Source organism: Cyprinodon tularosa, unplaced genomic scaffold, assembly GCF_016077235.1.
Source record: "Cyprinodon tularosa strain WSP-4 unplaced genomic scaffold, ASM1607723v1 ctg188, whole genome shotgun sequence".
Classification (NCBI taxonomy): domain Eukaryota; kingdom Metazoa; phylum Chordata; class Actinopteri; order Cyprinodontiformes; family Cyprinodontidae; genus Cyprinodon; species Cyprinodon tularosa.
The window spans coordinates 684941-928733 of NW_024038663.1; the positions used below are offsets into that span (position 1 = coordinate 684941).

Consider the following 243793-nt stretch of genomic DNA (forward strand, 5'->3'; position numbering starts at 1 on the left):
ACCAACTTTTTGGAGATGCAGATTTCATTTTCCAACAGGACTTGGCACCTGCACACAGTGCCAAAGCTACCAGTACCTGGTTGAAGGACCATGGTATCCCTGTTCTTAATTGGCCAGCAAACTCTCCTGACCTTAACCCCATAGAAAATCTATGGGGTATTGTGAAGAAGAAGATGCAATACACCAGACCCAACAATTCAGAAGAGCTAAAAGCCACTATTAGAGCAACCTGGGCTATCATAACACCTGAGCAGTGCCACAGACTGATCGACTCCATGCCACGCCGCATTGCTGCAGTAATACAGGCCAAAGGAGGCCCAACTAAATACTGAGTGCTGTACATGCTCATACTTTTCATGTTCATACTTTTCAGTTGGCCAACATTTCTATAAATCCTTTGTTTTTATTGGTCTTCAGTAATATTCTAATTTTCTGATATGATGAATTTGAGATTTTCATTTGTTGTCATTTGTAATCATCAAAATTAAACAAAATAAACATCTGAAATATATGAGTTTGTGTGTAATGTATGAATATAATATACAAGTTTCACTTTTTAAATGGAATTACTGAAATCAATCTACTTTTTCATGATATTCTAATTTTATGACCAGCACCTGTATATTATAGTTTTGAAAATATAAACAAGTAAGTGTCAAAATTGCTAAACTCTGCCTGCTTATTTCCCTGTATGTGCAGCTTTGCATTCATAAATAATTGGTAGGGCTACTGAGCTTGTAAAAACTGAGATTAAGACCTTCTGCTGAAACCTAGAAATGGATTGGGATTGAAAATACCTCCTATGTATTTTTCAGGTCATGCTCATTGAAACAATTCAGTTATACACACTTAGAACAAGAAAACAAGAAAGCAATTTGTTTATTTATTACAATAACGCCGACAATGGTATTTTTTCCATGACTGTATTTAAGTTTTTTGATTTTATAACCTCTGATATACAATAATAGATAATGTATTATAAATAATAAAGTAGTAAAAAGTGTTATATTTTATGCCAGGACAATATTTTAAAATAATTTTACATTTTAGTTTTTTTCTTCTGGTTAAATACCATACAACATGTATTTATGTCTTGTTAATGTTATTCTTTTATTATTATTTTTTTTTTTACTTCACTTTTAAGCAATGATTTCATTGAAGAGGAAACCCATCCAAACTAAATATTGTATGTTAAATTTATTCTTTCACATTTTAGATTATTTCATACACACAAAAACATTTTTGTAACCCAAAAAGGTGAATTCAATAGGATTCGTTTCACAACATGAAGTAGGCCATGAATGCAAAAAGTATGCCATGCCATGCTATAAATAATTCTAGAAAATGATTATATACAAAGTTACAGATATCTATCAGTGTGGAAAGGTCTAGAGAAATATCTTAAAGACCATGGGGCTTCTGTTAATGACAGTGACATCGTTATCCGTCCATAGGGAAATCATGGAACACCTTCCATAATAAAAGTACTCACAAAAATACATTGATGATCCTCTGGTAAAGAACCCTGAATAAAATCATTAGAAGAACAGATTTCACAAAGCCCTGTCTCACATCTGGTAAAAACATCATAATAACCCCAATACTTGGGAATATTTATTGGAGTTGTCAGATAAGGGTTCCTTTACAACTGGTGTGAAGCTGACTCAGGATTTAGGTACAAGAACATCATACCATCAATCAAACATGGAGGTGGTAGAGCAGTGATGCGACACTGAGTCGCTGTTTAAGGACCTGAATGGCTTGTCATTATTCTAAACAAAAACCTTTCTGTCTTTAGATTTGCTTTCTTTTTATTTAAACTATTTATCATTTTTTAATCTTAGATAACAGCTTCAAATGTACAACCAGTATATTATGGAAAAAAGGTTTTCTGCTAGCTTTTCATTAATTTTTGCTGGGTTCTTCGCCATACAGAGGCTGTGTCGGACAGGTGGCCATTACAAACATCCGAGTTAACACCTCTGCAGAGCAACAGTGTACTCGCCAGTTTCCTTTTCCTTGCCAGTTTTAATCAGAGCTGTTTCCTATTTACTTCAACTCTTTCCTGTCAACTTGTGAGTGACTGTATTCTCACAAAAATGCATTTCTATGTTGATAAGGTCATGTAATAATTTGTCATTTTTGATAACAGATCTTCATTTAACATCTATTTAAAATTAAATCCTTTCATAATTTTTTTAATAAAAATGAATCAAATTTCTTTTCACCAGAAAAAGCACTATACTCTTGCATTATCCACTAAACTTGTATAAATCTCAGACACGGCACAGAAGTAAACACTTTTCAGTATGAGACAGTTTCTTTTAGTTATACGTCATCTTGTCATTCTGAACTATTTCATATCTTTCTTCAATTAAGATGTGCTCCAATCCATGCTGTTTCCCCCCAGAACACTTTTTTTTTAATAGGCTCTAAATCTTTCATTCGTCTGTGCAAGTTTATGCGACCACTCGCATGCAATAACACGCCACCCTGCAGATGTTGGTGCTTCCAATAATGAAAAGAATCAGTCTGCCAACCAAATTGTAATTTACTACCTCCATCTAGTTAGCATTTGCAGAGCAATAAATACAAATTGCTTAATTTGCTAGGTGTCTTTATGTAACTCACCATCTGCACCTGTACACTTTTATGTGTTTCCTGAAGTGGGAATAAGAGCAGACTGATGCAAAATCGGTTTGAAGTAAACATGGGAAGGTTATCATTCTCAGACAAAAGCAGCATAAACAAAAGCAAAATGAAGCCTCATCAATCAGGCATCAGCGTAACGCACCATCTGTATGTTTGTGTTTTCTGTAAGTTAAAATGGTCCAAAGCTTTTATTTAGCTAATCATATACAAATACATACAAAAGTTACTAACTGCAGAAAAAAAAACTATCAAAAGGTTAAATTAAAATAGCATTACACTATATTTTCTTTTCTTACAGTTTTAAACCTTGATCTGATAGAAAGATTTGAAAGCACTTTTCATGGGATGGCATCAAAAATCTGTGCTATCTTCCATGTCAAAACACAAATTGTTGCAAAGCAGGGAACGGCACTGAAGTGGAAAGCAGCACGGCCCAACGCAGCTCTCAGAGTGTGTAATGAAGATGAATTAAGACGTTTGGTTCGGGGACACCGCTGTGCTGGCTCTGATCTGAGGAGCTCTATCTTTTTAGCTCTTTCTTGGGAAATTAAGATTCAGTCAGCTGTAACATTACATACCACCCTTGCAAACCACAGACGTAACACTATCGGGTTACCAGACATGAAAGTGTGTTAAACTCCATACAACAGAACAAGAGAGAGCTTTGAGTGACAGAAAGTTCTGACAGGAACAGTTTCTGTCAGGTATTATGGCTCATCGGGGACGTGTTCCATTCAACAACATATTAAAAATGAAAGACAAACATGTTGCAAACATAATACATTTTAAGCTTATCTGAATTCATTCACTGTCAAAAACCAACACAAGCTTTTTGATTTGATTTAATGTGATTGACCTACACAAACTAATGAAAATGAAGCAGAAGAAAAAATGGTTAAACAAATGGTTTTGAACCTTTTTACAAGTAAAAATCTGAAAACCGTGCTACTTGTACAAGTATATTGCTCTTTTTTTAAACAAATTTGATTTACTATAAACATGAAGAGCCAACAATTTAATGACAAATTATGAAAATGTGCTCTGTGAGGCCTTATAGACCACTGGTTAATAAACAGCATCATAGAAGTGGTCTTCCATCTAACCTGACAGGCTGAGCCAGCAAGAGTATTAACAAAAAATCTGTTAAAAGGCACAAAGGAATTTGGGAAAAGCTGCAGTGATCAACTGCTCAGGTGGGAATATCTGTTGAAGTGGCTGACCTTTATTGCAGAGAAACAAATAGAAAGTTGCTGATGAAAGGAAGCTTTCCTTGTTTTCCTTATCAAATAAATTTAAGTTCTGTATTTGTAATTTAATAAATTGTAAGAAACGGTAGATATTTTTCAAAAGCACTTTAGCTACATGAAGTTACAGTACAGTATTCCAATTCAAGAGCAGTGATTTGCTTGCATCTTATGCCATAAAAAAGAAAACAGTTGCAGCTTCACGAGAGAAATGAAACCTCTTAACGCTGTTTTGTCTTCATGCAACATAATGTTGACAATACAAGGGGAAAATGTAGGTCTGACAGTTTCCTTTGATTTATCCTATACTTACAAATTGTACTTACCAATATCAGTTTAAGTTTGCCATTCTGGAGTTTTACATCTTGTCAGACATCTCACTGTCTGACATCTGCTGTCAGGTCCTAATTTTCTTTGCTTGTCAAGCTCCCGGGGGCAGCCTCTCTAATTATATGTGACTGCTGTCTTCTTAGTACAAAATATCTTGTCAAGTATGGGCAGTTGGATACAAGACTGAGAGCCAGCTAATTTCTGTTAGCAAGAGCAACAAAGGTGGATAAACTTACATAATGTGAGCTTTAACTTCTGAATTTCATTTATCTCAAACATCCTTTTCAACTCTGGCCCATTCCCCAATGTAAGCACTGGGTTTTAAAGCCCCAGGATTTGTATTACCCAGGCAATAGGAATCCAGGGTAATTAATCAGTGTGCTTTCACAATACTCTGGAAACTCTGCAACAACCAGTCTCAGAAAAACTGCAGTACAGTACACCTTCAGTCCAGTTAGTGGCAGTCATAAAAACAAACAAGTGGTTCTCCCTTTACCACCAGCTATAAATAAATACATGAGGTAAAAAACTTTATTTTGACATTACATTTCTATTAACATTACATTGCATTTGGCCAGGGGTGCATCTATGATTAATTAAAGGTATAGTGGAGGATGTTCTTTTTCCAGGCTGATCATCAAAATACAGGTAAGTGGTTTTCCTAATTGTCAATCATTGTGGTGATATATTTATTTAAGGCCGTCCTATGTGCTCATCCCCATTTTCTCTTACCAGTGTTAAGAATCTAGCATAGTGGAAAAATTCTTTTGGAAAGTAAGCTTGTATAAGCGATGCAAACAGCGTGCACGAGGAGAAATTAGTTTGTACATGCTCTCGCATGCATTTAATAGGCGTTCCCTCTCGGGAGCAGGTACAGGGTTATGCATGTGCATTTTTTATTTTTAAGTGGAGAGGGCAGGTGTTTACAAAAATTTTAAGCTAATTAACACTGTTATTTTCTTTTAATATATAATAACCTGTCATTATTCTGCAATTTTTGGTTCTGTAAGTTTTCTTTTTGAGTTTTCAGTTTCACTTTGAGTCATGTTTTTCTCCCTCTTCAAGTTTTACTGGTTTAATTTAAATTTTGTAGTGTTTTCTGGATGTATTTGAGTTCTTATGTATTTCTTGTTTGCCCTTTTGTCAGTCTCCTTTCCTCTAGCTCGCTTCTAGATTCCTCTGTCCACACCTGCTCCCAATCTGCTCGTTAGCCTGATCTTTGTTTCTGTCTCCCATACATACACTTCCTGTTCGGTCACTGTTTGCTGGTTCGTTGTCATTTCTTTGCTTTTCATGTGAGTTTTTCCTGGACTTCAGTATTTTGTTTGTAGATTTTCTTTTGCCCCTTTTTGTTATTAAATCTACCAGAAACCACCTCAGCTTCCATCTCTGCATTTGGGTCCTTCATAACTCCTCCCAACCTGGAATAACCAGGTAAAGCACAGATGTCTAAGGTAAAAACAGAATTGAACTCTCTTACAACCCTGTTAGCATAGAACCATGAATAATAGAAATTTAAAATACAAAAAGTTTTTTTTATATATAGATGGTTTTGAATTATTCTTCTAAATAAGCTTTAAATTTCTCAATTTCTTGAAAAAACTGACTACACTGATTAGGAATTAAGGAGTACTTTTACAACCAAAAACATCTTTAAATACATTTAATGACAAGCGCAAGGTATGAAAAACAACATTTCTACACTCTGATATATGTAACTGCTGCTGTTGGTGAAATAAAGGACTACAACTGTACATAAACCAGCCCTCAAAAACTTAGAAAGCACAGAGTCTCAAGCGGGTACAAAGCCCAAGGAAAGAAAAGCCCCAGGAAAGTGAATTTAGTAGAGTAAATGTGTATCGAAATGCTACCTGGGCTTTTAAAAGCCCCAGGGTTCTCAAAGTGTCATTGGAAAAGGGACTTTTATGTGTTTACAGAAGGTACTGGAACGTGTGATTTATTAAAAACATCTGATATACTACCTTTTTCCTGTCCACTTGGCTTCTTCTCACTGACATAACTGGGTGACAAATGATATGGATAAATCTGTTAGATTGGAATGATAAATTGGATGTGTTTTTATTCTTTCTTAACATTGCAATGCATTGAAATGTTTATCCTCCGATCCAGTAATCAAATGCAAGGGCTTCATTTGCCATCACTCAGTCAAATGGTTTGTATGATTTGAAACAAGCAATTTGCATGCATGTCTCCAGAGGGATATTGAGTTTGGAAAACCTATTTACTATTATTCTATCTGCTTAGCGGCACAGCTTCCGAGTAAAAGTTGTTTATGGTGTTTATGAACATGTTAACTGTTCTGCATCAATATGTTGTTCGAAGTGGGGATTCAACAGGAATTGTAATTTTTTCATACTGTTATGTACTTTAATGCATAATAACCCAAATGAAAAAAAATTAGACTTCATTATTTTGTGTTATTTAAAAATTATATGATTTCTGTGACTATTTTAAAGTAATGCATGTCTTTATGGCTCCAAGCAGGGTAGGAGACCTGAATACTATTTCATAATGTTTCTGAATTAGTTTTATTCTCTGACATATCCAAACATCTGCTGAGGACAAGTAATTTCCCATGATTCCAAGTTTATTTCCACACTGTTTTATTTGTACTGCTCTTCCAATGTGATGTACCTTTTAAAGTTTATATGTAAAATGATCTAGAAATGACAAAAAAAATTCTTAATTCAAGTATATTTACTCTTTATTTTATTAGGTAAATAAGATGATTTGTCAATGTAATGACTATTTTTAATCTTAAGATAAGATCATTAGATAATATGCACTTGAAATAGGACAATGAAATAGTTTTTTTCTAATTTTAAATGTAAATTGTCTGGTTTGGCAAAGTTTCTCACTTGCCTCCTCTATTATATACTGTATTCTAAGAAATCACTTTAAGTCTATATTGAACTCAGGTTGCTGAAATTCCTTGCATCAAATTTTCATCCACCTGCATGCACCTGCTAGTAGATGTTATAATTTGCTAAGTCTATTCTAAAATTTTTGAGACCAAATTACCAACTCCTGAGGAGGCAACCAGCTGACCAAGGGAGGTTGCTAAGACGACGGTTTACTAGCTTTGCCTGCAAAGTTTCCAGTTTAGAGCCTCACTTGCAAATCACAACAAAGTAACATTCTGTTAATCAAGAACAATATTACACTGGTCTCACACTGACTGTGCATGGCTGTGGTGTGGGAACCACAAGGACCCTAAAAAATTCAATTCAGTGTGTACTCCCACAATAGCCATGGTGCGGTGTGGTGCAGACACAGAGGCCTTGCAGTTGAACTGAGTGATTGCAAAAGCAGGAAGCATAGCTGGACGCTGCAGCAATCTCCACATCAAACTCCCTAACCTCATGAGCCTTCAGCAACTGGACTAGTGTTAGCTAAATCACAAGGAAACAGAGGGGCTATCGAAGAATAAAAAGGGATATTTATCCGGGTAAGGAATTCCATCCTTGAGCTCCCGGTAACAGTGTAAACTCGTGTAAACCTCTTCTTCAACCATAAAAGCTTTAGCTGGGCTGGATTGGCCGCAGCATTCACGGTGAGCGTTTTTTTGTGTCAAGTCCACACTGGATTAGGACTGCGGCCACATTGTCATTGTTGGCATTGTGAAATGGTCTGTAGTTTAAATTTAAAAATAAAGACTATATGAAAGAAAAAAATGACAAAAGCCAAATTCTCTATGAACTGGAGAAAATGTGTTCAAGGGCAATGGCAGCTAAAGAAGGTTTAAAAGATCATCTTGGTCACTGAGCGCTCTTAAGGAAATTATAATAGAACTTGTGGTGGTCCTAAGCTGCAAATGCTCTGTATATATAGGAATGCAGCTGCCACAATTAGACTAGAAAATATAGTAACTTAAAATTTACAGTAGACACACAGGCCACTCAAAACATGGAAACAAAAAACAAAATATAGAAAAATGAAAAGTGCATGAACTGCATATACAAAACCTGCTTAAGGTTCAGTACATGATGCTGACAGCCCCCCAAAAAGGGAAAAAACTGCATACAGTAAAAACAATTGCAAGTTAGGAAACGCTGCAAACTAGTAATATATAATGGAATTGCTACATACCTTTAGGGACAGATAACCAATGCAGTTAAGGCATAAATGAGATACTCAGAGAGGTTAAGTGTGTAAAATAGATTTCAAGGGAATCATACCTTCTGCTTCTCTTTCTTCCAATTGTGCTCTGGGTGGGTATCCTATTTGTGTTTTTGTAACTTATTTCCATAAACAATATATTGGTGAAGGTTCTCAGTCATCCAGGTCATAGTCATTCCAAAAAAATTAAAAATCCACTGGACTTGGTTTCCAACTTGGAAGCCAAGTCCAGTGGATTATCTTAAATTTTTTTGGAATCCATAAACAATAATTCATAGTGATGTGTAATGTCAGGCGGCCTGGAGCTCTTTTTATAATGATATTGGTCTCGGCAAATTTGGATCACAATAGATTTGTCTTCTATGTTTAAGTTATCCCTCAGATAGTAGTGGGCAGCTTGGAGCACCCAGGGAGCAATATTGGGCTAAAGGTCTCACTTAGAAAGCCAGATTGGAAGACAGTCGGGTTTGAACCTGGTACTTTCAGCCTTTCAACCACTCCCTATTGATCTGTAGTGATATCTATACTCTGCTCCATTGTGTATTGTAAATTGTATATACCTCTAGTGGTTTGGAGCACTGTGGTACTGGTTGGCAGCTTTTGTTAACATGAAGTTGTGTTTTTTTGTTTGTTTCTTGCAGGATTTGTATGTTACATGTGTATTGTGTTAGCTTCATTCATGTATTTATCTCAGCAGGTTTTGTATTTGCAGCATGTTTGTAGTTTGCTGCTGTACATTTTCTGTAATTGCAACTTTTCTCTTTTATTGCATTTTTTCTTTGCATGTGTTTTGTTTTAGTATGTTAGTATAATTGCAATGTGTTCTAGTATCAATTTCCTGTGTTCTAGTCTAATTTTGTGTTTGCAAGCCCAACTTTGTATCTGTACTACTTTTTTATTCAGTGCAGAATTATGTATTGGATTCATTGAATCATGTCTCTATATTAAAATGTATAACAATAGTTATTGAATTGAATATATTTAAAAGCCCATCTGCAAATAAAAAATAATTAAAGTGTGTTAGCATGACTCAAAAAAATCTTCATATTTGAACCTGTGGCCATCATACATGTTCAGCTTTAAAGCACATAGCTGGGGCAATCCAAAAAAAAACAATTTGTGATGCATTTATTTGTACACGCTATCAGCTAATTTCTCCAACTGATGTGGGTGCCAATAAGCAAAGCTGTAAAAAGGAACTCTTAGAACACTGCTTTGAAAAGATTTGATCTAAGAGCTGATAACAGCCACAAGCACTTGGATGGATCAATCGCCCAATAGGAAGAGCACTCAGTCATGGTACTGTTTAATTAATGATGGAGGATAGAGATAGGCTGTTAGCTTCATATTGTCAGTCAAAGACTAACAGCAGAGGGTGGCAATATGAGCTTTGTAACTGATATGAGAAACAGAGAGAACTAATCTATACCCTCTAGTCTAGAGCCATTAGTGATCTGTTTGGAAGCCAGAAATGCTGCTGCACACCCCATATATTTCAAAACTACTCTGACTACACATCACCAAATATCTTATTTAAATAATGAGACGTACTAAATCACATTAAGGAATGGAAAAATGTTTTTTTTTTTTTTTTTTTTGTAGTTTAAAATCAAATATTGTTTTTCTGGCTTTTGTTTATGCCTGAAACATATTCTCACACTATTTATTGAAATTGTTTTTTTTTTCTTCTTAAAATTAAAATCTTTACATGAAAATAGAGCACAAAGGGTTCCTTTTAGGAAACTGGAGGTAAACTTTTCTGGAAATGTTTCATCTCTCATCCATGAGGGTTGTTTAGTTCTAAGCGGTGGTGGGGAGCACTGAGATTAATATACTGTAGATGTAACAAAGAATTGAGGGGAAACAAAAAGTGGTTCTGATCCCTTCAACTGGATGAGCCATGGTGGTCACCTGGGGGAGTTTTAATGATTGCATGTCTTTTAAAGATGGGTGTTTCTACATGAAAATGTCCTTTTTTCGGTTTTTAATGTGATATATTTAAACTCACTGCAAAACATTGAAATCTAAGTTAATTTCTTTAATTAAGCAGGTAAGTGAGACACTTTGCTAATGGAATAAAATAATTTACATTTAACCAAAAGACAAAGTTGCACTGGCCTATTTCAAGTGCATATTATCTTATTTTGAAGGTAATATTATATATTTTATTGTCAGATCATCTTATTTACCTACTCAAATAAGGATAAATACACTTATTTTAAGATTTTTTATTTTTATTTTCACATTTAGATAGTTTTGCAGTGTAATGAAGAATTTATTTGTTCTGTTTTATTAAATATCTTCACGAGGGCCTCCAATAGATTCAGGGGCTACTACAAAAATGCTATATAACATGAACTGAAAACTTATTTTGAAAATTGTAAATTAATTCACTATTTCCTTTAAGAAAATTGTGGTAAAAGTCATACATTAAAACTTCAAAAATGCATATCTGTAATGATTGGTGTTTTTATGTTCAGTGGCTGAATGAACCCATGCATGATTTCCATTACCTGAAAGAAAAATTTGACATTTGTTTGACAGCTTATTTAGTTTTGTTAGGTACCCTTTTCCGCAACTTTAATCTTTTGCTTTTAGATGAAATTGCTTAATGTCCTTTATGACTTTTTTTTTTTTTTCAGCAGAAAATACATGAATGCATAACTTCCAAGAATAATGATTCTATGTCTTTTGAAGACGGGTGTTTCTAGCCAAGCAAATATTATGCAAATGCATTTTATGGTGCTTTGAAAAAGTGGTAGAAGAATAAACCTGGAATACAAACAAGGCGTCTCAAGATATTTAGGGAAAATGTCTCAGTTTAGTGGGACTTTGGAATTTGCTTTGATCACATGCATACTAAACCAATTTTCAACACAATAAAAGAATTTTAAAAACATTACAAAATCTCTCGAGCTGTTCTGTTTTTAAACTTCCAACATCTCAATATTGATATTTTGTAACCTAATATGCAATAAATATGTTTTTGCTAAACGCAAATATGTACATTACAAATGTTTTTTTTTAAAACATGTGTTTAGGACTATGGCCAAAAAGATTCACACAAATAAAGTAAAGGAAGGTAGTGGCATTAAAGTTGCCATATAAATCACGATAAGAAAAACCTATCAAGGTTTTATTGATCAACATAGTACAGAACAGTACTTTTTCCGGTCCCAAGACACTAAAGAACTGATCAAAATCAAAGTGGGGATAGAATGTTTAGCAGTATGACTTTTCTTTCTTATTTAAGAGAGTGAATATATCTTCCATTCATGGGTGCTTAAAACTATATTAAACATTTTAAAACATTTAAAACAGAAATAAGCTATGTAACGGTGAAATGTTATTATTTTGGAATTTTCTTAACATTTTAAGAAAGATTAAACAAACCTAAACAGAGCGGGTGGACTCAGATTTCAGTCTTCGAAACTCTCCAATTGAGCAACCCCCACCCCGTTACAGGGGACCAGAGCACCTTGCCTCTTCAACCAGGCCAACAATTCCCTTTAACGACCTCCCTTTCAGAGACATAGACAGGTTTTGTGTATTACAGGATAACAAAGAAACCAAACCATTCCAAAGGGGCAGACCCGCTAGTCAGGTTAAATTTGCAAGTTTCTAAGCCAAAAAAAAGCCTTTGCTTCAGTCCACTCTAAAAAGCCTTGAATTCAACCCTATTTCTGACATTTTGATTGAAAAAGCCTCCTGGATGGGAAGCGGAACATCTTTAAACTTGGAAACAAAGTCCAGTGAATTGTTTTTTTACTTTTTTGGAATGACTATGACCTGGATGTCTGAGAATCTTCACCAGCATATATACGATTGTATCTATCTTATAGTTAAAGTCTCATAGATGACAGAACAACACAGAAAAGTTACAAACCGAATAATTCTTGAAATATATTCACATGAAATTACTAATTTAAAACATCCATCCATCAATCCCTTTTCTCCAGCTTAGTCCTTGTCAGGATCGTGGTAGGGCCGGGCCTATCTCCGGAAGTCTATGGGCGCGAGGCGGGGCATACCTTGGACAGGTCACCAGTCTGTCGCAGTTTAGAGCATGTTTATCAAATGAATGTAATATAAACTTGAAACCCATCTAGACAATTTCTTGTTTAAGTTAACTGATTTTCCCTCAATTTAATAAAAAGTCAGCTCTACTCATTGTGGATAAAAATCTACTGCAATGATATTACACTTTTTAAACGTATCCTCTGAAGGTGGCATGACGTTTTTTTCCTTTAAAACCACAACCTGTCTTCATTTTTTGTAAACAATGGAATCTAACATGCCTGATAAAAAAAACAAAACGCATATTTAATTAGCTATTATCCTTCATCTTTCAAAATATGTTTTAATAGGTTATAAGCAAACATCAGTCATCAAGTACCCCTTAGTTCAGTTAAGCGTGATACTTGATACTTTGACTTCTATGAACTGTGGAAATTAATAAGTGGGAAGAGTGGTCATCTTTAATTAGGAAGGTTGTGTTTCTGATCTGTGGAAGCTCATTGGCAGAATTCTCTTATGACTGAAAGAAGGACACTTGAAAATGATTCATACCATTTTGTCCTCCGGGGGGGCGGGGGACATTTATTTACAATTAAACACTGACCGTATACTATGTGTGTGTTGCTAATTATGTATTAGACCTTCAAATATGTTTACACAGCGTGAAAATTATATAACATTTATTGCTGCCACGTGTCAGTGTAACTTTTAGGGAGACACTAAAGGCAAGTTATTTAATTTCCCTTTGAGACCATGAAAGTATTTTTGAATTGCATTGAATTTATTTACATATCTACATATCAATGAATTAATGTGAGCACTGATTTTTCAGTTGATTCAGTTTTTTTGCAACAAAAAATGAAGATAGATGGACAAGAAGTACTCTTTGTCACCATTTATGGACATTTATGATCCAATCCCTATCCCAATAATTATGCAAAGTGTTACAATATGTCAAAAAAAACACTTTGTAATTTTTAAATTCTACTCATTAATTTTGACCACAAACAATAATCAGATTACAGTGACATTAATTTCATAAGAAACCAGCAATGTAACAGCAAAACAAGACAAAATAAAAACAAGGTGCTATTTTATGATTTATGGAAACAAATAATTTAGATGAAGAGTACTAAGCTTAGCAAGAAATATTTTATTTCTTGACACTTTCTTTTTTATAATCTAAGTAGTATAGCAACAAAAGACATTAAACATTAAAACTTTGCATGTTTCGGTCACTGACCTCTGGGGCTATGTGAGCGCTTTTCATCCTCATTTGATACAAGCCGTGTTGCCTGAACTGGCGTCAGCTGAGATGTTTTGCAGCTCATCAGAAACTGCATTAAAAGTGTGCTCTCCGAACACCACGCCCCTTTCCCAGTGGGCCTTGATCAGCACTGATCTTGTTAGTGACTGTGAGTTTGTGTGCTTCGTTTTTATGTGTGAACCTATGAGACAGACTATGTTAGCTGAGATGTTTAAGATCAAAGTGGAAGCTTTTTTGGAGTCTCAGTTTTTGTTGTATTGCTTTAGTCTTATGGGCAGCCAGGGAGCTTGCTCATTGTTTTTTTTATTTCACAGAGTGCTTTGTCTTTTATGTTTGTAGTTGGAAGGTGGTGTTTTATTTTCTGCTTTGTCCTTGGAGTCAGTTTGTTTCCCCCATTGTAGTTAAAATAAATGCATTTTGACTGACAATTCAGTGATATTCAGTGTTATTTTTGGAAGGACTGCTTTGTGTTGCACCCTGTGCCTTTTGGTTTTATGTTCTTTAACACCATTTCAATGCATTCCTATATTCTCTTAACCTCTTAGCTATCAATCTGCCACCATGTGACATGAATGCATGTTGCTGGCATTAGTTTCTTGGTTTAAGGATTAAGCCTTGACTTGATTTCACAAAAGCAGTTGGTCACCATGGTGATATACTGTGCACCTCGACTGGTTCAGACCAGGCTAACAGACAGGTTTACTTATTTTGGTGCCTTATCTGATCAGTCAGTGGCCATACCAATCAGAAGTTAATGAGATGTGTGAGTGATTTGTTTTTTTTATATAATCTACATGTTTGGTATTTAGAAAAAAGCCTAGAATAAAATGCCACTAATACCTATTGTCTGAGGTGGGAGATGTGGAGTCAAAAAGTCATCTTCATGCCATGTATTTGTTCTTCGCTGCCACTGAAACAGGTGAGTCCAATCTGCAAAATGTAATTCACTGTACACCTTGACTGCTACACAGATGGATGCTGAAAATCTTGGTTAAGCTACAGTACTATTTGCTTCACCATCAGAAGTTTGTATTCGCCTATAAAAGGATATACACACATCTGGCAGGGTGACAGACACAGCACTGCTGATGCAGATCGCTATCACTCCACTGGAACAGTTTATTAACACCTAAATTAACTTAAAATGTTGAAACCCACTGGCTATATATGTTAGCTATTATTATTTTGGTGCCTGCAGTTAGGATTCAGTACATGAAAAATGCCTTCCAGCCGCAAATAGCAGTGGAAAACCCCTAAGAGGCGACGGGCCAGAGGCTGCTGTTGCTGGGGATTTCCAGTGACAGAGCACCGCCGGTTTCCAGGGGTTTTGTGCTGGTCTGGCAGCAAAATATTTTTTGAAGGCAGGATTGTAATCTTGATGAACTGACTGCACAGATGATGTTTATAGTTGGACTTTTTCACTTAAAAACATATTACAACTACTTTTTACCCACTGATAACAGCAAACACATCAAAGACGCCTTTCTGCCATTGAAAACAGGAGCAACAGAAGCATCAGACGCATCTGTACACACTTTTCTGGATGCGCTTCAGGAGCATCAAATATGCTATTGAGGTGCGTTGGACCTTAATGTGTACAAAAATCTACAATGAAGATGCAGAAGCTTTTTTGCTGCTCAAATCGCGATAGGTGTGGATGTAGCATTATAAAACTAGGTTGCATTGATCACGCTAGGTCAAGCCTAGCCTTATCCTGGATTTCTTAATGCCTCTCAAGGGCGGTACAGGTACCAGATCTGCTCGGTTGGTCAGATCCGCTCGGGGCCCTGCCCTTTCTTATGACTTCAGCATATGGCAACTCCACTCAGACAAACTGTATTGCACCCTTTCTTAAGGATCAAATCTCTTTTGGAGTCTCAACATATTGCTGATATTTGCTATTATTTTACATTTCATTGGCGATTTAAAGCAGTTGAAAGTAGAAAAAAATCATTGTCAGTCTTGAATGAAAGAACTGTATTCTAAGACTGAGCTCTGCCATTTAACAAGGTGACAAAAAAGTCTCAGCTTATTTTTATTCCTATTAAGATCTGAAGGCAAGGGAGGACAAATGGGACAAGAATTACTTTCATAGAGATGTTAGACAAATAAAACAGTTTTTCTACTTGTAGTAAACTAAAGGTTGTTGTTGACAGAAACTGAAAAGTAGTGTAGCTTAACATGGCTAACTGACCAAGCTAACCTGTTAGCTACTGAGCACAGCTAGCAACAGCGCTACCCAGCTCTCCCCCTTTATGCCATGGTCTTGTAGTTACTTTGCAAAAAAAACTTTTTTTCCAGTTTTGTTATCGATCAGGTAAAACTTCATCGGTCATTAGACACGCTAACACTACAGATGCTCCTGACTCGGCACACTAATGCTGCGTGATGTTATTATCGCTGTCTGGGCAACCACAGTGTTTTACATCATGTTGCAACGTTCAGCCAATCATGTAGCGTAATGTCACTGGCATGCGCACGGCCCAAGCAGATCTGGCACCTACAGCGGTTCTAGATAGGGGCCAGCAGGAACAGTGCCCTGGTAGAACTGGTACTAGCCCCTGTTATGGCTTCAGTACCAAATGCATAACAGAATAGATTTATGAAATTGCGTCTGATAAGCGCCTTGGAATACACTTTAAAAAAAAAAATCATATTATCTTTATTGATTATTTAGCAATTAAGTTTTTGCACTTTTAGCTTCAGTCATCTTGAGATGGAATCACAGTTTTGTTTTGTTTTTTTGCTACTGTAGATTTAAGTATCCCAGGGCTGCAATTTGGTTTGTGGTTCACTTACAGGGGCGGAGCTAGATGGGGGGCCAGGGATGGCCACGGCCACCCTTAGCCAATCATTGGCCACCCATGTGGCCACCCTTACCATTTTAGCAGAATATTCAAAACATTTAAATTTTATATATATTAACAATTACTTGACAGCAATAACACTGTGGTTTATTATGCACATCAATATACGTTAAACATTAGACATGATTAGTATAAAATTCATGCTCTTTCAGGACTGGATTTTGTGTTATATGCTGTAAAGAGAAAATGATTTGTCTCTGCAAGTCATCTAAGAGTCTTCAGTGAAATCATAGATACAGTAAATAACTATTTTAATAAAAAACTATTAAATGATGAATTTATGTAGATATTAGTAATTGTAAATATCAATTTAATGTAGAATGATATTGACAAAAAGAGTGTAAGAAATGACGATGGAAAAGATGTTCACTCTAGAACTCAAACCTCAAAGAATTTTATCCAATATAGCTTTTATCTAGACCAACCAAGCAATACGCACCAGACTCCATCCATCTCATCAACTGAGTGCAATCTGAACATGATGAGATGAATGGAGTCTGGTGTGCTATTGCTTGGTTGGAAAGAAAACCCGCAGCCACATGGCCCTTTCTGGAACCAGTTTGAGAACCCTGATCTATACAGATGTTTAAATATATGCATCTATTTGTTAGCAAAAGGCTGTAGGAACTAAAGTTAGTCTTTATTTAGGAATTTGGATGTTGTGCTTGTTCCTGTTGGAACAGTATAGATTGACCCTGAGGTTCTGGTGCCTATCCACTTTTGGCCACCCTTCAGTATACATTTGTTATTGCCTGGCCACCCTTCTGTTAACTTAATACAGGCATCCCCAAAGTCGGTCCACAAGGGCCGCTGTCCTGCAGGTTTTAGAGGTTTACATCTCTTAGCACAGCTGATTATGATGATTGCAGTTGAGGAAAAGCCTGTTAATCAGCTTTTAATTAAAATCAGCTGTGCTGGAGGAAGCAAACCTCTAAAACCTGCAGGACAGCGGCCCTCGAGGACCGACTTTGGGGGTGTCTGACTTAATATATCAAATGATAAACTTCTGTCCTACTTTTTTGTTACCGGTACATTTTTATTTCTTTGGTGCCCCCTAAAAATTTAGTCTATGACCACCCCTGATTCTGCTTTTGTAAAAACAAAACTTAGTAACATGTTTCGTTTTTTTTTTTCTAATTTTTTTTTTAAATCGTTTTTATAACTGAAACCTCTATCTAACTTCTATTTGTCAATTTTTAACTAATAAAAGAGTAAATGGCTTCTATTTCAACTAAATGATTCTCATTGTTGGTTTTTTATGAAAACATCCTTAGTTCACCATTCATATACTTGGAATTTCTTACATTGTAGCAAGAAGATAAATGTATTTATCGACCAAAAGATGCATTATAATTTTGGTTTCTAATTAAACTATACAATTTTTTCTCTTTTTTTTTTTTTTTGTATCTACAATGCATTCATCCCTTAGAGGTGATATATTCGCTTGTAAATTCATGTAGCAAACGCCTTTATTCCAACCTTAATATTAAAGTTGTTGAACTTTTCTGTTTAGTTTTCATGAATAACCCTCTTCCCGTAATAAAACATCCTCCCCCTCGAAGATGTGAATGGGAGCAGTGCCGAAAAAATGCCACTCCTTCCAACTAACTGAGGGGCCACCTTTTCTCTTTTTTCTCCTGTCGGCAGCACCAGTGAGCTGGGATGCTGCGCTGCAGACAGAGCCTCAGTTGGCTGCAGCGGTGGAGGCAGACTGTGAGGAAACCAAAACAAACCTCTGTCCGACACCGCGCTCCATGAAGCCCGGCTGATCCCAGAAGAGGAGGAAAGAAAGGCTCAGAAATTGAAACCAGCCGCTTGGTTGCTTCTGTTTCTGGAAGAGATGCGCCTCTTGCGCTGGCAAACCTCATAGAGGAGGACCCTGACTTCAGTGGATGTCGGTATTACTGCAAGCATTCCGCTTTTTACGGGGAGATCATCTGTCATATTTGGACAAAAAAAGGAAAACGCCCACCAAAGGAGGATTTTTTGTCGTTTTTGTGAGTACACAGCTTTACTTTACTTCTATTTGTTGTTTTTTGAGTGCAATTTCTGACCAACTCACAATGCACAAAACAGACAAGTTCTGTTTACATTAATCTAAAAAAATAATCAAATATGAGGAGTTTTCTTCCTCTTTTACGCCTTAAAATCTCATTTTGGCAGCAGTGAATTATGTGCCAGTATTTGCCTGCATGCTGTTTCAGTAACTTCCCTGTATTCACTGAGAGTGATTGAAGAAACAAGCATGTGGGCGATGGAGCTGCTGAGTGTGACAAGATGCACACACTGCAAAGTGTCCAAATTAAACATCTCTTCTATTCATCATGCTTCTATTGAGTTCATACAGTAAAAAAAAAAAAATAATATTTAGTTTGAAGCTCAAGTCAAAGGTGAATTCAATAATAAGCCCCTGAACATCTCAGGGATAAAACAGGGGTCTTTGAAATGTACTGTGAACAGAAGTGTGGTTCAGGTCCAGCTGCTTTGAAAACAGCTCAAAGGGATTGATAAAAATATTTTGGGAAAGAGAAGAAAGCTCTGCTCCATTCAGCGGTATGAGGGCAAATCCAGGTCCTTTTGGCATCTTTTGGTTAGCTGAGCAAGCAGCTTTTACCATGTGGAGCCACAGCAACCATCTATTCAGTGATATGTAAATAGTACAAGTTTATTTATTTATTTTGGCTCTTTATAATACTATCTTCTGATATTACTGCTGGGTTCTGCTCAGTAGCTTAGGGGCTCACAGTCTGCCTTTTGAGGTTATTAATCTGGCTTTTTATGGATGTTATTAAGCCATCAATTACCACATTATTCTCTGGATTTTTCAGAGCTTTTTCCTGATATCTCTTTGCAATAATTATTGAAGCGATGGCAGTCAGAATGAAGTTTGTAGAAGGAAAACACAGCCTTTAACATTGTTGTACTGTCAGCAAATCCCCGTGCTGCTGTTGGCACTCTTCATTTCTAATGTAGGTCCACTCAGAAGCATTAGGACAGAGAACTGGACTATTTTAAGCCCCTAAATTAAAGTAACTAAGGATATTACATGCATTAATATCTTATTGATTAACCTTTCGGTGGCTTTGCTCATAGAAACCCACTAACTTCACGAAGCTCTCTGAAGATTTCCTGAAAGAATAAGCTTTTATTCAGGGAATAGATGAAGATAACAAAAACAAACAAATGGTCTTTTAAATTTCAGTACGCAACAAAAAAAAAAATTGTTTCATTAGAGAAAATATGAGTCAAAATGTGATCAAATTAAATTTCTTGACTAGAACATTTGTTTTGTGTCATTTTGCTTTAACTACACATCTTCATGGTAGTGTGTAACAGTTTTCAGGCTATGATTGCCTGCATAATTGTGAAGGAACTGTTTCATTCACAAAGATAAGATAACCCTCTGCTGTATTTTTGTTATATATATATATATATATATATATATATATATATATATATATATAGTCCTGCTTATCTTTTTTTAAGATATGTTTACCATTCCAGCAAAGGCTCTTTACTACTTTTGTTTTCAATGATCTACCTCTGTTGTTTCATATTTTCATATTGTTTTACGTATTATTTATGACGTATTTCAAAATAATCGTGCCTCGATTAGAAATAAAGCCCAAAGTATATAAGAGTACTACATGTATGTCATGTAGGATGAATTACTTTTTTAAATTATTAACATAAAATGCCTAGTGTGTGACTTTGTCATTGATGGCTTATGCACTATTAAACTGCAAAGCTACCGCTGCTGATAACTAAAATCCTATTATATGTATAATAATATGACTGAGAATATTTGTTGTTGTTTCTTTTGCGTAGACATAATTTGTTAGGACGTTAAAACTCAGGTTGATATTGAATGGCTATAAGCAGTATCTTACCTTTGCATATTTGATTATTATAGGTCCATATCCATTATGTCCAGAGGCTAAAACTAACAGCTCTTGACACAACTCCACTATCAGCATCATCTTAGTGGTTTGTGCAAATGCTGTTTTTTGAACCTCTAAACCATTCTCACTATGGAATTTTGCAGATATGTTTACATATATATTATAAAATGAAGAAACAGGGCGATGTTAAAGCAAAATAGTAAAAAAAAGGATAATAGCAAATGCTTTATATGTGTCTTTCTTAGCATGTGTTTTATACAGGAAGATCAATGAAAGCATCTCCCCCTCTGTCTGCAGTCAACCATCTGAATAGTCATCAGGTTTTAAGGACATTTTGGCCCAGAGCAAAAAAATATAACAATTTGAGGTTTCATATATGGTGTTCTCATAAACTATTAAACTCTGCCTCCCCTGGATTAGCTGTTAGTTTCAGCCTCTGGGAGTAACTATTCCAGATTTATACTCAGTGAAAATGTATAGAAAAAGTTCTTATGCACGTATTTTGTTTTTTTTATTGTCATTGAATTATATATAGCCCTCATTTACCATGAAAAACAATAAAATAAAACCTTAAAATTACTGAAAAGTTGAGTCGACGTGTAATAATTTGAAATCAGTGTTAATTTGAAGAAACCCCTATGCCTCAAAAATTTGAATTTTATTTAGATACATTAGGATTTAAGTATTTTTTTTTATTATTCAATAGAGACCTCAGATTCTGCAGTTTTATGTTCCAATTTCTTCCAATTGATTCCTGGAAATAATTCATATTACTGAAACCAGACCTTCATAAAATGAATGCTGTTTTTTCATATATGAATAAAATATCCTCCAAGTACGTACCTACTTTGCATAAATAGAAAGGGTATTGTTTTAGAGTGTACATATTAAGAAAAATGAAAACTTCAAGCGAACTTTTAATGAAAAATATTTGTATAGGCATGATGGTCATCTTTCTTAAATATTTCTATTGCTTTATTAGGCAAATAACTACTTAGAACCTTTTTATAGATCCTCTCTTCAAAATAAATTCTGATGGCTTGGACCTGTTGCCAAAAAACAGGGACAGCCCAGCTCCAAAAAATGAGCCAAATGTATCAAACTTTGTTAGACTGCTGATTGATAGAAGCAGGTGGGGGATTGATACAGTATCCCTCTGCTACTCTAAGCTACATACAACCTAGAAAAAATTTCCCCACCAAGTCACCCTGTAAATTGCTCTTACCTAAAAATAAGCTCATACGAGCAATATGATGGAAAAGTTTAGAGGTTTTGAAATAACTTTTTCAAACTCTTGGTCCTGGTAACCTGCCTTTGCCTAAATTTTTATAAATATTTATAAATCATTGAAAAAAGAATCCACTTTCCCTATCCTTTAATGATGCTTTAATTGTTGTCTGTTAATATTACAAAGAATCAAATCATATCATGGCTTTATAACTACAGTATACTGCATACTTGTAATGTGAAATGTTTATTTTCCATACCGTTCACATATATAGCTGAGTTTCATTTCCTATGGTAATCTGAGCATAACTTCTCCGACCCAGAGATATAAGATTTGAGTCACCACATGCAGCAAGCAAAGAAAACTCACCTGCGCATCAGGGGAGTTGCTGCAGGAGACGCACAGCTGCACCAATTCCACTTGGCATGTATTTGCGTTTACCCCTGTCCTTATTGGATGTTAATCAGTTATTTGCTTGGGGAGGAGGCTCTAAAATGTTTGTAAATCCACCAGGGGACGGGTGTGAGATGAAATGCAAATGATCTGCTCACCTTAATTTAAATGAAATAAATCTTAAATTTGCAGCTGCCTCATCGTTTTAAATGAAAATGTTATTGACATGAGCCCATAGACAGCAATTTAGACTATGGCTAATTGGAAATGACATCTCTGATAGAGGAAACCCTTTGGGACACATGTAGAAAAAAAGCTGGGAGCGGCTTCAGAGAAACAGGCTCACAAAGGTAATAGTTCCCAAGGGATTTTTATGTTGCTGAAAAATATCCACGAGCTATAATAAAGTGAAAATGGACAAAAAATGTCTCACTGACATGTTTGTACTCAACTGGTCCCCCAAGATTGTTGAAAGGAGGGAAAATAATATCACACCATGCAGTTGTGCAGCACCCTGTTGGTATTCTTTTATGGTGACTAGACTGAAGGAAATAAATAAAAGGAAATGGCTGGGCATCATGGAATATGTAAATAACATGCTTTATGTGACCAGAGGATGCAAGGGTGTAATTCTGCTCTCAAAAGCACAACAGTGACTAAGAATGTTTGCCTTGGGAATAGTTCCCTGCTAAAATGCGAGATGACGTGCATTTGTTAGATTAAAGAAATTTCTTATAAGCTGCTTTGGGAATCTTGACAGAGGCAAGAGCTTTTTCTCAGCTGCATTCCCATCAAGCACTTTGTTTGTGAGGGAGGGAGGCCCACTGGTCTGGCAGAGCCTGGAAGACAAACGTCCCTCACGACCCATCTGACAGCTTAATTTATATAATTGCCTTGAAACATCTGCCTAAGAAAGACCGACTTTCGGATCCCCGCTCTCTCTCTGCTTGTCACTGTTATGAATGACTTCAACTTGATGTCCAATGAGTCAAACGGCCAAACTGATGTCCCCCTGCTATGCAACACTAAAAGCATGTACAAACACTACAAAAAACAGTTGATTGGACACCAGCTTTGCATCCTTCCTATACAAAACATGTTCAGCAAGGTGTTTTCATTAAGCAATGTTTGTCAAGGTTCTGAGGTGAGCCCTGTGAGATTGCTGGGCAGCTACTCCACACACCATGCCAAATGTGTACATCTGTAATGCAGACATGCAATTAGCACCAGTGGAGTGGCAGAATCAGCGTCTGGGCTTTTGCTCCTCAGTTTGCACATTTTCAGAATCTGCTCTAAATTGCTGAAATAATTTGGTGTGGTGAGCTAACATGTGCCACCGCCTCGGGTTGGCTAATTATGCAGCCCCTCTAACTGTTTGCCTTTGTGCTGTCCTCGTTGTGTTAACTTTGAACAAGTCATCTGTAGCTCGCCGCAGGCCTCCCTCGGGTTGCTGTTTAAATGGCTGGTTTCAATGTGTGAATGCGTTAGCTGAATGCATGAAATTGAGTCGAGAGGTTTGGGAAGTGTTGCAACAAACTAAATAAATGAATTGAATAAAATAATGCAGTGCATTAAAACCACAAACTTCACTGCATTTTATCTGGATTTTTGCATCCCATACAGAGTTTTCTTGGTACAATTTTGTATTTCAACATTTCTACAAATGAAATTTAAAGTGTGGCATGCTTATGTCTTAATTATCCTTTACTACATCTAGTGCAACCAGTTTCCTCTAATCTAAATGCATATAGCAACATAAGTCTCTCTGGTTACACTTTAATCTCAGTATAAATCTAGCTGTTCTGTAAAGGCATTAGTGGGTTGTAAGTTATATTTATTATAGCAGTCCGATCAGTGATAACATTGTGACTAGATTCAGGTTATAAAAAAACGCTTCATGTGGTGATAATCTAACACCTTAAACATGTTATCCTCTCTATAAAATATGGTTGTGGCAGAATTATGCTGTGGGAATTTTTTCCCTCAAGGAAAAAGGCTGGTCATTATTAATGTAAAAATGAATGAAACTACAAACAGAGGGAGCCCATGTTATAGTCTACTGAAGACGGGACGGGACTGTATTTACAATACAGTATAAAAAATGACCCTAAACATACAATCAGAGCTACACAGCTCTGTCTGATCTGAGTCAACTTAAGCTTCTGTCTCTACCTGTGCACTGACGTTGGAGAAATATAGAGACAATACTTTAAAGGTCTAATGTCAGTGTATGTTTGGTTTGCTTTTAGAGGTCTGCATACAACTGCATGTTTTCCCAAGTTTTCACAGTTTTATTTAGTAAGAGGCTTTAGCCCACTGCCGAATCATGCAATACTCTGATTTTAGTCTGTGATTAAAATCTCTCTCCTGTTGAAAAATGTATGAGCTGTATTTGTATGTGAACAAGTTTTATAACTTTTTGCAGATATTTTACGGAGAGACTAGAGTTGCCTAAGGAAGGAGTGTTTTTTTTGCTTTCTTTTTTTTTTTTTTTTTTGAGAATGAAGCTCCTGATTTTACGTGACAGTGAAGAGGCCTTATCTACCATAGCCATGATGAAGTAGAAGACTCTTTGATTTGTTATCTCCAGAAAGGAACAATCTCATGCTGGAGACAGATTAGTGAGCCGAAGGTGTAAAATTTGGTTATGCAGTTTTAGGAGTCAAATAAAAGGTCTATAGGCTATATCTGCATCATGCTGATAGTACAAAGTAAAAGTTGAGCAAAATTTAGTGACATATTTGACCTTCGGATTCAAAACATTCAGGATGTAGATTCATCATAACACTTTATAACAACTCTCTGGGTAGTAAAACATTCTTGAGTGTGATATTTGTGACGGAGGTTTAGCATCAGGTTTTAAAGAGACAAGAGTGCATGCATCAGCAATGTTGGTAACAATAAATTATGTGATTTTTTTTTTTTTTTTATTGTGTCAAATCCAATTTTTTTATATTTTCCATGTCTGAACGTACTTAAAAAGGCCACGTCTCTCATTTTTTTTATTCCTCAAAAGCTACTTTACTTATTGACTTAGTTGTTACATTGTGGCTTGCAGTTATTATAGTAATCTGGAAAAAAAATTTTAGAAATTGGTGAAACTCTGACAAATTAAAATAGACGTACTCTCCTATGTTACTATAATACATTTCAGTCATCTATTGACTAAGCTATGCAAAGGTCAGTTCAAAAATGCTCATGTTTAAAGCAAAAACAAAGAAATAGTTATTATTAAGGCTACTAAATAGCAATAATTTCCCAACCATATTGATACATCTTATATGATTCAAAGCTTGATTGACTTGATCATATTTATTGAAACCAAACCTTAATATTCATTAGTAGTTTTCAAGTGCCTATCAAGCTTAATAACCTTTTGTTATTAACCATTCTGCACTTTATATAGTAGTCCAAATATAATTAACAGATCTTAGCTTTTTAATTAGGCTGGCTATGGCCAGCTGCTTAACAGAGATTCCATGCGTCGCATATAATCTAGTATTAAAATGTTGTTGCTGTAATAAGTGTGAAGGGCGGTACTCCTGACTGGAACTAAATGGGTGTTTTTGTGTTGAGAAAAATATTTAGCAGCCTAAATTACACACAAATGCCAAGGTGCAGCAACAGATGGGGGCAGGGGGAGGGTAATGTTCTATGTTTCAATTCCTTTATCAGTCAACTTTGTTTTTTTATACACTTATTAAAGCGGTTTTACTACCATTTGTATTTTCTTAGATTTATGTGAGATCCTGCTTCTTAGGCTATCTGTATATTATTTTATTTCCTGCTTGAGGCTGGCCAACATACCTGCACAGTGAGCCCTGTTTAGAAGTGAGTCCACTCTTTCCCTGGCCATGGTTGTCAAGCAATTCCTCAGTCAGCTCTAGTGCCAGGCTCCTGCATTGAACCGTTGCATTTAAACTTTACAACGGCTCCTCTGCCGTAGCTCTATGGACCACTGATTGAGCACTATACTTTTATGGACTTTGCATGATGTAAGGTTGCTACCCCCACTCCCTCCTTCAACTGCTGCCTGGCAACCAGTATTTGCTTTTCCTTGTCATTTAATCCTCTGTTTCTTCGGTTATTTGGTGATGTCAGAAAATCTATTTTTCATGCTTCTTTCACTATAAAATTTGGATAAATTATAGTTGACAATATAAACTTGGAAACTAATTACTTTAAAAATAATTATTATTGTCACAGAAAATACCCAGTTAATCTTGTTTATGCTTTTTCTGATTCCCAACTAATGTTGCAGTTGAAGCTGTCCACCATCATCAAGGACCCTCTGTTTTCCATATATAACAGAGAGTCCCTCAAAAAAAGAAAAACCTGGAATACAGAAATAAACCCTGGAATACAGTTTGTGCCATTATGAGCAAAGCAGACTGAGGCTGTTAAAGGGGAAGACATACAGTGCTTATTTTAGGGTCACCTTTTTATAAGGATATCAAGCCATGCATCCAGATCCTCCTATTTATTTTCTACCTTCCTCTCTTATACCTACTTATCCCTGAGAGATGAATTGTGTATGAAGAAATATATAAAAGACAACTAAGTGGGTTGCTGTTCTTAACTCTGTTTATGTAGTCCCTTTTTATTCACTCGTGTTACAAACCTTAGATGCATTCGACATAGGGAATGCAGTTGGATAAGATTTAAGTCTTACAATACGTGCCATGGAGTGATGAAAAAAATGTCTTATTGGTTAAAGATTGTTGCCAAGTTGTGATTTAAATGCTAATTGATAAATATCTGATATAGATAATTGACCGTCTTAAGTGTGTAATCTGAAATTAGTGGTACAATGCATGCTTTTGTTAACGATTGACCCGATACCGAGAAATTGTCCTGTAGATATTTAGAATGAAGCAATGATTTATTGCACAGGAAATAAAAGCCAGAAAGCTGTTCTTTGAAGCCCTCACTCTCTGCTAATATTGCGTGGTGAATGCGAATGTGTGGAGGTTTAAACCGTTTCATGATGTCAGCTGTCAGCTTGCTGTGGGTTGCATTATAGCTGCAATAATGGTCCAGAAATAACTAAACAAAAGAGGTATGTATGACTACTTATAATATTGAAAGAATTCTGAGCAGTAAGACATTTTTGCTGGTATGCTTGTCATTTTAAATCAACGTTCAACCTTTATTGAAGGTTTTGTTTAAATTATTAGCTCTTAATAAACGTCTAAGCTAAACCCTGGCTGAGTAATTGAGCAAAAGCTGCTGAATTGTCTCATTTCCCAACAGCCTACTTGATCAATAGACTTGATATTTATAGGGCATTAATTAGGAGTGGAGACGGCAAGGTTTGACAGACTTTTTCAAATAAATAAATGAAAGTCTTTGAAAGTCACAATTGATGGAGCCCACCTTTTTTTTTTTTTTTTAAAGAAAAGTACCAAATAATAATTCAACAATACAGTTGTAAAATTGAGCTGAATTCTCATCTGACCAGGTGATAAGCACTTTCATATTGCCCAGCAACTGGAGGTTTGTAATTAATCAGCTATGTAAAACATCTGCTGCACAGGAGAGCCGGGTATTCAGTAGTCTGAGCACATATACATTCATCTAGGTAATTTAATTAGTCCAGCTTCAAAGGGAGAGCATTTATGGAATTGCTTGAAAAGGTTTTTAGTTTTGTTTTTTTTCTTTTCGTTTGGCTTATTTTTAAAACTACAAATGTCCATCATTTATCCACTATCTCTAATTCTACATATCAGTAAGCGATAGGGTATCATAAATATTTGCTCATGAGCTTTTTTTAATTATTATTATAATTAAAAAATAACAGAAAACTATGATCAAGAAGTAGATGCAATCATGGAAGAAAACCAGCAAAGTCAGTTTTACAGTTGACAGCAGTCTGCAACAGATGCCATATCGTTACAATAAGAAAATTAATAAATGTCTGGGATATTGCTGTCTCTTTCAATTACAGCAACCGCAAAGCTGAAGCAATAGATTTTGTAACTTTATTTGAAATCTAAAAGAGAAAGGGGCAATTGGAAATTGGCTGAATATTTAATTGGAATAGAAGTGCAAACAATTTTTAATTCCTTTTCTACACCTGCAGACCAGAAGATGTTTGCAGAAGAGTTACACACTTTTATTATACACATAGGTGTAAGAATGATCTCTATTGTGATTTCTATTGTGATCTCTAGTATTCCATTTTTCTAGTGATCCATTTTTTTAGCAGGCAGGAATCGGCCCACTAGCTTTTAGCTTGGCACATATGGATCATGTCAAATTGTTTAGGAATTTGCTGGCCCTATATCATATTTAGGATCTACAGCAAGAGTTGTGAGGACAAAGTTATTTTTCAAAATTGTCAGTCTCTGCTAGGGATAAAATTATTAATTTGGTTTATTCTATGGCTGAAATTGGATTAATTGTGATTAATTGATTATTAAAATTATCGTCAACTAATTTAGTAATTGATTAATCGTTACCTGAAGTATAGAGACTAAAACGTGCCTTAAGCTGACATAGCAACCCACTTAGAGCAGTAATTATGCTACAACAGTAAAAAAGCATTTTGCATTTAAGATAAAAAAAAATTGTTTTGCCTTTCAATATGCTCTATCAAGCTCCTCAGTTTAAAAGTTTAATTGACAAGTTAATTAGATTTGCAAAATATTTGTTAGTTGCAGCCCTAGTTTATTCCATAATTATAATAATTATCATCTAATTCTAGTAATTGTTGACTGTACTATACAGACTCCTAAATATACTGTTTTCTGAAATAACAACTCAATGAGCAGAAATTAGGCAAAAATGGAAATTAAGTTGTGCAGTGGTTGAGCATGACAGCATATGGTAAATGGTAAATGGCATGTACTTATATAGCGCCTTTATTCAAGTTAGGAGACTTGACCAAAGCGCTTTACCTACATTCACTATTTACCCATTCAAGCACACACTCACACACTGATGGTGGCAAGCTACATTGTAGCCACAGCTGCCCTGGGGCTCACTGACAGAAGCGGGGCTGCCGTACACTGGCGCCACCGGGCCCTCTGACCACCATCAGTAGACAATGCAGGTGAAGTGTCTTGCCCAAGGACACAACAACACTGAAAGTCGGAGTCAGGGCTTGAACCGTCAATTCTTCGATTTCAGGGCTAACTCCCACATCCAACGCCACTGCAACGCATATATTGAGGTCTTAGTACTTTACATGATCTTTGCCAGATCTCTTTCCTCTTTCTCAGTCCTAGTTCCTGTTTATGTTCTTTCAAAGCAAAATAAATACATATGGCCACAAGTGCCTAAAAACAATCTGTCAAACAAACAAAAAAAAAAAAACTGTTGTCTATCCAGATATGGGCATTGAATGTGGTGGTGGTATATTTTCTTTTCTCAAAAACTTGTTTCTAGATTAATTTACTAAGAGTGGTAAAGTAATGTATGCTTTTTTAAATCTAAAAATATGGCTAGATCAATCAATTGCTAAAATAATCAATGGCTCAGCCCTAACCTATCAGTCTTCTAAGCTGGTAGAGACATAAAATACCTGGAAAGTCTTGGAGGTGTAGTGACACTAAACTGTTCTTTTTAACAGTATTTCTTTGTAATCCACTCCAAACATTTCAAGTATTCTATTAATGAAAAAAAGTTTAAATCCATAAATCATTTTTTGATACTAGTTGAAGATGAACTACTTTCTGTTTGTCCATAAATTCAATTCACTTTATTTATATAGCGGCAATTCACAACACATGTCATCTCAAGGCACTTTACAGAGACAATTCACCCAGATCATACAGTCTGATTAGTTCAAAGTTTTCTAGTGAACACCAGCTGATTGTATCGACTCATTGACTTGAAGGCAATCCCTCACACCAAGCATGCTTGCAGCAACAGTGGAGAAGAAAACGTCCTTTCAACAGGAAGAAACCTCCAGCAGAACCAGGCTCAGTGTGAGCGGCCATCTGCAGAGGTCGTCTGGGGTTCAAGGAGCCAGAAGCAGGCACACAGAAGGAAGCACAGATACAAAAGGCAACTGTCAACCAGCTCTACTGGCAGCCCCATCCAGAAAATACATAGCCAGGCAGACGAGCTCGGAGCCAGCTCCCAAACTGCTGATTTCTTTGGTTTGAAAACCCTGCCTTCTGGAAGACAAGGCAGCCAAATAAACACTCTGCAGGGCAATTAATCAAATGATTTTCATTCGTAATCCATATTGAGTATTTAGCCCAATTATGCTGCACTGTTCTGACAATTTTATTAAGACCAACTATTTAGAATTTCACCAGACCGATTTCTCTGGATTAATTGTTATAGCCTAGACAAATGCCATCAAATTGGAAGCCTCAATTAATTTACCAGTAATAAATGTTGAGCAGTTTACATTATAATAATTTAGACATTTTAGTAATTGCAACAGCAGACTGTGATGATTTATCCTAAATGTACTGGTATTTAATTAGATATGTGCTCCAAGATGCGATACAAACTTTAACAGGGGTTTGTATTCAGCATATTTGATGTTGTACTATCTTTTTTCCAGCGATGGGTCTTCAGCTAACTCTTTAAAGATAGCCATCATTGTTGCTGTTGCAACCACATCCTAATCATAAGGAAGCTGGCTTTTCCGAATGCACCTATAATGGCATCATTCATTCTACACACTACAATATGGTAACCATAGCAACTTCTGCCCCATGATTTCAACAGGGAAATCAGGTTAGAAGTGACCTTTAGTTCACTTACCAGATCTAATAGTTGGTCTCCTTTTTCCAGCCCACCATTAGGTGTGCATTTCCATGCCTTCCTTTGGCCCTGTGTATCTGTGTATGTCTGAATGTGTGTACTGTCTTTTCAAGCACCAGCAGAGCAAGGAAGATGATCACACACTCTGGACATGTGTTTACTGGAGGTTTCTAGCTGTTAAAAGCATTTTATTATTTTTTTATCTTTTATTTGAAACTATCCACTGCTTTCTTAGAATGGGAAATATTGTGTTGTAGTAAAAATTCAATGCAACTGATAATTTTCCAATAACGAACACCTTTTAACTCTTTGTTCACTCAGATGTTTCATATAAGCTTGTTTGTCTTCTTTATTTCTTTTCCACATTGGGCTTCCAGTGTCTAAGACACTCAGTATGTATTTTTTTGCTTGAGGCAACGTATTTCTGAATCTCTCTTTTCTGTACCTGGTTAGGCCTCCTTCCTTCATTCTGTCCTATATTCTGTTTACTAAATATATTGTACTGCTTAACCATGGGAAATATTACACTACTTGATGCTTCTATTGCTCCTTAAAAATGCCAAAGTGTAAGCAAAATTGTCCTCTATTCTTGATTATCAAAATATTATATTGTTTATTAAAGATAATGCCTTTAGCATCTTATACTAGTAATTTGGCACAGCTAAAATATATATGGGTTAAAAGTAGCCTTCTTGTATCCAAACAATCTCTTTCCTTCAGTAACAGCATTCAAAGTCAAGATGGTTGCTGTTAATGCAATCTGGTGGTGCCAAAGTATATTTATGTCACCACTAATGCTAGCTATTCACTCTTCTCTTCTCTTTTGTTGTGTCCATGGGCAAGATAATTCACGTGCCTTGCCTGTTGTTGGTGGTCATAAGGCATGATGGCACAGATGTATTGCAGCCTTGTCTCTGTTAGTTAGCCCCAGGACAGATACAGTAGGGTTTCACCACCATCATTGTGTTAATGTGTGCATGAAGGACTAAATGTAGAGTAAAGCTCTACATTTGGGGTCCATGGCCTTGATCTATAAAAGTAAAGTCAACTTATGTACTCTGTTATTAGTTCAATAGGTTTTGGTACTGGCTCTGAGCTTATATGCTTAGCTATTAGGGGTGGAACGGTTCACAAAATCCACGGTTCAGTTTGGTTCACGGTTTCGTGGTCACGGTTTTCGGTTCTTTTCGGTATATGTTTATTGTTACACCGAAAAATAAAAAAATTAATAAAAATTATAAAAATTTATGAAAAAATGAAATTAATGAAAAAAATCCCCAAAAATTGATGAATTGTAATTATTTTTAATGATCCGCAGAAACCAAGGATCATTTCCACATGTTTTGCTGCTTTGAATTTAATCATCTCGTGCATGCTCTCTACGATCTCCGAGGAACTCAGAGCGGAGCGGACGGGAGCCACAGTGGAGGCTGTGGGCTTTGTTTTGTGCAGGCGGTCTGGTGCGCAGCGGGGCGGAGCGGAGGGGAGCGCTGACGGAGTATGTGGGATTTCGGGGTTAGCATGACATGTTGGTCATGTTGCTGTTAGCATAAACAAAAGGTGTTGCACAATGTTTGCTCACTATTGCACTTTTATCCACAACTTTCTTTCCGCCGTCATCGTAGGTCACTCTAAATGCAAAGTGGTCCCATACAGCAGACCTATAAAGTGCTACTGGCGCGTCTTCCAACTCCTGTTCTTTCCCACTCGCCATACCCACACAATTCTCCACAACAACTGATTTTTTTCTGCTACACCCGGCTACGCTGCTTCGCTTCTTCTTCTTCTTCTTGTTTACTACTGGTGGTTGGCTTTGGTCGCAGTACCACCACCTTCTGCTCTGGAGTGTACACGCTTCACCTATGAGAAAAAGGAGCAGTGCATTAACCGAACGCAACACACGTGAACCGAACCGAGACAGTCGAATCAAACGGTTCAGACGGTTTTCATAAACCGTTCCATCCCTTTTAGCTATAGTTTTCTCTTTGATGGAACCTCTAGAAGAGCTTCTGTTTCCATTGACTCCTTTCTTTATGTTGATCATAAAAAGTTCTCCTGGACCAGTGCATCTGTGTATTCTCAAACCCCAAGTCAATACTTAAGCAGAGCCAAATTTTTTCGGGCGTTTCTTTTTTTAGAAAAGAGCATCCTTTCCACTAGGTCATATCCAGACTCGCCATTGAAAAACTGCAAAATTGGAGATGATTTAATCAACTTCAAACTTTGTCTGTTTAGTGGCTCAGTGCACTTACTTTACTTTTTTTTTCTTTACAAATGGACTTACCTCATATCAGACACCTCCTCTTGAGGAACCCAGAGAACATCTGAAACCTTGACAATCATGTCGGTGTCAGTTTTTTTCCTGTTTTTACTACAACTACAAACCCGTTGCCCTGTCTAGGCAACACTCCACTGACCAGGAACCCAATATCTCAACTGACCTCTGAACTAGGTTTATTTTCCTGCTTCCATTAGGTCATGCCTCATTCACTTGGCCCACACGACAAAATTCTCCTGCCATTCTGGAATCAACCCTACTTTTGCACTCTTTAAAATAAATTTTTGGTAGCCTCAAATAAATAAGGATGTTACAAGGTATGTTCTAGCCTGTCCAGTTTGTGGTCATAAATAAGCACATCATCAGTGTCCCAGTGATCTACTTCAACCATTGACTTTCGCTTAACGTCAGTGGTCTCATAGTGCCTTGGATTTTGTTACTGGAATCCCATCATCTAAGGGTTTCACCATGATCCTCTCTATGATCTACCGTTTCTCCAAAGCATATCACATCTTCCCTCTTTGTTAACTTCCATCCTCCTTTGAGACAGGTCAGCTCCTAAGCACATTTTTCACCTTCATGCAATCCCTTGTGAAATCCTGTTGGTCTGGAAGGAGTTGGGGGCCAAGACTGCTCTCATTTCAGGTTTTCATCCATAAATAAATAGCCAATACAAAAGCTTGAATTAAGAGCTTAAAGCCTGGCATACGCTGTGCAATATTTACAATCATTGTACTCAGCTACAGCTCAATCTCTACAACAAAACTAGAGGGTTTAAAAGGTCATAGCTCACAATGTATGTTCTTACGCTGTGCAGCCCAATGCTCTGGTGCGATCTACCATTTCACACTGTATGTCTGAAAACCACATGTGGGACTCAGCGGCGAGAAATGGCACTGGTCTGACTCGTCAATCTGGAACAAGGAGAAAAAGAATTTCCTTGTTTGCACAAGCGCAGTGCTCCAGATTCTGGTAAATCTGCTCGTAGACGCTTGTAGCTCTTCTTCAACAGCAGGATTTAAACACAAACACCTCATGAAGGCCGACTGAATTTCAAACATGTTTGATTTTCTCCCGACCTCACGATTCCTGATCCGGAGGTGGTCGAGAGAGGCTGATCTCCCCTCATTACCCCCTGTATACTACATGACAGTACTCACGAGGAGGCTGAAACTCTGCCTGATCGAAAAAATTGTTGTACCATTGGAGAATCGGCACGAAAAGGGCAGAAAATCATACAGCGTATGCCCTGCTTAAGGCAACCCTCTGCTGCCTCTGTTCATCACAACCATCTTAATGGAGTACTCAGTTGCCTTAGGTGAATAAATCATAATTCCTCTGCTACCTGTTTGTCTCCTTTTGCTCCATGAGCTCTAGGATACCAACCTCCTCTGTTTCCATCTGAAGAACAGGATATGCAGTCAACTCTGTTAAACACCACATTTGGCGCTGTTGACGGGTCCTGAAACAGAAGCTGATGAAGATTCTCAGTCATCCAGGTCATAGTCATTCCGTAAAACTTTAAAAACAATCCACTGGACTTGGTTTCCAAGATTTGAAGACGTTATGCTTCCTGTCCAGGAAGCTTTCTCAGTTCAAATGTCTGGATTCGCAGTGAGTTTGAGGCTTTATATAGACAATGCCCTGTATTGCTTGGAAATATGCAAATTGTAACTGACGAGCGGGTCAATTTGTTCCATTGTTAGCCGGTAATATCTGAAACCTGTCTATGACTGCAAGGTCAGTTGGTAAAGGAGGGATTGGAAACAGAAGGTTTCTGCCTTGAACCAGTCAGTTGAAAATAATCAACATCTGGCCGACTGGAGAAGGATTCCTACTCCCTAGTACTAACCTGGCCCAAAGGTTGGGCTATCAACTCATGACATTTACCTAAAGGCTTCTAATTAAAAACTCTTTCCAGGATTCCCAAGATTATTTGGTTCGCCTCAAGGTGCTGGATAATTTGAAGGATCATCCAGTATTTCACGTTTCTCTGATCAAGTCTGTCCTGTCTAGTCCTCTGTGCCCTCCTTCCATTCCTCCTCCACATGCTCAAAACATTGACGGGCACCCGGCCTTGACTGTGCACATGATTTTCACAATTATAATCCCTTTTGTGGATTGATTGCTGATATTGCTGTTACCTACTAAAAACGAACTAAAAACTGTGTATAAATGGTATTTGATGTTGTGGTAGCTGTTGTAAAGGCTTTGATGTTTAAAATGCATCACTATTAAATAACCTATTACTCTGAATGTTCAGCAATGTAAAAGTGTGAGGCACTATTGATGTATCTGAAGAAGGTAATTTCTGGGTCAATGTCCTGCTTCAAGTCTTTGTGATCAGGGTATTGAGTGGATTAAAGGTCTAGATTTCCATGCTCAGCAGTTTTTAACAATGTTGCCCTCAGTTGAAGTTTTTTTTTTTTTTTTTTGCATCTGTCTTTCTGAAGTGTTTTGTTTCTTATTGTTTCTCTTTCTTATTTTTACTCTTACTTTATGTTTAATGAATTTTTGCATTTTCTTTATGGTTTTTCTGTATTATTTTCAGGCAAAGTCTATGTTCTTTTTTTGACCAGTGTGCGTTCAAACAGGTACCTCAGACTTTGATTTTCCTTTCTCTTTGATTTTAGATTTCAGTTGTGTATTTGTCATTATAAATGCTCTCATACTGTAAATCAAATTTTCCATGGCACAAAGCAGCAGGCGTCAGTGCCAGTGCTGTCCATTCTCAATTCTCTGGTATGGAAAAAACTCAGTTTCTTCATGAAGTTTATGTTCAGTTTGTTTGGTTTCACTTCAGTTTTATTTTTAACACCTGGAGCACATAACTTAATTTACATTTTAACAAAGGGTTAAGGTCTTATTTGTTGGCTTTAGTTAGAAATAAGGTGACCCAGTTCTAAATTTAAAGTAACCTGAATTTAACTGAGCGCAAAGTGTGCATTTTATCAAATTGTTGCTTAGAAAGCAAATGTTAACTGTGTTTTTTCAGGTCCCAGTTATATATATAAATATATATATTATCTTAAAGTCTCAACTGATGGGAGCGTAAGAAAGTCATTTTTAAGCTAAACTCCCTCTACAGGACCTTTTAAAAATATCACTGCTGTTACCAATGGTTGCTCAATACTGCAGTGCTGCCATTCTCAAAGCAGGTAAAAGATGCATGTCACAACTAAAGAGGTGGGTAGATTTGTGCATTTTTATTGCTGTAAATTGTTATTTTTATGGTCTTTAAAGTGTAGGTCTGCCATATAAGTAAACAGTTATTTAGTTTCTTAAATAAAGAGATTCAGCCTTTTTTAGTGATGGCTTATAATAAATTATTATCTGACGTCACTATAATAAGACTAACTAGGGTCACATATGGTACAAGTCTAATAACAACACTGTCACACTCAGTTTTAAATCTTTGTTTTTGTGTGAGGTCTCACCACGGAGGAATCGCCTTGCCCAAATCCAATTCATATTTTACTTACATTTTCTTTTGCCTTTTTTGCTGGCTCTACTATGGCATATACCTTCATAATCAAAAAATGTTCGGTGATTACATATAAGTAAGTCAGCCAGGGGTGCGTAGCTATGGCTCTTCATTCGGCTACCATAAACCTTAGTTTATGCTTCACGTGTCTGCGAGATCGTTACTGCCAAATTACATCATTTTGGGCTTTCACATTCCTCCATGCGGACTCCCTGAAGACAGAATTTCCCCCCAGACCACCTAGGAAAATTTGTAACAACACAGACCGTTGAGGCAGACACCCTGTCGAATTTTAAGGCTAAGCTTAAAACTTTCCTTTTTGAAACAGTTTACATTTAGGGTCTCACATTGTCCTGAGCTATCTGTAGAATTATGCTGCTAAAGGCATAGACTGTTGGAAGACAATAGCCTGGCCACCAAGACTGAATTACACAGATCTTAATTCAGTCTGCTAAACTACCCTTTATGCTTGCCAGATTTGGTCAGACCAGTCACAGCGCAGGAGGTGGGACTGTCGGCGGCAGAATTACCCATAATGTAGCAGTGCTTTTCTGCTAACATAACCACAAGCTACCACAATGGAGTAGTGTTGTAATGCAAATTCAGAATGTGCTAGACATCGCACCTTTTATCCTAAGATCTTTTAGGCAAAACCGACAGAATTCATCAAATTACAAAACCGGGCACAATGCTTGGATTTTTTGCATCACATCTGTAGTTATCTGATTGGTTCTAACCTGATGAGGCTGACCTGTTAGTCCCAGCTTTGAAATCTAGCTGTACCACCTCTTTACCAGGCTAATATGCCAGCGTATCAGTCTGGCTGGCCTTGCTGGTAGTGTGTTGGGTTTACTTTTTATCACTCTACATCATTCTATCTCTATTCTCCCACCCTTTAGTATTTGTTAGTTCAACCCCTTTCTCTATGTTCTTTTCATAGCATTTCATTCTCTTAGTAGCTTAATCTGGTCTGTTCCTGGGCTGCTGTCATCAACACCTTAGATTATAGATGATAGAGCTGGGTCTTTTTTTTTGGTGCTTAGTGTCTTGCTACTAAAAGTGAGTTTTTCCTCTGCATTGTCGCTGCATGCATGTTTGGAGTGAGGGATTGCTGCTAAGTCAATGAGTTGATTTGATAAGCTTGTTTTAAGTAGATAGAACATTTTAAACAAATATGACTGTGTAATCGGATTGAATTGTAAATGTTTGCAGCAAGTGGTATTACACAGGGAACTAGTTTATCTGTTATGTACAGGTGCTGGTCATAAAATTAGAATATCATGAAAAAGTAGATTGATTTCAGTAATTCCATTTAAAAAGTGAAACTTGTATATTATATTCATACATTACATACAAACTCATATATTTCAGATGTTTATTTTGTTTAATTTTGATGATTACAAATGACAACAAATGAAAATCTCAAATTCATCATATCAGAAAATTAGAATATTGTGAAAAGGTTCAAAATTGATGGCCCCTGGTGCCACACTCTAATCAGCTAATTAACTCAAACCACCTGCAAAAGCCTTTAAATGGTCTTTCAGTCTAGTTCTATAGGCTACACAATCATGGGGAAGACTGCTGACTTGACAGTTGTCCAAAAGACGACCATCGACACCTTGCACAAGGAGGGCAAGACACAAAAGGTCATCGCTAAAGAGGCTGGCTGTTCACAGAGCTCAGTGTCCAAGCACATTAATAGAGAGGCGAAGGGAAGGAAAAGATGTGGTCGAAAAAAGTGTACAAGCAAGAGAGATAACCGCACCCTGGAGAGGATTGTGAAACAAAACCCATTCAAAAATGTGGGGGAGATTCACAAAGAGTGGACTGCAGCTGGAGTGAGTGCTTCAAGAACCACCACACACAGACGTATGAAAGACATGGGTTTCTGCTGTCGCATTCCTTGTGTCAAGCCACTCTTGAACCACAGACAGCGTCAGAAGCGTCTTGCCTGGGCTAAAGAGAAACAGGACTGGACTGCTGGTGAGTGGTCCAAAGTCATGTTCTCTGATGAAAGTAAATTTTGCATTTCCTTTGGAAATCAAGGTCCCAGAGTCTGGAGGAAAAGAAGAGAGGCACTTCATCCACGTTGCTTGAAGTCCAGTGTAAAGTTTCCACAGTCAGTGATGGTTTGGGGTGCCATGTCATCTGCTGGTGTTGGTCCATTGTGTTTTCTGAGGTCCAGGGTCAACGCAGCCACATACCAGGAAGTTTTAGAGCACTTCATGCTTCCTGCAGCTGACCAACTTTTTGGAGATGCAGATTTCATTTTCCAACAGGACTTGGCACCTGCACACAGTGCCAAAGCTACCAGTACCTGGTTGAAGGACCATGGTATCCCTGTTCTTAATTGGCCAGCAAACTCTCCTGACCTTAACCCCATAGAAAATCTATGGGGTATTGTGAAGAAGAAGATGCAATACACCAGACCCAACAATTCAGAAGAGCTAAAAGCCACTATTAGAGCAACCTGGGCTATCATAACACCTGAGCAGTGCCACAGACTGATCGACTCCATGCCACGCCGCATTGCTGCAGTAATACAGGCCAAAGGAGGCCCAACTAAATACTGAGTGCTGTACATGCTCATACTTTTCATGTTCATACTTTTCAGTTGGCCAACATTTCTATAAATCCTTTGTTTTTATTGGTCTTCAGTAATATTCTAATTTTCTGATATGATGAATTTGAGATTTTCATTTGTTGTCATTTGTAATCATCAAAATTAAACAAAATAAACATCTGAAATATATGAGTTTGTATGTAATGTATGAATATAATATACAAGTTTCACTTTTTAAATGGAATTACTGAAATCAATCTACTTTTTCATGATATTCTAATTTTATGACCAGCACCTGTATACACATCTACAAACAAAATACGATTATTTAATATCCCTTAATTGGGGAAAAATTTCAATTTTTTTCAAAAATTTAATCTTAATCAACACAAAATTTTATCAACTTAATTATTGATTAATTCAATTATTGTTAAACACCCCTTACTTCTGTAAGGGTCCTGGTCTGATTGTTCCTGTTTTCCTTAGTTATCCATTTGTTGTCCTCTGCTGCCCTCTTGTGTCCTCCCTTGCTCTGTTTCTCTGTCCTTCCAAGCACCTGTTGCCAATTTCCTCGTCAGCTCTCTCTCTGTCTCTGTCCCCTTTAAAAGCCCTCCCTGCTCAGTTCCTGCTTGCTGGATCCTCGTCAAACATCCCCTTTTGCTTCCTGTCTGTTACCTGCCTGCCCTGTCTCGTCTCTCCCTGGCTTCTAGTTTTGATTTACCCCTGACGTCTCCTTGGTTCAGGTTCGTTTGCTGTTTTTCTGTTGGACTCTGATTCCTGCCCCTGGTTCTGTAAACCAGAATAAACAGGCTTTATTCACCTCTGCCTACTGGTCTCTGCGTTTGGGTCCTCCATACAAACACCGATCATGACAGAAGAATCCAGCAAAGAGGGACTGCAGAGGGAGAATATTTACGGCTGGCTGAACAAAGGTAGAGCTAATGAGCTGATAGGGAACAGGTGTGATTAGAGCTGAGGAGGAAGCCAAGGGAAAAGAACACAAGGAGGCAGCAGAGGACAGACAGAAAAACCTAAGCAACTTAAATGAATCCAGACACACCAAAAAAGCTAGAAAACAATGAAAAACCTGGCTAAACTTGAAACAGAAAACTTAAAGAAAAACAACAGAACCAAGATCGTTACAACTTCAGCCTACTGTGTTGAAGACATCTGTGAGATTTGTCATATTCTTTCAATTGGCCTTATCGGGGTTACAAAGTTACTATTAGTTGAAATAGACGTGAACATTTCTAAATCTGAAAGCAATCTTGCAAATTATCTCCTGCAAATTCTTTATGTGAACCATCAACAAACGCATATATACACCTTTTTACAAATAATTATACAACTTTTTTTAATTTAATATGGTTATTGAAGTGATTAAGTTGATGTTTACTGAGGTTAAAGATCTTAACCTGATGTTAATAGATAATGACTTTTAGGATATAAGTCTAAAGCTGCATTTAACAAAGCATTTTTTGTCACAGTTCTATGCTGATAAGTTTTTAAATATTGTGTTTATGTAGCAAAATCAAGCATGACGTAGTAATGTAATTAGAAGCTTTTAGAAATTGTTTCCTATGTCACCCCACATTGTGTTCGAGTTCAATTTATGGGAAGAAAATGCATTTTAACTGCAATAAAAAAGAAATAGTAAATTGTTTTTTTTTAAAATAAGTTTTATAGAGCTCTATCTACAAAATAAGTTTGGTTAAGCATTACCGAGTAACCAAGAAATCTATTGAAAATTTTATTATAAATTCCAAATTTAAATGACCTCTGTTGTTTAACTTAAAACTGTATACAACCTATTTATCAGTAAAACAAAGAAGGCCTTTTTAAAATTTAATGCAAACTTGTACATCTGGAGTCTAGGCATATAATCGACCTGGAAGACTCTATCAAGCCTTCACTGCATCTTTTGACTATGATGTCATCTGAATCTTCTGCAAATCATCTGTTTTCCATGCTTCAGCAGCAGTCAATTAGCATCCAAGATTTTTCTTTTTAGGCCAACTTATTATGGTTCCACCTGCCTTCCCACCAAGCTGCAACCCACATTCGCCCCATTGACTTTCCCAGTTTGCCTTTGACTCCATCCTGCTTCCATTCCATCACGGACATTTAAATACTCATAAATTTGCCCATTATAATCATTATCATCAATGCTCAGCTCTATTCTTCTGATGGGGTCTGGGCACCCTGTATCTCTCCACATTGAACATTTAATTAGGCCAGAGCAGCTAAGTGCTGTGAAGGCCTATTGTATTTTGAAAGTTTTTTTTTATTATTCTACTGCCTATAAGAATGGATTTTAGGAGGCCTTAATGTGCACGAAAACTCACAAAACTTTGGCAAAAGTTGTCCCCTGTGTGAAATCTCATGATTTTAACGGAATAAAAAATGAGACAGGCTGAACTGTAAGTCACAGATTTGAAATTTGCCATATAGGTAGATCTCTCTAAATCATGAAAAAAGTCTCTAACCCCCGGCTCACACCGACTCCGGTCTTACCGTTGCGGTGCGGTGGGTGCGGCGCCGCAGTGATTCCAAGTCATAAAAAAGACGTAAACCTCTCTCGCCGGCTGCTGATCTGTCCGGCTGCGGTTACCGAGGCACTCCGGTGCTGCAGAAAATTCCGCAAGAAAGCTATCCTTGCGGCGTGCCGGAGCCCTCCTCAACAAGCTCTCGCAAATATCCTTATTTGGGCCATGTTATCGCTTGAAGTTACGTGAACTCAAGTGAACTTCTGTTCTCGCGAATTAAATCTCCGGACCTGTTGCCGGAGCCGCAGAGCCGCACCGCACCGTAGTCAAAAGGGCGGTGTGAGAGGGGGTGTGCGGGAGTTGCGGTCTCCGTCGGCTCGGTAACCGCACCGGAGCCAGTGTGAGCAAGGGGTTAGAGGTATACCCTAAAACCCACAGGAAGTTAGACATTTTGGGTGAAAGTGTGAATTTTGTCCATTTTTCATTTTCGCTCATGTTGAGCATTAATAAACTCTCCCTGGGTATTCTCAGATATCAGCTTCAAACTTGGTGAAAATGCAGTTAAAGGGGTCATAGAATGATTATATAGGGTATTTGGTGCCAGTCCTTAAGGTCTCTGAATAGGGTGTGTAACATTGGTTGGTCTGAAAATGGCATATTTTCTGTTCTATGAGCCCTAATTCAAGCCTGGTTAAAAGCCCTAGAATGAAATGACAGGTTTTCTTCCTTTTATTGTATGCTCATCAATATTTAGATGAGCTGTGCACTGATGAGCGAAGCTGCTGAGCAAAGACTCCTACTTTACATAATGTCCGGGGGAAATTCAGAATTGTCCAGGATTTTGGTCAACTACAGTGCAGCAGAACCAAGCCATGAGCTCCACACTGGTCTGGTTACTCCGACGGGTGTGGGGAGGGAGACAGCAGGGGACGGAGCGTCCAAATCCTGACAAAAGGACAGGCCAGAACCAAATAAGGCAACACCCCCGAATTGACGTCAATTCTGTGCTATGGTGGAAGTTTAGAATTGTGAGATTTGCAGAGAATGGAGGTGTCGATTGGGTATGAACTTCTCTGTACGTCCATTTCACCCACTGAATTATCGTTATTCATCTATGAAAAGGCAAACTCGGTTTTGCATTCTATGACCCCATTAAGGTATTGGACATTACAAATGATCAAAAGCCTGACTTTTTCAGGTTGTCGAAGTGGTTCAGCCTGGCCCTGAAGAAATTTTAAATGCAGTAATATTTACAGAAAAAAAATCCAAATTGAATCAAGTTTTTTAAGCCCCTTTGGTTGCCTGACGATGCTGACTGATCAAATGATGACTTAATCAAAGCCCCCCGCCTCCTGGGTGAAGAAAGTATCTTTTTTCACTTTGAAATTTGTGACACCTGCTCCACGCTGTTGTGATCGACACACCTGGGATCCATCACACTAATCAGCAGTTGCAGCCATTTAAGGACGGATCCTCCACCTGCACATTGTCAGATTGTTGTCTAATCCAGTGGTAACACATTCAGGCCATCTGCTTAGTCTGACCAAATCTAACCTGCTTGTTTTTCTCCTTTTGTCCAGTTATTCTGCCTGCCTGAATCTGTTCCCCAACCTTGAACTCCCTGGCTTTGACCTTCTGCTTGTCTGATGATGATTACCTGAATTTTCCCAACTTTTTTTGCTCTGGTCCAACTTCTGTCTGATAGTCCTGGAAAAACACAAAATAAACCCATCAAGCTTTGCCACTTGATCGGTCCTGGTGTCAATCTGTGCCTGAAGTGCGACAGAGGTCCCCTTCTGTTTAACCTCATCAAATTGAAACTAGGTCAAAAGGTAGAAGTCTTGTTGATATAACTTCATATAAGGCACAGAGTATTAGTTAAATAGTCTGGCCATGGCGATATGGCAAAGCGAGGCCATAACCAGAGTTTTGGTTTTGATTTCCACATAGATCATTGAATCTGCAACAAAAGGGCTTTGATGGAATACGGCCCAAGCTCATATAGGAATGCAGCCCAATATTTGGTGGTTGTGGTGGAATTTATCTACATCGCTCCCTATAAACACTAAAACAACCAGCCCCAAGCCATACCCTTTCTGAGGATTAACTACAAAAACTAAAAAAAAAAAAAAAAAAAAAAAAAAAAAGGATTTTGGAGCCATGGTCTAAACCCCACAGGAAGTCAGCCATTTTGGATTGAAATTTAAATTTTTACTGTGATTTCACACTATATCATTTATATTTGAACAAACTCCTTCTAGATCTTACAGAGTTACAGACTTAAAATTCACTGTACATTGACCTTAGTCTTTGGGGATCAAAAGGTATTAGGGCATGGCTAAGTGTCAAATTCGGTCACATTAGAGAATCCAGGATGTGACAGAGGAACAATCAAAAAGTAGTGTTTAATAGAACAATAACTAGATATGGATTTAAGGGTAACTTTATGAAATTGCCCATAGTAACCTAACATATTTAATATCTGTTACATTACTACAACATACTACTCACATTTAGCTAAAAGAAAAAGGTGGAATTCAAATTGTTGTATTTAAGCAAGAGCATAGAACTGCAAAGAACAGTAACCCATAAACAACAATGCAATCACTGCTTTGGCTGAGTCTCAATGCTTTGTAATCCTCCACAGTCTAATACCAGTTTCATTTCCACTCATAATGATGGATTACACATTTAAGTTTAAGTTATGAACTGTTAGCATGGTCACATTATGTTGTTAGTAATGACAGTAATCAAAGCTGAGTACTGTATATATAATTTATATATTGGAAATTTCACTCCTAACCTCAACCTTCTTTATACATTTTAATACATATTTTTTTATTTCTTTGTAAAAACCGATGGTTATCAATTAAATCTATAACTTAGCAAACATTACTTCCATGCAGTGTTAAGATTGTTTTTTTTTTTATTTGTGTAATTAAACAGAATTAAATGGCACTACTAATAGCACATTGCATGTCTACTGACAAAAGAAATTACTTCACAGCTTTAGTATACTTAGGTTCATTTTAGAATGTCATGCAATGGTCTCAGATTTAATATAATGCTGAAAGAAAACTTTAACATTCTCATTAAACTCAGTTAAATATTAAGCTTTGCATTGAGGCATTTTCAATATAATACAGTCTTATTGATAAATCTCTTATTCTCTGTTGTAATAACCATCTTCATAAATAATTCATCTTTGCTACTAAATATGATGTGCAATAATCCTCCATTCATAATGGAGAAAAGATATGTCCATGAAACGGCAAACATTGGTTACTGGAGTTTCATACCTGGAGAACCTAATTAGTTCCACTGTACTAATTAGTGGGTGAGTGCAGACAGGCATTATCTATCTTTTATAATTTTTAAAACAAATGCAAAACAGCAGTTTAGCAGTGTTTTTTTTAAACTAATGTTTCATTGCGAGCCATGTTTTACCCTTCAACTTTTTGTGATGCTGGATGCAATCTGAACTTGATCATTGCTTATAGAGATGCATTATATGCTAACAAAATTTGAGCCAAACATTCAGAGTGAAATAAATAGAATAAGACAGATCATGCTATAAAGAAACAATATTACAAAAACTTTGAATCCAGGCATTTAACAAATATAATTTAATTATATTTGTTTTACTATGGAAGTCGGGCGCGCCTTGTCAGAGTTGTGCGCACGGCAGACAGAATTTTAGTGAGGTGGAAGGTGTCTGAGTTTAAACGATTCATATTGTTTTGGCTGCACGCTCAGTTTGGTGGCACAAAAATTACGCCATAGTGGTTGAACACGAAATGCAAACTTTGTCTAGAAACTGTTAGGACTACAGACTACAATTAACACATCCAACCTCCTCCACCAAATACAGCACAACCACGCTGTTGAACTCAAAGATGTTCAAAAGGCACCGTTATCTTTGCATATACATTTTTTACAAAAGAGGTAAAATTTTGGAATTTAACAAAAGTAACAAATAATATGATTGGTCAATAAGTAAATGGAAAAAGTAGATCAGTTGAATTTTTTGCTCATGTCATTTTTTTTGGATAGAGGAGCCAGACCATTTATCATGCATTTATAGTTATTGAGGTAAAACTGCTCGGTTTATCGTGATTTTGATTTGAGGTCATATCGAACAGTCCTAGTGCCAAATCCAATCACATAACAGCATGTAGGTGGGAGCAGAGGGTTAATGGCTGGTGCAGAATAAAACTAGGCTAATTCAACATTAGTTGCATTAACTAAAGAGAACACTTGAAATACTAGGAACCAATTTATTTAGAAATCCAAGGCATTTTGGCTTATGGCCTTCATCAGCAACATTACAAATAAAAGTGTGTTAAAATATTACACACATATATATGTATTTATATATATATATAGTATATGTATATGTGTATAATGGCATATGTGAAGTTATGCCAGAAACCTTCAAATCTCTGAACACAAACAGTTGTACTTGATAAATTTGACATCCATTTTATGATGTCTAACATGTTAAATTGTAAAATGATGCTCACATAAAAATAGTCCATTTGCCTATGGATGGTATGACTAAAGCCTTCTCTTTTCCTTACCAAAGGGAAGTAGTTTATTGAAAATACTATTTCCTCAATTTTATCTGTTTCATTGATTATAACATCTACATGGTAATGAATATGTTTGACCAATTCATACTAAAAAAGTAAAAAGCATTACATGAAGCTGAATTAGAAAAATGCTAAAATATGAAATTGCTGTTAATAAATGTTATGCTATTTGAAAGGCATGTGATTTTCATAAGAATATTCCCTTGAAAAGCAATGTCATGTTTTAGAAATGAAGTTTTACTATTTCCATCTTTGATACTGAACCTGTAGACTGCAGCACTGTGGAGAAAAATAAAAATAAAACACTCAGACGTGAATGACATGTGTTGACCCTCGAGTAGTAGCCTTAAAACCCACACCTGAGCTTGATCAAGCAGACAACTTTTCGTCTGCTTCGCTGGATCAGATGAGCATCAGGTGATTTGTTGGGATTGCTTTTTCTTTTATGTGTTCAGATCTCATTGCAGTAATTCTATTGTTTCCCTTGACTCCCTTTTGCCCCTCTATTAGATTTTAAACATTCCTCTGCCCTTCATTCCTTTCCACGGAGAGCCCTCTCTGAATGCTGCAGCCTTCATCTCATATACCGGATTATTTTTCCAGCGGATGGTGCAAGTTCATTGGATTCTATGATGGTCATAAGGGGATAGTGAGCAGAGCTGTGTTAATGCAAGCATCCCTTCAGATGGAACTCGCTCTGTTTACATGGGCCTCAGTTTTCATCCTCAGCTCAGTGGGTGCAGCTGTCATGATTGGTGGCAGGGTATCAGGTTCTCTAACGCTGCTCAGCATCAGGGCTAGCTAAGCATGTCGGTGGTGTTCAGTGGTGCTCCCATTGTTTGAAAGGATTTGGATTCATACTGATTTTTTGGATAGATTCTAGCAGAAACTGCATGATGCTTGAATATAAAAAAAAGTCATATTTTGAATCAATGCTCTTATTAATTCATTATTGCATGCTGTCTTGCCAATGGCAGTTATTATAAATCAAGTGAGCAGACTATTCTTTATCACTTTTGCAGCTTTAGAACAACAAATGTTTCATCTCTCATCTCACCTGTCCTTGTACCGGGTTGAACCTTTCACAGGAGATCCTCAGAGATGCTGTGATCCAACAGCTCAGTGCTGCTCTCTCAGCGCCAACAGTTATGACACTGACATAATCCTCCAGATGCCATGTCTGAAATTATACCTGGTCATTGCTTCCCTTGGTCCCCTGAACATTTGTATGAACTTATTGCTCTGTCGGAGGACCTGAAATAGTCATGTAGCACTTTTTCTTTGAGCCAATGCATTTTTTTTTTTTTTTTTTTTGTGAAATTAGAAAAGTAAATATACAGTAACATTTTAATGATTTAAAGAACAATTAGTAAGACATTTACTGTTAAATTTGACCAAAATCATTCTCAATTGTCACCTGAAATGGAAGATTCCCTATAAAAAATCGGTCCACTCAAAAATGTCTGTTTAATCCTTTCAAACCTAAAGGTATTGAAATATGTCGTTGGAATCTGCAGTCTGTGTTTATTGCCAAAGTTTCCAAAGATTCCAAAGTTAATAATAGAGTTACCAGTTGACGAAACAGGGTGTTTGATAGGTTTCATTTTGCAAATGAACAGCATCCTGCAAACATAGAACCTGGCTAAAGAAGCAGAAATAGTTTCAACAATACCACAGAAGCCTTAGCATGCTTCAAAGATATCTGCACAACTTACTCTGAGTTCAATTGTTATCATAAATTTAGCTTAGCTATGTCCTTGTCTCTTGATGTGGCAACCAGTATGATACTCTCAGTAGGAGCTCCTTAATATTTTGTTAAGGGACCTTTTTAAAACGTAACAGAGAGTCATCTCAATGACTAGAATGGTAAAAGCCTTGCCCCATATCTTATTATTTATCCCCCCATGTCTTATTAAGATGTTGTGACGGTTTAAAATCTCTCTTTTTTTTTTTCTTTTTTTTAACAGTGTCCTTTCTGGCAATGTGACAATAAGAATAATTGTCTTGATGCCAAAAAGAGCCCAACAGATTTTACTTTCACAAGTGGAGCAGTAAGGCTATCGCCATAGTGTTCCGCTTGTTTTATGCATATAAATTGCTTTATTATAATTATGTAGGGAGGTTTACAGATTATATGGACACTGCAATGGGGGTAAGTAGAACAGAAGAGGAAAAACAGAAAAAAGGAGAAAAGACGAGAGAAAGAGGAGATAAAAGGGAGATAATGATAAAACATTTTCAAATATCTATCTTAATGTTAAAATGGATAATTTCAGAACTACAAAATCAGTGCTCTCTATGATTTGCAGCTGCTGTTCCCATGGCAACCACTCAGCATTTCCTGTCTTCACCTCCATATCCACACTTAAAAGTAAAAGCAGGTAGACAACACTGTAAACAATTGAAATTGCCTCCAGGCCTGTCACAATAAAAAAGTAGATAATTAAACCACATGCGCAATATTTGCATGAATTACATTTACTTACTTAAGTTACTTGAATAACCTGTTGACAAAATGGTATATGTTCTGGAGTGGTGTTGCAGTACCATACTTTAAAACTTTACTGCATAAATAATTTTAACACAATATCTCAGCTCTTAGTTGGGTGCAAGTTTTGACAGCTCCATCATCACTAAATAAACATGCTGAAAAAATAAAATAAAAACTTCTCGAGGCACAGTAAATGTTTACGTTAAAATAACTTTTGCTTGTTGTACTCAAGCTGAACCTACCATGAAATTTCGACGTCAAACTAATACACAGTAAAGAGTAAATATTATCACTTAAGGTACTAGTTTCTTGTATTTCACATTAAAAAGAATATTGGTTTGGAATGTTACTACTTCCTGATTTTTTTTTTTTTTTTATTAGATTTTATTTTATTTTTTTATCATTTTATTATAGTCTTTGAAATACTGGAGTTTAGAGCCTGACAAATATGGGATATTTAAAGCCAATATTGATATTAATATTGGTGCCTTTATAAAAAAAACGATATCTGATATTTTGGCTGATATCAGATATTGGCAGATATCCTATATATATTGGTCAGAATATAATAAGAAAACTGAACATAAACATGCACTGTCCAACTATGTTCAAACTCAAATTCTTATAATAAGAAAAAAATAAAGACACTTAACATAGAACTATAGAATTAAAACAAGCAACTTTAATTTGAGCAGTTTCAATATGAGACTATAAATAAAATACATTTTTGTGGTGCTGATTTAGATATTGCCTCAAACTTGTGGTGTTTTTTTTTTTTTTGTCTTGCTAGTGCTGGGGCCCTAACTTTTACTGCAGATGCTGAATCCAACTCTTGTTACATCCTTCATCTAGTGGCTCCAAGTCTTACGGTTTCCATCTTCCTGTGAAATCAATATAAATACATTTTGTTTATTTTGCTAATTAGATTTCAATTCTACAGATGAGCATTTAAAAATGAAAACAAGTGGCTGCATACAGCTTAAAGCGATAAAAAGCTAATGGGAAGTGTTTTGTATCTCAGGCATCCCCAACCTCGGTCCTCGAGGCCCGCTGTCCTGCAGGTTTTAGAGGTTTCCCTGCTTTAGCACAGCTCATTATAATGATTGCAGTAGACCAAAAGCCTGTTAATCAGTTTTTAATTAAAATCAGCTGTGCTGGAGCAAGGAAACCTCTAAAACCTGCAGGACAGCGGGCCTCGAGGACCGAGGTTAGGGATGCCTGTATGTATCTGATTCCTTTCTAAGACTCATTCACAAAAACACCTCAGACATATAAATTTGTAATATCTACAAGCAACTTAAATGTTCCCTCCTCCACTGAACACAGGGGAATAAACCAGATCTACAGTAAGTCACAACTAAATACATCATTTGGAGCCTTTTAAACATTTGTTTAATGAAAACATTAACTTCTGAATTTATGAGCCCAAGTACAGACTGCATGTCAGTATGATGTGTAGAGGGACACAGTATACACAGTATAATCTTATTTTACATTTAAAATTATATTTATTTGACAAAGAGCTCAAACTGACACAGAGCTAAAATGCTAATATGTTCGCCAAAACTAACACAAATAAAACTTGTCTGCTCTCCTTAATGCGCCCTAACAGCGTGTTTCCACGAGGATGTTTGTTGTTTGTTGGGCACTTAAGTGTAGTTTTTACAAAATCACAGCTTATGATGAAGTAAATTGCCCACATTCTACCTCTACATCCAAATCTATATGCCACTGAGCCAGTCACAGAAATCAGCCCAAAGAATAATCGCTTTACCTTTATGTCTGTCTTATTATAAAACTATAAATATCAGAAGTTATGATGAGATATTCATTAATTGAGAAGCCATTTTAACAAATTCTTATTTACTCTAACTTGAATAATTTCTTGTATGGCACCGTTTCACTCTTAACTGAGTAAAAATAAAGTAAAGCAGTGTTACTCTTGCATTAGTACAATTTTGGGTACTCCACCTCTTTTTGCATTTTGTTTTCTTTTTCTGTTTGTTAAAAAGAGCCTTTTTTTTTCTCCCCATGACAGCTAAGTAGGAAACTAATGAAAGTAATAGAGAGACAAAGCGCTTCTAAAGTCCTTCACAAACAAATGCATTCATCTTTATTGTTTGGTTGGCCAATATTTTCCCAGCAGCTATTGCGCTAATGAGTGTCCATTATCCAAGGAAACTTAAAACTCAATCTATTGGTTTACTGTTTAAACAAAGCAGGATTTCCTTTGCTTTTTTTTAAGTGGAAACTACTAAAGATCACTGATGTTTCTTACCCAGGTCTTTTATCACATGTCATGATGTCAGAGCTATGTGCATGTTGGAAGGTATAGTTACTGTCTGTTTCTTCCACTAAGGGCTAACAAAGGTTACCAAGGAAGCAGGAACCATGCAAACTTGATCAACTAATTAAAAACTTTGAATTTAAACAGAAAGCTGCAATAAATAGCAGTACAAAAACAATAGATGGATAAAATGCTCAAGAAGGAAACGTTTTTTTTTTTAATTCTTTTTTGCACATAGAAACAGAGGAGAATATGGCTAGTGGAAAAGAAAACCAGTTGAGTATCAGTACTGGGAAGCTTGAGTAACTGGCAGATGTGCAGGTTACTAATGAACTACTGGTCTGATGAGCTTGAAACTGGATCAAATAAAGGACATTTTGTGGAGGACTCAAAGAAATAACGGAGAGATACAAACAACTAATATTAAGCAAAACAAATTAACATATATTTTGAAAGATTTTTTTATATTTAATATTGTACGTATAACAGAATCCCATACATATAATTATTACACAGCAAAATTCATAATAGAACATTTATAGCAGTAAATGTTAACATGGTCCGTATATTTTTAGCTTTCTTTGAGTTTCTCAGCATAACCTTAGGTGTGAGCGACATCTTTGAAGTACCGTTGTCTTTGGAAATTAAGCAAGAACTAAAGTATTTCAGGCACACTCCTAAGGCTCACTTTGTCATCATGACAGCAAGGTAGCACATGTAATTTTATCACTGTAAAAGAAGGTGGTTGATTCAGGTATACTGAGTCTCATAGTGAAGACAATAACTGTCTGTGCTGTTCTTCCCTTTAGTAATTGTCTTTTGATTGAGGTCATCAGGACAATTAAAACCACTGAGCGATGAAAAGTGGTAGTGGGAGACTTTAGACAGCTAGGCCGGTGGTACTGGAGATGAACAAAGCATACAGAAGTTAATTGTGTGTTAAAAAGTGTGAGATGTCAAGAGGGGGCGATGTACAGAAAGTTGTATAATGTTCTCTCTCGGTCTACTAGTTGTGTAGCTTTTTTATTTATTTTTTATTAGGTTTTTGTAGGGAACCTAATTACTCCTGTGGCCTTTCTTATCGTGTTGCTTTTTTTTTTCATGTGACTAGTGCTGTGCAATACCACTCCTTATTCTAAGCTTTTTTTGAGAATGAAGAGACATCTAAGGCTACGTTAAAACTGCAGGTCTTGATGCTCAATTCTGATTTTTTTGTGAAATCTGTTTTTTTTTTGCGTTGCCATTCACATTTCCAGATATATGCGACTTGAATGTGATCTCCTGTGTAAACCGCATCCATACAGCTTATGTGTCCTGCATGCGAAGTAGAGGATGCAATGATGTCACAAGCCAGCGTGATTCGTGTTTACGGAAGTAAAGATAGATGTAATGCTGGAGCGCATCTAACAATCTTTCCAAACCTTAAAACCTCAATCTTTTCAAGATGGTTAATAAAAATACTGCTCTCCGCATCATCGTCCGCCATGGTGTTTGTTTTTCTTGCCGCTTCTGTGTAGCAAGAAGCAGAATAGTGACCTATGTCGGTTACTAATGGCATTCAGGTTGCATTGGAAAAGATCAGATTTGTGTTGTTCAGACTGCCATGAAAAGATCACATATCAGATATCAGATAGTTTGTTATATCTTGGTGAATTTTTAACGTATTTGCCCTTTTAAACAATACTGCATATTGGTAGTGCTGCTGCGATTGGTCGGCGTAGTTCTTAGACGGACCTTTTTTCATTGATTGCTTTTTTTTGTCCCTTTTTATTGCCTATTTTCAGCGGAATGCCGTGTTTGGAAACGCAGAGTAAACACCATGGTGGTCCTTATCATTACCTCAGAGAAGAACCTTGTTTAACATTGGAATCTGCATGAAGGGATTGTCTGCAGAGTTCCTAATTGCCTCTCGTTTGAGGCCATCCAGTCGAGAAGCTGCTGCCCCTGTTCCTGAATGAGCAGAATAGATTTTAGGATTATTGGAGACCTGAACTTCTCAGATTTAACTGATCCACGGAACCTGGTTGGTTTTGCCAAACAATCCCACCGGTAACCGTCTTTGTCGCTACATTTAAATGTTGTGAAGAAAACTGCAGTGACAGCCTTCTGAATTAGATCATTTCTTCCTCTTTCTCTCCTGCTCTCTCTCTATCTCTCTTACACCATTCTCTTATAAGGGTAGCCCCCTGCAGCTTCAGGTCCCATCAGAGATTGCCACCTTCCAAATTAACTTCAATACTGTTAATTTCATATTCACTGCTGGTTTGATGGATGGTTATTAGATACTTGGAGAAAGTTCTTGTCGACACAAAGGCAAACACTGTATTTTTTTATGAACAGCTTAGAAAAAAGTCCACATAAGTGTATGGTGTAGCATATATAACGGGCCCTTTGGTGGTGATGTCAGACAGATCATAATAGGCTAAGTGAGGTAAACATAGCAACATGGCAGTAAAGAGGTGCAGGCATGTTACAAAGAATCTGTATGCACTAAATCGTGAAAACGACATTCTCTGATTTTTCCAATCTGGTTTTAAAAAATTATCAATATTGCTCCCTTAAAATGCTGGTTCACTTTGGATACAGAGCTTGAACACTAAAATATCTTAGCGGTTTCTCTTAATCTCATCTCCATCTGGATAGGACCTAAGCTGAAGCTTGATGAATTGTTTCATTGTCTTAGAGCAGCTGCTAGCCAGGTTCATTTTCCTGATCCCCCTTTGTCATTTGTTTCTCCTCTCAGTAGTTTAGTGTGTTGAACGGAATATTTGCTTGTGATTGGGTATTATTTGTTTAGTAAATGTCAACATAGAGAAAGTGTATTCGTCTCAGTTTATTTTATATAGGTAATCTGCTGCCTGTAATGGCCAATTCTGAAATATTATTTTAAGTTGACAGCTTGATTATACAGAGACTCTTATTGTGGCTTAGTTGATTATAAATGATTACAATTGCAGCTGTAAGTTAAAATTATTAATTCAAACCCAGATCTACTACTGGTGAAATAAAAAAAAGAAATGTTAACCGAAAATGATTATCATCATTACAGGCTTTAACCATTAATCACTTATCCAAAATGTTTATTTGTTGCAGATGAATTTTGATTAGGTTGATAAATCATTAATTACAATATCCAATTATAATACTGAACTATATTCACAATCAAATAAGAATAACTGACCATGGCTATAATTGATATTGTTATTAATGATTCATTTCTTATTCTTTTATTTTAAGTTTATATTGATGCAGCTGCTATCTTAGAAACTAGACTCAGATTTGTTTTTCAATGTAAACTCCACACTTTGCTATGAAGATTAAATGATCAGTATTTGGGTCTTGGTCAGATCTGTTAGTCTGTTGGTCTGCTATGTGATCATAGCAGTCCAGCAGTTATATCTGTTATCAGTTTATATCATAGCAGTTAGATCTGTTGGTCTGCTATCCAATGTGTTTTAGGAGGACAGAAACAACAGAAACCTACTGATAATCAACATTGAAAATATTTTCTTCTTTTTCATGCAGTGTTGTAGATTTGTATCTTCTCTGAGTGCTATTATCTTCCAAGGTAAATTAGACATGCAACACTGATGGGTTGAATGTAACCCTTTTTTATAATGCTGGATACGTTTTAGTGCTTTGCAAAGAGAAAATAAATGTTAAAACTGTGGATTAATGACCTCAAAGGGAAAGATGTTTTAAGACCTGCTCTGCACTGTTCAGAAGTTAGCACAAAGAGCCATTGAAACATTAGTAATTCAGTTTTATGTGGCTTTAAACAAAGAGCTTTCTGTAGCAGATAAACTTTTTTTTTTTCAAATAATGGAAAGAAACTATCTTTAAATATATTGGAAGAAGTTCTATTAACAAGTTATATTGGACATTCGAGAAAATATGCTATCAGACTTACATTTGAATAAACTATAAAGTCGATAAACAAATAGATATGATATTAGACCATGTACTCTTAATAGTGTACTATTCTACTTTCCTAATTTGCTGCACGTGCCATTAACTACAATAACCCCTTGCTCACACTGGCACCAGTGCAGTTACCGAGCCGACGGAGACCGCAACTCCCGCACATCCCCTCTCACACCGCCTTTTTGACTACGGTGCGGTGCGGCTCTGCGGCTCCGGCAACAGGTCCGGAGATTTAACAGAAGTTCACTTGAGTTCACGTAACTTCACGCGATAACACGCGCCAAATAAGGATATTTGCGAGAGCTTGTTGCGGAGGGCTCCGGCACGCCGCAAGGATAGCTTTCTTGCGGAATTTTCTGCAGCGCCGGAGTGTCTCGGTAACCGCAGCCGGACAGCTCAGCAGCCGGTGAGAGAGGTTTACGTCTTTTTAATGACTTGGAATCACTGCGGCGCCGCACCCACCGCACCGCAACGGTAAGACCGGAGTCGGTGTGAGCCTGGGGTAAGGTATCTCTCATTTACTGTACCAGTAAGTAGTGGTAAAATTCCATATCCTAAAGACTATTTGGGATATAATTCCCTTATCAGAAAATTCCCATATATAATATTTCTAAGTGGAAAAAAAAGAAAGCAATTACCCTTCATTGTCTAACATGAAGCTGAGACAATACCACAAAATAAATAAACCACAAAATAGAAAATGAATCAAAATAGTTAAATACATGATGTCTTCACTATAACTAACTGTTATAGTAAAAATGTAACAATGCAAAGTGGAATATTTGTTGACATAATAATAATGATGATAAAAAAGACAATTAACAGGGCCTACCCAAAATTTAAAGAAATTGTTTTGCTTATTTCCTGGTGGTTCACTGTAAATCTGAACTAGTTACTGTTACAAGGAAGATACTCTCTCAGCCAAGCTGTGTCAAATGCAGGTCAGTGGTGCTGTCACTGTTGACAGATACCTAGAAACTTGTTCACAGGGGGAAGGGAATTATTTCGGAGAATTGAACACACTGAGTGCTTCAACAATAATAGTCATCTGAATGACATTTATGAGGCAGGCGTGAAAAATAATTACTCATCTATGTAAAATGTCCCTGTATTCTGTCCCACACTTGAAATTCTTTTATTTAATTTATTATTCTTCAGGAATTTATGTTAGTGCAGTGTGTATAGTGCTAAACTCTTCATTCTGTCTGTTTGGGAGATTATGTGATGTGTATGATGAGCCTTTTTCAAAGTGTTTTGTGTATTTCTGTTAAATTTAGTTGGCATATCATGCAAAATGTAAATTTTTAGCTCTTAAACGCACTTTATTGTGTTCTGTAAGTCTCTAAAAGTCCAGAAAGATTGAACTTATTTTTCTCAGGTATTGTGTTGGTCTCTTTAAATGCTTTGTACTTTTGTCATATTTTTGTTGATTCTCCATTATGTTTTGGTATCTAAATATGTTGGTAATATTTTTTGTTTAACTGCTGTACAAGATCAATTCTTTTAGTTTTTTTTTAAGAAGAGTTAGGTTGAAGGAGGCTACAGCAACAAGTAAATAAATTATAAATGTATGGATTATGGGTATATAAACCAATATACTGCCCCTCAGCTTGAGAACCTCTTCATATGCATTGCATATTCATTCAATTTTGCATGGAAACATTAAAGTGGAAAGTCCTTTATTTTAGGGATGCACGATATTGGGATTTTGGCCGATATCCGATATGCCAATATTTAAAAACTCATGTAGCCGATAACCGACACCGATATTAAAGCTGGACAAAAATAAGTAGTCATTGAAAATAGCAGTTTTGTTATCCATTTCTGACACTTTGAAAGATAATATACTCAAATATATTTTCATATGCTGATATCAAATTGATTTTTAAAAACGCGGTATCGATCTATTTTACTTTGAAAATCTCGTGAAATTTCATTGTTCTGTTACAAACTCTCGTGATATTTTGCAAATTCTTGTGAGATTTTGTTAGTGAAATAGATCGATACCGCGTCAATATATCAACATATAAAAATATGGCAAAATTTTGTGGATTTTCGGGGGATTTTGTAGCATAACGATGACATATAGCAATATTTCATTAGTAAAAGAGATTGATATGGTGTTTTTAAATGGCAATATATCAGCATATGAAGATATTGTGATATTTTAATGTATCAATATTTTTTCCTCATCTTTAGAAGTTTTTAAGTCTGTAAAAAATAGGTTTTTGAGGAAGAAGAAGTAGTATTTTTTTTTTCTTTTCTTTTTTTAGACTTTAGAAACTCAGAAGCTGATCAAATATCTGGTTAAATATCGGTGTGGTGGCCGATGTCCGATATTCAGTTTTAAAGCCGATACAGGCTGATACCGATAGGGGGCCGATTATATCGTGCATCCCTACTTTTATTCTGCTTTTGGGGATGGCTCTTCAGTAACCTCAACCAGTATTAAGAAGGAATTGCTGAAACATGGTGTGCGAGGACACTTTTATTGATAGGGTTAGGGTTGGGTTAATTAGGGTTAGGGTTGGGGTTATTTATGATGTGTTGTTTTTTTTTATTTGAGATGGAAAGCATAAAATGATAATAATTAAATGCTCAAATTAAGAGATTAAGTGAAATATTCTTTATTTTATAATCAATTATTATACCTACCACTTTCATCAATACAGTCATCAATACTTTTGACAGAGGCAGATGCATGCTAAGAAAAAATGCCCAAAGTGAAACACAAGTCAAAAAAGGTTGGGAACCACTGGCCTAAGAGGTTGTTCCACGTTAGTAGAGCAGAGCAGCAAAGTGCTGCTTCTCCCTCTGTGTTTGCTTCTGGGTATGCAAACCGGACTTAAACCAGAAGGATTATGTTTTTGTTTTTTTTATTAGTTCCAAATTTAACTAACCTCAGTAAAGAGTGAAATAACACTGCTCAGTTTTTGAGAAAAAAACCTCTTAATAAGAACTACAAAATATTAGTATTTCAGACTACATAAATAATGGAAACATTGGATTATAGGAAAATGTCTCTTTAGCAGAAGCAGTGTTACATCAGATTATTTTGAACAACAAATTGGATATCAGCACACTAAGCACTTTGCCACCCGAAGCTGTGAGGCTGTGACTTAAATCATGATGTTATCTGGTGACCTTTTTTGGAGCTGATCCAGTGAAACTGAAATAATGAGTTGTGCTGTGGGCTCCTAGGATTTCACTTTTAAACATTCAATAAATGTTCCTCCCCCTGTCTCTGTTAAATCGCCATGGGTGCTGCATCTAAGGGGTTGTCATTATTAAAGTGTCTAGTCAGACTGACTTTTCACTCTTCAATAAAGAAGAGACAGTTTTGTTTATTCAGTTCATAATGCTTTGGTACGCAGTGCTACCAAAATAGGTACCAGAAAATATGTTTCCCCCGTACTTCTCATTAGCTAACATGTAAATATTATTAGAACAAACAGTATCCATGCTTGCATATTTCATGGTGCACAAATGGCCAATTAGCTTTTGTTTGTGTTCTGCAGTGATACCCTTATTTATGGTTGACATTTTATCAGATGATTACAGCACTGTTATCAGTTCATTTAAAATACAAGAACATCTCGGTCTCATTCCTTCAAAATAGAACTCATTTTAGATGGTGACATATCTCATTAGTATAACAGTTTGTATTTTTGCACCAAAACTTTTATTAGGTAATATGAAATTATAATAATTGTCTTTTCTTGCAGGTTTCTGACAGTTCTACTCATTTCATGTCATGCAGTCTAGTCTATAAATCATTAAAATGCATTTGGCTTTGGCTTTTTTAGCTAATGAATTAAAGGAGAGTCTTTGAGGGATATTGTATTTTTTTGTTTTGTTTTTTTTTTATGCTGTTTTATTTTTTATTTGTGTGCCATGTATTGATTGATTGACATTATCGATCTCACAGTGGAGAGATTTACTCTTTACATCAGCTCAAATAGTGAAATAGAGAAGAAGGAGGTGCCAAAGGAAGAAAAAGGTGCACTATACAGTATATACAGTGTGTACACATATGAAACCTTTTTGTTTTTTTATTGCAGGATTATTATAAAGGGTTATTGCACATGGTTTTTACATTAGTTTTTATATAGATGGATATTTTTGACTGGGTGTCAAATATACATAAACAGACTATTTTATAGTAGTTGCACATACGTTGTAGTGTCACATTGTAGAGTCTGGTTGCAGCAGGGATGAATGAGAAAAAAAAATAAAAGCAGCGCTACCACAGGGATTAGGACAGTGACGCTTAAATCAAATCATCAATGGCTAATGTCCTAAATCTTGTAGGTGTAGTGTTCTATCAAAACACCTGATACGAAGCACTCCATTTTCTAGCTTTACAAAAGTTGGGCTCTAGCTATGGAGGTGATTCTTATTATTAGTCTTAGTGTATTTTTACATCCACCAAGGAGGTTATATTTTTAGGAGAGTTTTCATGTGTTTGTTTTTCTGTCTGTCTGTGTATAGGATAACTAGGAAAATTTATTTTTATTACATTTTTATCAGAGGTGTCCATCATGCAAAGGAAAAAGTCTTTTGCATTTTGGTGATGATCCAGATCATAGTCTGGATACAGGATGTTTCTTTCAGATTCTCTAAATTTGTGAGATAGGAATATATAGCAGGGACTATTTACAGCCTCAGTATTCAGCTCAAAAAGTCTGGAGGTATTTTACTGAAGACAAAAAACACATGAAAAGGGAAAGTTGATGGTTTGTTAACAGGATCAATTGAAAACTTACAAACTGATTGTATGGATTTTCTTTTACCAGAGGTGTGCCTCATACTAAGCAACAATTTCTTTGAATGAATTAAATGGTAATGTTCCAGATCATGTGTGAGTTTTAGCTACAGTATAGGTGTAAGTCACAATTTGGGGCAAAATTAGTAATAAATATTATTTAAGAAATTCTTTAAGTCATTCTCTTTCAAATACCTACAGTATACGTAAAATTAATATTTTCTGCAAAACTTTTAATTATATTTAATTTGCTACTTTCTGTATTCTCTTTGGCCAATACACTTTTGTCTGAACCTGAATTTTTTAGTAGTTGGTTTGGATTACCTACATGGAGCAAGTGGGGTGCTGTTTGTGTATTTTTGATTTCCTGCCAAACCAAAGTTTTAAGCTAATCTTTTGTTTTAGTTTTTATTGTCGTCACTTTAAAACTTTTGTTTAGTGCTACATTAGAATTTCAGCATCAAAATGTTTTCCATATAAAGGTGGTATTAGTTTATATCTCTTTCTTTTTTTATCCTTACAAAAGGAATCCTTTTCACATTAGCATCTGCCAAGTGCATAAGCTCTCCATAACTACTCCTCAACCTATTTAGACTTAAAAATTAATTCAAAGCTCTTTTTCCCTACATAAAATGAGTATGTTGTAGTTTTTTTTTTTTTTTTTTTTTTTTTTTTTTTTTTTTATATACTATCAGGGTCGATCCAAGTAATTTATAAAGGATGAAAAGGCTTTAACATTTGTCTTGAAAAAGTTTTGCTCTAAATGTTAATTATGTTTTATAAATTGGCATTGGGGACTCATGGAACTACCTCTGTTAGGTATTTTTAAATGTCTGAAGTTTAAATGAAAAAAAAGTATTAATTTATTTGACATAGATGCCGCTGGACTCTACAAAGCCAAGAAAATGAAAACATTATTTAATCATATTTTGAGAGATTGAAAGATTAAAAGGTGATTTATAAAGGAATAACAGAATAATTGAAATTTCGCCATTATAGACGGAAACAGTCACATTATTGGAAGACATTTGATAAAAGTAAATATAAATAAAGCCTTTATATTTGGTCATTGATCTAGTTGACCTTAATTCCTGAGGCATTCAGTGCTTCACAGCTCTGATTCCAAATGATCTATCCCCTTTATAGAAGACCAAAGACCCCTCAGTGAGGACATCAAAGCACTGTAAGGTCAAAGATTTATATAGCAGCTGAGATAAAGTCTAAGTGAATAAAAGCTTTCATTTCTTATAAACTGACGATACTGAATCTGTCTGCAACAGTTTAACGAACAATTCGAAAAGACACACTGTTATAATGTGTGTGTATTTGCCACACTTGCCACTATTATAAATCAAAAGTGACATTGCTAAGATGTTGATAGCATTGCCTGCATTTGCCAGTTACTTCACCTACTTCAATGACTTCATAGCTGTTCCTCAGCCCCAGCCTAAGGCTACATGCCATTTTTAGCAGACGTCTCAAGCTGACAACAGGAACTTAAAAGTGAAGGTGAAAACTTGACCAATTTAGGGGGTGGAAAGCAGAATGAGTTATGCACTACCTTTCTTCAGGCAAAAACAAGTAAGTGCATGTTCTGATCATTATTTTTCAATACACATTATAGCCTCCTAGTTTAAAGCAAAATTAAAGTTTGGCCATTGGCTGATATGGGTTGTTTTACTAAAAATCTGAAGCAAAGTGAACTTTTTCAGTGGGCTGCTCACTGTTGTATGTCTACGCTTGTCCCACAAGGAGCTTGTGTCTGTATCATGTGCCATTATTTCATGCTCCGATGTTGTTCAGGGGTATTGTAGAATTAAAGTTAAAATATCGGCAGACGTATTTGGGAAAAAGGAATTCATAAAAAATGTATTATAATAATGACCTTTCTTTTATCAAAGAAACTTTCAGTTTGGTGCAGTCTTCTTTAAATCTACATGAAACTATTTGCTATGGACACCACTTTATGCATATGTGAAGCTCATATGCTCTTGCAAAATAGGGTCTCTGCATGAAGTTTACATGGCCTCTTTGTACATCTGAAGGTTTACTCTGAGTCCTCTGCCTTCCTCTAACAGCCCGAAAATGTTTTAACCTGTCAATAAATATAACTATCACACAGAAGAAAATGTATTCATACCCCTTTTGCAAAAAAAAGAAAATAAATTTTCCTTTAAAAGGAATGTACCTAAAACTTAAAACAAAAGATTGTTCTCTTCAAACCATTTATGATTAAAAAAAGAAGCTATTTTCCTTTTGTTAATATTCATAGAAGAATATATGTTGTTAATTTTAAAAGGTCATTTAAAATTAACAAGTTTTATTTAGCTTAGTAAATGTAGTTTTATTTAGATGTATGCAAAAATGGCTTTTTGGATTATAACATAATTGCCCTAGAAGGTCCTTAATGTTGTTGCATACTCTATAACTGGCTCTAGCTGCTCAGTTTATTTCTTACCAAACAAAATTTCAGTGATAAAATGATGACGTCTGGCGGTTGTCAATTGTTTGACATATCAATTACAACTTGCATGGTGGGCAACAAGCTGCACTTTTGTAGCTTCAATACGTCATCAAACAGAAGAAGCTTCTATCTGCTGCTTGCTAGTTTGCAGCAACGGGAGATCAGAGCAATAACCCTGACAAAGAGTACACCAGACTGGGGCAGAGGTGACGGCTCCGGACCGGGGACAGCTCTGCAAGATAACAGCGGGAGATCAGAGAAGGACAGCAGGTGATCGTAGCAAGAGAATGCACCAGAGCCACCGCCTCTGCAGTGCCTGCTAGGACCTGCTCTGAAGCTAAGGGAGGAGGGTAAAGGACGACTGATTTAACAATCTAGGACTTAATTTTTTAAAACACCACCAAACCTCTTAATAGCATTCCTCACTTTATCCTGTGTCAACTTTATTTTTTCTATCATGCATTTAAATTGAAAAAAGCTTGTCTCTATAGTGCTCCATTACTACACCTCGCAGCCCCTTGCAGTTCCTGGTTGGCTGTCATGATGCAACAAGAAGGAAAAGTTCAAATTTTCCAACTCCAACAGCAGTTGCTTCTCATCAATCGCAGGAATTTTTTTTCTGCAGGCTCCGAAATCGTGCCTGACCGATCGTTAGGAACTCATCCATTGCATTGCTTTGCATCCCAACACTGATGAACCCCGTCTCTACAAACGGATAACATGTAAATCGTCTCTCAAGTCGCTGGAAATGCATTTGGTGTGAATGCACCCTTGGTTGATTTTCAAATTTTATTTTATTTTTTTTTTTTTTGGCCACATTGTTGTCAAGTACTTTGTTTCCATCCACTCGCCGTTGCTCAAGTTGCCTTAGTGTGGTTTATCTATTGTCATTAAAAGATATTCTTTCAAGACGCTCTGTCAATATCCTGCTGCCATTTTAGTCCTTCAACACCTCAAATCAAGTCAACTGACATTTTCCTCAATAACTAATTTAACACAGTAACAGTAGAGTATTAATGAGAACTGAGGTTTGGTGCATCCCTACTGGCTGTAGAAGCAAGAAATAAAAGAATTCTGGTCAACAACCATTTTATCACTGCATTTCTATTAACAAAATACAGTTTCACTTAACGGCTATAGAGAAAACAGTCTGATCTAAGTTTAGTACCATTAGGATAGAATTGATTTTATCTACTAATAAAAATGATTGTGTCTTTTATATATAGAGGCAGTAATCACTGCCATCATGAAAAAATAACCTTAGCATTGCTTAAAAGGAATATGTCAGCCTTCATTTCTTTTAATAAAGTTGGTTTGGCTGCACTGGCCACACATCACACACTCTTTGTTATGTGTATTTTTTAAAGGATAACAGTAATTGCTTATTTATTGTATTGTTTAAATGATGAAACAACCATTGAGATATGGACAATATATGGCTCTGATTTCAAGTCTAATAAGCACAAAATAAATAAAGAAGTGTGATATGGATTCACATTACAACTTGGTGAAGTGTCATCACTTGCAAGGCTTACTCATATATTTAGCATAATTATTTTTGAACTGCTCAATAATGAGGAAAGTTGTTAGTTCTGCTTGAGTGTTTACTGATTTCAATGCTTTCATAGCTGGAAATACAATTCTGACCTTTATTCTTGTTGATCCAAAGCTCTACTTACGGTATACTGAACTGAAACATTAATAACCAAGAGAACAGGTTTATATTGTCCTGTTTTATAATTATTTTTATTATAATAATATAAACACACCCACACAAAGTATCTCAGTATGTTTGCGAGGCCTTTCCATTGACTTTAATTCATTTCTACAGCCTAACCATGACCTTTACCCTAACCCTGACCATTATGGGTTCCTACCTAGTCTTTACCCAAACCTAAACCCTGTTCAAACCTTAGCCCTAAATGGGACCTCTGACCCCAAAAACAGCAATTCCCATGTATTTACTTCCATTGATTTTCACTTATTTTCAACCCCTTCTTTGCCCATCCCTGAAAATAACCAGCGCTTACCTTACCCTAAAAAAAAGGTCTCAGGTGATAATTGTGACATGCACAATATAAAGCACATTTACATCCAAAAACAAGACTCATTTCTCCACCATGTATGTACAGATATTATTCATACATTTTGTACAACATTAAAAGAAGCAAATATGACCACCCTCAGCGATATTGCCCTATAATACACAATATCTCACAGCAAGTGGTTAATGAGGACAAAGCAGCTGTAGGCAATGTTTTCAGAGGATATTTATGGCTTGGTGATTTTTGTCTACATTGTTTTATGTGTAACACTTCACGTGTAAAAACAGCAAAGAGACACAATCCAAGCATCACATTAAAAACTGTGTGGACTGTGTCCTCTTTGCTCTGCCTCATTAATAATCATGTAGCTGTGCTGTGATCAGAGGTGTTGCATAACCCAGCGCTACACCCTCTTAATGCACATACTTACAGATGTAACAGAGACCTGTGCAGTTGTAAGAATTGATTTATCCCCTTTTTGCCGGTGTTAAGATAAAGCTAACCTTTTAAACTTAAATTGAACAAATATTTCCGTCAATTTAAAAAGATCATTATTACCTTTAACATTTCCTTATTTCCATCCAGGGTATGAATTTATGTACCTTTTAAAAAAATTAAGCTTACAAAAAGAAAAGGTAAAAGAAGCCTGCACTAATCAGTTATTAGTGGTGGTGGTTATTATCACCGGTACAATTTTAGATCAGGTACAATTTTTCATTGGGTTTTTTTCTGCCTCCAGCTACAGTATTTCATAATGAAAAAAAAAAAGTTCTGAATTGACCAACATTTTCTCCAGGAGTAATGATGCAACAGCACTGCATCCCCCTTTACTAAACACAGCTGCACAGCTGCTAGTCAGCTTGTTTAGAGAAGGCACCTACTTTTTCCCCTTACTTGCAAGAAATTAGACTATTTCATAATTTCCAATTCTAGTTGCATGAAAAGACATGGGTCGCTCTAACAAATGGAAAACGTATTAAAAATCTAATTTGGCAAGTTGCCATTTCAATGTAGCAGCTGATCATGGCCGTGCTACAAGAATAGATACGTTGACTAAATTCATAGCTAAATATTTTGATTCCACTTCCAGTGTTACTGCTTAATAGCAGGCCAAAAAAATGCTGTATTTTCTTTTATTTGCTTGGGTTGGAATAACAATTTTAAATTAATATATGTGTTTTATGCTGATTTTAATTGTTTTGATCAACATCTTAGCTGCAGAGGCAATACTTCTTTTCTTGATTCCTTAACACTTTTATTCAAAAAGTATATACACATTTATTCTGTAATACTGTGAAACTGTATTTTAGTATAAGGATATATTTTTTTATCCTACTGCTTTCAAAAGTCATCTTACAGCACATTTGAAGAAAAAGATTATTTACATTCAATTCAATCATAGAGATATACTGTATTAAAAGTATATCGAAATTCAGTCCGTGATATACCAAATCTAGTTGAGTTCAGTTTATTATGCCAATTGTAAACAAATAATTTCTATATGGGGAAGGGGGTTAAAACATAGATAATAGATACACTTTTTATTGGTTGTTATCAATTGTATAACATTGTGTAAATAAACCCTGAAAGAACTTTAAACTTAAAGGAGTGTAACACTAGTTCTAGAGGTTTGTGGTTTCATCTAGTTTGAAACCTCTACCTTTTGTTTATCGCAGCCATGTATAGAGTAGATGTCTGATTAAACTGTGTTTTTTGCAGCCTGTAGAGAGGTTTTTCTGTTGTTGTTTGTTTTTGAAATAGTATGTCATGATAACTTTTTAGAAACAAATTATAAAACACAAAAGGACCAGGATCAGGTTTTTCTACAGGGAGAAATTCATTTCTTTGGAAGCAATTGCTCAGCTGAGGTCTGATTTCTGAAAGATGCCTCATTTACAAAGAAATGCCTGGCCAGATATAGCCTCCACAGAATAACTGTAGATGATGATCTGACTGATGATTTTTTTTTAGATTTGACTCTCAGTTGGTTATTTCTATGCAAAACAGATTTTGTAACCCCTATTTTTTTTTAAATAGATTTTTTTAAATATTTTATATTTTAATGAAAATATAAAAGGGGACTTGCGATATTTCTGAAAAAGGAAAATCCTAAATGTACTATTTAAAAAAAAAAAAAAAGGCAAAGTATTGGCTTGTCAGACTTTTTAACACAATCCTCATTAAAAAAAGATTTGCCAAACCTTAATCTAAGAAAACAAACAAGTGCAAAGAGAGATTTAATTTAATCTAAAATATTGCTGAAATTTTGTTTCTCTTTCTTAAACTAACACGGCTGTACAGGTATGTATTCTCATACTCATAATATTTATAGCACTTTCAACTGAACAGTAGAAGACTTTAAAGAATAAAAGTCAAATTTCATCTATCTCAGACACACAGAAGATGCTCGTAATCTGCAGTGCGAAGGTGTCTTGAACTCCATTCACCAATCAGGAACTGACCATGTTACTGAAACCAGCTTTTTATTCTGAAGCCTTGGTGCAATGCAGGTCTCTAACAACCAATTCAGTTAAATTAGTTATATCCAGAGTAAGTTACAAATTCCTTTATTGATTTTTTCAGAAGGATGGGTTGTGTTGTGATGCACACAACCCATTGTTCACACCGTCTGCTTTGTCCCTGGAGAAAACATTTCACAACCAGTGCGCTTGTGAAAAAAAGCAGTTGCTTGCAATTTCTATCAAGAAACATGGACAAAGAGAAAATTGGAAAAAAAAAAAGAAAAAAAAATGTATCTATTCTATTTGTTTTATTTTGATTTTCAGAGTTCTATAATTGTTAAGCATCTGCAAATTTGTTGTTATTATATGGTAAAATTCCCATGTAACTATTAAATAATGTTTTACATAAATGACTTTGGTCCAGAGTTTACAAGATGATTATTGGACATTATTGTTGTTAGGTCCAGTTTATTTAGTCAGTATTTTTTGGACTTGTAAATCATTGTTGGACCTTCTACATAGTATTGAGTGGGTGCACACAAAGACAGATCCAGGATGATGCATTTAGGACCTTTTACAATTAATTCTCATGCTAAATCATCACAAGAAGATGTATCCCTTGTTGTTCCCAGAAAACATAAGCATTGCTTTAGAATTCACAACTCTTTTAATGAAATGATTAATTACAAAAAGCATATATTTTCAAATGTTAGGCTTTAACGCTGATAGAATAAAGCAGTACATGGTCTCATTGAGTTTTCTTTTTTTGTTTTTTATTAAGTGCTGGCAGACTAGATGGCATCCAAATAATGACAGATTGGTGATTTAGACATTGAATACTTCAGTTGTGAAGTTCTGTTTCACTCCCAAGAAAATTGATATTTTTGTAGTTAAGTAAAGCACTATGCAAGATGCAAAACATTTGTTATGAAAAATGTATGTAAAAAATTATAAAAAAGAAGTGCTATAACCATGAAGACAAGCTGAACCTTTTGATCTAAAATCGCCTTTTCAACCCTGGTCCTCAAAGACGTATTTTTTCAGCTTTCCCTACTTTTACACACCTGATTCAGATCATTGTCATTCAGTAAAAGCCTGTTAATCAGACATCAATTAAAATCAGGGTTGCTGAAGGAGGGAGACGTTTATAACATGCAGGGCAGAGTTGCTTCACCACCAGAGTGAATAGAACCCAAAACAGCATAAATTAAAATAATAACACTGCTTTAAAACAAAGAAAATTTATAAGGAACGCTTGTTAGGCTCCTGCCCCGACTCTCCCATTGCTTATACATTTCTCAGTTTGCAAGCATGACGATACAAAGGTCACAGAGGAGAGAAAGAAGGTAAGCACCAATAACAAAAAAACAGACTTCTGTGGCACAGTTGTCTAGACAGATGACCTGCTGATGTTTAATTGTTTACATCAGAGGACAAAGAAAATCGAAACAGATATAGAAAAAAATGGAAACACTTAATCTTATATCATTCTAACTTGTTTCAGAAAAATGTTAATGGTTATATACAATAATATGTTTTGTATGTGTGGAAAACTACAGTACAACAAATGTAAAATCTGTTTCTGCTTGCTATATGTCGGTTATCGTTTAAATCTGAACGTCAGATTTATAGAATAGAAATAAAATAGAATAGAAAATTCCTTTATTGTCCCAAAATAGGGAAATTCTGGTGTTTTCACAGCAGCAAAAAGATTATAGAAAAAATGGTCACACAATTATGGACCTTAGAAAAAAATGTATAAGAATAACAAAAAAGTGAAGAGTTAAAATATAAACAATTAAATACTGTAATGTAAACTGTTTTTATAATATAAAAACTGTGCACATGGAGAATAGATAACCAATATACAGCTATGGACATTTTTACAATAATGCATATTTAAAAATAGCAGCAACATCAGAGATGTGCAAAATGACAGCAGCATGTTATTAAACTGAGTAAGATAGAAACTGTGAAAAATCACCATGAATGCAACAACTTATTGAGGTTGTTGGGAACAGTCATTGTTATAGCGTCTTACAGCTGCGGGGAGGAAGGATCTGCGATAACGCTCCCTGGTGCATTTAGGGTGCAGCAGTCTGTCGCTGAAGGAGGTAATTTCATTTAGGCAGTATGAGGAGAAGACAGCATATATTACTCCGTTGTGACTTAGTTGTTACTGTATGAGGATTCTCTTGCAAACTGAATAATCTCTGCCACTTTTAGGATGCTCTAATAGCTAAGATTTTTTTTTTTAAGACATGAATATAATCCTACTACAAGAGAAAAAGGGAACAAGGGGTTCTGATAAATGTTGTTGAATTGTAAAATTGATCTTTTTCTCAGATGTTGGACGATGCTGAAATAAAGTAACAATAGAATTTACTGCTTAAAGCTTAACATTCATATGCAGTAATGTTGAAATAACATCTGTTAACATCTGAATTGTGTTTCACCAATTGTTTTTTTGGTAGGTAGTTTAACAGGACAGTTTTTCTAACACATTCCTTTGCTTCTGAATGGCCATTTAGAATAAGAAACTCAAAGTATCACAGATCATTGTGCAAAGGGTTGAGAGTGTTTATACTCTCAGCAGATCGTTAGATGGAGCATATGACAACCCACTCTGACATGAGTCAAATTCAGCTATCAGATAAACGAGACACTTGACATGGATCTCGTCAGTGAATAATACCTACCCCTAACATCCCTCTCACAGCTGCAAGCACAAGATACCGATACAACTTTTGTGTTTTGACCACAAATCATATTTTTGATGCTTGTGTTTTAGATTTCTCGCAGCAGATACCTGAGAAGGATAACAATACCATGCCTAATACAGCCAGAAAATAGAAGAGTGCCTTGGTTTGGGAAATAATTTACATCAAATGCAGAGAAAATGTAATTTGAAGTTCAGTTCCTAGTGGTGTTATTTAAATCTTTTGTATGAGACAAAAACTTTTGAAATAGCTTAGAAATTTAGTCTGAAAAGCAGAAACCCTTTAAAAGTATTCCTAACCATTTTGTCATATTACAACCATTAACGTCAATGTATTTTATTAGAATTTTATGTGGTAGACCGACACAAATCTGATATATGGTTTACAAAGGTTTAAAAAATAGAAATCTAAGAAGCCATTTTTTGCTTTTATGGCCTTAATAAATTTTAGGGCAACCATTTCCTGGCCGATTACAATTTACTAGTGAGGGTGTGATGTAATTTCAGCATGAATTTTGCTGTTTCCGTGGTTGATTAGATAAGTGAAGGGAAGCATTGTTTCTAAAAGCAGTCTGGAGCTGCAGTTTGACTTTTAGAAATATTTTACAATACTGCTGTTATAAGTATGCACATATCCAATAGATTGAATAATTTATTTTGGCCCATTTGTGGTTATTGGCTCTGAAACAAACATATTTTATTAAGATTTACCTTGTTTATCGTCAATATTACTAAGTATCCATGAACACTGACCAAATACTAATTTGAGAACTAAAGGTTTGAAGTATATCCAGAAAAATAATTAAAACCTAGCATGTTTTCAACATTTGCAACACTGCCTTATTCCAATATGATTTTCTTTTCCTTTTGAGATTGTTGCAAATTCATTACAAAAAAACTTAAGAAACCACATTTACAGCAAATCATATTTCCAGCCTTAACCATGAAGTTATCAAATTCCATTTTAATGAAATGCACTAAAGTTTGTTTTTCACTTGACAAATTGTTAAAAAAACAGACATTAGAAGACTGTATGTCATAATCATTATAACTATCACCACTATCATGTATGATGAAAGAACGCATAGATTAGGCTTACAAAGATTTCTACATAAAGTGAAGAACATAAGGGAGCAACAGTTAACATCCTCATCAGATGAGTTTTAAACTACAACAGAGTGATACAGATTCAGAACAACCTTCCTGCTCTTCGCTATCAACACCTACTGTACAAGAGGGAATAAATTGGGATTAATAAAGTATTTTTAATAGAATTACTGTGTCTTTCATGAAATACTTCATCATAAAATGCCAAATGTCTTGCTGGCTGCCACAGGCTACACATGTTGTGTACTTGGATCATAAATGCTTTTATTCTAAATCCGTGTTAGTGTTACTAGTGCCAATCACAGTCTGAATGAACCTGAAAATATGCTTTATTTTTATCTGGACACAGAACATGCTAAGACAGGAAATAGGATCAGATTGAATATATATAATGGACAGACTGGGAGAATTTAGGGATCTAAAACCTTGTATAATTGGAAAGTAAACAGGAAAGTGGGAAGAGTGATCTAATGCAGATGTGTGTCATATGCAACTGCCCACCAACACTTTTTTCTTTTCCTCACTCTGTTTGTAGCCACGGCTTTCATGAAGAACCAGAACTGCTAACATTTTAGCAGAAGGGACCCTCTTCGACAAGTATGGGGTCACCATGGAAACCATTTCTCCTCCTGTCTGTCATCAGTGGCCTTTCAGGTAAGGAATTCAAAAGTAGTAGCAGAGATAATAGGAAATAAATGTAGTGAATAATCTCTTTAGGCACGGGCATTACAGCTATGTAGTATTCATTGAAGTGTCTGATAATGACAAGGGAGATGTACTTTGCAAAGGTGACTCGGTTGAGAGAATTGTCCTTTTGGATGAACGGATGAAAGAGAATACCACAAAGTCTAGGAAAGTAGGAATCTACTGTATATCTATGATTAGTTTGTTATTCCAGTTGCATTTGGTTTTTAGTGTCCTTTGACAAAATTTCAACTCCTCACTAAAAAGAATTCCTTTGATAAAAAGCAGAAAATGTCAGTCAATTTCATTGACATACAGACTTACCAGCCTTTGGGTCCCAGTAGCAATTAAAACTTCAACATGACAGTGCTAATGTTTCATCTTTAATGCTTTGCCATCTTATTTTCTCAGCATGATTCAGTGTGAGTGCAGAATTTTAAGCTCAATTGCCTGCTCTCGGTCAGTTCAGAGGCATTGGTTTGCCACTCTAATGGATTCTGCCCTTTAAATGGTTCTTTTAGCCCACCAGAGAAGGGTTATGCACTCCATGGCTCTCTCCAAGCTTGTTTTATGGGAGTAATAAAAACAGCTTTGACCTCACTTTTCTCCTTTTTAAACCATACAATTAAAAGGAATCAACAGTTTCTGAACTTTTCAGTATAATGTGTCAGGACTATGGAATCCTGAGTGAGTTGATTTTCCTGTAAGAGGGGAATGACAATAGATTGGTTTTGTTTTTTAGGATTGGACTCACATATGAGTAAGTACTACTTTATCTATTAATATTTTTCTCAAGCAAACCAAACTAAGTGATTGTCTTTTGCTTCTGCTTTATAATTATTTGATATTCTTAAATTGCTCAGCAGAATTGGGTCATTGTCTGAGTGATATTACAGCTCATTTGTCATAGAAAATAATTTTTTAACCAACTACACACTATAGTATAGACTACTGAGTCAGTAAGCTGGTGATTCACTGATAGGTGAAGGGTGCCCCATTCAGTCTGGTTCTGATGTCTGGGTTAGTGGTGTAGAAGGTTGAGCTCAAATCCTCAAACCGAATTCTGGTGTAAGTCTTAGGGTTGTTAAGGTAGTCCAGAATAAAGTATAAGCTCAGGGATTAGTCCTTCTCTGCTGACCTGTTTGTATGGTAACAAAATTACAGAGGATTCATTAAGAGGGCCTGTGAAGTATTTTAGATTCTTTTATACCAGATGCTGAAAGTGGTTCATGACAATAGATGTCAAATAGAATCAATTCCGTAAAAATGATTAGTGCAAAGAAAATTAAATGTTAAAGGAACTCATGGGCTTTTTTTCTACTTGTTGTTATGCAGTATATGTTGTTACCTGTAGGTAGAAAGGATCTTCTTCAGTGATCTGTCTTGCACAGGCTCTTGAAAGCTTTTGACTTTCTGATAGTGTTTAACTATGGAAGTGATATTGTTGCAAAATTATTTGCAAATGAGTGTGGAGAGTTGTGTTTCTGTACGAGTATCTACAAATAGATTACATAAGAAACAAGTTTTTCAAGAACATCCGGCACCATTGCAGCCGCCTTAAATTCTGCAGGCACCTGTTACGATAGCTCACTTACAGCACTAGGGGGCTATTTCGTAATTCAGATTTTGGATAGTAAAAATTAACTTTGAGATATCTTGATTATAATTCCAGTTATGTGAAGCTTTAATTGGTGAATCAGGCGATGCCATTTGAGGTATCTCAAAAGGCAATTTGACTCTCAAAAATGTGATTGGTTGATATCTTGAATTGTTAACTTCACTAGTCATAATATAATTTCAGATATCTTAAAGTATGATTCAGGATAGTCAAAATTTAGTTTTTCCAAGTCAAAACTTCTTCTTTGATATCTTAGAAGTAATTATGGAGGTCAGAAAAGCTGATTTCATGATAAACGGCTGCCATAAGCCTGCAAGCCTGTGCGCAGGGCAAAAATCAACATATTATACATACGAATCCTCTCTATGCATTTTCAGGTCTCACATGGCAGAAGTGTAGCAAAAATCACGTGTGTAAAGAGAGCCAACCGAGAAACTGTTTGACTTGAACCAATGATTTGTCTGTATTTTTGGGTTTTGAAACAAAATCAGACTTAATTGACTCTGTGTTTACAGACCAATTTACACATTTGTAGATCTTATCATTTGCAAATCTTAACACACATTTTTAGATCTGAATACAGATTTGTGGATTCTTTACAAATTTTGAAAATCAGTTACACAAAAGTTATTTTACAGATTTGCAGATACTCGTACAGACAGACAAATCTCCCCACACAATTTTAAATCCCACTACACACACAAACAAATCTAGATACAGACACACAACTCTCCACACACATTTGCAAATAATTTTGCAACAATATTGCTTCCATATTTACCAGTTTTCTGAAGAGGATGCTGTCTAGTCTCCACAATGTTCTTCAATTTTGACTGTGGGCAGGAGGGAAGGATGCTAAGCTTATTCCTAGACTGAATCTGTTGAGGAATGTATTCAGTTCATTTGTCCTGTCAAGACTCCCATCTGTCTGAACCTCCTTCTGCTTGAAGCCTGATATCTTCACCCCTTATCACACATCTCTGATATGGTTCTGCTGGAGCTTGTTTTTAGGCCTCTTCCTGTATGTCTTCCTGCCTTCTCTTATCTTGACCTTTAGTTTCTTCTGAATACTCCTCCGCTTGATCACATTATTTGCATATTATTGGTACATTAACATTAGCAAGAGAGAAAGTGATTAAAAATACTCCAAATAGATTTAAAACTCAAGATACGCTTAATAAAACACATTCTAGTTTTCCAGAAGGTAATTTTAACCTCAACTAAAACTACATAAATTTCATGTTATCAATTTTAACAAAGAGATGGTTGCCAGACACCTCTGGCTCTGGTCTTCTACTCTAGCTGCATTGGTGCCAGAATGGTCTGTCTCACAAAGTTTTTTTTTAAATGAAATCGGGGATACTCTGAATTTTCCGTTTCACATAGAGAGTTTGCTCAACCTGTTTCTGTTGCCACGGTAACATTCTCCCCAGAGCTAACCTGGGCTGTGTCAAAACGTCCATCCTAAACTATGGGTGTAAATAATAATCAATTTGTATGGATGCATTGATCCAACAGTCGACGATCTGATGCATCGACACGTCTGCAAGAGTATCGATTTTTTTTTTTTTTTTGTTTCCATTCCATTTTTATCCATTTCCTCCTGGATGTAATTTTGACTCCCGTGCTGCTGTGGCACTAAACCTATTTTGCCCTCCTACCTTGCTTCTTTTAGCCACTACCCTCTTGCACGCACACACGCTCGTATAAACAGTAGGCAAGACAGACATGGTGGATTCTGGAGTATCGAAAATAATCAAATTGTTTCATCAGGAAATTGATACTGAATCGAACCGCCCCAATGGATGTGATTTACACCCCTACCCTAAACCCTAAATACCTCAATCACTATATAGAGCAGGGACTACAGTATATAGTTGACTTTATAGTGAACTCAGTTAACTGACAATTCGGACAGATGATCACTACTTTTCACTACCCGTTGGTCATGTAACTTTGCATAGGCATAGGCACCACGCCTCCTGCATGGTGCCTATGCCATGTTTGTTATTAGTCACCTCTACAACAAATCCCATGATGCTTTGCGAGGAGAGCTCCCGTAAAGCAATGGGGGATATATCTGCTCGTCTAGTGACCATGGATGATCACTACTTACTTTTAAGTGTATTATGGGAAATTTTGAGTCCTGTTATTTTTTATCCACAAGATGTTTGGACACATATTTAAAATCCAGTAACCTCTATGTAGTGCCCTATATAGTGATTAGTGCGGACATGGGCACATGGTCGGAAGCAGGTTTTGTTCAGTAAACTCGGAGTGACCTCTGTTACTCCTCTTACCGCCAAAATACGTTGTTTTATTTCCTGATTTAGTATGATCTTTGTTGTACTTTTCTATATACAAAATAATAAAAATTAATCTCTAGGTCCGTGAGAAAGATCAGGTTTTAAAAACTAACCCTGAATGTCCGTTTTACAAGATCTTATTAAAGAATAATCAGCATTAATCCACAGGGAGTTAAATATTTATAGAGAGGGTTCTAAATTGATCTTTTACCAATTTCTTTTTTTCCCCTTGCTGATTTTCTTTTCTTAGAAGAATCAGCAAGGGGTTTATTATTGCCTTAGATAAGGTAATACGATAATAACCTATCTGGTTGCCAGTGCGCCAATCAATCAATCAATCTGAAAACAGGCTAAAAGCCTGAAGTAATCCCACAACAAGTTCAAAGGCAAACAATACTTCTATAAATTGCATCTCTATCTTTTAGAATGCTGTGTGGTTCTTGGAGGCTTTAGAATGTTGTCTACTGTTAGTTTGATTTTACCTATTAGTTAATAATAAATGGGTCTGTTATTCTCATACATGTAGTTGTTGATTATTGTTCTCAGTTTGAGTAATGTCACTTGATCAAGCCTTTCCCAACATTCCACGTTACAAAATGAGTAAATGTAGGTTTATAAATTGTGCTAATATACTGTAGTATCCAGTCAGTGTCGGTCAATGCCTACAATATGGTGTGGTATCCAAAATTAATTGGTCCACCACATTTGTTAGTGGAACTGTTGGGTTTTTGCTTCAGTATGCTGTATATTGTGAGACCTATTAACCTGTTGGACTTTAGTTTTAGAAGAAAGGTTCTGGACTTCACTAGGTCCCGGTATAAACAGGGGGTCGATTGTTCCTTTGTGGTTCCACCTAAACTGTGGAACAACCTGCGCCTCTGTCTGTGGGTTCTCGCTGATCTGCACCTTTTGAAGTCCAGATTAAAGACTCGTTTTTTAAAACTGGCTTTTAATACTTAGGACACATTGTTTTATATTTATGATTTAAGGTTTTCTTTGCTCTTTTTATCTTTCTGTGAAGCACTTTGGTCTTCCTGTTGTTGTAATGTGTTATATAAAAAAATTTGATTTAAATTAGTTGATTTGAAGATTTACATCTCTTAAGAACTCTTACTCTCTCCATAGACTTATCACTTGCTTTTGCTATGGTGTCTCATAATAAAGCTTGCCCTTTTTTCCACTTCCTAACATCTATAACTAAAGGGGGTTCTGCATGCAGCTTCTTGTGTTCAGACAGCCCCTTAAACAACAGTCCAACACCAGGTCTGTCTCTAATAAGTTCATCTTGCAACACCCCATACTGTAATTGCAGTGTTCATCAATGCAGTGAAAGAAGAATCCACTGACTCATCTCCGTTTGGACACGGTAAAGTTTTCACGCTCATAGATTACATTCTTCTCTACAATGAATACGTTTTTTAAGTCATTACAGACCCACATATAAGAGCTCCTTTCAACAGCTGTCAAAGTAAGCCCCTGTAGAATGTCATCCGCCTCATCACCCATACAGTATTATCAACACATCGATTTTCTTCAGGACTTGCATTTAGGTCTCTTAGGAGGTGAAATGCTTCAAATCTCCTGATCCATTTTTCCCACTCTTGTGGCTTGGAAAAGTCGAAGAACTGTGGTCGAAGAACACACGGCCCAGGTATCGTTGCACATCTCCTCTGTGAAGGCGCTGCTTGCTCCCTGCTACTGCTGCTCACTTTTTCTCCGTCTCTCAGTTAGTCATTATTTTCTTTCCTTGTCAGGTATGCTATCTGACAGACTTCTCTGAAACTGCAGAACTGCATACACCTTGATGTGCTAATTAAATATTTGCATGAATCCAACTGGAGTTTGCAGTGACTTTGTTCAAGCATAGAATCCCAGCGTGTCTACCCTATCGCTAACCAGTCATTGAGTCTCTTTGACAACAACTGCAGTGATCCTGTAATCCCCTTTATACACACTCAGTCACACAGATGCAGCTCAGAGAACTCTTTAGAGACCCAAATTAGGGAATTAATAACTTTCTAAAAAAGAAAAAACACTTTTTATTTTATGTTTATTTTATTTATATCTTTCTGTTTTAAGATAAAGAAAAACATGGAACCTTTGTTCAGGCAAGATGTGGCCAAATAAGCTTGACACAAATAGAGTATCTTTTAAGTCAGGTATATTTGCTTTTTTCAATTATTACTAATTTTACTTTGAAAACTACAACAGAAACGATTTCATTTGCAGTCATTTTGGTCAAACTTTATTCTTCCAGCTATCTTGCTGAGGCACAGCGAGCACAAACATTGACATCATGAAAGTACAAAAAAATGAAAATATAACAGGAGCCTATTTATAAGTTAGACTGCAGTTTAGTAGTCCTTCCCCCACTGGTTAACAGCAGCTCCAAATCTGTCTCAAGATCTGCTACCATTTACAGGTAAATACAGTTCTTCAATACCTTCTGAAAAGACAGAAATATTACTATGCAGAAACTGCAAAATTCCCACCATTAGAAATCTTTTCTCTCCCACCGAGAGACATAGTTTGGTGTGATCAAGCATTTGTGATGTTAGTTTAGAACCCACCAGCAGAAGCACATTGAAGGTTGGTAATTTAATCATAGGCCATTTTAACAACTGTCTGCAAAGTGTCATTAGAGGCTCCCCAGAGATTTTATAAGTGATTCATCTGACACGTAGGAATGTGTCAGAAAAGCAGCCAATCCATATAAACTCAGTGCATGCCACTGCTTCTGGAAAGCAGTTTGTTTAGATGATTTCTTAATTAACACTATGTAATTAAAGCATTTATATTTAGCATTGGGAAATATAGAAGAACTTCTAGTATAACTACTAAACTAAAACATACAGTAATGAAGAGATTTACTTTTAAAGCTGTAGCCTAAAGCTAAAAGACACAAAACAATAATAAAGTGAATTTGTTTGCTTTACAAAATGAAACTTGAAATACTCAGAGTATCTATATAAACTTTACCAAAATGGTGACTTACTTTATTATTTTGCCCAAATAGCTTTTCAGTTTATTCAATTTCTTGCGATCAGTTGATTTATTGACCTTAACTAGTTGACAAATGTAGTATTTTCTAGACATGTTTTTTCTTAATTGCTTTTGCTTTCCTGTCAATATTTATAATTTTCGATTAATTAATTAACTACTCAAAGTTGTAAACTAGTATTCTTATATTTTTCAAATCCGACTATTACACTTTATAGGGACAACTTTATCAAAGAAATTATATTTTGAGACTTTTATTGGATGATTAAATACATTCTAAAGCACATAAACGTATCACTTATTGATACAGTAAATAAATACAATTGTTGAATATTACAATAACTCTTAATGCTTGAAAGGTTACAAGGTTGGCTGGTTCCACTTTTTATCAGTCACTGGGAAAGGTGACGGTATGTGCAGGATAAATAAGTAGTCCTCCACAGGGTAGCAAAAAATAAAGGATTTATTAAAATGTTTTTTTTTTTTTCCTTTGTAACCACAGTTTGACATTAGATTTTCTTGCATTTAGTTACAATTCAGTCACACATTTTCCTTTTATGACTTACATGAAGGTCAAATATCATGCACAAAATGGCCCTTCCCAGTCAAACGCCAGCCGAATGGCAGCCAACATCCAGCCACTGGAGTGACCTCCTCTTTCTCTTGAGCGTGCATATTTTTTTACTCTGATTCCACCCTTTCTCTGAATTACAGGGTCTGTCTGACCAGGAGAAGGTGCTTCTCTTTAGATCTTAATGTCCACAAATCATGACATAAAGAATTTTTTAGTACAAAGATCAATGTTTAAAAAAGGAATCTTAGGGGACCGGCCAAGGGCCCATCAAGGAAGTGGGAAGAATTAGTAATGGCTACCACTGTAATGGGATTCTGTGGTAGCAAAGGAAATTACTAAAGAATTAAATAAATTGTTTATTATTTGTGTTAACCTGTGGTGTACTGTCCAACTGTTCACCTTGTATCCCTCCTCTCGGCTTACCTTCATTTCCTTTTTGTATTTGCGAAAGTCTTGTTTTTTTATGCATTTTTTAGGGTTTGTCTATTATGCTAATTACGGCTGTTTAAAAATAGCTAAAAACAATTTATCCTATAGAAGACCAGCTTTTATGGTTATATGTTGATTATTTAGAATTATTAATTGAACAATACAGTTGCTGATACATTAATGTAGGATTCCTGGGGTTCTCTTTATAAAACATTGCATAGGTTCCATAGTAAAGGTTTGAGTGCTCCACAAAATTGTGTAGGGAAATAAAAATCTTGATTTATAAGCTGATGTGCACACACAAAACAACCAGTTTTCCTTTTTAGACCACAGCTGTACCTCAATTTTGTTCAGTCCTTTCACCCTTGCACCCAACCATAAATGGTCCAACCAAAGCACCACATGAATGCCATTGTGTATTTAAAGAGCCAGCGGATCAGTGCCTAATAATCACATTGGCAACCCCAGCCAAGATCGTGTTAAAAGTACAGTTTAACCTCTGCAGAAATAGATGTATTGGTGAGTGAGCCAAAGATTCAGACAAATAAATGTAATAATGGAAGCCACAGTCTATAAAAGTATATAAAAGTCAGCTTTGTAATGACACCTTTACAATCAGATGTTTGCCCTGATATTAACAAATACATCCTGGCATCACAGTGGCATCTGTTGCCCATATTAAATATATAATTAATTAATACCTTTAATTTTGCAATGCATTTGGAGTTCTACAGTATACAGAAAGTTTGTAGAAAGTTAACTGTGTTTCCTTACAACCGTGCACAAAGCTAACCTTTCTTTTCTTGGACTTCTGATTAGTGTGAATTATGGTTAACACCTGTTGGGATGCCGTGGGTCTGGCGGTTGGTCTCTCAATACTGGACCCAGTTTAGCAAGCAGATCCAAGAGTAATGCTCTAGGTAATACAATCCACTCATCATAATGGCCACGGTAATTTTGGTGATCCCCGAAAACATGCTTCCTCCTAATTCTCCTATTTACAAAGTCTCCAGCATACCTGAAGCATCCATCTGCACCATTACACACAGGTGTTTCAACAGGTTTGAATATTAATATGTCACATTAACACATTGATCAGTGGTTTGACTCGTTCTGTTTGTTATTGGGGAGAGGAGTGTGACAGAGTGGAAATGTTTAATATTGTGTGGAAATAGATTTTTGATTAAACATCTTATAAACCTTTTTTGTGTTCCGGTCGGCTCAGCCATGCCAGCACATATCAGACTGTGGTTTCTGATCTAGTAAAGTCGATCTATGATTAAAGTTTCATATGAAGTTAAATTAAATGTCTAAGAGTAATTATAACACAATCTGGCTTCAGTTCCCCACCTAATTCACCATCTGTGCAGCCAATTTCTCCTCTCTCCAAAATGAGTTTACAGGTATGGATGGGTCAGCGTTAGCATGAGGGCCTGCACATTTTTATAGTTTGTATTTTATAGATCACAACCTTGGAGAGGTCAACGTATGTAAGTTTCAGGCCCTGTTCTGTGTGTAAGCAGGCTTTATAAACGAAACCCCTGGTCGGTGGTGTTAAAAGGTGATTAAAGTTCTGTCTCTCAAATTACATGCAATGCATTCACTTATTCTTTCATCTTTTTCATTGTCACATGAATACTCAAGTCTTCTATTTTGCAGTATCACACTTTCTAGGTTCAGTTCACTTGATTTCTTAGATAGGTGGATAAATTGGTTAGTTTTGACCAAAACTTTAGTTTTAATCATATTTGGTAACATTGATGGTAGCTCCTTACTATCTCCTAAAGCAAAACTACTTCAGTTTCAAATGACAAATTCAAAACTTTGCTTTTTTTTATAACAGCTGAAATTGCAGTTCATTTAAAATCATAAACTGTTAGGTGAAAACATAAGAATATCCCTACTTTTTCAGTTTTACTTATACTTTATTGCAGTATTTAGTGCATCTTAGTGATATTTCGTTCTTTACAATGGTATCAAAGTATTTCTTCATTAGTGTAAAAGTCAGACTTAAAATCGAGCTTCAATTTCTTATGGTTTTTACACCCTTTGCTCAAGGAGAGATACAGTAGGGAACCAAAGCTGTTTGGCAGATACTGGTGCTCTACTGTAGCTAAATTAGATTTCGGGAAATTATGAGTTATGAGTGCTGGTGATGTTAGACCGGATCAATGCATGAGTGGATAATATTACAATTGATTTGTCAAGGGAAAACAAATTACTGTCCTTAATATTCTTCAAAAAGAATGAAAAAAAAAAGACTTTAGATTTTGGAGTTAAATTAGTAAAAATAAAACTAAACTCATCAGCAATTATTAAATCTCAAATGGTCAAATTTGACAATTTCAGACCAGGAAGTGTTATACCTTTAGAAGATCTGAAATAGGAGAAACACTCACTGCTTTCAGACCAATCAGAGCCATGTGAAAATCTGAAGATTGTCTCATCTGTCGTGGGTGTCCATCTGATTCATGTAATATAACAGTGAAGGCAATGACTACTGCTCTGCCATCTATTGTTCGAGCACAAAGCAGAAAAATATCCCTGCTGTACAAGGTCAAAATATCATCTATGTGAGTGTATTGATATTTTATATTTCAAAGTAACTTCTTTTTGAGAAAGTCACAGTTGAATACTTTTAGGCCCCGTCCACACGAAGTCAAAACGAACACGAAACGCTAATATTTTCCTGAACATTTGTCATAAAGACGGAGACGTAAAATAAATGTGATCGACCACGTGAATGCATGAAAACGCTGCAAAATGTATGCCAGACCTGTAAGTGGCGCTGTGGTGCCAAAGCAAAAATAGGCGAAAACAGGCAACGAAATGTTGGGCATGCGCAGTAATATTTATACATGGTTGCCCTGCGGGTCCATTTTCGTGGTTAAGTCAAATTCAGGTGCTGAACTATGTCGTCTATATTGCTCTGTTCTTCCAGGAGATATTCCAGAAGAAGAAGATTCTGTTGTAAGCCCGACAGCAGGGTGAGTAGCATGAGCAGCAACCATTCAACACAGTACGGCGCCATTGTTGTTGTGATACTGTGTCACGCATGCGTGTTTAGAGGCAACGCTATGACACATGCGTGTAAGAAAAAAATGCGGTTAGAGCTTAAAGATGGAACCGCGAAAACGGCGTTTCAAAATCTTCCCACTCTGAAGGCTTAAAAAAAAAAAGATCGTTTACAAACCCCCGAAATGCCGGCTTCGTATGTGTCATGATCGGTTCTCTAATGGAGACCCAAAGATGCAGAACACCACTGACGGACACAGGATGAAAAGTTTAACAAGTTTATTTGCACAAGCACACAATATGCCGATGACTGGTTCGGGCCTGGAATCTGGTTTCACCGGAGTCTGCGTGAGAGACAGCACAGTTAAGGACTGTTGACGGGGTTTTGGTTTCCAATGGTGCTCTGATAGTACCTTGAGGGTTCTTGAGGTTCTCCTTGGGAGAGTCACTGTTGGTTCTGGAGAAGGATGTGTTAGCAGAGTCCGTTAGCTGCTTCAGCGTCTCACGTCTTATTAGAACAGACCTTGGCTTGGGTTTCCTAGCTCTTGCCCAGAGCTGCTTAGAGGTTGACTGAGAATCTTCAGGGTTTGGCTCGGAGGGTCGGCTCGGCAGGTTAGCTCTTCCAGAGCTTTCACGGAGGAAGCACGAGTCACCTAGAGGCACAGAGACAAACGTTAGAATCTGACTCGGGATTGAGGACATGGAAAAATCACTGAGATCAAGGCTTTAGCGCTGACCAACTGGAACAACACTGCGGCGTTGAGGTAAGGTCTGAAGGCAGCTTAAGTAGTGGATCCTCTGATGGTCTTGATGAGCTGCACCTGCAGGAGGCTCCCTCAGAGGATCCACGGCGGACTCTGCTGGAGAAAAATGGTATTTTCTCCAGCTCCCAACAGTACCCCCCCCTCAACGACCGCCCCTTGGCGGTCCGGAGGAAGTGGAAGGACGGGAACGCTCGTACTCATCGATCAGGGCAGGATCGAGGATGTACGAGCCTGGGACCCACTGACGATCTTCTGGTCCGTAGCCCTCCCAGTCGACGAGGTACTGCCAACCGCGACCTCGTCGACGGGAGTCTACAATACGGCGGACCATGAAGGCTGGATGGCCATCGACTTCCAGGGCGGGTGGTGGGGAGTCGGATGGCGGGCACAAGGGGCTCGAGGAAACAGGCTTGATCTGGGAGACATGGAAGGTCGGATGGATTCGGAGGGAAGGAGGAAGTTGGAGACGGACAGCTGATGGGTTGATGACACGGGAGATTTTGAATGGGCCTATGAATCTCGGGGAAAGTTTTTGAGACATCCCCTTGAGGGGGATGTCTCGAGTGGAAAGCCACACTTCCTGGCCCACAGAATACTCAGGGGCGGGGCGTCTCTTGGTGTCAGCGAAACGCTTGGTTGATTCAGCTGACTGGTTGAGTGTGGCAATGGTCTCCCTCCAAATCCTTCGACAGCGACGGATGTGATGATTAAAGGACAGCACCGATATCTCTCTCTCATCTGCGGGAAAAAGAGGTGGTTGATATCCAAGCCTGACCTGGAAGGGCGACTGTCCAGTGGATGCAGAACGGAGAGAGTTGTGGGCATACTCTATCCAGGGAAGGTATAGGCTCCAATCCACCGGGTTATTGGACGTTAGACAGCGGAGACTGGATTCCAGATGCTGGTTCATACGCTCGGTCTGGCCATTCGTTTGGGGATGGTAACCTGAGGTGAGAGATGGTTTGCAGCCGAGCGCAGAACAAAAAGCCTTCCATACCTGGGATATGAATTGGGGACCTCTGTCTGATAGAATCTCCTGGGGGATGCCATGAAGCCGGAACACATGTTTGATAAGAAGCTGGGCTGTCTGGAAGGCCGTGGGAAGTTTTCTCAGGGGGACTAGATGGCAAGACTTAGAGAAACGGTCGACAATGGTTAGTATGGTGGACATACCTCGGGAGACAGGGAGACCGGTGACGAATTCAATGGCTATGTGGGACCATGGACGCGAGGGAACAGGTAGAGGTTGAAGGAGACCAGAAGGAGGTTGATGCGAAGCCTTGTTGCGAGCACATGTGGGACAGGCCAACACATACTCTCTAACATCACGATGGAGCGTGGGCCACCAGAAGCGCCTGGAGATTAGAGCGACAGTCCTACTCACTCCTGGATGGGCGGAGAATTTTGCGGCGTGCATCCACTGGATCAGACGGGACCTGACAGAAGAAGGAACATATGTGCGGTTAGACGGACCGGTACCTGGATCTGGTTCGGTGGCTAGGGCTGAGTTGATTAGGTCCGTTATTTCCCAGTTGACCACTCCAACGGTGCATGAGGCTGGGAGGACAGGTTCAGGTGTCTCTGGATGATCGGCAGAGTAGAGACGAGAGAGAGAATCGGGCTTCACGTTCTTGGATCCGGGTCTGTAGGTGATAATGAGGTTGAATCTGGAGAAAAAGATGGACCACCTGGATTGGCGAGGGTTAGCTTGTTTGATTGACTGGATATGAGCCAGATTTTTGTGATCAGTCCACACAAGGACCGGATGCTCAGCTCCTTCCAGCCAATGCCTCCATTCCTCCAACGGCAGTTTGATTGCCAGGAGCTCACGATCACCCACATCGTAATTTTGTTCAGCAGAGGAGAGCTTACGGGAAAAATAGGCACAAGGGTGTATTCTTTGATCTGAGTCGTCTTTTTGGGAGAGAACAGCTCCAACACCGGAATCTGAAGCGTCCACCTCAAGGATGAATTGTCTCGAAGGATCAGGTTGAATTAGCACGGGTGCTCTGGAAAACATGGATTTCAATTTCTCGAATGCAGCTTGGGCCTCGGGAGTCCACTGAAAAACTCGTTTGGAAGAAGTTAGTGAGGTTAATGGCAGGGCGGTTTGGCTATAGTTCCTGATGAAGCGGCGATAGAAGTTAGCAAACCCTAAAAACCTCTGTAATTGCTTTCGATTCTCAGGTACTGGCCAATCTAGGACTGCCTTGATCTTGTCCTCAGAAGGTTTTACCTGGCCGCCCTCGAGCACAAACCCCAGAAAGGTGACTGAAGACTGATGAAATTCACATTTCTCGGCTTTCACGAACAACTTATTCTCCAGTAGTCTCTGTAGAACGAGACGGACGTGTCTCTTGTGTTCATGGAGATCCTTGGAATAAATGAGAATGTCATCAATGTAAACAAACACAAATACGTTGAGGAAATCTCTGAGAACATCATTCACAAGGGCTTGGAAACAGGCTGGGGCGTTAGTCAAACCAAAGGGCATCACCAGGTACTCAAACTGGCCCAAGGGTGTCTTAAAGGCTGTCTTCCATTCATCACCCTGTCGAATTCTGAGGAGGTGATAAGCATTTCTTAAATCCAGCTTAGTAAAGACAGTTGCACCCTGCACTGGTTCAAAAGCTGAGGCGAGAAGAGGCAGTGGGTATTTGTTTTTAATAGTTATTTGGTTCAAACCTCGATAGTCAATGCATGGCCTCAGGGAACCATCCTTCTTGCCCACGAAGAAGAAACCGGCGCCCAGAGGAGAGGATGAAGGACGGATTATTCCAGCGGCCAATGATTCGTTGATGTATTTCTCCATAGTCTCTCTTTCTGGTTTGGATATATTATACAGTCTGCTGCTTGGAAGAGGAGCACCGGGTAAAAGTTCTATGGCACAATCGTAGGGTCTATGTGGAGGTAGAGACGTCGCACTGACCTTACTGAAAACGGGGGCTAAGTCGTGGTACTCAGAGGGAACTGAAGAAAGGTCAGGAGAGTCCATCTCCCCCCCACCTCTAGGAGGCCCCGCCATCGGGGCAGCAGAACGAAGGCATGTTTCGTGGCACGTAGTAGACCATGATTCCAGGAGACGTTTGGTCCAATTTATGTGAGGGTTATGCTTCTCCAACCACTCGAATCCGAGGACCAAGGGGGAACATGCAAAAGGAAACACAAAAAAGGTGATAGTTTCTCGGTGGTTACCTGACAGAAGTAGCTCGAGGGGCTGGGTTTGGTGAGTAACACGATGGAGTCTCTTTCCGTCTATGGCAGACACACTGAGAGGCCGAGACAGGGGAATGGTTTTAATCTGAAGCTGCTGGACGAGCTCAGAGTCGATTAGATTGCGCTCACAGCCTGAGTCGATGAAGGCGGAGAAAGAGAGACTCTGGTTATTACAGAACAAGGTAGCTGGCAGCAAAAGTCGAGGAGATTTACTTGAATTTATATGGCCCGCCAGACTCCTCATATCCTCTGGCGGGCCCCGGCTTTTGATTTAGCCGGGCAGGAGGCGATAAAGTGACCACTCTCACCACAGTATATGCAAAGTTTTCCAAGAAAACGCCTTTGTCTCTCCTCAGGAGACAGCCTAGTGTGTCCCACCTGCAAAGGCTCATTATCCCTTTCGCCTGAATGAGAGGCCTGAACAGGCAACGATAGAGTCTGTGGCTTAGATCTCTGTGTGGACATCTGCTCTGTAGAGGGAGAGAGAACAGCCATGTTATGAGTGGCAGAGGAAAAATTACTTTGCTTCTTGGAGGTGTTTCTGGCTCGAATTCTGTTATCTAATCTGATGGCGAGACGAATAAAATCGTCAAGGGAAGCTGGTTCATCGAGGGTAGCAAGTTCATCCTTGATTTGTTCATTTAAAGCCATGAAAAATGCTCCCTTTAGAGCGCTCTGGTTCCATCCGGAAGCTGCCGCTTTAACCCGGAAGTTAATTGAGAAATCAGCCACAGAAGAATTACCTTGTTTAAGGTTGAAAAGAGCTCTGGAATCGATCGTTTGGTCCGTCTCCTGGTTAAATACCTGGGAAAATTCAGCAATAAAGTCAGAAAAACGGCAATTTACACCGTCGTCGATGGCAAATCTTGCCTGAGCCCAATCTAAAGCTCTTCCTGTTAACTGAGAGAGGATGAATGATATCTTCTTGTGGTCTGAAGAAAAACAATTAGGAGAGTTCAGAAAAATCAGCCGGCACTGGAATAAAAAACCCTTACAATCTTTCATGTTACCAGAGAATTTTTCTGGGAGACTAGGACGGAACTCTGATGACGTCACAGGTTGTGACCTCGGGGGAGGAACTGGACCCGGAAATGGTTGCTGTGCTGATGTAGCATTAGCGCCATTGAAGTAGTTAACGTAGCCTTGAATAGCTTGGTTCTGTCTTTCAATATGTGCATTCAACTCACGTAAGGCCTGGCTGAATCCTTGGATTTGAGCAGCCTGTTCGTCTAGCCGACGGAGATGGTGATCTGCTGGGCCTTAAGTTTGGCCGCAGTGTTCTGTCATGATCGGTTCTCTAATGGAGACCCAAAGATGCAGAACACCACTGACGGACACAGGATGAAAAGTTTAACAAGTTTATTTGCACAAGCACACAATATGCCGATGACTGGTTCGGGCCTGGAATCTGGTTTCACCGGAGTCTGCGTGAGAGACAGCACAGTTAAGGACTGTTGACGGGGTTTTGGTTTCCAATGGTGCTCTGATAGTACCTTGAGGGTTCTTGAGGTTCTCCTTGGGAGAGTCACTGTTGGTTCTGGAGAAGGATGTGTTAGCAGAGTCCGTTAGCTGCTTCAGCATCTCACGTCTTATTAGAACAGACCTTGGCTTGGGTTTCCTAGCTCTTGCCCAGAGCTGCTTAGAGGTTGACTGAGAATCTTCAGGGTTTGGCTCGGAGGGTCGGCTCGGCAGGTTAGCTCTTCCAGAGCTTTCACGGAGGAAGCACGAGTCACCTAGAGGCAGAGAGACAAACGTTAGAATCTGACTCGGGATTGAGGACATGGAAAAATCACTGAGATCGAGGCTTTAGCGCTGACCAACTGGAACAACACTGCGGCGTTGAGGTAAGGTCTGAAGGCAGCTTAAGTAGTGGATCCTCTGATGGTCTTGATGAGCTGCACCTGCAGGAGGCTCCCTCAGAGGATCCACGGCGGACTCTGCTGGAGAAAAATGGTATTTTCTCCAGCTCCCAACAGTATGGATGAGAGGCTGGTTTGGTGAAACATTTGTGCGTTTAGGCCAGGGTTTGACTTTGTGTGGACGGGGCCTTAATCTGCTGTTAAAACAAGAAAAACATTCAAGAATAGTGTAAGGCACAACTTACCTTTACGCAGCTCCTGGGTTCTATTCCTGCCCCTGGGTTTTTCAGTATGGATTTTGCTCTGTTGGGGTACTTCTTTCCATACACTGTAACATCACTGTTTACTTAATCGTTTGTTGTTTAATGTTTGCTTTCCTTATTTTAATTTTTGAAGGAAATGTTAATGGATCTTTCTAACATATATTTTTTTGACCCGCATAATTGGTTAACATTGAACCACACTCTTACACAGACTGGGGCTTGTTACCAGAAAAGGCTTTCAATCTTTTAGAAGATTATTAATTTAAAAGTGACATTACATTTTTTTCCTACTTAACGATGCTTACTCAACCGGGTACTGTACCTCCCAAAGTTTAAAAAAGTTTGTGTTTTCTGTTCTGTTTGTTGTTGCTTTTCCTCGCAGCTTACACCTAGAAATGGAGGTGATTACATCTTTGTTCAGAGCAAATTTCCTTACAGAACATTTGTCACATTTTCCTCATTCTATGTTTTTGTTAAAGGCAAACCGCAGACTTTGACCTAAAGAGTTGAAGCATATGAGGTTTTTTAAAATAATTTCTCAGGCCAATATACAGAGCTTGACACTATCGATGCTACAAATGAGGCTCCTCTCTTAAAATAGCAACTGTGTAAGTTGAGAGAAGACTCACCGTTGTTGGCCAGGTCATGTGACCTGGAAGAACATATCACTTTAGGGCCGCAGACTCTTATATAGTAATGGAGCTAAGGCTTTAGCTCTACTATTTTTCCACCTGCTCAACTACTGGTCATGGCAAGGAATTGGTTTAAAACTTCTGAGGAGGCTAAAAAGAGAAAAAATGAAAAGGATTGTGTACGAGAAAAAACAAGAGTCAATCTTGGAAAGTAGTTTGTTCGTTGGGGCAGGCTGAAAGAAGAAGCTGGATGTTAAACAGATTCTCTTTTCAGAACTTCTTTATTAGACTGGTAACCTGGCTCCTAGTATACAGTCATATATTTTTATTTATTACATATTATTTTCAATGTTTTGTAGAAGCAAAATACAGGCTGAGAAAGCTAGCAAACCCAGAATAAAGTTCAAATGTTGTAGTGGGCTTTTCCTGACATTTTTGGAGTCACACCTTCCAGCACAAGCCATGGTCTGCAGAGAGCTTCCAAAGCATCAGATGGATCTCATTATTCCAAGATATTAGTTGGGTGTAGGCTACTAAAGAATTTCCAAGGGATTAAATATACCATGGAACACAATGAAGATGGAAAAAATATGACAGAGCAGGGACTTTACCAAGAACAGGACGTTCATCTGAAATTGATGAGACATGAAAAATGAACTAGTGAGGGAGGCTGCTAAGAGGCTAACCTTGAATGACCTGCAGGAATTTCTGGCAAGTACTGGTTGTGGAGTATATGTGACGACAATTGCCCATCTTCTCCATATGTCTGAGTTAGTGTATGTCTCCATATGTCTGGTTTAGGGTGGTTAAGATAGAAGCCTTATCTTACAAAGAAAAAAATCAAAGTCTTGCTTTATTTTGCAAGAAGACATTTAAAATCTTCCCCTGTGGAAATATGCATTATGATCTGGTTATACCAAGGTTCAGCTTTTTGGACATAATTTAAAAACTTATATATAGCCCTGAATCAACACCGCTCATCACAAAAATGACCACATACCTTCACTGAAGCATCATGCCTTGGGGCTGTTTTTCTTGAGCCGGAAATGGGACCTTAGTCAGGGTGGATGGAATGATGAACAGCGCCAAATACCAGTCACTGATGACACAAACCCCCAGCCTTCTGTTAGACAGAGGAAGATGAAGTTGCTCTTCATCTTTCAGCATGACAATGACCTAAAGCACACATTTGAAAGAATGGCTTCACCTGTATAAAATGAAGGCTGTAGAATGGCCCAGCAAGAATTCAGAGCTGAATTCCATCTGACATATGTGGGTTGATCTGAAGAGGGTGGTACACAGGAGATTCCCTTGCAATCCATTAGATTTGGAGACATTTTGCAAAAAAGAGGGCGCAAATATTGCAGCATCAATTTGTGCCACACTGATAGGCTCCTACCCAAAAAGACTGAGAGCTGCAATGAAAGCCAAAAGTGCTGAAAAAAGTATTAGTCTAAGAGTTTTCATATTTGTGCAACTAGGTTGTCCAAGTTTTTTATATAATATTTCAAAAGGTTCTGGGTTCGATTCAAAATTGTTAATAAGAGTTTTATAATGTTCACATTTTAATTTGATACAAATACATGTGTAAAATGGTTGCATAATAATAAGCATATAAAGAACTAACAATTAACATATTAGGAATCAAAATAGGATATTTTTATGTAATATTCAAGTAAAGAAACACGATGTGAATATATTAAACATAAGAACTAACAAGACATTTCCAAAAAAGAACTAGCAACCAATAATTAATAACATTAATAATTATTTAAGGGTGTAGCATTAATATTTTGTGTCATTTAACCCTAGAAAATCTCATTGACATCTTTCTCTGAAAAAGGATTCAAAAGAAGGAATCACCAGGTTCACCATTTAAAAAATCAAAACATCCCTCAACAAAACACATGAGTTCCTTTATCTCATAAATTCTACTTCTTATATCACCTCTTCTTCTTGGAAACAGCTTAGGATTATATTCCATGTTCATTCATCTTCCTGTCCTAAATTTCTTGGCCAGAGAGACTAATGACCTCTAAGGGGGTCCCTTTGAGGCTGAGGCCCGCTGCTTGCAGTAATTTAAACGGGGGTGATTTTCAGCTTTTCTCCCGCGCCATTAGTAGGGGGTTTACTTTTTGGAACTTGCTGAAATGCACATGCATACACTACTGTATTAAAGTTGTAGTCTGAGACATTTACTGGAACATATGACTACTACATCATTTTGTGTAAATTACGTAATTTGGGAAAATTATAATTTTACTGATGTACCTCCCTTGGCCTCTACAGATCTCTGTTGCATGCCTACAGTATAACTTTGACTATTAGACTTTCACTATAGGGAGCTATCTACCAATGAAGCTGAGCAGCAATGTGCATGAGAGGGATTAGGTACCTTGGTCAAATGGCACACCTGCATGGAGTTAAAGAAGAAGAGCATCACTGAAAATTGGGAAGTTTTCATTAGTTTTTTTGGTGGATGTCTCTTTGTGCTCAAGATCTGCTGATAAGCATTTAGAGAATAAAAAATGATGTGTTCAATTCAGAATTTGGATAATAATAAATGATCAGTGATTTAATTGGGTTTATATTAAAAGAGGGCTACGTTTTTATTGAGGATAAGATCACTTGCAGTCAAACAAAAACTGACATGTAACTACAGGTATCCAAAAATGTCATCAAATTGTTTCAGGAATAAGTAAATATAAGATTTGCATACTAAACGACATAGTCTGTGGGAAAAAAATTTGTTCAAAATAATTTTATCTCATGACAAAGGGCCATTGGGCACATGTTAGTTTTTTTTTTAAATCAACACCTAAAAATTTGACTTTGTGGCCTGATTTATAGAGAAATTATATCAGTAGCCCTATTTTAGTAAAAGTGCTGAACTTCAAACTGTTTTTCAGTATAATCAGTAACAGAGTAAAAATCCCCACTGATATGATTCTGTCTTTGTCCATTAAAATACTCTGACACGATGGTTTGTGTAATGGATTATTGACCTATTGTTCACTCTAAATGCTTTAAAAGCGCTCACTTTGAAGACAGTGGATTGTCTGTTCTATTTTGTTCCTATTGTTCCTGTCTCCTCTGTCAAGTTCTTTTTATTGCGCAGATATTCAAATTATGTGGAGGCTGAGAGGGCAGCACAATTAGCTTTCTCTTATGTTTAAAAGTGGTTTGGACTGGCATGAAGTCTGAGGCCTTTTTTTTCTCCCCCACAGTCAGCCACTGATTGAAATAAAATGTTGCTCGGAGTATTAAGTGTAGAATGGTAATTCAGCTTTTCCTCAGGTAACTCTGAGCTATCTAAATATTAAACATGGATTGCAGGAAATGTAGAAGTATAGTGCTGTATGAGTAATGCATGAAGTCATTTTCGTCAAGGGCAAAAGAGTCACATACTAGATGTACAATTGTATGAAGGAAAAAAATTAGAATTTGCTTGTCCAACACAGGAACCATGTTATGTATATATTGCAAACCAAGGAAAATAAATTTAAAACTTATGCTGTAAAAAACGGGAATGATGGAAATAGTTCCAATAACCAGTTACTGTATATAGGTAGCCTTGTGGACAAGGTTCATACTAGTGACAAGATTATAGCCACACAAACTGTATTGAATGTGAAATATGCACAATCTATTTGCATTCATACCATCTGAAACTAGGGATTGTTTTCCAGCTGGTTTGTGTCTAACTTCCTACTAATTTGTATTAATTTTTTTATAATTATTATTCGACAAACTGAGTACTGGAAATTAAGAAAAATACATTGTTGGTTTTGGAGACAACAAAATATGTGTGTTATATCAGAGTCTTGGCATTAAAGCTGCCTTGGTGTGCCCGGTGATCAAAGCTCTAATCAGCACCAAAGGATTTCAATTTGGCATTTCAAACTGTACCAGTTTGTCTGCTGATACCAAAGATTTATGGTTCGTTATGCAGTCTGGACCAAGGCAGAAAACATTGCCGGCATTCTCTTTATGGTTGATAATGGCTTGTAAAAGTTGTTACATTGTTAGCCTTTTCATATTTTGTCTCTATTACTTTCATTGACTTTTGCCAAACATTGAGTAAAGGCTTTGCAGATGTTTATTCTTATTTTCTCCAGGTTTTTCCTTTTGTTTCTCTTCTACTTGTTGCTTTCTCTTCCTTTTCACCGGGCAAAGGATATGGATGGTCCATTTGAAGATAAATGGAAAGTAGAATGACCTATGATTGTCTTTCATTGTTTTAAAGACAAGACAAGACTAAAGACAACAACTGTTCATATACAGGTAAAACGTGGCCTTATTAGCTACCATAATCAAAGACGACAATGCAGCATGCCGTCTTTGAAAGTATTTATAAATAACTCAGTCTAAGCTATGTGAATGCTGTCATTTTTGATGGGGCTGTTATTAGACATTGTATTTATGAAAGAAATATTTTGTTTTTACTATGGAGATCTGAAATCTACTTTAGAGAATCTGTGGAATGATGTCAAAAGGTTTACTTTCAGCAATGCAGGCGTTAGATTTGGTAAACATCAGATTATTGAAATATCATTCCTCCAGTGAATCCTGGTGGTGGAAGCATCATGCTTTGGGGAGGTTTTTTGTTGTTGTCATTGAGAGATGGATAGACCAGCATATACATGTGGGTTACCCTTTAGGAAAATCTAGTACAGACTATAGATGCATTTCCATCCACTTTTTTAATGCATATTTTGAAGTATTGCTTCAAAAAGTCTTGATCAAAATGGCAAAATTGGAATAAACTGTTAAATTCACCCCCCTCTACACCCCCCCCCCCCCCCCCCATCCCCCACCTTTGACGTAGTGAACCTTTACTTATGTGGAATGATCAGCTGTTTCTGCTGTCAGCGTCTTACCAGATGTTTACATTATTTGCGTAAACTTGGCTGGAAGCAACATCTCCGTTACTAACAGACATGTTAACATAAGAACAATTTCCCCAATTACAACATATTAATTGAAACTTTTCTTCATTACTGATCTGTGGTCAATGCTAGATTGGTGCCTCTACTTTCTGTTTACTGCATCCATGCATGACAATGTAATATTGACAAAGACAAAGGACGGCAATATGCTTTAGAGTGCTTGTTAATTTACTTTAAACCAAAATGTAACACCACCACCTTTTAAAAGTTCTTTAAAATTCAGATTTTATTTGAATGGAAACACAGCTTATAAAAAGAAATGTTTAAGGGTATGAATACTTTTGCTAGGAACAGTATATGCACCAAAATATGTGAATAATTTCAATTATCTCCATTTATTGAATGATTCCCCTTTAGAAATGTGGTTGTCAAGAATTTTAAAGAAGATTTCCGCACCTAAAAGCATTTATTACAGCATAACTGCTGTTTCATACCCTAGCAAGGTTAAATCCACTCATATGATCCCCTCGGTCCCCCAAAAGAAATGAAAAAAAAAGAATAGGGCTTAGTTAGTAGTATATTGTGATGGGAAGTACGGTGAGGTTGCATATGATGTATGGATTGTTCAATCTGTAATGATATTCAGCTGAATAAATGGTCTCAGGCATAATCAGCTTGAGTCAATATAATCTCCCTCTGAAGGTCTTCATTAATCTTATAGGGAATGGCCAATCATGTCAGTCCACTTGAGCACCATGAATGCCTCACCGACTTAATGTACATTATTCTACAGAGTTTTGCAAACGGCAAACAAATCCCCATAAGGCTCACACTTCCTCCCTTGTATATTGTCAACCCTTTGACCTCATTCAAGTAAACGAGTTTTCCATTGTTTTCCTTAGCCGTTTTTATTGTTGTCCTGACCAATGGCATTACTTTAAGGTTCATGCTCTCCCTCTGTCTGTAATTTGTTTACATGTTAATTCTGTTATCTCAGAGGTGAATACCTGTCCCAATTAAGTGCTACTTCACCAATAATGTAACCTTCATTAAAACAAAACCCTCTAATAGCTGAACATTTATATGATAATAAGGACAAGTAACAGAGGTGTTTTGGCTTTTTGTTCCTTGTTCAGGTATCAGATGGCATTTGTCACCTTTTGAGATGTTATCATAAGGCTCGTGTTACGACCTCAAACAATAGCTGATGACATTGGGTTGGAGCTCTCGGAAACACAGCACACAGAGTCCTTTCAACTAGGAGTGTTTCTCTTTTTTTACGCTCTCTGAAAGATAGGGATCAGTGGGATCGGCAAGGGTCATTGCTTTTATCAGATGAAGGTGAAAGCTGACAAGAGCAGGTGCCAGTTGGTTCCTGTAGTCAAACAAACAAAAGGGAGATTTTTTTGTACTCAGTGTTAAAGATTTTGCTTCAGTATAGAATTTGGCTTTCCAGTATATGTCCTGTGAAGAGAATACTCCAGCAGTGTTTGCTATAAGGCATACTAGATGCAATAGCATGCATTTATATGGTTAGTGCTGCAGTGATTTCAGGCTTTCAGGTAAGTTCTTGAATATTTTTTTTGTTTTTACAACTTGGATATGATGCAACATAACTCTAAACTTACTGTAATTGTTAATGGCTTGTGGACAAATAACAACTGTGTTAGAGTTTTTCACCAAAAATATCAGATATTTAAGTGATCATGCAACTCTAATGGATCTTTCGAAAAGGTTGTATGTGAAATTATTTGCAAAAATACTTAAACCCCTAATACCTTTTCAAAATTTCAAAATTTTTCTTTTGAGACTTTGCTAAAGAACATTAGCCTGATAAACCAGACTGAATGTGAGATTAAATATGTAATTTAGTCTGGCCCCAATGAATGAGACATCGGAAGAATGTTGAGGAGAACAACCCGTTGTTTTTCAAACCATGTCTTTGCCTATTGGCCAACGCTCTGACCAAGGAGCGCAACTGACCGGACGTACTGTAGTAAGCCTTACAGAAAGCTGGTGGGGGAGTGTAAACAAACAGCCTGTCGATAAAATGGCGAATATGTCCTTCTTAAAACAATAAGCATAGAGCCTCTTCCTGTTCATGTTTCAACAAAAACCCCAAGTCTAATCCTTCTAAAACTGATTCTAAAGCTGAGTCAACTGAGAACTGTTCAATAATTTTTGCCATTTTATTGTTGTTTTTTCTTTAGTGTCACAAAGCTTTGTCGTCACGCCGTCACAACCCCACCTGCTTTGCATCCAGAAATTCAAAACACATCTCTGCGTTGTGATTGGCCCGCCACTTCTAGGGCCTGGGGCATTGATAGAGGCTAGACCAAACACGCAGGCAGAAATTATTTGGCCACAGCCAAGGTGGGATAATGTTATAGGTTGATAAGTCCTGCCTGTACATTCCTGGACATCCATCCCATTTCTGTCATGCGGGGGATCGCGAGGGTTGCTGGTTCCAATGTCCAGATGTCTACGGACGAGGGGCGGGTTATACCCTTGACAGAGTGCCAGTCCATGGCAGGGCAACACAGACTAACAATGATTCACGCACACCTAAGGAAAATGTTGAGAAACCAATTAACCTAACGGTCATATTTTTGGACTGTGGGAGGAAACCAGAGTACCTGGAGAGATCCCATGCATGCGCATGGAGAACATGCTGAAAGACCCCGGGCCAGGAATCACACCCAGAACCTTCTTGCTGCAAGGCAGCAGTTCTAACCACTGTGCCACGGAGCAACTCAGGTTCCTGGACATTAAGTACACTTTGCATGGAAGGGACACTAAGTGCAACTTTAATGCCATGTAAACAAATGCACCACACATGTTAAAGAAATTGTCTGGTTATATATGGCCGATAATACATTTACAAATCATTTTTTATGCAATAAATAATTCTCCTGCTTTATTCCTCACTTTGAAACATGGTGTTTGCTTCATCATAATTCTACATTTAAACTGAAGTCTGTAGAGCACAGCATTATTTTGAATGACAAAGTCAAAGTCCAGACCTTCAATGATTCTATGATTCTAGCAAGATTTGAATACTGTCCACTGTCCAATCAAATTGAGTTCTTTTGTGAATAAAACTATAATATGAATCCACTAAATGTGGCAAACTGGTAGCAACACAGCTAGAACTGTAACAAAAGTTTATTCTGCTAAATATTCTGCAATGATACATCTCTCGTTTTGAATTTTTAGTTTTAAAATGTGTAAAAATTATGTCTATTTTTCTCCATATTGCAGTTATACATTGTGGTGTGTTTAGTCATAACATAAGCCCTCATTAAAATGCATTGAAGTGTGTTGTTTAATGAAAGAAAAAAAATAGAAGGATCTTTCACATAAAAGGTCTGCTTGAGAAAGCACAGGTTTAGATCAGACCCCAATTCATATTCTTTACCCATCAAAGTGTCCAAACATGGTTATTATGGCAGACAGCAGCTCTGAGAATTCACAACAAGTGACCGTGCATTAGGATAGTGTTTTCTCATTCACGGTTTTTCCAAATGTGTCTTTATATCACTCTTTGAACAAAGAACTATCTGATGGGATATTACGGCCTCTGTGGTAGGCAAATCCTTTTATCGAAGATCCTGTTCTTCAATCCACAGGACCCAAGAGGATCCATATATCCAATATCCTGGGTTATTACTCAATCAGAATCTTCAAGATCATGAAACAAGGACTTTGCTGAATCATGTTTTGACATTTCAAGCTTTTTGTTGGTAAATCATACACTCTTAAATATATATGGATTCATCCTGTAATTCTGATTTCAAAACTAAAAGTATTTAAGAGATAATGTTCCCAGATATGTTTGATCAAGGAGGATGCCAATATAAGCATATATCTTATTTTTTATTTTTATCATCTTTCCTGTCTTTCCATTTAGTAGTTAAATTAAAATATAACTATTTACTCATTGATAGCCAAATAGATTGCAAGTGAATAATTGCAATGCAGGGAAGTGGCAGCTCTCATTTCAAGTTTTTGCAGTGGCAGTTTATCGATATATAAATAGGTCTAGGAAAATCCCCATCACAGTTGCAGGAAACAAAAATGCATGCACAGTAAACGTAAATTACAAAGAGCAATCGTTTCATTTGTACATTTATGAATTAAAGGTCTGGATTTATATTTTTTTTTCAGAATTTCTTTATTTTGTTTATTCATTTTTGTATAGGCTTGAAGAAGATATTTTGTAAACCTCTGCATTTCATACGGGTCTATAATTGTTTCTCCTCAGGGTGCAGAGCTCTGTCCCTGACCACTCAGACCTTTGTGTCATTTTTCATCCAATCAAATTAATCCAAGATACTTATCAATCAAAGTCACACATGTGAGCCACAGGCACAAATGTCACTCACAGATAAGTAAGACAACAGAAGATAGGAGAAAGGGTTGCAGCAAATGAAAATTTTATCAAATATTTACTGGACAATAATTTTAAAAGGCTTTAAGAAATAAAAAAAATAACGCCATGTGCTGACCTATTTAACTGTTTCCTTCATACATGAAATCACTGAAGGAGCTACCACTGGTCTTACCTTTTAGAGTTCTCTTTCTCTAAGAAAGAACATTTTCTGCATAAGTGCTTCCATGTTCATTTTATGGGCCAGCTTTGTCTTCTCAGAACTTGTTAATAATTTCTGTCCACTTGTCCATGTGTAATTAATTCTTCACTGGCACACATGCAAACACTGCAACTTAAAAAAATCATTGAGACTTGAACTAGTCTCTATGAAGCAGCTTCTGTGATAGCACATCATGAAAAATGTCAGTCTTCATAACGTCTTGCTGCATACAGTAGCAGTCATTCAAAATGGCTCTTCCCAGTTAAGAGCCAGCTGAATGGCAGCACACTTCCCCCCAACTCCCTGTGAAATCCCCTCCAACATCCATCCACTGGAGTGACCCCCTCTTACATATTTTTGTTACTCTGACTCCACCCTTTCACTGAATTACAGGGTCTGACCAGGAGATGATGCTTCTCCTTAGATCCTAATGTCAACAAATCATGACAGAAAGAATATTTCAGTACAACTATTGATGTTTCAAAAGGAATTGAAGGGGGACCAGCCAGGGGCCCCTCAAGGAAAGTAGAGAAATTTTGAATGGCTACTGCTGTAAGAATAGCATTACAAATATCTGACAAAGATATCACTTCAACGATGAGGATCTTTCTGCCCATCCATAACATGTGTTTGTTAGCATGTCTGGAAGAGCCAAAGATAACATACCTATAGAAATACAGTAGTAGCCATTCAAAACTTCCACACTTTCCTTGATTGGCCCTTAGCTGGTCCTTGTCTGGTCCTCTACAATTCCTTTTAAACATCAATCTTTGAACTAAAATATTCTTTCTGTCATTATTTGTGGAAATTAAGATCTATAGAGAAGCCCCACCTCCTGGTCAGACCATGTAATTTAATGAAAGGGTGGAGTCAGTTAAAAAATAAATGCACGCCCAGGAGAAGGCCAGTGGCTGGAAATTGGAGGGGATTTGGCTGGGAGTTGCAGGGGATGAGGCTGCCATTAGGCTGGTGATTGACTGGGAAGGGCCATTTTGAATGGCTGCTACTGTAGGAGCTCCAAAGGGATGCACAAGGAAAAGATTGTGATACTGCAACTGCTCATAACCTGAACACTCTGACGAGTTTTTCTTATATAAATAAGATACTTATACTGCAGGAATGGCATCATGGAGAATCCTTTCTATCATTTTATACCTTGAAACTGATAACTGGCCAGTGCTTAATGCTAAGTATGCCGGCCATGTTCACAACTACTACAGAAATAGCCTGTGAGAAAAAAACAAACCCAATATTAGGAACGGATCCTTCATTCATTGTTACTTTCTGGATGCTTGAAGCTGATGGGAAACTAACAGTATGGCACGCTGAATAAATAATTTAACTAATAATTATCTTACTACTTAATAAAGTGTATTAAGATTGGTTAGAGCAGAGCTTTTGCGTGCTCAAAAAAGGTGCAAGTACCCAGTTAAAGCCCAACAGACCACCACTCTGGCTCCCTTAGTAAGACCCATTGTTTGTTCCCCAGTCACTGCAAGCTTCCCAATCTACCTAAAGGATGGGTAAAATCTAGAAGGCCAATGTAGTTGTATTGACCAATAAAGTCAACTAGCCTACCCATCCTACTACTACCGCATAAACAATATCTGTTAGATCTTGGTTATGTGTGATCTTTAAATGTGTGATCTCTCACACAAATTCTGGCCCATTCAGACGGGTAAACATATTCTGGAAAGGGGGAAGATTTGTAACAAAGACTGTGAATGAGGTGGGGAACTGAAGCCAGATTGCATCATAATTTCTCATGGAAAGTAAATTTCACTTCATATGAAGCTTTAATCATAGATTGGTTTTATCAGATTAAAAAACCTCAGTGTGACATATGCTGCCAATAAGACTTCTGAAATGGGAGAATTAGCAGGGAATGCATTTTCATGGATTAGCAATGTTTTCTTCACCCCGGATGATGACAGACTTTTTTTGTTTTGTGTTTTGCTTTTTTTAAATTAATTAATTACAGCTGTTAACCTCTCTGTGGTTCCTGCTTGCTCTTACCGGAGCAAACTGGTGTTAAACATAATCAACAATTAATTTACTCTGTGCCTGAAGCTGTTTTCAGGAACAAAATAACTCTGTCATAAAGCTGAGATGTCACAGTCAGCGATAAGTGAAATGCTGTCTGACTCATTTTTTAATATGATCAATCCACATCAGACTCTAAAGGTGTTATAAATGATATTTCCTTTTATTTATAGTGACTACCAAATATATTTTTCTGACTTGCCACCTCTCACTCAGACACCTCAGTTAAACTGTTCTTTTTTTGTTCTCTTGGCTCCGGTTGTTATTGGTAACAATTAAATAATGATCAGTGAACTCATTTAAATGCACAGTGACATTCATGCAGTGCTTTGCATGGATCTTTTTTAGTTGAGTATGGGCGTGAATTAGGCTAAACATGACTTTGAGCCTTGGATGCAAACTTGGAGGCACATTTGTGATCTTTAAAGGAAAAATACTTTAAAGGAAAAATACAGGGTTTAATAAATCAGGATTTTTTGGGGGCATATTGCATTTAAGAGTGTTTGGCATACATATACTTTTAGTATTGATTCCAAGCAATGTTTTTAATATTGAGACCCCTGGTCTGTTGCAACAGCAGTATATCCATTCTACCACATAGATCCCAGTAAACATGTGCTATTTATAATGATAGCAGATCATGGGATACGTAAAAGATCCATTAATGCAAAATACTTTGGTATTTCACAAAATCATCTGCAGCATGGCTTTGACAAACCAGCTTCGTTTTAGTTTTACAACACCATGAAAAGGTTTTACATCATTTTAATTTTTAACAATTTATAGCCTTGAATATTAGTGTATTTTTTCAATTTCATGTGGCAAACTAATCCACATGTTAGTCTGTCACAATTTCACATAGACCACTATTTGATGGATTACCAGACCAGTCCCTCAAGTATAATTGTATATTTAGGTAGTCATGTTAAGCACACAATATTAATTAATTGCAAATTAATTATTTCATATAAAGTGTTCATTTTCTCCTTGCAAGTTATTTCTAAGCATTATATGCTGTTCATACGTGCATAAAAAAGCAAACAAGAAAATGCATTCACACTTTTGAGAGAGAGGGTACAAAAGACTTCAACTCTTGGAAAGTACTGCTTCTGTCAGCTTTGTTTTCTAAGAAGAAAAAACATTTTTTTCTTATGGTTGTTAAAGCAATGCTGTTTTCTGTGATTAAAGGTTCAGTGTTTTTTTGCAAAGAGGGCTAAGTATACAACTCAAGAGAGCAGATTCCTGACACGATAAACCGATTGACTTCTAAGAATGCATCTATCTATCCATTTCTTTGCTTTACAATATTCTGTCACACGGTGCTTTTAATTTCAGAGTTTCATATCTTGCTGTGCCCAAGAATGTGTTATACAATAATTGCCTGCTCTCCATTTTTAGATAGTAGTACTTTTGTGCTGACAAGTCCCTAAGGATACATAATTATTTCTCTGTTTTATTCAGTTCTTCCACAGCACTTTATCATGTTGTGCAAAATACCTCCACCCCCTTTTGCAGAACTCTGATTAGACTGTTGCTGTGCTTTAGGTTTCTTGTATGTTTCTAGTATTTTCCATTTTAGTGTGAACACTACATCTGCATTGATTTGGCTTGCTGATTTTTTATTGTTATCTAGACTTTTAGCTTTTTCATATAGTTCCTCTAAAAATGATCTCTTATCTGTCAAACCTCGTTTTATGTCATTCTGAGTTGTAATATTCATATTCTAATAAAAGCACAGCACTATGTCTCATTTGCCAACATGTATTTTTCAAAAGAAAATAAGTATTGCAACCCTTTGACAGCAGTGATACAGTAAGTCAATTGTTGGCTTTTTTTTTTTTGGTTTATGACATTGGAAATGTAAAAATGTGGAATAAGACCAGGGTCATTATTGCCTTGACTGTTAAAGTATAGACTGTATTTAAATTAACACAGTTTATCCATGCCTTTTCACCGCATATTCTTGAACACACATTGTTTTAGGTGTAAGGCTGTATTCAGCAATTTTTTTTTTTTTAGAAATTAGATTGTTTTTAAAGAATACTTTTTTCCTTTAGCCAAAAGTAAGGTGTTTGTGCTCTTAAAAAGTGTTATTCTTCCAAAACATGATAGAAGACAGACACAGGATTTGATTCAGCAGCTTTCAACTGCAGATGCTGATTCTAATTAAAAGGTAGTGGGTTCAGAAATGCACAATTCAAAAGTATGATTTTGCATATCTGTCGAAAGACCCATTTAGCTTTTCAATCAAATATAAAAATCCTTTTATTCTAAACCCTCTCTAAGAGCAGTTACTCGACTATAGGAATATTTTCTATTTATTAATTTTACAAAACCAATTTTTTTATTATTATTTGGTAAGCTTTTCTGTTTTCTGCTCTTTCATTAGAACACAAAAGAAGACACATTTCAATGCACAGTAGTTAACTGGTTTCAAAGCAAGTAGGGTTTGACTCAAAATAGATACAGTACATTGTTCTGTTATCCATTGTATAAATAGTTCTGAATATAACAAGAAACCTAACTCCTGATATATTTCTGTTTTTTGTTCCATTTCTTTTCCCCAGAGTTTGCAAGAGCTGTTGCTGCACGGCCGATGTCATACGCAGCAGTGTTACGAATGAGACAAGACAGCTCTTCGTCAGTGCTCAATTCGCGCAGCAAACCTCGACAGCAGCACAGTGGTTTGCTGGTGTCTCCTGACTGGCCTGCTTTCTCCAGTCACCCTCTGTCAGCCCTGAGCCTGCTCAGCTCTCAGGAGGATCTGAGGAGTGAAGGTAAAATTAATATTTTAGTCAAGCTCATCTTTTATTTGCCTCTATCTAAAATAGCACCTCATTATATTTATATATATATATATATAGATATATATAAAATTTGGTGTACAAAACAGAATCTAAGCCTGTACCGTCTGTTACTAATTACCACTAAAAATTAGTCCGTGTACCAGAAAGAGGGGATAGGGGCTTTTTGCTACTAAGCCCTTATTTATAACCAGTCGCTGGATATTGGGTCAGAAAAAAGATCTGATTACAACATACTATGTAACACATGATTTCATTCATTTTTATATTGCTCTTTTCAATCAAAAAAGATTGTTTTCCATTTTTCTGTCAATGCCCGTGCTTTGTTGACCCTAACTTTAATCATTGGGAGAGTTAATTGTGTTTTAGTTATGTTCAATTTAACAACAAGAAAAATAAGGCTACAGTAATTAGCTAACGACAGCAAATCCCACTTAGCTGTATTTAAGTCAATATGCATATATTATTCCCAAAAACAACAGTTACTTAGCAGATTATGAGGTGGTGGAAAAATCTGACTTTTCACGCAATAGTGTGTTTTTGATGTCAGCCTTATTCATACTAATATTAAGTATAGGACTGCAGCTAAATGAAAATATCTGTTGGCCATTTTTTCTTACTAATATTTGTAAGCCAAAAAGTGCACAACAAAAATTTAATTTACTGAATTGGAAACAGATAAATCCACTTGGTGAGTTGCGGATTGGGCATATTTATAAAGATTTGTTTATGAATGCAAATGCTCTGATTATGTTTTTTTTTTTTCATTTGAGAAAGTTGCCTATTAGTGAACATATGAAAATGACGTTAGTTTAATATTTTTTGAATAAGCGAGTGATTGTGATTCATCAGATAATGCTCTTTGTTCTTGATTTGCTTTTTTGAACTGTGTGAAGGAAGAAAGAGCCAATTAAGTTTTTTTAAGCTACTTTTAACCCTGAATATAAATGGACTAAAGGAGCTCTTTAGAATAGTCGTGCATAATTTCTTATGCATGACTAAAGATAATGAATTGGAAAGCACTTTTTGACTTTTTGATTATACACCCTGATGTTTTTTTTTTTAGGCATTTAAAACCACAAGAAAAGGAAAGCTAACAATGCAAATTTCACTGAATTTTCTGAAAAGAGTGTTATGTGTAATTAACTGTTAACATGAACTCTAACCTCTTCCTAACCTCTAAAATGTGATTTCCTGACATTGGTCCCGCATTTCCTTTTCAATCACTATCACATTTTCTACCAGTTTTTATCAAACTAGTGTGAAACTAATAGGCCTCACAGTACTCCCACAAGGTAACAAAAACAAGTCCACACACACATAAATGCAACAAAATGTAGAAGACTATAATAGGTATAGCTCTTGCAACAGACAAAAAGATATAGCCCAGGTATTTCAGTGTCTGACTGAACTCCTATAAAAATGATTGGTGTGAATACACTTTGATATTTCAGGTCTCTTCCAACACTCTCCCCTCAGGTTTCCCACACATCCTGTCTGTCTGGAGTTGATCTTGCAATGTATCTTACCATTCTGTTATCACAGTGCATTGTCTGGACTGACCAGGTTATGGCCTTTGTGAAATTGAAGTAAGCTCATGCCTGTATTCAGCTCCCTTTGAGTTGTTCTCCAGATATAATGGATATCTCTTCCTTAGAGAAAGTTGTGGTTTTCATTCACACATACTGTAAGATAACCTCAAAATAAGAATGATAGATTATTTTTATAACTTGTGCCATGAATTTTAATGGCATGTTAAAATTGTCAAACCTCTTTTTTGCACTTAAAACAACAATAATTTTTTTTTTACCACTACTGAAACATTCAATATAAAGTCAGACTTCCATTTTGTCATTTGAGGGTATTCATGTTAAACTTTCATTAAGGATGCAGGAGATTCAGCTCCTAAACATGTGCCACCCTATTTTTAAAGGGACTTAAAGTTATTAGAGAGTTGACTCAAATGCTGTTTTATGGGCAAGTGTGGTCAATTCCTTTGTTATATCATTCACAGTCAAGCAGATGAAGTACCTGGAGTTGATCTTAGGTATGGTGCTCGCATTTAGAAGATTTTGCTATGAATATGCATTCAAATGAGCTCTCCATACATGTGAAACAAGCCATCCTTAAGCTGGAAAAGCAGAAAAAGCTCACCCGAGAAATTGCAGTAGTTATCTGAATGACAAAATCTACAGTTTGGTACAACCTGAGAAAGAAAGAGAGGACTGGTGAACTCATCGATACAGAGAGACCTAGACGCCCACGGGAAAAAACAGTCGTGGATGATTGCAGAATAATTTCCATGGTGAAAAGAAACCTCTTTAAACCAGGCAACCAGGTGAACAACTCTGCAGTAGGCAGGTGTTTCAATATCCAAATATACCATTAAGAGAATACTGGATGAAACTTAATACAGAGTGTTCACTGCTCAATGGAAACCTCTGATAAGCCTGAAGAATAAAAGAGCTAGATTGTAGATTGCTAAAAGAACTAAAATAAACTAACAAAAAAAACATAAAAAGCCACCAAAGTTCCCATACTTGTTCCCAGCTTCTACCCTTTCACCTGCCTGGGGTCAACAGTAAGAACAATATTCATGGGTGGAAAGGAGCCTGGAACTGCTGTGCCGAATCTGGAAAGCCTTCAGTCTTATGGATGTCATTACTTAGCGAACGCAGAGCTTTTCCTGAAAACACATGTAGCAATATTATGAAGCTCTCCATTATAAAACCCCAAAAATATGAATCTAAAGGACATTTGCATTTGTCAAACAGGGCACATGTCACAAAATAGTGGATTTTTGTTGAATGAGCTAGTGTGTGCCAGGTCCATCAAACAAAAGATTATGGGCAACTGCATTATTCCTTGTTGTCAGCACTATTTTATAGCAATTATTGTGGTGACCGAAGATGCGCTTCCTTATTGGCATAACGGTCCCAGGTATGATTTTAGGTATTTGGATTGAGCCTCTGATCCATAGCATACCACATGATCTGTACAACATGGGGAAGGCAGGTTGATGGTTTGGGCATGCAAGGCTGCCAATGGCTAGCCTGGGTGCCATTCCGAACTTAGTCCTGCCCACAACGTTTGAGGTCAGGAAGTTCGGTCTGGCATTGCTCAATAGTAGCACGAGTATGCTCACACAATATCTGGCGGGCCAATCAAATTGTCAGGACGGGCTTTATACGATGATGGACAGATGATCAACAGTAACGTAATCAACCACGTCACCAAAGTGTGCTTGGGTGACAACAACAATGGCTGCCGCTGGAGAGTTGAGGTGTGTAGATTCTGCTATTAGGTCTGTTCTAGAAGATATCGATAGTAAAATTAATTTTAAAAGAGGAACAGAGAAACGCAATCAAGGCTCATCCTGTTATTCTAGGTGTGCAACTGCACGCTTTGATTTTTGTTGACAACAACTATGCATCGCTTAACATGCGTCACGCACTCCGTTGCTCTTATTGGTTGTAGGTCTATCCAATTGAGTGCAGAGGCATTTTTTTTCCTGGTTCGTTCGAAACACGCCCCATAATCACAGCTCTATGGAGCAGTATCAGACTCATATTCTGACTAGAATTGAGTAGCACTACGTCAGGCTAGGCAATGGCACTGGGTCATTACTGTTTATTGATGATGTGTCATAGGACAGAAGCTGCCAGATGACTTCAGAGGTATTTAGATACAAACTGTTTGCAAAAAATGATGGCCAATGACACACAATATAAATTCAAAGCAACCCAGGAGTTGATAAAGGAAACAAATGTGATATTCTTTAATGGCCAAGTCACTCACATCATAATAAGCCAATAGAAAATGCATTCAACTTGTTAAAGAGAAAACTTCAAACAGAAAGATCCACAAATAAAAAGCAACTAAAAACCTATGTAGTAAAAACCTGGCAGTGCATTACAAAGGCATTTTATTTACAGTTATTGAAATTTTTTAGTTACCTAGAAACAGTTGCCTGAAATGAAGTAATTGTGTTTAAAAAAGGATTTTGTTTTCTCACATTTTTATGCAACCATTTTGTTCAATCTACTAAATTAGAGCTGAAAGTCTGAACTTTAACTGCATCTGAATAGTTTTGTTCATCATTTGTTGTGTTCATGTACTGAAACATATAAAAAAAAAAAAAATACTGTCTCCATCCTTATATTTATAAACCTAACTGCACATTTCAACCACAAACTTCACGTTTTGTGAAAACTAGGCTTTTTTTTTTTTTCCAAAAACAAGAATATGAAATCGTAAAAGTGTAGCATGCAGTTTTATTCAATCCCCTTGAGTCAATGCTTTGTGGAACAGGCTATCTATTTAAACAGCAACTTTCAAGTTGTAGGATCTGATTAGGTGTTGACTTTCCCCAGGTCTTTCTAATACACAATTGTCCTTTGATCTAAACTGTTCCTTTGTGGCTATTGCATTTTGATGCTCCTTATGAAGATAGCAGACTAGGTGTTATTTAATAGGTTAGATAGTAAAAACAGAGTGGTGTTTGTGTTTTATATATTGTATAGTTAGTATAGTAAGTTAAATTTCGTATATTAAACTTTGGACTCACTTGAAAAGACCACCCTCTTCCATGTGTTTCATCTAAACGGTTTGCTGTGAATGCCAAAAGGTACTTATTTCTTTATTTTAACAACAAAATTATTTTTCATTGAACGTGGTGCTCAACAATATATAGAATTTAAGTTGTCAGCATAAGTCTGTGCAATATTGGAATCGCACAAGACTGTGTTGATGCATAATTTAATAAGCTGAAATCTTTTAGGGGCTATGCATTACAAAGCAGTTTACTAATGAAATATTGGAAACTTGGGTGGACTTCTGCTGTCTCATATATATCTTTGTGACCAGGATCATAAAACCTAGTCAGAGTAGTGAGGAAATATGTTGAAGAAGGATGGTATAAAGGAAAAGCTGTGATCTCTTGTTATTGCTTTATTTCATAATACTCTTCTATACCGTATCTTGTAATATGGTTTAGCCCCAAGTAAATGCCAGATTTGTGAACTGCACTACTAAGAGTTTTACTATTTACAGATTCTCACATATAAGCTTTGTATCTCTACACCTTCTCTATAGTTACCATCAGCCTCTTTGCCATTTTCTCTTAATAATGCTGGTCTGTCACACAGTTTATTTCTATAAAAAATGTTGTGTAATAATTGAACCCCCAGTTCACCATTTAGCTCCAATAACAGGAAAGTTGGACAGAATCATCAGCATTTTAGATCTACATAGTTGCTTTCTGGTAAGTTCTTTCTTTGACATTTTAGTAACTGATTTGCTAATTTTGTTACTTTCTGAGAAATGACTGTCACAGTTGAGGGCCCATAGATAAGTACTTTATCTTGGGCACTGCTAAGGCCGTTAGCTGGCCTATGATTATGTCTAATCTTGTCTCCATGCGGATGGAGCTTAAAACAACTAAGCGTGTCTTTAACACATTATGGTTTAGTTTATGTCACTGAATCTGAAATGCTGTGTTAATTCTAACGGCCTGTGTTAATTTTTTCAGTTACAGCATCTCGATTCATACGTCGCAGCTAATATACTCAATGGTTGAAATAAGAATCATTTATTTTACCATTGAGTTATGTCCCAGTGTTTAAGGGGATGGACGTCTTTGTCTTCGGCAGATGTAGAGCTAATAGAACTAGCAGCGTTGTGAGGAAAGAGTTCAAACGTACGGCTGTAAGCCTTCTACACCAAACCAAGCTTCTGCTGCCCTGGTGTCCTCTTCCACAACATCTTCATCCCCACTTTCCTCCTCTAAATAAAAAATGTATGACGGAGGAGACTCATCCAACTCGCCTCCTCTTGCATATTTTTCGCTGTGCATAGCATTCATTGACAGTGTTGTTGCTAAGTTCTACTTGGTCCCAATGTAATTTCCCATTGGGAACCTACTAGCACTAAGTTGCTAACTGGTTAGTAAGATGCTTCAGAGACAACCAAAATGCTTGCGAACCTTCTGCCACAACAATCCCGCCCCCTTGATAATCGACCGATCGCATTCACTTTATTCACTCGTTTAAAGTCGGACACCACTCGGGAGAATTCAGAACTGAAACCATTGGAACAGCCGCTTCCCTACGACTTTAATTGCACTGAATAAAGAAAGCTGTATTAATAATTGTTACAATATCAAATTGGCACCTACTGTAATGCACTTTTACCCTATTCAGTTTCTATTTTTTTGTTCTGTTTACACAGTAAATTTTGCGGTGTTAAAGTAACACTTTAAGAGTGCATTTGGTCCCACTTGAAATAAATGTTAAGTTAGAACTCTACATAGTGTATATTTTACTCTAGTGGTTGTTGTAATAACTCTAAAAGAGTCAATATACTTTTAAACTGCATATTTAACACTGGAATTTTTTTTGTTTGTTTGTTTTCGGTCTTTTTTTTGTTGTTACTTTGCTTGATTGTTGTATTAATTTGTAAATTGAGACACTTTTACCGCAAACGTGACGCCGATGTCTAACTGATATCAGAGAGATGTAAACCATCTTAAAAATGTTACAGTAAATCTGGGAACTGTTCACAGCACTTTTTCTTAATTTAAATAAATTACATCCATACTCATAATGGTAATGAATTAATTACTTCCTTAAGACTCTACACAGAGTACCACATTATTACCATGTTAACATATTTTTTTTCTTTTGAGATTAATACATATTTAATACAATTGTTTAACAGAAATAATCTTTGAGATTTTTATGCAGCTAAAATCCAACTGTCCAACTGTTGTAAATTCAGTTAATTGGACATTATAAGGGAGAGGCGCATACCTGTCTACATAAGGTCACATGGTTTACAGTCTATGTCAGAGAAGCCCTATGATAGATGTACTAACCTTATGGCATCCTGTTTGAAAAGACTTAAGGCTCTAACAGCTGCCAAAGGTAAATTAACATTATATTAAAAGCTGTGAATACTTACTTAAATTTGATTTCTTAATTTTCTTTTTTATATATATAAATTTGCAATTTGCAACAACCTCAAAAAAGTTTTTAAATGGCCATACTGGGATATTTTTTGTAAAGTTTTGTGGAAGGAGATTTATTTAATTTTATTAGGAATACAACTGTGACATAACTAAATGTGGAAAAAGTGCTGCAGGAAGGATGCATTCTATATTGCATTAGTGCATTAGTGTTTATATATAATTACTTTTATTATTTAATAAAGATGGACGGTAACAAATAATTTGTTTGTTGAATTGTGGAGCTTTCAGTTGTCTATATGGTCTTTAAAATAATTTACAAAGCAACTTGGTTCTTACATCAGCAGATGACATGTGCAAATTTTTCTTTGTATGTTTTCTCCTCATCCATGTGTAGATGATATTATTATAACCAAACCAGGCAAATTCATGTTTGGTGAAGATGCAAAATGTTTATGTGAACATTTACCAAATATTCTTCAAATATGTAACTCAACATTTTTTGGTTCTTTTTTTTTTTGTAATTCTAAAAGTCACAGCTAAGTTTCTGCACACATTGTTACCACAAAGGAGGCATTTACACAGTGTCAGTGGATAGAGAGAATTATTGTATGTATGTTAACATATTTATACTATCAAAAGTAATAAAAGTAGAACCATATTTTTACAGACAATAATTTTCCACAGGCTGGCAAAAATGAAAGCAGCGAGAAACAGGGAATCTTTTGAGGTTTTTTTTATTAAGTTTATTGGATGAAGCTGTTGAAGATAAACCTGGTTTAGAGCCCAGTCTAAACCTGACTGTGGCTCCTCTGTCTGGGAGAGAATAACGGATGTCAAGCAGCTGACAAAGACAGCTTTTTCATGGCTTAAGATGTATTATTATTATTATTTTTTAGCTTTAGTTATTTTCATATTTCTATTTTTTTTTTTTTTACTTTTTTTAATAGCCCCTTGAGATAGGCTACCTATGTGAGGGGCACTATAAATATTATTTTGCATTATCATTATAATTTTTTAATAATCACCATTATTACCTCCATCTACATAGCTTTGAACCTGATCTTTATTTTATGATAACTGTCACATGTAATATGTTTATTTTAATGGACCTAAGCAAAATTGTTTCCACATCCTAAAATTTTGCAGAAATCTTTGCAAATCACTTGCAAGACATCCACTTATTACCCATAGTAAAGATAAATTGCGCAATGCAATTTAGTGCAACTTTTTAGGAATCTTTGTTAAACATGACCTTAACAGTGAAAACATACATGATAACTCAATTGCAAATAATTTGTTAGATATTTTATTCAGCTCTATGTTTCATATTACTGTTTGTAATAATTCGTTTCAAATATGGTAGTAGCTAAGTTGGACGCATTCAACAAATCAATGCTGTCGAGTATATTTTACTTGGAAGACAGTTAAGCTACAAAGAATAATGTGAGAGGGTAGTGAACTCTGGTTTTTCATTTATTTTTTACACCACCAATGCTTCAGACTGAGGGTTGTAACACAGCATGCCTTGAAACTTAATACTGATGAATTTTCCTCCAGTGATTGGGATATTACTTCAAAAGCTGTTCATTTCCCTATAGAGCAGTACAATTGTATACACAGGGAGCGAAAAGCCTTGACTCAAATCCTGACATGAGATCTTTTCTAAATAGTGGCATTTACTCAAGATTGAGTGATTTCCATGTTTCCATTGAGGGTACTCCAGATCAACCTCTAAGTCAGCAAATATTATGTTTCAACTGAGTTGAACAAGTCACTTACAATATAATATACTAAGATAATTGCTGGATTTACTATAGTCATTATTTTCTTAAATCATAGGGAAAGGTTCTTTTTAAAAAACTGAAGATTCAGTTAGACAGAATTTCAAATTTAGATAAGCATTATATAGAGTAACGGGAAAAGCTGTTTAAAACATGATTTTGTATTAGTTGAAGGCCCTCCTGAGCACAGTAAACAAAACAAAAAAGCTGAAGTGTATCAGGAAATATCAAAGAGAAACTAGTCTAACAACCATTTACTGGCGGTTATAGCATTTTGCAATTTTTTTGCTTTTGACATCTCTCGAGTAAATGATAACCTTTTTGTCAGCTCCTGTGTAGATTGTAATAAAGGGGGAGAGAAGAAATAAAAAACAACCAGAACTTGCAATTAATTGATCTTACTGTATCAGTCTACATTTAGAAATGTGAATGAACTAGATGTCAGTTTATATTTCAAAAGATTGTAAGCAAGATGTGTTTATTTATAAAGCTGTGACACTTTATCTAGATTATCAGAATATTTACTGTAGAATGTGAAAAAAAAAAAAAAAGTTACATGATCTTATTCGCAGCAGAAAAGCAAGCTGCAGCTTAGTCATTAAACAAAATGAGCTTTGTGGTTATGTTATGCGTTAAATGTATGCTTTTTTGGACAACTTAAAAAAATGTAATTTGTTTTATCTACTGTATGTTTATGGAAAGTTAACATTGATAAAATATTTTTGAAAGAAATGTCCCACCACTAAAATTAACATTTATTGAGAAATGTGGTTAAAATCTTACAAAAAAAAGCACTCCCAGACTACAATTTTGGGATTTTTTTAAATATATATTTTTTTTAATAATGTGAAAATTTAACCCCAAAATAGATTTCATAGAGTCTATACTAAAGAAGAAACTAGCTGTCTTGTTCAGATGGACAGAGTTGTTGCTGCATTACCCTGCCCTGTTTCGAACATATATCATAATACACTTTTCTATTATATTGATTAGCTTACCTAGATCTCAGTTTTGGGCCAATCATTTTTTATTTTATTTTATGGTTTGCTTTTAACAGTAAGTACCACTGTATGAGGTTAGTGTTGTGAGACACATATTTACCTGCTGAGTTTTGATCTGGCTGGTGACTACATTTCCTTGGCAAGCTTTTCACAGGAGATCCCCTAAAATGCACAGAAACTGCATCTCCCTTCAAGGTGCTCCCTTGTCCGTATGATCTCAGGCCTTCTAACATACCCTCTCGTGAACTCAGACATTCCATGTTCGAGGCAATTTGCTGAAAAATCCCCAAATAACAACTGGCTGTGCTCACTCAGCCCAGCCTACTTATCCTTGTCAGTTTACAGCTCCGTTCAAGGTAGCGCTTTCCCTCTCTATTCGTGAAAAGACGTGCAGAGTAATGTTTGGTGTCACAGTAGTGGTGCAACAAAACAGCAATGTGCCATTTCACCATATTAATCGGGTTTTTTTTTGGCAGAGCCTTCCCTTTTACACCAACTCTTGATATTTGACTTTATAACTATTAATAACTTAGGTTCCTTTTACCTGTATCTTCAACCCATATCTTCAATTTTGGTCAACTTTGGACTCTCAAATCGCAACAAAGAAATCTGCCCATTTTGCGTAAAAATTCTCTTTAATCACAACTTAATTTTAAATACTGCTCAATGTTTAAATTTTAATGTGTTTTTCCCCGACTTTTTTCATTTGTAAGAAAAGCATGTAACAGGTGCTTTGATTACTCTGACATAGCATATAAAATAGCTAATGAAAGGTTTTTGGATGATGTCAAGACCTGCTGGACATTTTTTTGGTGGTCTATGTTACAGTAGAGGTTTGAATTCGAGTAACTGGGACAGTGACTGTGTTACCCTGAACCTTTATTATGTTAATGGGTTTTAATTGAGTTCTGTTTTGCTTTAAACAATAGTTGGCAGGGTCAAGTAGTTTCATGCTTAGGGTTTACCCTAGGTAATTTTCGTGAATTTGCCTGGTTATGTTTGTTTGTATGGAAAGTACTTAATCTAATAAAATGCTCTGATCAAAAAAGATAAAAATCATGGTTTGATGCTCTGCTGTCAGTTTGCATTATAATAAATTAAAAGAAAAAACATACAATTTTGTTTAAATGATGAAAGTATCTTTCTTAACTGTTGCAATGAAAAAAAAAAACAAGTATGTAGTACAGCAGCAGTGACAACAGTTAGAGGAGAGCCAGGGTGGGAAAAAGAAGAGAAGGATGAGGAAAGAAGAGGAAGATATTGCTTTGGACTGAGGGGAAAAAAGGGAGGAGATAAAGGGACATATAAAAAAAAAACATCTCTCAAAGTGTTAATCTCAGAGTCGGAGGTCTTCAACAGGGGTCGCAAAAGTTTTGGTTCATTAGACTTTTTTTTATATTCCCCCCTGCAATTTTGCCACCTAGTCAAATGTACTTTAATATACATAAACATGAGTTCAACAAACTGTAGTAAACAGATAAATGGAGGCAAAAGATGTCTTCCAGTCATCAGTGCACACATTCAGCGACACACAGGAGCTCTTTCAAGCTGGGCACCGTTTCATTCACAACACCTGTCCCATCAACCATGAATCAGAATCAGAAATACTTTAATAATCCCAGGGAGAAGTTACTTTTGTTACATTACTCCATCTGTAATAGAGTGACTATAGGACCAGTTTGATATAACACAATTTCATATAATATATATAATTAGGCGGTCCCCGCTCCATATTGAAGTCCATATATCAGTTTGGGGGTCCTTGGCCTGGAAAACGTTGAAGACCCCTGCCGTAAGTGATATATAGTTCCCACATGTGTTAAAACAATTCTGCCCACCAACATGGTGATTAGAAACAGAGTGACGTCACATAGCAACTATGTATGAATTTAGTACTGAAATTTAAAATTTTATTTTCTATGAGGTTTGTTAAATTCAGAGACAACAGAAGAAGCATATTTGTTTTTGGGGTTTTTTTGCTTTAAAAAGTGGTGTTTACTGTATCTTCTGTGAGGTGGAAATGTTTAAGTGTGGTTGACATGCACTGTGTTTTAGTTTTTCATTTTTAGGCACACGGTTAAAATAAAATAGATAAACTGATGCATGGATGTCGAAGCCTTTTATTTAAAGACCTATTGATACAATCTATGACTAGTATAAATACTGTGCTAGGTTAAATTTATATATTTTCTGTTATAGTTTCAAATTCTTGTCAAGCTACTTTAATGCACTAAAATGTAAATTAGAGCGGGATGCAAATACATTCTGTTACATGTTATATGGAAGGAGAAAGAAATTGAAGTGCATTGATCTTACATTGGAGAAATTTAACACTGCATTTAACCCATCCCCTGGGGAGCGGTGGGCTGCCATTTTGCGGCGCCTTGGGAGGAGTGTGGAGTTAAGGGTCTTCCACAGGGAGCCAGAGTGCAGACTGTGGGGATCTAACCACTAGGCAAACTCTAGGCAATGTTCAACTAACCACTGTTGACATTGCTAAAGAATCAAAGAAAAAAAAACTGCATACACGTAAGACATTTGGCACTAAAGAACAGTGTTATAACTACTATTATTACCTTTAATAACTCTGTTTAAAATGCTAAAGGCTCAATCCTACAAGGAAGTAGCAGGAAATAGACGGAGTGAGCTTATCTCCCTCCTCCCCCATACCTAATTAGGTTCCTGTTTATAGTCCCCCCCCCCCCCAAAAAAAATAAATAAATAAATTGGATTGGATTGTTCCCCCTGGTGTTTCTCCTTTTTGTTTTCACACCATTACAGTCCGTGCTTTTACAAACAAGTATATTTCTAAACAGCTAAATTAGTCTTTCTTTTAAGCGTGGCAAAAATGTAGCAACTATTTTGTCTAATGAACATCAGTGAACAGCAGCAATCCAAAAGCCTAGCCAAAGTTGGAAGCAAGCCAGGGAGATAAATGACGCTTACTTTGTGCTCTGCTCTCCCAAACTTGGCTGGGAGCTACCTCTATAGTTAAAATCTCACTTATCTCACTCAACTCACTTAACCTTTTAGGCAAACTGCACTGGGTCTAAAGGTGTAAATGTAAATTGGCTGCAGTTTTCCTAGACCAGGAAAAGTGGTATTATAGCTCTTATTTTCAGTTAATCATACTGAACAGGAGTATCCGTAAGGTCTCAAAGGCTTTCTTCACACATATTTGTAATTTTTTATTTCTCAATTGGGCTTTTTTTCAGCCATGCTTTCTAGTGCCTTTTAATACTCTGAAAACATATGTCGCCTCCATCCTGATGCCATTTAGCTCTTTCCAATTCAATCACAGCATGAGGCTGTAAATCGTTATTTTCTGTTCCTAATTGTTAGGTAATTGGACTGGAAAAATGATGGCACTCCTGTTGTGAACTGAGCGATTATCATCATCTTTTTATGTTTACCCTTTTTTTTCTGTCTTTACAGAAACAGAAGAGTTTGGGCCTGTTTTTATCCAAGAGCCAGATGATGTTATTTTTCCATTGGATTCTGATGAAAAGAAAGTGATGATGCACTGTGAGGCGCGGGGAAATCCACCACCCACTTACAGGTGTGCATTTTCTTTTTTGTCCCCCCTTCTGATTTCATCTCATCAAGTGGGAATGCTTATGCATTCCCACTTATTGTTTTTCTGTTTATATTTATTATTATCAAGTGGGAATGCTTAAGCATTCCCACTTATTGTTTTTCTGTTTTTCTTTATTATCAAAAGGGAATGCTTAAGCATTCCCACTTATTGTTTTTCTGTTTTTCTTTATTATCAAGTGGGAATGCTTAAGCATTCCCACTTATTGTTTTTCTGTTTTTCTTTATTATTATTATTATTATTATTATTATTCCGTACGTTTTTGGTCGTTAAACTACTTCAACAGTTTTCAGCCCACTTCAACAAATTTGGTATCAAAACGTTCAGCTTCTTCAGGAGAATGATGCTATATCTTTTGGTAAAGATATTTCTTGTAGTTTTCGCGATATTCAGCTTTTTCTGCGATTTTTGGCCCCATTGAAATGCATGTAGAATTCTCAGATTTCAGCAAAATTCAGCAAAAACTGCAGCATCTTTGACCTTTAACTACTTCAGCATACTTTCAGCTAGAAACACCATTCAACTTTTAAAATGTTTCTGTATCTTTCTGCTATTACTGTTTAACTCAGCTTTTTGCTAACTTTTACAGTTTTGTTTCAGTGAAGCTTCAAACTTTAAAAGAAAATTTTAAGATTTTCAGATTTATAATGGAAGTCTATGGACGGAATTCTTCAACTGTCAGAGTGCGTGCTCTAGCTTTTGAGCTGTTCTGGTTTTTCCGAACAAATTCTTCTCACTCCCTCATTTTTCACTCAATTGAAATAAATTTTACATCAAAACGTAGGGATTTTTGTCAGGATTCAGGAAATGTAACCCTCATTTGTGTGGCATTTACGGTTTTCCGACAGTTTGGCCCAGACCACGAAGAAGTCCACACTTCCCCAATAGAAATCCAATGAGAGCTCTCTGAAAATCCGAACTGAAAATTCAAAAAAACAGACTTTTTCGTATCGCTCCCATTCGGGAACCGTTCGACGTAGCAACATGAGCCTTGGTGAAGTTGTTCCTCAGACCTTCCTAGCACTCACATTGAAGGAAGTGTGTCGATATCTTTTATCGTTTAGCTAGGAAAAAGGTTTGTTCGGGGGTAACAAATCTGTCCGAACCCCAAAATCAAGATTTTGACAATTATACACTTTTTTACATCGTCACCACGCCTAGACGAAATATTGTAGAAATATGAAAGTTACAACAGTTGTAGTCCAAAGATGGCTGACGCTCACGGTGAAAGAATTTTTTGAATACCTAATACGGTTTTGGCTCACCGCTCGTTTGTTCGGAGGGAAAGTTTTGCTTTTGAGAGTTCTGCTCTACCATTGTGCTGCATGTTATTCAATGAGACCAGCAGGATTTCTCAAACCTTTATATTCCTCCTTCCCATTAAGGCTGTGAATGAGCTACAGCCATGAAAGTTACCCCAATTGGAGACAAAGGATAGCTGTCGCTTAGACTGAAAGAATTTTTAAGATACCATTTACGGTTTGTCTTCAGCACTTGTTTGTTCGGAGCTGATATTCCCATTCAAAAAAGCCTGAGAACAAAGGAACGAAAGTGAAGCGCATGTCTCTCTGTCACTGACAGGCTCGTTAAGCGTTGTCAAGGTAACCGTGCTTCAAAGAGATTTTACCTCCACCACTTTAAACAGCACATTTTAATCTAATGGAGGGAGACAACACTGATTTAACATTAGGAAGTGGATACAATATGACTACTGGCCATGACCCTTCCCTTCACACGCAACCCTGATAGACTTTCAAAATAAGACTCCGGGGACCCTTCAAAATAAAAGCCCCTACATTAAACTCATATTTTTTCCCAGCATATGGCTCAACATTATGACCCAAACTCAACCACTTTTTTAAAAATGAGACTCTAGGGGGTTTTCAAAACACACCCCACAGAAAATTTCAAAATAAAAGCCTCCCATTGCCACTTTATCTACTGCCCTAATAACAAGGGAAAAGAGTGATTTAACGATTGGAAAGTCATCAAGTATCACTGCTGGGTCTGACCCTTTTCTCAACACACAACCCTGCTAGACTTTCAAAATAAGACTCCAGTGACCCTACACAATAAAAGCCTCTATATTATACTCGCGTATTAATTGATGCAAATGGCTCAGCATTATGACCCAAACTCTACCAGCTTGTTTCTATTAGACTCTAGGGACCTTTTCAAAACATACCCCAGAGCGAATTTCACAATAAAAGTCTCCCATTTACGCTCTAATACAGCATCTATTCACCCAATAACATGGAAAACCAGTGATTTCATATTTAGAAATGGATTCTATATCACTGCTGGGCATGACCCTTCCCTTGACACACATCCATGATAGACTTTCAAAATAAGACTAAAGGGACTCTACAAAATAAAAGCCTCTTCCTTACACACACTCATTCATTGTGCCGTATGGCTCGTAGCTATGACCCAAACTCAACCAATTTCTTCAAATTACACTACCAAGGCCTGTTGACCACACACCTCAGTGCATATTTCTTAATCAGGTTCTAAGATTTACACTGTAATAAAGCATCTGCTAACCTCGTAACATGCAGCCTAAGCCTGCCAACGGTGCTGTCATCAACACAGCGGCTCGTAACATGCAGGTTCAATTTTTTTGATAAATTCAGCTCCTTAAGTGGTATTAGCTCTCTTTCTATAAGCTTCTCTCTCTGTCCTTCCTCTGCTTCTCATGGTCAGTCTTGCACATAGGTTTGTAGATTTTCAATCCTCTAAGGATGACACTGTTTTCTTTATGCTGATCAACCAACACATTTTAAATCATTTCAAATTGTTTTGCCAAGTCTTGACATTTCCACATATGATTTCAAAATTTTGATACTTATTCAATACCATCTTCCTCAACATTTTACTTCCCATCCTTAAGCTACTCATTTTTTCTTCAACCAGATAAGATTCAAGTTTTTCTTTGTAATTTATTTTCTGATTCAGCTAATTTAATACTTTTCAGCCTATGCTGTGAACTTTGGCTTCATTCTGCTCTCTTTCTGGACAGGAATTAAGCTTTTCTGTTTGCTGCTAATTCATAACACGCCTGACATGTTTCTGGAAAGTAGGTAAACCCCCCTTCAAAATTTCTTTAGACATTTTTCTAGAAACTTGGGAGACATTATATTAAGACCCTTCTAGTGCCCACATTCAAGACATTTTTTGATATCATGTATGGTTTGGCTGTGCAGCTTTTAAGATGAGTTTGTTTCTGCCATTTTACTGCCAAATGATTCTACCCTACAAAATCTTCAGATGATTCAATTGTTTTCTGCAGTTTGAAGTTTCTGATGACTTCCTATCACATTTTCATATGTTCCTCAGCTAATTTGTGCTTTTTTCATTCAGCAAAAAAAGCATTCCCACTTTGCTGTTTCTGCGAAACAGCTTTTTCTAGTTATTATTATTATTTTTCCGTACGTTTTTGGTCGTTAAACTACTTCAACAGTTTTCAGCCGACTTAAACAAATTTGGTATCAAAACGTTCAGCTCGTTCAGGAGACCTCTGCTATATCTTTTGGTAAAGATATTTCTTGTAGTTTTCGCGATATTCAGCTTTTTCTGCGATTTTTGGCCCCATTGAAATGCATGTAGAATTCTCAGATTTAAGCAAAATTCAGCTAAAACTTTAACATCTTTGACCTTTAACTACTTCAGCATACTTTCACCTAGAAACACCATTCAACTTTTAAAATGTTTCTGTATCTTTCTGCTATTACTGTTTAACTCAGCTTTTTGCTAACTTTTACAGTTTTACTTCAGTGAAGCTTCAAACTTGAAAAGAAATTTTAACGATTTTCAGATTTATAATGGAAGTCTATGGACGGAATTCTTCAACTGCCAGAGTGCGTGCTCTAGCTTTTGAGCTGTTCTGGTTTTTCCGAACAAATTCTTCTCACTCCCTCATTTTTCACTCTATTGAAATAAATTTTACATCAAAACGTAGGCATTTTTGTCAGGATTCAGGAAATGTAAGCCTCATTTTTGTCGGATTTACGGTTTTCCTGCAGTTTGGCCCAGACCACGAAGAAGTCCACACTTCCCCAATAGAAAGCCAATGAGAGCTCTCTGAAAATCCGAACTGAAAATAAAAAAAAAACAGACTTTTTGGTATCGCTCCCATTCGGGAACCATTCGACATAGCAACATGAGCCTTGGTGAAATTGTTCCTCAGACCTTCCTAGCACTCACATTGAAGGAAGTGTGTCGATATCTTTTATCGTTTAGCTAGGAACAAGGTTTGTTCGGGGGTAACAAATCTGTCCGAACCCCAAAATCAAGATTTTGACAATTATACACTTTTTTACATCGTCACCACGCCTAGACGAAATATTGTAGAAATATGAAAGTTACACCAGTTGTAGTCCAAAGATGGCTGACGCTCACGGTGAAAGAATTTTTTGAATACCTTTTACGGTTTTGGCTTACCGCTCGTTTGTTCGGAGGGAAAGTTTTGCTTTTGAGACTTCTGCTCTACCATTGAGCTGCATGTTATTTAATGAGACCAGCAGGATTTATAAACCTTTATGCTTCTCCTTCCCATTAAGGCTGTGAATGAGCTACATCCATGAAAGTTACCCCAATTGGAGACAAAGGATAGCTGTCGCTTAGACTGAAAGAATTTTTTGGATCCCATTTACGGTTTGTCTTCAGCACTCGTTTGTTCGGAGCTGATATTCCCATTCAAAAAAGCCTGAGAGGAAAGGAATGACAGGCTTTCACTGACAGGCTCGTTAAGCGTTGTCAAGGTAACTGAGCTTCAAAGGGATTTTACCTCCACCACTTTAAACAGCACATTTTAATCTAATGGAGGGAGACAACACTGATTTAACATTTGGAAATGGATACAATATGACTACTGGCCATGACCCTTCCCTTCAGACGCAACCCTGATAGACTTTCAAAATAAGATTCCGGGGACCCTTCAAAATAAAAGCCCCTACATTAAACTCATATTTTTTTCCCAGCATATGGCTCAACATTATGACCCAAACTCAACCACTTTTTTAAAAATGAGATTCTAGGGGTTTTTCAAAACACAACCCACAGCAAATTTCAAAATAAAAGCCTCCCATTGCCACTTCATCTACTGCCCTAATAACAGGGGAAAGAGTGATTTAATGATTGGAAAGTCATCAAGTATCACTGCTGGGTCTGACCCTTTTCTCAACACACTACTACTAGACTTTCAAAATAAGACTCCAGTGACCCTACAAAATAAAAGCCTCTATATTATACACGCGTATTAATTGATGCAAATGGATCAGCATTATGACCCAAACTCTACCAGCTTGTTTCTATTAGACTCTAGGGACCTTTTCAAAACATACCCCAGAGCAAATTTCACAATAAAAGTCTCCCATTTACGCTCTAATACAGCATCTATTCACCCAATAACATGGAAAACCAGTGATTTCATATTTAGAAATGGATTCTATATCACTGCTGGGCATGACCCTTCCCTTGACACATATCCATGATAGACTTTCGAAATAAGACTAAAGGGACTCTACAAAATAAAAGCCTCTTCCTTACATACACTCATTCATTGTGCCGTATGGCTCGTAGCTATGATCCGAACTCAACCACTTTTTTAAAATTAGACTCTAGGGGGGTTTTCAAAACACACCCCACAGCAAATTTCAAAATAAAAGCCTCCCATTGCTGCTTCATCTACTGCCCTAATAACAGGGGAAAAGAGTGATTTAAGGATTTGAAAGTCATCAAATATCACTGCTGGGTCTGACCACTTTACTCAACACACAACCATGCTAGACTTTCAAAATAAGACTCCAGTGACCCTACAAAATAAAAGCCTCTATATTATACTTGTGTATTAATTGATGCAAATGGCTCAGCATTATGACCCAAACTCTACCAGCTTGTTTCTATTAGACTCTAGGGACCTTTTCAAAACATACCCCAGAGCAAATTTCACAATAAAAGTCTCCCATTTACGCTCTAATGCAGCACCTATTCACCCAATAACATGGAAAACCAGTGATTTCATATTTAGAAATGGATTCTATATCACTGCTGGGCATGACCCTTCCCTTGACACACATCCATGATAGACTTTCAAAATAAGACTAAAGGGAACCTACAAAATAAAAGCCTCTTCCTTACGCACACTCATTCATTGTGTCGTATGGCTTGTAGCTATTACCCAAAGTCAACCAATTTCTTCAAATTACACTACCAAGGCCTGTTGACCACACACCTCAGTGCATATTTCTTAATCAGGTTCTAAGATTTACACTGTAATAAAGCATCTGCTAACCTTGTAACATGCAGCCTAAGCCTGCCAACGGTGCTTTCATTACCACAGCGGCTCATAACATGCAGGTTCAATTTTTTTTATAAATTCAGCTCCTTAAGTGGTATTAGCTCTCTTTCTATAGGTTTCTCTCTCTGTCCTTCCTCTGCTTCTCATGGTCAGTCTTGCACATTGGTTTGTAGATTTTCAATCCTCTAAGGATGACACTGTTTTCTTTATGCTGATCAACCGACACATTTTAAATAATTTTCCAATTGTTTTGCCAAGTCTTGACATTTCCACATATGATTTTAAAATGTTAATACTTATTCAATACCATCGTCCTCAACATTTTACTTCCCATCCTTAAGCTACTAATTTTTTCTTCAACCAGATAAGATTAAAGTTTTTCTTTGTAATTTCTTTTCTACTTCAGCTAATTTCATACTTTTCAGCCTATATTGTGAACTTTGGCTTCATTCTGCTCTGTTTCTGGACAGGAATTAAGCTTTTCTGTTTGCTGCTAATTCATAACACGCCTGACATGTTTCTGGAAAGTAGGTAAACCCCCCTTCAAAATTTCTTTATACATTTTTCTAGAAACTTGGGAGACATTATATTAAGACCCTTCTAGTGCCCATATTCAAGACATTTTTTGATATCATGTATGGTTTGGCTGTGCAGCTTTTAAGATGAGTTTGTTTCTGCCATTTTACTGCCAAATGATTCTACCCTACAAAATCTTCAGATGATTCAATTGTTTTCTGCAGTTTGAAGTTTCTGATGACTTCCTATCACATTTTCATATGTTATGCAGGTAATTTCAGCTTTTTTCATTCAGCAAAAGCATTCCCACTTTGATGTTTCTCCGAAACAGCTTTTTCTAGTTATTATTATTATTCCGTACGTTTTTGGTCGTTTAACTAGTTCAACAGTTTTCAGCCGATTTAAACAAATTTGGTATCAAAACGTTCAGCTTGTTCAGGAGAATTCTGCTATATCTTTTGGTAAAGATATTTCTTGTAGTTTTCGCGATATTCAGCTTTTTCTGCGATTTTTGGCCCCATTGAAATGCATGTAGAATTCTCAGATTTAAGCAAAATTCAGCTAAAACTTCAGCATCTTTGACCTTTAACTACTTCAGCATACTTTCAGCTAGAAACACCATTCAACTTTTAAAATGTTTCCGTATCTTTCTGCTATTACTGTTTAACTCGGCTTTTTGCTAACTTTTACAGTTTTGCTTCAGTGAAGCTTCAAACTTTTAAAGAAATTTTAACGATTTTCAGATTTATAATGGAAGTCTATGGACGGAATTCTTCAACTGCTAGAGTGCGTGCTCTAGCTTTTGAGCTGTTCTGGTTTTTCCGAACAAATTCTTCTCACTCCCTCATTTTTCACTCTATTGAAATAAATTTTACATCAAAACGTAGGGATTTTTGTCAGGATTCAGGAAATGTAACCCTCATTTGTGTGGCATTTACGGTTTTCCGACAGTTTGGCCCAGACCACGAAGAAGTCCACACTTCCCCAATAGAAATCCAATGAGAGCTCTCTGAAAATCCGAACTGAAAATTCAAAAAAACAGACTTTTTCGTATCGCTCCCATTCGGGAACCGTTCGACGTAGCAACATGAGCCTTGGTGAAGTTGTTCCTCAGACCTTCCTAGCACTCACATTGAAGGAAGTGTGTCGATATCTTTTATCGTTTAGCTAGGAAAAAGGTTTGTTCGGGGGTAACAAATCTGTCCGAACCCCAAAATCAAGATTTTGACAATTATACACTTTTTTACATCGTCACCACGCCTAGACGAAATATTGTAGAAATATGAAAGTTACACCAGTTGTAGTCCAAAGATGGCTGACGCTCACGGTGAAAGAATTTTTTGAATACCTAATACGGTTTTGGCTCACCGCTCGTTTGTTCGGAGGGAAAGTTTTGCTTTTGAGAGTTCTGCTCTACCATTGTGCTGCATGTTATTCAATGAGACCAGCAGGATTTCTCAAACCTTTTTATTCCTCCTTCCCATTAAGGCTGTGAATGAGCTACAGCCATGAAAGTTACCCCAATTGGAGACAAAGGATAGCTCTCGCTTAGACTGAAAGAATTTTTTAGATACCATTTACGGTTTGTCTTCAGCACTTGTTTGTTCGGAGCTGATAATCCCATTCAAAAAAGCCTGAGAACTAAGGAACGAAAGTGAAGCGCATGTCTCTCTGTCACTGACAGGCTCGTTAACGTCGTCAAGGTAACCGTGCTTCAAAGAGATTTTACCTCCACCACTTTAAACAGCACATTTTAATCTAATGGAGGGAGACAACACTGATTTAACATTAGGAAGTGGATACAATATGACTACTGGCCATGACCCTTCCCTTCACACGCAACCCTGATAGACTTTCAAAATAAGACTCCGGGGACCCTTCAAAATAAAAGCCCCTACATTAAACTCATATTTTTTTCCCAGCATATGGCTCAACATTATGACCCAAACTCAACCACTTTTTTAAAAATGAGACTCTAGGGGGTTTTCAAAACACACCCCACAGCAAATTTCAAAATAAAAGCCTCCCATTGCCACTTCATCTACTGCCCTAATAACAGGGGAAAGAGTGATTTAACGATTGGAAAGTCATCAAGTATCACTGCTGGGTCTGACCCTTTTCTCAACACACAACCCTGCTAGACTTTCAAAATAAGACTCCAGTGACCCTACAAAATAAAAGCCTCTATATTATACTTGTGTATTAATTGATGCAAATGGCTCAGCATTATGACCCAAACTCTACCAGCTTGTTTCTATTAGACTCTAGGGACCTTTTCAAAACATACCCCAGAGTGAATTTCACAATAAAAGTCTCCCATTTACGCTCTAATACAGCATCTATTCACCCAATAACATGGAAAACCAGTGATTTCATATTTAGAAATGGATTCTATATCACTGCTGGGCATGACCCTTCCCTTGACACACATCCATGATAGACTTTCAAAATAAGACTAAAGGGACTCTACAAAATAAAAGCCTCTTCCTTACATACACTCATTCATTGTGCCGTATGGCTCGTAGCTATGACCCAAACTCAACCAATTTCTTCAAATTACACTACCAAGGCCTGTTGACCACACACCTCAGTGCATATTTCTTAATCAGGTTCTAAGATTTACACTGTAATAAAGCATCTGCTAACCTCGTAACATGCAGCCTAAGCCTGCCAACGGTGCTTTCATTACCACAGCGGCTCGTAACATGCAGGTTAAATTTTTTTATAAATTCAGCTCCTTAAGTGGTATTAGCTCTCTTTCTATAAGCTTCTCTCTCTGTCCTTCCTCTGCTTCTCATGGTCAGTCTTGCACATAGGTTTGTAGATTTTCAATCCTCTAAGGATGACACTGTTTTCTTTATGCTGATCAACCGACACATTTTAAATAATTTTCCAATTGTTTTGCCAAGTCTTGACATTTCCACATATGATTTCAAAATGTTAATACTTATTCAATACCATCGTCCTCAACATTTTACTTCCCATCCTTAAGCTACTAATTTTTTCTTCAACCAGATAAGATTAAAGTTTTTCTTTGTAATTTCTTTTCTACTTCAGCTAATTTCATACTTTTCAGCCTATGTTGTGAACTTTGGCTTCATTCTGCTCTGTTTCTGGACAGGAATTAAGCTTTTCTGTTTGCTGCTAATTCATAACACGCCTGACATGTTTCTGGAAAGTAGGTAAACCCCCCTTCAAAATTTCTTTATACATTTTTCTAGAAACTTGGGAGACATTATATTAAGACCCTTCTAGTGCCCACATTCAAGACATTTTTTGATATCATGTATGGTTTGGCTGTGCAGCTTTTAAGATGAGTTTGTTTCTGCCATTTTACTGCCAAATGATTCTACCCTACAAAATCTTCAGATGATTCAATTGTTTTCTGCAGTTTGAAGTTTCTGATGACTTCCTATCACATTTTCATATGTTCTTCAGGTAATTTCAGCTTTTTTCATTCAGCAAAAGCATTCCCACTTTGATGTTTCTCCGAAACAGCTTTTTCTAGTTACGTTTGCCCTCATTAAAACATCTTCAAATTTCCCTCTTATGTTTTTCAGCTGGTACATCAATGGGACAGAAGTAGATTCAAAGACAGACTATCGCTACACCTTCATAGATGGAGATCTCATTATTACAAATGCAAGTGAGATTAATGACTACGGGAAGTATCAGTGTCAAGCTGAGAATAGCTATGGAATCATCCTCAGTCGAGAGGCTCTACTTCAGTTTGCATGTGAGTATTCTTCAAATTCAAACAGTTTATTATCACTGTTTTGTTCTCTGTTGAAAGTCAGAAATGTTTTAGAATTATTGTAAAATTTTCAAGGTTTTGAGTGGAAGTGTCATTCTCATGTCAGCTGTAGGTCATAGCTGAATTAATGATATGGTTTAAAAATAGAAAAATGTTTGCTTTCCCTTTCTAAGTACTTAGAAAAGGGGTTTGCAGCAAGGTTTAATGCTGAATGTAGTTCCCACTAGCTGTCTCATGCTGTATAGTTATGCTGCTAACTGGATGCGTAGACTTAAAAGCTTTGCTCAGTGGTAAATGAGAGACAAAAGCACATTTTCCTCCCTGATCAACCACTGGTCCACCTCCAAAAACATCATGGGCTAAGGCAGCATAAAATGAAAGAGCAGGGGTATTGAGCCCAAAGTAAAAGGCATGCAGGTATTTAGTTTTCTTGGAGCATGACCAACGGCTTAATTTGTAATGTACAGGAGACTTGCTAGTCTCTGTTACTGCACTGGAAGTGGGTACAAAATTAAATGCTCCTCTGTTTTCTTTGTTTTTTTTCTTTTCTGGAAAATAACATTTGGGATGTAATTGCCTAAATGTCACAAGACCCAGAGCTCGGGATCTTTTTTAATGTTTTTGAGCTTCCATGCTTGTTTTTACCATGTTTTTTGTTTTTCTGCTGACTTGTTGCAAATAGTTGTTGTGCACAAGGTGTCCCCGACACCTCGTACTGTAATGCTTTTTGAGCATTTTCTTCATTTCTGCAGTCCATCATAAATGTTAATAGTCTGATGTGGGACATTGTTATGTTGCAGAGCCGAATTCTACTTTAAGCTTTGTGCAGAAGGTCTTAGATTTTTCTCTAGCATCATCTAATGAACAATAGTTCACCATGAATTCATGCACAATAATGCATGAATTCATAGAGACATCTGTGATGGTGATGACACTTCGATCCACGAGCAATGTTCGAGGTATTTTTCATGTAATACTAATTTAATTTCCTAAAGAGACACTTTGTAAGTTTTTACTCTATCTAAATCTTTAAAATAGCCTTTTTATTTTACCTTTTATGACTAACACATCGTTTGATGTGCAGACTGACACCTCAGTAGTTCAGCACCAATGCATCTACTGTACAAGCCTGTAGCCTTTTTTTTTTATTTACTTCGGGTATAAAGTTCCTGAGCTGTTCAGCACATGTGACGTCAAGCGTGCACACGTTAAATGCCTCGGACCTAGAAAACAATCAAAACATTATATACAAGATAGATCTTGTACATGCTCAGAAGCGCCTGGCACCCAGCTTAACTGAGACAACTATAGCAGCTTCATGTAAGGTGAAAAAAAAACAATATTGTTAAGTACGAGCACAAACTATGACAACAAGCAGAATACTGCTGCAGTTCTGTGTTGTGGCCACAGTTGGCAGTATCATTAGAAAACTCCGTAATGCCTCTTTAATTGACTTGTGTCAAGCATCTTCTCTGTTCCGGTGTCCAATGTTCAGATTTATCAGTCTAAAGGACTTTGCTCCAAAGTCTCGCTCGATGTCTCTGTTGTCTTTGTAAAACTTTGGAAATAATATTCTCCATATACTGTGCATCTGGCATCATCTTACTAAATTTACAGGCATTCACAAGTTCTTAACAACAATAAAAGCCACCTTTAGGTCCTGGGAATGGCATTTTAAAGGTATTTGGAGACTTATTTTTGCACGTTGCAGGCTGCTTTCCTGCTTTCAGCTTTTCTGAAGTAGAACGTTAGATTTTACAATCCATTTGAATCCAGTTACAAGGATTGGAAACTTTGAGTAACCACCAGAAATGTTTCTTTATTTTATTGATTTATCTGATTTAACTGAACCTTCAAAAAAAGTATTTTCATCTTTTTGTATCACTTGATATTATTGAATTACTTGAATTATCAGGTTTTTTTAAGTCATTCCAAATACACATACATTGAAATAAAATTATGTAATAGAAAATAACTTAAATATGTCTAAAGTGTTTCAGGAAAGCTGAATATAGATGATTTATGGAAGTAATTTGGTGACTTCCGGTTGCCACTAGAAGGAATTGTTCTTTCTTTTTCTATAATGGTATACTTTGCAATTTTGGTGTGCTGTTTTTAACCATTGTAGCATTGTGTTCTTAATATATGGTGATACACTTTTTATGTTTAAATACCCATTAGAAGTCGTCTTTTGCACTTTTTTCATCCTCCTTTATGTAAACTAGGGCACTTAACATACCCATACTTTGAAACCTGCAGTCATTCGGCTGTTAATCCAGATTTAAGTGTACAAGACTTATTTACAAGTTCAATTTCTTTCTACAATAGCATAGACCTCAACTGTATCTACAAGTAAGAGATTTTTAACATTGAGAGATTTCTCTTTTTTACCTTTTAAAGGGTCAGAATACAGTACCTGTATGTAATATGTTAACAGGTTAACTCTTTACTCCAAACTGATGTATGTGTGATTGTATAGACTAGGCTTGTGAAAGGAATGTATGAATGAACAGCTCTGAGTTTAAATATAAAACAAACTGCACTGGCAGACAGAAATACCCAGATGGTAAAGTAGAGATAAAAGTAGAAAAAGAAAAAAATAGCAATTCTATATTAGAAGAAGCATGAGCTGCATTTCAACCAACTTGCCTTAATCTGTCTGGATCTTTTCCTTCTCCTCACTTTGGTCAAGGGTCACATATGTGTTTTGAAGACTGAGCTTGAGAAATGCAACCTGCCTAAAAATGAGCTGTCTAACATTTAGATGCTCATTTATTTGCTTCGTGTTAAGACAGGGAGAGCTGTTTACACGTTTCCAGCAATACTGTTTGCTGGTTCCCATTATCCATCAAATACAGATCAAGATATTATTCTCATATTTTGCTCAGATTTTGTTCCTCAGAAAAAACAGCAATGCTTCGCAATGACCAGCGGTTAATTTATTTGGGATTTCAGAGAAGGTGTTCAAGCTTTTATTGTCCACATTTTAATCTTTCAGTCTAAAATCATTGTGGCTGTGATGATTAAAGCTCCAACCTAATTTGACTGGCACAGCATAGGAGTGTTTTATGATCCATGTCAGTAATTGCTTGCTTTTATAACAGTCAGCATGAGGGGCCAGTTTATGAAAGCCCTGTGAATTTGCTGCCAGTACATTTCTCCAAATACCTTTAATGTACTGAAATAAATAAGCTTCTCTTAAAATTCTTTTCCCTTTTTTTGTGTGTAATCCTGTCATAATGAAGAGTCGATCATAATGACTGTGTCATTTGTCTTAAATAGAGACAAAACGCCTAAACAAGTACCCCTGAACCCTCCTGTACTGAACGTAGATCTCTTACTGTACAGCTTAGTTGCAAAATCTCCCTGAAGCTGTGGGGGGGTTGGGGGGGGGGGGCTGGTTTCCATCTCCAGCAGTCTAAGGGGTACACTGAAAAAAATAATGCCACCATTTTTTTTATTCTAAATAAAATTAAGTAATTTTAACATAATTGTTTTATGTTAGCAGGGTAGGACATGAAAAAAATGATACTCAACTAAATATGGTTTACTAGATGCCAAAAACAGTTGCATAATGTTTTAAGTGTATACACCCTTGACATAGCAGGGTAACACAGAGGCACAAACACTCATACCTATTATAGACACCAAATAACATAATAGTCATGTTTTTGGACTAATAGCTGCAGTATACAAAGAGAACTCACACATGCACATGGAGAATAAGCAAAGTTCATGCAGAAAGATTATTTTGGTCAAGAATCAAATCCATTACTTTCTTGCTGCAAGGCAATATTTCTACAGACTGGGTCAACATGCAGCCCCCTCTGTAGATATTAACTCTTAAATTAATGTGAATAATGGACATTTATTTATTTCTCACCTGAGGTTTAAAAAAAAAAAATAAAAACGCTCATTAAAGTTTTATTTTCTGAAAGCTCCTGCCTCAACCCCCCAGGCCACACAGCAGTTTCTCGGTGATGGCTTTTCAATCTGACCTCTGAGTAAAAGTGCTGAGTTGTCCACTGAAATCAATAGTTTTAGCTTACTGAGCCTGTATTTGTGGCAGGACTGGACTATATTCTAGTTGCCATGCAACCAAAAGCGTTCTTCAAGATGTCACAGCAGACAAATAACATTAAACTTTAACCACGCCTAACACCAATTCTGTTTCATGTTTGTGTCCTACTGACTGTCACTTTCTGATGTTATTCATTGCCCAGTGTGAGATGTGCATCTGCAAATGTACACGATTTAGCTGGTTCTATGCGTTTACTCTACAGTTGTCTATATTAAGCATGTCATGTACTGGACAATAAGTAATAGTAATTCTACCTAGTGTTTCAAATTGGAACAACCCATTAAACACAAAACAATAAAAGCTTGTTGTTGTTTATGTTGCCAAGTCAAGAGAGAGACGACTACATAGAAAGGTGAGTAATTGCGATTAAGCTACAGTACGTTGCTGTGCAGAAACCTTTGAAGAATGCTGAGGTGTCCTAAGTATTGTTGAGTATATTTATGGCCTGCTTCCCTTGCTACTTTCCATGCTTGCAGGCGGCTGCTCTTTTACCAATATAAAATACCGAATGCTGCATTCTGATTGGCTTAGTAAGTAAACAGGAGTTACATGCTGCATCAAAGTAGTTCTGCACTGTACCTCTAGGTTTAAAAGTAGATTGTTGATGGAGAGGTCCGGTTATTGATAAGAAAAGTTACTTCCATACCAGGTGATAAATGAGAATGATTGTAGTCAATTTGACACTGAATTTTATACATACCACTTCTTTAAAGATTTGAAAGAGGATTTTCAAAGAAATTAAGTATCCAGATTAATCTAAAATGACTTCATTGATGGTTGGCATTCTTGAACTTATGCCCCCCCGCCAAAAAAAAAAAAAAAAAAAAAAAAAAAAGAAATCCGTAAACTATGGCTGTGTTGGGGCCTACAAAACATGAGCCAATCTACTTTGCCTACTGTTGAATGTGGATTGGCTACTTGTTTGTCAATTAAACAATTTGCGTACTTGCCCTCAGTACGTTATTTATGTAGGCTCCAAGCGTATCTCATACGCTCTTGCGTAGGCGCCAAACGTAACTCATTACGTGTAACTCATACAAGCATAACTTATATGCTCTTGGTCTTGGCTAGCAGTCCGCCATTATGTCGAAGCACTAATAAATACTATGCTTGTTTGCTGCTGCAGCGGAGGTGTTTACAGTGTAGAGAACCTTTGTGAAGGAGTGGACACAAATGCAATAGGACAATTCAAAGATACACCACAAGCCATTGGACATATCTTCCACCACAGAATCCTCTTTCCTGGCTTTAAGGATAGCCATTTTTTAATGCCAAGTAAAAATCTTAAATCTATGCCTTCTGTGCTATATGCAGTAAGATACTTTATATCTTGTCAGTATAACAAAACATGTACCAGTCCAATGTTACAATTTACTGCATGGTGCAAAATAGTTACAGGTCATTGTGAAAATATTACAAGCTGATAGTAAAGTCAAATTTGTTTATAACATATAACATATTTTATAATGTAGCATTATTTTATTCGTCTTGATGCCATAGCCTACATATATTACATACGATCCTTCTGAAGTAATGTTTAAATACATATTTACTGTAGAACAAAAAAATTAAACAGGTCATTTGGAACCTTTTTTTCAAACTGAGATTTACATAACAATTTTGATCGTAGCAACATCAACAGTTTGCCAATGTTTGTTTACCATCTTTTCCTGGTTTCATACAAAATATGTAAAAATTGCTGAAGCAGCACTTCAGGTAGTGCAGGTAAGTCCTTGATTATTAGAATCCCCCTTTCTGGTAGAGTACAGACAGGAGTAGTGATAGCAGGGCAGGCTAATGTTAGCCCCTTTCCCATATAAGAAAATGCTCCCACACGAATAACCAAGCCGCACTCTGGACTTCAAGGAGATTTCAAGTCAAGCTCAACACCAACACACGTTTCTAACATGAAAACTTCAAACTTCCTAGTGATGACATCTATAAGTTCTTGGATGTGTTGTCTTGTTGGGAGTCTGATGGAAATAATTTCTTCAAAATATTCTGAGATGATATGTTTGGGGTCACGCATGGCCAAGTGGGAGAAGTGACAGCTGATATGACGGTGTCACATTTGACATCAGCTTTGCCTAAACCACCTTTACAGAAGACAGGATTTTCTAGCAGACAGATGAGACGGTATCCTGTTGCTGGAGGCTTGACAGGAAATAATCTGAAGAGATGAAGTAGTGACACACTGTGCCAGGTTTACCACAACAGATTTGTCTTTATTTGTGCAGAAGTTCCATGGCTAAAATCAATCTGTTTATAAAAAATGCTATTGTTTACTACTCATGCTGTATTGTGACAAATGCTTTGTGACCTCAAGCTTTGAAAATTAAGGCCTAAAGAATTGCTCAATGAATAAATATGCGGCTCAAGTTCAGTTCAGACAGTTAACAAATCCCACAGCCTTACTTTTTACAACTGTGCCATCTGCCAATCCATCCAGAATGAATATTTTAATTCTTGATGCACTAATACCAAATGTAATAGCTGTGCTGTTGTAGTGTTTTTACGGTTACCCTTTAGGGGGTTTGAATGTTACTATCAGCTTCACACATCTTCAGACCTGCCTTGATAAAATGATAATAACACGGTGTGATTAGATGGTGAGCATCTCTGAACATTCTTTTTCTAGTCTTAACACATATATTACATTTGATAAAGTTCTAGACTTCGGCTTTAATATGTTATCATCAACATAGTAATTGATCTAAACCATTTTGTTGTCAAAATCCTGAAAAGTAAACTTATTTCTCAGTTTTAAAGTGTTTTGTAGCCTCTTTTTAATTTTTTTAATGACTTTTCAGACTCCTTGTTAGTTTGCCCAACAAATCTACATGTGTATTGTGGATCTAGAGAAGACATTCGACTATGTACCTCAGGGGATCCTGTGGGAGGTACTCTGGGAGTAGGGAGTACCGGGCCCTTCAACAAGGGCTGTAAGGTCTCTGTATGACCAGTGTCAGAGCCTGGTTCACATTGCTGGCAGTAAGTCGGACTCGCTTCCAATGAGAGTTGAACTCCGCCAAGGTTGCCCTTTGTCATCGATTCTGTTCATAACTTTTATGGACAGAATTTCTAGGTGCAGCCAAGGTGTTGAGGGGATCCGTTTTGGTGGCCTTAGGATAGCTTCTCTGCTATTCGACGACGACGTGGTTCTATTGGCTTCATCAGGGCATGATATACAGCTCTCTCTCTGGAGTGCCGAGTGTGAAGTGGCCGGCATGAGGATCAGTGCCTCCAAATCCGAGACCATGGTTTTGAGCTGGAAAAGGGTGGAGTGCCTTTTCCGGGTTGGGGGGTGAACTGCCTCTAGTGTAGAAGTGTAAGTATCTTGGGTTTTTTTTTCACAAATGAGGGGAAGATGGAATGGGAGATCGACAGGCAGATTTTTGTGTGCCTCCCTGATGAGGTGTTCCAGGCAGGTCCCATCGGGAGGACACCCAGAGGGAGACCCAGGACATGCTGGACTATGTTTCTCAGCTGGCCTGGGAACGCCTTTGGATTCTCCCGCAGGGACTGACCCAAGTGGCTCTGGAGAGGAACGTCTAGGCCTCCCTACTAAAGCTCCTACCCCCGCGACCTGACCCTGGATAAGCGGAAGAGGGTGGATGGATAAGACTCTTTCATATTTGGTATTACGTTCACATTATGCCATGATCTTGGCGCTGATGCTTTGGTTTTTTCCTTTGCTCCTTTCTCAGCTGTCTAATTGGTTCTGCGGCTGATTATCACCGATCATTTCCACCTGTTCCTCTACTATTTAGGTTGTGTGTTTGCCTCCCATCAGCGCCAGGTTATTCGAGTGTTTTGGTGAGACGTTTCCTAGCAATCTTTAGTCTGTCTGTTTTCCTGATTTTGACCAGTTTCTGCCCTGAGGATCTCGAGTTTTGCCTTGCCCCTGTCTACTCTGTTTGTCGTATCTGATCTTGGATTCTACCGGCTTCTGAACCTGGAAATGTCTTCTGACTTCGGCCTTGGAGTTTCCTTCTGGACTCGGTGGCGGCTCGGGGGCAGCTGGCGCCCGCTCCGCTTGCTCTTTAGGAACTCTGGGGGCGTCACCCGCCGCATCTGCGGTCAAACCTCCCTCCTGGATTCTGCTGTGTTCTCCGCGAACGGACTAAACTTTGAATCAGGTCAGTGACTTTGCTCCAAGTCGTATTCAGCTCCGCATCCAGTCTCTGACCTGTATTCTCCTATCTCTGCAGAGATCCACCCCGCAGCTGATGAGCAGCCCTGCGCTCCTGTTAGTTTAAATAAACACTTTGAACTTTCCCACTGTCTCTCCTTGAATTCTGGGTCCAACATTCTGAGATTATTACACATTAACTCAGTTCAGATCACTGCTGAAGAAGATAATCAAGCATAATGTTTCTACATCCAGGTTTTAATGTGGGAATGTGTTCATGGTGATGTGAGTCTAATTTGAAAGACTAAAAACCACAACACCTTCAACATGTTTTGCAATGTGTGTGCAAAGTGATTTGTGATCAACTGAAAGTGGGACCTCTTCTTGCTTTCTTTTGTAAAGGGCTCTTCTTGCCACTCTTTCAGATTTGTGGAGCATAGCCTTTACACTTGTCCTGTCAACAGATCCTTTCCTTAGAGCGGTGAATCTGTACTGGTGGTGCTCATCATGCTGAATGCTCTCTAATGATGTATAAACCTCTAAGATCTTGACAGATTAGCTGTCTTTATACTGAAATTCAATTACATGGATTAACTGTGCGTACCAATTGTGTGAACTCTGAAAGGAGTTGTGTTTTATCTAACAGCACATTTTTTGGATTTTTGTTTTTATAAAAGAAACAGTGAACATCATGTTTAATTTTCCCTTGAGATCACTGGAGGCACTGGCAGGATAAGTACAATTTTTTTCTTGACTTCACTTATAGGTTCAACTACTGTTTTTGTTGTATGTGTTTTTTTTATCAAATCTCTATGGCACTGAATACATCAGAGAAGAGAGCACTCCTAATTTTTATTAAATAGATATTACTTACCCAAACCTTGAACTCCAAAGTATAAAACAAGACTTTGCATAAAAGTAACTAAAACATCTCTCTGCATGCTGTTCATCCTTGTTATTCTCCCATTACCTCTGAAATGCAAAGAAACCCAACTCTGCAGGTACAGTTCATGGGTGGAATACATAAAGCTCATTCAGCCTAGACATGTCATTGGTGCTCCTTGTAGCTTATTCATATTTATGTGCAAAACCTTGTGGTTTTGAATACTGAAGGCGGGGGGGGGGTTCAGACAGAGCATCTTGTTTCTGCAGGTTTGTGTTTTGCATGTTCAGAAGTTGTTCGATAAATTACAGCTGCTGTCTCTCTTCTGTGAGGTGCTTATTTCTTTCTTTTTGTTCAGCGATAACGAGGATTGTCTGCTTCAACACAAGTGATACACACTTGAGATACAGCCTTGAGACCATTTTGCTGTCTGTCTCTGTTGCATGTCTTATGCTCTGTTTTTGAGAAACTCCACCCTTGTGAATTGGCAGAGAGAGCAGACTAGACAGAGGAAAAATCGAAGGTCTAAATAGATATCAGATGCTGCCTTGAAAAACAGTACTTTTTGTTATGATACATAATTATGTGCTGTAATTTCATTATATGAAAAAAACTATTTCATCAAGTAGAGTTGCAATCAAGTAAAGAAATAAAATTGAAAAAAACAATAATTATTTTCTGTGACTAGATATCATTTTAGGATTTTAAATGATTGCGATTTCAATGAAACAGTGTTAAATGTTTTGTCAAAAATTTTATAGATTCGTCAAAATGTCAAAAACTCAAAAATTACTTTTAGTTCACATAGGGCTGTAACTAAAGGTTACTTTGCAAATCAATTAATCTGTCAATTATTTTTTTTTGATTATTTGATTAATAATGTTAAATGAAAAATATTTTGCTAAATATTTTTATCTATCAGTGATATCATTCTCATTGTCTTATTTGTAAACCAAAAAAATCTTCAAATAAAGATTTTGTGGAAAGGGAACACTTGTAATTAATAAATGTAATTTTGCATTAAGATTTACTGTACTACTCAATGAGAAAGTTCCCAAACTTAAATACTTAAATAACTAATACATGTAAGTTTAGCTAGTAACAGAAAAATATCTTTGCAGCTACAGCAGCCTTAAACAGAACAGTACTTTTTTCATTTTTAAATGAATCAAACTAGATCCCTACAGCTCTGAACCATCTTTTCCCCCTCTTAAAAAAAGATCTTCAATCTTAGTACCATACATACATTTCATTCCTTGTAAGTTTATTATTAACTGTTCCATGAAATTTTGTCCTTATGGTTTTTTTGGCTTCCAAATATAAACATCTGTGATGTTTCCTCCATGCAATACTATTTGTCTGAGATTCCACAGAAAGTAATAAAGATTTCCTGCTTCCTGCATTTAAATGCAGAACCTACTCTTTCTCTTTCTACATATTAAACTGATGGTGTTTATCTCTCTGCATTGGAACCTTACTACTTTTTATGGTCGCTCTGCGCATTTTCATGCAGTGCAGTGATACAATTGATTGCTTTAGCTGCTTCAGATACATAGGAACAGATTTTATTCCCCCAATAATCTAAAGCAAGTAATACTTGAGATCACTTTGCCCTGGAAGAACCATTCACCCTATTTGACTTGGCCGGTGATAACTGATGTATGAATTGTCAGATTTTAAGTTTGAGCCTTTTAGGTTTGATGGAGTTCATTGCCTCACATCAAATTGAGATACATATTTGTAGCCTTCTTCTACAGTTTTGTCCACAGGTTTGCAATTTTACAGTAGATTGAGAGAAGGATGGTCAGGTCAAGGCTCTTTATATTATATCCACTGGTCTTGAACTCTGTTCCTAACCTGGTCTGTTTTTTGTTGCTGTTTTTGTTTTGAAATTCGGAGCTACTGAACTTGCTCTTGAGCTGCTTTTTAGCCATAACTTTGAAGGCAGTAGGCAGGATGGAGGGCCTCTGATCTTTTTCCCCAAAGAATTTTTCTCTTTCCTTCTGCAGACGTGAGCATGGCTGAGGCTGAGGCATTGAGTCTCCGAGCTGAGCTGTGGTAATGACATTAAAGTGTTGCTCTGAGCCAGGCGTTAAAAGATCCACACAAACAGACAACTTTGACATATTCTGCAATACCATTTATTACTGTCCATGGATTGATTTCCTGCTGACCTTCATATATGTGATTTACATTGAGCTCATTTTTTGAAATACTTGTATAATTCTTCTGAGGCTAGAATATTGACAAATGCATATGTTGACACCCTTATTAATAAATCATTGTTGCTTATGCTTTTTTTTTCTCCAAATTTAGAAACATCTTAATGAAACAGCTGCACATTTTAGACAAAGAGGTTCATTTAACCATTTAATTTCTTTCAACACCCTTCTTTGATTTATCAATTTTTCTAAGCTAATAGTTTAATTTCTCATCAAGCATTTGATATGCTAAGCGATCACAACATCTAAATTAGACCTCTCAAATGGTAGGGTGATATTAGAGGTTTTATTCCCCCTGATAACTAAAACTGTTTACTGCCTCAGTTGCTTAATGTTTTTTTTTACATTTGTTTTGAGATGTTTGCCAAAGAAAACAGCCATTTCTGAATGTTATGACGGCTTAAAGTGGATATGCTAAAATTTCAATTTCTGTCTTGCTAGAACAGGTGTGTCAGAAAACAAAAACTATAGAGAAAAGTTTTATTGATATTAAAACCAAGGAAATACCTACAGTATTACATGTTTATAACAAATCATGAATTCATTTTCACGTACCAAATCATTATCAAAAACAGGAAAAGAAGAGGCCTGTGGAATACTTAAGGGTAATTTAAATGTTTTTTTAATTTAAAAAAAAAAACATATTTTATTCCTTGGGTTTTAACACTGTAATCTAGTTTTTATGGCACTACTCCTATTGTGACATGCTATAATGTCTGTTTCGGGTAGTGTTGCGCTGATGCCATTTTTTGGCCTCGATAGCGATACCAAATACCTGGCTGTGCAGTATTGCCCCATACCATACTGATACCATCTGTTTGAAATGGATGTGTGTGTGTTCATATGAGGAACTGCATACTACTTGTATGTCAAATGCCATCATGGCTTTGTCAAGCTGCTGCCTACCTTTATGAAGCAGGAAAAAGACTAATACAAAGTGAATCCCATAGAACTTTATATTGCCTATCTGGAATTGGTGACAATAGTTTAATAAAGTTTTTTGGCTTTCAAAATAGTATCAGTTCCCTATTTGTTGGTACTCGCTGATACCAATACCACCATTTTAGTGCTGGATCGGGGCCCCGCCTGATACCGGTATCGGTGCAACACTAGTCTTGGGTGTTTATTCCTAACTTGTTCTTGTTTTTTGTGTACAGCACTTTGGTTACCCTTGTGTTCTTTAACATGCTATAGAAATAAAGTTGACTGACCGATTTGAAATAAAGGTAAATGCAAATTTTTATCTTTCTGTACCATTAAAGCCTTACTCTATTTATATCACCAATTTGCAGAGCTGCAAGGTATGATCAGAATTAGGGCTGCACCAACGAATCGATAAAAATCGACTTTTAAAAGCGTTGGCAACGAATTTCATCATCGATTAGTTGTGTCGCGCGATTAATGCGTCATCCGCCGTCGTCATCACTGCCATTTGATTGAAACGCGGGAAGAAAAAAAAATAGCGCTCTATTGACCGATACCGCAAACGCAAGCTGCGTCTCAATTTGGAGACAGCCTGTGCTTTGTAAAGCGAAAAAAGTCGTAACATGCAACTTTTGTAAAAACAAATTAACATGGCACAGAAGCACCACTGTTATGTTGCAGCACCTGAAAAGGAAACACCATTGGAGCCTTCGATGGCAGTGAAGAGAGCTGATCAGCAGGGTGAGCGACCATGTTTGTTTCGTTTTAAAGTGGGGAAACGTAACGTTAGTTTCTCAGGTAGCTCGTCTGATGCTTTCCTTACCTTGTTAGTAGGTTACAGAAAGTGAAGGGTTGGCTAGTTATTTTACTTTTAATTTTATTTGAATTAGCTTAAGCAGCGTTTATATTTTCTTTATAAATAAATTAACTTGCATATTATGAGGGCAAAGCTTTTAAAGTTTAAATCTTCTGGCAAAGATAAAGTAAAGAAGATCCTGCAATTTATGGAAGTAAAGCAGAATAAAATCCAGCAAGATCAGTAATATGTCAATTAATTATATGCCACATTTGTCATGATGGGTAATCAGAGCTAGCCCAAAATGCAGAACACACACGGAGGCTGATGAAAAGTTTAACAAAAGTTTATTGAAACATAAGCACATGAATATTGCACTGGAACAGGTTCTGGCTAGAGGGCAGGTTCACTGGAGTCTGCAAGGATGATAGTTCAGTTAGCTCAGGGACTGGGAAGTTATGAGTCAGAGAGTTTGCTGATGAATACCTTGAAGGAGTCCGGGTATCTCTTTGAGAGAGGTTACTGTTGGGTCCAGAGACTGTTTGGTTCAGCAGAGTCCAATAACCGCTTCAGCGTCTTACTTCTGACTTTGAGGGCAGACCTTGGTTTTGGTTTCCAGCTCTTAGCCAAGAGCTGCAGGGGAATCCAGAGAAGAGTCTTTAGGTTTGGCTCACGAGGGCAGGCTCGGCAGGTTAGGCTCATCCAGAGCTTCAAGGAGTACAGGATTCCTGTGAGACAGAGACAAGGAAGAATTAGAATCTTATCTCAACAGAGACAGCGAAGATTCTCAGGCTTTTGCTAGGCTCAGGTGCTAACCAAACTGGATCAACACTGCGGCGTTGAGGCAAGGTCTGAAGGCAGGTTATATACTGGAGGATTCTCTAATGACGAGATGCGCCACAGGTGTGTTGGGGGCTCAGCTCAGGAGGATCCACGGCGCACTCTGCTGGAGAAAGGTGGTACAGCTCCAGATCCCAACAACATTCCCATGTAAATATCTGTCTTTGGAGGATGTGTTTTTTTAACACCCCTAGTTCTCTCATTTTTATTCCAAATACAATTTATAATTTGAATCACAGGGCTATTTTTATCTCTATGGTTCAGTATTTTCTCAAGTAGCAACTTTAACTGCTATACTTTCCTGTCTTAAAAGGCAGAACTCTTCTGGTCTAAAAAAAATGTATTTGTTGAAATGGGGGGACCTATTGTTTGAACCCCTTAGGGGTTTTTAAAAACAAAAATTCCTGTCTTTTTTTTTGCGCTTTATGAAACAAAGTACCCTATATTTTGTGGATGTACCGCTACATTTCTCATGTAAGTTTGCGTAGTTTTAACACAAATATTTATTTTTCATATTGCACCAGTACAGTTAATGAGCAACCTGTACTTGTGTGCTTGTTTGTTCTGTCTAAAATGTTTATTTTGGAATAAAGAGGATAATATAAAAAAATATTTTTTGTCCGATTCATCGATTAATCAAAAAAATAATCGGCCGATTCATCGATTTTTAAAATAACCGTTAGTCGCAGCCCTAATCAGAATAGATTTTGAGTGAGCTGTTTGCATCCCAAAGGACTTTAAACCTTTTTTTTTACTTTAAAACCTAGTAAACCTTAATATTACTTTAAGAATTCATAACTGATGACTTAAGTTTACTGTAAAAGTATCTGAGAAGCTGCTATTTTTGTAGCAAAATATCGAAATAGGTGATGCTTGTAACATTTGTACGTGGGAAAGTAAAAGAACTCTCCTCTAGTATGAGTTCTGTATTGCAACAAAGCTAAAAAAAAATAATGTCATCATCTAAATTGTCAGGGGTCTTTCTGCATGGAGTTTGCATGTTCTCCCTGAGTATGCGTGGGTTCTCTCCGGGTACCCCAGCTTCCTCCCGCGGTCCAAAAACATGACTGTTAGGTTAATTGGCTTCTCTAGCCAATGAACCTAACAACTAATTGGCTTCCCCTTAGGTGTAAGTGTGTGTGTGAATGGTTGTTTGTCTCTGTGTGGCCTTGCGATGGACTGGCGACCTGTCCAGGGTGTACCCCTCCTCTCACCCGTAGACAGCTGGAGATAGGCACCAGCATCCCTCGCGACCCCAGCAGGGATAAGTGTGCCAGAAAATGGATGGATGGATCTAAATTGTGCATTTTTTATTAAGCTCCATCCTCTGGTGTAGGCACAAGATCTGCTCAGGTGATCAGATCTCTCTTGGGTCCTGCGCATGCCAATTAAGTTGCACTATATGATCGGCTGAATATTGCCACTTGACGTAAAGCATTGTAGTTACCCAAAAAATGATAATAACATAATGCAGGGTCATTGTGTCAAGTCGGGAGTATCTGTAGTGTGATCATGTCTAATGACCGATTAAGTTTTATCTGGTTGATACCAAAACTGAAAAAATATATTTATGGTAAATATATTTATACAAAGTAACTGCAAGACTATGATATAAAGGGTCTAGCTGTCCTCATTAGCTAACAGGTTAGCCTATTTTAGCTCGATCATTTAGCCTTATAAAGCTACACTTCTTTTACTTTGTCAGTAGAATAACAGTTGTTTTCTTTGTCTAAAATCTCTACGAAAATAATTTTTGAAGATGATCTACCCCCGTCCCCTCAGATCTTAATAAAAAGAAACAAAATTAGCTCTGAGGCTTTTGTGTCACTTTGTTAAATTGCAGAACTTGGTCTGTCTTAGAAGGCAGTGCTTTTCTTCAAGGAAAGATGATTGTTTTTTACTTTCAGCTGCTTTAGATCGCCAATGAAATGTAAAATAATAGCAGATATAGGTAATGATATGTTGAGACTCCAGAAGAGATCTGATTTTTCAGAAAATGGCGCAATACAGTGTGTCATAGTGGTGTTGCCATATGATGATGTCATAAGAAGGGACAGGGCCCCTGAGCAGATCTGGTACCTATAGTGGGTCAGGGCAATTACTCAATTTAGTAGTGATCTGAGCCATTTTTCATGACTCAGAACATAGGACCCAGTATTCAAGGCCAGACAGACAGTTCAGACAGAAAGTTCAGATGGGAACAGGCAAGCTCAGTGGTTAAGAGGCAGAACAGGTCAGGATCAGGAAATTAGAAACACTTTGGTAAGCTAAAATCCACTCTCTCCACTGAGATCAGACAGGAACAGGCAAGCTCAGTAGATGAGAGGCAGAACAGGTCAGGATCAGGAAATTAGAAACACTTTGGTAAGCTAAAATCCACTCGCTCCACTGAGATCAGACAGGAACAGACAAGCTCAGTAGATGAGAGGCAGAACAGGTCAGGATTAGGAAATCATAAACACTGTGGTACGCTAAAAACCCTTTCACCACTGGTCTCCCGAGAATGAGAACAAGATAATCTGGAACAGATTACTTGAATGCAAGCACCTTAAATGGAGGCAGAAGCAGGTGGATCGGATGAGCAGTGATTACAAACCAGGCAAAGTTAGACAGGTGAAATAAATGAATTAATAAGCCAGTCATCAGGTCCAAGATCATGACAAAATTAGCTTAATTTGGCTCCTTCTTTATAACCATTAGGTCGCAAATTACTACCTTGTCTTAAAGTGTTTGGATGATATAACACTATAATAAGATTCTAAATGTTCCACTGCAAATAAGTGCTCAAAAGAATAAAATAAAGCAATGTCCTGCACTCCAGTCTGACTTCCTATTGCTACTGAGTCTGTTTACTTTTTTAATGAGAAACTTCTTTTACTTCTTTTTTGCCTCTTCCCACTGCTATTTTCACAGCTTATCTTCAGTTATGAATCATTTTTGGAGTAACGCTGTTACATAATTCTAGTATTATTGGTGAAGTAATCCTTTTTACATAGCAGTAACATTATAACTACTTTCAATCTAACACAGCATGTTACATCTGGATCATTTAAAGCAATTTTGCATAATTGATCTCTCTGCAGTGGCTAGAGAGCTCCTTTCAGTACAGTAATGAGCAGTAACTGAGATAGAGGCATATGTGACACTGATTGGCTGAGGAGATGTAATGTGGGTGGGTGTTCAGCATGCAATGATTGCTCACACATCACAACACAAGAGGAGAGATGTGAGCTGATGGTGGAGTAAACTGCAGAGTCAATGACGGCATTGCTAAGTTGGAATCGCTGCTGTAATCAAAGGCTAAATGTTCCTGTGATTTGTTCTTTATGTCTGGGAACAAAGGCTTTATCGTCGGTTATAGGCAGCTCCAATCTCAACATCCTCACATCTTCTCACCTTTAACAACACCAAATGAGAACTTGCTGCCGTAGTTTATCAATAGATTGCTCCTTGCCGAGAACTGAGATGAAAAGGAGATAACACATGCACACAAAATACTAATTTGTTCTTACAAAACATTGATTTCTTCCCACAAAATACTAATTTGTTGCCCAAAAAAATAAAAAAAATAAAAAATACGGTGACCAGATCTAAAAAAAAAAAAAATACTAAAATAAAATGTGGGACAACAAAAATGCTTTTTTAACCATGTGTTGCCTCCGTATGAACTTGCAAAATTAACAAACCTTACAAAAAGCTCTCTAAGCATGGTCTGCAGGTTAGTCATATGAGGTGCTGTTTTGTATTTACAGTTGATGTGTCTCTATGACAGTGACTGCTGTTCTGCTGACTTTACATTTAGAAAACAGCACCTCTTAAATAAACTTTCTGACTTTTTTAGATTTTAACCTACTCAAATACGGTAGATTATTTAAATTATTTTATTATATAATTAAATTATATAATTATTTAATTATTATATTTAAATAATAATAATTATTATTATTATTAGAACACCGGCCCGGGACAGATGTCAAAAATGCAGCATCATCTGGTCATCTTACCTGGCTATTCAATATTATATTTGACATTTTTTTGTGGACAGAAATAGGTACTTTAGAGGAGCAAATTAGTATTTTTTTGTGCATTTGTTTGCATGTTTATATATATTTTGAGGCCACAAATCAATATGTAGTAGAAATGATTTACTTGATTACATGATTTTGTTACATGTCAGTTATTGGGCTTCATACATCTTAAGTATTAGGTTGAATTTACTTACATTGTTTAGGATAATTTTTAAAGGGTTATATGCCCAACTCCACTGACCTCAGTAACCATGACAACATTGGCCATGCACACCTTGATTAATCAGTCTGTCCATTAATGAAAGAGAGGAAACAAAGCAGCTGGCTGAAGTTCAGGTTGTAGTGGAGCTGGCCATATAGCCCATTTTTCCATGACATACTGAAAGATGGATTAGTTTTTCTTTTTCTGGATCTACACCCCCAGCTTAATTTTTCACAAAGTCAATTTCACTTGTGTTAAATTGCTTGAAAAGCATGTCTCTTTACTGTTATTGGTATTTTATAGTCATTTGTAGCCTGATGATTGGCATGAATATAAATCTCTAAAACATCATTGCTGTATTTTTGTTTTATTTTAAACATTAAAGGAGTAAGTCATTATTTTAGACTACAATAAAATAAGTTATCTACAGAAGTAAAGGTATATTTTTATATAAAATATAATGTGACATTGCACACCCTCTCTCTGTGTTGTACGACCGTTTAAAAGCCAGGCAGGTTTGGCATGTTAAGATGGGGTTGCAGCTTAAGTTTAGTTTGAGAGTCATCACTTGTGATGCATTTTGTTTTTGTCCACAGAAAGTACTTAACAGCTCAACTAGAGGTGAAATTTAACTTGTTGCTCCTTTAAAGATAGTAAGCACATCAACATGAATATATTTCAACTGAGTGTCTTGGCTTTCTTGGACTACCACAGACCTGAATGGTGTAGATTAGTATAGGCTGCCATGTTTCCAGAAATGCTGTCCAGATTTATTTATTAATTGATATTAAATATCCTTCCTTTAATTGCTGATCTAATTTCAGGACAGTAATCAGTTTAATTTTTCAAGATTACAATAAGTAACTGCAAAGGTAATTTGCTTAGTAACTACTTACTTTGATTAAGCAGTATCTGAGTTACTAACTCGGTTAATTTTTGGGAGAATGCTCCAAAAATATGTTAGTAAAGGTGAAAACTTACATTTAAATCTATAATTAATATGGATTACGTTATGTTTGACTGTAAGGAAATACTTATGTTAAATTCAAAGGTGGGCATGCTGACTCAAAAAGCATCTTCCTGAAGCTATTTCAGAAGAGTGTCTTGAAAAGAAAAGAAAGAACTTTACTCCTCCGGCAGAAAAAACCATCACAGTCTTTGCATTTTGCTACCAGCAAAATTCCCCAACAGCCAACTCATTCTTTTTTCAACAAGGTGAAAAGTTCAGCAGGTTTCCCCTTCTTGGACCACTGGACACAAACGGCTGTAGGGGAAAAGCATTCAGCACTCCATATAGCAGGAGAAAAGGCATGGTTTTTAGTATCTGATCTAAAAGAGTAAATAGCAGTGGCTGGAAAAAAAAAATCAAAACAGACTTTAAAAAGGTTAGGCCATAACTTAAAACCAGAAATAGGCTACTGTTGCTCTTGTGTTATTTATGTGCTACCTCCTGATTTCAAAACAAAACACTTCAAAAGCCTATTGTAGATTACTTTGTTCACTAAAATTTAAAGGATGTACAAAATAGAGTAATATAAATTTGCAGAGGTTTTAGTCAACTGCTGTGTTAACATTACAGAATGGATATCATTATATCTTTTATTTATTTTTTGTTATACTAAAAACAAATTCTTTTTTTTTCAACACCCAAACCCTCCCTTCTTTTTCTGTAAAATTCTCAACTTTTTACCTTGACTGCTGTCGGTTGTGAACCTCTTGCTACCACTCTTCATTATTTTCTATTGATATGCTGCACTCTATGCAGCTATAGTTACTGAACAATGGTTTTTCTGGTAATTCAACTGTCTTATAAATCTTTGTACTTATCCTCTGTGAACCTTTCAGAGAAGCTGAGTATTATACTTTCATTATCTATAACCCATAAGAATTTAAAACTATTAACAGCAATAAATATTTGAAATACATCCCTCTGTGCAATAAATGTATACCATGATATGCATTTTTTCAAATTTAGATTAACTTTTCAGTGTTATTAAATATGTTGCCATGTACCAACTTTTATTCTTTTATTATGTTTTTTTTTATTGCCGTTATCCCTTTTTATTACAATACTAAAAATGTTTTACAATTTACATTACCCTTAGTTGTCACGGATATTTCCGTATGTATCTTTTAGCTCAATTCCTTTTATCAACTGAGAGGGATGATATTTAATAAGAACGCAGGTTGAAGTGAAGCATTGAAAAAAAAAAATACTTCAGACGAGTTCATCAAATTAAATCCAACCCATTTTGTGCGAAAGGAACACTTTAAAATGAAGTCAATGAACCATTATTATTAAATGTGCGGAAAATGCAGCTTTCACAAGTCATTGGGGAATAATTGCCCAACAGCTCGGCAGTAATGGACAAAGTTATGGAACAAAAGTGGTTTAGTCAAAAAGACTGACCCGTGATCATGAACTCGTTAATTTTTTTTCTATAGCTGTGCAACACTATGAAATAGATATGAGCATAATTTGTTGTTGAGATCTTTTTATGGAGCGATGTATTGAAAGTGGATGCATTTAATCAAAATGTATTCTGTAGAATGTCCATGAAGATGCTAAGGTTGTTTGGTGAATGGAGCATTGTAAGTTTTTGCACCTTTAAAGTTACGACCTATATTTGCTGCAACCCTGTAAGCAGCTTCATCATTAGGCTAAATTTAAATAGAAAAGAAACAAGAACTTTCAAATTAATGAAAAAAAACTAAAACATTTTATTGTAAAAATATGGGAGAAAAACATTTTGGCTCCTGTTTCAATTGCAGGAAAACATGTCACACTTTGATGTTGCTGATAACAATTTTTGTGCAATCTTAGATCTTGGTGCTTTCAGTACGAGGACCAGGGGTGGAGTGTCTGTGCGTGAAGGCCAAGGTGTTGTGCTGATGTGTACCCCCCCTCCTCATTCACCAGGTAAGACACGTTTTATAATTATTCCCTTAGCAGTAAGCTAAGGTTTCCAACATTGTTGAATGGCTTTTTTAAAGCAGTTTGATAATTTTGCCTTTTGTATGATGAACTAGGATTCTTTTCGGCTGCACAAAGACAGAATACAGACTTTCACTTTATGCTTTGGGGATCGTTAGAAGCATAGTAAGATGTTACAAACAGGAGCCAATTATTTGGAAAAGACAAATCTTATGCCTCACACATATCAGCCCACAGTTTTCTTCTGTTTCATGCCATGCAAACAATGAGACTTTCAGATTCTCTGTTTTACAGAATCATAGCATGCTTTCCTAATGGCAGAAATATTTGCAGAGAGCTAAAGCCCTTTGCAAAAAAAAATATAAAAATATTGCATTAAATTGTATGTTAATACTATCTGATGGGTTAAACTGTATTTGTTGATATTCTAAATTCACTTAAATTTGAGTAAAGACATTTATCTCTTTTTGATAGTAAAACATCAAGTTTTCAACTACCGATCACACAAATTTGCCTAGATTTCTACTTATTTGTCGACGGTTGCATCTGTGATTGACATTTGATAGATATCTGACATGGTGCACAGTTTAATGAGGGGACAGAGGCGTGATGGAAATATAGATTTTCTGCCGTCTTTAGTTTGTTGCAGCCTTGCTGCTGTAAACTTTAATTGATCCAGGTATCAGTCACAGTGACAGAGTGTAAAACATTCATGTTGTGCCGCATTAAGTTTGACCCATGGATCAAAATGCTCATCCACAAACTCGCACCCGGTAGCAGCATAAAATCAGTAGAGCACAGTGGCTGATCAGTGCAGGTCTTTCTTTTAGCTTAACAAAGCTAAAAAACAACTAATAATATCAAAGGATTATCCTTAAAGCCTATCAGCAGCACCAACTATCTCTTAGTGCTTTGTTTCTCTCCAATGCTCCTATAATTGTGTGTACCTCTCCCAATAGCATGTAGCATTAGCAAATTCTCATTTATCACATACATTTAACAGAAAAGAAGAAAACAATCATATCAAGTCAGTTTGTTTATATTTTTGTTCTTATTTTGGCTGTCTGCATAAATTTATAAATGTGATTCACAGTCAAGTCGCATTACAACACCAAATCTGGGATTTTGAATAATTATTTTTGTGACAGACCAACACAGACTAGCAAAAAATTGTCACCTCCAAGGCAAATGACAAACATTGTGAATTATTTCTACTAATAAAAGCCTAAGATGTGTGCTAAGCATAGCAATTTAACCCTTTTTTAATTGTTTACCCCTAAATGCGTCTAGAAAGCTACCAAATGCCTATAGAAATCGCCTAATTAGTAAACAGAGACCATCTGTTTGTAATTCAATCTCAATATAAATCCAGCTGTTCTATGACTGCCCTGAAGGTTATAGAACATTAGTTAAAAAAAAAAAGAAAACTGCTTCACCAAGACCAAGAAGCACAGCAGACAAGCTACAGTAGTAATGGTTGTAGAGATGTGCATTTGCTGGTGAAGATTCTCATCATCCAGGTCATAGTCATTCCAAAGAAGTTTAAAAAGTAAAAAAAAAAAAAAAAAAAAAAATCCAGTAGTTTTTTTTCCAACTTTTTTGGAGATGTGCATAGCAACATGAGGTCATAAAGCAATATTCCGTGCCTTTGAACAACTTAGGAGGGATGTATTGCATTGTTAAAATTGCGCTTACTAAATGGTTGACGATCTAAACCGATGGGCTGGGAATGGAGAGCATGCAGATCTACACCTTAGGTGGAGGAATCTATGGACTTCTGTTGCTATGCCCTGTACAAATCTGACATTTATGGTTGACTGCAATGAAAAAGAAAACTGATAAAAAGTCACATCATGAGGAATTGAAAAAAAATAATAATTAGATTAGATTAAGAGGCATTTTGGCCTGCATGCAAAATGAAGCTTAAGATGAAAACTCAATGTGGAAGGCTCCTATCAGCTTCACCTGGAACAACCGTTGAGTGACTCGCTCAAGGTCCAGCCAATCGACATCTGGACCACAGCCCCTATCGAGCCAATTGTCATTCAAGATGCTCTTGATTAAACTCCAGGCCCAGCTTCCTTCCTGCACCAGGCAAACTTTCACCCACCTCTACCCCATCTCCTCCCTCTCAGTGTAATCTGAGTTCCACTCATCCTCTAGCTTATCCAAACACCTAAGTTATTCATCCATGCACATGTCAACTCACAACATCGTGTCTTCAGCTGGGGTCTGAGCGCCAAAGAACTTATTTAATTCATGTCAATAAAATCTTTCTTATTGCTTCTTTTCTCCATGCGAGTCTCTCCAGGTTGAAATGCTGTGAGTGATGGAGTATTAAAATCTATACACTACATCCCCTCCCTAAAACAAAACTGTGACACCAGCTCATGTTGGAATGAGTTGATAAGAAGATTAACAGAGATAAGGGTGAGAAACTGACTTGGAACGAGGGCAAAGGGTTGACCTTACAGCAGGAAGGGGTCCTCAAGCAACCGAATAGAGTTACAGTGAAAAGGTTTAAATCAAAGCATACTTGTGTGTTTGAATGGTATTGAATGGTTTATAGTAGTGGCAAAACTACAGTGGCAAGAAAATGTAGGTTCAGATACATTTTCTATCTAATTTCATTGAGCTGAAGCATTTTTTTAAGGGAGATTTTTTATAGATTAGCAAAGCTAGTAGACAGATAATGTACCACAGAAGACCTGCGATGAATATAAATGCACAAGAAAGCATCTGAATTGTATTGTCAAAGGTCTGATTTTCCTTCAACTTCACAGTGATGCACAGAAAAAATACATTAAGTTTGTTATCAAAGTATAACCAAAAGTTTTATTTATATGAATATTTTAACTAGGAACTGTATCTTGTCTAAGACAAAAATATTCTGTCTTTATATTTACTTTGAACAACATTTCTGTTACAATCATCCTTCAAGAACTTTAATTAAGTCATTCATTCAAATTATGCTCAGCTTCATGTTTCCTCCTTTCATTGAAAATCAAGTCCATCCCTACAAGCAGCTGTTTTTTGTGTGTTTTTTTTTTGCTTTTAATGCTCATCTGTTTATTAGTTTAAATTCCAATATGATAATGAAATTTACTAACGAAGAAATAACACTCAAACCACATAAATTGAATCTCTAAAGGACAAAGGCTTTAAATTTGCCAGTTTGATGGATGGCTTTGTGAGCCAGAGCATGTCACAAGTGAAGTTTATGTTAGTTTAAATTGTTTGGATTAAATTGGTTGTGGGAGGATTCATAGACATTCAAACCCACTCAAATTCAAATAAACCTCCATTGGCGATCACTGGGCTGTGAAAAGTTTATTTCCCTCTTCGTGGTTTAGAGCAGTTTGGATGTTTCACTGTAGCAAATACTCATTTATTTTATAGAGATTTATTTTTTGCCAATATAACATTGAAAAAAAAATCTGTGTTACATATTTGGTACTTTATTGTAATTTCTTTCAAATTTTTTTCATAACGCAAATAAACATGCAGATTTTTAACATTATGATTTATCAAATTTAGTAAATATGAGAATGTTCCTCCCGTTGCATGCTTAGACTTAAATCTTTGAATGTTAAATTATGTTCAATTCAGATCAATCACTTCATCCCTGATTATACAGTAACATAATGGTGGTGATATCTTGAAAAAATACTTTTTTAATATTCAAATAATTATAATATTAGAATCAATACTATACCATTTTATTAATGAAAACTGTTCATTACTCAAAATCATAAATAATATTTAAACTTTGTTGCTTGCTAAAGAATTAACGGTCTTCGAATCTTTTTACAAAACCTTAATATTTATATTCTTTCTTAAATGTATAGTGGACGGTTTTCGCAAATCTTTGAAAATACCCACCCTCTTCAGTTTAAAAAAAAAAGCACATGCACAACCCTGTACCCACTCCCGAGGGGGAACGCCTATTAAATGCGTGCAAGAGCATGCAAAAGCCTATTTTTTATTTTGTTTAAAAGTCAGTTTGAATCGCTCATAAAAGCTTACTTTCCAAAAGAAGTTTTGCACTTTGTCCACTATGTCAGATTCACCACCGGTAAGTAAAAATGGGGACGAGCACATAGGATGGCCTTATGCAAACATATCACGAGAATGATTGACAATTAGGAGGACCACTTATTTTGATGACGCACCCGGAAAATGAACATCCTCCACCAGTGTTGTAGTACTCGAGATCGGTCTTGGTCTCGAGACCATTTTTTGACTTGACCGCATTTGGTCTCGGTCTTATCTCTGTCTCGGGCGCTGAGGACTCGGCATTTTATTTCAAGACCGGTCAAGATCACAACTGTGGAAATAACACTAATCATCAGAATATTATCAGTTTCTTTAAGATCCTTCTTTTTATTGGATGCTTGGATTCAAATCCAAGCAATAACCTGTCTCATTGGTAAATGCAGTGAAGGAGATCAATCTATTTTTTCAACAAATTATCTGTCTCATAACATATTTTACAACTTGGTGAAAGATGTAGATTTATTTAAGAAAAGTTATATAATATAGCTTTAATCTGTATATGAGAGAAACAAGAGAAATGATTGTCTTTTTTTTTCAGTTTTACACATTTTACAGAATTTTGCACATTGTTTTGAAATAGCACATTTAAAACCAACATAAATAATAGTACTGTTCATGAACGGCAGAGAAAATACAATTTTGATCGACTTTGATTAATTGTTTGAAATTCTTTGATTACTACACAGAAGTACTAAATAAAGATTTTAATGTTTAGTCCAGTTCTGTGTGTTAAATATCTAGGTGTTTTTATGTGAATGTGGGTCTTTTAGATCAATTTTTGTGATTTTGATCATGTTTCACATTTTATTGTAACATACTGGAGCTGGTCTTGGTCTTTACTCAGTCTCAGACCCTAAAAGTCTTGGTCTTGTCTCGGTCTCGATACACTCTGGTCTTGGTCTCGGGTTAGGTGGTCTTGACCACAACACTGTCCTCCACTATACCTTTACCTGTTTCGCGGAACAGCACACATTTGTGCATAATAATAATAAAATGGTAGGAAAATAAAAAGCACACAAATAAATGTATTGGCTACCCAAAATACAATCCAGTGCTGTTGGTAAATAGTCCACCTGTTAAAATAGGCTAAACATGAATTCAGCAGTTGTTTGAAGGGCTCAACAGTTATTTAGAAAATATTAGAGAGGCCAGTGATCTGGAAAAGAACCTTATAATAGGACAAATTGTCATGTAGGAATGTAAAGACCATTAGTGCATTTCATACTTTACTTTTATTTTCACCTGACCAATATGTACCGCTCTGTGTTGTTCAGTTACTTTAAGTTTAAAAGTATAGAACAAGTTATGGTTTATTAAAACACATTTTGAAGAGGTTTAAGGTTTGAATATGTACCAACTGTACATTTTGACTGCAGTCATTGAAGGTAATCCAGGTTTTTTTAGACACACAAGCAGACTGGTTGTTCCACACCATTATACTAATATACAGCGAAGGGATGGACTCTCTCAGGCATACTTACTAAGTCATTCTTACAAACATGTAACAAATGTATGCCTCTTTTTTTTCTCTTGCAGAGATTATCTACAGCTGGGTCTTTAATGAGTTCCCCTCATTTGTTGCTGAGGACAGTCGCCGCTTCATCTCTCAAGTCACAGGAAACCTGTATATCTCTAAAGTTCAGCCCTCAGATGTCGGAAGCTACATCTGCTTGGTGAAGAACTCAGTGACAAATGCGAGAGTTCTGAGCCCTCCAACTCCTCTGACACTGAAAACCGACGGTAAGGATTTTTAGCTTTTAAATTATATGCAGACTGTTGTTGAGTCCCCTCTCTGCTCTGCTGATCTGATTGCATTGCTGGCTTTTCTGAAATCTATCTATTGCCTTCTGCTGCTGGATTGCTTTTGCACAGATAAAATCTGGAATGGATTTTACATCAAGATGTTGCACTATATCATATCATAATGTGTTTGGAGGAAGTTTTACACTACAATCCTCAAGGTGTTTTGAACTGGGTACACAATTTATGTAGATAGTAGGCCATGCACTAACGTGAGTGTAGGGAGCCTGCTTTGCTCACGGTGTGCTTTTGTGAAAATGGCCATAGGGGAAATCATTTTCCTGCATAAAATTAACTGAATCAATGGCCCTTGCTGTGGATGGGGCTTTTGTCTTTTATTTTTGCCTCTTAGAAGCCATGCTGCCAACATGTTTGTTGGATTCAGTTGTGGATATCACCTACAAGCATTTTACCTCTGACTTCCCAAACAATGCCTCATTACGCTACACAGGTGCTTTCTGTTTTTAAAGTCAATAGAAACCTGTGTGATTATACACTCAGTGAAGCTATAAAATAACCTTTGCATTCTGAATTCATTTCCTAATGTTGCAGCAGGATTACATTCCTCCCAGCAAGTTTTTTGCTCTTTAATTGCGTAAGTGTATGAAGCGGCCCTCTGAGACGTATATAATACTTTGCACACAACCATGCTAAATTAGCTTGTGTCTCTTGCTAAATGAAAAGTAAAATGCAGGAAGAGGGGAACGCGGTCAGTCTGCTATCAGCACCACACTGCAGAGGAAGAAAGATCTTTGTTGTTTTTGTTTAGTTTTTTTTTTTCATTTGTCAGTAGTCTCGTTAAGGGAAATTCATTCAGCAGCATCTGTTGATTTATTTTTTGCAAAGAAAGTCTATCTGATTAGATGTAGTGGCTATTTTTTTACCTGTTTGAATAAACAAACTTTTGATCATTTTGCAAGAAAATATACCAACCTGAATGTACTTATGAAAAGCTTTTACGAGTTCGAAGATTTGACTAAAGTGCTTTACACTACATTCCATCATTCACCCACTTATAGTGTCAAGCTATATTGTAGCCACAGCTGCCCTGAGGCTCAATGACAGAAGCGAGGCTGCTGTATACTGGCGCCACCAATCCTTCCGACCACCATCAGTTGGCAATTAGGTCAAAGTGTTTTGCCCAAAGACAAAATTCTATTCAGTTACCTTATGTAGTGATTGTAACTTATGTAATGATGCAGTCAGATTGATAAAATATTTTCTATCTAAGGAAAATCTGTTTATTGCTTGACATACAGAAAGAAGCAGAGATGCAAAAGGGAACTGTCACCTCGCTCAACAGGTGGCCCCATCCAGGAAACACACGAGCTCCAAGCCAGCTCCTATGTCAGAGGATGAAGAAACCACATCCAGTTAGTCACAGTCAGAGAAACAGGAATACACTAAAAAACAGGCCAAGCTCCACCCTTCACAAAGAAAGGTGATGGTAGCAGCACAGCCGATATTTCTCACAGCCAAACAGGAATAGACCAGATGAAGCTGCTATGAGAAAAAGCAAAGAGAGCATAATATTAAAGATTGAACTAACGTATTTTGCAGAGTAGGAGAATAGAAAAGAATGTCTCCATGTCCTCCAGCTGTCTAAGCCTATAGCAGCATAACTATAGAGATTGCTCAGGATAACCTGAGCTACTCTAACTATAAACTTTATCAAAAAGGAATGTTTTAAGCCTTCCCTTAAAAGTAGACAGGTGGTCTGCCTCATGGACTAAAACTGGTAGTTGGTTCCACAGGAAAGAAGCCTGATAGCTAAAAGATCTACCGGTACCTTCCTTTCGAGTTCTAAATTCTAATAGCCACTACTAAACATGCAGATTGGGAGCCAAGCACTCTTAGACTTAGACAAACTTTATTGTCATTTTGCACACACAGGGTGTATACAAAACTAAATGTCATTCAGTAAAGCTCTCAAAACATTTCAATTTCTTAAAGTGTAGCAGTAATAAAATGTAAATATGGTGATCAAATGTAAACATAAGACTGAGATATGTTTTACTGTTTTTCCAACATTCAGCAGCAGCATTAGCAGCACTGTCAGGAACATAAAGAACAATCGTATCTCTGATGTAAGATGGAGTTTGGCCTTTTAAGTCTTTATATGTAAGAAGGAGGATTAAAAAAAAATTAAGGCCAAAGCTGATTGAAACAATGACCTTTCAATGCTCCTGCATCTGACACCACTGCCACCCAGACCATACAACCACAGGAAGAAACTATAATAACTTAAATATAAAACTGACATTTTGACATCATTTTTTTTTAAATAACAAGACATTTAAAATTTGCTTTAGGGGAAAGGGAGTTAAAGGGGAAAACCATTTTTTTTATACATTGGCCCCTTGATTTTATGTTATTACATAATGTTCTATTCACCTATGAGTTTTGTGTCATTTGGAGCTGTTCTGAAGATATTCGGTTTTGTTATATCCAAGTAACGTCTTCCTATGGGCAACGAGTTGAAACTAAACTGTTAATAATTTATTGTTTATGGTACGCCAGCATTCATTACATGTAGGTGAATCACTGTCCCCCAGACATTTGCGGTTATATTTTTTATATTTACATTTTTTTTAAAACAAAGCGGAGTGTGTATGACGTCACCTGTGCGTGCCGGCTACCATTCATTCATCCTGTGCCCTGAACTGCTTCTAGTTTTACTCACATGCCTGGAAGATGTCTAGTGCTACTACCACAGATGATCTCGCTCTCAAAATGGAATTCAAAGATTCAGATTAGGTAGCCGAATAAATATATAAGGGTAGAGCGTAGCCGCCTGTGGCCCGGGCTTGCCTGTCACAACTCCAGTCCGGTGCGCGGACTTTAACGTCTTCTTTAACTTTACAGACTTTAACTTTAACGTCTTCTTTGGGAGTAACACAGACGAAATCTAAATTTCCACTGATGTCTATGGCTTGTTTTTATCTCTGTTTTATGTATATCTTGGTTGCCAAACACAGGAAACAAACACACAAAAAATCTATGTTCTGAGTAAGAAAATAAATATTATACTGTATGATTCTTGATGCCTATAAATCATAGAGGATAAATACAAATGCAATATATATGCAATGAAAAGAGTGAAAAAAATTTAACACTAAAGTTTTGCTTTTTTTTTTTCATTGTTGTTTTTACTGTATGAACTTTTAAGCCCAAAATATAATTACTTCACTTTAGATTTGTAAATGAATGAAACGAGACTAGAATTGATCAGCATCTTTGAGAAGGTTAATTAATACCTGTTTATGGGGAAAATTCACTACTCATGGACCATGTTTTAAAGAAGCTATAACCATTGCAATAATACTACTTTGATTATTTATATATTCACAATTTTAAAACTAAATCTACATTTATATTTGTATAAAACTCCTGACCTACTAATAATAAATTTAGCCATTTAGAGTTTACCTTCAAGTAATATATTAGTTAGGGCTGGGCGATATGGAAAAAAAGCTTATCGATAAAAAAAAAAAATGCATATTGATCGATATATATAATTATTGAAAAGATTTGAAACCATATTTTATGTGCAGCTCTGCCTGGACATTTTATGATATTGCTAAATGATTTAATTTTAATAAAGAAAACAAACACAGACTTCCAATTAAATCTTCATTTAACCAACTTTTTTAACCACTAAATAATTGTTTTAAAGAAAAATAACTTAAAAGACCTGAGTTATATTATTAAATACTGACAAAGAATAAACTATAGTGACCAGAAAAGTGACCAAAATCAATATAACAAATAAATAAATGGATGCCCGCATTCTTCTAAGCTGAACCTGGTTCAGCTTAGTTTCCTGCTTTAACCTGAGTTATTACTTTGAAGTTTCTGGCCCCTCAGCATTTTTCTCTCAATTGTTAGAACTACGTGGGAAACTGCCCAGAACTTTATATATATATTTTCCCGATATTCCCGAAAATTCCTCGGAGGTGATGCAGAGCCGCGCCGGGGCCTGCACAGCTCGTACTCCTGCGGCTGTGAGCGGCTGAGATGATAAAAAAAAAAAAAAAAAAAGTTGGTTGTGTTATCAGACTTCGTTTTCACTGGTTCCCTACACATTTTACAAATGACTGTGGTTTATTTTTGTCTGACTTGCCATGACCGAAATACTGCCAAACTGGCAAACAACAAAAACCCTTCTTTAGAACAATTTCCTTCAACTCTCCTTGCTGCGACATCTTCATGTGCTCTGTGTTGTGGTTTGAGAGGGCGGAGCTTTGTGACGGTGTGCCTGGGTCCGCGATTGTGATTGGTTGGGAGGAAGTAGTGACTAACATAAACCTACATGATAGGCTACAATGAGAAGGAAGGAAAACTGCGTTTCTTTATCGAAGTTTTATCGACACTGTTTTTTTCTATTGCGCCACACGTCTATCGATCGATATATATCGTTATTGAATTATCGTCCACCCCTAATATTAGTTTTGCATTTCCTTAAAAATTAAAGACCATGGTATTTTAACATATATTTATCTCCTTAAGGTGTATTCAAAATAAGCATTATTTAGATCAGGAGCAAAGGGGATGTGACAAAGCTCAGTCAGTATTTTTTTTAAATATGCCGTTAAACAGGATTTTATCATTAAACCATAAAAAGCTATTCCAAAGCTGACATTTTATCATAATTTATCATAACACATTGGTATATGTCATCTGAAACATTCATTCTATTTCATTCTTATCCACCATGATAATTGGAATAATATACATGTATTACAGCAAATGTATTGAATTAAGTTTCGTTTAAAATGTTATTCATCCTGTTTCAAATTAACTTTACTACTTTATCTTTCCCGTTTTCTATTTTAGTCTGATTCAATCCAAATAAAAAAATATTAGTGTTTTAGAAATTAAAATGCAGGGTATCAACATCAGTGCATATAGATAAGACATTGATATCGGCCTTTTGTGGCAGGGAGGTACAAATCCGGACCTTGAATTTTGTTTTTGTTTTTTCAGCCACAGCGTGTGGCATTATTTTCTTACATTGTTTACAAAATTGATCTTGTTTTTCACCCCACTTTTCTTTATTCCACTGGACACACCAGATCTAGCAAGATGTTTGTAGTTAGTGGAGGCTTCTTCTATGCTTACGTAACAATGTTGTCAACCAGTCTGAAAAACAGTCTGTATTCGCTATCTCTGTTTACTCAACTCATAAATAATTTATTTTCTTGTTTCGATACAAAATTAACAAAAACAAAAAGATAAACATTTATGAGCAAGATGTTTTTGACAAAGAAGCAAAAAGATTGCAACACCATTGTTTGGGGTTGCTTCATTGCTTTGCTCCCACTGATACTCTGAATTTTTCCAATGCGCAGGAATACCCAATAACAACATCATTCCAATTCTGTACTAAAAACATTTTTACCCAGAGGCTGTGCTTTCAATATAGGAAAAGTCTCCAAAACTCAAGCCAATACCAAAAAGGTATAAATGGTCATAGTTAAGTGAAGTTAACACTAGAAGTCCTAGAGAATTTCAGTTTTCCTGCAAGCCCCCCCTCCCCTCTTCAAGTTTGTGTATTCACTCTACCTTCCTAAATGTCCCTATTGTAATGCAAATAGCCTATGATATGACCAGCCCTTCTACATGAGACTGGATGAAGGCTGAAACAAACTGGCATCAGAACAAGAGCATGCTCCAAGCACTCATTACCTGCCCCTGCAACATCAGAACTTTTTGCAGGAATAACTTGATAATTCATATCTAAATCTTTTATTTAGTCAAACCTATGGAACAACCAGGTATCATACGGGTCCTAGTTCCTGAGCTGAGAACAGGTCATAACCATGCTTTTCCAACAAGGCAAGGCATAGCCTATTTATATTGTCCATTCACCAACAGACTCATTTATATTGCAAAGTTCACTATGTGAAAGAAAGAACAACTTAAAGAATAATTGTATTTTGTCTTGTCTCGCCTTTTCATGTCATTCAACATTTCGACTTAGAAGATGACAAACAGTATGGCTTCAGTATTGGAGTAACATTATTTCACCCAACGATAAGCACTATATATGAAGCTACAATTGTCCCATTTAGCAGTTTGCACAAACCCAAGGTGAGTTCTTCCTGCATTTGCAACAGGTATACTTTGTGCAGTGCACACAGATATCAGAGAGAAGGCACCAAACGCAGTTTAGGGGTCATAGTTACCTCAGTTAATGCCTCACCTTCCAGAGATAAACCAGTTACTAACCCAACACTATCATCTGTAACCCCAAGTGTGAATGGCTGCAGGCCAGCTGATATTTATCTAAAGGATGTTGTGTGAAGTTAGGAAACTTAGTGGGAAGCATTTCTTGCAAGAGATAATATTCAAATTTATTTAAAATCCTTAGTTGAGACGGAGAGTATATAAAAGCTCTGACTTAACCATCCTAAGCACATACACTCACCGGCCACTTTATTAGGTACCCCATGCTAGTAACGGGTTGGACCCCCTTTTGCCTTCAGAACTGCCTGAATTCTTCGTGGCATAGATTCAACAAGGTGTTGGAAGCATTCCTCAGGGAGTTTGGTCCATATTGACATGATGGCATCACACAGTTGCCGCAGATTTGTCGGCTGCACATCCATGATGCGAATCTCCCGTTCCACCACATCCCAAAGATGCTCTATTGGATTGAGATCTGGTGACTGTGGAGGCCATTTGAGTCCAGTGAACTCATTGTCATGTTCAAGAAACCAGTCTGAGATGATTCCAGCTTTATGACATGGCACAAATATCCTGCTGAAAGTAGCCATGAAGTTGGCTACATTGTGGTCATAAAGGGATGGACATGGTCAGCAACAATACTCAGGTAGGCTGTGGCGTTGCAAGGATGCTCAATTGGTACCAAGGGGCCCAAAGAGTGCCAAGAAAATATTCCCCACACCATGACACCACCATCACCAGCCTGAACCATTGATACAAGGCAGGATGGATCCATGCTTTCATGTTGTAGACGCCAAATTCTGACCCTACCATCCGAATGTCGCAGCAGAAATTGAGACTCATCAGACCAGGCAACGTTTTTCCAATCTTCTATTGTCCAATTTCGATGAGCTTGTGCAAATTGTAGCCTCAGTTTCCTGTTCTTAGCTAAAAGGAGTGGCACCCGGTGTGGTCTTCTGCTGCTGTAGCCCATCTGCCTCAAAGTTCGACGTACTGTGCGTTCAGAGATGCTCTTCTGCCCACCTTGGTTGTAACGGGTGGTTATTTGAGTCACTGTTGCCCTTCTATCAGCTCGAACCAGTCTGGCCATTCTCCTCTGACCTCTGGCATCAACAAGGCATTTCTGCCCACAGAACTGCCGCTCACTGGATGTTTTTTCTTTTTCTGACCATTCTCTGTAAACCCTAGAGATGGTTGTGCGTGAAAATCCCAGTAGATCAGCAGTTTCTGAAATACTCAGACCAGCCCTTCTGGCACCAACAATCATGCCACGTTAAAGTCACTCAAATCACCTTTCTTCCCCATACTGATGCTCGGTTTGAACTGCAGGAGATTGTCTTGACCATGTCTACATGCCTAAATGCACTGAGTTGCCGCCATGTGATTGTCTGCTTAGAAATTAAGTGTTAACAAGCAGTTGGACAGATGTACCTAATAAAGTGGCCGGTGAATGTATATTGCTCTATATATAATTAAACTACTGATGCCAACATTTATTAAAAATTACATTTAATTCAAAATACAATTATTTATTTGTTAAATATTTTCCTAATCACTAAAAACATGATGAAAAGTGACAGTAGACAATACATTAACCAACAATTGTGAAAATATATTCTAGTTAGTTTTATGTAATTTCGAAGTGGCCTATTACATTAGCCATGTTTATTGAAGGCTAGAAACGTTTTTGTTATGCTTACTTGTTAAGCAATAGAAGCAATACCAGTTCTGTTAAAAAAATTTTGTTGCATCGTCTTTCCACCAAATAACAGAAAAGTATCGATAGTGGTATCGATATCAATAAATATTAACGATCCCCATCCCTAATGTTGACATCATTTTTTTCTCAGTATATATGCAGCAGAATTATTTGCTATATTATTAGCTTGAGAATGGGTAGAAGATACTAATATAAATAAAATATTTTGTAGTGATTATCTGCATTGAGTATTCAAAAGGGATGTACAAATAATCATCAAAATATATGAAGTTATGGCTGTTCATCATAGAATATGTGAACAAAAAAAAAAACAACTTCAAACTTTAAATTTTGTAATGGTATTCATAAAAGCACTTTTGTTTGTAGAGGGTTAATCCTTTCTTTAATCACTAATCAATGTCAGAAATCAGGGTAAATATACCTGATATATTTTATTTAGAGGAAAATTTTGTTTATCTCATTTCTATTTATGTTCAAATGATTTAATTGAACTGGAACAGAAAATTTTATTTAATGTTTATCAATTACTTTTTTATGTAGTCCTTGGTTGAAGAATTTCTTAAATTTATTATTTTTTATTGTTATTTGGTAATTTCTGAAATTGTTTATTTAATATTTGTTTAATGTGTGTTAAATTTGTTAATTGTCTGAAATAAATTCATTCATTGATTTAATCCAGTTTTTTAGTTATACTTTACCTAAGTGTCCTTACAGATGGTTAAAAGTGTTTTTGCACAGTCCTAACTTTGAGTGTGTAATAAATTATTTAAAATAATAAAAAAGAAAAGGTACTGGTTTGGGGGGCGCAAAACTCAATCTCGCCTAGGGCAACCAAAGGGCTAGAACCGGCCCTGCAAGCATCATCTTTAAACAGTGATGGGCAGTAGCACCGCTACATGTAGCGAAGCTATTAGTTTAACTACATTTTCCAGTAGCTTGACCGTAGCGTCGCTGCTTTATTTATGAAGTAACTTTCCTGTAGCGACGTTATTGTTTTGATCAAGTAGCGACGTAGCGTCCACAAACGCTACAAAATCCAGGGCATAACTAAGAATTGAAACCAGGTTTTCTATTTTGAAACAACAATCAGCCACAAGCTACTGTAAATAGCAGTTTCAGCTGACGCTCTTATAAGTGGCGTAGTAGCACAGGCACACTCAGTAGGGTTAAACAGGCGCACCCTTTCCGAGTCTGTCGTTCTATTGGCTGGAATGGTTGCTAGGCGACGATCCAACTGCAGTCCGAGAGAGCAAAAAAAAAAATCCGCAAGCAGAGCCTACGGGTTTGCGAGCGTATCTGAGACTCGTGCAGAGCGCGGTTTGTGCGCGAAGAGAAGGAGGCAAGCGAGAGGAGAAAATATCTGTGCAAGAAGCATTAAATCTGAGAGAAGAAACAAAGATGTGAGAGAGAAGAGAAAATATTTGAGAGAGAGCGCATGTTTTGAGTGTGAGCATTATAAGTTTTGAGTGCAAGAAGATGAAATTCTTTTCTCAAATTGAAATGATGTGCTCTTGCATTATGGCAGGATAATTCTCCCATATGTGCCACTAAGATACTCTAATTAGAGAGCAGTAGTGAAACTTCGATATTGTATTTTCATGGCCTAGTTTACATGACAGAATGTTTGCATAAATCTGTTTTTAGGCTTTGCACAGACAAGATTTTTTTATTTATGGAGGAACAGCTCTACCGTATATAAAATAAATACATAAATAAATAAATGCTCAATAAATAAATAAATAAGCATTCAATTAATTGCCCCCAAAAACACAATGAATAAATATGTAGGTAGAAATAAAATTATATGGTGAGACATAAATATATGTATCACTTAATTAGCTTCTTTATTTTTTCACCTTTTTTGTAAACAGTTTCATTTGTTACTTGAATCGACTGTTTAATTGAGGTCTGAAGAAGTTTTCTCTAAGGGAGACCCTAAAGAAATAAGATGCCTTTTGTAGGGTTTTGTTTTCCCTGGAGATGTCCATTGAATACAAACTCATAACCATGTCTCGGTGTGTAGAACACTACACAATACCTTTAATTTGGTTCTAATAACATCAGATTGTTTACTAGTTTGTCTATTAGTAATTACTTCAGTTTTTATTTTAATATGCTGATCATAAAGCAATGTTTACACTGTGTTATGTCATTGGCTGATCTTTAATAAATGTTTTAACTAGTGTATCAGACTCATTTTGAATTGATATTAGGTTGGTACAACGTTACCGTATTTTCACGACCATAAGACGCACCGTACTAAAAGGCGTACTCTCAGTTATGTGTCCCATTTCTGTATTTAACACACACATAAGGCGCACCGGACTATAGGGCGCGTTTTTTATATACCGGTACATGTCCTCTACTACCTTTAAATACCTCTACTGCGTATTTAAAAATACAGCGGGGGCAAAACTGAGTATGACTGTGCTTTATTCATGTATTTATTACAAAGTATTAATCAAACCTGGGAGCTGGCCGTGAGACAGACACATCGCAGATGACAGTGCGCTGTGATCACTCCTAAATTAACTTAAAATCCTGAAACCTGCCGACGGAATTTGTTCGCTTTTATTACCGGTATCCTGGTGCCTGCAGCTAAAATTATTTAGATGAAAAACACCTGCCAGCAGCCGCGGTGAACGAAAGGATTTCTACTGTCGGTGCACCGCTGGTATGTGGGGGTCTGAGCGCCTCCGACAGAAATAGATAATCTGGATGAACTGACTGCAATTATGAAGTTTTCAGGTGGACTTTCTCACTTAAAAACATATTAAAACTACTTTATTCCTACTGATCACAGCAAATATAGCTGCAAGATTTAGATTATTTAGATGAAAAAACACCTGCCAGCCGCCGCAGTGAAGAGGAGGAGACCCGCCCAGAGGCTGCTGTTGAATTAAGTTTTCAGGTAGAAAAATAGAGCGGGAGCAAAACTGAGTATGATTGTGCTTTATTAATGTATTTATTACAAAGTATTAATCAAACCCATCAAAGTCATCATCCTCTGTTTCTGAATTAAACAGCTGCGCTAAATCAGACATGCCAGTTTCCCCTTCTGCGCTGTCAGAGTCACTTTCCGTGCAGCGCAGCTCCTCAGAAATAATGCCGGCTTTTGCGAAAGCTTGAACAACAGAGCCTGCAGACACGTTAGTCCATCTACAATCCATCCGCAAACGGTGGCGTAACTTGCCCGGCGCTGCCTTCCACTTATCCTGAAACTGTGGTCTCTGTCGGCCATCCATCGCTCCCACGCGGCTCGCACCATTACTTTGAACGGCCGCTTCACACCGATGTCGAGCGGTTGAAGTTCCTTTGTCAGACCCCCGAGATAACGGCGAGCACAGCGTTTATTTTTTTTCACCATGTTTTTCACATCGGCTGTGAGATGGGCAAGCATGGAGTCACATATTAAAAGCGATGGTGATGCATGGAAAAAAAACCACCTGGTCTCCTCACATACACCTCCCTCAGCCACGCTTTCATCATCTCCTCATCCATCCAGCCCTTTCATTTGCTTTAAAATCATATGTCATCAGAGCGATGTGTCTGTCTCGCTGTCAGCTCCCAGATCAGCTTCTCTGATTCGTTGATGCGGCGCTTCCAGCAGCAAAACTTCAATTTTTCCATCTCGAGCAGCAGCAGCGCGTTGGCGGTGCGCTCCCGACTCGCTCAAAACGCGCTGCGGGACCTTTTGCTGCGTCTATACGCTCGTCAACCGTTGACTTTGCATGTAAACTCGCTGCTTCTGCTGCACCTGCTGCGTCCGGTTCACAGCGAGCACAGCATTAATTTGTTTCACCATGTTTTTCACATCAGCTGTGAGATGGGCACGCATGGAGTCAGATTAACAGCGATGGTGATGAGTGGAAAAAAAAACACCTGGTCTCCTTACATTCAGCCACTCTTTTATCATCTCCTCAATGAGGTGGTCTCAAAAGTCGCAGTTGCAACACACATAGGGCGCACCGCACCATAGAGCGCACCGCACATTTTGAGGGGAAAAAAAGACGTTTATGTGCGCCTTATAGTCGTGAAAATACGGTAAGTAGCTTCTGATGTAGTTAAGCTACTTTTAACACATTAGTGTAACTTAGCTTGCTATAATTCTTTAGGTGGTAGCTTTGGTGTAGTGAAGCTTAATTTATTGTTGAGTAACTGATAGCTTAGCTCACTACAATAGACAAGTAGCTTGCCCAACACTGTCTTTAAACTACTAAGAATCATACTATAAATTTGACTTTACCTGATTCTTATGTACACCTTAGTAATTTATTGATATGCCGCACAATGTCCTCCTTTTTGGTGCTATAGAAATGGCCACCCTAGTTGGAAGACGTGCCAGCAGCACTTTATAGGTCTCCTGTATGGGACCACTTTGCATTTAGAGTGACCTACGATAACGGCGGAAAGACGCGTTGTACAAGACATAATAGATTTTCCTAACAATCAACATATACCGAACCGAAAACCGTGACCACGAACCGTGAACCGAACCGAACTGTGGATTTTGTGAACCATTCCACCCCTAATATATATATATATATATGTATATATATATATATATATATATATATATATATATATATATATATATATACAGTGCAGACCAAAAGTTTTGACACACCTTCTCATCACTCAAGGAGTTTTCTTTATTTATTTACATAACTTTGGAACATTCTAGAAACACACTGTTAGGGGATGAAGAGAGCACATCCAGTTAGTCACAGTCAGAGAAACAGGACTACACTGGGTCTTGATGGGAGCAGCACAGCTGATATTTCTCTACAGGATGGTGTTGGAGTCAAACAGAAACAGATGAGGCAAAGCTGCTATGAGAAATCTGAGACGAATATGATTTAAAACAGCCAGGTGCTGCTCCTTTAATTCCTACAGAACATTCAAACCTTCCTTAAAGTAAAGGTTTGAATTCTACAAAAACTTGAGTGTGCATATGAAACAAAGAGCATAAAAGAAAGCCTCAAGCAACCTTTAGACGAAAGAAATAATGCATGGAAGAGTGCTCAGAAGCATGACCGTGATCATGTTAGACTGGTGGAGAACTATTCAAAGGAACCAACAGGAGCAATTTATGCTGATGGGACTGTCTAAAACTACTGAATGAATTAAGGATGGGCTATAACAACACAGCCTTTTGTTTAGGTCATGACATCACCGTTTTGCTTTTGACTGTTGTAACTCTTATATCTACATCTGCAAAACACATTAAATTATTGATAACTTCCACTGAAACATATACAGCTATATCTTTTCTTGTGCTTACTTTGAAAACTAGTTTTAAAGCTTTTTCTTGTTTCAGGGCTTTATATGATATGATATAGCACAGTAAAGAAACACAGCTTGATGTTGTGATGCCTTGAATACTGAAGCAGAACAAGTAAGGATGATAAAAAAACATTGCCCCAGTACTTGTTACCAGAATCAGAATGATAAAAAAAAAATGCCTTGCAAATAGTCACATATAACTTAAAACTTTTTTTTGTTGTTTTACAATTTGTCTTGTGACATATTCTCACCTAGATTTTCAATGTTAGTCTGGCAGCAATTTTTTTTCCTACATTTAGCCTAATCCATCTTCCTTGGACAAAGCACAATTATAACACTGAAATGCTTTGCAATGACTGTGAAAGAAAACATCCTCACAGCATGATGCTACCACCACATGTAAGCGTGGGCAAAGTGTCCGTGGTGTTATTTGTGGTCTTAGTTTTCCTCTGTTGCATAGTGTTTTGGATGTTTTTTAGACTCATCTGATCAGTGAACCCTTTTGGACATTATTATTCTGTCCCTACATGGTTTCGTGTTAACTTTATGTGGGACCTATTATGGATTTCTATAATAGCATAGGCTTTTTTCCTGCTTTCTGTTGGTTAGGTTTATTTATCTGGGCTGTGGATCTTTGCAGCTCCTCCAGAGTTCTAGTACCATGAGACTCGTAATACTTCTCTGAATCATCCTTTCCACGCCTGATCCTTTTAGGTGATTGGCCCTATTTTGTATCTTGCATTCTTTTTGATCTGCTATACACATTTTCAGAATTGCACTCCTTTTGGTGTATTTTCTAGTTTGTCACAGGGAAGCTTTATTAGCAGTTAACAGTGAATAAATGCAGCCAGGTTAGATGAGATTAACAAAATAGGATTGTTTTAAAATAAAATGTTTACACTGGGCTATGAACTAAAGAGACAATTATAAAATATAATGCATATTTAAATTGTCTTTCTGTTTCTTTGCAATTATTTTTTTTTTATTTCACATTGTTGCTTTGCATAGTTTTATTAAAAACGAACACCAGAGTTTGATGTTTTTTCAAGGTACTGTGCAATTAGTATTAAGCTGCTTCCAGATAGAATTCTGTGAGAAACAAATAAAGACGATGCTTCATATCATTGGGGTGATTGTGAATTGGAAGATGAGAATTTTAAAACAAAAAAAAATATTCCTTTGGTAAGTCAAGCGCTGAATGGATAACCCCACACGATCATTTATGAACACAGTAACAGCACATACTTTTTCTGTTTACTTAAGGCCCTCCTACAGATTCTTAAGTGTTACACTTCTAAATACACACCTGCAATCCCCTAATAAGTGTAAAACATTATATATTTTTTTTCTTTTATCCATTTTTTTTTTATTCCCAAATGCATCAATATGATATCTGCAATATTTGTATTGCTTTTGGATCATGTATTGTATTTCTACATACCATATCTCACATTGTTAATTATATCTTTCCAGTTTTTGCAAAAGATCAAAGAAGTACAGATTTATAATGTGTATTTTTCTTGCAACATAATCAAACCATTGCACCTTTAGCTAGATTGTCTTAAAGGAAAGACTGGGAAACCTTCACTCTCCATGTCTTCTGATGCTCTACACTCTTCTTAATTGTGTATTTGGATGTAAAATTCAGCAAATTGCTTTGGCATTCATCATAGCGGTCACCCCAAATGTAGTCTTGCTGCATGCTACCTCCTTCAGTTACTGGACTCTGACCAATTAAACTGTGCAATCTGTGCCTCGGTAAAAGTGAGTGATTATCACACAACAGACAGTTTAAGGTGGATCTGCATGAGACACACCACTGTCAGCTCCAGCCCAGACTCTTTATCAAAGGAAGCATCTGGGCTTCATTATCCCAGCTGAAGGGTATTAATAGTCCTGTTGCATACTCCCTAAAAAAAAGTTATTGCTAAAATATTATATTTAAAGGTGATTTAAAAGGACCAAGCACTTGTAAAAGAACATATTCACTGATTGCCTCTTCTTTTCTGTCATCCTTTGAAAATCTTTTTTCCATTCAGATGATAGTCTTTTGTCTAAATTATCACTGCTTTGCAGCTGTTCTTATGATTCACCATGCTAAAGTATCTGCATGTTATTGTAATAGTGTTTTACTTACTTTCATATATTCCTTCTTTGAATTGGTCTTTACATCTGTTCTTGCAAATATGTTCATCAGCTCCGAATAAAGATGTCATTAAACCAGTTTTTGCATGTTTAATTGTTATTAGAATAGTATAAGAAAACACAAAATGCTTTGTAATATTCTATCATCTTGGTAAGTACAGGCATAAACCTTGCAGATATTTTCAGTTATGATGAATGCTTTGAGATTATGGAAATGTATTCTGTATAATTACTGCTTACCAAATACTCGACTGGACCCTTAATTTCTGTTATCTTTAGCTTCCAGATAAATATTAAGGTTATTAGTTTGGCATTTTTGTTGTTGCTACAAGACATATGCCTTCACTGTGCTGCTGTAATATCTGAGAAATGTAATGTTTTCATCTCCATACAGGCACATTTTCTTTTCTGCACAATCATTTATTATTGAAGTTTGGAGGCATTTAAAATGATGTTGAAGAATTCTTAAGTTTTATGTGATAAATATGCAAGTATTCATAGCTAGAACATCAATGGCAGAAATCTTGTTTGGTATGTATCCTTAATGGTATTTTAAAGTTTCTTTCCGGGAAACCTATTTAGAAAGATTGATGACTTACTCAGGCACTTACTGTACAGATGCATATTCATTTGATTACTATGGGACCAGCTTGTGAATTTTAAATTTGGCCAAATAGTTAACAAGTCAAAACAGACTAGGCTTTGCAAGGAATGGCAGGTTCTCCAGCTTTTCTTTTTTCAAATACATGTATGTACATTCAGGCATATTGATTTGCTCCTGACTTGAGCTTTTCTACCCCATATCTTGGAAATTTTATTTATCTAATGCTTTAAGATAATCTAAACTCAAACAAAGAATTGCTTATAGAAGAAAAAAAAGACAAACAATAAAATATGAAACACAATAAATACACACACACAAAAAAACATTGGATTCAAGATAAGGTTTAAAAGTAGACAATGAAGCTACCTCTTTAATGTGCAGGGGGAGGCTATTCTACAGTTAAGGAGCAACAAAAAAGCATCATACCATAAGCTTCTCTACTAAATATGTGAATTTTTTGTACTGCTGTAAAATAAAAAAGCCCTCAAATTTTTATATAATGGGACTTTCGAAGAATTAAGTTTGAATTTAAGTTTTATCTATCATGTGATGAAACAAACAATTCTCCCCAAACTGTATTATTATTTTTTTCAGCTTCCAAAGATTTAATCTCACTGGATTTTTTTTTTTTTTTTGCCATGAAAAAAGCATACAATGTATGGAGGAATCTAATTTTCATCACATTTAGGGCTGAAACAATTGATCTGATTAACCGTGATTAATCGATTACTGAAATAATCATCAACTAAATTAGTAATCGTTAATTGAGGTATAGAGTCTCTAAAGCATGACTTTAGCTGAAGGAGCACCCCACTTCTATAAAAAAGATATATAAACATTTTGCATTTAAGATATAAAAAAAAAATGTTTTGTGTCATGAATCTTCCCTTTGTGGACTTTTTGGTTCTGTTTAAGTTTCTTTTGTTGAGTTTTCATGTACATTTTTATTTATGTAATTTTATATATATTTGGCAATTGATTTCTTTTCCATTTTATGTCATTGTACCTGTTTTCTAGTTATATTTAAGCAGTGTTGTGTTTCTTGTGTTGCTCTCTGTTTCCCCCTTGTGCCATTCTCCTAGCTCCCCTCTAGTTGCTTCTATCCACACCTGCTCCCTATTAGCTGATTACCACAGTCTTTGTTCTGTCTTCCATATATACAGTTCCTGTCCATTTCCTCAGTGCTGGTTTCTCTGCATTGCTTTGATTCTCATGTGTGGTTACCCCTGTCATCTCCTGGTTTTGATTTTGTGTTTTTGGTTCCTGGATTAGTTTTTCTGTTGCCACCTGCATCCAAATAAATGTGCAAAAACTTATCTCTGCATTTGGGTACTCAACCAACTTCCTACACCCCGACAAATTGTCTTTTATTATGCTCTATCCAGAACTCCTCAAGTGGAAAAAATGTGATCTAACCTGGTTTCATTTCGTAAAAAATCTTTGGCCAACTGACTAATCAAATTGCAAAATAATCATTAGTTGCAGCCCTAATCAAATATATACTGTGGCATTCAAAAGCTGGTTAATTGTAGGCATGTGCAATTATGAGGCTCTTAATGATCTATTTGAACACATTTTTTTTTTCTATTTATTGCAAACTACCAGCTGAAAGTTTTTATGAAACAGTAAAATATGCTGCAAACACATGAATGATGCAAATCACAAAACAGGTCAAACATATATATTTTATAATGACATAAAGCAGCAGCTACTCGTTTTATTTACCAAGAAGGTAAAAAAAAAAACTAAAAGTAGATTCAATTAAAGTGAAATTAGCAAGCCCGCCTTTAATACACTACACTCAAAAGTTGGATTCAAGTGCAAATTTTAAACCCTTTAACGTTGCCTTTATTTATTTAGGATAAGGTTGTTGGCTAAGAAGACCAGTCTAGCTGAGCAATATGTGTAATGCTAAGGTATACTGTCTTTATTTTTATTTTTTTTATGCTTATCCTATTTTCAAACTGCTGCTTTAGATTGGCCATCTAAACGCTGAGTTAACTTTTTATTGTTATCGTCTTGGGGGTTCAGTCTTATTACTTTCAAATTGGTTTGAGAAAGAACAGCGTGCAACAGAAAAAAAATATAATTTTTCAATGATTAATAAATGAAACTGAAACATAAAATTTATGTCCTTCCTGCGAGAGGAGGTCCAGGAATGTTTTAGCGGACCCACTATAGACTTTGTATTTTACAGTTCTATCAAGGCCAACCACTGAGACTGAATATGATATTGAATATACTATAGCCAGAGCTGGTGAAATATTGCAAATTCATTATATGTGAAGGGCTGCTTTGGAGCCATAAATGTTAGGAATGAGATTGAAATTGAAAAGTTCTTTGGAACAAATATCATAAAACTCTTTTTTCCATACATATCTGGCCACAATTCAATAACGCTGTTCCTCTGCTAAATTCATTTTGTCACATAAAAAATGTCACATGCGCGTAAAAAGTGTAATTATGGTTTCTCAAATGTCATGTCAGTCATTTGTTTTACTGATCATATAATGCATGTGAAGCGGCAGTCCCTGCAGACTCGTAATATGTTTTGAAACGTATTCATACAGGAAGTAGACTCAGGCGAGTTTTACAATTTTGTGAGTTTAGGACTTTTTAGGCAAAGAATAATGCTCATTTTCTAAACTTCCATTTAGTAAGAATGATAATAGTAATTAGGTCCCAGATGACTGCGTTTGCCTTTGTTTCTCTAGATTTGCTCAATGCCATCTGACACATCATCCTGGCAAATAGAAATAAATGGTCGGCTTAACATACAGATGAACAAACAAGTGTGTCCTCTGGCTATGACTTAGAGTGAAGGTGTTAGGCATCACAGCACTTAGCAGGACTGATAACACACTATCACTTTTGTCCTTCACAATGTGTTTGCGAATTGTCGAGGGGATTACTAATTCTGAAGGACAATGGAGTCCTCTTGCCTTTTGTCACTGGAGAATATTTGCTAGTACATCATTCTTCTTTTTTGTTTTTTTGCATTTTTAGTTTTATTTTTTTGACAGATTTTGAGGTTTTCTCCTATTTTTCAGGGCATTCTGCAATATGCTGCCTGGCACCTGTCCCTTTTCCTCTGTGACACCAAATGTTTTAAATAATTAAAATGGTCAATACATGCTTGTGTATGGGAAGAGATTGCAGGAATGACTATAATTTCAATCATATGCAGTACTGCACCATTTCAGGAATATTATGTTATCCATGCTGACATGAAAAAGATGCTCTTTTGGATGATTGTGGCTTAGAACTAATTGATACCCACAATTCATCTCAGAAAAGTCAGTATTACACAAAACCAATAGAAGCTTTTTTACATTGTGGCCAACACAACGATGACAGCTGACTTTACTGTTGTCAACCAAGCAGTTTTTGACATCCCACTCAAGCAGATTAAGCAACAAAATATTCATCAATGAGCTGGACATTTGACAATAGAAGCATTCAAATATATAACATGAAATTTAGTGGATGGAAAAACTTAGCCATATATGATGAATTTAGCCATAAGAGGGTTGAAACATAAAGCCCTTAGGTGGTTAGAAAAGTTCAAGGTGTGGATCTCAGTTAAAGTGAGTGCTTCATAAGTCACCATGAAAAGAGAATAGCGGACATATTCATGGTGTATGGCTGTCACATTCCTTTTCTGCATCACCAAACCAGAGACAACATTGGAAGCATCTAATCTGGGCTCAGTAGCAAATTGCTTAGTGGTCCAAATAAATCTTATCAGATGAAGCTAAACTTTGCATTTCATTTGGTAATCAAAGTCGAAGACTCTGGAGGAAGCGTAAAGAGCCTCTCCATCTAAGTTGTGGTCCCAAGCTAATTTTCCACTGTCAGTGAAGATTAGGGGAGCCATGTCATTTGCTGGCGTTGTGACTGTGTGACTTAGCTGTCTACCAGAACATTTTAGAGCACCTTATGTTTCACTCTGCTGATAAGCTTTACAGACATTCTGATTTTATTTTTCCAGATGGACTTAGTACCTGTCAGCCTCCAAGCAATGCCAGAACAGGTTTAATGACCATGAAATCACTTTGCTTGGTTGGCCAGCAAACTGGCCTAACCTAAACCCCCGGAGAAACTATAAAGTATTGTCAAGGGAAAGAGGAGAGACACCAGAATCAACGCTGGAGATGCCGAAGGCCACAACTGAAGCACCTGTCGTGAACACCTTTGTAGAACCACAGGCCCGTCACCTCCATAGCACACTACATTGATGCAGTAAATCATGCGAGCCCCAATCAAGAGTGCATATACTGTACAGAACACGGACAGCGGGTAGACCTTTCTGTAGAAAAACTCCTTCTGTTGGAATTCAATTGTCAGAGAAACTGAATTTTTGATTAGAACTTGTTTTAACTCGAATCATTAAACTCAACAAAACAAATTTTAATGACTTAAGTTCTGAGCACTAAAGAAATAAACCAGAATGCATAATAAGCCTAGAATCATGTTGGTTGTTGAAGCGCCTTTAGATAAAACCTGCTTTTAAGTTTTAAGAAGTTGTTCTATATTTGTAACAAGTGCAGCACAAGTTAATGAATTTAAGATGAAGTCTCGAAAAGAACACTATGCAAGCCAGGCCATATGGTGTGCAGTGTGTGCTTTTCATAATGTAGGATTTGACGTACCATGGAGATTTGTAGAGACTTATTGATAAGCTGTTTTTACTCGGAATACATTTTTTTTTCTGCAGGTTTTGCATAACTGCTCTTTATGTTTTTAACAAAAAAATATGTCATTGCTTAATAGGTTTGTTTAATTCTTTAAAACAAAAAAGGAAGGAAGATTGTCATCTGGAATGAAAGAAAAGATGGAGGATATATGCTGGTTTCTAATATCTTGAATCCTTCTTTCTTAACCTTTTCCAGGTGTCATGGGTGAATATGAGCCCAAAATTGAAGTGCATTTCCCCACATCTGTAATGGCTGCCAAAGGAGTGACTGTCAGGCTGGAGTGCTTTGCTCTGGGAAAGTAAGTAAAAACCTACAAAGTGCACGGAAATTGATAATTGTTTTATTAATCACCAGATGGACTGAACTGCAGCCTCTCATATCTAAACATGAAGATCCGTTAGATAGCGCTGCCTTGTCTTATTCTCTCCTCTTTCTGAAATTGCATTATTCCAATACCTGACTGGAACAAGGCACATCTTGACTGCAGGCAATACAGTAGGTTAAGTGAGTGTTGAGAAGTGCAGCATCAGGGCTCTGCTATTAGAAGGCATGTTAGTGCAATAGTTGGGTGGTAAGAAGCCTGAATGGGGAATTCAGCCCCAGGGTTCCCTGGGTTCTTATAATTGAAAGCCCTAATGTATACATGCTTCCTGGTTGCTTTTGGGGTCTGTTGAGAAAGAAAAGTAAAGCTCATATTAGTTTTGGGAAAAAAAGAAATATGTCACCTCCCAGAACAGAGAAATCTGTTTTATCCATAGAAAAAACACCCACTTATACACTATACGATATTATTATACTATGTTTTTTTGCTGTTGTCAAAAGAGAACCAATATGTTATTTCGTTCACTGCGGTATAAATCAGCACAAATCAAAATGGGGTTTAATGTTTTTTGAAGATCATACAATGAATCAATCAGGAAAACGTTATCTAAAGAGTACTTCTCATACAGCCCAGTGTAACTCTTGGTGTTAAGGTTTAAAACAGATGGGCAGGCATAAAACTACAAGACAAAAAATTAAAAAGATCAACCTAAATAAAGACATTAAAAACAGAGTTAAAGGACAAAATTTAATAAAAAGGATTATTCAATTACCGTTGAGAAAGAGGAGACTTTAGAAATGTAAATGTGTTGATTGGTAAAGAAAGAGATAATAAGGAAAACTCTGAATGTGCAATTAATTATTATTCAATCCTCCTGTTGAATCCTTTGTAGAACCATCATTCACAGCAATCCTTCTACTACAATATCTCTGTACTAGGTTTATACATTTTAAAACTCAGATGTTTTCTCTTTGCAATTTATCTTAATCCCAGGCAGTTTGAGAAATAGGTTTTAATGCCTTTGAATACCACCTATTTACTGTGGTTAATATTATGTCTGGGCTTTGAGTGGACCATTTTCACATATGAATATATGTTGACATAAGCTACTTCACTGCAGTTCAGAGTGTGTGTTAAGTGTTTTTGTTCTGCAGAGAGAAGGAATCACATCCCACTCTTAGGTTTTAGTTTTTTTGTTTTTTTTTTCAGCCTTTAAAACCATTGTGTGTTCCAGGTTTCCTGTCTCACCCTACATATTATCTATGGCCAAAACATGTTTGTATTTTAATCAGTTTGACTGGAACTCCCTTTTCCACATTTTTGCAGGAGATGTTCGACATTTCTTTGGAAACTTTCAAACTTTACACACACACACACACACACACACACACACACACATATATATATATATATATATCTATATAGATATATATATCTATATAGATATATATATCTATATAGATATATATACACACACGCACTGCAAAAACGATCTAGAAATAAGTAAAATGTCTTAAATTAAGTTTATTTAGCCTTAATGTCAGCATAAAATCATCTGCCAGTGGCAGTATTTTTACTATTAAAATAAAATAATTAGATAATATGAACTTGAAATAAGATTACATTGTCAACGTGTATCATTTACCTCCTCAATTCAAGAAAAAATGCACTTATTTTAAGAAAATAAGTGCAATTTTGTTGTGTGTTTATATATATACATACACATATATATATAGTGCCTAATTAAATCCTGTCATTCTGACAGATTCTCCCTCCTGATATCTAAATCATGGTGGCTCCGCCAGAGTAACCAGAAACCTGTTGGTTGCTACTCTGATAAATACCTGTGTCTGGCTGGTCAGTTTACGACAACTTTTTTGTGGTGGATTTCCAGTTGATCTTCAATAATGATGCTGTTAGATGCTGTTTAAGCTCTTTAAGGAATTATTTTTGGTTGCATCAAGCAACCTGAATTAGGTTTACTATGGTACTGTGTAAGCTTTAACAACCTTTACAGATGACTAAATTGAATTTGAAATTGTTCCAATAAAAAGCCTGAGTGGATTTAAAATAGTTATTGCTACTTTGATTAGTTATTTTGTAAATAGAGACACTGAACTATCATCTTCCATTGTTAAGCATTTCTTTTTAAGCGGTGGTTTCTGACTTTCTGCTGAACAGCCAAACAGCTTCTGCTCCTGCCTTTTGCTTTGCTCATTGAAGTAATTTTTGTGTGATGGCTTTCAGTCCGGCAATGATCTCACGGAGTCCCTCATGTACGCAGAGATGAATGGTTCATCAATGCACCAAATTAAGACATGCCAGTCTTTATATAGCCCTGAAAATGAAGTTAAAATGGGTTTGCACCACTGTTGATCAATATGTATGATAGCACCACTACACTGCAAGGGCATGAAAGGCTCTTTGTTTATTACTGCCAAAGCTCCTTAATGATATTGCCTATTTGATATTTACCAGTGACTGCGCTTTGGGAAGCCATTTTCAAGGTTAAAGAGAACGGGAGAAGGATTGAAGTAAAAAGGTGGAGCAAAAAACAATTCCTTTTTTTTAAGAGTCTGATTTCAGGACATCAAACAGTGTTTATCTTTTAAAGCTGCTGCTGCCATTAATATACAGTGGCACTGAGATAGTTAGGGATTGCTACCTGATGGGCATGCTGTAGTTCTTTCCTTTGGGATTCAGTATATACGACTGAATCTCAAAGGAAAGAGCTAAAAACACCATCCCAGAATATTTGCTCAAAAACTGCATAAGGTAGCAAAAGTCTCCATGAAAAAGCATGAAAGGACAAATAAGCTGTGACTAAAAACTGATAACGCTTTTGCATCTTTTTAAATTCAATCCAGTGGCCTCCTATATTTACCATGTGGGATTTTCTCCTTAAAAATAATTTATGTTAAGCAGTTTCACCTCTAACACAGGTGCTAGATCTTCAAATATTAAAGGTATGGTCGAGGATTTTCGCAAAGTTTTGAAAAGACCTGTCCTCTCAGCTTTTGACAAAAAATGCACATGCAATTCAATTCAGTTTATTTATATAGCGCCAATTCACAACACAAGTTATTTCAAGGTACTTTATAGTTCAATCAGAACATACAGTCAAATTGATTCAAAGTTTTCTATCTAAGGAAAACCAGTTGATTGCATTGACTCATTGACTCAAATACAATCCCTCACACTAAGCATACTTGTAGCGACAGTGGAGAGGAAAAACTCCCTTTTAACAGGAAGAAACCTCCAGCAGAACCCTGTACCCACTCCTCAGAGGGAACACCGTTTAAAAGTTCCATTTGCGTCGCTCATACAGGCTTACTTTCCAAAAGATTTGCAAGTTTCGCACTATGTCACACTCGCCACTAGCTACCTGTGGACGAGCAAGTAGGACAACTTTATGTAAACATATCACCAAAATCATTGACAATTAGAAGGACCACTTATTTTTTATGATCCACCTGGAATAAGAACATCCTCCATTTTACCTTTAAGGCATTTAATAACTAAAGTCTGTTTTTTGCTTTGATAATTCTATACGCTTGGTACGTTATGTCTCTGGTATTTTCTTTCCCGCAGTAAAATATTTTCTGGGAAAATAAATACTTTTATTCACAATATTTTTACAGCCACCTTATTTTACAGTTAGACATTACATAATAAACACAATTTGGTTTCAAATGAAATTTATTATTTATGATTATTCAACTGACCTGTTCATTTTATTGAGTCTCAATATAGTTTTTATTTAACCACTGATATAATCCCTCATACACATTCCATAGAGTGCATAACGTGCCTTTCTCCTCAGCCTTTCATAAATCATACCCTGGGACTCATATATACAGGCAAACAGATTTAATTGAAAAAAAAAATGGAAGGAAGCTGAGGATGAGTATCTGAGGAACAATACTTCTCCCTTGACAGTTAGAGCTGCTTCCAGTCTCTGATTTACAAGAGAAGTAACATGTCGGACTCATAGGATACACACCAAATAAAAGGGCTGACCTCTGGCTTTACTGATAAATATTAGGCTTTAGTGGCTAAACTACATTATAGAGTATTGAGAAATAAAATTCTAATGGCTGAACAAATAGAAAGAAATGAGTAAAGTCACTCTTTGTAGCTTAAGATTGGGTTAGCAGTTCCATAAATGGTAATACTGAAGGATTTTTAATCTGTAATCACCATATCTATAAAATTGATTTGTAAACAGTCAAGATACCCAAAGTCACAGAAAAATTCTGTTTTCTAGTCTTTCAAAAGTGACTTTAAAAAGTGAAATATTGTGTTTCCACCTTTATTTTTGCACACACTGAAGTGCAAAGTTTATTGTGGTTCAAAAAGTCTTGAATATGTGAGTTGTTACACATTCAACCCACTCATATTCTCTTAAAGTATAATATTCGGCATTCACTGGGTGCTTTTATCTAAATAGCCATGGAGTAGTTGTTATACTTTTGGTTTTAGTGACCCCAGTGGGAATCAACCTCTTAAATTCCTCCAGCTTCTGTCCTCTTTCAGCGATACAGGACCACATTATCAGCAGCATCGGAGAGTGGCTCTTAACGCGGCCCATTCCACACACTTGGTGCTGTGGTTAATGTGCTTTAAAAGTATTTGCTGGTGCTGATATGCTACAGGTAAGATGCGTGTTTGTGTTTTAACGCTTTACTCCTTTCAGAATTGTTTAAACCTTCTGAATTTGGAGTTTGCATTATCATCTAAATATAAGGAATTATCTAAATGTGAAGCATGTGGCAAACCTATTCTCAATTACATTGTGGTGTTAGACTCAATTTTAAACCTTTTTAATGAAACAAGTCCAGATGAGGGCAAAGCAATTGTGTGAAATGGTAATTAAGATGTAATCGACAGTGCCTGCCTATGGGCACAGACCTAAATTGAAAACTCCAAGACCTTACGTCATCTCCAGTGTATAACACATTCACACTGTCAGAGATGTTTGGTTTGTACAGTCTGAAAGAGCAGAATGACCAGAGTTTTGGATTTTCTGCCAGCAGCTTTAGTGGATACTGACATAAAGGGTTTCTAGCTTTTAAAATGAGTGGGCCCATTTTCTCTCTCTGCAGGTCCCAGGGGCCATGAGCCTGTACAGTCCTGGTGCTCATTACTCAGCCTCCAAAGAGAAATCTTACCGTGGACTCACAAAGATGCCCCGTTATGTTCCAATCCCTCAAGTTCTCTATAGATTTCCTTTGCTCTCTCGCTTGTTGAGAGTTTAGACAGGGCAACAGTCTCCTGAGTTGTCAATTAGGAAGTTTAATTTGCATTAAAACCACTCTATCCCCATTTTCTGTGTAGTGTGTAAATCTTCATTACACAGCTTTAATTTTATTAGACATAGAGAACTCTAATTTTACAATTCTTCAGTCCTCGCTAAAAACTAGATTGTCTTTCTAGGTTAAAACCTTGTCTGTAAACTAATTTGAGCCTATGCCAGCCAAGGGTAATTCACCGTCCTTGTAAAAAAACCTCCAGGATGGAATGTTTCCATCTTGGCTAAATGATTGATGGATACAGTGAAGGTTTTTCATGTGGTGTCATGTTTCCATCTTTCAGGGACCTGTCAAATCCATTTGTCATACATAAGATGACTGATACTGAACACATTAAAGGGCTTTCTCCCTCCACACGTGGAAGTCATCCGTCATGTGAATCTGCACCTAAAGTTTTGACAAAAAAAAAAAAAAAAAGATGGATACGGATTGTTTCAAAACTCCATTTATCACATTTTTATGAACCGTCTCCTTGCATTACAGATTTTAATAGACTTCAGGTGTATGTTGTTCAAGGTTGATAAAGTTCAGAGATTAAGAGTTGTCTTTTACACTGCTTGGAAATGAGCTTGCGTACTAAAATATGTTTTTCTTATTTTATTTTTGGTCTTAGATTTTTTTTCCAAAAACAATCTAGTCAAAACATTTAAATAAAAAAAAAAAAACATAAAAACACCTTCCCATCCACATGTTAACCCCATTTTTATTTGTTCCATTTCAAACAGCGAAACCCAGCAGGCCTTAATATTATAAGAAGTGTAGAGTCAAAAAATCACCTTAATAAATACTACCTCACAACACGAAAAAGCTAAAGGATCTTTAAAAGCAAAATAACATGCCCTAATCTAAATCATTTTAGGAATATATAAAGTCATTGGACCCTGTTCTGTCTGGCACGGATTACAACACCTTTCTAAGGCTTTTGGACTGAAGAGAAATTGCTTACATTCCCAGGGGTGACCTTCCATATTAACTCTATAGAGCATATAAACACATCACCTAGGGGTCATGAAGGCAGCATGGCCAGCCAGACTTATTGTATTTATGCCGCGTAAAGACATCTCCATCTGAAAAGGAGCAGGTGGATTTAAAAGGCGGGACTAACGGAGTCTGTGGAAAGTTTACAAGTAATCAGATAACTATTGATGGGTTTGATAAAAATATCTCTTAAAAAAAAGAAGAAGAAAAGCTCTTAAAACAGCAAAATTGTTCTTTCAGAAAACAGCAATTTGGCTGTTACAGAAAAGACCTGGTGTATTTTGGGCCCGCCATCGACACTGTGATTGGTCCAGTCTGTTTTAGAGCAGCGAGTCTAACTGGCTTAGCTATAACAAAGGACTCCAGAGCAACATATACAACAATCTACATTTAACATGCTTTTTTCTTAGGGTCACAACTCATTAATTTCAATTTGACTGGATGATCTGGTTGTATTTGAAAGTTCCTTGAGATGACGTGTTATGAATTGGCGCTATATAAATAAACTGAATTGAATTTATAATTATCATAATTTTTTCTCTTCTTAAGACTATGGAAAAATATTCTGTGCACAAATAAAACAAAATTTGAATTTATAGATAGGTGTTTATCCCATCACAAGCTTTAGGTCACTCTTGCAGGAAAATGCTGGCTTTGTTTCCTTAATTGGACAGAAAGAACAATATTTAGAACAGAATTTATATAGGCACAAAATCAAATAAATAACCATGAAGTGTTTGTTTTTTTTATGTATTTTGACATGTAGAGTTGTAAAACCCCGCATAAATGGACATTGTGTTGGTTGTGAGTCATTTGGGCATCCAAAATGGACCTGCATCCGGTTTTAACAGCACTTGAAACATTAATGCTCTTCATAACTAGTCTACAGATTAAGTAACACATGCTTTTGCTGTTCCTGCATTAGAAGATGAGAGAGAGCGGAAGGAAATTAACATCCCTCAAAGTGCTGTGCTGCCTTGCGTTGCCTTGATTTCCTTCCTCCACACCTACAGTATGCACATTTAGACAGGTTTGCCCCAATCTGAATGATATGATCAGAAAAAAGGGTTTAGATTGACTTGATTTAGATAGAGTGTCATAAACCACCTCCTTCCTTTGGAATACAATTTGCTCCATATAAGCCATCAAGCTGTACAACTCCTCGCTTAGAGGAAGGAGGAGGTAAAAGGAAGAGGGACAAGGGTCAGCAGCCCCCCTCCTTGGACTCTTGTGCAAAACATTACCTATTGTCACTCATGTGCAATAATCTTCTCTCTCACTCTGCAATAACATGTGCCAAGTACTGTGTAGCCTGTGTAATTTTTTATTTATATGGTCAGTACATCTCTGCAGGGCAAATGCAATATTCTAAGTCAACTACTGTGTAGTCTTTCCTTAGCTCTCAACTGTGCAGATATTTTTATATTCAAATGAAACATATTCTGGGATATTACAACTTTTCGTATGCTGTTTTGTACTATATACAGTCTTTTTATATTGTCTGTTGTATTTTTTATTTTTAATAGCATCCTGCTTTAAAGCTGCTCTTTGCACTCTATATAAGCTACAGGAACTAGAATTTCCGTAAAAGAGTAATCCACATAAAGTTAGTCTACTGTAAGTCTATATAAGCATTCCTATTTATCCTGGGTCCATCAAAATTTAGGCTTTGAAGTCTAGTCAAAGTCTGCACCTATAATTCCCTTTAACAGGCTAGACTTCTGTCGTCCTGTGGGAGTGAAAATAATATATTTCTGCACGGGAGAGTGGACGGAAATTCCTCCACATCGATGTAAAAGACATTGCTAGTTATCAAAAATGCCAAGTGGCAGTTGTTACTGCCGGACAGATGTTAAGTTTACGCCTTCATATCCAGTAGGAAAAGGTTGGTTTGGAAAGTGTTTTTTACCTTAACTGAAATTAATATTTGCACGATGCATTTTGTAGTGGTTCTAGGTATTTTTGTCTGGTATAAAAATGTGTTATATGATCAGCAACATGTTAGATAAGAATAGATGTGGCTAAAATAAGAAAACAGAAGGAATATAAGAAATCAATTGTAAACTAAACTGTTCTTTCATAGCACTATACTGTCTAGTGTCTAAGCCTGAGCTGTAAAAATGCAGGTATTTAATTAAGTTTCTGCTTTGGCAAGTATTTTTGTCATTATTGACTCACATTATTGACAAATAATCAAATAAGTTTTTAATTTGCAAAATGTTAGACATCCTAGCAATTGAATTATGATTGTAGAGTGCATCAAGAAAGTTTTTGAAAGAACATACTGCTCATTATATTTGTTCATACAGTCTGCTGTACTCCCTCAGGATTAAGTACGTAACCACAGTGACTGAGTCTAATACAGTGAATACAGTCTAATGTGTCTGCTTTCAATTCCTGCTGTATATTGTGTACAGGAGCAGGAAGTTTGAAAGAGACAAATGCATCTCGTCAATGTGTGGTTACTATATTGGATTGTCCTGCGCAATTTCCCAGATGGAAACATTTCAGTTTGAGGGTTTTCAGGCTGTGTGAAAAGCTATTTGCATCTGCCACTGTCTGCCCATATGATCTGAGAGCCTGGCGTCTGGAAGATCCTTCTGCAGCCATGACTTGATGAAACACATTATATTGCAATCCTGATACTCTTTCTGAACCTATCTCAGCAGTCTTCTCTCATCCATTTTATTTGCTGGGCTTGTCACATTCAACCATAAAGTGAACAAATGTTATAAACTTCCTCCTAGAAGCAGCCTATGTTGCTCGGGCCCCTAAATCTGACGTGTGTTCTATTATGCTTTTCAGGGCTTTAGCTTCTTACTAGGGTATTAACCCTGTTTTGCAACAGCAGCTCAATGAGCTTCTATAAACTAATGAAATGGATAAAGTGTGAACATCCAAATAATAAAAGGGAAATCCTCATTCACAGATTAAAAATCTAACTTTGTTGATATACATACTCTTCTAATGACTTTCAGGAATTTGCCCTGCTACCGGAGGGTTGTCAGTTCAAGCCCAGGCTCCAACTTTCAATAACCTTTCAAGGTTATTGTGTCCTTTGGCATTTCCTACTGATTGTGATCAGAGGGCCCGGTGGCACCTGTGTACGGCAGGGCAGGGCAGCTGCGGCTATGACGTAGCTTCACATAATCAGTTTGTGATTGCATGAATGGGGATGGATTGAATGTAGTTTAAAGGGCTTTGGTCAAGTCTCCTGACTTGAAAAAGTGCTATATAATTAAAGATCATTTATCATATTGCGTACACTTACCCTAACCTTACTGGCACATACCTAACCCTAAACGTAACCTAAAATCAATTCACACCTTCTCCTTAAATGGACAGCACCTTACACCCCTGCACCAGACTGTAGAGGAGCTGAGCAACTCCTTTAGTAACACACTTATTATACACCCTATGTGTAAAAAGGAGCACTACCACATGTAATTCATCCCTGCTGCTATCAGACCTTACAATACACTGCACTATAACATGGTGTTATAACTCTAATAACTTATTTATCTAATTAAAAAACCATAAAACCACACTTTACCTGCCAGCACTGTACTGTACATAAAATATCAACATATTCTCATTCATTATCAGTTCGTATGAAATCGTACGAAAAAGTTATGCAAAGTATTTCGTGGGTTTTTGACGTTTTTCCTTGAAAAAACATATCAGTGCGCAGCCAGCCAGACGAAAAAAACAGATCAGCGGATGGACGTAAAACTGGGACGGACGAGCTTTCCACAGTGCAATAATTACTTCATGATGTCTCTCACTAGGTTGCTTGCTGTTTTGTATGTTAGGGTTAGGGTTAATTGTATGTTAAATTGTATGTTATTGAATGGTGCGTAAGATGCACATGCGCACTGATATCTTGTCTCGAGGCAAGACGTAAAAATATGATGAAATACGACGAAAAAAAACGTCAAAAACCTACGAAATACTGTGCGTAACTTTTCGTACGATTTCATACGAACTGATAATGAGAATACACTGAAAATATTGTATATATAAATCACCTTAGATCTCGCCTTTATTTTGTAATATCCACTGTATCTAAATGGATACACTGTATCTACCTCATGCACATTTTCCTCCTTTGTGCACCTTCTGGTTGTTTATAAGAGCCAAAGTCACAAGTGAATTTCTCCATTGTAAGATCAATAAAGTTCTATTATATTTTATTAATTTTCTTTCAACAGTCCAGTGCCAACAATCACATGGAGAAAGATAAATGGTATCTTTCCCAAAAAGGCAAGACTCCGAAAGTCACAGGCTGTACTGGAGATTCCTAATATTCAGCTGGAAGACTCGGGGACTTATGAATGCAAAGCTGAGAATACAAGAGGAGGAACTTCTTTCAAAGGACACCTGCTGGTCTACTGTAAGTCTGAATATATCACATTCACTTTCCTTATTTTTCTGCTTTTTTGTTAGCAAAGAAAATCTTACTTTTTAATATGGGTACGAGGTATGCATGCAGTCTTACTGTATGATTATTCAAGCATTGATGTTCTGATTCCCTGCTGATCTTTTCAGATCTTTTTTTTTCTTCTCAGCCATCATGCATTATCCAGTACGAAGCATACATTATTATGTGTTGATATATTTCTTCCAGAAATACCAGAGTACTCTACTACCAGAGTTGCTCTACTTTTAGCTTCAAATATATTTTAAAATAAAAGAATTGTTACTGGCCACAGTCATTTTTTTTTCCAGAACAAGAACTGTTGCTTTGAAACCCTTAAAGGATTTTTTGCAACCATCCCAGAGAGAGGGAGAGCATTGATTTTCACAAAGAGAGTTTTTTTTTTTGTTTTTTTTCTACGTTTAAGGGCAGTTAAATTGTACATACATTTTTTTCTTCTTGTGTGGGCATGTTGCTAACGATCTACAAAGATGCTAGCTCTAATAGTAAGACATACAACAGGTTTGGTTCCGTCCCATTAAAGTGAGCAGATTTCATGCACTACAGCTCGTTTGAGTGTCCTTAAAAGAAAGATGATGTTCTAAGCCATGTAATTGGAGGTAATAATGACATATTTGTTTGAAAATAATAATAATAATACTAAATAATATTCATAGTTCACTTTGCATGAGTTACAAGTTGCCTATTTCAAAGAGGTATGGAGTGAAATAAAGTAGTTTATTTCTTAAAGTATTCTGTTTTTTAGAAAACTTATTTTATTTTGTATGCACGAATCTTCCCCGCCTGATATATATGTACAGTGGGACTCAAAATCTGGGTGTTTTCCCTTGCCATTGTCACATTTTATTTTGTATTTTCCCTCAATAGCCACTGAATTGCTGTGCTGTCCTAGCAAAATCTGCAAGCCACCTTGCAGAAAACCGTGTCAGGTGTGTTCACCCTCATTGACTCTGATTGAGCACTAAACACCCTATGTCATCCAACATGATTTTCTATTGGATCAGACCTAAAATGAGAGTCAGTTTTTTCAGGGCTTTGGTCTGCTGGAAAAACGAAAAGCAAAAAATAACAAATAACAAGAGCGACACAGCTGAACATATTTATTTTAGCAAAACATGGTGGGGGATTTGTTTTTGAGTTAACAACATTTCTTTTTGTTTACACTTGTGTGTATAAAATGACAAAATCTGTCTAAGTCTCTAATTTATGGCAAAGTACCATCATCAACAGATGTATTGAATATGATATATAGATGGTAAAACTGTTACAAAAGAAGTATTTTTTTTCCTCTTAAACTTCATGCTCAAAATTAGTAGCTATGGTTCCCTAAGTAGCCTGACTGTTGTCACACTGAACTCTTTGTCCCAATAATGACATAAACTTTGCTGTTTCCATTGGTTTGGGTTGTTCCTTCCTTAAAATCTAATAATATGTATCGTAGGAACTTTAATGCACAATGTCTTTCAAGAACAGAGAGTTACTTTTGTTGCATAAACAGGTCCTAACCTGTTTGCAGTTATTAACATGTTCACTTCCACCCAATATTTTCTGCAAACTGTTGCTGATCTTTGCAGCAAAGGTGCTTGCTATAGTCTTCTACTGTGTTACCCTTTACGTGTCCAATAACATATCAGAATTTAAAATGTTTATTGTTTTAACCAATAAAGCATTCATATCAGACTCTTTGGGTCCTATTACGGTATTATCCCATAGTTAGCTATTGCTTTTTTTTCCCAGAAAATATTATCAATAAGGCTTTTTTTTTATATTCTAATGTGCTTTTAAAATTGCTATGAAAGCTAAACAGACCTGCTGAATGTTTCATACTAGCCAAATTTATAGTTTTTAAATATTGCATCAAGCCTCTGAAAAAACAAATCAGTTAGATAGTGTGTGGGCAATGCTTGCATGATTGGGTGTCTTAATGTACTGTATCATGATGCTTTAAAAGTTAATTAGATCTTGGACTTCAGTTAAATGCTGCTTTTAAGCTTCCAACAAGAGTCACAAAGGATAGATTCTGCCTGTGCCTGTAATCATAAACTTATCTAAGCTAGTACATGTCTTCTATTTCTCTTTGTCTGTGCCTTGAGCACAGAACCAAGATAATGGGCTGCCTCAACCTTGGTAGAACACATTTCCAAGGCCCCACGGTTCTCAGTAACTTCTATTCTGTTGACATCACAAGGAGAATAGGGGACCTAATTTGTAGCAGCCCTGCACTAAATGTAATTTACACAGGTGACCTGGCAGCTTGAACTTTCATTGTGCGGGGGACCTTGCTGACCATAATCATTCAATCAAAGCACACCAAACGTATTCTCTTGAAGGCGGCATATGCATGAAAAAGAAAAGAGTCTGGTGACCATAGCAGAGACAACTCAATAGCGAGGGTATCTACTCACTGGAGAGGAAATACGCCTCACCTCTGAGTTTTGTCTGAACCTAAAGACTGATCTATTAAGGATGTAAGATATTACTGTGCAAAAGAAAAAGAAAAAAAGATCAAAACTTTCAATATGTGAAAGTTAAAACGTGTCAGTGAGGGTTTAAAACTCAACATTTTATTTAAAAAATATCTAAATTAAAATACTGCACATTTTAAACCATATGTTGTTTGTGTTTTTTTTGTCCATTTAGTTCCTATATAATGCAATTTTACACCTCTCATCAGGGCATTATTTAATTATATATTTTTTAGATTACTTAAATGTCTTAAACATCACTTCATTTTCAATGATCTTTGATTTGCTTCTTCTTTGTACTCCATCCAGGTTCAGCCACTGTGTCACATCCAGATGTTTAAAACTCTGAGCAAAATTGCATTACTGTCCCAAAATGTTAATAAAGGCTACACTTGATTATTGATAATTGCTGTTGAATGCTGTTAGGGAGCCTGGAAAAATGTAAGAATGTATTTACATAGGCTGTTTAAGGGAAAGCAGAGGATTTATTATCTCTGAATATTTTATAGGGATGTGATGAGATGCAGTATTGTAACTATTTTGTAAATGATGGACTTTAAAGTAGGAAAACTATAAGTCAAACAATTGCAGAATTATTTTTTGTAATGTTCCTTTTGGAGGCTCAAACTTGTAAGAAGGAAAAGAAAAGATAATACAAACGCATTTATTGTCCCAAAGTGAGTAAATTTGCAATAAGATCTCAAAGATTAAGAAAAACATAACTAAATAAGATAAATACATATATTTTTTATAAATTATATAATATTACTATTTATAAAATTAACATTATTGCAAAAAGTCTAACATTACTGGAAATTTTAAGGATGTTGAATAGTGTACTTACAGAGCTGTTTTTCTGCTGTGATCTAATTCTCTGAAAAAGTTGCCTCAACTTCATGCTGTCAGGTTGACTCCTGCTATATCCAGTCCGTAATATATTTTGTATTGTATGTTTTTACAATAAGATTATATATATGAAGAACTTTGTTTGATTTAAACAGACTTAAATTCCATAAATTCAAGATTTAAAACAAATGACAATACACCTATATAATTTTCTGAACAGCATGCCAAAATACTATTTCTCACTCTAAAACAACACTATCACCTTTCAAAATTTTCTCGGTTCAGGGGTGAATAATTGCCATACATTTTTTTAAAGAAATTTATTGCCTCAAATGTTCCATGTTTTTAGTCATTCATTGATTTTTTTTTCTCCCTTCCTTAAAGGAGAAGTTCGGTTTTTTACACTTTAAGCCCATTTTCTGTAGTGTCCAGGATGAAATCGAATGATCGACACCAAAATTTTGACAATTGGTCCTGTCTCTGCTTTTTGGCTCATTTAGAATCCACCCCTGGCTGCTTTAGAATGGCTTGCATAGAGCATGTCCGATAATGTCCTTAAAACAACCTTAAACGTTCTTTTTTTAAAATATGCTACTCACCGGGTCGTCAGCGCTGTTCAATGACGTTCCAAAAAAAGTTTAGTGAAGAAAAAACGTTCCTGTAGTGTTTTATTTAGCATTTTGTAAATCCCATTGAGTTCTGTAGGAATAGTCAATATTCCGCTGCCACCGGAAACGGAAATGGAGCCTGTTTACACAGTTGTAGTCTTTTCGCTTCACTCTGTGTACTCCGACGTCGAGAATCAAGAATCCACCCTTCGTATTCCATTTTCAGAGTTTTTTAAGTGTTTAACAGAGACGTTAGCACCTCGACGTCGGAGTACACAGAGTGAAGCGAAAAGACTACAACTGTGTAAACAGGCTCCATTTCCGTTTCCGGTGGCAGCGGAATATTGACTATTCCTACAGAACTCAATGGGATTTACAAAATGCTAAATAAAACAAGACAGGAACGGTTTTTCTTCACGAAACTTTTTTTGGAACGTCATTGAACAGCGCTGACGACCCGGTGAGTAGCATATTTTAAAAAAAGAACGTTTAAGGTTGTTTTAAGGACATTATCGGACATGCTCTATGCAAGCCATTCTAAAGCAGCCAGGGGGGATTCTAAATGAGCCAAAAAGCAGAGACAGGACCAATTGTCAAAATTTTGGTGTCGATCATTCGATTTCATCCTGGACACTACAGAAAATGGGCTTAAAGTGTAAAAAACCGAACTTCTCCTTTAAGACCAAACAAATATAAGCACACATGAAGCCAGGTTCTGCTGACGATTCTTTAAATTAAATATTTTGTTACCACATTTAGGCTTGTTATGAGTGACAGACTCCAATTTAATACCTGTATGCCAATAAGTGTCACCTGCTGTCACTACATGTTTGTCAAGGGGGAAGAGATGGGTAATACATTGCAAAAATAACAAGCAAGAGAAAAGAAGGTAAAATCTAGAAGACTAAGATAATGTTTTTATCCTTTCTATTGTTTATTTATGTAAATGTTTTAATCTTGCTGTCAAACAAGAAGTGAAAATAATCATCTTACCACATAACCCTGAGCAAAGGATAGAGTCTAGTAGATTAAAAGAAAAAAACTGAGATTATGTGGGGTTAAAAAAGCAAGTTGTGGGATTTTAAAGCGGATTTTGTGCAGAGTGGGTGTTTGAAGCCTTGAAAACACAGAAAAGGGTTTGGAGGAAAAGGGAATGCCCAGAAAAGATAAATGTCTTGTTTGCCAAGCTCATGCAGCTGTTATGCAGTTCAAGGGAAAATAGCTCATTCTAATGAGCACAATTAATACTAATACTACTACTACTACTAATAATAATACTAACAATAACATTAGACAAGAAGTAAGAAGAAAAAAGTAGTATTTTGGGTTTTTTTCGTTTTGTGTTTTGTTAAGTTGCCTGCTTTTAGTTTTTAGGGTTTAAATTACATACTAATTACTCCAAACATGAAAGGGATCTGGACTAAGAACGTGAAGCGAGAGGTCCTGCTTTTTGATGCAACTTATGTTCCCACAAAGCCCCTTAGCCTTTCTTATTGTTTATACTTGTGCTTTATTTAAATCAGGTCTGTCAGTTTATATTTAAGGGCAGACAAAGTGTGATTTTTGCTTTCTTATTTATCTCAATTAGGCCAATTTTTTATGTTTGATTTGTTTTTGTTGCATTGAACAAAAAGCTGTAATGTTTTTTTTTTTTTTTTTTAATAACTTATAACTTACCGTGAACTAAGAAATAACCTTTTTCTGACTCATTAAATCAGATAATGCTTCTTTGTTATTCTGTATTTATGCCTTTAATGTGAAGGTTTGTTCAGCTAAGATCTCTAAGTTTGGAACCGGTCACATGCATTTAGAGCACCATTTCAACAGACTTGTAGTGTAACAGCAGCTGCTTTTGAGCAACCATTACCCTCTTGGTTGGTTCTCTGATTAATGTTGGTCTTATGACCTGTCAGTTTGGGTGAAGGTCTTTCCCCCCCCAGGTTTAGAGATGCACTCTGCTTTTCCCATTTACAGATTGGGAAAGTGTCTTTAAGTTTTTCAAGGATCTCAAAGATGCTTTGCAATTCTTCACAACTTTATACCAGACCTGTCTGTATAAGAGCAAAGTGGAGTAAATCTAAATTCATGCTACATTATATATAAGTATTTAAAGACAGTCTTGATCCATGTTCTGTTTTTATGTTAGACATAATGTAATGAATGATAAACTTTGTGTTTTTAGTGCTGCCTATTTTAACTTATTCAATCCATAAAATCCCATCCTCATTCAACTTTCCAATTCACTCTGCCTACACTTGAGCTTGAAACAGCTTGAAATATTTTGGTCTATACTGTAGTCGTGCAAACATGGTGAACTCCTTCCACACAAGCCTTTCCATCTGTAATAGCAGTGACAGGTGGTTCCTGAAAGGATTGGAATTGCACGGCATTACTTCTCAGATATTTTGATATAAAATATTAATCAATACCGTTTCTTCCTGTTTACATCAGTACACTAATCTTGACCATAAAATTCAAATGGAATGCAATGAGGTTTGTGGTTTTTCTATGGAAAAAAAAAAAAATCAGGACAGGTTTGCAAGGCTCTAGGTTTGTCTTATTGTTTCCGCCAAGAAGACGGGTCAAATATTCAGCCTAAATTATAGCAGGACTATTAACAAAAAATATATACTTTTTTGTCTTTTTTAAACATCTTGGTGGGCAATCTATTTGAGTATTAGTTTATGTTTTTATTTAAGCCGATTAATTTAATAATGATAGTAATCTTTTTTCTCTTGCCTATAAGATGCACATAAAAAATACATACTCGTGGCTTATGTATGCTTCAAGGATATATTACTCATTTGTATATGTTTTTCTCTCTTTCAGCCACCCCTCAGTGGGTCAGAATGATTAATGACACTCAGATGGATAGTGGAGAGAAGCTTCAGTGGGAGTGCAAGGCCATGGGGAGGCCCCGGCCCACCTATCGCTGGATTCGTAATGGTTTGCCCTTGACTTCCCAGGTACTTTTAATACACAAAGAACCTTTCTATGCTGTTAATTGTAAACTTCTTGCAACATAAGCAAGTAAACTATGTCCACCTTTAGTCCTGATTTTCCTTTATGCTCTTGTCTTGTTTCAGGGTCGACTTGAAATAGTGAATGGGGAACTGACCATTAACAAAGTGCAACAGGTAGACTCAGGAATGTACCAATGTGTGGCTGAAAATAAATATGGAGCCGTCTACGCCAATGCAGAGCTGAAGATTTTAGGTAAGTATTTATGGTTTATAATGTGGACTATGCTGGCAAATGTCAGTTTTCCTTTAAGCAGATTTCTTGATCCCATGCAGGCTGAAATTCTTTCACGTCTGATTTATATATACAGAGAAGTGAAATGCAAGGAGAGAATGTTAAACTGGGAGTTGTCTGATTGCCAATCAATGGCCCCTGATTTAACCCAGGCAGCAGACAGATGAATACACTAACGGATCTTCTGGCTATATTCATTGAGGAGTCTGTCCACATAAAGTTAATGAGTTATTTTGAAGAGGATATAAACCAGTAACTTGTAGATATAGATTTCTACTAATGGGGCCATGCATGGAGAGTGGTTTGTTAGGGTTTTAATGACTTCATTAGGCTCTCATCACTGCTCTGTTTGCTATCACAGTACGATCCCCACTTCTAAGAAAAACAAACCTGACTCTACGACTTTCATCCGTTTCTTTTCTTAGGCAGATATAAGATAACATGAAATCTTTGTTATTTCAGCCAGAACTTGTTAAACCAGATATTCAATCACAAATAACCATGTTTTTCTCACTGCTAGAGATTCAATCACTCTGATCTTGCTGTGAACTTCCCTCACTGAGAGACAGTAAATATTTGGGTTTTTAAAATACTATTTCATGGTTTAGCTCAGTTCGAATCGGCAAAATTATATTTGTTTGCTGTCTTTGTTTGCCAGGATATTGAAAGGAGTTTCCACAACAACCTATATCATGCTAAATATGTATTTTTAAGCATTTAACAGTTAACAGATTTATTAACTGAATAGCATTAACAGTTAATGCTATTCCCTCATCAAAATTGTGCTCAAAGGGATGCTTTGCTTGATTTATGCATTTAGTATTCTCAATGACCTCGGCTCCTATGAGAAGCAGCCCCACCCTGTCCTGGAAATTGAGTGGCTATCACTATTTCACATAGATCAATGTTTAATGTAACCTTTCCAGGAAGCACCTGTCTGGACTGTGCCACCCCTGCACAGTTTCTCTGATTGCTGATGGGAAGGAGAGCACAATTTTGTCGAAAATTTGCTTTGGCTCGTTTTGCACCGAACTCTACCCAGTGACAGCAATTGTTCTTTTTTTTAACTGGTGTCCAAGTAGAAAAAATATTTTTAGAGTGGTTTATTCAGCTCTCCTAAAGAAGAACTAGAAGTGGAATGATATCATGTTGCAACAGCTCTAGGGCAACATTGTGAAGGGAGCAGCACCTACAAGGGGAAAAACACCATTGCAGCGAATCTTTCAGGTTGGAAAAAAGAAAAAGCAGAAAACAACTAATATTTGATAAGAAATCAATATTCTGAACTGTCAAAGGCAAAATCTCATTGTATATAAGCCTATAGTTGACCATAAAGGCTTAAAAATATTAAAAAGAACATTCCAGAAATGTTAATTCTTCAAACTCATGACTTTAAACTAGTGTTGCACCGATAACAATATCAGTATCGGGCAGGGCCCCAATCCAACACTAAAATGGTATTATCGGTATCGGTGAGTAGCAACAAATAGGGCACCGATACCATTTTGAGAGCCAAAAAATTATTCAACTATTGTCACCAATTCCAGGTAGGCAATAAAAAGTTCTAATAAATTCACTTTGTATTAGTCTTTTTCCTGCTTCACAAAGGTAGGCAGCAGCTTGACAAAGCCATGATCGCAATTATTTTACATCCAACTAGTATGCAGTTCTTCATACAATTTCAAACAGATGGTATCAGTATGGTATTGGTATCAGCCAATACTGCACAGCCAGGTAGCAGGGCAAAAAAATGGAATCAGTGCAACAATAATTTAAACATAATAAGATTGTTTTGTCTTTAAACAGTAGTTGCAGTATTGGATGGTAATTCTATAGCTGTATTATATTCTAAGAGGGCGATTCTAAATAGTTGTTTTAGGTGCACCTGTGTGCACCTCAGATGCAATGATTTCTTGTAAAAACAACATGATACGATCAAAAGAAATACATCCTTATATATGGAAGAAAATTGTGCACCTCCACAGGTCTGATTCATCCTTTCCTACAATTTCCATACGCTTAAAGGTGCCACATTCAACAGATTATATAAACACAGTGGGGGTATCCTGTCATCAAGAAAAAGACAGGTTGTTTTTTGTGTCCCAGAGTTAAATGTAATTTGGTGAAAAATGTGCAATCAACCCAAGACCGAAGTAAAAGCCCTGTAAAGATGTTGGTTCTGCTACTAGAAGACTGTCATTATCTACAGGGGTATGAGGACAGACATGAACTACAAAGGCCATAGTGAGGATGAAAATCTATTTCTACAAGATTATAAAAACAAAAAATACAGATAAGTTAACATATGTACTTGGGTACAAAAACATGGAGTTGACAGAAACATTTCCTAATTGCACTTCACAAACTAGATCACACCATAACAAAAAAAATGTGTGCAACCATTAAAGTAACATCAGCAAGGACACTAAAGCTGTTTCATGTATCCATGACAACCATTTACCAGTTAGTTTCTTAAGTTAAAGATACATTCAAGATTAAAGATACATTTTGAATTCAATTGCAAGTAGTGCTGTGAAATCAGACTTTGACAAACCAACGGGAAGACAGCTAGCTGTATAAGTTGTTTTTTATATCTGTACAATTGCACAACGTGCTAAAAGACTTATGCAAATGTATGTAGGTGTATCTGAACATCGCTTTAATTGGTACATGTGAGTAGCTCAGTTCACTAAACACAATCAAGATTAATAAAATGAACACTTAAAGTTTTATCCTAAACCATAAAAAAAAAAATATATATATATATATATATATATATATATATATATACATTTAATATGAGCTTAAAGCTTCATATTTTTTGTAGTTTTTAGTATCCTACTTTTAAATCTGACAAATGAGCCTTAGCAGAAAGTATAATCCAATTTCCTGAGATAATGCTTAAAATGAAAATCTCTTAATGTATTTGTAGTTTTCAAGTAAACCAGATTATGTTGCAAAGTTTTAACCATTTGTCATTCTGACATCTATAGATTAACTTAGAAAGTAAACAAACCAATACCTGGTTAATCAGTTGAGCTATAAGCTTGGTCAACTGCTGTGCTCATAGTTTGCAATAAGGAATCCTAAAACAGTTGTTCCAAAAGCTAAATTTGTCTCTAAAAGTGACTTGGCAGTGGAACGTCGCCAAAGCCATCTCAGGGATTGCCATAATTTTGTAATCAGCTGCAGTCACTGATAATTGCCTACTTGCACATAATTTACCATCATTATTTTTATCCTGTTTTGGCCAAACTAGAATTGCATGCACTTGGAATTCTTCAGACATTAAAAACCAAAGAAAAAGTGCTTCTTAGCCTTAAGGCTGCAGGCTAAAAACATAGGAGTCCTGCTGAAATTGCTGTCCACTGTTCTGTGCTGATGCACTATTTTCTCCTTGTCATCTTCGATACTGGGACACATCTGGTGATACCCATTCCCCTTTCATTTTTCCCTCAGGGATGACTTGATTTACTGTCTTTTATGGCCTGCCCTTTTCTGAAGGGGAATCTGTGGCATTTTGAAAATCTTACTGCAAATGGATAAAGTTTTTTTGTTCATGTTCTGAGATGTCTATGTAGAACAACACAGTTTGCTGAGCTTTGTATTTAGGATTCAAGGTGTTTGTCTACAAGATTTAAAAGTTTGGGGCTTTTAATAAGCTTTATCCAAGCTGACGAGTAGTTACTGTTGGCTTCCTCAGAGTCACAGTCACACTGGTGATATTTGGAAGCTCTTGATGAATGTTTTCATAACTGTACCCTGTGGGCACATCTTCCCAGTGACCTATGCTCTGTCTCAATGTCCAGAAGCAAAGACTATCAGGACAGATTACATGACTAATAACAGCCTGCAGATGAGCGATCACCAGAGGCTACACGGGGGCAGCGGCCGCCCTCACGTCTACGATCCTGTCCCAGATCCAGCTCTTCAGGGAGAGTGGCGGCATGAAGGAATGCGGGTGGTTGTGCCACCAGCTTTGATTAAAGCAAATACACACAGCAACTGCTCCGGTTTCTGCTCCTTTTTGTGTCTACGGGGACCTCCGCCTCTCAGACAACTACTCAGGCTCAAAGACACAAGTGTTATAGGGAGAAGGGTCAGCCTGTAGCTACAGATGAGATTGAATTGTCATTGTGTATAACATCACCTATAAGGCATCATTCAATATTTGAATAACCACTGTTGACAAAGCCCTAGAGCCTGTGCATGGCCTGTTCATAGTTTTCTAAGCAGCAACATAATTGTTTGCTATGTTTATCTTATGTACTTATTACTCTCTCAGGCAGTCTGTTTAAATTAAGGTCAATAACGAGATGCATAAAAAAAAACTAGCAAGCATCCAAAAGAATGATCTTCAAGTCCAATGCTCTATTTCTAATTGGGCTATATATTATTGGAAACTAATAAATCACAACAAAGCTGCATTTGGCACATTTCAAATTTGTACAGCATGATAATTATGCAAGTATGCAAGTATGATTTCTACTAAAACAGTTTAGTAATTTTGCAAATGAGAAATGCTACAAACCCAGTCTTTGGGTTCGAGCTTCAGGTGATCTGCAGGTTAATAATCTACACAGTCGCTGACAGGTATACTGCAACTATATTTGCCTATATCTCTAGCAGCATTAAGATTTTACAAGTCTGGTAGTTGATCATTAGCATTGGAGTCCATCAGATGTTGTAAAGAATTGGGCCTGCAACATTTTGGATTAATGTTGTAGAACTAAATGTTCTTCTGATACATTTACTTTTACTCTGACTGTCTCATTTTATGTTAGTCTTATATAAAAACTTCAATGTAATTTGTGACTGCCACTAAGTTGTCCAAGACTTCAAAAGAAATGGGTCCTGCTGCTGCTTTCAACCTTTGTTTAAAGAATACAGCACACTGTGACCAGTGGGTCCGTATGAATGTAAATCCCCTTATTGTCCCACAATGGGGAAATTCACTTTCTGCATTTCACCCATCCCCTTGGGGAGCAGCTGGGCTGCCATTGTGTGGCACCTGGGGAGCAGTGTGGGGTTAAGGGTTCTGCTCAGGAACCCAGAGTGGTGGCTGTGGGGTTCAAACAGGCAACTTGCAATCTTCTTATAGCACAAGTACACTGCTCTAATCACTAGGTCAACACTCCCTATAAGAGGAGTTTAACTAATGCTCTTATTTTTACGTCTCTGAAGTATTTGATTTGCACTTGTTGTTCTGTGACAACTATGTTTGCTTCACAGGGCATGTGAAAGCTGCTGAATCTTTCTGAATACCCATAATTTGATCTGATCTGACTGAAGCACATGAGTCCCGTTTAGTGATCTCCTTCAGAGATCACTAAATTTCACATGTCAACAAAAATATATAATGTAAAATAATAAAAATGCTAATAACAATTAAAGAAAACAAATATATATATATATTGTTGCTTCGCAAATAGGACATTGGCGTATCTATAACGTGTAATGGTTAAGATTTTGTTTCACAAATATGCAAATACATACATACATTTTAATGAGATTAGGCCATTGCCATAAATCATTGCTGTAATATTGTAAAACAAATTCCAGTGTCTACAATGCACTGCATTGTTGACCTAATTAGAATCTGTATAAAACCAATAATGTAAAAACTAGGCATTGTATCCAGGTACTGTATTTTCCGAACTATAGAGCTCACATCACTATAACTTAGAGAACTTAGAGCGCCGCCATGCCCATAAGCCGTGCCCACTAAATCTTTTGAAAAAACTGGAAACTTGCATATAGGCCACACCGGGCGACTGATATCTACTGAGCTATTTCCCACCAGACCTGTAGGGGGAGCTCTATATATAGCCCCTGGAGTCGGGATGGAGAACAATGCTAGCTGCCTTTGTTTGATGGCTCCAGCAGGAAGAGCTTCTTCTGAACGATGGGGCTTCATCAGCTCTTTATTTCAGCCCTGCAGGAGTTGAACCTTCATTGGTTTAATGAGGCAAATGAATGTCCAAATGGGTGAAATTTGTGACATTTGTTCTCCGTCATGCCTGCTGCTATCACGTTCTTATGCTAAATGAAAATTAGCCCCTTATAATTTTTATTTCAAACTTTGACTTCCCCCTCTGGTGGTTAGGAAAAATCCACAGAAAAGCTACATCCTCTTATAAACCGCATGGTTCAAAGCGTGGGAAAAAGTAGCAGCTTATATGGTAGTTTTTTCTTACATTTTTCAGTATCAGTACACGTTAAGTAATAATAATAATTTTTTTTTTACATTAAAGATATCTTTTTGATATCATTTTGGTAATCATGTTGATATGCAAACTGAAGAGAAGGTAAACATGCTATTTTATGCTATTTAAGATATTTTTGAAAACACAATAAAAAAAAATTTTTTCTACCCCACCCAGCATCACCGCCCCTATTTGTCCCTAATCCCATACGGGTCATCGCCACGCTCGGAAAAGACGTTTCTCTGGAATGCAAGCCAAAGGCATCACCTAAACCCCGGATAACATGGAGGAGGGGAGACAGAAGGCTACAGGCCAGCAAAAGGTACAAATATCCTATTGTTTTATTTTGATGTCACAGAAAACACCTTCAACTTTACAGTACAGGACCTGAAGAAGGCAAGATGTTTGCTTTCACTGAGGCTGGCACTAAGTTTCATACATAAATGTTATCAGAAACCTTAAACATGCTTTAACTCTAAACTTCTTGATGCATGCATATTTAAGTTTTAATGCAATCAATGTTATTAAAGAAAAAAGATGTATTGAAATATACAGTGATTGCTGAATCTTTAGTTTGCACAATATTTTATTATACACTAAATTACGAAAACTTCAATATTTCTTGAATCGGAACTAAATGTGTTGAACTTAGTTTATGTTCTGCTGCAGTATGTTTCTTGCAAACTAAAAGTTGGATTAAACTGAGTTAATTTTAAGTCTGTTTTTATTTAGGATGGAATTTTTAAAGGTTTTCTTGCCCTTTGAATTATTAACCTGCTCATAAAAAGTTTTGTGCCTCCATAGATTTATTTGTCATTGTACGATGGCGAAAATCCAACTGTTATCATTCTGACCCAGGCCTCTGAGGGTTAGTAGACACATACTGTTCCAACATGTCACATTTTTATTACAGTTTCTGAAATTAAGTGTCACTGTTGGAATAAAACACTATTGGTACACAGGCAGAGCTTTGGAGGCTCATACTTATCCCCCCTGCTTGTCTAGAAGGCTGACAATTTAGACCCTACAATTGCATTTGGAATTCACATGTAGTTTGGTGCTTCATCTTTTATGAGAAACATCTCTGGCGTGCACCTGGTGGGGGTTGCATAAGCGCAAGAACCCATCAATCAATGTGAGCGACGCAGCTGAAATTATCACTTACCGCTGAGAATCCCAAGTTCTGAATGAGGGAAGGGGACGTTTGTTTATCAGCCAAGATTTAGTAGTCTGTTCAGCAACCTCGCGGCAAGGGCAGTGGGTTGATAATCAGATCCTCAGTGTGTGTGGCTCCTTCAAACAGGCAGCAACAAATCTTCAGATCTCCAACAGGTGGACTGAAGAGGATTTGGGTATTTCACTGGAGGATGGAATCATATATTTATATATTTTTTAAGTACATAAATAAATTTCTTTGATTACCTTATTTTTGTCTATAAAGGCCTTTGAAAAAGGCTAGATAGGTGAATTAAGAATGTCATAGAGAATCATATGAAACAATCATAGTTACAACAAAAAATGCTGTATTTTGTCGGATGTTTTGATTGTGAAACATCATAAATTGCAAAATAGTTTTCTAAATAGCAATTGGTGGCTAGTTTTAGAAGATATTCTTCAAGGAAATGACTGATTACTGCGGTATGCATTTTTATTCATTTCCACTGATTGGTAGAGTTGTCTGATGCAGCGATTCCAGCTGCAGACACTTTGGGGCATCTCACTACAACTTTGCACAGACTCATAGTTTTAACCATTATATTTCTGCTTTTTTTTTTTTTTTGCAAATAGGGTTAAAGCCAAGTCGTACCAAAAATGCCTGGATGTATTTTTACTGAGGGCTTTGAATGAATACGTTTCATGTCTAATTACTGTCAGCATTGTGGCAGAATATTAACCTCTGCTCCAGCCTTAGCTGTTTTGTAGCCTCTATTCTATTTTTATGTCTTGTTTTTATATACATCCATCTTTTAATTAATTCTTACCATATATCATGCTGCTGCTGCAAAAAAAAAAAAATGTATTCCCACAGCACAATGCTGACACCTCCATAATTTACTATGGGGACCAGTGACGTGCGGTCAGGGGAGGCAGGTGAGGCAGTGCCTCACCAGCCATCATGGAAAGAAAGAAAATATATAATCATAAAGTAATTTAAATTGTTATATTCATCCGGTGGTTTGTACTAAAAAATATTCATTTTTCATGTAGCTTCACCAATTTCGATTTTTATTTGTTCAAAATCGCTGAATTTTCTTATTTTCCCATTCAAATGCTTGGAAGCGATGCCGGTGAGGCAGCAGCGAGCTCTGCCTCACCTTGGATTGCGCAACCCCTGGCTCTGCGCTGGCTGCAAAGCGGAGAGAGCATGTTGCTGTACGGCGTCAATAAAATAGTTTAAACAAATGTAATATGTGAACTTATTTCTAATAATTTGGCTTATGTATATAATGTACAGAGCTTTTTGTCACCAACTGTGTTTGTGTAACGTGTTTCGTGTAATGAGCGATTATAAACGGCAGAGAACAAGTTCGAGGTGAGGCAGGCAGTTCTCTTGCCTCATGGCAGGGGGTGCTCAAGAGACTGAAAACATAAGGCAGGAACAGGACGGATCAAGGAAGGCTTTCTTCCCTGGCAGTGATCTCCATTGAGACAGAGAGACTTTTAAAACTGAAGGAAGATAAGGAGGACTTCTATTCATTTATAAGTAAAGGTAAGACAGTAATAACATTTATTTTGTTTTGTTTTTTAAGGAAATGTGTGTTTTGTGAGCTACAGTTTGTATGTGTAAGGATGCAGAAGTGAAACATAACCTGTAAACTGCTGTCAATCTATGCATCTATTTGCAAATCTGATTCTGATGACGTCAGTGCCTCACCAGCTATGAACCTCACCGCACGTCACTGATGGGGACACATTTCTTTAGGATCAGTGTTTCTTTTTTTTTTTTTTCCCAGACTCTTTCACCTAAATGTTATCTCTTGGTCGAATCTGACCTTCTTTTTAGCTGTGTATGAGACAGAGTTGCAAACGATAAATGCAACATAATATTTCTTTCAGCACATTCAGACTTTCTTCCAAAGGTTAGACTGGTGACATGATATACAGTTGATAATAGATTATATGGTGCTATCTGATCAGATCCCTGCATTAAACTTAACCCTTTTTTTTTTTCTCTTTCCTTGCCTATGTAAATTCTCAGTCATCTGGGTCATGTCAAGTACGAAACAGGCTTGAATTAGAACTTTCGCTCGGTTTTTTGGAGGCGTTTCGACACCTATCCTGGATAGTCTTAAAAAAACTGAGCGACAGTCACTTTTCCTTCCAATTTAATTTCATTTTTGTCTTTTGTTTCTTGATTTTGATCCATATTTGCCATTTGCTAACTAATGTCCTCAAACATCCCCAAGGTCATCACAACACACCTGGAGTTATGCTCAGATTTACTTATACAAAAGTAAACTCTAATGAAATTACTTCTGACTGAATTATTTTTAGGAATATAGGGGTAAATACCAACTTGCTACCTACAGCATGGCATTGGTTTGCCATTCTAAATAATTTTTGAAAGGTACATTTTTCATTAGTTAAAATCTAGTTAATAACTAGGTGACCAGAAGGAAATGTTAGGGCTGGAATTCCATTTAAAATTCCAATAATTTTAGGGAGTCCAGATAAAAATGGACACAGTAGAAAAAAACAGTTTCAGACTGCAATAAGATATGTTTATAATAGACAAAATGGGAAAAAGATATTGGGGTGTGAATATTTTTTTCAAGGTTTTTAAATCTTTCAACTCTGAGAAATTAACTTTCACCATTTAGATGGGATATTGCTGTTACACATGACACATTTTCCTTTATTAACTATCTCAGTAAAGTTAAGATGCCACACAAAGTGCTTTTATCGTCAGACACCAAGATCCTATTTGAGTTTGACGCCTTTAATAGGCTGTCTCTTCCAACTTAAATGTCCCATAGTGAGTTAATGAAGTGGATGACGCCGTGTTTAGAAGAATCACTGTTTAAATCGAGATCAACCTTGTGAAGGGCTGATTGCAATCTCAAATAGCTGAAACAAAGCAGGAGAAGCTGTGCATTCTGAGGTCACAGCCAGGATGACTCCTACAAGGATTTTCTGACACCATCTATAGTAAAGAGTCTATGGTGTTCTTGAAGGAGGGGAGGAATCGAAGCAGCCTCACGTTTATCTGGCATTGACAGCTGTGCTGACTTAATGAAGGTTTGTAATTAACATGGATTTCCGGTAATGTTCAGGGCTTTTTGTGTCTTAAACAGAAGGTATTAATCCCATTAGTTTAAAAGCACGTGGCAGACTCGTTTGAAATAAACAGACCTGCTGTGTTAGACTATGTCTTTTGGAAATTTTTATTGTTATGGCCCAACTTTTAAAAAATCTGCCAAATTTTAATGATGCAGCATTTAAATAATGATTACTCTACATCTGTTTGATTTTTACTCATGCACCCTGCTTTAAATCACTGGATTAGTTTCCAAATGGCAAAGGTTTTCTGTGATATTTAGCTATTTCCTTTATGTTCTCTAAGGTTGGCTTCATTTGCATGTTCTGTATACCCAGCAGTCTCTATCTTGTCCTTTCTGCCTCAGTGTCCTTGTCGGATGTGAATATCCTCCCTAATTTGAAAAATGTCTCCTGGCTGTGGATGGTTTCCTAACTGTCTGCTTGTAGGTAGATTTCGCCCTTATCCCCATGAGTCTCTCACTGCCATTTTAAATCACCTTGCAAGTTAAAAAAGTGCTCTTTTTTTGCAAGAAAACGGCAAAAAGTGCAAGCAATATCAAGAAAACCCTCTCAATGCCATTGTTAACTGCTGTTGAAACAAATGTTTTGATTTTCCCAACTTTATTAACGTGTCTGAAATCTGAAATTACTTAAATTTAAATCTGATCAGATGAAAAGGGACAATTTTCCATTCAAGTGTCCAGAGGTCCAATAGATGTAGTTTCATACTTATTTCTCAATCATGAATTTCCAAATATAAATTATTTACACTACAAAAAATAGAAATCTAAATAAGTAATTTTTGTTTTAAAATAGGTACTGTTTGTCTTGAATTGAGGAGTTAAGTGAGACACTTTGCCAAAGGAACAAGACAATTTAGATTTAGAATAAGAAAAAGCAATTGTATTGTCTTATTAAAAGTGCATATTTTCTAATTATCTTATTTTAAGAGTAAAAATACTCATTCCATTGGCAAATCATTCCAATTAACTACTAAAATAAAGGGTAAATATACTTGATTTAGGACATCTGAACTTATTTCTAGATCATTTTTGCAGTGAATAATAAAAAAATGTACTTTTTTTAAGGAAGATTGTATAGAAACAAATAAATAAATTCTTCTTATAGTCGAACATGAAATAACTCTGTTTCAAATGATTAAATTCCAGCTGATGCTTTGGGAGAAAGAGAATACTTTCCATGAAAGGGACAGGGCAGCCTCATATGTTTGTTACCTCCCTGCCACCAAATGCGAGCAGCCTTGCTGGATGTAGGAACATTCTGCACCATGTCAGGCATTTAATTCCCCAGCTCTTACAAGTCTAAATAAAATGTTTGCACCGACTTGTTTGTGTCCTTCAGCTGAATTAGGGCCTTCTTATGAATGTAGGAGTGATGTTTGCAAGTTTGTTTTCCTCCTCCTTGTTACACTTGAGCTTTCTTTTGAGAACCGCCTGGTGACATGCATATCAGAGTTTGACAGTTTTTTTTTTTCCTCTTTAAATTCACTGAGTGCTTTAACATTTACACTGTGTCACGTGGAGCCCTGATCCTACAAGATGAAAGCACTGTTTATTTAGATTTATGGAAATACTGATGCAGGGGAACAAAGAACCCTCAATGTACTTTATTTCCCATTGTTTGGCATTCTCAGCAAACATTTTACTGATTTTTTTTTTTCCTTTTGATGAGCTTTAAATTATACTGTAATTATTCAAATGGCAGCCCGTTGTGATCCATGAAAGGCATAAGATCTAATAGAAAGCAGCTTTGTTCACAGGAAAGCAGAGAAATTAGTGTTTCTGTGGGGCGTCAAAACCTCAGTGACACTTTACTTTACCCACTGAACCAGTCATTATGTTAAAATCTTTCCTTTAATTCATACCATGTTTATTAATGCTGCAGAGGAAGCTGTTTAGGATTTTTTATTTTTTTTTTACATTCATTTCCCTGTTAACCATAACTCAAAACCTGTATGGTTAACATTTTATTTGTTTGTTGTTGTTTTTTATACATTTTTAAGATATCTAAATTTAGAGTTACTTTAGATTGATTGGCATAAATAAAATAAGCTGAATGAGTTTCATTAGCTAAATCTCGGATACTCTTGTGTACAAACACAGCATCTACAATGCAAATAATATATATAACATTTTATTGAATTAATCACAGTTTCATTTGTGTTTTTTTGTTTGTTTTTTTCTATAAATTAATGTAAGCCAATGTCTTTGTTCTTTGTTGTGTTTTTTTTACAAATAAAAATCAAACCCTGTTCCTAAACAGCCCGGAGATATTTAGTCAGCAGTGTTTTATCTCTTTGTTTCAGTCCAAGGGATGTTATGTGTCAGAGTGTAACATATCTAGTTGGAAATTACAATTTGTGCCAAACCACTGGTTTGCCTTTTATAAAAAGATAAAATGATTACCATCTCTAGTGATACAGAGAAAGCCTCTAGTATCAAATGTTTACTGATAGTACAGATTAAAACGCATGTTATTTCCATCAAGCAGTTCAGTGCAAGTCTGTAAACATCGCATCATGTTAACTCGTATTTATGTCCCTTTCAGACGTTGAAAATGCACCAGAGCTGTGCACATAAATGGATTTTTGTTTGTATACAAATGCATTTCTTGTGCTTGAAACCAAAATTTTTCCTTTGATCCATCTGAAGTTGTGTGCAGTGAATAGAAAAAAATGCACAGCATGACATCTTTGAAATGAAAGGGGAAAGAAAATGCAACAATGACAACAAACCTGTTTTTCTTTGGCAAAACAAAATGCTCCTGCACAGCGTGCATCTGCTCTTATCTGCTTGCTGGACATCCTGTTGCTCTTGTTCCTCTGCCCAGAGATTATCGTCAAGATTAGAACGATGTTTGACTTTAAAATACCTCATAGAAAATAATATACAGGTTTTTAGCTGCTGCTAATCTCTAAAATAATTGCCTGTAATCCTCTCAGAAGACCCATTCTGAATGTTCAACACACATTCCTGTTCCTGTGTCTAATGGCCATATGTTTTCACCTCCAAACAGAACACACCATAATAGTGGAGGGCAGTCTGCTGATATCATTTTGTGCAGAGCAAATCATTTTTTAACAACATTGGCGTGTTGAAAGCTGACATGATCCCTCCAAACAATGCTTGGGCAAATTGGATGTCTGCAAAGTGCATTTAGGAGGGCCAGGAGATGCTGGGTGTTATAGGACCCAATTTGTGCAATACTTGTCCCCATACAGTAATCAGAAATGACACCTCAGACTTTAATACGTCCACCCACTTCTACCTTTACTGTCATCTCTCACATATGTTCTGGTAAAACCCAGTTCAAGACTCACCTGAGAGTGATTTGCCAGTTTATCAGACATCATAAACCCTCTGTTGCCTTTGCCTTGAGGTTTTTCATGGACCCAACGTAAACATCTGAAGCAATTGGATCATCAGAGAAATCACTTTTCATGTGAAAAATGGTTTCTAAGAAGAAAGACGCTTTCACTGGGAATCAGCAAATCAGTTTTGATCAGTGAGGCATTTGGAAGTGATTTTTATGCAGCAGTTGCAGTTAACAATTTGCAAATATGCCCAAAATTCTTTCAATTAAAGTCAACAAATGAAAAACTCAGAGATAGAAACCTATTGAAAATGCCTCAAATAGCAGGCTTTAAATTAAAATTAATTTAAATGTAATTAGTTTCTTGTAGTAATTCAATTATTCAGTGAAAATGGTAAAGTCTGTCTATTGATTACACATACTTATGTATTTCAAATGCTTAAATCTTGCCCTTCTAAAAAAAAAAGATGTATACAGTACTTGTATTCTTTTCTCCATATGAACACAAGGCTGCATTTTTTCTCAGTCCTACATGCCAGCTTCAGCAGTCTGTCAAACTCCTGAAGTTTGAAGTCAACATTATTTTCATCGGCCTCATCCCTAATGAAGCTCAAAGGATTAACAGGATTGAGACAGAATGTATGGTGTCGTTGTCCAGTAGCAAACAAATGAAGCTCAACGCTCTCAAAACAGTGGAGATGTTGACTTCAGGAAGGACCCAGTCTTCCTGTTAGCTTTCGTCTTCTGTGACTCCAGTGAGCTCAGAGTCCTTCTGCTTCCCTGGCAAAACCATCATCCAGGGGCTCAAGAAGGAGCTGCCTATTATCTTATTATCCATTTGTTTAAACATGTCGACTTGTAGGATTCAATTCACTTTATTTATATAGCGCCGATTCACAGCAAATGTCACCTCAAGGCACTTTATAGAGATGATTAAACCAGATCATACAGCCAAACTGATTCAAAGTTTTCTATCTAAGGAAAACCAGTTGATTGCATCGGCTCATTGACTCGAAGGCAATCCCTCAAGCATCCTTGTAGCGACAGTGGAGAGGAAAATTTCCCTTTTCACAAACCTCTCTTGACTTTTAAACCTATTCATTATTTGTTTATGATGTGTTTTTGTACCATTTATCAAATAAATGTTTCCATTTTTTTTCTTTTGTTTAAACCTAGCAAATAATGTTTCTGACATGCTGGGATATTGTACTGTAAGAACAGTAAGGTTATTGAGCAATGACCTCATGTGGTCCTTGTAGGATTTTATTGTACGTTTGCTGGACAACCTCTAAGCCAACATTTTTTGTCACTTTTCATATTATCTCTGTAACACTAATTTTTCTTTTCTCCTTTTTTATTGGTCAGCTAAAGTATGAGGCCTTAATCTGGGGGAAATTAACATTTTATTCTTTGCATGAAGAATTTCCAACTTTTCCCTCTTGATTGCTGAAATAAGCAAAGTTTTCTGACATTCTAGTTTATTCACATTTGCCTTTATTTTCCTATTCTCCTTTTCAGCTTTTCATTTATACTTAAGTTTCAGATACTTGTCATTTATATTTTAACTACTTCAGCTGGATTATTTGATCTAATATTATCTCAGAAGGTAGAAGGATTTTTTTGTACTTTGAACTCTAACATGTGACATATAGCATTATGTCCGAAGTTATTTTGACAAGTGATTTGTGAATTTGATTCCCATATGAATGTTGATTTTAGCCCATTTTTTGATAGGATTACGGTGCTGCGGAACAACACTCTAAAAATTGTGAACTCCAGCCGAGCAGACGAAGGGAACTATGTGTGCCGGGCAGAGAATCAGCTGGGCTCTGCAGAGATGACTGCCATACTCTGGGTAAAAGGTAAGTGATGCCCCAGAAGCATTTATTTTCTGCCAAATTAGCACAAGTCAGCCTTCAGTAAACAGTCCCCAATGTCATTTTACCCCCCACCATTGCATGGGTGCCAGGAAATATATTGTGCCTCATCAGCCGTGAAAAAGGGCTTTTACATTCAAGAATCATATTTCAGGGGCAGGCTTTAACAGCATAACCTTCTCTCTCAGAGATGCAGTGCACATAGTCTAGATGAGAAGCAAGTAGGATATTTTATCCCTAAAAATTGTTACATTTTGGGTTCTAATTTTTCTGGGGCAATTGGATGTGAAAGTGAAAATCCATTGGCTTTCCTTTTGGGGTTTTTCTGTGGTGACAGTGCAGCAGTTTTCTTCTTCCAGAGGCCATGCGTGTGGTGCTGAGCCCAAGCAGAGTGGAGGTGACCGTGGGGGAGAGCGTTGTACTGAGCTGCAAAGCAACACACGACACATCGCTAGAGGTTGCTTTCCAGTGGTTCTTCAACCAGAAACCGATCGACTTTCAGCAAGACGGCAGTCACTTTGAGTACATCCAAACAGTAAGAGCAAAAGTAAGAGAGAGACTCAATCTCGTCTAAGTTTAAACCAAACTTTATCTAAGTCCTGGTCATATGGTAAGATTTAAAATGACTTTCATAAAATTACAATAAATAAAAATGTTAGATATGACAGGTTTGGTCCTTCAGTGTCTGGTTTACAGCTATACGGCAAGCACAACACACCAAACACAAACTTTTACCATTAAGCAATTCAGATATCAAATCGGATATTTCTATAAACCCATCAAATGTGAGTTTGTTATAAATAAATATTAACAAGGCAACAGAATACATTTTGGAAAAACTTTTGCTGAGTAAAAAAATATATTAAGGAAAGTCTTTGGTTAAAGCAGTGGAGACAGTCCAATAAGGAGCTATACGAGCTAAAGTAGTGAGTGTTGTGTTTTTTTCTCCTTAAGAAAATCTTTCTGATTGGCTCCAGATCTTATTCAACAGGTTGTGCCCTCTGTACTTGGAGAACAAAGGATATAGAGCCAAGACAATTCAACATGTTGCATTCCCCCGATTTCAGGTCAGACAGTCTTGACGTCCTCTCAGTGGGTGAAATCATGCCTAAAGCACAACACACCGCAGGATTATTTCATAAGATTTTCCAAAGAGCCATCATGAGAATTGGGACTTGTCAAAAGACTAAGATGAAGCCAAAATTCGGCATTATTATCTTGCAATCTTAACCAGGCATTGCTTAACTCAGGCATCCCCAAACTCGGTCCTCAAGGCCCGCTGTCCTGCAGGTTTTAGAGGTTTCTCTGCTTCAGCACAGCTGGTTATAATGATTGCAGTAGACCAAAAGCCTGTTAATCAGCTTTCAATTAAAATCAGCTGTGCTGGAGCAAGGAAACCTCTAAAACCTGCAGGACAGGGGGCCTTGAGGACCGAGTTTGGGGATGCCTGGCTTAAGTCAACCTGCTGTCTTATTTTCTCAGTCTTCCTTTATAAATGTGAAGCTATGAATGTGTTGTATTTCAAGTGGAAAAAAATGATTTTTTTTCATTTCATTAATTAACTAATGTATTCTTATGTATACTTTCATTAAAATATCTATTAACTTTAAGTGTCATATTGTAGTGGATATTTTTGGCCAAATCGCTTTTATTAAAGAGATTATAGAGCTTTGAATTATTTTTCCTTAAAGTATTTTTTGGTAAAAGTTGATATAATCAATGTCAAATATGTTTATATAATAGAGGCATCTGAGTTGTTTTCTATTGTTGAGCAAATACTAAATTATTTTAAAAATATAATTGGTAGTAACAAAAGCATTTGATCTATAAATCTGACTATATGCTATAAGTTTGAGATTGACATCTAGGCTTCAATGTGGCAAATGTTGCTTGCATGTCATGGGGTGATGAGCGTATCTCTAACCCCCAAAACATGTCTTCCACATGTCAAGAACTGAGGAAACGGTCTCTTACCTCCGAGCCCAAGGGGGTAGCAGGGTGCTGGACAGGCTCAAAAAGAAACCAAGCAAGAGCTGAGAGCAGCAGCAGACAGTTAGCAACAACACATGAAATATATAAAGTAGCAGAAGATTTTGAAGCTTTGAAGGCCAAATTATTAAGTTATGCTTGAATTATTCTCCAGAGTTTGAGAAAGATCTTAAGGAGCAGCAGGAAAACTTCAGTTTACCCTGAACTACTTTGCTGTCATTGCATTATATTAAGTTGTTAAAGATGTTCTTCAGCTTGCTACGTATCTGTTTTTTTTATCATAGTCAAATTTGTTGCTGTAATCTCCACTTGTTCTTGCTTTGAACAAAACTTATATTTCTGCACCCAAGTGCCAGAACATATCTGACCAGAATATATAGAAGATTAATAGAGATTTCTGCTTTTTGGTTTCATGGTTTTAAATAGCTATCTGTGCTCCACGGGGGGGGCACGCATCGACACAGATCTAAACAAGCAAAAATCAGGGGTAACTTAAGAGGCACAGCAGTAATCATAAAGTGCATATCAAGCCATAATACCACTAATCAGTAGTGCTTTTGCAATCTAGGTATCAAAACACATGAGTAATTCTTCATTTTGGTGTGTTGACTTTTATTAGAAATCAAGGTTTTTTCTGCACTTCAGACACTGCTAAATGTTACCTTCTACAAACACCAGTATACAGTAAATGTCATATTTTAGTCCAGGCTGTGGATGCATGATATATCTAATTCATATGAAGGAAATCTAATTGAAAAAGTGTATAGCCTAACAACAGATACCCCAGACAGACAGTTAGGAAGGTCATAGGAGTTGGATGATGTAATAAAAACAAAATGGTGTGTTATAATGCTATTTATAGCAGCAAGAATACTTGTAAAAATATTCCCAGTTTCAATGAAGTTTCTTGAAGACAGCTGTACAATAAAAATACAGACAGAATCAGGCTTATCTCTTTAAAAGCATTTAAATCAAAGCTTCTACTTGTAAAAGTATAGCATGTTACAGCATCTAAACTCCTAGACGATTTGTGGCAAACTGCTTAAAGAACTTGTTAAGATTTTCCTTTAAACTGAGGCTTTCCTCTAACTACTCTTAAAAGTATGACTGCAAAGGGGTCTACTGTAAATTCAAGGCCACAATCAGCTTATTTCAACGATCCAATCTGAATAAAATATACTCCTGTAGGTTTTATGTGACAAATGTCTAAAAGTTCTAGAGGCAGACAGTGTTTTAAAGAGAGCTGTATTATTTTTTAACAAAAACAATTAAAATATTAAGCTTTTTTTGAAATAAAATGAAAGCCTTAGTGTGCACTGTGCAAGGTCTTTAAAGATAAGGAGCTCTTATAACATATTTAACAACACATTTGAAATATAAATATATCAACCTTTTTTTCTATCAAAATGTCTGACCTTTTTTTTTTACTTCTCTCAGCCTTTAAATAGTTATTATACAGATTTTTGTTGACCAATATTTCGATTTCATCGTTCAAATTTGTTTTATATGTATAAAATATGCAAACACATGGAGATTTATTCACCAGTTAATTGAAATATCAAACACAGATTAAAAGCAAAAAGTCAAGTGTAAGTCACTGTTTCTTTATTAATAGTTCAGAAATGACCGATATCCTGCGCTCGCCTCAGCCACAACTGTGCACTAGAGAGAAGGTATTTGCAGTGACAATCCTTCACATGGCACAACAGAGGCTAGGCTGGAGCATGGTTTGTAATTTTAATCAGGTTTCGTGCTAAACAGCTGCCTGTAGACCTTGGATTATGCCCAGTCTTGCCTGAGGCTTTTCTCATTTCAGCAGCAGGAAAATACTAGTAGCTGAAGAATGTAGCACCAGGAAAGCACCTGAATTAAACAGGAATCTCTCAAGCCACATGAGCCTCTACAAGATGTAATGAAATCACACGTCTTGTGTCACGCACATTTAGGCTTACTTTATTCCTGATTTTTTTATTTTTTTTATATACTTTCCCAAATTACAGCAGACTTCAACGGTGGATCTTATGATTAGGAGCATTTTGCTGAAGCATGCTGGGAAGTATGGATGCAGAGCCCAGACCAGCGCTGATACAGTATTTGCAGAGGCAGAACTTCTTGTACGAGGTAAGCTTGTTATATTTTGCTGCAGCAGTGAACTATGATGCTATGTACTCTTCCTATGAAATCCAGAAATCCTGCTTGAGAAGATTCAAAACTGGAAAAACTAGACTGATTTCAAGACCAATTACTTATGTGTTATAAGTGAATTAACTAACATACTTAATTTTGAAATAAAAGAAAAAGAATATTGAATTTTTACATTTTTTTTAAAGAAATAGTCTGTCATTTCCTTCTACTATGCAATTATACAGTTCCATGTCGGAATCCAGTAAAAATAAAAAAAACGTGAGGAACAGTGGTATTTAAGTTCTTGTTCTTGTGTCTCAGAAGTCTTGTCAACTTTGCTAAATAGTCCCTCTGTTCTGTCAAGTTTTATGATGCAGAAGCAGCATGTGAAAGGATGGTTGATTTTATTGTGGAAGTGAGATTTCAGTCATTATGAGGACAATTGCAAATTAACGTTGGTGGTATTTAGGCCCTGACTTTGATTGTGTAGATTAATTTTATATTCAGATTGCCTGACAGCTTGAACAAGTTTAGCGCCTCTCTTTTAGATAGTTAGCTTTTACTGTCTGATGCAAAGCACAGCTTTTTGTAAATGTTGTGGAAAAGGTTTTTGTTTTCTCCACAGGGTAGAACATTTGATCATTTAAAAAAATGATAGTCACAAGCTCACAGGTAAAATATAATTTAAGGAGTAATGAGAATCATAGCACTAATATTTCTAAACCTACTTCTACTGAAAAACAAAAGGTTTTCAGAGGAAGAGTTATTTGTTTTTTTTTTACCAAGAATGCTTGGTCTTGGTTTAAATTTCTAGTCAGAAGTTAATATAAACTCTTCATCAGGATTGATGCGATAATAATTTATGGTTGTAAATGTGGTACGTGAACTGATGTTTGAATAACTGAATGGTATGTCAGATAAAGGTGGAAAAGAATAAACAAAACTAGATAAAAAAAAAAAAAAAAAAACTGAATGTACAAATTTTAATTTTCTGTGGATTTTCTCTTATCCAAAAAGTACATACGAACTTAAACATATACATTCATTTTTACTATTACTTTTAACACAGCTGTCTAAAACCAGTGTGCTTTTAGATAGTAACCACCCTAATATGTCCTTATATAGGCCCCTTTATTCTGTTCTGCAGTTTGATCACATTTATTTGAAAGTTTTTCCAACTTTTTAAATAGTTTGTTTCTTCCATGGTACAGATTTCACTTTTGAGCCCATAAATATTAGTAAGGTTTGAGGTTTGCCGATATCCGTTATTACTGACATGGTGCTACCACTGCTAGTTTGACAGTTTCAAGAGTTTTTATTGTTTTAAAACAATGTTGCTCTCATCATGTCTAATAAACACAATCTTTTTTTTTCTCCTCTGCCAAATAATACCTTTCTTAGAAGATTTTCCATATGCATTTTGGCAGCTATACCAATTAGGCTTTAAGGATTCTTGGTAAGAGCGTTCAATGTTCATTAAGATATACTGTACACTGACACCAGTGTTCTTTCAGTTTATGAGTTTATAGGTAAGGGTCTTGGTGATTTCTTTGTCATCCCCAAAGCAACTTGTAATTTCCTTTTATTAGATGGTGATAGATTGGGTAAGTTGGTGAAAACCTTGATGCCACTGGATCTTTTAACCATACAATTATCCTCAAAATTACAGTTGATCTGAATTTGATAAGATAATCTAAAATTAACCTTCTGGTTGAAAATTTCTGGACTATCCTTAAAGGAGAAATGGCTTGGTGCAAGGAATACAACCAATTTAAAAGAGCTCAGCCATTTCTGATAAGAAGAATCATTAAATATACAGACAGGGACGTGTCTAAGGTTTGTAGATAGCTACAAACAGGAGTTGGGTCAAGGTACTACTTATAAAATAAAAGGCACCTAAACACAAGGTTTCCAAATTGCTGCACAAAAAGATTAAATAAATAAAATAAATAAAAATAAATACAAGTAAATAACATAAAAGCACTGCCCGCACAGGATAAAAATATGCACGTATATAAATAAAATCAATGCTCTACATGGTGTCAAAAGCCAAAGAAAAGAGGTGGGTTTTAAGAAGAGTTTTAAAATGAGACAGAGAGGTGGCCTGTCTAATGTGCAGTGGCAATCCATTCCATTATGTACTGAAAAAACAAAAATGTTATATATTTTACACTTTAAAATTCACTGAAGTAGATTGATGTATCATGATATAACCCTGGTGAAGGACCAGTTCAAGGGCACAATTAAAGGCCCCAATGTTCATAACCCTGATAAGTTTATGTAAACTCCTTACCGTGGCTCTATTCATGGCTCAAAGCTGCATTGATATATTTTCACCATTTAAGCCCTTACAAATGAAAAATTTTGTGAAAAAAGAAAGACTGTCTTTCATTTAATGTTCTGGCAGCCAGAATCTGAACAAAAACCCTGATGATTACAGCAATCGTACACTGCATGCACTGAAACTACCCAGCTGTCAGGTCATATATTGATATTTGTGTGTCCATTCAGAGGCCCTGATCCACTTTAGAGGGATGAGCCAGCATAAAGAGTTGTTTTAGGCAGCAGCTGAAGTCGAGGAGAAAGTCAGTAAGGAGCAATTTGAGTGAGAATGTGTTTAAGTGAGGAGAATATATTAGTTGTTTTTTTTTTTAATCGATTGTAAGGCTTGAACAGCCTGAATCTATTTCTTAGCACAATAAAAGTAAGCAAGGATTCTTAAAATTATAGACATTAGTTTTACCATCTCAGCTATGGAAGAAGTTTGCCATAGTTTTTTTTTCACTCCATCTGAAATAAAAAAAAAGAAACTAATAGAAACTGAACACAGATTGAAAAAAATATACATAGTATGCCTTTAACCTGAAGTAAACTTTGGACATAATGTCTAAATTAACTTAGTTTGTTAAGAAGCAGGGTACCAATTAACAGACTATTAACGTGGGGTGCAATAATACTTCAAACTCTGAAAGGACACAATCCTGTTAACAAGAAGAATAATCCATACATTTTCAGCAAAAAATGTTCCCAATTCTTTTTCTTAAGGTTTGCGAATCACAAACCATTTTAAAGAATTGGTACTTGAACTGTAAAACATGATATATTCAGTATTTTTGATTTTTTTTTTCACAGCTGTTACAGCTCACAAGCTCTTTTGTTAAGATCTGTAAAAAACAATTCCAATACAACCTACTTCTAAACATTTGCTTCTATAGACAAGCTGCAATCATAAAGCACCTGCATCAGTTGTATTTTTTTAAGGTTCAAAATTCAGACTCTACTTTTATTGCAGCCGCCTTATAGGAACCGTTAAAGGGCACGTTATACTGATTCTTACTAAGGATGTCACCTGCCAGCTTTCCTTTTACATCTGTTCGCCCTGGAGTCCTTCGATGTTCACAACACTTACAGATTGCTTTTACCTCAGAGGGCTGAAGTGAACATATGTTCAGCTGTATTGAAATGCAGTTTTCTATCACAGTCTCATTCACTGCAATTGCCTCAAAAAATGCTGTCAGAATCCTATAAACACTTTCGAACAGAAGCTGATTGATTTTTTTTTTTCGTCCTTATGTCCCTACATTTTCTAGATGTTTGTTTAGAGGCACAGATGTCTCCAGCTATAATTTAATCTCCTCTTTATTTCGCCTACCAGGTCCTCCTGGACCCCCTGGAGTGGTTATTGTGGAGGAGATCACAGATGCAACTGCCACCTTGTCCTGGACTCGTGGCCTTGACAACCACAGCCCTATCAGCACCTATAATTTACAAGCTCGGAGCCCCTTTTCGTTGGGGTGGCAAACTGTCAAAACAGGTAATCGATAAGGAGGAAATACCTGCCTCTGGATATAAAAACTGAATGTGTGCTCATAAAATTGGACCTTAATCCTCCTTAAAGTCATAAATGAAAATAAGCTCAACTAAATCATGGGTAGTTATAATGAATCTCATAATTATAGTGCTTTGAATCCTAATTTATTCTTTTATTTTTCCCATTTTTGTTAACAAATAATGACTTTGAATCAATATTTGTTGACTGTATTATTCTGTTGGCCATTGCTTCTGTTAAATCTATCCTGCAAGCCGATGTACTGATGGCCACAGATGCAGCTTAATACATTTGAATATAACCAAAAGGTTACATTTAATTTTTTTATTAATATTAAAAAGTTGAGTTTTAAATGTAAGGCTTAATTTCTGTTAACTTTAATGATTATGACTTACAGTAGATGCACATGCAAACGTGGGCTTCTTTCAAAGTCTATAATATCAATTAAGACCAATTAAAAGAGTAATCAATTATACTCTACAGTAAAAATGTAATACCTGGTCCTGGATTTTTTTGCATTAATAATTGTATTAATTCGCCATGCAATGGAGGCGTTCAGCCAATGTTGAGAGGAATCTCTCATAAACAAATCTTTATATCTCACTTTTTTATAAATCTGTTTCAATCCCTTTTTTATGGTTGTTTGTGTCACTTAAAAACGAGGGTCTGCACTTGGAAAAGCCAGGTTTTCTAGCTGTGTTTTTGTTGCTTCCTTTATTTAAGGTAATAGATGTTAACATATGCATGAATTTAGCATTTTTAAGATTGTATAATGACTTTTTCATATTATTTTCTTTTTTCTGATCTATTTCATAACTGCTATTTTCTTTGTAACTAGATCTCTGGCTGCTTTATGCCCTATGCAATGAAACCCCCTCTATGGCTTTAAAAAAGGCCTATTAAATCTGAACTATTTCATGAACGTTTATGGTCAATAATACATTTTTTACCTCCATATGGCTTCAACTTGTTTTGTCAGTAATCTGTCTGAGAAGTTCAATTTTCTTTTTTTTTACTTAGTGGTTAAACCCTGCCGTTGTTCCCAAGAGTTTAGTGAAATGTAGCGAGTCTGCTTTAAATGTCAGTGGTGGAAATTGTATCGTGTGTCAGATCAGCACTTATGGAGAAATTAACCTTTTGGACTTGAATTATAAGACTTATCCGTTCATTTAATTTTGCACTTTCAGATCTTTGAAAGAAATGAGATTCCCTTTTTTGTAACTTTACAGAATAACCATGAGTTATTATCCTTTGACTGATGGATGAGAGCTCACTAAGCGTTGTGTGTAATCTGTCTTAATATGCCATGTGATAATAATAGTGGAGACTAAGGTGTGATAATGATACATCCCTACAGATATATTAATCATACTTTGTATAGACTCCTCTCAAATTGTGTCTGTTCAACTACATTTAATTCAATGAAGCCCAATTAGGAGGCAGTGATATATTTCCAGTGTTGAACTTGTTCAGATTAGCATAGCAGGGATTGCATTTTAGCCCTCACTCCTTGCACACAAAGCTATCAGCTTATGTTTGAGAAGCAGCTTGCTTGACAGAGGGGTCTCATTGTTGGCTGTTCTGGGCGATAAGAGCATAAGCTGCACTGCTTCAGCGACCTTTAGTTCATTTGCGACATGGATAGGCTTTTTGTTAACATTTGTTTTTTTTTTTAGTAGAAGATCAGTGCGGAGAACGCTTTTTTCATAGAATTTAAGAAATAGATTAAAAGTTCATTTTAATTTCAAAGTTTTAATTTTATTTTCAGTAGCAGATAGTGAATTATAATGTAGTTCAGTCCTGCAAAGCGTTCGAAATGATTGACTGTGTAATGACTGCTACTTCTTTATGTACTCTGATTCTGCAATTAAGCAGTTTTTCATGCATCAAAATGTCAGATTTTAAGTGCTAAGTAAATTCTGTATCACCACCACCTGGCGTTAAAATATGCCAAGTAACAGCGAATCTGTGGAGGTGATTAAAAACTGTGCAGTCAGTTAGAACAAAGCCAATAGATGTGTTTTTGGCTCCCTGGGTGTATAATGTCAAAATGTCAATTTTTCTCTTTTTTTTTTCAAAGAAAATGTCACGTTTTTGCAAACAGGTGTAGAACTTTTGTAGATCCCTAACAGGTCTTCCACATCCACTTTCACAAGTGTTTCAGAAAAAGAAGTAGGCCGTCATTATGATTGACATTCCAAGACCCATTACCATAAGTCTCAGTTGTTGAAAAGTAGACCTACTGTATACCCAAGTCCAAATCATGTTGTTATGCTATATCTTCAGCTCATTCAGTTCAACATGGTTATTTCATTCGTTTCTTTAGTTGTGTTCAAAAGAAAATTAATTTAATTTTAAAAAGACACATTGAACATTTTTTAGGGCTACAAATGTATACAGGACTGTCTCAGAAAATTAGAATATTGTGATAAAGTTCTTTATTTTCTGTAATGCAATTAAAAACCATGAAATGTCATACATTCTGGATTCATTACAAATCAACTGAAATATCGCAAGCCTTTTATTGTTTTAATATCGCTGATTATGGTTTACAGCTTAAGAAACCCAAATATCCTATCTCAAAATATTAGAATATCGTGAAAAAGTATACTAGTAGGCTATTTAACTAATCACTTGAATCGTCTAATTAACTCGAAACACCTGCAAGGGTTCCCTGAGCCTTGAAAAACACTCAGCTTGGTTCAGTGAACTAAATCACAAGTATGGGGAAGACTGCTGATCTGACTGCTGTCCAGAAGACCATCATTGACATCCTCTATCAGGAGGATAAGACACAAAAAGAAATTTCTCAAAGAGCAGGCTGTTCACAGAGTGCAGTTTCAAACCACATTCACAAATAGTGTTTTGGAAGGGGGAAATGTGGCAGGAAACGCTGCACAACCAAGAGAGGTGGCCACAGCCTTAACAGCATTGTGATGAAGAGCCGCTTCCAGAATTTGGGGGAGCTTCAAAGACAGTGGACTGAAGCTGGAGTCCAGGTATCAAAAGCCACTGTTCACAGACGTGTCCGGGAAATGGGCTACAATAGCCGTATTCCCATGGTCAAGCCACTTCTGAACTCAAGACAACGGAAGAAGCGTCTGACTTGGGCTATGGAAAATAAGCACTGGACAGTTGCAGAGTGGTCCAAAGTCCTCTTTTCAGACGAAAGCAAGTTTTGTATGTCATTTGGTAGTCAAGGCTCCAGAGTCTGGAGAAAGGCTGGAGAGGCGCAAAATCCAAGTTGCTTGAAATCCAGTGTGAACTTCCCACAGTCAGCGATGGTTTGGGGAGCCATGTCAGCTGCTGGTGTTGGTGCACTGTGTTTCATCAAGTCCAGAGTAAATGCAGCTGTGTACCAAGAGATTTTAGAGCACTACATGCTTCCATCTGCTGAAAAGCTCTATGGAGATGATGTCTTTTTTGCTGTTGTTCTGTAAAACATTGCATCAATATTTAGTTTTGCATATAAACATTCTGCAAGTTTTCATGTTTAAAACAACGGCTTTTTAATCAGTACATTAACATAAAAAAAAACCGAATGGGCTGTATCCTGTATCAGATATTTTCAGTACAGTACCCTTACACAATTCAAAGCACTCTAGTATCCATGTGCAGCTTTCTGTCAATCCAGACATTGCATGAGTTTGAAAATCCCATCTCGCCAGCTTGACCATTTCAAGCCCTGCCTAACAACTCTAGGTATTTCTCATTGATTTACAGCTGCTGCATCAGTCCCTTGTCATGTGTCAGTCTTACTGTTCTACCTCACCACTATGTATTTGTGGTTTGAAAACATTAGTTTCACTTCTATTCAGTGTAAGATAATCAAGTTCCGGTGACCAGTCTAAGCATGTTAGATTTTAAAAAGCACTGAAATATCTCCCTAATTTACTGCTATAAAAGAATCTACCAATCAGATACCTCCTTCGATGGCATTAGAGTGGTTAGTTTTTTTTACAGAACTTGCTAATTTTCCTCTAACCAGATATAATTAAAGCAACGGATATCCTACCTGGTTACAGCTGATAAATTCCCAACACCACCGCCATCATTGGCTCATGCCACTCTGTAAATGGCATGAGGCATGAGTGGTTCCCTGGATAGTGTACGATGTCATAATTGCTCTTAAGTAAAAAGCAATTACTCTCGTTAGAGCATGTTTTTGTTGTGATGACTAGAAGTGCCCTTAACCTGGCACAAGCCAGACTGAAGGGTGTAGTTCAACTTGAATTGTACACAGCATCCATCTAGAAAGGCTCCTGTGGAAAGTGTTTCCAAAAGGGAGGGACATTTACAACTATTTGTCAAACTGATTAGGTAAATTCCCAAGTGGCGCCAGCCTCCCATGTTGAGCTTTTAGCCAATCACAGCAGCAGAAGCAGCTGTGAAGTATCACATTCTTGATTTGTTTCACAACTAGAAGAGTTACCTGATAAATTATAATCTCACCAAATCTCCTCAGGGGGAACACACAAACATATTTCTCACCCACAAAGACACAAATCATGTCCTCTTTCCCATGAACATTCTGGTCTTTGAGGACCAGAATGTTCACATTCTGGATAAAGAAAATAGGTGGTTTGAGGGGGGCGTGAAGGAAGCATCTATGTTAAGAGAGAAAAACCAACTTTAAACAGAGGTGGTGGACTCAGATTCCAGCTTCCAAAAACATACAATTCAGTCATAGACATTATCCCTTCCAGATATCACCACACCCCCCATCCCATCACAGAGGAACGAAGTACCTACCCGCTCCAACCTTCAGAATCATAGACAGGTTTCAGATATTACAGGCTAACAATGGAACCAAACGACCCATTCATCGGTTACCATTTGCATGTCTCCAAGCGATACAAGGCTTTATCTATATAAGACTCAAACTCACTGCGGATCCAGACTTTTGAATTGAGAAAGCTTCCTGGAGAGGGCGCGAAACGTCTTCAAATCTTCGAAACCAAGTCCAGTGGATATTTTTAAAACTTTTACGGAATGTCCTTTTTCTCATTTTTCAAAAAAAGAAAAAGAGTGTATTCAACCTGAAACCTTCACAGCAATGTTTGTTTTGCATTTCATTGGTTCGAGTTTGGGATTTTTCAAATCTTGTGACAATACATCTTGTTTGCAAAGTACAAAATGCATGGCCCTGAAATGAAAACAAACACTTCATATTCCACAAATAAGAGAAAAACAAAACTTTAATGTTTTATTTTTCCGCAAAAGTGAATTAAATGGTAAAAGATTGTGATATTATATGCATGGGTGTTGAGTTGTTTTTTTTCCACATATATATAGAGTTTTAAGCATCTTTTACATGAGATCCAGATGGATAACCATTACCATATTTTGTTTGCAGACCCAGACCCAGTGACAGGAGACATGGAGTCAGCTATGGCCGTGGAGCTCAGCCCCTGGGTGGAGTATGAGTTCAGGGTGGTGGCCAGCAATGCTATTGGGACGGGTGATCCAAGTACACCTTCTAGAAAAGTTAGGACTAAAGAAGCAGGTAAGGTTTCCAACTAATGCTGTATGATAACAACATACCACCCATATTTTGAAGGATATTAAAATAATGTGTAAATATAAAGTCCATTTTTTCTGATAAAGCAATTAGTCATGTAAAGTCCTCAACCATATAGCCTTTATCGCTTCCATAAATTCCTTCTGCTACTTGACTGGCTGCTCAAATGCTCTCTATAGAATAGAATGCTTACAGAAGTCAGTAGTCATTTTAGAGGAGATTTTACAATCTGTTTCATCTTTTCAGCATCATTAACAAACTAATTACAGTATTAACAAAAATCTAATTTCTTAATTTGGATTTTATGAGCAAAATATCAACAACAGGATTCCATATCACTGCATTTAAGCTTCTGGTAGAACTGATACCTGTTGGACTAGTTTTTTAGTTTACGTAAAGGCTTAAAATGAATGATTTGCTCACAAAATACTTATGTATGAAGAGAATAGTTTTTAATATTTCAGTTCTTTTGCTGCATGATGGCAAACATAATGTTGACCTTCCAACACAGTTCCAGCCGTGGCACCATCGAACGTCAGTGGAGGGAACGGCCGAAGGCATGAATTGGTCATCTCATGGGAGGTAGGTCCTCTGCCAAACTCTCTCTGTTGAACAAGTCAACATTTATCAGCATTAAAATGTTGCAATAATGCCACTCTTTCAGTTTAAAATCTGGTGAATTGGAAAAATACATAATCATCACTGGATTTAAAATAGACTCATTAAACAACTCAAACATATTAGGATGATTTGTTAATAAAAAAAAGTTTGAGCTTTAAACTATGTCATGCTTTCAGAATTCCATCAGCCACTTAATATTATTTTCTAAAGAATACATAAAGGTGATTATAAGACAATAAGCAAGATTACACAATTAATGTATTGGGGTTTCTTTAGCTTTTTAAGCGACCCTTTAAAAAAATGGATATCATTTAGAATGTAAACTAAAGTGTTTAGAATATTATATATCATTTTGTTTTAATCATTTTTAGATAGAAAGTAGTAACATTTTTATTAGTCTTTTGTATCAGCTTAAAAATGGAACACACGATTGAAGCTGAGAAATGTATAGATAGATAGATAGATAGATAGATAGATAGATAGATAGATAGATAGATAGATAGATAGATAGATAGAGATATACATATAGAGATATATCTATATATATATATATATATATATATATATATATAGCAACTGGATAGCTCGGTAGGTAACACCGACGACTCCGGCACAGGTGACACAGGATACCGCAAATACAAGAGCCATACCGGCTCGGACGTCGCCCGGGTTAACAAGGTCCGCGTCAGTTGCTAGGGAACCAGGGCAACTTGATGACAAATTGGCTACTGGAACAAGACATAGATGGACTAGAGCAGAAAACTTGGTACTGATGAAATGCTACTATACAAGCATGCCCAGTGAGAGAGGTTACATGCAGAGACTATGGGAATTATGGCAGCTCCAACAACCATTGTCATCATTGACAAAGAAACAACTACTAACACAGTGTTCCAACATCCGCAAACGGCAGCTCCTTTCACAGCTAGAAATTGACGGGGTACAGCTGACATGCTGCGGCAAGGGGGAGTCAGGACAACAGGTCAGTAGGGAAATATCATCATCCCAACACACAGAGATTGGGTCCCCAGCCCCAACTACAACAGGCCCACTAAACGTAAGGGCAGCTGATAACGAAACTGGATCCCCTAGTACGACGACCAAGACTGCCAAGGCTAAGTGACAGAGTACCCTCTGAAAGCCTTCTAGAAGATGTAAATGCAGCACTACATACTATCCCTACTAAGGACATAACTGAAACCAATGAGCTGACCTACGCCACAGCTACAGTGATCCTAGAGATGCTTGGCTATAAGATAAACACCACAGGCCACAAAGCAGAGCCCCCATGGAGAAGAAGGCTGGAAGCCAAGATCAAGGCAACACGAAGAGAGGTTAGTCAGCTCTCAGACCTGCAGAAAGGTGTAGGGAAGAGGTTACCTAAGTACAACAAGCTGTCGATTCCTGAGGCTCTGTAAACTGCCAAACAAAGACTCGCCGCCCTGGCCACCCGCCTAAAGAGATACAAGGGAGAAGCAGAAGCCAGGAGAATAAACCAGGTGTTCTCCACCAACCCATCCAAAGTGTACTCACAGTGGCAGGGTAATTCAAGATCAGATCCACTCAGGGCTGAGACTGAACAGTACTGGAGAAACATATGGGAGAAGGAGGCATCCCACAACACCAATGCTCAGTGGCTGGAAGATCTAAGAACAGATCACAGCAATCTCCCAGAACAAGAACCAGTAACCATTACAACGGCAGATGTCCAAGAAAGAGCGGCAGGTATGAAGAGCTGGACAGCACCAGGCCCTGACATGATCCACACCTACTGGCTGAAAAAACTAACCGCACTTCATGCACGCCTCGCAGCACAAATGAACCAACTGCTGATGGATGGGACCCACCCAGAATGGCTAACCCAAGGACGGACAATCCTGATCATGAAGGATCCGCAGAAGGGAACAACCCCATCCATCTACCGGCCAATAACTTGCCTATGTACAACATGGAAGCTCCTGTCAGGCATCATAGCGGCTAAGATGAATAGGCACATTCATACATGCACCCTGCCCAGAAGGGAATAGGAAGCAACACCAGAGGAGCCAAGCACCAGCTACTAGTGGATAGAGCAGTCACCCGAGACTGTAAGACCAGGCAGACAAATCTGTGCACTGCCTGGATTGACTATAAGAAAGCCTATGACTCAATGCCACATACATGGATACTGGAATGTCTGGAAATGTACAAGATCAACAGGACTCTAATAGCCTTCATCAAGAACTCAATGAAGCTGTGGAAAACAAGTCTGGAAGCCAATGCAAAGCCAATAGCACAAGTCACCATCAAGTGCGGCATATACCAAGGCGATGCACTATCCCCGCTGCTGTTCTGCATAGGCCTTAACCCCCTCAGCCAGATCATCACAAAGACTGGCTACGGATACCAATTCCGAAGCGGAACAATCATCAGTCACCTCCTCTACATGGATGACATCAAGCTGTATGCCAGGAGTGAGCGAGACATCGACTCACTGATCCACACTACCAGGATCTACAGCAACGACATTGGGATGTCATTCGGACTGGACAAGTGCGGTCGCATGGTCTCAAAGAGAGGGAAGATGATCAGAACAGAGGGGGTTGAACTACCAGAAGGCCACATAACAGATGTTCAGGACAGCTACAAATACCTTGGGGTGCCACAGGCTAACGGAAACCACGAGGAGATGGCAAGAAAGACTGCCACAGCTAAATACCTACAAAGAGTAAGGCAGGTCCTGAAAAGTCAGCTGAATGGGAAAAACAAGATCCAAGCCATCAACACATATGCCCTACCAGTCATCAGATACCCCGCTGGTATAATAAACTGGCCAAAGGAGGAGATAGAGGCTACTGACATCAAGACGAGAAAGCTCCTCACAATGCATGGAGGGTTCCACCCCAAATCCAGCACTCTGAGACTGTACACCAAGCGTAGCGAGGGAGGCCGAGGGCTAGTGAGTGTCAAGACCACTGTCCAGGATGAAACAACTAAGATCCAGGAGTACATCAGAAAGATGGCCCCCAAAGACAAATGGCTTGGTGAGTACCTCAGGCAGGAGAAAACCGAAAGTGAGGACAAGAAAGAGGAAGGAGAACCATCATGGAGGGACAAGCCGCTGCACGGCGTATACCACAGACAAATAGAAGAAGTGGCTGATATAAAAAAATCCTACCAGTGGCTGGAAAAGGCTGGACTGAAGGACAGCACAGAGGCACTAATCATGGCAGCACAAGAACAGGCACTCAGTACAAGATCAATAGAGGCCAGGGTCTACCACACCAGGCAGGACCCCCGATGCAGACTGTGCAAAGATGCCCCTGAAACAATACAGCACATAACAGCGGGGTGTAAAATGCAGGCAGGAAGTGCATACATGGAACGCCACAACCAGGTAGCTGTCATAGTGTACAGGAACATCTGCCATGAGTATGGGCTGGAAGTCCCAAGGTCAAAATGGAAGACACCTCCTAAGGTAGTTGAGAATGACCGAGCTAAGATCCTATGGGACTTCAAGATCCAGACTGACAAACAGGTGATGGCTAACCAACCAGACATCGTGTTGATCGACAAACAGCAGAAGAAGGCAGTAGTGATAGATGTGGCAATCCCAAGCGACAGCAACATCAAGAAGAAAGAACACGAGAAGCTTGAGAAATACCAAGGACTGAAGGAGGAGCTAGAAAAGATGTGGAAAGTAAGAGCAGCAGTGGTGCCAGTGGTAATTGGAGCACTGGGGGCTGTGACCCCCAAACTGGGAGAGTGGCTACAGCAGATTCCAGGTAAAACATCAGAGGTCTCTGTCCAGAAGAGCGCAGTCCTAGGAACAGCTAAGATACTGCGCAGAACCCTCAAACTCCCAGGCCTCTGGTAGAGGACCCGAGCTTGAGGATGACACATACCACCCCACGAGGGGTGAGAAAACAGTTAGTATATATATATATATATATATATATTATTTATTTTTTAGATTATGTAATTTTGTCTAATTTTCCTTTATATTGTAAAACATATATTAATTAATAATATCTTAAAATCATCCAGTATTTTTTTTATTAATGTAACATCTGAAAATAACCATAATAAGAATCATTGTATACATATGTATGAATAAATAAATGTTGATTTAATAAAAACGTATGTCTTGTAACTTAAAAAGTTATTGTTAAAATGTTTTTATTAATTATTATAGATAATTCTTATTAATAAGCTTTATTATAAGCATATCCTAATTCACTGGATATATATGTTTTGTCTGTTAGGGTGTCTGTCTATCATCTCACTATTGATGGGCAAGTGTTTGTCGTGGGGTGGAGGGTTTCTTTCTTTTTTCTTTAAATAGATTGCCCTTGCAAAATCCTTCTAAACCCCTTTGTTAAAAATCGATCTTAAGTTCCATTGTAAGTTGTCAGTCTTGATTTTAAAGACCTTTACGGAACCTGTAGTGTTGTCTACCTAAGAATTTAATGGCTGCTAAATCTTAAATATGGAATGTAAATGTGACTTAATGCTGATGTAGGACCTGCCACTGCATGTACTCATCAAAAAACTTTCATTTTTGTTGCCTGGGAATACTTGTCATGCATTATTAAGGGGAATAGAGCATGGTTGATGAATGATGCCGTTCCTGGTAGTTTTGAAAGAAGCGGATTGATGATTCTACGTATCACAGATGATTGCATTAGTTTTGCCGTGAGTTTAATTCACTTCAGGTAAAATACAGCAAGATGAATAGTTGCACTTCTTCCTCATGTTCGCCCGGACCTGTCATCCTATTCCCAGAGCCATCAAAATTAGGTATAATTAAAATGTAGCAAGAAGTCTGAGGAGTCATGCTCTTAAATGCTCTTAAATTGAGATGGGAGTTAATATATTGAGGGATTTGTGAATCTAAAAATCACAATATTATAAAAAAGTGGAAAGAGACATGAATAGGAGGCAGGAAACATTTGGGATTTTTTTTTTTAAACCTACTTACACCTAGAGGGCCAGATTTCTCAAGAGCCATGTGTTCCTTTTAACAGTTATTTTTCATTCATTTGATAAACGCTGTAATAAAAAAGAAAGCTTGACAAGAAATCAAATAACTAGAATTTTATATAACTTAAAAAGGTAATCAATGGCCAATTTGAACTCAAATCACCTACAATGTCTTTTGAGTTCAAAAATTAAATCAAGCACAAATTTTAAGTCAAATAAATACATTTCAAATTGATCTGTGTTATTAAACAGTGCAGGGTGAATTTTTTCGCAGAGTGTAGTAGACTTTACTGCAATTTCCTGTACTAAGTTTTCATGTAGCAACAGTGGAAAGGGAAACTCAGCTTTACTGAAAAAACCTTCACCAGAACCATGGTGGTTGTATGTGGTAATGCCCACGAAATGTCACAAGCCAGTGTCCTAAGGGGGGCAGCGATGCACCTGGTAGCACCCGGTCTTCCTAAAAAGATTTCTTTGATTGCGGTATTATATTAACCTAGCTGCCGTTTACTGCCCGCCAAAAAAACAAAGAATAAATAAAAAGAACAAGAAAGTCGTCTGGGACACCTCAGATACATTGATATGCGTTGGAAATTTGGTCTTGATAAGTTAAGTTTAAGTTATGTACAAGTTACGTATAGGTTTTGGATAAGCTAGACGCCACGACTTATGAGTAACTTACACTTAACGTACATCAATGATCAGATAACTTACCTGTAACATATGCCCTATGTACTTGCCGCATGTTGATGTGTGGCAGCGTGTTTCAGCGTACTCATAATTTATACAAAACGTACCTATAACTTATTCAATGCATGCCAGCGTTTTTGCCAGATTTTTTTGTAAGTCTAGCATACGCTGGTCTAAATCGTCGAGGTGTGACAGGGGCTTGAGACTGCAAAAATGCATTCTTCTCTCAATCTCTCTGGGATGGTACAGAGGGCTTAATATTTCCTAAAATATGTGTTTTTGTACTTAATTGATAAATGGTAAATGGCCTGAACTTATATAGCACCTTTTCAAGTCAGGAGGCTAGACCAAAGCGCTTTAGACTATGTTTAGTAATTCACAAACACTCACATACTGTTGGTGGTAAGCTACATTGTAGCCACAGTTTCCCTGGGGCTCACTGACAGAAGCACCCCTGATCACCATCATTTGAGTAGATAAATATGATGTTCTGCCTATGTTATGGATAGTTTTCCTTTTAATATAAGATAACTACATTTAATGCACTTCAAATATTTTAGAGTTTTTATTACTTTAAACATTAATTATTTTTTTCCTTTTGCAAATTATCTTAACTAAAATCAAAGGAAAATACACGAATTTGAAAAATGATTGACCTACTTATATTGACATTTTTGCAGTATAAAATCTCATTAGGTGTCATTGTTACAATTTTGCAGCCTGAATTATATTTTTCCAGTTTAGATACCGTTCGACATCCCCATGGTATTTTCAAATCATTATTCAGTTTTTATAAACATGTATGAATTCATTTTTAAGATACATGGCTCAGTTTAAAAAAGGAACAGACATGCAGTTCTAATAGGTTATACCTGCAAGTTTATCTCCAGTAAGTGGGTCAATTTTGCTGACCAGAACTCCTTGCTTACTGTTTAACAACCTAACCAGGTGTGCAATTGTTTATGGTAGTGCTAACCAAACCACACATTTAACAAACCAGTTCAGAAAAAAGGTAGCAACCTTTGCAGCTTGACCAATGCTTCTGTTCCCATTGGAAGTAACCATTACTCAGTTCTTTTGCAAGTTACTAGTATCTGGCAATGCCATAGCTCCATCTCACATGACTTCAGCCTACTATTCCTATTGGTGCATGATCCTTTAATGCCGATGCTGGCATCTTGACCACAGTAGCAGTAATCTACACTCACCGGCCACTTTATTAGGTACACCTGTCCAACTGCTCGTTAACACTTAATTTCTAAGCAGCCAATCACATGGCGGCAATTCAGTGCATTTAGGCATGTAGACATGGTCAAGACAATCTCCTGCAGTTCAAACCGAGCATAAGTATGGGGAAGAAAGGTGATTTGAGTGACTTTGAACGTGGCATGATTGTTGGTGCCAGAAGGGCTGGTCTGAGTATTTCAGAAACTGCTGATCTACTGGGATTTTCACGCACAACCATCTCTAGGGTTTACAGAGAATGGTCTGAAAAAGAAAAAAACATCCAGTGAGCGGCAGCTCTGTGGGCGGAAATGCCTTGTTGATGCCAGAGGTCAGAGGAGAATGGCCAGACTGGTTCGAGCTGATTGAAGGGCAACAGTGACTCAAATAACCACCCGTTACAACCAAGGTGTGCAGAAGAGCATCTCTGAATGCACAGTACGTCGAACTTTGAGGCAGATGGGCTACAGCAGCAGAAGACCACACAGGTTGCCACTCCTTTCAGCTAAGAACAGGAAGCTGAGGCTACAATTTGCACAAGCTCATCGAAATTGGACAATAGAAGATTGGAAAAACGTTGCCTGGTCTGATGAGTCTTGATTTCTGCTGCAACATTCGGATGGTAGGGTCAGAATTTGGCGTCTACAACATGAAAGCATGGATCCATCCTGCCTTGTATCAACGGTTCAGGCTGGTGGTGGTGGTGTCATGGTGTGGGGAATATTTTCTTGGCACTCTTTGGGCCCCTTGGTACCAATTGAGCATCGTTGCAACGCCACAGCCTACCTGAGTATTGTTGCTGACCATGTCCATCCCTTTATGACCACAATGTACCCAACTTCTGATGGCTACTTTCAGCAGGATAATGCGCCATGTCATAAAGCTGGAATAATCTCAGACTGGTTTCTTGAAAATGACAATGAGTTATCTGTACTCAAATGGCCTCCACAGTCACCAGATCTCAATCCAATAGAGCATCTTTGGGATGTGGTGGAACGGGAGATTCGCATCATGGATGTGCAGCCGACAAATCTGCGGCAACTGTGTGATGCCATCATGTCAATATGGACCAAACTCCCTGAGGAATGCTTCCAGCACCTTGTTGAATCTATGCCACCAAGAATTGAGGCAGTTCTGAAGGCAAAAGGGGGTCCAACCCATTACTAGCATGGGGTACCTAATAAAGTGGCCGGTGAGTGTATTTATGTCCAACATTTTTCTCAGTAAAATTAATACTTTCATCCTGGACTAGATGTCCTGTGGATGTATTATTTGTAAAAAAAAAAATGTATTATATTGATGAAAAAGTTATAGCTATGACCTTTAAAAGCTGCAACCTTAAAATGTCCAGTCTGCACCACCTTCTTTAGCCAATCCCTCACGGTCTTAAAAATGCAGGTAAAATAACTCACTTGGTGATGCTCAAACTCGCAGGAACTCATAACCTTTTTTTTAAAGAGAAAAGAAAAAGTGAGATGCATATTATAACCAAAAAGATATCACAAAGGTTGGGGTTCTCTTGTGAGGCTTCAGTGAGCATTATCATAGGGCAGAGTGACCTTTTCATATTTCAGATGCTTCCAATGTATTGTGAAGCTTATTTTCCAACTTATCATACATTGAATTTGATCTCTAACTGATTTTTTCTTTGACATAAAATGTAATCCCACAAGAAAACAGGTGACTGATTGAATTTTGCCAGGAAAACCAAGAGATTTGAATTTATATTCAACATTGAAGGGTGAAGTTGTATAGATTTTTTTTGTAAACTGTCTTCAATGAATCATTGAATCAATTATACATATATAACTCAGTTTTTTCTTTTAGACAGTTTTATTTCAGTTTTTCCTTGAAGTTTGGAAATAGCAAACCAGTGTATGAGAAGCTAATTTTGATTTCTAGACTTTATTCCATTTGTCATTTTCTAAATGTTGTGGTTCTCTTTCTGTTTACCTTTCATTAACCTGTTTCTTTCCTGGTTGTACTTCATACTTTATTCTGCCCTTCATTTTTTCACCTTTCTCATCGTTCTTTCTTCACTTTCAGATTCGTTTCACTCTGTGCTTCTTAACATATGCTCTTCCTTCTTTACTTATTTAGATATTTCATTCTGTCATTCCTCCCTCTCCTATCACTTTTCCTCTTTGCTTTACATCTTTCTTCTTCGGCTTTATGACTTGGTAAAAAATTGCACAAACCTGCTGATGAAGCCAGAAGAGGGCCAGCTGGGCTGAGGGCTATACAAAGCTGCATTAGCTGCAGAAGTGATTAAGATGTAGAGAATTTCACATTTGGTCCCACCAGAGAAGCCCAGTGATGATTAACCTTGACTCTAAGAGTCGATCCAACTAAATCCAGGGTTGCTTATGAATATGCACTCCAAATCTCTCGGTATAGTGTTTGTAGAAAATGCAATAAATCTCACAACAAGATATGAGGATATTAATGTCTACCAGATCTGAGTGGACAGCTTGGCTCAGAGCCAGATTCAGTGCAGTGCATGTGCAGAATTGCTATGAGAATAGATGATCATTTGCAATTGAGATTGGTTGAAAGATATATTAGCAGGGGAACCGTGAACAGATGTGAATACAACTGGCAGTTATTATTGTAGTTTTTAAGTATGGAACCCATTAGGCATTATGAAGGTAACCTTCAAATCACAAGGAATGTTTCCTAGTGTGGAATTAGTAGGAATGATGTTTACATCTAGATGGAATAGTAGTTGCTGGTTTATAACTCCCTGTTTATACCTCATAATCACAATAATACTGGCTAGTAAAACACATTTACAACCCTCATGAAAAAGTGGGGCCACATGATTAAAGACTCAGTGATGGTAAAGTACGCTATTGCCCTGGCAAATATTCAAATGAAGGCGTATCCCAGTCCTTTAAAGCAGTGGCTAATTTGAGTTCATTATTTTATAGTAAAACATCCTCAATCCAAATTTAGCTGTGGTTTAAAAAAATGAAATGCTGCGTTTTAGGTACACATCCATATTTTATATTATTATTAATATTATTGATAGCCCTTTTAAAATATGACAGTTAATTGAACCAGCTGCAAATACAGCAAGTTTATTTAGTTATTTGATTTTTGTTAATTTGTTGGTATTTAATGTGTTCAAGCAGTGAAGGCGCGAGAAAATGTTAACATATATTCCAGAATACACACTATGTATATATATATATATATATATATATATATATATATATATATATATATATATATATATATATATATATATATATATATATATATATATTATATCCAAAATTGATGTCAAGATTACAATTTGTTTAGTATATGTATTGTTACTTTTGTCAATTTCAAATTATTTTTTTGTGTCTTAGATGTATGTATATATATATATATATATATATATATATATATATTTATATACAGTATATATATATATATATATATATATATATATATATATATATATATATATATATATTAGTGCTGTCAATTGATTAAATTTTTTTAATCGCGATTAATCGCATCAATGCCTGAGTTAACTCGCGATTAATCGCATTGTAATCGCACATTTTTTTCCTGATTGAAAATCATTTAAATACTCTTGATGACATACAAAAAAATACATACAGGCTAGGTTTGTGCCAATGTTCTTTTTTTAAAATGAAAACAGGTCACAGATACTGATTTATGCCAAAAATAACAAATATGTAGCCAAAAAAAAGGCCCTGAAAACAGGCTGATGTAAAAGACAGTCTTTACAGTTAATACAGTCTTTTGAACAAAGACAAGCATTTTACCCTACTGCTATAAAATTTAGTAGAGTTAACATTAGATGTTAATTAACCAAGGTAATAATGAACAATTTTCAATCAATACATCAAAATCAACAGACCGACATCACTAGATGGAGGTAGTCTATGCTCTAGAAAGTTACTTTTCAGCCTCTTAACAAAAATGAGAACACACACACAAGCACCCACCCACCCACACACACACACACGATACCGACCTGTGGCGTACACAGACGGCAAGAGTGCCGTAGCAGATTCCATTTCACCTCAGTAATCTGTTTTCTCAGCGTATTTCAGGTTGCTACTAGTTACCAGACACTCAACTTGTTTGTTGGTGGTGGGGCTTAAAGAAAAGGCACTAGCGTCACCCAGTGTATGAGCGTCTTTTTCCCTTGAGGAGCTCCGCTCTCGAAGCCTATGAGAAATGCATACACTGGGGGAAAATAGCGCCGCCTTCCCGCAGGCTGCAGCGGGATGTACTTGGAAAATTGTACCATAAAACCACATAGCGTTAATCTCACGTTAAAAAAATTATCGCCGTTAAAATGGCCTCGCGTTAACGCGATAATAACGCGATAATTTTGACAGCACTAATATATATATATATATATATATATATATATATATATATATATATATATATATATATATATACACATATACAGTTGTGCTCGGCACAGTCTGGTAGAGATTTATTTCAACAGGCTTAGAATTGACGAAAAAGGTGCTTCTCGAAAGTTGTCAGGTGAGCAAAATAAAGAATCAGTTTATATCTGTACGAAAATTGGATAAAGAAAAAAATCAGAAATTAAAATAACTCTCCTTCCTTCTTAGAATTATATGCTACGTTCTATAGGTCTATCAGATACAATCTCAAAAAAATATTGATGTTAGTGGCTGTAATATTGCAAAACATTTATATATCCATAAACGCTGGTATAAATCCTCTGGAGCTGCACACAGCATACTCCCTTTTTGTCCTCATAAAAGCTCCTCCCACGCTAAATCCAAAGGTGTTTTTTTTTTTTCTTCTAATAGGATTTTATATGCAGTCCTGTTTGTGTCCAAGAACTTGATTAAAAAGAATCCTGGCACTTAGTTGCAGTTGTCTTGTGTTGGTTAGCAGCAATTTAATCGTTTTCCTTTGTCCTGGTTATTCTAGTTTGAGGCTAAACGCTTTCTGGAATAAACCAGGACTCTGTCAGTGATCAATGAAGATGGATATGAAAGCAGACAGTGCAGAAATGTTCGCCCTTTTTGGCAGTCGAGGCATGTGAGCACGAGGCAGTCCTGCCTTTGCAGTCATCTGTGGAGAGTTGTCAGAGCCTCGACGGCCATGGTGGGCAAGGTTATTAAGCAGGATGAATGACTAAACAGTCTCCCCAGCTTCATTGAGCCATCTCATTAGACTGTTTGACTGCTTTTTCTCAAGGAGCCATAGGGAGGACTATTAGTGATGCCCCCGTAGTTACCATCGATGAGCCCAGCAGGTCAAATGATTTCATCCAGAGGACTTACCTTGCAGCTATCCCACACAGTTTCTGCACTTATCTCTGAATATCTATCCCCCAAAACCCAGAAGTGTTTCTAAACACAGCTAGTTCATTTTTTTTCATGCTGATTTCAAAAAGCTCATCTTCCTCCTAGTCTCGTTAAAAGCATTGCCAGATCTGATAATACTTTTGAAAGCTAATTTATTTCCTCTCTCCGTACTCCTAATTAGCTAGTCATGGTGACTGCTCTTTGTTGTATGGGTTGAAACTAGATCACCATCCACCTGCTATTCCCTCTGTATATTCAATGCTTAATGTGGTTGATGCCTTCGGGGGACAGTCTAACTCTGTACCTTATGCAAATCAACACATTACAGAGTTAGCTGTGAAGCTGTTGCCAAAAACAGGTGTACAGGTGTTTGTAATTTATTATGTGTAGCCAAAGATTTAATCCCTGCAGCTCATATTTTAATTAGATCCTAGCTCACTTAATAAATTGGCATTTGATTTGATTACGCTCAGAGCAGCTGTGGAAGACAGCACCCGGTTTCACTACTTCAGGAAAAACTGTGGATAATCACCGAACCCAGCACACAAAACCTGCGTCACAAAAAATCCTCCTGTCAGACATGGAAGGATAAATAGCTACATAATGGGTACAGCTGAGCCAAATATGATTTGTTTCCATTACTCAAGGCTGACTGCATCTTTATTAACAGTGGCAGGCAGTTACAGTAAATGGTTAGAAAAGTGAAAGCTGGCTTTGGGGTTATCACCAAACTGAAAAAATAGCCCTTTTGTTGTTGTTTGTGTTCAATAAGGCGCTTGCTTGCTCTGCAATAGCTGTCTAGTGGAAAAGTGTGGGAATGATTCACTGTCTATCTCCAAGCTTTAGCACTGGGAAAACAGGTTTACTCCTAAACTAGTTAAAAAAGAAACTTGATCTCTTTTTTTTTTTTGCACTTTCAGCCTGTGTCTGAGGAGTTCCAAAATGGCGAGGGCTTTGGATATATTGTTGCATTCCGTGCCAACGGGACTAGAGGCTGGAAGGAGAAGATGGTGACCTCTGCGGATGCTACGATGTACAAATACAGGGACGAAACTTTTCCTCCACTCACTCCATTTGAAGTGAAAGTTGGTGTATACAACAATAAGGGAGATGGGCCCTTCAGCAAAGTTGTCATCATCCATTCTGCAGAGGGAGGTACGGTAATATCCAGTCATGGATTTCATTTACTTTCGATATAATACAGTTTTGAATATCTTTGTTTTTCTATGTCTAAGACCACTACATTTCAAAGTCAAATATTACACCTTCTGCTCTAATACATTTCTAGGAAGCTAGTTGTTATTTCAGCTTTGTACTGCTGCTGTTTTTCTTTCTTGAAAGTTCAAGTTCATCCTTTAAAACAGGCAACCTGGATGTTAACGTTATCTATCCTTTTAAACACACCTGGGTCAAATCGTAGCTCATTAGCAGGCACATGCAGAACTTTGACATGCTGAGGAGGTAGTAGCTGCAGTACCTCCAGGGAGAAGAACTAAAATAAGCAAGAAAGCACTGTTTTAGAGATTTAATGGCATTCTACAAATGTAGTTATTATTTTTTTTTTCAAATTTTATTAAGGCATTAGTTGTTGCCGTATGGCCAAGTTGTTCAGTAGTTCTCAAAGTGGACATTCAACCTTAAACCTCTTTTCTATAGTGAAAGTGACGAGAACCGAGACTCTCCTCTTATCTTTTTTGTGTTGTTTTAAATAAAAATAATCACAATAGGTGTCCTTATTTTTTGTGGCATCTTTATGCTAAAGTTCTATAATTTGAAGCAAATCGTTACATCATCAATACAGCATCAATACACCAGCTGGTTTTTAAAAGTTAGAAGGTTCTGTAAAATACTTAAGTACTTTTAAATGCATGTACTTTTGTATACTTGAGTACTTTCAAAAGTGAGTACTTCAGTACTTTAACTTAAGTAGATGTTTGGTTGAGCAACTTTCACTAGAAGTTAGGTAATATTTTACCATTAGTATCAATAATTTTACTCAATTACTATAGTTGAGTACTTTGGCCACCACATGTGATATGTAATAAAGACTTTACATAATTGCATTTAATAATTTTTTTAGGTGGACCAGGATAAACAATACACATATGATGCACTCTAATTTTTTTTGTAAAAATGTCTTGCTTTATAACCTTCATAGAGGGTCAAGAAACAGCTTTGATTGGATATTTGACCACTCTGCTTATTAAAAATAGAGGAGTTCATTGTTCAAGTCTTGTTAAATCCTTTTTTAACAGGACTGGAAACTTTAAATCCATTCCAGACGTATAATAATTGTGGGCTTTAAGAAAAAGCAGTTTTTATATCCATTTGTGATGATAGTCCTATTTTTGTAGCTAAGCTTCAGCAACATATTTTAAAGGTTCGTTTTAGGTGATGGAGAATTAAGATGTAATCTCCATTCTTCATCACTGTACCCATGCTTAGCAATGACCCTGTTCTCCTGGCAATAAACCGCCCACACAGCATAACTGTGCTACTACCCTGCTTCAGATATAGATAGCTGCTCCAAGGTTTAAAGGTTCACCTCGACGTCTGGAACATCTCTCCTTTCATTGTGGCCAAACAGTTTAATCTTAGTGTGTTCTGATCAAACTTTTCTACAGAGGCAATTGGCTTGTCTTTGCAGCTGAAATTTCTAGTTAACTGATTTTTTTTATTTTTTTTATTTTGAAGCAAGCACTTCTTTATTGGTCAGTGTCTTCTAAAGTAGGGGTCACCAATGCCTTCTTACTCTGAAAATTCTTGAGTGATTTTTTTCTCACACTTATGAGAAGGTATTTAAATTAAGTAAATTATAAAAGGCTCCTTTTCCTAAGCTGAGGTGCCTACCTCAGGCTGAACCTCTGATTTTGTGTCCGATCCGATGTTAAATCTCAGCGTTCTGGCCGTTTGTTTATATTGATGTTAAATCCGCTTAGCATCGTCTTCCACTTTATGATAGGCTTTAGCTTTGATGCTTTACTCTTTAACGTCCTTACCAATTTCCTGTTATTTGACTGCCATAGTTTAGATTACATATTTGATATGATACACAATAGGGGTTTTAGCTTGGTAAAAAGCTCTCTAATATAAATCCTCTCCAGAGCTGAAAGAAATCAAAAAAATTTTTTTTTTTTACTCTGATGCCAAGGAGATGATCCGTTTAGTCAAAACATTATATTTTGATGCATTGCATCATTTACTAGAGACATGTGTTAATTAGTGATTTAAAATACTATTTAGATCATCTTTACCAAATCTGCTGAGAGTGGTTAAATGTGTATCTAGGTGTTTGTCAGACAAATTATGATTGAAAATAGAAATGGTGCTGAATTTCTATTACTTACTGAGAAATAAATCAATTAATTAGAGAGTGCATGTTTGAATTTCATTATGTACATTACAGTAGGTATTTTGTGATCCGTGCAGATTAGAGGAAATCCAAAATAAATTCTTGTAAATTGTTTTGCAACCCCGCTAAGCATCAAAAGCACAAAATGGACAAGGACAATTATGCCAATTAGTTTGTGTGTTGTTTTTTACTATAATTGTAACTAAAAGTACCTTAAACCATCTGGTTTCCTACAGAGCCAAGGGAAGCACCGTCTGATGTAAAAGCCTACAGTGTCTCTTCCTCGGAAATTAGGGTGACCTGGAAACCGCCCAATCCTGGCCCAGGAAAACCAAGAGGATATGAGGTTACATATAGATATATGTGCTACTTTCTGCATACAGTCTCGTATATAGATTATAACTGGTATTTTGCAGCAGCGTCAGTTCCTCTGTGCTTTCCAGGGCTTATGACTGTAATTATTCAGTCTTTACTTGCTGTTTACAGGTCACCTACTGGAAGGAAGCAGAGCAGGAGGAGTCCGCAGAGAAACGACGCACAGTTAAAAATGAAACATCTATGCTGCTGACAGGGCTGGACGGGAACAGCGCCTACCTTATTTCAGTGAAAGGCTTTAACAGCATCGGCCAGGGTCCTTCTAGTGCAGCTGTCACAGCCAAGACCAGGAAATCTCGTGAGTTCAGCACTGATGCAAATCTCACTGTACAGAACACATGTTACCTGGATGGTTTGCTTGAAATTGACCTAGTTGGGTGAAACTCTGCATTCATATTTTAGAATGTGAACAATTGTGTTTCGTCGCAGCTCCTGCTCAGCCTCCATCCAACCTCATGTGGATACAAGAAGGCAATAACATCTCATTAAGCTGGGATCCAGTTAAGGCAAAAGACAATGAGTCTGACGTCATCGGATACATGGTAGGTTTTCTACTGCTTGCACTGTATCTTTAGACTCAAAGCAAGTTGCAGATTTCCTGATTTCCCTCAACATAGAAGCTCAGTAAGTCTTATGGTTAAAAACAGAAGAATTGTTTACCTCATTAACCAGATAAAAGCAGAGGGGAATTTGTCATAGACTCACTCAAAATGAAATGATATGCGAGGAAGGAAATGAAATCCTCACTGCAAAGTAAACATGCACCCCTCATTTAAAACGTGCCTAACAGAGTTAGATCCCTTAAACTCTTTCTCATATGACAGACAAAATTCTAACATCCTGATACCTAAAAAACTTTTCTTGTAGCACTGACCTAATGTTTAGCGCTGTTGTCCTGCTTAAAGGGGATTTTTTTCCACCTGTTTTTCAGCCTTCAACAGCTCTCTGCCAGAATTTCATTTAATTTATAGTAATTAATCTTCCCTTCCAGCCTGACTACCTTCCTGTTTAGAAAATAGATTAATTTCCCTAGCATGATGCTGCCACCACCATGTTGTATTGTGGGGATGATGTATTTTGTAAACAGCTAATCTAATATAATTCTCTTATCAATGGCTTCTTCCTTTTTTTTTCTCTGTAAAATTTAAAGGTGGCACAACTAATAGCTGCTTTTGACATATTCTCCAACTGAGATTCAATATGCTTGAGCTCCTACAGATGTTCTTAGTTGTCTTTGGAGGTTTACATGTGTGTCATATTATTTGCCTTTTTGGTATTGGGTTTGAATATTGCTCTCTGAGATATTCAGTGCATAGGAATTGTCAAACACAGCTTTTATCTAGCTGATATTTTATTTTTTTCTTTATGCTGCTGCTTGTTTTAATCATGTTTCCTAATGTAATTGAGATTTTTGACTTTGCATTCTATTTTATGATCTCATTAATAGGTATGAACACAAATACTTTTTTCTGTTTTTTTTTATTTTCAAAGAAACATCTTTATCCACTTCATTATTATGCTTAACTTTGTATCACATAAAAACCCAATATAAAACAAAAAGCTGATGAAATAAGAAAAAGGTTCCAAGGATATGGCTGCTTTTTTCAGGTACTGTGTTCCTTGCATAAATGTAAACAAAGCTGGTGACTTTTTTCCCCCCCAACAGAAATCATATTTTTTTGAAGCGTACATGTTACCTAATTAGGACATGTGCGTATGCCCTGCAGGTGTTACTCAAACAGGAGGGCCGTGGCCACATCCAGGTGACCAGAACCATTAACCCCTCCACCATGCTCTCACTGCCAGAGGGGGGCACTTACATCATCAAGGTGTACGCACTCAGTGAAGGTGGAGAGGGAGCCTTCAGCACCGAGGTTCGAGTTGTCACCTCCTCTGGTAAGCTCCATCTGATTTGGGCTCTTTCAATTCACTCACACACGTATAGTGAGGAAAATCAGAATCATCAGATATCTGAACACCCTGCTAGTCTGCAAGTACACCCACTTAGTTATCATGGAGGGGTCTGAAATTGTCATTATAGGTGCAAATAAGTATTTGAACATCTGACAAAATCAATGTTAATATTTGGTACAGTAGCCTTTGTTTGCAATTACAGAGGTCAAACATTTCCTGTAGTTTTTCACCAGGTTTCCACACACTGCAGGAGGGATTTTAGCCCACTCCCCTACACAGATCTTCTCTAGATCAGTCAGGTTTCTGGGCTGTGGCTGAGAAACACAGAGTTTGAGCTCCCTCCAAAGATTCTCTATTGGGTTTATGTCAGGAGACTGATTAGGCCACGCCAGAACCTTTATATGCTTCTTCCAGATCCACTCCTTGGTTATCCTGGCTGTGTGCTTCCGGTCATTGTGGGGTTGGAAGACCCAGCCTCGACCCATCTTCAATGCTCTAACTAAAAGGAGATTCTTCCCCAAAATCTCGCAATGAGTGGCCCCGGTCATTCTCTCCTTAATGCAGTGCAGTCGCCCTGTCCGATGTGCAGAAAAAGTATGATGCTACCCCATTCTTCATAGTAGGGATGGTGTTCTTGGGATGGTACTCACCATTCTTCTTCCTCCAAAGATGGTTAGAGGAATTATGACGAAAAAGTTCTATTTTGGTCTCATCTGACCACATGACTTTCTCCCATGACTCCTCTGGATCATTCAAATGGTCATTGGCAAACTTAAGATGGGCCTTGACATGTGCTGCTTTAAGCAGGGGAATCTTCCGGGCCATGCATGATTTCAAACCATGACATGTTAGTGTATTACCAACAGTAACCTTGGAAACGGTGGTCCCAGCTCTTTTCAGGTCATTGACCAGCTCATCCTGTTTAGTTCTGGGCTGATTTATCACCTTTCTTAGGATCATTGAGGTCCCACAAGGTGAGATCTTGCATGGAACCCAACTCCGAGGGAGACTAACTGTCATGTTTAGCTTCTTCAGTTTTCTAATGATTGCTCTAACAGTGGATCTTTTGTCACCAAGGTGCTTGGCAATTTCCCCATAGCCCTTTCCAGCCATGTGAAGGTGTACAATTATGTTTCTAATGTCTTTGGACAGCTCTTTCATCTCAGCCATGTTAGTAGTTGGATTCTTTTTTTTTTCTTTTTATTATAAATATACACTTGTTTACACATATACAGACATAGGAGTTTGATTCTTACCGACTGTATGGGGTGGAGAGGTGTCTTAATGTAGCTAACAACCTCAAAAAGGTGCATCTAATTTAGCATAAGTGGAGTGGAGGTGGACATTATGAAGGCAGACTAACAGGTCTCTGAGGGTCAGAATTCTAGCTGATAAGACAGGTGTTCAAATAAGTGTATATTTTCAGCTCTAACATACAAATAAATAGTCATAAAATCATACATTGTGATTTTTGGATTTTATCTCACAGTGGATGATTTATAAGTGGGAGAACTTGCAAAATAGCAGGGTTTTCAAACAATTATTTTCCTCACTGCATGTGAACGACCTACTAAAGCTACTTCTCTCTGGAGAAGCTGTTTCTGCTTTGCCTTCCTTATTTTCGACCCTTAAGCCGGTTAACAAGTTTATCTTAGTGACTCAAGTTACCTTTGTTTAATTCAGTTTTAATTGCATTACCCACATGAACCGTCCTACTCATGCAAAGCCATTTTAAGCAACAGGATCCTGTTTCTTTAAGTGACAAAGAAACTTTATAGGACATGTGACTGTCGTTTTTCTAATTTATGTCTTAAAGAAAAATGAATATGTCTGTGCAGCTCCAGACGCCACTGGATCAATTTATTCAAAGATCAATGGTCTACAAAATTAATGTTTCTTTGTGATCATCAGTATTGACGTCCCTCCTTCTTCTTTGTTAGGCGTTCGAGCAAAAAGCAGCCAGCAGTCAGTGCATTGCCTGAAACAGAGCATAACATGGACAGCGCTGATTTCGGTTCTCCTGATGCCTTCGATTTCTTGGTGAGGAAGCTCTCACATCCTCATGTTTCTGAAGGGAGGCCGCCACCCATCTGCTCCCTAACTCCCTCTGACTGCCTGAGCTTGGCCTTAGACGCCTAAAAGGGCCCAAGGTTTGCCAACGGGGATCAAGTCAGCCAGATTCCATTCAACACCACTGAAGTCATACTTTTTTGGTTTCATCTAAGGGCCCCGGATGTTTTGATTTGCACATTATTTTCTGAACATCACAGTCAGGTGGTGCTGTAATGTAACTTTGTGTGGAAAGATTTGTTACATGGTTTGTTTTAACCTTCTGGGTCTTTCTCGGTGACCGGTACCTTACCACTTCCTGAAGGCTCCAACAGCTCCAGGGATCCATGGAGCATGAACTATTCCTTGAACGCTGCTGTGGTAGTAATACAGGAATCAGCTGACATGTTAACTTTCATTACTGATCTACATTAATTTACACGTTGGCTGCCTAGCAGCAATGCAGCAGAGGCTCCATAGAGATAAGTGAATTGTTTTCTTATTCACACACTGAGGAGAAAAAAAAAACTTTTATATGGAACCAAGAATATTACTATTTCCAGATTTGCTTTTTGTACATTGTGTTACCTTTAGAAAAAAATAACAGTGATGTGTGTCAGCTCTGTCCAACTCTGTTTTTTAGTAGCGACTCAGAAATGCTTGTTGATACAGTTTGTTCACTGTTGGATGTATGGAAGTAGGAAACTGGTACCTTTAGTGCCCAAACTCATGAATAGACAAAGAGAACTCTGTACGGACCCCTGGTGTCAGTACAAATAAATGTGATGTATATTTTTTAAAACTCTTGTTGTCTGTAATTTATATTATTGACATTTATGTCTTCAGCTGCCTCTCTCGCTCCAAGAAAAGAACATTTATTATTGGCTTAAAGTGCTAAAATGCAAAATAGTATCTAATTATGTGTTTATCAATTTATTTATTTTTTTTTTTCATGGAGAAAAGGATAAGATTCAATATTTTACAGAAAAGAAAAACCAGAATTGTAGTTGTAAAATAGAAGCTGCAAAACCTACCGCTAAAGAGGCAGCCAGCTGATTAAGTGGTCTGGGCGAAATTGCACAGAGTTGCTCTTGCTAGAAGATGGCGGTTGGCCAACCGAACCAAATGGGACACGGCTTAGAGCTGACCTGCTGGAAACAACTACTTCGCCTATCTCTATGCAATGCTATTCCCTTACCAGGATGGATTATTGCTGCTGCTTATTGTCTTGCTAGAATGTGAATAGGTAGCTGCAGTATAAAGTTAGATTTCTGCCAAAAGGGCACAGATGCAATAAATACTCATATCAGTATTTTTATCTAATTTATTCCCACATAAACAACTGTCTATG

At 36.9% G+C, this 243793-nt stretch overlaps 1 protein-coding gene across 2 annotated transcripts; it reads left to right on the forward strand.

The window, feature by feature from the left end:
- The first annotated feature begins 18147 nt into the window (after nt 1-18147).
- cntn5 (contactin 5) lies at nt 18148-243244 on the forward strand. 2 transcript variants are annotated; one of them, XM_038282848.1, is made up of 24 exons: nt 18148-18514; nt 70970-71088; nt 102886-103095; nt 116307-116430; nt 126841-127016; nt 147967-148062; nt 153670-153873; nt 174770-174872; nt 185398-185579; nt 192373-192509; nt 192630-192759; nt 199182-199326; nt 208332-208459; nt 208834-209021; nt 212464-212584; nt 216243-216401; nt 221773-221922; nt 222449-222519; nt 235673-235907; nt 238341-238450; nt 238591-238777; nt 238909-239021; nt 240207-240375; nt 242334-243244. In XM_038282848.1, exons 2-24 carry the CDS (start codon nt 71034-71036, stop codon nt 242435-242437), a joined length of 3297 nt encoding a protein of 1098 aa, XP_038138776.1. In that variant the 5' UTR covers nt 18148-18514; nt 70970-71033; the 3' UTR covers nt 242438-243244. The 2 variants fall into 2 exon arrangements, with proteins under 2 accessions (XP_038138776.1, XP_038138777.1); XM_038282849.1 differs by having other exon boundaries at nt 208834-209009.
- The last annotated feature ends 549 nt before the right edge of the window (nt 243245-243793 follow it).

Excerpts from the sequence above, each read along its gene's own strand:
- cntn5 (XM_038282848.1), top strand. The coding sequence starts at position 71,034 with ATGGGGTCACCATGGAAACCATTTCTCCTCCTGTCTGTCATCAGTGGC. Across the intron at positions 71,089-102,885 it reads TGTCATCAGTGGCCTTTCAG|AGTTTGCAAGAGCTGTTGCT; the intron begins GTAAGGAATTCA and ends TCTTTTCCCCAG. Across the intron at positions 116,431-126,840 it reads AATCCACCACCCACTTACAG|CTGGTACATCAATGGGACAG; the intron begins GTGTGCATTTTC and ends TATGTTTTTCAG.